The sequence below is a fragment of the Fistularia commersonii genome, chromosome 3, assembly GCF_037954325.1.
Source record: "Fistularia commersonii isolate RoL2024-O1a breed Wild chromosome 3, RoL_Fcom_v1.0, whole genome shotgun sequence".
Classification (NCBI taxonomy): domain Eukaryota; kingdom Metazoa; phylum Chordata; class Actinopteri; order Syngnathiformes; family Fistulariidae; genus Fistularia; species Fistularia commersonii.
This window is the reverse complement of record NC_141286.1, coordinates 19,895,392-20,105,658: the sequence shown is the minus strand read 5'-3', so window position 1 is coordinate 20,105,658 and position 210,267 is coordinate 19,895,392. Positions and strand designations below refer to the sequence as shown.

At 38.0% G+C, this 210,267-nt stretch overlaps 7 protein-coding genes, 2 long non-coding RNA genes and 1 pseudogene across 13 annotated transcripts; 7 read left to right on the top strand and 3 right to left on the bottom strand.

The window, feature by feature from the left end:
• Positions 1-769: 769 nt before the first annotated feature.
• On the bottom strand, positions 770-81,548 carry LOC147235800 (uncharacterized; annotated as a pseudogene).
• On the top strand, positions 21,947-37,479 carry lingo1b (leucine rich repeat and Ig domain containing 1b). Its single transcript, XM_086139916.1, has 2 exons — positions 21,947-22,225; positions 32,990-37,479. The coding sequence occupies exons 1-2, from the start codon at positions 22,214-22,216 to the stop codon at positions 34,847-34,849; spliced, it is 1,872 nt and encodes a 623-aa protein (XP_085996042.1). The 5' UTR covers positions 21,947-22,213; the 3' UTR covers positions 34,850-37,479.
• A 4,884-nt stretch (positions 81,549-86,432) lies between the features above and the next one.
• kcnq1.1 (potassium voltage-gated channel, KQT-like subfamily, member 1.1) lies at positions 86,433-125,783 on the top strand. Of its 3 annotated transcripts, none has more exons than XM_086139947.1 (18): positions 86,433-86,992; positions 93,658-93,748; positions 100,903-101,029; positions 101,458-101,536; positions 102,863-102,959; positions 106,219-106,359; positions 107,276-107,386; positions 109,616-109,711; positions 109,950-110,012; positions 110,375-110,513; positions 115,092-115,118; positions 115,309-115,365; positions 116,046-116,175; positions 119,085-119,160; positions 119,889-119,983; positions 120,120-120,166; positions 120,265-120,326; positions 124,769-125,783. In XM_086139947.1, exons 1-18 carry the CDS (start codon positions 86,634-86,636, stop codon positions 125,030-125,032), a joined length of 2,061 nt encoding a protein of 686 aa, XP_085996073.1. In that variant the 5' UTR covers positions 86,433-86,633; the 3' UTR covers positions 125,033-125,783. The 3 variants fall into 3 exon arrangements, with proteins under 3 accessions (XP_085996073.1, XP_085996055.1, XP_085996063.1); XM_086139929.1 differs by having other exon boundaries at positions 109,896-110,012; XM_086139937.1 differs by lacking the exon at positions 115,092-115,118 and having other exon boundaries at positions 109,896-110,012.
• A 5,395-nt stretch (positions 125,784-131,178) lies between these two features.
• cdkn1ca (cyclin dependent kinase inhibitor 1Ca) lies at positions 131,179-132,128 on the bottom strand. The gene is made up of 2 exons (XM_086139903.1): positions 131,648-132,128; positions 131,179-131,548 (listed from the first exon to the last, which is right to left on the bottom strand). Exons 1-2 carry the CDS (start codon positions 132,042-132,044, stop codon positions 131,451-131,453), a joined length of 495 nt encoding a protein of 164 aa, XP_085996029.1. The 5' UTR covers positions 132,045-132,128; the 3' UTR covers positions 131,179-131,450.
• Positions 132,129-134,284: 2,156 nt separating this feature from the next.
• trpm5 (transient receptor potential cation channel, subfamily M, member 5) lies at positions 134,285-151,493 on the top strand. The gene is made up of 27 exons (XM_086140406.1): positions 134,285-134,311; positions 134,953-135,084; positions 136,091-136,152; positions 136,693-136,849; positions 136,921-137,101; positions 137,951-138,117; positions 138,208-138,385; positions 139,257-139,321; positions 139,695-139,880; positions 140,192-140,291; positions 140,389-140,507; positions 140,805-141,152; positions 141,891-142,034; positions 143,564-143,687; positions 143,873-144,018; positions 144,508-144,620; positions 144,700-144,810; positions 145,160-145,409; positions 147,141-147,259; positions 147,396-147,528; positions 147,634-147,808; positions 148,017-148,185; positions 148,295-148,482; positions 148,688-148,820; positions 150,715-150,787; positions 151,178-151,303; positions 151,404-151,493. Exons 1-26 carry the CDS (start codon positions 134,285-134,287, stop codon positions 151,298-151,300), a joined length of 3,723 nt encoding a protein of 1,240 aa, XP_085996532.1. The 3' UTR covers positions 151,301-151,303; positions 151,404-151,493.
• An 87-nt stretch (positions 151,494-151,580) lies between these two features.
• traf6 (TNF receptor-associated factor 6) lies at positions 151,581-159,394 on the bottom strand. The gene is made up of 8 exons (XM_086144017.1): positions 159,220-159,394; positions 156,849-157,171; positions 156,453-156,603; positions 155,887-156,045; positions 155,710-155,781; positions 155,415-155,492; positions 155,012-155,326; positions 151,581-154,673 (listed from the first exon to the last, which is right to left on the bottom strand). Exons 2-8 carry the CDS (start codon positions 157,169-157,171, stop codon positions 154,068-154,070), a joined length of 1,704 nt encoding a protein of 567 aa, XP_086000143.1. The 5' UTR covers positions 159,220-159,394; the 3' UTR covers positions 151,581-154,067.
• Positions 159,395-159,485: 91 nt separating this feature from the next.
• Positions 159,486-176,074, top strand: ttc17 (tetratricopeptide repeat domain 17). Of its 3 annotated transcripts, none has more exons than XM_086144016.1 (25): positions 159,486-159,670; positions 160,223-160,312; positions 160,621-160,790; positions 161,561-161,672; positions 162,129-162,260; positions 162,981-163,090; positions 163,201-163,348; positions 163,990-164,129; positions 165,083-165,243; positions 165,511-165,575; positions 166,132-166,326; positions 166,699-166,814; positions 167,009-167,165; positions 167,298-167,369; positions 167,640-167,864; positions 168,001-168,220; positions 169,911-170,030; positions 172,122-172,420; positions 172,538-172,676; positions 172,779-172,899; positions 173,052-173,211; positions 173,399-173,482; positions 174,603-174,722; positions 174,850-174,993; positions 175,132-176,074. In XM_086144016.1, the coding sequence occupies exons 1-25, from the start codon at positions 159,500-159,502 to the stop codon at positions 175,261-175,263; spliced, it is 3,603 nt and encodes a 1,200-aa protein (XP_086000142.1). In that variant the 5' UTR covers positions 159,486-159,499; the 3' UTR covers positions 175,264-176,074. The 3 variants fall into 3 exon arrangements, with proteins under 3 accessions (XP_086000142.1, XP_086000141.1, XP_086000140.1); XM_086144015.1 differs by having other exon boundaries at positions 165,511-165,623; positions 166,132-166,284; XM_086144014.1 differs by having other exon boundaries at positions 165,511-165,623.
• Positions 176,075-184,670: 8,596 nt separating this feature from the next.
• LOC147235794 (uncharacterized) lies at positions 184,671-189,916 on the top strand. The gene is made up of 2 exons (XR_015105935.1): positions 184,671-184,878; positions 187,350-189,916. It is a non-coding gene; the product is annotated as an uncharacterized LOC147235794 (long non-coding RNA).
• A 2,223-nt stretch (positions 189,917-192,139) lies between these two features.
• On the top strand, positions 192,140-206,165 carry hsd17b12b (hydroxysteroid (17-beta) dehydrogenase 12b). The gene is made up of 11 exons (XM_086144003.1): positions 192,140-192,436; positions 200,134-200,180; positions 200,340-200,415; positions 200,988-201,095; positions 201,411-201,475; positions 201,712-201,756; positions 202,460-202,494; positions 203,649-203,730; positions 204,128-204,193; positions 204,650-204,799; positions 205,279-206,165. The coding sequence occupies exons 1-11, from the start codon at positions 192,262-192,264 to the stop codon at positions 205,381-205,383; spliced, it is 954 nt and encodes a 317-aa protein (XP_086000129.1). The 5' UTR covers positions 192,140-192,261; the 3' UTR covers positions 205,384-206,165.
• Positions 206,166-206,487: 322 nt separating this feature from the next.
• Positions 206,488-207,537, top strand: LOC147235792 (uncharacterized). Its single transcript, XR_015105934.1, has 2 exons — positions 206,488-206,589; positions 206,675-207,537. It is a non-coding gene; the product is annotated as an uncharacterized LOC147235792 (long non-coding RNA).
• The last annotated feature ends 2,730 nt before the right edge of the window (positions 207,538-210,267 follow it).

Here is a 210,267-nt window from a genome sequence, read left to right as displayed (position 1 = left end):
AGCTTGTGGCTAAACTGATGTCTTTTGTCCCAGGTGATTTCTGACCGTAGCTTAAGTAAAGAATGATCAGTTGCCACATTAAATACTATAGAAGTACAGTGATCGCTATAACGTGGTTTACTTTTCATGGTTTCGCTACTTCACGGATTTGCATTGTGCATTGTGTTCTGCATTCTGATTGGCTAAAAAGTCAGTCAGCTTCTTCTCTACCCGTGCGTCAATAACGTTGCAGTTTAATATGTACACGTACATAAAACAGCTTGCCAAATTTACATTACGTACGTGCAAATACTCTTGCAATTTCGAGTTTCTCTAAAACCCATAATGTTGACAAAACGCTCTGGACTGACAAAAGCACCCGCAGCAGGGCCCAAAAGGCAGCGGAAGATGCTATCTATTGCAGATAAAGTTAAACTTCTGGACATGCTAAGGAAAGGTAAAAGCTATGCGGCTGTAGGTCATCATTCCGGAATTAATGAATCTTCCGTTCGTTCCATAAAGAAGGAAGAAAAAAACGTAAGGACGACAGCAGCAATGTATAATAGAGTATTTAATTGTATAATAATTGTAAAAAAAAAAAAAAAAGGTTTCTACTTCACGGATTTTGCCTATCACGGGTTCTTTTTGGAACGTAACTCCCGCGAAAAACAAGGGTATACTGTAATTCCTTGTTTTCACAATTCATCATGTAATGTAAGGACTAGTTGAGCGGTTTCCTCAGTGATGACCATCACATGTAAAGCTTCTTGTGCTTGACAACCATACTGGGCCCTTCACGTTTCCGGGGAACATAACATTCTAACATTTTCTTACAGCACTCTTCTTCTCCTATCGGCTTTCCCCTTCAGGGGTCACCACGGCGAATCAACCTTCTCCATCTAACCCTATTCCCCGTATCCTCCTCTCTCACACCAACTACCTTCATATATACTCTTTCAATATGTCCTCCTGTCTTTTTGTCATTGTAACTGTTTCTAGGCCATACAGCATCGCTGGCTTCACTACTGTTTTGTACTCCTTTCCTTTTGTTCTGGCTGATAGTCCTCTATCAGGTAGTACCCTGACACACTTCTCCACCCATTCCAACCTGCTTGAAGCCGCCTCTTCACCTCTTTTCCACACTCTCCTTGCTCTGGACTGTTGACCCTGAGTGCCTGAAATCCTTCAATGTCTTGATCTCCACCCCCTGGAGCCTCAGTGTTCCACTCGAGTTCCTCTCGTTCACACACCTATACTCTGTCTTGCCGCAACTAACCTTCATTCCTCTCTTTTCCAGTGCATACCTCCACCTCTCAAGATTTACCTGAATCTGCTCCCTGCTCTCACTACAGATCACAATGTCATCTGCAAACATCATGGTCAATGGAGATTCCTGTCTAAACTCATCTGTCAGCCTGTCCTTCACCACTGCAAACATGAAGGGGTTCAAAGCTGATCATAGCTGATGGAGTCCCACCTCCACCTTGAACTTCTCTGTAACCCCTACAGCACACCACTCCACTGTCTCATAGCTAGCATACATGTCTTGTACCAGTCTAACACACTTCTTTGCAGCTCCAGATTTCCTCATAAAATACAAGAGTTCCTCTCTTGGCAAACCGGTCGTATGCTTTTTCTAGGTCTACAAAAACACAATGCAGCTCCCTCTGGTCTTCTCTGTACTTCTCTATTACATGTAGTATTCTCAAAGCAAATACTGCATCTGTAGTACTCTTTCTCAGCATGAAGCCATTATGCTGTTCACAAATGCTGACTTCTGCTCTCAGTCTAGTTTCCACTATTCTTTCCCATAACTTCATTGTATGGCTCATCAACTTTATCCCTCTATTGTTGTCGCAAATCTGCACATCCCCCTTATTCATAAAAATGGGCACCATCACACTTTGTCTCCATTCTTCAGGCATCTTTTACTCTCTAAGATCCTGTAGAATAATTTTGTCAGAAACTCTACCGCTGCCTCTCCTAGAGACTTCCACACCTCTACAGGTATATCATCAAGACCAACTGCCTTTCCACTTCTCATCCTCTTCAAGTATAATTGAACATTTATTCTTAGAGATACATTCAATATTTGTTGACAGTAACCCAATGGTCTCTGCAGTGGCCATATTTTTGTTGAATAACATGCATGATGATGCAGTTCACTTATATTAGCCAATTCCAGAACCTCATAGTTCATTTTTATCAAATTATATATTTTTTTTAATTAAATGAACTGCGGTTGGATTTCTGGAAACTTACCTTTTTGATTTCTGTATCAATAAACTGAAAGTGCAACGGAACTTCTTTTCCCTAACGCATGTCTTCATGTCATGAATCTCTCTTGTCCATTAATGCCATTAATCAAACCATTATTTCTTTGAGGCACTACTCAACAAAAGGGCATATTTTGTTGCATGCTTACATTGTAACAGTTAACTTGCAGTCACGAAAATTCCTTGTAGGAGTTGTATCAGGAATTCAGATAAAAATTCAGATATTGTTGATTTTGGTATAAAATTTTGCACATAATCATACATTATCCTTCCGATGAATCATTTTTAATGCTTAATACTTAATGTTATATTTGCAACACAGCCTTGAAGTTGTTTGCAAATGTAGGGACTTAAAAGAATAAACTGATTTAGGCTTGTAGTTCAATCATTTTCAAAGAATATCCACATCAAGGAAGAAAACAAAGGTGTTTCCTCACCAAAATATATAGTTCAATATCTGCAGTAATGTAAGGGGACCCCTTTGGGTCATGAGGTGCAGGGGAAACTCTGGAGAACATTAATTTTAAGCACAGTAAAATAGTGAAAAGAAAATCAACGTGACACACCCTACAGAATGTGGTATGTCAACGGGCCATGCAGATACTGGCAACTGACTGCTGTTTGAAGTCCCATACCACTACTTTGTTTTTGTTTTTTTTCGCTCTTGCAGGGAGGGTGACACTCATCAACTCACTTAATAATGAATCTACATAACATCACCAACACCAGTTGTCCGGTGGAGAATTAATATAAGCGAGGCAAAATTCTCGACAAAATTCTAAAAGCATGTGGTGATCCTCTCGTTAATGTATTTTCAAACATCAGAAAAAACACTATAATATACTGCTGTGCTAACGTACATCATGTCCCTCGCTCCAGTCCATTTCCTGAAATGCACCCTGTACCGATAGCTTCAACAAACTAGTGCATTCACATATTAGAACAATAATTCAACTTTATGTAAGTACCAGTGTGCCCAGCAGACAAGTTCATCTACAGAGGATGTCAATGCTATCTGCATTGCACATTAATGGGAATCAACATTTGTGCAAGAATTTTAGTTGTAGACTTTAGCTTTGAATTGAACAAAGATAGCCCTCCTCAACTGGCCAGTAAATGAAGACACAGGACCTTGATCCGTGTACTCATAAATCGTGGACTTTTCGAGAGGGTCTCTGCCTAGATGCATTCTGCTGCATGTTAAAATCAATCAAAGTAAAAATGAATATTTTGCCCTTCATCCTTTTCACAAGTGAATGTTTCCCAATGTACCTCTTCATTTCTCAGACGCATTTAAAACATTCCAGTTTAGATGTGTTTCCATATCAATGCAAACAAAGATCTAAAAGAACTTGATCTGTGATCAGTGTGACCAAGGAGAAATTTTCAAAGTTCTTCTGGTCACTAGAATCCTGGGGCCAGTGTCAAGTGTGGAACTTTTAAGATAAAACACTGTTATCAAAATTTATTTGTCCTTATGTTATAATCTGTAGTCTCTTGTTTATTTATTTGAGTCCAAGGTTTCTAAGGTCCAGAGTCATCTGTTAATTGACCTGGTTCTGGTGAATCTCCCATACCTTGCTGGTGGATCATTGTCGCCATATCCCTGGACCACAGCACTGCATTCATGTTTGGTCAATAAATTTATCTGAATTGTTTAGTTATGGGGCGAAATGTACAACAGCACACTACTGTGATAATGTGTTTTCTGAGGAAGATTGTGGTTCCATCTTAATGCATTCAGTTCTAATTACACCCCTAACATGTTTATGTTTTTCCTTTTAGAAAGCAGGACAAGGGTTTAGGAAAAGCAATACATTAATTTGTAAAGGAGTGTGACATGGAATGTAAGATTCTGAATAAAAAATGTAAGTGTGGTGCTTCTTGAAAAAAGTCAATTAAGGTTTTCCCTTGAAAAAGAAGAAATGATTGTATTATCATAACATAAAAAAAGAACTTCATCTTGGCCAGCTCTAGACTATGATTTACACCTTCAACAAACAACAATGCCAGCTAATGTTAATTGAATTAATTTGAAATTAATGTTTATTAAAATAAGGTCGTACTAGTTTCTTTATGATATCCTTACCCAATTTAATTATGTATCGCACCATAGGCAGGAAACTGAAATTCCCAATAAAGAAATATATGGAGGACCTTCCAATATAACTCAGGGTATCCTGAAAACCTGCAACTGTTTGATACTGAGAGGCCAGAGCAATTCCTAGACTTGGCACTGCAGGGTCCAACACAACTGAATTGTTATGAAGGCAGGTATGTCTCTACTACAGCTCCCGATGATAGTCACAGGAATGTCTTAAGCTGGAGACCAAGCAAGAGGCCTAGAACAGTTGAAGTGAAATTCAGCTGTCATTAGATTTTAATGGCTGAGTGTGTGTCTATTTTCTGAGTGATGAGGAGTGTCCTGACTGTATAGGCAGAATAGAGGAAATCAAAAGTCCTGCCCATATTATCATAACATTCAATATTCCAAATCCTGTGTTAAGTCAGCTCTTTTCGGTTTGTTAGGGACATTTTTTTCCATGCGGAGCACAAGTCAACACTGGGCTTGCAGAAACTGATGTAGGAGTTATCTATGACAGTCCTGGTTGCGGTTCAAATGAAACAGAGAATTGTGTTGATCAGTCAACTCATCATAATCAGGTCAATTAAGACCACACAATTTGTACTGGATAAAGCAAAATGGGGTTGTAATGTTAGTTTCAATGGAAAGTATGAAGTTTCATAGTTGTGTGAACTACATACTGACTAATGCAGCCCCAGGAGTGGCACGAGCCAGTGTCTGCCTGAGCTGGTTACAAGCCCGGATGTGTTGTGATTGTTCATCCCAAATAAATTTTTTTGGGTCACTGGCTCCTGATAACAAATTTTTTTTTTCATGTGTTGGTTTTTTTCTCTGTCAGTGACTCAATGCATTTCATCTGTGACGGGTGGGGATATGGACCCAAATGCATCACCAAGACCCAGTGCCAACAATGCATTCAGAATAAGAAGAAGATGACCTGGTAACCAGTAGGTTTCTACCAGGCTCTGATTGCCTGCAATGTGCCACATCCGTGATTCCAGTAATGAGTGTCAGCCGAGAGTCCGGTGACGGTGCTGAGCGCCAGGTGTGAGCTGAGTCGACGGAACCGTGACAACATCTTGTGTGGCAAAGATAAGAATTGTTGCAGTCCTGCTGACAGCTGGAAGGTTTGCTGACTTTCTCTGATATGAAATACAGATTATTGTGTTAGATATTCTGACAGAGAGAATATTTCAATCTTTCAATAGTAGGGTATATTTAATTCATTCAGTGACGTTAAATGGAGAATAGAGAGTTTGTATCGGGGCCAGTTTGTGCAGAAAATAAATGACTGCTGTAATGTAACACAGCAATGTGTTATATTTATAAAAGCAATTTCATTAACCCAAGGGCCAACTAAGATAACCTGTACATCAAAAAAACACTGGGTGGTTGTATAAGAGTTTGAGCGAAATTGATAAAGCGAAGTAAGAAAGAATCATGTTCATTTTCCATTTTAAATAAATAAATGAAAAAAAAAACAAGGGGTAGAAGAAATAAAGAAAAACAGATTATGATGGTTACAACACACATGGGGAAGATACCTGAGCAAATTCTATATTTAACTTTAGATTTTGTATACTTTTCAGTTTATTCTGTATGGCTGCCTTTTTGGTCAAAGCACATTAAAATGACAGATGTTAATGATATTAGTAGTAGACAAGATGGGCAGTGTTCCCCTTTTTCCATTCCTTTTGTGTCTTGGTGTCAGGGAATTGATTTAAATATACTTTTACTTGATGCTAATGAAAACATATCAAGGAGCACAACGCAAACATACAAGAGATACTGTATATTAATCTTGCCCATATTATATGAGTAAACACTCATTTCCAGTCAACTACTGTGTTTGCTAATTATCTAAGAGATTGAATTCAATTATATACAACATATGGTATCATTTGCATTAACAGTTTATCAATTATCATTGTCAATAATGATCATTAATGATTATTATAATTAATGATTGATTATTATAATTATATGAGTAGTAAAATGTGATTAATGAGGATAGAATATTATTTTTATTATAATTAAATTACATTATTATTAGAATAGGCCTTGGATATTTTCCAACATCCATCAAATAATATATCATGTCATTTTTTTTAAGGGTTATTCTATCCCATTGATTCCTTAATATGTGTGTTTATTTTGGGCAGGATTTACATCCCAAAACAACTTGGCACAAGTCCTGCGGGACAAGAAACTATTTTAAGCAGTGATATAGCATACACATAAAACAGGCAAATGCTTCCTTACCAAGCAATTATTGATAATAAGTTTATTTACTGATTGTGTTGTTTTTTGTTTATTTTTGGTTTTTGCATAATTTTGAATCAAACCACATAAATATCAAACGTGAAATGATAATTGGCAGCCTGACCGCTCAGTAATATATTTTGAGATTAGTGTGGTGTTCCTTCCTATGTCTCGCACTGAAGATCGCTGTATAATTTCTCCATCATTGATGCAATTCTGTTCTGCACACAGAAATAGTCAAGATCACTCATTTTCTTTTGGCAGGCTTGACCAGATGGGAAAAAAGTAACCAAAAAACCATGAAGCTTCAATAGAACTGTGTCAGTCTCCTCTTGTAGAGTTTCTTTGAATACTAATGAATGTCATGTTCTCCTTATACTCAAGTAAGAACTCTCCAGAAAATATGTGTTTTACTTCAGACTGCAGATCTGAACAAATAGTATCAACTGAGCTCTCTGAAGTGGAGCAAAAGAGGAGGATCTGTCTCTTCTGTGAATGAATAAGACATGACCTACACATTATTTTATCAAAGATAAGACTTTGCATACCAGGTTGGGTTATCGCAAGCACAGCACAGACTGAACAACATTTCATGCATGCCAATTTGTTTTATCAAATAAAAAGAGGTTGGTGTTTATATCAAAAAGAGACATTAATTTTTACTCGTATTCACAATATGTGTGTTGGTACATTTGGGCTTTGCAGTTGTAACTGGACTCTCTGGACTTGGCTGGACAGCCACGAGGGAGTAAATCAAATGTAGGTCAAGCTGAACAAGCCAATAACAACAACCATGGCACATTATACTGCTGGATGTAGCTACAAATATTGTGCAAAGGGAGAAAAAACCTGAACAGTAATTACTTTGGATTTTGGTTATTTCAGGAACAAAATCCAGGAACCTTATTCCAGAGTTCTGTGAAAAATAGATATTAACATTAATTTCCTGTTATGTTATTTCAGAAAGAGTATTAAAATGCTATGCTTTTCCAGGTTTACTCATATTCTATAGGTAGGTAGACACATTGATAGAGAAAGAGAAAGAGAGACAGAGGGAGAGACAGAGAGGAAGAGATTGTTGATTTCAATTGGTAAAAATGTTGAAGCTATTGTTCAATTATATTATATTATTATATCACCCAAATGAAACTGAAAGATCTATCTGATCGGAATGCATGAGCAATTGCCAGTGTAGGGAGTGACAGATAAAAAGTCAGGCTGTGCACACTGTTTATTTTATGTTAGATGCAACGAAAGTGCAATTCAGATTCAAAACAAGAACAGCTGAACTGAAATTACTGTTTGTCAAGTAGAGACAAATACAGGACCGTCTCAGAAAATTTGAATATTGTGATAAAGTTCTTTATCTTCTGTTATCCAATTACAAAAACAAAAACATCATACATTCTGGATTCATTACAAATCTACTGAAATATTGCAAACCTTTTATTATTCTAATATTGCTGATTATGGCTTACATCGTAAGAAAACTCAAAAATCCTATCTCAATATATTAGAATATCATGAAAAGGTAATTTTTGTTTTTTTAATTGCATTACAGAAGATAAAGAACTTTATCACAATATTCTAATTTTCTGAGACAGTCCTGTTTGTGAAACACTGAATGTATTAGCTAACATCTTCAGTAAGTCTGACCAATAATCATACCAAACACAAGGGAGAGGGCAACTCTTTTTACATGAGTAAGGTTCAAGGTGAGTTAAAATGTTATTATTAATGTAGTTGCCACAGAAAGGTGAGACCAGTCCTTGGTCATAGCCGGTTTTACAGGTACACCACTCCCACCTTTCAAATCGCAGACCGAATTTTTAAAATTTGAGCCAGAAAATCTCCCGGTCACTTGGCAGTAGTGATCCCAAAGTGACCAGAAGGTGCTCTGGCTCAAACTTTATTAGATCTTGAGCCCCAACACTCAGTTTCATTGAAGTAGTCAACAAAGGTTTAATTTACATCACACAATAATGCAAATATAAAGCACTTAAAGATCTATTTAACTTTGTGTAATGGAAAGGTCCAACCTATATCAGCCTGCTCCATCACTCTTGTATGAATATTGGTTACTCATAATGATCCACATGACAGCCAAGCTAAACATGTTTATCAGAAAGAAGAACTGGACTGAAGAAAATGCGATGGATGTCTTGTCTAGAACGTAATTTATATGATGTAATTCATATATATGTAATTTTTATATACATACATACATATACCTATATATATATGATGAAAGGCTTTTCCATCTCTTTCATCATTTTGCATTTGTACAAGACATCCCAACAATACCCTCACGGTTAGGGCTGGAGTTTCCTCCAGACAGCCACCCATTAAGATTAAATATCCAATTTCAATAACCTTCTAAAGGCTTCTCCGATAATGGCCTTCTATTGGACTGCATTACAGTCAAAAGCCAAACCTCCTTCTTTCTCATATTACATGCCACTGAAAGAAAAGTATAGTATTATACTTTTCAGTATGACAAGTATAATTAAATATACATTTCCTCAGTTAAAAAAGATGACTATATCTCTGGGAAAGACAGTCAAAGAAATATGTTGTTGTCCATATATGCAATGTGATTGTATATTTTGGATGTTTGTTTGTTAAGAAAGTTCCTCTTTCACAAAACCGTTCCAGTATAAGCACTTTAATTTCCTTAGGTGGCCAATAATGAAAATGAAAATATTGCCTTCATTGGGAACTATGTGGAATATAATTTTTTGCCTGCACAAACTACAGCAGAGCTTGTTCTGCCTTGATTGTTTCTACCGCACAACAGAACTGTGTGGGAGGACTGGCGAATGAGCTGGAACACTTAGCCTCTTGAAATGAGCTTTGACATCCATGTATTCATAGATAGCAGGCATTGCCACTTTATGCAGCATACTGTAGGGCAATTTTTGACACGATTTGCAGTGCATAGCCTCCTCCTCCGCTGTGTCAAGAAAAGCCCATAGGGAGGCCATCTCAAAAGGGCCAAAGATAGCTATTTCAATGGAAATGAATGATAGCACTAGTACTTGTGTCGGCAGATTCAAACTCTGAGTTTGCAACTTGTCCTGCAGAGAGCCTTCAATCTGATGCAGCTGATACTTCACCATCAGTAATGCACAATTTCAGTAAGCGATCAAATCGAAATGTGAAAGGTGGCTGGGATGCTCCATAAACTGTTCCGGCACTTGTGGAAACAGATGTTGAGTGACACGTTTAGGGGTGTCAGAAGAGGTCTGATTGTCATTGCACAGTCATTGGCTCTGAAAGGCAAGTTCATGTTTACCCAAGCTGGGATGCATATGCCCTACCTGCCATTGCCACAGATGGTGAAGTTTCTGATAACATCAAAAGTGACAGGCTGCAGCCACCGATGAAAGATCCTTACGCATGATGGGAGCATGGCACACTAGAACATGTGCATGTTTAGTTATGGTGCCAATGTCTTTGGGGCAATTGTTTTTACCGTTATTGCATGTTTTCAGCAGATAAGCTTTGGCAATGAAGAGAAGTGGTCCTTCTATATTGCTCAGTGTAGGTTAAGTTAAGAGACCTTTCTACTGTTGATAACATATTTGTGAAGGAACAGTTTGATCCAGACCCCCTTGAACAGAAATGAGGAAGGACTTTTGAAAAACACACACACACACACGCACACATTAAATAGATAAACACATACTTACGTAAATCAGGGGTAGGCAAAAAACTTTGCCCACACTAACTTTGAAAATATGACAGACCGGCGCCAGAATCATACATACATAAGTAAACATAGAAAAGGCAAGTGTTAATACTTTTATTCAAGTGTTAATACTTCTATTCACTTTTAGTGGCAACAGTGTTGTTAATCATCAAGTCTGGTGCTTGTTTTGTTTGTGGCAATTCTCAGCTGAGATCTGTGGGGTATATTGATGGTGAGCATCACACTAAAAGTCTGTTCACACACATACATAGAGCCAAAAACACTAACACCCTCTGTGCTTTCTTCTGGATGTTTAACAATTTGGCTGCATGTAATGAAGCATAAAATTCATTTTAAGAAAGTGGAACTTCTTTTTTAAGACAGTATCTCATTGGAAATCAATTAGTTCCAACTGCAATTCTTATGGTGCTGTTTATGCTGTCGAGAACCAACGGCAGAATTCTGCATGCGGGTCAACCAGTGATTTCCTGTATTTTTTCATGTCAAAGGGCTTCTTTCAGTTGAGCCACTTTGTGGAAATGACTGCTTTGAGAATCAAGCTAGCTTGTTTTTTTAAGTCTACCTCCTGCAGTGTGAGCAATGTTTGGAACCAAACATTCCTGGTTCGATTCCGTGCTCCTCCTAGAGTGTCGAAGTGTTGTTGAGCAAGACACTGAACCCCTGGCTGCTCCCCTGGGGCTGGACAACGGCAGCCTACTGCTTCATCCATGATGGTTTAATTACAGAGAACGAATTTCCCCATGGGGATTATTAAAGGATGAATTAATTTATCAAATCATAAAACTAATCTGCATCATTCATCAGCTCTCTCAAGTCACGCAAGTAAATTAGGTGATCTTCTTCTTCCACGCTTGTTGACATACTTTCCCAGAATTTAACCACTAGACATTGGAGTGGTAAACCAACTCCCAGTGACCAGCGTTGGTTTCTTCCAAACCTTAAACTGACAATGTTGAAGACCCCTCACTCAAATGAAGTGAATGAGTTTCCCAACTGGCTTCACCAGGGGGTCAAGCTTCAATATGGTGCTTCGAACATTATGCAATATAAGAGAATGACCTCTTATTCAGGGTTGTCCTCCTTCACCCTCTCCTGTATTGTTTTGAGCAATCTGACATTTTATCCATGAGGGGGCAGCATGGTGCAGGAGGTAGAACAATTGCCCTTGGAACCAAACATTCCCAAAAGGGATTAATAAAGTACAATAGAATAAAAGCGTAAATAAATTTAACATTGGCGAGCATACTCCAAGGTAGCATGTCCCTCTTGATGACCCTCGACACACTAATGTGTGTAATAAAACTAATGTTGTGTAAAGTTGTCACTGTCATGACAGCCAGGCATTACAGGACAATGTCAAAAGAATATGGTTTAATCATCGAAATCTGAATATCTTTTATTGTCATTGCAGGACACAATGAGATATATTATATAATATTATATAAATATTAATATTTATATAATATTATATGATTTGATTTTGACAACGCTGTACACTTTGGCAGGCCAGATTAAAAAGATCCTCAGGCCTCATTGGCCCACATGCTGTAGATTGCCCATCCCTCTGTACTTTAAATGTTTTGGACCCAAAGAAATTAACTAGAACTGTGGAACAAAAAACAACTGTGTCAGCATCACTGGGTCACTCGATGAAAAAGCACTCTCATATACGAAAGGCACCCTCATATATGATGCAGTGCTTCTGCTTGAGATTTGACAAATAAATAAATATATATTTAGAGCAATAAATATAAAAAAAAAAAAGTACAAATCAAACCAAATAGAGTCAAAAGCATAATCTGAAATACATGCAAATCAAAACTTTCAGTTCTATTATGGTCACCAGGGTCATGTAATTGTAAAAGAGAACAAGGTTATCGCTCACAGCAAACACAGTTATACACACTTTGAAAACAATCAGTTCTATACTCAGTGGCTTTCTCAACAAATATGGGACAGGTGTTCTTCCCCCCAATATTTTCTGACTGCTGTGGAAAACAAAAATGAAAAGAAGAAAAAACATCTTCAGCAGATAAGTCACACTCAAGTAGGGCAGAGAAGGCTGTTCTTTGACATGCTCCTTTCGCAGTCAGCATCATGCTAGAAGAAGCTGTCTGTTTTTGCTCCTTTAAAAGATTGTTCTCAGAATCTGTGCATGTCCTTGCAAAAATGTCTCAGTCGTATGAGGTTATATCACAAGGAGGTGGAATGTAATTACTGCTGCTAAATTGAATGTATAATTCTCCTTCTCCAAACAAATATATGCTATGTGGATACTAGCAATCTGTTTATGCTGCAGTAATGAGTTCTTTAATAAAACTCGACTAAAAATTGAACCATAATAAAAATTGACCGCTGGGTCTTCATATAAATTGGAGCCAACTGAACCTGCCAGTTGAGCTTTATAAACCCAACGACAAACACTAGAACACTTTAGGTAACAATGGAAACCTTTAAAAAACTGAGCTAAACCACTTATAAAGGGTTTGGTACACTGAGCAAATTCAAAGAAAATAATTTGTCTTAAACACCAGAAAACAGGAGAAAGTGATCTTTTCATGATGTAGTACAATGGTGAATGTCTTTTTTTTTACATCAAACTATAACATACATTGGAAGTTAATCTGAAAAAATACATTGCATTTATAACGGGATAAATCACAAGGGCACTACCTTTAATGAAATTGAGGAACTAATCTAGTTGATGGTCTCATGGGAAAACTTGATTATTTTTTAGGGGGGAGTTTAATTGAAGGAGATACATTACCCGTGTTTATCCCCAGAGATGAGAGTGGTAATTGGTGCAGACTTCAATGGGTGTGTTGGTGCAGCAATAGAGGGGATAAGGAGTGATGGGCAGATTTGGTATACAGGATAGGAATGCAGAGGGACAGTGGTAGAAAAGGGAAAGTGGTAGACTTTGTAAAAGGATGGAAATGGCTGAGGTCAATACTTTTTTCCAGAAGAGACAGGAACATAGGGTCACTTATAAGAGCAGAGGTAGGAGCATTAAATGTATGTTAGACTGGTGCGGGACATGTATGCTTGCTGTGAGACAGTGGTGCGGTGTGCTGTAGGGGTAACTGAGAAGATCAAGATGGAGGTGAAACTCCAATAGGGATCAGCTCCAAGCCCCTTCTTGTTTGATATGGTGATGGGCAGGCTTACAGATGAGTTTAGACAGGAATCTCCATGGACCATGATGTTTGCAGATGACATTGTGATCTGCAGTGAGAGCAAAGAACAGGTTGAGGAAAATCTAGAGAGGGGGAGGTATGCTCTGGAGAGGAGAGGAATGAAGGTTAGTCACGGCACAACAGAGTATACTGTATGTGTGTGAATGAGAGGAGCCTGGGTGGAATGGTGGGGCTACAGGGAGTGGAGATTAAGACGTTGGAGGATTTCAGGTAATTTGGGGTCAACGGTCCAGAGCAGCAAAGAGTGTGGAAAAGAGGTGAAGAGTTAGGTTCAAGCAGGTTGGTTCGATCACTACTGTGATAGAAGACTATCAAACAGAATAAAAGGAAAGGTGTACAAGACAGTGGTGAGACCATCAATGCTGTATGGCCTAGAAACAGTTACATTGAGGAAAAGACAGAGGGCAGAGCAACAGGTCGCAGTGGTGAAGATGCTGAGGTTCTCTTTGGGAGTGACCAGGATGGATAGGATCAGGAATGAGTCTATCAGAGGAACAGCACATGTTACATGTTTCGGAGAGAAGGTCAGAGAAGCCAGACTTAGATAGTTTGGTCATGTACAAAGGAGGGACACTGAATATATTGGTAGACGAATACTGGAATTGGAGCTGCCAGGCAGGAGGTCTCGGGGAAGACCAAAGAGAATATTTATGGATGTAGTGAGAGAGGATATGAAGGTAGATGGTGTGAGAGAGGAAAATACAGAGAATAGGGCTAGATGGAGAGGGTTGATTCACTGTGGCGACCCCTGAAGGTAAAAGCCGAAAGGAGAAGAAGAAATCCAAAGATAATAAAGAAATAGAAACTTCCATGATAACTCACAAACTATGCTACAGTTCATTTCATAATTCAGGATTGTTTCAAATTGAGCAAACTACTTCTTTTCTCTCAGCTACTCCATTTAGGGATTGCCAAAGCAAATCACCTTCCTCCTTTGTTTCAAATTCAGTAAACTAAAGAGTAAAAATGCTTAAATTTCATGTTTTAATGATTGAAATTTCAATAATAAACAATGTATAAATTTATTCTAAAAATTCAAAAGTAATCGTATTTCATGACTTATGAATATGAGTAGGGAGGTTTGTTTTCTTATTTCAATTCAGAAAACCAATCGAACCAATGTGTGGCTCCACAGCGACTTGACTGATCTTTACTATGAAGTTTGTAATATATCAGGGTTTCTTTCTTCAACATTATCACTTTGAATTGATGATGGGATTGCAATAAAACACATAGAGCATTTGTTTAATATTCAGTAATTCAATCAGTTAGTGGTGGATTTCAGTTTCATCTGTGTTCTGGGTTTGTTTGCAACAATAACTGAGTGTGTCTATAAATATATATGTATGTATATATACATATATATATATATATATGCATTCATTGTCCTTTTAAATTTGGCATTGCTAAACCAAAGAAATTATTATACAGTGCAAAACATTTATTTACGTAATGGACACAAGACATGAGTAAAAGGCATGCTATTGTTGCTGTGCTGTGATTTTCCACAAGATGGTGTCCTTAGTTCATGTTTTGGACTTCAAGATGACTTTAAGGCACTGCTCTCATTTCCCTAACTTCTAAAGATTTGGTTAGTTTATTACACAGGTATAAATTTTATTGATGTGGTCACACAAAAAAATATGTATTTTCTGTTTGTTGCTTTTGTGCTTTTGATTCAATGTATTAGTTAATAGAAGATTTATTAGAATAAAGGAAAAAGATTGAAATATTCAGGATTTTAAACATTACATTGGAAAGGTCTATGCCAGATCTGAAAGTTCATAATTTGTGTGATCCACTCTGTCCCCAAGCTTTTCTCATTATTTACATGTATTTATTCTAACCATTTTATAATTCATCAAAAGGCGTCAAGGAATTAAAGATAAGTCACAGCATTCTTTGTGAGTCAAAGCACTCCAATATAAATCTAAAGCTTGCCATGGTCGTGGGGGTCATGTCGCAGATACATTTTTGAGATTTTAACATTGATAAAAGACAATATTAGCACCGGTGGTGATGGTGCTATGAGGGATTATTTTACTTACAATAATTAGTATCATTGTGCCCTATATATGATCTGCCATTGATCACATTTTTTGTACTCTGTGGCCATTTCTCATCAATTCTAAATCACTAATATTTATGAAATTAATTCATAATTAATCAATCTTGAAATGTAAATGTTGGCTTTTGCCTTTTTTAAATGTTGATTAAGCTCATTTCAGTGTAATAAACATACAAGCTTCAGAATTACCTCCTGCGTTTCAATTTCACACTTACAGCACCACTTCGTTTTTTCAAGTTTTTGTTTTTGACAGTTGGCACAAGTGACTGATTTTCACAAGGCATTTTGTTTCCAAGTAGTCTATTTCTGGAGTTGACCTAATTAGCCAACCTGGTTGTTTCTGTTGTGAAAATATGAATACATGATTAATGGAAGCCAACATATTCAATTAACAAGTACAACCTGAAATAGGAATGTAAAATTATTAATCCTATTTTCACTTAATATTAGTTCACTTGAACATTTGCTGTTACATTGCAAAATGTGACTGATAATTGAGTTTGTTACTCAGCCTATCAAAAACAGACATAATTGTAAATGGTAATTGTTTCTGTCTGTCAGAAGAAGTTTCGTTTATTCATTAGGTGAAAGAACATAGAAATATGTGCTAACAGCCTTTAAAGCAAAATGTGTACACGTATCAGCCATTACAGGACAATTCACTAAGAGGGTAATAAATTAAAGATGGGTTTCCATACATTAGTGGAGGTTGATTTGTCCTCAAATGGCTAGGACAATTTCTGCCAAATAATTTAAGTAGAACATCTCTATAAATGATAAGATGACTCATTTTGGCACAATCTTGACAATGGCTTAAGTGAAACTCACAAGTCTTTAATGTTCATGAGATGGTTTCGTTGGTTGGTAATGGGGGTAAATCAACATCACGCACTTCTCTAAGTGTACTTGTTTATTTTTCATAAGCACATCTTTCATGTTTGTTTTAGCTTTCTGTATACATACACACACACACACACAGACACACATGCTCCACATTAACTCTTGGGCTACCTCTTGCTTGTCATCATGATTGAACATGACGTGAATGAGTCAAATTACTCTTGAGGCCCTTCAGGCTTTTTACGTGTAGTGGAGAGTGACGCCCACAAGAAGCAGGTCATACTGTTTGCGAACAACTTGGTTCTTCATCCGACTTAAGCAGTTTATATTTATCATATAAACTGATTTTTTTGGGAGCACTTTACCACATGTTGGCCGTTGAGAGGGGAATAAGTTTAATATAGCAACATAGTACGAGTTTAGTCATCACGTTAACAGTGATCAAGCTGAATGGAAAACAGTTACCTTAAAACAATAAAGCAAAAATAAGGAAAGCCTTTGCATTAACCGGACCATGTAGAGATGGTTCATGGGATAATTATGAGTCTCCAGGCAATGATTTGTGACTCATCCAGATACATATATCGTAATGAATGAACATATATACTTTCAAAGGAACAGCTTTCACGTTAATGCTGCTTGCATACAGCATCTAAGCTAAGAAAAAACTGTTATGTTTCTTTCTATATTTTTTTTTTCCAATATCTAATGAGGGAGTGTAAAAAACTAAATCTGGTCTTCCAAAAAATGAACCACTGTAATCACACATGTTGATTTGTGGGAATAGTGAAGCTAATATAATTTTTTTTGTTATTTTCTTACAGCTTATGATCTCTAAGTTTTGGTTTTCCTCATTTCCTATATGTGTATGTTTTGTTTTGTTTTTATAACTGTACAGTTCACTGGTTTCCACCCTCATTCTTTGGGTGTTCCTTTTGACACATCAGTAATCGCTTTGTTTTCTCAGCCATGTCCTTGTTTACTCTTTTGTTTATCAATAGATCTTTAGATATCTGCTCATGAGAAGAGCTTAATTTGTTTTTGTAATATTACATTTGACCAAAATTTTACTATTAAGTAAACTGAGAAAAATATTTGATATTATTGTAGGTGCTCCAAGGAGACAACCCGTGTACAAGCTCAGCAGCTCTTTTCATACAATCATTCAACAGTTTTGTGAACAAAAATCCTTGATTTTTTTTTCAACGTTTGGATGGTATAGATAACCAGGATTCATTACAAAGAGATCAGAACATCACTTTCCACCTTGAGATATTTCAAACTTCACCTTCACTTTGAGTGAATCGGAAAAACTGAAAGCTGAGGAAACTATTGCTCTACAATATGTCAGGAATCATGGCCTAGTACTCATTGACATTGTACCCATTCACAAAGCATGTTGGTACTGGGAATACTTTTCACACTTCGAAATGTGCAATATAAAAAGATAACCACATCCCATTTATTTATTCATATTTAGAGCATGTTACTAGACAAATAAAAATTGTATATATGCTCTATATGTTCATGTCTTTACAAATTCCCTTGAATTGGTAGGAGTTGCCCAAAGTGTAGCACCTGGAGGTAGTGGTAAAAGTCTACAGTGATAACCAGCCCATCAAGTTGTTGCAACAAATGGTTCTTGAATAAGAGACACAGTCTGGTGAGCCTCTGCAGTTTGTCACATCTTCTTGATGTCTTGATGAAAATGATTAATATTTGTGTACTGATGAAATAATCCTATGTAATGTGACCCTTTGTGTTACTGTAAGGCTTGAGGCTCTCCATCAAGGGCCTTGTGATCTCCTCTGACTTTATTTTGGTGAGACTAGAAAAATGATGTCCCATTTCCAGACAAAGCAAGCTATTTTTCTGTCATAGACAATGTAAGTTTTAGCAGTCTGTCCCTTGAAAGAGTGGGGCCAAATAAGTTCATATATATTTATATTGTAATGGAACATCTGCAAAAGCACATGACACACCTGGTGGCATCATTCATTGAATTGTTTTTTTAAAATTATATTTAAATTTAAAATTAAAAAAAATAAAAAAATAAAAACTTCATTATAACAGGTGTGAATCATTTTCAAGTCATTTTCATTTTTTTTTTCAAAATCTTTGTAAATGTATTACCTTGTTTGCAATATTTTAACCAGCATTATATATATGTAAACATATTATTTACCTTGAATTACCTGTCATTGAATAGTGATACAATATTTTTTTCTAGATACAAACCAAGAGCAGCAACAAAAAATATCTTCAGTCAATTTTGGCATCCATGGTAATGTTGGGGTTATTAAAAAAGAAAAAAACAGGAAAAAAGAAAAGGAAATGGACAACTATGTTAACCTTGAACCTTAGTCTGGCAAGCGTGATTTTAACTGAAGAGAATGTGTTATCTGCTGCAATGTCCTTCACATCAGGTATTCTAACTTGTGCTTGGCGACAGGCATTGAATAGAACTCTCCCATACCAAAGTCATATTATGGATTCATACATTATAAAATAAAAGTACAAGGATAAAATTCTGAAGTATCTTGAGAGGACAGTCTTTATCAGCTTGTCTTGCCATGTTTCTTTCTGAATAATTGTATTCAATTTGTGCAATTCAAGCTGTCCTTGCAGAAACATATGAAATGACTATATCATCTTAACACACTTAAAAAGTTTTCATTTTGACAGCACCCTAGAAACAGGATCAATGGGAAGGCACTGTGAGCTGAAGAGGGCAGGGACCGATCACTCATCACAAGCCGCACAGTCCGGTATTTGTTGACACAATTACTCATAGGCATTAAAAAACTACTTTTTGAAACTTCAGATTTCTATACCCTGCCAGTGACAGAAAATTTATCTCAAGATTTTCTATCGAAAATTTCAATAGGCAGATAAATAAAAGTGCAGCGCAGATACTCATCCAGGCTCTAGTCATCTCTCGTCTGGACTACTGCAACTCCCTCCTTGCCGACCATCAGGCCTCTGGAGCTTATTCAGAAAGCGGCAGCCCACCTAGTGTACAACCGTCCAAACACACAACTCCCCTTCTTATGTCCCTACACTGGCTCCCAGTAGCCGACCGCATCAAGTTCAAGACCCTGGTGCTCGCCTACCGGGCAGTGAATGGGACATCCCCGTCTTATCTCCAGGATATGGTCAAGCCACATGTCCCTACCCGTCCCCTCCGATCTGCCACCTCTCGGCAACAGTCCACCCCATCACTCAGAGCCCCTGGCTGCCGATCGAACCGGTCTCGGCTCTTCTCAGTCTTGGCTCCTCAGTGGTGGAACGAACTCACGAAAAGGTCAGAACAGCAGGGTCGCTGCCAATCCTTTGCCGTGGGCTGAAAACATACCTCTTCACCAAGCACTGCCCCACTAATCGCACACTACACCCAACACCCCCTGGAAAAAAAAAAAAAACAAAGATATGAATGTATGTATGGATATGGTTCTGAGATGGCTATTTGGTAGAGTGGTCACTTCTGACTTCCGACTACTGGTGCTTCGGACTTTCGGTGACTGAATTGCAGTTTTTGTATGTCGCTTTGGATAAAAGCGTTTGCCAAATGACTGTAATGTAATGTAATGTAATGCAATCTCACCCCAAGAGAGTATCATATTGGCAGTCATTTATAGCTCACTGCAACATTTGCTCACCTGGAAAATAAAATCTCAATTACCTTATTTAGTTATTTCGAACTGTGTTATCGCTGACTATCCTCAAAGAAAAAGAGCAGATAATTCATTCATATAGTTGGCAAAACCACCCATTACTGTTTATCAGATCACTGACGTTCAGTAGATGCAATTATGAACAAAAAAAGTTAGTTACATAATGGACTTTTCTTTGTTTTTTCTATGTTTTCAATCACCTACCATCATCCTCTGCGTGCTCTATTAGTGTACAGGTGAATGTGATTACTCAACGGTCAAATATATGTGGGACAGCAGTATTGTATCATTCAAAGTGTATGAATGCGAAGACTATTGCCCGTTCCAATTGGGGGATACATCTTATGCTCCAGGCCATCAAATACACGTTTTATTTTCAGAGTGCACCTTTCATCTGGTGTTTAATTTTTCACATTGACCCTGACTCATTGCTTTAAGATTATCCTCCAGTTGGCCATCGGACTGTATTTAATGTCACGTTAATGATGAGAGCTTCCAATTTTCTTAACTACGAGGATACATATCTCAGCGGTTGTATTTTTTATTATACAATTGATGTATTCTGAAATTTAGTAGCGTTGAAGTCTGTAAGCATGCCGTTTTTTTTTTTTTTTGCACATTCCAAATAAAATGAATATGATAGAAATGACTTGTTCAACAACTTAAAACTCAGCTGTGTGACAAATTAAGACTATGTTGGGTGAATGGTTTATCTAAGTTGAACATGCTTTCATATTGGTTTTGGATTGAAAAGGATAATTTAAGCCTTCTTCTGTTTTCCTTGTCTATCAGAATAAATATATAGATGAATAAACACATAAATAAATGAATTAAAACACACACACACACGCATGCATACACACACACATGGCTAACACTCATTATCACCAGAGCCAAGGGGAGCTGCAGAGTTGGGTAATACTGCCGGTCAATCAATACAGACTCAGCATTAAACAATAGGTTTTCATGCATCGGAATCGTACGATGCATTCTGAATGGAGACTTTGAGGAAGTATTATGATTGAAATGACAAATCGCCTTCAAAATCAATCATACCTTAATTTCTAAAGCTTTCATCAACACCATCACACGGTTTATTCAGTGGCCAGAAGCCCTACTTGTTCACCACCACTCCACTAAATCCTCGGCCCCCTAATCTCCCATAAACACTCCCTGACTGTGGAGCTTCCTTGGCACTGCCAGCATGTGTGTGCCAGCCCTATACACCCATTAGCATCGTTAAGCCTCAGCTTCTCACCCCCCACCCCCACTCTACAGAGCAAATGTGAGTGTCTGATGATTACCTTACTCTGTATTATGGATGGTGTTAATCCTCTACTCTGGCAAGAAATCCTTAAAAAACACACACAGGAAAAATACTGATCTGTTCTTATTCATGAGAGTCCTAAGTTGCCTGCCATTACCAGCATATGCTTGAAAACTGCATAAATTCAATTTCATATGCTGTAAATCCCTGTAGTTTCATCATAACCTCAACTCTCACATCTTCCTTTCATATTCTTTTTACTTAACCTCGTCCTTCTCCTTTATTTGTGCATTCACACTTCTCTCTTTCTAACCTCCTTTACGCTGTCACCGCGCACCAGTCTGACATCCCGTTCACATACACCGCACACCATTTCAGAATATCACACCACTCCTGTCATAACTGGGAAAACTTCAATACACAAGTATAAGATAATACTGCTGTGAGAGCAATCAGAAAATGTTTTTCTGCATTTCTTCAGTGCTCTCCTTGCTGTCTCTGTGCCTTTCATTCTTCCAGTGCAATGCAGCTCCTCCTTCCACTCTCATCGGCTACCCCTCCCTCTTCCCTTCTGTCTCTGCTAGGTGCAGCATGTATGTGAGCGTGTGTGAGCCAGCCAAGCTGCTTGTGTGTTTACATGTCAGCCTATCAGTGCTGCTGGATTTAGCGCATCTGGAGAGGACGGAGGCATTTCTCAGATGCCTGACTGACAAGGGATTCTCACCAGTCTATATATCCCTCTTCCCCATCTGAATTTAGCCTATCTCTAGCCTATCATCCCTGTCTCCATGCTTTCAGAGGCATTTTGAATTTCCTTGGCAACATGGAGCTGCCTGAATTAGAATTCTCTGCATGACAGTCCTGGTAAGTACTCTGTCTCTATGGTGGGCTTTGGGCACTGAGGCGTTGGATCTGATTTATTGTGGTGCAGTGGTGGGGCCATAGGATAGCCAGGGTCCAAATTAATCTCAGGAATAAAATTGTATCGGAGGCAACTGCTGGGATGGCAAGAATAAGAATCATTCACTCACGGAGGCTCCAGGTCTTATTTGTGCTTTGTCATCCAGATGGGTTTCATCTTTGCGCTATATAATATGCCATTTATCTGTATAAAGAACACACACATGTGTGGTCTCTGCATGTGAAGTGAGTATATCAAATATTCATCTTTAAGACATCCCATGCTGTCTCTGCAATCACAGGCTTATTAATATTATCCTGTATACATTAACTCACGGAAACAAACCCATTTCTTGTTTTTTGAAAAAAATCACAGTTGAAGGAGTGAAGATGAGCAGGAGAGTGTCTGTTTTGTGCTTCTCTGTGAGTATTGTGCCAAGGTCTGTTGTTGAGTCCCAGGCTACCATCTCATTAACATTCGTGTTCCTGCAAATGCCAGTAAACTCATCCAGAATTGGAGATATTTATTTGTCACTTTCTTTTACTGTAGGTAATTCTCTGCGCTGACGAGGAAACCTTTGCAGGTGTCTTGTTTGCCTTAGGTCACAATGATAGGTGGTGTCGGCGTAGATGCAAGAATTTGTGATTATTTATGCCGCCCAAATGAGTGATATCTCATAGTTTAATTTCTATTGCCTGTTCTATTTGCATAATCATAGCCATGGCTGCAATATTCCACTAGGAAAACAGTTATGAGGGCATCCTGCCTTTTGGATCTCAATATTGCAAGAACAACTTTTGTGATCCTTGAATAAAGGGTCTTGCTTTAACTCAAGGTTTCCAATCAATAGTGGATTTGAATGATTTCTGTAGTTATTTATGCGAGACCATTATTACATACATCTGTAACTGAAAACATGGACATAGAAGTGGAATGATTGCTTATGGTTCACTGTGTAAAGGTTCACACAGTACAGATATATAAAGATAACATAAATATATAAATATATAATTAAATAAAAACCGTGGATATAAGAATTGCACAAAAGTTTGTTTTTGCTTTTAGATGTTATAAATAGCATCCAAATGTGGTTGTGCCAGTGCAATAATATATTGCTATATTACCACAATTTGTCATTCATGCCCCAAATAGTGAATCATGTGAGAGTATTTTGGGCTTGTAAAGTTGTGCAGAATCAGTTCACTGTTTGAAGTAGCTTGAAAAAGGGAGCTGTATATTGCATGGCAGCAGCATTCATGAGACTGACAGAAGGCCAATTGGATTAAATGGTAAACAAAGTTTGAGATGATCTTCTGACATGCTCCCACTGGAAACCGGGACCTATTCTCCAAACACTCAAATGGGCAATGATCTCAAAAAAGGCTTGTAAAAGTTAACAAAGCTAAGGATAGATTAGGATACTAATACACTTATTGGACAATGAACTTACTCCTGTATGACATCCCGGGGTATAAAGCAGAAAATCTTGGTGACTTTGTAAGCCTACATATTACACAATCATAATACTTTTAGTCAAAGTGCTCTACTTTTTTAAGTGGTTCGTCTTGTGATCAAGTACACTCTTAAAATTCATGATAAGCTTGCCACCTGACTTTTTAAACCAAAACAGGATGTAATGGCTCATGAAGCCAAAGCTATAACTTTATAGAGGGTTTTTTTTTTGTAATCACATAAAAATATTGCTGCCCAGTAAATACATAAAGGAAACATAAATGATTGAAGCTCTACGTTTTTTTTTTTTTAATTCTGTCTGACATTGTGCATGTCACATGTGTTTGTCAATTGGCAGTGGTACATGTATTAGCGCCAAGGTTTATTATTTTGTGAGGATTAATAGCTGGAAAAAATCGTATTAAATTGTAGGAATTTGGTAGGAATTGTTTGAGAGCAATCAAGGGCTGACATGATTCTGCAGAAGAGAATGCTGCGTGCGATTTTAAGCCTGATGAAAAGACAACATATTGTGCCAAACAACAATTACAGGAGCTAATAAAAACCACAAGAAGGCATCTTAAAAAATATACCAATAAGGTATTTCTGAATGAAAATCCATCTGGATTGGATTTGCTATATATTGTGTAACATTAGCCTCCTTGAGAGGGAAATGGTGAGTGTGATTGTGAAGAAACCTGCCATGTGCATATTCTCTGTCTGCTGATTGGTGAGGTGACAGACGGAAGCAGATCTGTCACAGGATACTCAAATTTACGTTCTACAAATGTATTCAGAAGGTCACAGCATTGCGGCTCTGCAGCAGCCTTCCTCATTTAAATTTAATAATAACAGCTTTATGCAAAATATGAAAGTCAGAGGCTTGGGGTTAGATGGCGGACTGAGGTTGCTTCACGTTCACTCTCCCACACAGTTTTATTCTGAATCAAAATAAAGCACACATTATCATCCATTTATATAATTGGAAATTGTAAGCTGTTATTGCACTGTGTATAATATTTTTAATATTGGCATAATGTTAAGGATTGACATTAATGCTGATTAAGGTTTAAAATACAATCAGACAGTTCTTAGAATTTACTTTACTAAATGTTGCAGACACTGTCATCAGAAACAGTAAAACAATAGACACTTAGCTATTCACAACACCTATTTCAAAATTCCTCTGTGTCATTACCCCACTATAAAATGACAACTTTATATGTTAACTGCTGCTGCCGCAGACAGATATTCAGTATGAAAATCTCTCAAAATCTGTCTTTGTACCTTCTTTGAGGAGCTATAAGAGGCTTGTCTGAGGTAAATTGCCTCCAGGATGGAATTTGGCTGCATTCTTTTCAACCTCTTTTCAAAACATTTAATATAGCATTTATATGTAGGAAATAAAGGCTTGTGTAATTTCCACTTCATCCAGCTTGACTTTCAAGAGAAATGTGTGTTAATTGAGACTGGGACCTCTGTTATCATATTATTTTGTCAGTAAACCAAAAATAAAAATAAACAAAAGATCTGTACTGCTATTGGTGCACGGACTATTCCTATTTTATAAGCCTCATTCTATTTCAAAAATCATTGTGTGAAATGGAATGATTAAGCTTCTTGAATATCCTCCATCAGACTATTGTCTTTCATTTAAATTCAGGGGGGATTTCAATATGATTCAAATATTTTCAGTCCTGTAGTTGAGCAGATATAATTAGTTGCAATACAATTGATGTGGTAAGAAAATCGAAAGGACGAGTATTGAAAAAGAAGAGCTAATGTAAGAAAGTTCTCAAGTCAAGATCATGAAAACCATTTGGTCTACTTGATTTCTACTGGCTCCTGCTGACCCCCCCATATAAAACCATAGACAGCTTAAGACGTTCCTGCACACAAGATCCCATAATGATTGTCCTCGACCTACCAAGTTTTTTACAGAGGGAGCCAGTAGTTTTAATAGTAAAGCCCCTGGTTATAACAGTAGAATCACTAGAATTTGAAAAGACACTAATGACAGCGATTTTTCTTCTGAAGCTCACGAACCAAAGAATGGCTTAAATGATGATGATCTGGCCATTTCACATAAAACTGCAAAGAACATCCAGTATAGTTCCAAATATCGTCTCTCTGGCTTATATTAAATGACTAACCAACTGTCAGTTATCATGTCATGATTGTTTGGCCAACTCATTGGCTGTGGCTCATATCTAAAGCCCTCTGCTCATTCAACAATAGGAAAAGTCTTTTGAGGGAGACTTTTAATGTCTCTTTGCAAGTCCCTGCAAGTATTTTCCTCAAGCAAAAATAAATAGTCCTTTTAGTTAAATTATACTGAACAGTTTCAGTATTATTCAGTGGGTCGCTGAATCGTCATTTGGGATAATAGTGCTGTTTTTGTCAAGCATTCATTCTTTGAATGACTGCATTATAATAAGCAATATAGTTGTCATTATAATGTAGTTTAAACTGTTTGGTAAACTCAAGTTTTATTGAAATGGAATTAATTAATAGGATCATCTCAAAAGGCAATTGTGTTAACAGATTTGAGCAGTCCATTTTCACAGAATGGGAAAAGTAATGCATGAAATACGTTTTTATCTTGAGTCTGTGATCTTGTATCATTTGCTACAAATTGGTGTCTTTTGGAGGGGATATGTATTTTATCAGATTTATTTCCTTGAAACTGACTTATTTAATAATATAGACAGGTAGCAAAAAAAATAATACATCCATTATCTACCATTTATCTTACTTAGGGTCACGGGGAATGCTGGAGCCTATCACAGCTTCCATCTGGTGAGAGACGAGGTTCACCCTGGACTGGCCACCAGTCAATCGCAGGGTTACATATAAGAGCAAACAAGCATTCACACCCATTCACACATCTGGGCAATTTTCCCATTTTTTTCTAATTAACCCACCGCATGTTTCTGGACTGTGGGAGGAAACTAGAGAACCCAGAGGAAAACCCACGCACACAGGGAGAACAAGCAAACTCCAAGCAGAAAGGTCCGCTGTCGGAATCGAACCGGGGTCTTTGCTTTACATCGCTGTTTCACAGCGCCGTGCCCGCCAAAAATGTATCCTTACATGTAAATCTTACATGACTAAATCGGAGCCTAATGCAAAGTTCTGTGAATCAGGTAGAGCTCTATTTGCAAGACATTTGGGAGTGTGAACATCTTAATATTGACATTCAATTTTGTGAAACAAAAACAAATAATTGAAAGATAATACATTTTAGTAATGAATACGTTCATTATTTCTTATAAATGTTTCCTCTAAGAAATGATATAATCAAGCAACATTGTGAGTAAAATGAACTTTATAAAATTAACTGACTCTTTATGACAGCTTTTTTTTATAAATGTTCTGTGTTGCATGGTTGTCATTTATATCAGATGTAAGGATGCTCCCTGGGCTGATAAAAAATGGTCATTAAAACCGGTTTGACGCAGTGCAAAAGATCAATCATTCCATGGGGGCACTTATATGAATAATATGCTTTCTTTACATGAAGTTACTTGCGTCCAAATTAGAAACAGAAATAAGCTTGTAAAACCAATGCAATTCTCACTGATGTTCTTTTGGCCAATACCCACGAGGCACTGCTCTCATGGAGGTGTGAGGATTTACACTCCTTCAGGAAAGAAAAACAACAAACAAAAAAAAAAGCATAAAAAACAAGATGAACCATACTATTTCAAAAGAGCTTGTGTGGCAATTTGAGCAGAAGAGTGCTATTTTTTTGGCTCACTGTCAAGGCCTCAAGATTATTGCAGTTTTAGTGTTTTGAAAAATAATAGGTGGGTTTGGATACATAGCACATACAATTAAAAAGACAATAACACATTTTGCTAGCATCAACGCATAATACCCCCGACAAGCCTGGATTAATGTCAGAACATATTTAAGGTGGTTTAAGTCAGTCAGAAGGCCATCTGGCCACATAGCACTGTTTGCTTCCCTTCACCCTAAATTTGGATTAAGGAGAGAAGGCTTTCATTATAAAATATTTATCTAACCTAAGCACATTTCTGACTGTCCAATTACAGGAGCATTATATCGAATAACCTGCAGTTATGTGTATTACTAAATAGCTTATGCTTTGGTGTTGCCTAAAACTTTACTAGATCTACAGTAGACATAAATACTTTTATGTGTCATCTTGCACAGCAGTTTTTGTTTTGATGTAAGAGACGTGTCTTTGGGCCTATCTTAGCTTCGGGCGCAGGGGTAACCAACCAAAAGGACACGATCGTTTCAATCCATTTTGATTTTATTAAAAGCCTTTTTTAGGGAAGTGACATGGACAAAGGTAAACATTTCAGTGAAATAAGTTCTGTCTCCAACTTAACTGGGGACTTATTTTTTCTTTTTTTTGTTTAAAATAAATTGGTGAATAAAATTGCATTTTTGTTTTTCTAATTGTTCATTCTTATACAACATGTTTCCATAATTCCTCTTTGAACTGTATTATACAGAGCCCAAAACAGTTTCGGCATAGTGACCACAGAAGGAAATTTGAGGAAAAATACCTCTGAGAAGCTTATTTGTGCAAAAACTTTGGTATTTCACTCCTTATTATACTGAATAATGGGGCACACAGTGCTACTATAGTAGAGGCATAGTAAATGTGTTGTTGAAACTTTAGACCATTACTGCCAGAAGCCCATTGTTGTGAAATCATTTTCCTGAAAGTAACAATACCGGTCTGCTATCCATTGAGCATTTTGAAGACATACAAGGTCACATAAAAAAATCTTCAGGACAATTTTGTTATTTTATTGAACATTCCCCACAAAAAAGTCTAAATCCGACATCTCTTGACACCAACTACTCTGACTGAGTATTGACAGGAGTAAATTTTGTTGCCACAAATGGGTATATCTCTGTTTGAGAGCCACACTACAGAGAATTCTATTTTACAAAAGAAAGATGATTGACCTCATCCAGTTATGTTACTGCATTTCTAAGAATTCTGTCAGTCTTAGGGCATTTAATCCAGTGGATTAACAGACCATGCAGTATGTCATAAATTTTCCGAGATTGTTCACTTCTGCAAATGCTTCATTGGAAGGTTATTTTTTATGGAATTCCACAGAGAGAATAGAACAGTTCGTTGCTATGTGCTATGTTAAACAGAAGAGTTGCTGCTTTACAGTTCTGAAGTGTTAATGTCTGCTAAGCTGCTCTTGCAATGGGTAGCTTTGGCTGATTAACCACTAATGAGTTATTATGCATTATCAGAGAGCATCTTTTGACATAATTGTTGTTGTAGGTCAGGTCATTATATATTTGCAATAAGGCAATATAATTAGTGCTGCAATGTTAAGCAATTGTAATGCTAAGCCACTAAATTAGTACATGAATTAGATGGAACATCTAACCAAATATTGTCACATTAGTAATGACCATACAGTAAATTTGTACATACATTGAAGTCCCCAGATAAAAGATGTTGACAAAGTAAGATACTTTTCTACAGGGATCTGCACAAATATTCACTCCTTTGCTGCCCACAAATATTCTCTTTTTGGTTGGTTTCTGGCTTTTAAATGTTTGCTTTTTGATGTATTAGTCGAGCACAAGATACGTGTGGAAACAATATCTATCTATTGTAGCCTCTGACCATTTAGAGCAATAGCTTATGTAACCCAAGCCTTGTTGCGCTTTCACAACAGTTGGGGAATGATTTGGAGTTGTTCTTACACAAGTTCAAAATAAAAACCTCTTTAATATAGATGTCTGCAAATGAGCACAATCTTTATGACTTCATTTAAGAGAACTGAAGTCAGCACACTTTATTTGGCTTCATATTCAGAGACATAAATTATTTTGTCTGGATAAGGGCAGGGTCAGGAATTATTCCAACCATTTTATCTACCAAATTATCCCTTTTTCTAAAAAAAAAAGACACCAAAATGCAACACAATAAGCCATGACATACATACTTCATACGGGAGATTATTTACGTATTCATATAAACAAGCTTTTTCAGAGTGGACAGTGACAGGAGACACCGAGAGAAAGAGAAAGCAAGCAGTGGAGTGAAGGAGGAAAATGTTTGTCCACTTTCATTCTTCTCTTACACAATAGGAAGGAAAATTGTACCTCCAAGTTGACATTGGAGGTACAATACGCCAGAAACAAGGCCTAAAACCCTCCCTCCTTATGACATTATTACCAAGCCATAAGACAATCCTATTTTAACATGTGGCCTGGCAGCAGCAAACCTGAATATATAAAATGTTCAGCTTGTAAGCGAGAGGTCATTGGCTTACACCATTTATTTTTCAGTCATTTATTTTTTTCTTAACTTTTACCTCAAGGTCAAAAGAAAGCATTGATGCATAGTAGATTTGTAGTCCAATAGTAAATTACACTGATAGTACCTTTGCCTTGACAAGAGCCTGAATCATAAATCATGCATGGTACTTGACTAAGACCAGAGCCACAATGTTTGTTTGCTTGCCTTGATTCGTGATGGCAGCAGTGGTCTTTTTCCTGGCCATATAACTGGCATTCAAGGTAAAATCACATTTTTAGCTAAAGAATTAAAATTAACACCTCTTTTCAGGACATGATATGTATTTTCATTCTCACCGCCCTATTGGAAAACCATTGATATTGATTGCGGTTTTACATCATTAGTTTATGGCAAAAACTTGGGAGAACATAAATGTTGTAAAGATTCATATTTTTTTCGTTTTGTCCTATTTCAACCAAGCCCACAGTGTCTGACATACGAAGAGAGCAGAATCACACATTTCGGTACGGACAGAAAATAGAGGCTGCAATTACTCTTTCAGTGGAACTACCAAGACCACAATCTAAGCTTCCTCACTCACTGCGAGTGATGTGCTGCTTTGTGTTGGTGCTAAAACCAGAGACCCCATACTAATCTTCATTATCAGGTACAATTACCTGTTAAGGTACAGGCTAGAGACAGTGCCTAAAATCTCTAAGCACTCTTACCTTTAAATATATAAATAAAGCATGACATTATTGATAAAAAAATGCATGTCTTCCAAATGCAGTCTACTTTAACTTGTTACTATTGGTCGAGAATTTTTCCAGGTAATTTAGACATATTATATGCTAAAAAAAAACACTTCTACTTCTTTTTTTTTCTAACAACTTCTGTTTTCAAGCAATATGCTGCATGTTTAGATGTGACATAAATCACAAGATAACTGTGAGAAGATGCAGTACAAGGTTTACAGTCGGGTAAAACTGCTCCTGTTTTGAAATCAAATAGGAGTTTAAAGTCCTTTATTTTCTGTCCATTTATCATCATTCTGGCAACAGTTGCTGTTTTATATGACTGCAAAGTCAACAGCACTGCAGTGGCATTGGATGTGTTGAGTTTGCAAGTGTTTATGGAATCAGAAGCTTAATCAAATGCATTTTGATCAGTAATTGAAATTAGACCATTGGCATTTAGGCAATTCAATTCATTTCACCACCCTCACCACATTTTTCATTAAATTAAGCAAGATTGCAGGTTTCCATGCAATCAGAATGTTACTACTATATAATTGTAAAGTCTGCCTCGGTGTTGAAAACATTTAATTTGTTTGGCTGTATAAACTCAGCAATGTTGCAGGCATTATGACTTGAGATTTTGTTTAGATTTGACAAGAAGATGTAACTATAGTGTAATCCCCACACAAGTCATTTAGATGAGGTAAAAAACAATGGCAAGACATAAATGAAGCTCTTTATATGACTGAACGACCCCAAAACTTTCTCAGAAAATTCATAACATGCAAGGTGTATTTCCATATCTTCGCAAATATGGCCAGTGAGGGTAATAATCAGAAATTGAAATTGCATGAGCCACTAAATCCGACAGTAAAGCATGTAAGGATCCAAGGTCTGCAGAGATGAGCCCTGCTGGCTACTTGATGGACAATCAGTGGTGTTAGTGCAATAGCAATGAAAAAAACACCACTAACACAGCAGTGAGTTTCTTCTCTCAACTTGTATCATGCTGTTACTGGCATTTTATGTCCATTGAAATATTGTTTTTGCCCTAAAATTCTGAATAGATTGTCTCGTTTCAAGAAAAGCTGTTTTGATCAATTAGTGTATATGTTATATATTATATGAAAGATAGAGCAGGGGAATTTGTATTCATAAGGTAAAGTAAACCACAATATTAATAATGCATAACCACCAATTTTAGTATGCAGAATGGTCAGCAAGTCCTGTGCCAACTGTCCTAAAAACCTCTCATCTCTGTCCATATTCTCACCTTTCGATGCCAAGTTAAAAAAATATCAGACAGGGTTAAGGCTATGATAGCTTCAAATGGCAAATGTGGAAAAAGGGCAACCTAATACTGATCGCCTGGGCAGAGATCACAAACACCTAGTTTCAACATTCTGTGGATTTTCATATGTTTGTGAGATGAAATTAGAATGAAAAAATATGTATAAAAACAATCCTTTCTTGCAAATGAACATTTTGCATTTGGGGTGCAATGATACAGTTCACAATGCAGAAAACAGTGCCATAGATTAAACATAAGTAAATCCCTGGTTTGGTTTAATGTGGGATTCTGAGTTTAGCTGATCAATTCCGAGATAGCAATATATTCAGATCATATTCAAGCATGTTTTTACAAGATCGTATATAGAGATGTAAAGGTTTGCCTTTAAAGCAACTGTGCAGAAAAAGTTCAAAAAACTGTGATTGGGTTGCTAAAAGGATTTCACAAATTAAACATAGGCACACACACGCACACACACACACACACACACACAGATAGGTGTTTGCTTAGAGGAGACTCAATCACTTGGAGAACACTTCCATAGTTGAGTCTGAGTTCCAAAATTCTTATGGAAGTTTGCCAGTAGCCTTATTCTCGTGAAAGTGGTCGAATGTTAAAGCTCCAAAAATACCGATGAGCAGAAAGAAATCATTCCCTTGCTGACAACAAAAAGAAACACAAGACAGCAAGGTACAAGGTTGTATCAATGGCAATTTGAAAGAGAATGGGTGTGACACAGAGGCAGAAACAGGTGTGGTAATTATTGCTAGGAAAAGAACAATGGAGTTTGACAGTAAGTGATAAGACAACACAGGTGCTAAAAAACATCAAGTCCCGAAAAAAAACAATACTTGGTATCACTGTATACTCAGATATACGGCCAGTAGCTAATGTCAAGATGTATATCAAGTTCTATTCTTGTTATTTTCCAGTCTATTTAAATATTTTGTGTACCTATTCATAGCCCCCCCCCGCCCCCTTCATGTGTTCACAGGTAAGCAGAAGGATGGTGACTGGGGAGGCAGGAGGACACAGCTACTTGGTGGCATGCTGGCAGCCCATCCTGATCCTGATGCTGGGCACCGTCCTTTCTGGCTCAACCACCGGCTGCCCCTCCCGATGTGACTGCAATGCACAGGAGCGTTCAGTCGTGTGTCATCGACGAAAACTGGCCAATCTTCCTGAGGGCATCCCAACTGAAACAAGACTACTGGACCTCAGCAAGAATCGACTCAAAAATGTGGGGCCTGAGGAATTCATTAATTACCCACAGCTGGAGGAACTCCAACTTAACGAAAATATTATTTCATCCATTGAGTCCGGGGCTTTCAGCAACCTTATGTATCTGCGAACTCTGGGTTTGCGCCACAACCAGCTGAAGCTCATTCAGCTGGGGGTGTTCACCGGCCTGACCAACCTAACCCAGCTGGATATTAGTGAGAACAAAATTGTCATTCTACTTGACTATATGTTCCAAGAGTTGTACAACCTGAGAGCTCTGGAAGTTGGTGACAACGACCTTGTATTCATCTCACCACGATCATTTCATGGCCTCAGCAATCTTGAAAGCCTCAACATAGAGGGCTCCAAGCTGGCCTCCGTGCCCACCGATGCCCTGAGTCATCTGCACAACCTTTTGTCTCTTCGATTACGATATCTCAACGTCACCATTATAAGAGATTATTCCTTTAAGAGGCTGTACAGGCTTAGAATGCTGGAGATTTCACATATGCCCGCCCTTGATACCATGACTCCAAAATGTTTGTTTGGACTAAACCTGACCTCCCTGTCTATTACAAACTGCAATCTTACTGTTATTCCCTACCAAGCCATCAGCCACCTAAGATATCTTAGGTTTCTGAACCTGTCCTTCAATCCAATTTATACTATTGAAGGGAACCAATTATCCAACTTGCAGAAATTGCAGGCATTTCATTTGGCCGGTGGAAAATTAACTGTCATTGAGCCCTATTCTTTTCGGGGCATCAACCATCTCCATGTTCTCAATGTTTCTGGCAATAGTTTGAGCACTCTGGAGGAGTCTGTCTTTCATTCCGTGGGAAATCTGGAAACCCTGGCTTTGTATGACAACCCCTTGGCCTGTGACTGTCGACTGCTCTGGGTTTTCCGTCGTCGATGGAGGCTTAACTTTAACAGACAGCAGCCTATTTGTGCTTCACCTGAGGTTGTACAGCAAAAGGAATTCAAAGACTTCCCCGATGTTCTCACCTCTGAGTACTTCATATGCCAGAAATCAAAGATTATGGAAAACAAGGTTCTTGAAAGCCATGTGGATGAAGGAACAACTGTCCATTTTGCCTGCCAAGCTGAGGGTGATCCAGTCCCAGTCATAATGTGGCTTTCCCCCAAGAAAGAATATATCACGACTAAAACTGTGGGGTCAAGACTTTCAGTGTCCATTGAAGGCACACTAGAAGTTCGTTACGCCCAAATTCAAGACAACGGCACTTATTTGTGCATTGCTGGCAATGCAGCAGGCAATGACACCAAAGTTGCTCACCTTTTTGTACATAGCTATTCCCCAAATTGGCCCCATCAACCAAACAAAACATTTGCTTTCATTTCCAACCAGCCCAGTGATGAAGGGGCTAATGTGACCCGGGCCACCGCTCCATTTCCATTTGATGTAAAGACACTTATTATTGCAACCACCATGGGATTTATCTCTTTCCTCGGAGTTGTCCTCTTCTGTCTTGTTATTCTCTTTCTCTGGAGCAGAGGGAAAGACAACACAAAGTCAAGTATAGAGGTTGAGTATGTGCCACGTAAAGAGGAAACTGAGGAAACCAGTCCAACTGAGGCACCCATACAATTTAACATGAAAATCATGTGAACCTTGCAATGTGGCCATGTAAGCTTACAGACTCCTGTCAGGATGCATACTATCCATGCTTCAGATGCTGTATGTACTCATTTTATGAGTGATAGAAATTGCAAAACAGCAAATGCATCTTGACAAAACACCCAACAGTTTTTCTTTTTATCTTTTTTTCATCCTTTTTTTAAACTCCAGGAACTGAATCTTTAAAAGTGTTGAATTTCAGATTCCTGTAAATGTGTATTTGCAATAGTCAATCAGTATGTTAACATGCACATAACAATATCATTACTGCCTGTATGAGGTCACAATGAAGATTTCCTAAAATGGATATGTTTACAATAGCAGATTGATTGCAGTTAAGACAAGTGATGGTTGATCTCACGTGAATATTTTTGTATGAGTGAAAAAATTGAGAGATGATAGAAGATTTACTACTTTCACTGTCTTGCTTTTATAGGTTTAAAAAGCACAATAACCCAATTTTGGAATGTATTCTTTCCTGTTCCTTAAAAAGGTTGCTGAGATAATGCTCAGCCTTTTCTTTGTATCATCATAAGTCCTTTGCAATTGTTGCAAGATGTGAAATGAAAAAAATAGATGAAAGATATGACAAAAAACAAACATACATAAAGCATAATTTTAATTCAATAATGTAATATTAAGACCAAGACATTTGCAAAGACAGAAGTTTTAATGTTGACCTGAGCCAGACTAACTTTTTAGTTAGATGTGTCTTTTATTACAATATTATTTTATATTTCCTATGCCACTTGACCATGGATGACTGGTTTAGCCAATATTTAGCCAGAAACATCATTCTCTTTGGTTTTGGCACAGGATAATTAAGATTTGTTTATTCTAATGTGAAATGTAATAGGTTTATAATAATTTTAACTTACTCCTAAATCTGTCAATTACATGAAAAGTGTGCATGTTAACACACTGAATAAGAAAAATAAGACAGTTCTACAGTATGTGCTGCTTTCTGCCATCAAAGAATTTTTCTCATTAAATGTACTTACCCATTAAGCTATTTATATTGTTTTCCTGAATTTTCCTGTTTTTCTTGTATGCTATGGCACTATGGTAATGCTTATCATGGCTGTGGATTTTGAACATATTATAAATGAAAGAGCAGCTGAAGAATTTCGCAAACACATTTTTGGAAATTAACTCAACCAAAAGGAAGACTTTGGAGTCTCTGAACAACAGTTTGTCATTATTTGGTAGCTGGATAAGCATGAACATGTTGTACCAGGTCACATTGTCACTAGTACATCTCAAAAAAGGGTAACATTTATAATTTGTTGCCTTAAGTAACGCTGTTCAGCTTTCAACTGAGCAATACCCAGTAAATATCAGTAAAAGGGAGTTTTAGGCCTCATGAGGATATGTTGTCTAATTATTTTCCTAGTCTGAGTCGATTCTAAAAATGAAAATGAAAATGTGATCAATATCTCTTAAAAATACATATTTTAAGACAACAATCAAATGGAAATTGTGTTAAATAAACAAAGTTTTATTCTTTGGGTGCTCATTTTGTTCAAAATAAATAGAACGATGAATTTAAAGGGTTTTTTTTTCATCCCCAAGATGTGATTTCGTGTGCAGTATAGGAGCAAAGTGCATTTCATATAATGACTACCCCTTACATGAATCATCTTACGGGAGGATTTGAATGTATGTGCGTGTGGCTCTAAAATTATATATTACATCCTGACCTAATGTTTTATCCATATTTCTAAAGTCCATTGTTTGAGGGAGATAATAATATGCAGGGAACCACAATAGCATGCCAAAGTCAGATAATGTTGTACCATATGCCAATCCTTTTGCGTACTGTTAGTGTTTTGTTGATGCCGCCCTGCTAGTCCTCCAGCTCTTCTTTACAGCAGCTTGGCACAACAGCATCAGCTTACATATTATGCATGTGCAAATACATGGATTTAAAGGAATTTTATGTCATTTATCATTTTGCAAAGCATTGTTCAAAACATTCAGGGACAGCAACATCTTGGGTTTCACTGATCCCAACGTCTGACTATTACGATGACATTGACTTTGGAAGGTCACCTCAGACGCTCCACCAATAATTTAACGAAAGGCCATAATATAACAAATCCAATGTTGTGGTAATGTGTTCTCTGGAATGAGTGACTCGGCCGATAATCATATTGTATAGAGTTGAATCACTGTAGTTTTATTGCTATTGGTGCAATAAAAATGTTTGATTTTAGGCAATGCTGAAAGTGTTTTGAAACAAACAGAAAAAAAACACAAAACAAAATACTGATTTATAATTATGCTGGCAGGTTGATTTTGGAAAACAATTTTAATCACATTAGTATTGCAAAAATGTCAAATTATATTAACCCTAACCCTAACCCTTGAAACAGAAATATCCAAACTACAATTATAAGAAAAAAATGGCTTACACTCACACTTGAAAGCACCTGTTGGAGGTGATTAGCACCTCCTCTCCCCTCCAACTGGCAAATGGAACCAAACCAGAAAGGACGGTTTGGTTCCTGTTGTCAACACTGCTTTTCCTGTCTGGCGTTTCCACGTTCCCTCTATGCATGTTGTAGTTTTCTCCAGGTTCCCTCCCTCAGTTCCAAAACATGTGATTGGTTAATTGAAAATTCTAAATTGAATAACAGGAATATAAGGTCATCCTTATATTTGGCCATCTGATCAAATGGCTACTGGCTCAGAGTGTAACCGCACCAATTCAGCTCCAGGGCTCCAGTGCACACATGACCTAAACATAAGTGTAGATAACAAATAAATAAATGACATTGCATAACAAGGCTTTAATTCGTATGATGTTGATAACAACGCTAGCATGAATAATTCTCGGTTGTCTCAGTACCAAACATTCAACAAGCAACAACATCCAGCAACTTGGTTATTAGAAAACATAAAGAGCACTCATTAAATTAGCAAATATTGGAATTACCTTTCTTGAATAAAAATACCAAGTCATTTCTAAATGTCCTGTTCAGGCTCCTTGAGTCCAGTATAACACTGGGAGTGTCCGCTAGCATTCTGGTAAACAGAATTTAGAATGACAGAAAATTCAATAGAAACTTTGTCAGAGACTGAGGTGGAACTTCTTTAGGGGTTAGTTTTATTTTACTCGTTTGTTGAAAATGGAGTGATCTGCAAAATTAGGTCCAAAATAGTACAAAAAACCAAAATATAAAACCAAGAAAGATATATTGTTCTGCAGGAAATCTCGAAACAATACTTAATCAAAAACTGATCAAGGCAGACTAATAAAGCAACCTTGACTTTTTGGTGTGAGGGAGGAAACAAAAAAGGGTTTGATTATACTCTTCCAGTTATGAAACTTTTAACCTCTGCCATTAGCAGAACTAAAATATATTAAACACAAAGACAGAGGATCCAGAAGAAGAAATGCCTTTATTGTCACATAAAGTTATACATTGAGCACATCAACAAAATTTGACCACTGCATTTAACCCATCATGGATGAACTATGAGCTAAGGAACAGCGCTAGGGGAACCAGAAATCGAACAAGGAATATGCAGTTCGAAGGACGACCGCTCAGGCCCCCTGCACCATGCCACCCCAGGGGGGCAAAGAGTTGTAGTTGCAAGTATATACATATATTTGAATGTGTTTATACTGTAAATATTCTGTATATGTGAAATGATTGACTGCAGTGCATACAGATCAATGTGGCTGCTTGCAGCCTTCATAAAGATCAACTAGTATTTGCAGTTTTAAACTCATTGTTCCAATGAGCTTTTGTCCTCGGTTGATGTCCCATCCATGGCTTCTGGGACATCTGGGGTCCTCTCTGACCCATTTCCAACCCGTATACTGCAGTAGTGATGAAAACATTATTACCTACCATAAAAAGAAAAATGACACCTATCTTGCTTTCAAAGCAGTTATTTGGCAAATTCAAGTCCACACATAGGTAACACTCACCTAAGTGATCGTCCATGTGGTGAGCACAGAGTGTAGCACAAATAAGTTCCAAGATGTCCCATTTCCCTGCTGGATTTTTCTGGACCATTATCTAGAAAAGTGGTTTGTCAGAAACTCAGAAAAGCCAGCCTCAAGGGCAGAAGACCAAAGACCACTATGGCATGTTGTTATGCGCCAGATCTGATACATTGTCCTCTTCCAGTGCCATGTAATTCAATTCTGGCAGGGGCTGTGGTCACAACCTTATGGTGAAGATGAAGTTTTGAACATCTGATACAAAGAATTTACCCCTTGTTCAAGGCCAGCTGTTTTCCTCTTCCAAGGTGAATTATTTTAAGTTCCCAGACAGCAGGAAGAATAAGCAGCCATGCCTCCAAGCATTTTGGGCGTTAGCCTTGGTCAAGTGCATTTGAGCTATAAACCTTAGCTGTGTGTGTGTGTGTGTGTGTGTGTGTGTGTGTGTGTGTGTGTGAATCTCCTCATTCTGCATTTCTAGGGAATTAAACCAAGACCTCAAATTGTCTACTATAGTCTACAGGCAATGACTGCAATTCCTTTTGTCTCCACTGAGAATACTGCAGGAGACACACATCTTTTCTCTTCACATTTAAACCACGACTAAACGTGTGTTTTGAATTTATACTGAAGACACAAAAAAGCTACTGCATGGAACAAACAATGGAGGTTTTGGACTCGCTGACCATAAATCTTGAAGATATAAGAAAGAGACCATGCTAGACAAGGGTATCCAGCAAAAGGAGTGCCATTCAATACATAAATAAATGAATGCCAAGAGTATTTTCAAAACAACAGATTCTCACTTCAAACTTCATTTGACGCTTTTAAAACACCTACCTAAGGCCTCATGGCCATGAATGAGCCAAGAGACTCATGAGAGTCACTTCTATTTCTCTTTGACTGGATCACAATAGTCTTTTCCAGTCATAGGGCATGGAAATTTGACATTATTTTGGGTTGGTTAACTCAGGAAAATAACTCATTAGATTTCTTTTCCATTAGTACCGGTCTGCATAGAGCTCTCCTGTAGTGGTAATGGTTTGCCTATTGCTCACTTGTAAAAGTCTACACTCCATTCAGTTACAGTCGCACAGATGCACCTGTAAGTATAGTGTTTTATGATAATTACTTATTTGATTAGAGAATCAATTTATGAACATATATGCATTTAGAAACACACACAAATCAAGAAAGAATGTAATAAGTGGACAGTTCCCTAATTAAATGGGTGATTAGTATCCCACTGTGCATCTTTGTGTCCTGCGTTGGCCCTCACAGGATGAAGCACCTGTTTCACCAAGGCAATTATAACATACATTCAGTTGAAGCCAGATGCTCAAAAAATGTCACCATCTGAAAACCTTGGCATCAGTTAACTGCCTGTGGTATTGTGTGACCAAGGCGCTTTCCGCCTCATCAAGCTGGTGCTATGAAGTGTAATATTCCTTGGCAACAGCAACTGCTACAGATAGAACATGGTGGGTTCGTGACAAAAGGTAAGAGGACTGCATTGCTGTTCTTTTTATTTATTTGTTTTCCTTTTTCTGTCTTTTCTTTATTTAATAATTTACTGTCACTACTCTCTTTAAAAAATTAATGCATAGATATGGACAGGTAACATTTTTCTTCTACTGAATGTTATTTTTTTATTCTCATTATTATCGTTTTAATCAATGTTAAGGTTGTATCAATACAGCAGTAAACTGTATACTGTTGTATAAGTACGTTGACCAAATGTTGGCTTTTGTTTCACAATTTATTTATATCAAATACAACTCTCAAACAGAAGCCTGATGCGAATAACCTTCAGTGTCATAAACTGCAGCCATGTCTTGAAGTATCATCTGATCAAAAATATAGCAATGTGTGTTTTAAGCATAAAAGCATTTACTACGGTATGTGTTCAATATAAAAAAAAAACCCTCTAAACTATAGACGTTTTTCTATAGCATACATATTTTACACTTTCATAATTCAGTCAGTCATCAGAACAAAGGTTTGTATGCATTACAAATATAAACCTTGCGTTCTGAAGAAAATGAGTTTGCTGACAAGAAAAGTGCTACATTAATTAAAGAAAAAAGGAAAAAAAGCCTATTTAATTTATCAGCACTGTTTCCAAAACAATAAACAATGATTGATTACTGTATTGTCCCCAGTCTATCTTCATTAATGCTTATTAGAAATATGACAGCTTTCAGGACCTGCTATGAATGTTCAGATGTTCGCAGTGTGAACTTTATACAACACAATACAAACTAGCACTTTAGCTGTAAGCAGCTAGATCGCTAGTTTGCAGAATAAACTATGTTTCTTGCAAATCAAATAACAGCTTCAGAGGGTATATGTTTATTTTAAAAAGCATTTACTAATAATAAGCCATAAATCACCAACAGAAATTATGAGTTGGTAATGTGATGCATCATACAGATGACGAATCAGAAATCAGAAGAACAAATATCTTGAAAATCAGCGTTTTACTGTATTTCTTCATTATCCTGAGTCTGATTAAAATGCAATAGATTTAAAACACGGATTCATTTAGACCACCTTGAGAAATAATCGAGGAGTTGTTAAACAACTGTCAAGACTTATTTTGTAGTCATCAGGACAAGTTGAAGTGAAAGAAAGTGAGGAAACACTTTTCACTCTGCTTGTTGGAGAGGAAATTAAGATTAATTGCCAAGAAATAACCTGAGGGGAGAAAATTTAACACACACAAGTATATAATGAGCCAGGAGTAATATGCATGCCCCAGGAATAAACACTTTCACAATCACAGGTAAGAAGGGACTGCAGTATATCTGCAGCATACTGCAGTGAAAATAAAATAGAATTATAATAAATACTGATTTTATACAGGGTTAATTCAGGTGATCAACTGCTGAAAAGCATGACATAGATGACAAACATATTTTTTACAGATAAGAAAGGCAATGTTCTGTCTAGTGGATGCTACTTTTACATTTTAGACATAAAATCATTTGAATTTTGCTTACTGATGAGATAAATACATCATCTTTATACGCACACTGATTTATTACATTCCAGTCATTTCACTATGTAGATAAAATTACTGTGTAATGCCGAATAAAGTCTTGGGAGGTCTTTTGTTTCTTTTTTTAAGATTGCCCTTGAATGTGCAACCTTTATATGCTCGGGAAAGAAGACATTGATTATGCAGCTAAGAGGCAACGGACAACGGCATGAGGTTGGATAAACAGTAAATTTTGAAAATTAAATGTTAAAAATTATCATGACACAATTTACTTGTAATTAAAGTTCATATCCACCCGCACATACTAATAATTGTTTGTAATAAGGACTATATTTTCTTATATAAACCTCTGTCATTACAATGCTAAATTGGGTCAAAAGTAACATAAACCTATGTGTATGAAAATGTGTGTGACAATGACATTCTTTGAAATTTCCTTGTTAAACAGTAGCCTAAGACATGGAATATCTTGTGGTTGTTCTGCTTCTGTTTCATTACAGCCTCATGGTCTAAGTGGATGTGTAGCACGTCAGTAATAAATCCATGTTACTTGAGATACCTTGAGATTTAATTTTGCTTGTGTGTTACATGCTGCTCATGCCATATAATGGCAAGATAAATATTTTTCTCATGTGAATGCAAATGAGTAGATTTGATAACTGACTGTGAGGCATATATTTTTCAGAGCTAGGAACAGGCAATGCAAATGTTGTCAAAGTTGTGTTTGTGTGTGTGTGTGTGTGTGTGTGTTTGTGTTTGTGTGCACGCACGTGCACATACACATGCACAAGTGTGTGTTTGTACCTACATGTTAGAGTCTGGTAACTGGCCATCTGGAGTTGGAGTGGCCAGCTGGCTGCTTTGCGTATAGGCCATAAATTCATTTATCTCAGCAGTCTGTCCAGCAGATTGATTAACTTGGGCATAAATTGTTACCTTTTCTATGATGCAAGAAGCATTTTTTTAGATTTTGCTTAGCGGCAAAGTAAATTCTCATTCTGGTAAAAATAAGTTACTGACCTAGTTAGACTGGCAAACAAAACTTTGACTATTTAGTTGGAAAAACTTGTGATACCCATCTTCTCTGGTTGTCTGAGGAGCTGGAATGTATTGCACTGAGTAACCTTAGTAATGTTTCATCTGGTGTATAAATGGTTGGACTGCTGTTGAGGCCTTGGGCATGCTCTCAGCACCATGGACAGCACTCAAACCAGAAAACTGTCCAGAAACTTTTCTATATAGTTCAGATATATAGGATACCGAAATGTCATGCTTCTCAGAACAACTTATCAGTATGCCTCAGTGTCAGTATTAATATCTATAAATATCACAGCAAATATTTCAGTCCAAAGTATGTGGTTTTGATTCATTATCAATAGAATAATGAGCATGTAAGACAATATGTTACTGCTCAAAATATTATGTTCTAAATATCTGATCAATGTGTTTTGGATTGGATTATGATATCACTGTTAGGACATCTAATACCAAACATTTCAAAATGGGAAATATACAGTATATCGCCATTTACTCTGTGTTATCAGGATATTAAATGAAGACATTTCAGATATACACATCTTTCTGTCACTACTCACTTGGTCCAGTCAGTCCACTTATAATACAAAAAAATATGTGGTTTATTCTGAGTTGTGCGCTCCAACAATTAATAGGGGTGTAGTGAAAAGACTGAATGTCCCTCGGGTTACTTATTCACAAAGGTTTGCTTTCAGGGTCTCCTAGAAGACAGGCAAAAATAAAAGGTAAAATTCAACCCCCCCAGAGGTGTTTTTCCCTGCAGCTAATGAATCTGAGTCACCACCAGCTAGGGGTCAACACTGACCCTGCCTCCTGCAGTCTTGATACAATACCTTTAACTAATCCAAAGCTCTGCCATAGCATTGTTGTTAAACCAACATTTTTTCTCACAGTAAATTAATCCCTCTCACGCGTCACATCTATAAATATGTGTAGCAGGTCGTTACAGACTATTCAGCTGTATAGCGGTAAAATTACCGGTCAGTGCTTATTAAACTAGTTGGTGCTTTATAAACCAGCACAGAACTTTTTAATGAATCACTTCATAGACAGGACTCCAGTATATATATATATCTCAGTAGTGCAATGATCTGCTCCATGTTCTCAGTCATGGCAAAGACTTCACAAGCATTGGTGGATGATTGCATCTGCTGTCTGATCAAATGTAAAGAGATATGTGAGTTACACATTTACACCTGTCAAGCTATAAAAGAGAAATGCATGAAAAAATATTTTCAGACCTTGCATCCTTGATGTTAGAGTATCAGTTATTTTATACAGTTGTGGAAATTGCAGACTGTGATAAAAAATCTTCCTCCATAACTCCAATATTAATTGTTGAATTTAGCTGTAAAGCTGATTTTTTAATTTCAGCAATATATTTATTCTGTGTCCCTGTATGAGGATTTTACATCAAAATTACATTCACTTGACTGCAATTCACAAAAATTAGGACAATAAAATCTGCTACGTGCGAGAGGGTTTTCTACAGAGCCGGCCCCATAATTGACTTCTGAAGTGGCCCATATGTTCATTTTGTACCCTCAGATGTGTAACTAATTATAGGTACACTTGTGTTTGTGTGCTAACAGTAGGATTGAATTTGAGTCCATATAAAAAGAGTTTTCTTTTGATACTTTGAATAGGTTTTACTGACTACACTTTACACAACTTAATACACAAAAATTATCAACTGATCATGGCTACTAGAACATACATAATTCCCTCATATCTGTGAATACTTTTTTTAACGGTCTAATTAAATACACATTTACCATACCATTAAATGTATTCATTTGAAATTGTTTAAAAGGCAAACTTGGACAGCATCAGCAGATAACAAACACACAATCCTGTGTCTCTGAACACATAATACCATAGTTAAGCATATTTGATGCATTAATCATATCTCAAAATGCCTTTTTTTAATCTGCGGATTGTGTATTCAAATTATTTTACATAGACAACTTATTTTTTCTCGGTCCAGCTCCACTGCTACTCGGAATTCAACTAAATATGTTAGTTACAGTTTTGGATAGCCTACACAGAGTTGAAAACGTAGCATGCTAGAAATTAGCTGGAAATAAACCTACGGCAAAACTGCTTGAAACCTAAAAAAAATCCCCAAAACACATATGCATTGGATAGAAGAAGCCAGGGAATAAAAATTAGATCTGAGAGAAGCAGGGTGTGTGGGAGTTTAAGGGTCGAGCTGTGTGCGTGGACTCATCTGTTATGACATGGGAATATGTCTAGTTATTTTTCTTTTACAAGTCTCTCAGGTTATGGCCCGATTACACGGGATCTGAGCTGGACATTTGGAGATTCTACAGTTATTGCTGAGACCGTAGATAGATCGATGAAAATAAGTTTGTTCATACATCTCTCATCCATGTCAAAAAGGCTCCAGCTTGTATGTTAAATTAGAAACACCTAGGGCAGTGACTCAATTTTACTTGAAAACATCATCTCTGTGGCTCTCCGTACCTATATCCATAGTACACCTTACAGGGAAATAGAGCAGAGTTGTCTCCCCCCCACAAAAAAGAAATGAAAAATAAAAGAGCGGCAAACATATGATACAAATGGAATTACTAGAATAGAAGTAATAGAAGTACACAACAATACATTTCCCATGTTCACACATATATTTTCAGACATCACTAAAATCACGGAAATCACAAGATGAATCTCTTCTCTGCATGGCTGGATCACTAACATTTCAATTCAATGCGACAATACATGCATCTGTTTACCTGGTTTAGTATATTTTATTTCTGCGAATAAGATTGTATCTTGTGTGTAGGGGTTAAAAGTTACTGTGTGTCTGAGATGGAGTGTAAATATATTTCATTCACAGTGTCAGTATTAGGGACAGGAAAGCAGGTAAAATCAACCATATTCATACACTAATTGATTGCAAATTGAACTCATTAGCGCTACAGTTTTGCCTGAATAGCATTGTAAAACTAACACTGAGCAGTGTTAAAATGGCTGATGATGAGTTTTATATTTATGTGCTGGTATATCAAGGAAGCAGATGGTGGTCAGTCAGCAGGCAGGTGCAATACAGGAGGATTGTGGGTAGGCAAGACCAAGTAAAGAAGAGTTGAGTCAGAAAAAAAGTGCTATGAAAGATCTTTGCTATCAAACCAGATGATATTTAAGCAGACGCTACTCAGTAACTTCATGAAAATGATAGTGGGCCATCGTCTCTTCACTCCAGTGTTGCAGTTGATCGCCCACTGCTCTAATCCTCTGCCAAGATAGGAAATAAATTCTGTGCTTTTTGTATCCTAAAATACCCTGTTGTTGTGACTGAAAAATGATGGTATTTAAATTTGATCCATGTATAAGTTTAGTTTTTTTGATTTATCTTCTGTTTCATATTTCATATTGACGGTCAAGGTAGAAAATCCATGACAATTATATTTAGTCATTAACTGTCACTCAAATACAAATTCTACCCCTGAAAAGACTTCAATTACAGACATTTATTGATCAATCATGAGGTGATTTCTAATCAAACACAATTACAAAATTAAAATCATATCCCACAACATAAACTCACTTTGGTCCACAGAGCTAAGTTGAAATACTAAAAAAAAAATAGATTCACCTTTTATATTAAAGTTGGAGATGGCGAAAGGTATCAAATATTCTACAGAATGCTTAACTCTCACATATCTCTTCATGTAAGAACCACTGTGGCCTTGGCTGACAGTGTTGCATCAGGTTGAAGGTGGTTGGGGAATCTGCCCTAAAATCTGACTTACAGTACATTGTACACTGTCAAACCAAGTCAAACCTGGCCAATTAAGACTCCAATTGGCCGACACAATATCATCCTGTGTCATAAGTTAATGACAGTTGCTAAAACTTGTGATGACATTTCATATTTAGTGAATAATTACAGACATTTGTGCAGGGAAGGTGCAATATGATTTCAAATAAGTTTGACTTCCCAAGTATCATAATCAATACATTCTGAAAGCTAACACACAAAGCCTTGTCGGTATTTGAAAGCGATGTTCAAGTCATGAAAGTACCAGTGTGCATATATTAGAAAATACAAATGCCATATTTCAATATCTCTGAAGAGATATTGAAAATAATATTTAGAACTCTATTGTAAATAGTGCATACTTGTCTATATTCATTTAATAAGATCTTGATAGCCAAGTAGAGTGTAGTTGATTCATTTTGCATATGTTTGTTTGTTTGTTTGTTTGTTTAGAAGTTTATGAGGACGGTGTACAAATACATTAAGCACAGAGGCAGAGATGTTTGTACCAGATTATAGCTCATAGCTAATTTCCATCTGTACTCCTGGACAATACAAATATAAAACTGTATAAAATAGACAATAAATAAAATATACAGATAGGCAATAAAATAACTATACAATATATAAACAGGCAATAAAATATGTATTTTGCAAGTTTTTGCAAAATTATGTACATTAACTCAGAACAAAAAAAAATCTGAAAATCCTGCACTTCACGTCCTCCCCAAATATGTGTGTGTCTAATGTATACAAATAGCATATCAAAGACAAATCGGCATCATTCAGTTCTGTTTTCACATTAGCTAATTGAATGAAGTATTTTTGGTACTAAATGCTTTTACCAGCAATACATGTGTCTTCTAATTTACAAAGGCTGATCAGAAAAATATGGCTAACTGATCATCATGTAAACAACTGTAGAAATAACACAGGAAGATAATTCAGAAGGAGATTAAAGTGGCAAGGGAACAGAAATGGGTCACGGCAACAGTGACTGATCAAGAAAAGAATTTCAAATCCACAGTGAAATTCAAATAAACAAGCATTCTTGGTTTGCCATTTATATGTAGACATCACAATGTATCTTTGTTCATAGTATCACTATCCTGATGTGGTTATCTGAGCACCTATTTCAACCATTTTTGAAGAAAAACAAATGACAACCACATAAAATGTGCAGTTGAATCTTACATTCATTTGCAGCCCCAGGGGGTTAGAGTTACCAGGTACACAGACATATCTGGGACTTGGAACAACCGAGGACAGTATTTTGAAAAGGGAGAGTGGGAAAAAAATAACAAACATTACAAATTAACCCTGTGCTCCAAACAATTTCAGACTCCACACTCCATTTGCCAGATGTATAAAATTCTATGTTAAATCATTTTTTGTGTGTGTACAAATAGACCACAAACGCATGTGTATTGTGTACATGTTTGCAGAGCCACAATCCCAACATTTACTCCCTAAAAAACATTTACACCATCCCCCCACTAATGAGCTCATTTCTGCATGAATCACCATTGCAGAGAATCAATATTTTGTTTGGTGTCTCAGCAGTGTGGCCACCAATAAAATGAAATATGTCCAGTTACATCATGTTACTGAAGCAATCGATTCTGAGAATGCTGAACTACTGGCCAAGGCTGTAAAAAGAATACAAAACAAACAGATGAAAAAACAACAGGCTTTCCATGGAAATTAAGACAATTAATGTAACAGATCCACACTACCTAGTTCCAGGAAGGAAGGAAGGAAGGAAGGAAGAAAGAAAGAAAGAAAGAAAGAAAGAAAGAAAGAAAGAAAGAAAGAAAGAAAGAAAGAAAGAAAGAAAGAAAGAAAGAAAGAAAGAAAGAAAGAAAGAAAGAAAGAAAGAAAGAAAGAAAGAAAGAAAGAAAGAAAGAAAGAAAGAAAGAAAGAAAGAAAGAAAGAAAGAAAGAAAGAAAGAAAGAGAGAGAAAGAAAGAAAGAAAGGGAAGATGGATGGATGGATGGATGGATGGATGGATGGATGGATGGATGGATGGATGGATGGACATTTTATTAAAAACCTTCAAAAACTGGTGTAAATGTGCTCGTGCAAACCTTATAAATATGGGACTAGTACCAACTGTCCACAACCTGTACCCCTACCTGAAATACTCCAACTTCTTGATCTCCACTCCTCGTAGCCTCACTGTTCCAACCGGGTTCCTCTCATCCACACACATATATTCTGTCTTGCTGTGACTAACCTTCATTCCTCTCCTTTCCAGCACATACCTCCACCCCTCTAGATTTTCCTCAACGTGTTCTCTGCTCTCACTATAGATCACAATGTCATCTGCAAACATCATGGTCCATGGAGATTCCTGTCAAACCTCATTTGTCAGCCTGTCCATCACCACTGCAAACAAGAAGGGGTTCATAGCTAATCCCTGATGGAGTCCCACCTCCACCTTGAACTTATCTATTACCCCTACAGCACACCTCATCACTGTCTCTCACAGCTATGTCTTGCGCCAGTCAAATATTCAATTACTATAGACCTTGATGTAATGAAGTATAAAACAGGTGAGAGACCTTTTTTTTTCGGTACAAACCTTATAATTTACAGCAATCACAGCGAGCATGCTGGGTGTGGGTCAGACATCGGCAGGCTGTTTATGATGTCATTGTTGGACAAAAGTGACAGACAGACACTGTCTGGGAAATTCTGCCACCTATTTTCAATACAGATTTGGCTCAAGACATGTTCCCATGGTTACATGTAGTAACAGAGGCATAAAAGAAATTTGAGGCATTGAATGGCTAATTTCTGAGATAAAAATAAGTCAAGCTGTGTGAGTCTGACATTCTCTTGAAATTCTTGCATCAGACTGAAAACCTCTTGATTGTGGATCGACAATAGAAGCCAAACATGAAAAAGAGAAATGTTCAAAGTTTTTACAGGTACAAAATGTAACGCGATGCAGCAGTCCAAAGGGCAGTGTGAATATTTTTGACAGATTTCAACTTCTGGCTAACAAGTTTCTGAACTTCAACAAACTTTCAGACAGTGTTGACTTTGACCAAAGGCAGTGATATTCACCAAAATTATGTTCACAGGTTAGCTGTGCACCCCTTCCACGTACCTTTTTTGTCTTGGTGACATAGATGATCTTTAGCATCATGCCCAGTAATATGAGGTTGAATAACAGCTTCCAAAAAGTTCTAGGTCTGGGGAAGCAGGGGGCAATTCTGAAGTCTACTTGACATAGTAATGTGATTTATCAGAGTACTAGAGTGTTCGATACGAACAAAGTGGGGCAGAGAGACCACATAATGTCCACACAACACTTTCAACAATAGGTTATATACAATTAATGTTAAGTCAAATTTAAGGTTATATACAATTAAGGATCAACCAAATTTACTTTGATCTAATTGAGCAGCCATTTAAGAAATAACTGAATATTGTACTCATTATACATGTTACCGAATTTAATTTAGAAACTTTTAGCAATTTAATAATTACTTTACAATGAAACACAGAATATATTTTAGAATGTTTACTATAGTGTCCTATAGAGTATGTGTCAGATCCAGCAGTATTCCACAAATACAATAAAATCATTTCTTACAAGTCAAAATACACTAAATGGCCAAAAGTATTCACTCACCCATCCAAATTATTGGAATCAGGTGTTCCAATCCCTTCCATGCCCACAGGTGTATAAATCAAGCACTGTTTTTACAAACATTTGTGAAAGAATTGGATCACTCTCAGGAGCTCAGTGAATTCCAGCGTGGAACGTGATAGGATGCCACCTGTGCAACCACCTGTCCAGTTGTGAAATTCACCCTTCCTAAATGGTCCACAGTCAACTGTCAGCTGTATAAAAAGAACATGGAAGAGTTTTGATACGACAACAACTCTGCAGCCTCATCTTTCCTCAACTCTACAAGTGGTAGGCCATGTAAACTAACGGAGCGGGGTCAGCAGATGCTGAGACACATAGTGCGAAGAGGTCGCCAACTTTCTGTCAATCACTACAGACCTCCAAATTTTCATCCAGCCTTCAGATTAGCTCAGAAAAAAAGTGCGCAGAAAGCTTCATAGAATGGGTTACCATGGTCAACCAGCTGCATCCAAGCCACATATTACCAAATGCAATGCAAAGAGTTGGATGAAGTGGTGTACAGCAAGCCGCCACTATACTCTAGAGCAGTGAAGACACATTCTCTAGAGTGGGTAATTACGCTTCGCCATCTGGCAATCTGATGGACAAGTCTGGGCTTGGCAGTTACCAGGAGAACAGTACTTGTCTGACTGCATTGTGCCAAGTGTGAAGTTTGGTGGGGAGGGGATTATGGTGTGGGGTTGGTTTTATGGAGCTGGGCTTGGCCCCTCAATTCCAGTGAAAGGAACTCTGAAAGCTTCAGCATACCAATACATTTTCCATGTTCCCAACTTTGGAGCTGGCCCCTTCATTTTCCAACATGACTGTGTAGCAGTGCACAAAGCAAGGGCCATAGAGACATTGGATGACAGAGTCTGGCACGGATGAACTTGACTGGCCTGCACCTCAACCTGATAGAACACCTTTGGGATGAATTAGAGTGGATATCAGTGTGGACAGCTTGGTCAACCATTACATGTTCCAGGGGAATTTTTGCCTGAGGGGTTTGCTCCACCTTCCCGGATGTTTGCGCCCCTTAGGCTCACGTTTTCTGGGCCCCGTCCACCACTGTTTCCCACGGTCTTTCGTGCCTGCTGAGCTCATGTCAGCTTTTTACGTGTTTGTCAGGCATGACGCTCGCCTCTGCAGTCCCCGTACAATGGACTGTTCTGGGTGCTTGAGGTAGGCCCTAAGAGTTTCGTGTTGGACGTGGGCGGAGCGTGTCACGGCGCATTCGTTGAAGCCGGCACACAGGCAGGCGAAGATGTGCCCCCTTTCGAGATGCCCCGCCATGGCCACCCTTTGTCCAGGCCTTCAGCAGCACCTCCAGTGCCCGGCACCTCCTGTTGTCATGACTGAGAGACGCCACAGCCGTTTTGGCAGGCTCATCAGGACTCCCATGTGGGGCTAGTTTTGTTCCCAGGGTCCCTTTTGGGCATTCAGGGTGGGGACTGTGTGGCAGACAGGAAAGGGTGTGGCCACTCACTCCACAGGCTAAGGGCTGGGGGGCATGGTTAAGCCGGGTATATATGGGCGATCCCAGGTGTTCAAGTTTGAGTCGCTTATTGGTGTTTTGAAATTAAAGATTCAAACTCCTCCACGTCTCCGCCAGTATTTCATCACTGAAGCACCACAATGTAACTGCTGTCACTTCAATGGAGGCTTTCATGTTATTGCTTACAATCATATAATTATACATGTTTTTTTAATACTTTTGTTATTTTGCACTAATGCTAAATGCCATGGATCACGATTAGCAGAAAAGCAGGATTCATCAGGAAACAAGCCTTAACATTATCTGTAATCTTGACAACAGATGGTACTGTGTATTAAACCTTGACAAACCGTTTATTTATTAATTCATTTCTGTTCATAAGAAGATCTGACAAAGTGCCCTCACTGTTCTTTTCTAAATTAAATAACATAACCAACCGTCTTAAAATAACAAATCCTGCTTTTTAAGTAGGCCAAAGAAGTGCTGAAAAGTTATTTGCAACCCCTGACTACAAGTCCCCGGGTATTTTGTTAAGGATTTGGCAGGAGTCAGGAGGCTCATTAACCAAAATTCATTGAATTAATGGTTAACCCTAACCCAGAGATTTTTAGATGCCCAGTAGCTTTAAGACAGCTGAATCTGCCAAAAAGAAGTACCACAGAGAGCAAACGGTCACAATTATAAATATGTACCTAGGCATCTAAATTCTAACATTTCAACAATATTTACCAGAGATTTTACCCTGTAATAAATAAATGTAATGTAATAAATAAGATATCATCAAGATTAGCTTTTTCCCCTTTTTAACAACTTTATTATCATCATTATTAGTAGTAGCACTTGTAGTATTTGTTTTAGTATTATTATAGAATTTGATTAAAGGGGATTTGGAGATGTGACTAATAGCTGAGAGTATTAATATCAATTCTTCCAACTGGTTTGCATGGAAAAATGAAAAAATGGGATCTTGTATTGTGCCTTTTATTCATTCATTTATGAATATCTATACCGGGTACTTCTTTTTCTGCACACAAGGCCACTGGAGCCTATCCCGGCTGTCACTGTGCAAGAGGCGGGGTTCACCCTGGACTGGTCACGACGATCACAGCGCCACATATACAGACTATGCAACCATGCACTCTCTTTTATATAGAAATCAATTTAAAGTCATCAATTACAGAGAGGGGCAAACATGTAGGATTGGAACCAGGAACCTTCTTGCTGTGAGGTGGAACTGCTAACAACTGCACAACATCTCCATGTCCCCCAGTTATGGCTAGGATAGGCTCCAACCTCCCTGAAACTCTGCATGCAGGATAAACTGTACAGGTAGTGAATTGTCCATGTTTTAGTTTTTTTTTTTTTTTCTATAATACATTATACCAACAGAAAAGACTTTATTGTCCAATTTTTCAGATGAACATAGATAGGAATATAGCTCATGGAAAATTAGATGACATAATGGATCCTCTGTATGATTACTTTCTCCTTACAAACAGTAGAAGAAATCCAATCTGGAATCCATGAAACATGGCCTAATGTGCTAATCTACATTTCACCCTCCAGAGAATGTTGGTAAATTACTTTGAGCTTATACTGAATGCAAGACTTGGTCCAATTAGCATAAGGAAATGCCCCAACAAAAATCATACACGGATAAAAGATTTAGACTTGTGTGCAATTTTTCCAACTACCTACTAATAAGTTATTTGAAAAGTAACACATGAAGGAGCAAAATTACAGCTATTAGCAGTACCATTTTCCATTATTTTGAGTTTGGGATATATCTACCACTGCAGCAAATCATATCTGAAATCATAAAAATTCCGACACTGTATGGTTTTAAAGTTTAACATTTTAAAAAGAAAAGTGCACAGCACAATGGACAACAATTCCATTCAGGTGTGTAAACATGCTTTCTACCTGCTGCTCAGGTAAAGACAGGAAGGTTTGTGAAAAAAACACATACATATTTCTTTATATTTCATATATCTCTGTTTCTTTGTTTCTTTTGGCTTTTAGATTTAACATTTACTGTAGCTCTTCCAATGAGCAGTAAATCTTCGGGCCACCTCACCCAACGCCGGAGAGTGCGGCACCCCTTAGGTATCAAAAGGGCTGCAAGGGGAGATAATTACAGTGAAAAAAAGGACAGCAAAACCTTCACTCCTGATAAATGATAGGTTAAGGCTGCATTCCTGGTGATGTTTGGAACAGGCACTTCACGGTGAAATGTTACTGTAGCTCCATGTCCATCCTAAGGAACAATCAAACTTTCTATTTCAACCAAGGAATTGTAAAAACCTTCTACTATGACACACTTCTAATAATTCCACCTGCTGAGGAACAATGAGGCTTCAGGGTTTCAGACCCCTTTGAAGGAATGACATTTATTTCATTTGAGTTTCTTTTGTTCAAGTTCATGATGAGAGCACTCAGTAATTAAAATAAATGAAGTAAGCTGGATATATCTATTGCACACTCTTAAAATGTGACACCTTTCACAGTGAACCAATCATGGCCCCAAGTCTGTTCCTGTGTAAACAATTGAGGAACATTTTATATAGAGTCAGAACGCAGAACGATCTTTGGAGCACATTATTTTGTGAGGAAATGTGAATGATCTTTTGTATGTTTAAAAGATTAAAAATAGATTTTACCCTATCTTATAATAGGTTGTCTAATCTAAACATTTTTGTTACCATGGTAACACTGTCAGAAGAAAAGAGTGATTAGAGAAAGGGTGAATGATCCAAGAAAGTCAACCATTGCATATTCCAACACAAAGAGTGGCCTGTGGTTTGCTGGAAAGTTTCTTCCTTTAATAGTCATTTTTGAAGTCTTTTTTATTTTGTATCCTGAGCCAGCTGTCAGGTGAGTGTTCTTGAAGAGCCCTCGGACTACAGAGTACTCATTAACAATCCCCACCAATGTTAGCTGAAAGTTCATGAATTAAACTTATACCTAGTATTCCTGTCCTCAGCAACATACTCTAGCACCTTTGGTGTAACTCGGACTAAACAAATAAATACAGTGTACACCAGGAGTGGGCAAACTACGGCCCACGTGCCACATCCGGCCCGTTGGTCTTTTTAATCCGGCCCACCAAAGAATGGTACAAAATTTATACTCGATCTGAATGATTGGATCAATGAATGTTGGAGCTCAAACAGGAGATTATTTCATTTTTGGAGCTACTTGAGAACACTTGAGAATTTCCAAGAGCTGAATGACACAGATTGGGTTTGTGATTTAGCCTTTAGAGTGGACATACTGACACACATGAATGAGCTGGACGTGAAGCTACAAGGGAAAAACCAGTTTGTGCACGAAATGCAAGCAAACGTCAGAGCCTTCAAAACCAAGCTGGTTTTATTTTCAAAGCAAGTGTCAGATGAGTCAGATATGTACTGTTAAAAAATGCGTTGGTTTTTTTTTCTACATATCGTATCTTGTGCTGACCCGGCCCGTCTGTCAAATTTTAAAAGTCAAAGCGGCCCCTGAGCCAAAAAGTTTGCCCACCCCTGGTGTACACCCTCTAATGAGTTCTGGATAGACCGCAGGGCTTCATACCATTACATCATCTCATACATTTCGGGAACTCCTACAACTGACAGCGTTCATAAACAATTAACTAAATCTTCAAGCCATTTCAGCTGATCTTAATTAGTAGAAAGAACCAGTGGGTCCAAGATGTAGAATATATAAGACCTTGCCCAGCTCCCATTTGAAAAAGCCACCAGTCTCTAAAATCTAAGAGCTTGCTTTTGATCCTCATGGCCAAAAGCGTGTTACAATGGGTGAGAGCTACAAATGAATACATACATACTTGGACCTCTTTACATGGCTGAAACTCCCTTTGTACTTGGAGAGAGTTTCAGAAAGGGAACCATTGCTTGAAGATTAAGAAGAAACTGCTTCATCCCCTGACTGCAATCATGGGAATTATTCTGTATTCTTAGTATCAGTTTTACTTAATTGCCTAGGCTAGAGGTTCAAGTGCCCAGGTGGCTACCAGTCTTAATTTGGAAATCATCATTGTAATTTAACGTCTGAGCTTCAAAATTCCAAAATCCAGACAAGGGTGAACACATGGGCATACATCATAGCTCTACCATAGTCATATATTAAAATGAAACTTTCAGCTGCACTACAGAAGCAGGTATGGCATCTACTGTACAAGAGGCAGCCTCAGGAGATAATCCATGTGACTTTTTCCGAGCACTGTCAGCAATATGGACAATATAGGAGGCCCAGTTTTGAAGAATTACAGTTCTGCACTTCTGCTTAGCTATCTCAAGGGTAATTGAGATCATTATTGAGGTAAAGACCCTCTCTCCAGCTAGTTGTTCACCGCGCAATAACAGCATACCCTTCCAATGTTGAAGAAAGCCAGTGATCAAGGGGCATTTAGGAGGTCATGTGGACTCCACAGATCTCTCTAGAGCATTAAAACTCAGCAGGTTTATGCATTATTGCACATGAAGTGTGGAAAAAAAAGTTTTAGAGTGTCTGCTGTGAGCTTCTTTTTACTTTAGTTTTCTTCAATGAAATTGTCATTGTCTGAAAAAACCTGTCATAACTGACTTTATGTAGACACCAGTACTCCTCAGAAGAAACATTTTTTTCTTCTGCCGGTCTCAGGATCAGTCAATGCTCACTTTTGCAGTTATTGTGGTAGTGTATATTTTTTTTTAATTAAATGGCTCATCTACTTGAGGAAGATTGCCTGTGACTTTTTAGCAAGACAAAAATGTTTGCTCATTCTCTTTAGTTGTTTTTTTATGTGTTTGGCTTTCAAAAGGAGTGATTGTTTTTGTTGAATGCATGAAACACACCAACACATTTTGATTTGATGACATTTCAGACCACATCCCAACTTGGGATGTCTTCACTAGCAGTGATTTCCATTGAGACTCTTTGATTAGTTGTTGTTTTTCCACGTGTTTGGCCTTCAAAAGTAGTGATTTTCAATTGGATGCATGAACCCCACCAACATATTTTGGTGTGATGACATTTCAGACAACATCCCAACTTGGGATGTCGTCACTGGCAGTGATTTCCATTGAGACAGAGAGAATTTTAAAACTGAAGAAAGATAAGGAAGACTTCTACAAGCAAGTTATCGATGCTTTTCTTCACAAGGAGCGACGCATGGACTTCATTAATAAGTAAAGGTAAGGTATGTGTTTTTTTTTCTATGCTACAGTTTGTATATGCGAAGAATGCTGATGTAATATTTGAAAAAAAAACACCCCAATAAAATGGTGAATAAACTACTCTATAGAGTTCCTATGTTTGTAAATCTGGCTGTGATGATGCCATTGCCTCACCACCCATGAACCTCACCGCATGTCACTGATCCCAAGGTAGGACTTAAGACTAGTATCACAACCACACTGTTGACAGGGATGTTTATCAATGCATATATTTATAGGTCTACTTGGGTCACCTTCGATATTTGCTCAGATAAAACAGTTGGTCTGCTACCTCCCATTCAAACACTGCAGATATCCACAAATATTGCAATTTTTAGTGTTGTACGGACAGCTGACATTACGACAACCAAACTGTGTGGCAGGGGGGATCCGGGAGTGCTCCTGGTGTGGGGAGCAAGGACAAGAGGTCAGTTGTCTGCATGTATTGTGTGTACATTTTCCTACGTCAAATTACGGATGGAGTTTCCTGGCACAAATATAAGTGTTTCTTATGCTAATAGAGAATAGTGACTCACTTTTGCTTCCCTCCCTCCCTCCCATAATGGAAAAGATAAATCTCCCCTTACCCCATAAGAAGAGTCATCAAAAACAAGTAGATTTGGCAAGGCTAGGCTGAAACAGCACTCTCAAGCATAGTCAGCACCTCTTTGGCATTGTTGAAAGCAGACAGCCAAACAGCAATGATGCCAGCTTGACGGGTTACGGCATCTTTACCCCTTGCCAGTTGAGCTACACTTGCTATAGCATGTTCAAAAAAAAAAAAAAGCAGGCAGGCAGAGAATTCCCCTTTGTGATGTTGACATAAAGTGTTTCAGTTATTCCTCTAAACACAGGATACCTACAATGTTTCTTGTGTTTTTTTTTTCTCCCCCTAAACTACTTATACTTTAGGAATCGCATACCATTTAAATTGCTCAGGGCATATTGTTGGTGATAATATCTGTGTGTTCACCGCATATGCATGAGAGCTAGTGTGTTTGTGCCCTTTTGTTTATCTGTGTGTGTGTGTGCGTATGTGTGTGTGGGAGTGTGTGCAAGAGGGTGTGTAGCTATGTGTTTAGGGACTCAAAAAACATCAAAGAACATCTTGAAGTGTGACATGAGCTCAAAATGTTCAGGCTGTTGTAAGGCAGACACAAGGAAAAGATCATGATATCAGGAGCACACAGTGTCATATTTGAATGCACAACTCATTGAACCTCAAAGCAGATGGGCTCCAGAAGCAGAAAAACACCTGGGTACAAGATCTGTCAAGTGTTGAGTTATTTAAAATATGTCCTTTCACACTGCTCCCAACCTATGTTTAAACTTGAGAAATAGGCGTATCCTATCTCTTAAATCCAGACTTTGCACAGCTACATGACTGCAATGTAAAGTAAAAATTGCTTATGGCTATTTTTCTGAAGCATATGAATTGATGAATATCATTGGCAGGGTTACAAATTGACTCGCAAATGAGATATTTTGTCTTTGTCTGGGCATAGTTATGTGATCATTATACGGTTGTGATATCATAGGTTATGTTTTCAGGAATCATGTACAAGAACACCCCTGCTTATATTTACACTACATTTCATAAAACAGTCCTTTTGTCATCTGCACCTCATAACAAAAACAAAGTAATAGGATTATGTCCAGTTACTTAAATAAGTGGGTCCTTTACCCGAAGTTGTTTACTGCTTATAGACATATAACAAAGGTCAGTACGACTGATTTGTTTGATGTCCTGCCAATGGACAGCTGGCAACAAGACTAAAGTTGTCATGAGTTATTTTTGGGGTGGTAAGTTAAATTGTCATAACAACGATTACATCATAGATTGCTGCAAAAAAGGCACTCTTTGTAATGCATTGCTGACAACACTTGTGGTATTATAAAACAAAAAGAAATTCAATCGGGTCACACATACTGAGGGATTAAAGTGCTGCAAAAATAATTTTAACTGCAAAACAATTAAGGCATGATCACTGTGACAGGGTTGTGATGAACAGGAGAGACAAGGTAAACATAGGATGGCAGTGGAGAGAAAATATGTCAGAATATATGTGCAGAAGAAACCATGTCTCCATCAATATAGCAAAAAAAGGTGGATGGATATGGATTGTGCTTCCTCAACCCTCCTCTATGTATGAAAAGATTTCAGTATGGTCCTGTTTCAGGAGCAATGCCACCATTTTGTGATCTATCTTGCCTTTTTTTTCATATCCACAAACTCCTGCAGGCGCATGGTGGAGAAAACTAATTTGGCATAATGATCTGTTGCATACAAACAGTCACAGAAAGGGATGCTAACGCAGCAGCAAAAATCCTCAGCAGCAGTTTACACACCATCTGTTAAATTAACATCAATAATAGGAAAAAGGCAACTTGCATCATTATCAGATGTTCAACCCTCCGATTGGGCATGAGTCTATGCAGTATCAAGACCAATTGTGCATACACACGTGCACACAAGTGCACACACACACACATGCATATAACACGAAGATACTTGGTGCAAAATTGTCTTAAGAGGAAGTCATTCCCCACAGTAGGAATGTTTTGAGTGATGCTCTGATATTTTGCTTTTACTGAAAACAAATAATTTTCAAAACAATTAAAAACATGTATTGCACAAATTTTGAAACCTCTGAAAACCCCATGTTACCAATAAAATGTGCAGCTCTATTACTATTTCAAAAGTTTGTGAGAAGAATAGTTGGGAAGTGGCAAACCATAAAGGAAGAAGATGCTGAAGCCACAAGTATTAATTTGTCCATTAATGAACAGTGCACTAACACAAAGGCCACCTTTGCGGAATTTTAACATATTTTTCATTAAAATTGCCCAATTTTCTCAAAAACAGTGGCCAAGCAGATATGACCCAAAAGCGCTGAACCGCGGTTTAATAGCTCAGATATAATTAGGAGGGTGTGGCATGTCAATTAAAGATTTGATACCTCATTACTATCTTATAACAGGATAACTAGCATAATAGGGCCAATTCTTGCAGGTCACATGGTTCCAACCCATCAATCCTCCCCTTCCTATTAAGAAAGAATGATAAGTGGGATATGTAAAAAAAAACATGATTTAAAGAACGGTGAGTCCCCAGTATGCAAAACAAGTCACAACAAACACTGACTGCCAAGAGATGCAGTATGCTCATTAAGATTTTATATGACATTTGAAACACCACGCATGTTCAAAATTCAACATCTTCAGTGCAACATCTGTGAAAGAACATTAAAAACCGGGGGGGGGGGGGGGGGGGGGGGGGGGGAGTGTTGTATGGGTTAATCATATCAGCTTATTAAAAGCAAAACACCACAGAGCCAAGAAGTCATTATTTGAAATTTAGCGTTGAAGTGTCTAGTATTTCATAATGACCATAGAAGCCTCCTTAAAACTGTTGAGGGAAAATAAAGAGCCAACTCCTGCTATGTGCACTCAGATGACTTTGTGTGTGTGTGCTTTTGACCAAAAACTGATGGTGGGAGGTGGGCAGAGGGAAAGAATATATTTCCCTGAAAATAATTCATTTTTCATTTTATGTTCCATCAATTATGCTGTGACAGGATAATATAATTATTATACAATTTAAATCTTACAAGGACTCATGCCTAGATTATCTGATTTCCTTGTCTTCAGTCTCAAATCATGGTGTGCACTGCAGTACAGTTCTGTCTAGCCACTCCATAAAGGGGTCAGGGTCAGAACACTATCATACTGGACTAATTGTATCTTGGCTGAAAAAGGTTCATGGATTAATTTTTGGTTTATTATATGCTGACAGAAAGGTCAAACAAGGTCACAAAAAATATATGTGAGATTCATATTACTCTTATTACTAACCTTTCACTTGGAATATTTCCTCCCCTTTGACCTGATGCCATTTGTGGTTGCAAACATCATCCCCAGTTATTTCCTTTTCCCACACTAAGCAGGAAATGTGAGCTTGATGCAGATTTCTTGATATTCCTACAAACTGAATAAGATTCCTTGCAAAGCTGTAATGTCTGATCCCAGGTCTGCCTGGGCATGACATCCCTCACCCAGCAGAAAGCTGCATAGTTAGTGCTGGCAGGCATGGTTCCAAGATGCTTGACTGTAGCCCTTCTGGGAATAAATCCCTGCACATTTTAATGAAAAAGTTGTGGATTGAAGGTTGAAGAACACTCTAAATATTACATGCAGCAATAATGCACAGTATGATCTATATTTGAAAAAATGTTTCATTTAAATGTGTTTATATTTTCCTGCACTGCAACAACAATATGATTCCTCAGCAGTTAGGGCTGGCAGTTTCTTTTTCAGTGTGTTTTTCCATGACAGAGTCTTACTCTGGGATGAATATTTATAGCATGCTGGTGGCCATAAGACTTGGAATCTAAACTGCTAACTTTTTGGGAAGTCCTCTTCTGGGGATGCTATTATTTACAATGACTGCACCACCCCCATCAATGCTCTTTATTGATTTAAAAGAACAATCGTATCTACTTACTTTGCTACACTTCTGACCAGATCCTTAGAAGAGGTTACTCTGTCTGGTAATCCTCTGTAATGACAATGCTCAGGGCTGAAGAAAACTCAATTATCTAAGATATTTTAGCAACTTCAGGGTATTGGGCAGTGGTCACACAAATCCTTCAGGTATTATTAGGTTCCATTACCATCATTGTATGTGTTTGGGTAAATTCATAATGAGAGCAGAAACATTTACAGTGTAATGAAGCACATTGCACTGATCACGTTAGTTCTAAAAGATGGATTTAGGTGATGTTTAACTCCATGCAAATTCTTTAGACAATTTTTTACTCAACTTTTCATCAGGTAAAGATAAGTTTCATGCTTTTATATTTTTTAAATAAAAAAATATATAATTCTACCTGTATTAAGGATCCAACAATGTTTAAACAAGTATACCAAATGGAATTGGCAGGGGTATAATTTTCTCCTCATATTTTAAAGCATAGGTAAAAAAGCCTCCACACCAAAAGCATTGAGTCTTTTTTTTCTTTTTTGAATTGCCTTCATTAATTCACATAATGCTGGCGAAATATCTGAATTAGATTAGATAAGATAAAGAAACAGAATGTGTCTTGTCAGAGGAACGAGATATCAATCAGACACTCAAGTAAGGGTTTACTGTCTAAAATAAACTTACAGCTGCTGAGTCCTGCTAGTACTGTATCTGGCTAATAGAGATCTTGCAACCAAAGTAAGAAGAGATGTAGAACTCTTCAACTCAACCTCTCATCCATCTCTTTCATTTTAGGTTTCAAGAAATGCTTCTTCACCGTGGTGTCGTTTTCCGAAATTTTCACACTACAGTAGCTGTCGTGTGAGGACCAACCATTGAGGACCATAGAGGTTGAAAATTAAATAATGAAAGAGCAGCATAAATAGTTATAAAATCTGTGTTTGGATCAGGTATGTGTAATTTCCTTTCTCTTATGCAGAGCTACCAAGCCAAGACATCTACAAATTGTAGACAGATTGTTCATAAAATATGCATCTATGCTCAGGAAAGCCAATGTTAAAACAGACTAACCTGCTTTGACCTTTCCTCACAGCTGCCAACAGGCTACAATACTTCAAAAATCTACAAGCCCATCCAAGACTATTTCTGTTGCGATATCTGATAAGGTTCTTCAGAGAAACGATTTTGATGATTACAGCACTGTGATGGCGGTCATTGCCCCCTTACCAACCTTAACGACCATGATTTTTCTTTTTCTGTTGAATCCTTTAAAACTAGTGTCACTCCTGTAGTTGAGGGGAACATAAAATTGGTACCAATACCATTGAAAAGCCTACTTTTACTGGAGCTCTAACCCTAATCCTAACCCTAATCCTTGTTCCGGCCTTAACCCTAACTCTTTGGCTAAACCTGACTGTCAACCAAAAGTTGGACAAGCTTGGGAGTGGAGCCTTTGGAACGCCAACCCAAGATAATGTTGGGGTGGGTCACGTTTCCATCAGGGTTCTCATACGGTTCCACGGTGGAACAGCTTTGAGCATCATGCTGTTGATGATGATTGTAACCTTATAACCTGGCATTGACCCTGTTTTGTTTTGTATTTTTTTTTTATTTTTCAAACCTTGTGTCACTCATCTATTGAATGGAGCACAAACTCGATGCCGGTACCAATGGAACGCTTACATAAACCAGGGCCTAACCATAATCCTAACTTTGACCCCTAATTTTCAAACCAAAAGTTGGACCAGCTTGGGAGTGATGGCATTGTAAAGCCCAACAAATTACATGTGGGGGTTATTCCAATTTCCATTGTTCTATCTGATAAGGTTCTTCAGATAATCGATTTTGAGGATTTTGACATTGTGATTCCTGGTATAACCCTCTTACCTAACTTTGGTAAAGGTTAACCTTAGGTCTGTGGATGCAGGCGGAACCATGACAGAAAATAGAATCAATTCTCTAGTTAATGCAGTACAAACTTGGTATCAATACAAATAGAAACCCCAAATTTACTAGAAACATAATCCTAACCCTGATCCTAAACCTAACACTGAACTGTACTCTCCAACTAGAAGTCAGACAAGTTTGGGAATAGTTGCACAACACACTCAGGACAATGTCGGGGTATGTCCAATTCCCAATTTCCATCACTCTATCGTGTCTAGTTAATCAGATTAATTTTGAGGATCAAAACTCTGTGATGCGGTTATAACCCCCTTGTCTTCTTTTTGGTTTTTGTTAAATCCTTCAAACCTAGTGTCAGTCATCTACTTAATGCAGCATACACTTGGTACCGGCACCAATAAAAAGCCCACATTTACCAGAACCCTAACCCTAACCCTTGCTCCAGCGTCAATCCTATCCCTGATAGTAACTGTAACTCTCAAACCGAAAGTTGGACCAACTTGGGGGTGGGGTCATTGGAAAGCTCATCCAAGACAATGTGGGGGTGGCTTGAATTTCTATAGCTCTTGTGGTTCATATGATTCTTCAGAAAAATGATTTTGGAGATTGCCACTTTTGGTATTGAGGGTTATAATTCAAACACAGGATGTATCTTGGCAGAGGAACGTGATCTAAGTCAGATACCCATGTGAGGGTTTACACTCAAAATAAAGATGGAGCTTTGACTAAAGTTGCAGCAATGAATCTTGCAATGTACTGCACCTGGTTTGGATATAATACTGCATGTTGCCTGTAGAAAACATGCAACCAAAGAAAAAGATCCAGCATAAGTGATCTCATATTAGTATACTAACACAATGGATTTAGAGCAGAGATGTTGAACTCTCCCACTCAACCTCCTATCAGTGTCTTTTACAATACATTTCAAGATCTGCTCCTTGAATGTAATGTTTGTTGTTTACCGAAACTTTTGACTTAAAACCACACTTCTGTGAATATTGTGCCTGACAACACAAAAGGCCATGTAGTTGAAAATTAAATCATGAAAGGGCAGCCTAAATAGAATAAAATCTGTCTTTGGATCAGACGTGTGTAATTTGTTTTCCCTTATGCTTAGCTGTCAAGCCAAGACAACTCCAAAATGTAGTCAGATTGTTCATAAATTATGCATCCATGCTCAGCAAAGCCACATTTAAAACTGATGAACCTACTTTGACCTTTTTCCTTCCGCTGCCAACAGGCTACACTGCTTTCAGAATCAACAAGCCTTACAGTCTAAAGTGTCACTTCTCTGGTTTACACTCATTAGCAGCACAGTGAACAGGAACATGTCGAAACTCCTGTACAGGCAATGACCCTAATGAATTTGTCCCGTTTGTACTGAGATAAAAACAGGATTCACAGCAGGGGAAAAGCTGAGCTGGCACTCTTTAAAGCCTCCAGTAACTTGAAATTCAAGCATTGCTCTTTTCATCACAATATAACAGTAGATCATAATCTGTCAGCAGGAGCACAGCTGCAGCTATAAAGTAACAATGCCCGACTGCACAACATGGTGATGGCTTTTAAACATATCTAGAAGAAGACATACATTAGAAAGAGAGAAAGATATAGAAGGGTTGAAATAAAAATGATTAGTTATCTCCAGTAGGGATTTACACAGACATGATTATCTGTATCTTTTCAATGTGCTAGAGTGAATTTATTGGAATGGACAGGGGATTTAACAACAGATTTCTTGGTGTATCTTGAAATCTGTCTCAATGCACACACAGGCAAATATTTATATTTGTATATTTTTCAGAATATTTATGTATTTATTTATCTAATCTATATAGATGTGCACACACATGGATTTATCATAGAGAAACACAAGATATTTAGATTTATTTGGCTACATAATCCTTATTGGTACACTTATGATTTCTAATTTTAGTCACTTTGGTTTTGTTCCTAGCAATCTCAACTCAGTCTTATGATAGCCTCTTATATTTGAAATAACAAATTGGACTATATTGAATATCATACACCATTTTCACGATTACTGATTTTTTCATTTTCAACTATTTTGGCTTTTTTGATGTATGTGACTTTAATTTGGCATGACTGTGTCTCTGACTCTTAAAATAGAAGAACTTAATAGACACAATCCTGACTTTCTGGAAAAAGATAATGGTACAAATGAAAAGCACTATGTCATACATTGTCTTTTTTTTCTAGAGTCACATTATTTATATAATGTTTACTATTTTGAGTCCATATTTGACCCTTGAAGAAAATGCATATCTAATTACCAAATGTATTCCAATGATGAATGGTTCACTTGTCTTTGCCTCTGTTGAAACAGACTCAGATCCCAGTTCATATCCTCCATCGCTCATGTTAGATATTAGCAGAAAAATGTTTTAAGACATTTGAAGCCCATGTCCAATAACCTTCCTACAATGGTATGTGTAAAGAAAAAGGGTATGTATGTTTTTGTAAACCTACAAAAAGCATGTGACAGTGTGCCAAGATAGGCACTCTGGTATTGTATGAGGGAATCTAGAGTGGCAGAGAAGTATGTTAGACTGGTGCAGGACATGTATGCTAGCTGTGAGACAGTGGTGCGGTGTGCTATAGGGGTAACAGAGAAGTTCAAGGTGGAGGTGGGACTCCATCAGGGATCAGCTCTGAGCCCCTTCTTGTTTGCAGTAGTGATGGACAGGCTGACAGATGAGGTTAGACAGGAATCTCCAAGGACCATGATGTTTGCAGATGGCACTGTTATCTGTAGTGAGAGCAGAGAACAGGTTGAGGAAAATCTAGAGAGGTGGAGGCATGCACTGGAAAGGGGAGGGATGAAGGTTAGACGCAGTAAGACAGAGTATATGTTAGTAAATAAGAGGAACCCAGGTGGAACGGTGAGGATACAGGGACTGGAGATCAAGAAGTTGGAGGATTTCAGGTACTTGGGGTCAGCAGTCCAGTGTAGTGGAGTGTGTGGAAAAGAGAAGAGACAGGTTCAAGGACGTTGGAATGGGTGGAGAAAAAGTGTCAGGGGTACTGTGGGATAGAAGACTAACAGCCAGAATGAAAGGAAAGGTATACAAGACAGTGGTGAGACCAGCGATGTTGTAAGGCCTAGAAACAGTTACAATGATGAAAAGACGGGAGGGACAGCTAGAGGTTGCAGAGATGAAGATACTAAGGTTCTCTTTGGGAGTGACCAGGATGGATAGGATCAGGAATTAGTCACATGTTAGATGTTTTGGAAAGAAGGTCAGAGAAGCCAGACTGAGATGGTTTGGTCATGTACAGAGGAGGGGTAGTGAATATATTGGTAGATGGATAATGGAATTGGAGCTGCCAGGCAGGAGGTCTCGAGGAAGACTAAGGAGAAGATATATGGACATAGTGACAGAGGATATTAAGGTGGTTGGTATGAGAGAGGAGGATACAGAGAATAAGATTAGATGGAGAGGGTTGATTTATTGTGGCGACCCCTGAAGGGAAAAGCCAAAAGGGGAAGAAGAAGAGACGGGTCACGATTAAGAAGACAGAGGTGGAAGCATTCACTGCACACATCAACACGATCAACACGAACACCAAATTCAATGCAACAATTTTCACTAAATATCCCTAAAGACAACTTTCCCTTCTTGGACAGTTGTGTTCACATTCAACACAACAGGAGCCCGGATACCAAGATCTATAGGAAACCAACACAAAATTACCAATATTTGCTCTTTGACTCACCCCCTTCGACACTAACTAGAGGTTATCAGAACTCTACACCATTGGGAAAAAAAAATCCCATTAACTACCAAGGGCAGAAAAATTGAGATTCAACATATTAGGATGCCAAATTTGAAATCAAACCAAGAGCAAGGAAGCGGAGGAGGACAATAAATGGAGTATCCTATACCCTATACCGAATGTTGCTGGCATTTTAGAAAAACCCAGAAGGGTGTTCAACAAACACTGAATATAAGGACTATTGCACCCCAAGGACGAAACACCAAGACACAAGATTGAAAATGTGGTGTATGTTGTCATCTGCAGTGAGGATCGTGACAATGTCTATATTCATGTCTATACAAAACAAATTCTGCATAAATGGATGGCTAAACACAGGAGAGCCAAAATTTCCGGACAGGATTCAGCAATCCATCTACACCTGAATGACAAGGGACATTCCTTCCAAGACATCTACATTCTTGCCAGAGGGTAGAGAGAAGTCAAACAAGTCATTGATGTCTAAATAGAAAACTGCACAGAACAGAGTAGGAGGCCTGAGGCACAACCTTTTGCCAACACACAACACCGTACTGGTATCCATCCCAAAACAGATTAACCCACACAGACCAGACCTATGTGAACCAACCAAACCAACCAGAAAAATCCACCAAATGAGCCTGAGTCCATGTGATCATACGTGTTTCTCACCTTTGCTTCACACAGAGAATTTTGGCAGCACCTTTTCAAATTTTAATCCAGATAAATCCCCAGAAGTTGTACCTGTATTCCCATCTAATGACACCCCATTAACACAACAACCCCTTTTGACCTAGTTTCTGCAAAACAACTCTCACATTTGCATAGCAAGCGATCTCAACCTAAATCGTCCCCCCCAATCTTGGAAGCTCCCTACAGTCCATTCGAACCGAAGAAGCCTCTGAAATAAGAGGCAAAACACCCATCCTTGAGGATCATATATTTCCTCAAGGATGACTAGATTTGGCTTACATTACTCAATGGTTATAACATGATGGTTAACTGTTTTCAGGTGAACTGTATTTTCTCAGCAAAATATATGAACTAAGAGAAGAAAGTGAGGGTATGAGATTATATTAAGACCAAAAACAAGGCATGCGCTTCACACCGCATTATACATTTACCCATGGGTGGTTTGTTCGTAAGGGTGATCTGGGCAACGCCGCACCAAAGCGTGGATAAGGAGGGGATTTTTAAGATCACATTCTACCATCGATATCGCAGTTTGGATCATTGTAGCTGCCTCTGAATGTAATGTCCAATCAGTGTGTAGTAGCGCTCCATGGGGAACCGCCATTGTTTGGGTGATAAATCACCCCGAGTTTTCTAATAGACTCTCGCGTGAAATCTTTTTATTTATTTATTCATTCATTTATTTATTTTCCAGAAAACAGGCGCTACAAGATATTGCTCCAGGAGGGCTTGCATATATTTTCAATCCACTATGGTAAATGTAAATAATTTCACTCACGAACAATCTTAAATTTACCTTTCTTCAAGCTTATTTAGCGAGATGGGTCCTATTTGCGTTCATCTCACCACCTATTGATTACAAGTTGCACTGCTATGTAATTTTTGGAAAGACAAATGTAGATTGTGACAATTGTCTAATCACCTGTTAATTTACAGATTTAATGGGTCATCTTCGTCCTCTTTGCAAAAGTTGCCCCCCAGCCCCGATAATTTTGTTTGGAGCCTCCACTGCATTTACTATATATGTAGAACTATGCAAATCCAAAGGTCATCCTTACAGTGAACAGTAAGATTCTGAGTCCTATAAAGACAGCTAATTCATTGATCGACATCATAACTGTGATGAGGCACACAATTTCATACTTCTATTACAACCAAATATAACCCAGTACTTGACATATTCCTTTTATACAACATTTTCCCCTCTTTCCTACAACAGAGTGAATATGTCAGAGAGGTGAATCTGTCTGTACTTTATTAGGGTTTCCAAGAGATGACCGGAGAAAGTGTAGTTCTTTTACAGATGTATCTTGTGGATGGTGAAACATTGGACAGAAAAACAAAGATGGTTGAAGAATATCTTCATGATGAATGTTAAATGGCTTAATCCTTTATTCTCAGTCAATATGATTTTGGTTGCCTTAAGCATCAAATCAAACCTTTCTAAAATTAATTTAGGCCTCACACACAAACATGATGACAAAATCCCAAAGGGAACTGGTAAGACGTGTCACATCAAATAGTGCACTGACAGAGTTGACAGCATGGATGAGGATTTGAATGTTACCCTTCTTAAAATTTGAAGACAATTTTCAATTCCCATTGACTGACCTTTTCAATCCACAGGCAGCCACTTATAAAAGGAAGAGGGAATAGTTTCCTGAAAACCCAGTGACAGCTGACAAGAGTACAGAAACACCTTTAATCCTCACAAAATCCTGCCTGGTGGGCTATGTAAATGTTCACTCACGACACTTCATTATGCAGGCAAAATGGCACATTTTAAAGGGCACTCAAGTCTGTGAATTGGGGACCACTTACTGTATATGGTTGCGGATTGGAAGGTAATGCAGATGATTATTTTCCAATTTTTTCATGTAGAGATGAACACAATGACAATCAAAATATATACATAAATTAATCAATATGTCCATCCCAACCAGAGATGTATTGCTTGCATATTTTATTTAAGCTACTTGAAAAGACATACATCTGTCTTAACCCAAACACCCATGTTAGACAAATTTTCATTCTCTTTGCATTTTCCCTAAGCCCTGTTTCAGAGAATAAATGATCAACCAACCACATCATTGGATACCATCAAACTTGAAAATATTCCAGACATATTACAGCACGATGTTGAATTATCAGAGATTTCATCCAGGTTTGGCCTGTGATCTACTTATAGACTGATCCAATTAGTTTAGCTGCGTGGAATAACTGGATCTCAATAAAACACAGTGAGTCATATTGCTTCACTCAGTATCCTGTTCTTTTACTGCAGTTTCCCCCCGTAGCTATCTCATATAAACAATCACTGTTCTTGCTATTCACTTGTCTTCTCTGCTTAGAAAAAAAAAATACTACATAATTTTTTCCATCTATTTTACTCTTCATTATACACCATTCTCCCCATTCATGTATTTATTATTTATTTTTAGTGTTGTTGCTCTACTATCTAGCTCTCACTTCCCTTCCTGGAATTGCTCATCTCCCACCACAGGACAGTGTTGGGTGATGTCAGGATAGAAATGGACTATTTCTGCTCCATAGCACAAGACAAGACAAAACCCACTCATGACACATCTCAGACTGCTGAGCCTGTTGACTCTCCTTTCACTAGGCAAAGGCCCAGAGTCTTACATTGAGCAATGCCAAGCAGCTGAGCCATTGTTTCCTTCATTTTCTGTCTTGCAAAGAGACATAAAAGGAAATCGGTGACACGCTGAGATTGGACATGATGTCCAGAGATGTGTTTAAAGCATCTGTTAAAGCAACATGCCTTAATTAGGATTTTCCAGCTGCTCACAGCAAATGAGGACAGCAGTCTCTTACTGAGTTCCTGGAGATTTTTTTACACTTGTACAAGCATTACCCAGGGTCAAAACAAAGCAAAAAAAAAAAGACCTCAATTTAGATTTCATTTCCTTTTAAACAACTGCAAAACACTGGTTTGGGAATTCTATTCAGTATTTTAACCTCTCACTTATATTTTTAATTGTACTGAGGAGACAAGAAAGGGCTCAATAGAAAGATAAGTTGCTAAGTTCTCACCTGGATTGAAATCCTGGTATCTGCAGTAGAGTCAGATCGTGATACATGCAGACGCAGCCTGCCAAGCTACAAGGGTGATGGGATAAAAGCGTATTTTCAAACATAACAAGATACACTTTCGCAGTGGATCACGGTACACAACATTAGAGCCCTATGAGGCAAACAATGTTGTTGCCAAAAATAATATCAGAGGTCACAGTACCCATGCCAAACAAAATTTCAGTTCCTCGGCAGGCCTTTATTTCCTTTGGAGGGGGAATGATTAACAAACAAAAGACCTAGGACTCCTATCTCACGCAAGTAAAAATAGTAATAATAATGTAATAATAATGATAATCACAACCACGATAATAACTAACATTATTATCATATGCAATTGCAGAAGCAGTAAGACTTGTGGTAGTAATAATAGTAGTAGTAGTGGTGGGGGTGGGGATAGTGGTAAGAATTATATTTTGTGATTGCAGATTGCCCAATCTCATTTTCAGATATTTGAACCCCATAATGTTGCTAAGTTACAAGATCAGTCTTAAAAAGTCTTCTAGCCCTTCGGCAATTTTTCCCTCAACAAAAAAATGCTGTTTTTTTGTTTTGGGTATGACTGAAGTAAGAAAAATTTATTCAATATCCCATCAGATGTGGTAATCGCTGAGGAAAATACAGAGGCAGAAGACTCCTGGTTACACCACATGTAATGCTTTTTCAAACAGCCTCCCAACAAGAACAAAAATACCAACTAGCTTGGCAATGGCTGCAATTTGAGTCGTATAGAAGAACATTTTGTTGAGGGAGTTTTAGAGCTGGGAGTGTGTTCTTATGGAGGGATATTATACCCACTGACTTGCTCTTGGCCTCTTCTGTGGGAGAGCTGTCTTGCTGTCACTGTGGCTGCGGTTGAATGGTCATTTAGCTTGGGAAGGATTCTGACTGAGTGAAATGACCTAGAAATATATAAGTGGCTGCATAATAAGAGCTGGTGGAATTCTCAAAATGCTTGGGAAAGAGTTTCTATGCATCTAATCAAATTTCTTTTATAACAGGGAAGTCAGCCAAAACAAGACAGTGATTCCCCACATTCCATGGACTGGCCGTGAGTGTTTCTATTGGCGGTTCCATATTCCCTATGATCCTTGTTTTAACGGCCTCTTTGAATTACTATTTATTCAATATTACTTTATTCACTGAAGCCAGCAATATTGTGATCTAATGCTTTTGGAATATTATGAGTAACAGACAATGTTACAATAAATAAATAGAACTGTCATTGCAATATGTAAGTAGCATTAGATTAAGACATACATACAACATTATTAAAAAAAAAAAAAAAAAAAGAAAATTAATCAATTTATAAGGGTCTTTCTCTTGGTCCTTCAATAATAACTACCGGTACAAGATCTAAATTATTTTCAAATAGCCACACAGGCCTTGCATCAAAGGTTAGATATTTGATTCAATGCAAATGTTTATATTGTAACCATTCACAGATGCTGAAGATTGCTGTGTACGGTCAAGCTGGATTGTTATTTCCCTCTACAATTTGGTGACAGAGCTGTATAACGGTTAGAGGTCCCAGTCCAGTATATTTTCCAATAGTTCCTCCTAGTACAAAGCTTTTTTCATATTAGCTGCAGCAGCAATTTGCTTTCATTTAGATGCTGCAGCTCTTGCTGGTATCTGTATTTCGATGCATTTAAGCATTTGTTCTGTTCCCTCAGACAAAAGGAGTCTCTTACTTTTCAAACGTGTTAATTTGTTTCGTTTTGTTGTACTCAGTAGTTTTCAATAGTCCAGTTTGTTTTTCCAAATTGTTTTTGTTTGCTTTTTTGTGTCTGTAAACTCCTTCCCCTTAAGAAACAAAAACATTTTTGGAACATCCTATTCCCACTGGACATTGCTGTTACAAGTCTTGTGCAAAGGGACTGCATACTTATTCCTACTCTGCATTCAAGTACAGCCATTTTATACGTTTTATATGATAATTCTAAGTCGTTCAGAGCGTCACAGATATCACATTTTATGAATAACTTGGGAGTGGAATATAGCAAACTTTCGATCTAAAAAATTCACTAAACATCTTTAAAACTAAGAATAGTCTAAGAATAGTCCACTAGAATATAAGATACTGAATACTGTGTAGTAATGACAGAAAAAAAGTAATATCATGACACTTTTGCATAGCTTTGTTTCTGCCCTACATTTGTCAAATGTTAAAATCTAAACTAACATTAACAGTCACCCGACCAAAGAGGACTGACCCTTCGGGCCAAGATCCAGCAGTTTACCCAAAATGAATAAGCTCCCACCAGTAATGTAATTAACCTGTTATATACTATGTGACTCAAAACACTACAATGCCTCCTGCTTACAGTGGGCCTCAGGTAACTCTAAGATGACACACTAACAAACCAGCTACTATAAATGACATTGATATTGACCCTGCAGAGGCTAAATAACTAAAGACTGCCCTCTAGTCATTTACAACTGAAGAGCCTCATTGGGTAAGAGGCAAGACATCCTCAAATATCACAAACCAAGTCCACTTGGCCTTGATTCAAACCTCCTGGGATACTTATGACCTATATGATAAAGAATCTTCAGAGCCATCAATCATATCCCATAACCCTGCAGAGCATTTTACTAAATATAAAAGATGCTTGCAAGGCCACATCCTTAAACCTTTACCCCACTGCCTGGTCATGCCCCATTTGGGAACTTAATCATGTTTTGCTTTGACCAACAGACTGAAAGGCTAATTGACATAGAGATCATTCTATTATTCTGATGATTTGGTATTGATTAGATTCACCGTGTCTTTTAAAGGCAGGGGTAATGCCTTTATTTCATCTGAATCTGATGTTTGACTGCTCCCCAGTAAAAGGGAAATAAAACATCAGTGAATTTGCTGAATCATTGTATTCTTTGTTTGAATTCAGTGTGATTTCAAAATATTTCTGAGCAGTCAAAATATGAACTGATTTAACTCAAATGAATATCTTGTATTTTTTTCTGTGTCATTTAGGTTTTTTTGGAGGAGGCTGTGTGCTTTTTGAAATCTCCAGACAATGTTCAATTAATTGGACATGAATCAGAGTAAAGCATGACATTTATCAGAAATTTTGATACCATGAGTGTTGCACAAGATATCCAAAAAAAATCCTCTCTCAAGAGTAAATAAATATAGCCAAGTGGAAAAAATTTACTCCATGTCTCCTTTGTCTGCTCATGCCGTATATGTTTTGTTTTAGTTCCCTTTTCCATTAAACATGACATGCAAAACATAAAGCTGTTCCTAACTATGGAATAAAAATGTGCATGTTGCACAAGGGCAATCTAATGACGACTGACAGATTTCGGGTATTGATGATTTGCATGAATTGAAGGCTTAGTCCCAAATAAATGATAATTGTTAATCTCTTTTGTTTGGGCCCTGCTTTGCCTTTCCTGCTTTTATATTTTGTGACCAAAAAGGCATAAATCACTAGCAAGGCCCAGCTAAAACTTTGTCATTGCCAAGTACAGTAAAAAAGGATTAGATTCAAGGTTTGCACCGAACTTGAGGAAAGTTTTGAAATAACGGCAGCTGTGGTTGTAGTAATGCATTGTCATCTCTCCAAAATTGATAAAACCTTAATAACTGCAATCATGTTAGCACAGAGTAATCTGAATCAATATGTTGTTATGTAACCAAAGTTTTGTATTAAACAAAGCAAAATAAGTCACCACTGACCAATACCTTTTCACAGGATAGACACTCAACAATTTTCCATGTGTTTGAGCCTTGCCTTTGAGTTTGTTTATTTAGATCAAAATCAGCTGTAACAATATGCTTGTGCAGCTGATGTCTCTTTCTTGACACCCTAGGAAACCCAGGCTGCCCTCTTTCCCTCACTACAAGCCACACCGCCTGATTTTGCATGGGGTACACTAATACCCTGCAGGCACAACAGCAGGAATTACACTTAGCTCTTGGTGTTTGAGTGACAACAAAACAGATTCAGAAATAACCTGTAGCACAGAAGACTGCTGAGTGCCAAAATGTTTGCCTGAGGGGAATATCAGGGAGCCAACTCAACAGACGAGTTGAGCTACCGGTACTATTTTGACGAGGAAATTCGCATTTTATAACAGAGCTTGAACAAATGAGGACTCGGTTTTGTTTTCTGAGGACTAGCCTCTAAACTACATAATACAGTATATCTGCCCAAACCATAGTTGTACAACTGTTTTCCTGCTCCAGAACTGTGGGCAGGTCTTTACATCTGATTTCAGAATTAGAAGTTCGGATTATACGGTATTTGTGTGTGTGTGTGTGTGTGTGTGTGTGTGTGTTTGTGTGTGTGTGTGTGTGTGTGTGCATAAAAGCGGAAAAATCAATAACATGGAATAAGAAGGTTTTTTTAGATAAAATGTTCACATGTACAAGTGATACTAAAAAAGCAGTCAAACAATACATAAGCTTTACCTATAAAAATTATGCAAATGGATTTATTGTGATTATTTCCGCTTCAATTGAATTTGTTGATCCGTTTTATTTTGCTAATAGAGAAAGCTCTTAACAGAACATTTTCGATTAATTTGGACCGATGCTACCCTTAACGTTTAGTTAGATTTGGTACCATTTGTTAAAATTAGTATGGGGTTACGCATGATCTGTCGAAAAAGTGATGTTACATCACAAGAGCATGCTCTGCGTGCCACATATTAGTCAATGTTATTCATTCTATAATGCCAAATTTCACAGGGTTACATAAACTATAATTTGCCTGGCACTATAAAACTGCTGGGGGGGATGAGTCGTATCTGATATCAACTTTAAAATATCTCTGGTTTCTCGTAGGTTTTTATCCAAAACCCCCAACAAAAATTGGCAATCCAGCAGAAAATTTCTCCTATAGGCATTCCTAAATTAGTTCATGAAAGGCTCAAGAGAAGAACATCGATTCCATCGATTCCCCTTCAGCATATTCCTTTATTCTCAGCAGGAGTTAAACCTGTTGATATTGCCAGGTGGCAGAGCGTGGATCATCAAGTGGCTCGGAGATAAAACCAGCTATGATTTAAAGGAACAGTATAAACCTTGATGATGCAAGGGTCGCTGTCTTGTATATATAAACCTGACAGCCTCTCCAAAGAACTCGCATACTAGACAGAAAGATATCCTTGTGCTCCTCCTTTCTGCAGCCAGCAGCCACACAAGTATTTGCGATAAATATTAATATCTGAGACATACCAAATCAACCAACTAAAAACCCATGGTTGTAAAAAAAACAAGCATATTCACTGTTTATTATGAGAATGTCTTTCTGTAACAGTCCCTCAGGAAATACAAGCTAAAGTTCCAGTATTAAACCTGCAGGTTGTTCTTGAATGTCCTCTATTCTGAGTGAAGTAAGAAAAGTTATCTGCCAGGAAAAGAAGACTATAACATTTGGATTATCAAGCTGCTAAAAAGAATTTTGAAAAATATGAAGACGCATAAAAGAGTTGCTGCTATATTTGGATTTCCTCATCCCAGTGTGTAAAGATTTTGGGGTATGATAATGTTCCTTGCCAGACCAGAATCAGAATAGTCTTTGTTGTAAGTTCGCACATACAAGAAACTGGCTCCGGTTTTCACTTACATTACATGAAGGACAACAAAAACTGGTTGACAGGATGTTTTCACAATACAATAATATAATTTATATATGTAAGTATATATACATATCTATATGTATATATTTAATCAAGTTCTATACCAAATGAGCAAAAGCGGTAAATGTGATAGTGCAAAGAGATTAAACCTGCAGGTTGTTCTTGAATGTCCTCTATTCTGAGTGAGGTTAGAAAATCTCGATAAACATGTCTATATTTTTGCTGTCTTTGTTAGTATTTAGCTGTGTTAGCTGTCTTTGTTTGTATTGTTAGTATTGATAAAATTAAATAAATTATTGATAAAATTACCACAATATTCTTTTTTTCAGCCCCTAAATAACAGAAGCAAGGTATATACTCATTGTGTGCTTTAAATTCAAGCAAAGTGAAATTGATTTTTAGGCTGCCTTAAGATGAGCCTTTGCAGGAGGACAGCCTTGTCATATTTGGTCTAGAAACACAGACTTCAAAAGGAGGCTGGCCTTGAACTGGGCCACAGTGAATCTGCGTACAACAGCGTTGGCTCAGTGACACACGGTGGACAACATGTGTGCTCTCAGCCTCCAGAGACACTTCATCATTGTTAATTGGGTTATATCACATAAAATGCAAACCCTTCACCCGTCTCAACACATTAAATGCAATGGTTTGATCCGCCATGTCTTTACATGAATAGGCTTAGTCACTGATAATTTGTTTTTGAGGCCATCAAGGGATAGCTCATATTCCCTTATGTGTTTCTATTACTCATAAATATGGAGGACAAAACAGTCTGAGATCCCGTGACTAATTTTGGCTGACTGGCCCTGAACACTGGAAGGGCTGAGCACAAGGAACCCTGCACACACACTTTAACTGCACAAAACCGCCAAAGACTTCATCGCATTCATAGTCTGTTGTGTCTGTGATTTAATCGAAGGAACTGGCAACATTTAAGATGTGTAATTATAATGTCTGTTCACGGTCCTTCACTTTCTTCTACTAGAAATCATCAGTTAATTTATTTTTCATTCATACTGGTCTGCCTCTCTGCACAGAACTCGAGGGTTGATGGTTACCATCTGGAATCTAGACCAACCCAGGCTACTAACATTACACTGCCTGATCATTTTACATTTTATGAGGAAATGGATATGTCTGCATCTTGAAACATTTTTGTGGTGAGTGACAGTGGCCTGTGAAGTCGTTCTCACTGCCCTCAGCTATAAAGTAAACCTTTTTTTCACTTGTGGTATGCCAATACAGGCACAGAGATTGAGAAAAACAGCCAGGAAAGACAGATGGTTTGAGAAATGAGTCAAAGAGGCCACCTTTGTCAAACTCGAAATGCCATCACGGAACAGAGGGGATCTTGGATCCAACCTTTCATCAATATACAAGGCCATGCTGAGATTCGTACCAGGACATATCAACACGGACATGCAAATATCCATCAGCACCCTGCAAATCACCCAGCGCGATCCAACACCAAAGCCAGACCTCATGACCTGCGTGGACCTCAGTGATCTGGCAACACTTATCCTTCATAGGGTGCTGAGGCTATCCAGGCTGCAATCGGGCGAAAGGCAGGGTACACATGGAAAAGCTGTACAAACTGGTCATCAGTCAATCACAGGGTCGCTTATACAGAAGGACAACTACCAAGTCTCTCATTGGGCAATTTTCCCAATTAACTTGTATGTTTTAGGACTGTGGGAGGAAACCCACGAGAACATGCAAACTAGAAGAAGCAAACTCATATGCTGTAGGCCGAAGAACGCCATCGTGCCACCCCGACTCACACATCAGCCTTACAATTGCCTATTCAGATTCCAACTCAGGTGAGTTCAAGGATTTGTACCTTTGTTCCCCAAAATTTAAGGATTGAAAAAAATATTCATTCTCATATGCACAGTATGGAAATGTTTCTTACAACAGAATTCTTACCCTTCAGTATGTAGAAAGTGCCATAGCTTCTGCAAAGTAACTCACTCATTCACATAATGTGACACCTTAACTTGGACCAACCCCAATCCCGCCAGCGGCATATCCGAAACTCCCCACTGTCCAGTAGAACAGATGAAGACAGCTGAAAAGTCTTCTGGAAAAAAAAGACATGTCTGGTTGCCACCACAATATTTAACAAGTTTCAAAACCATTGATAAAAGACCAAATTTCTAAGAAGCAGATGTTTTTACTTTTTCACACTCCTTGTAAACTGAAAGTCCACACTACATTTAGAAAGGTAAAGTACAACACTAGTTGTGGCAACTTTAAACAACGGTTCATGTTACAGCCCAAAATGACGTGGCATTTTAAGGCATTTAAAATCAATACAACTGATGATAAGGTTAGGGTTAGGGTCATTATCTGATGATAATGCTAACAACAAACAGCAATTGGGGTCTTGCAGTAACAAGATATCGATGAAAACATTAAAGCAATATAATATATGTGTGTAATATATAATCTTCTTCTTCTCACTTCTTCTTCTAACTACCGTCATATCCTCTCTCACTATGGCCATAAATCTTCTCTTTGGTCTTCCTTGAGACCTCCTGCCTGGCAGCTCCAATTCCAGCATCTGTCTACCAATATATTCACTATTCCTCCTCTGTACATGTCCGCACCATCTCAGTCTGGCTTCTCTGACCTTCTCTGACTCCAAAACATCTAATATGAGCCATCCCTCTGGCAGACTCATTCCTGATCCTATCCATCCTGGTCACTCCTAAAGAGAGATGAAGAGAACATCTTCATCTCTGCGACCTCCAGCTCTGCCTCCTGTCTTTTCGTCATTGCAAGTGTTTCTAGGCCTTACAGCATCACTGGTCTCACCACTGTCTTGTACACCTTTCATTTCATTCTGGCTGATATTCTTCTAACGCATAGTGCCCCTGACACTTTTCTCCATCCATTCCAACCTCCTTGAACCTGTCTCTTCAGCTCTTTTCCACACTCTCCCTTTCTCTGGACTGTTGACCCCAAGTACCTGAAATCCTCCAATGTCTTGATCTCCACTCCCTGTATCCTCACCGTTCCACCCTGGTTCCTCTCATTCACACATGTACTCTGTCCTTTCCAGCGCATACCTGCACCTCTCTAGATTTTCCTAAACCTGTTCTCAAGATTAAAGGTTTCCTCATACAATGCCAGAGTTCCCCTCTTGGCACCCTGTCATATGCTTTTCCTAGGTCTACAAAAACACCATGCAGCTCCCTCTGGCCTTCTTTGTACATCTCTAGTAGCACTCTCAAAGCAAATACTTCATCTGTAGTACTCTTTCTAGGCATGAAGCCATACTGCTTCTCACAAATGCTGGTTTCTGCTCTCAAGTCTAGTTTCCACTACTCTTTCCCATAACTTCATTGCATGGCTTATCAACTTTATCCCTTAATTGCCACAATTCTGCACGTCCCCCTTACTCTTAAAAATTGGCGACATCACACTGCATCTCCATTCTTCAGGTATCTTCACACTCTCTAAGATCCTGTTGAATAAACTAGTCATAAACTCTACTGCTGCCTCTCCTAGAGACTTCCACACCACCAAAGGTAAATCATCGGGACCAACTGCCTGTCCACTCTTCATCCTCTTCAATGCCTTCCTAACTTCACATTTACTAATCTCTGCTACTTTGTGGTCTACAATAGTCACCTCTTCTACCCTTGCCCCTCTTTCATTTTCCACATTCATCAGCTCTTCAAAGTGCTCTTTCCATCTTCCCATCACTCTTCTAGCAATACATTTCCCTCTCTATCCTTAGTCACCCAGACCTGTTGTACATCCTTTCCATCATTATTTTTCTGTTTCGCCAACCTGTATAGATCATTCTCTACCTCCTTGGTGTCAAACCGAGCATAAGAGTCATGGTACACCCTTTGTTTTGCCTTGCTACCTCTATCTTTACCTTACGCTGTATCTCCCAGTACTCTTGTCTGTTCACTTTAGTCCTGTCAGTGTCCCACTTCTTCTTTGCTAACCGCTTTCTCCTTAGCTTCCTCATTTCACCACCAAGTCCCCTTATCTACTTTCCTTCCAAATGACACACCAAGAACTCTACTACTTGTCTCCCTGATAGCACTACTGTAGTTATCCAATCTTCTGGAAGCTCTCCCTGACCACCCAGAGCCTTTCTCAACACCTCCCTGAAAACCATACAACACTCCTCCCTTTTCAGCTTCCACCACTTTGTCCTCTGCTCTGCCTTAGTCCTCTTGATCTTCCTTGTCACCCTGAATGTAAATTCTAATTGGCATAAACATTTTCAGACAGAAACCTGCCCTCCCCTGTATATTATCCTGGACAACATAGTATATGCATGAACTATACTATCCAATGAATGTTGTTATGTAAATAAATACATTCACACAATAAAAAACAGAGCAAGGATGAACTCGGTGGGATTCTCTGGATCTTGCCTCCAAAGAGCGCGCTAAGTCTCCCCCTCTGCAGAGCTGAAAAGAATAGTCACTTGTCTGTGTTATTTCTTATGATAACCCCAGTCTCCTCTTTACAGGCTTCAACTTAGACCAGCATGAATTGGAATTACTCTCCAACATCTTTCCTTCCACGTTACTATCCTGTATACCAAATCAGCCCATCACTTCTTCATCCCCTCTATTGCCTGCACCAGTCTGCTCCGATTACCACTCTCTCATCTCTGGGGATATTCTGCATCACGTCATCTAGCTCATCCCAGAACTTCTCCTTCTCCTCAAACTCACATCCCACCTGCAGGGCATAGCCATGAACAACATTGAGCATCACACCTTCATTTTCCAGTTTCAGACTCAAAAGTCTATCTGACATTCTTTTCACCTCCAGAACATTCCTAACAAACTCCTCCTTCAAGACAACTCCTACTCCATTTATTGTCTTGTCAGTGCCATGATAGTACAATTCAAAGCCTGCTCCTATGCATCTGGCCTTTCTACCTTTCCACATGGTGTCCTGGACACACAGTACATCCATTTTCCTTCTCTGCATCATGTCGACCAACTCTCTACCTTTTCCTGTCATAGTCCTTCTTTTACCTACGGTAGCCCATTTTCCATTGGTTCGCTGTAGGTCATCAGTACCAATGGCAGTACCAAGGGCCTCGACCAATCCGATTTGGCCTTGTTATTATGATTGATTCGCAAAGTTGGTTTAGGGAAAAGTTTTACAGCGGATGCCCTTCCTGACGCAACCCTCTGCATTTATCCAAGGTTGGGACCGGATCAGGGAGACATTGGCCCATGCCCCCTCCCAAGGCTGGCTCGGGGAGACACTGGCCAGTGCCACCCTGAGGCTGCATTGTGTGTGTTTTATATATACATATACATACATATTTATATATATTAATGTATGTATATACATATATAGGTGAGGTGCATCTGTGCTACTGAAGTGCATCTGTGCTACCACAACCTCACTCCCTCACCCATTCATGTGTCATGTCTTGTCCTAACTCTGTTTTTTGTTTTTTTTTATCCCTGCTAGGCTCAGCCCACTTGCATTCTGCCTATTTTTGTTTATTTATTTTTCTTCTTGTTATCGTTATTTTCGCTCTGTTTATGTTGCTGTTTAGTTTTGGTTGTTTATTTCCACCTTTACGGTCCCCATTCTGTTGTTCATTCTTCTCCTTGATGTTGTTGCGGATGCTGATGTGCTCTTTGCTGTCTATTTATTTGTGGATGATACTGTTACGCTGCTGTGACAGAAGAATTTCCCCTCTAGGGATCAATAAAGTCTATCTTATATAAATAAGAGGATGCAATTCCAGAGCCAGCAGAAATGAGTAGTTTGTCTTTATAGAATATAGAACAGTGCAATTGATTACTCCTGATTTAGTGTGGTTTAACAGCAGACTAAGCTTTTACCATGTTTTCAGTTGAAGGAAAATGGCTAATTGTTCATTTTGCAGGACATTGTATACCCATCGAAATGAGCTTCTCAAATTCCAGTTTATTTAATGTTTACTTCGCAGCTCAGATCAAGACCTGAGTGGTTTGTTTGTAACCAGCCATGGATGTGAACTTCAGAAGAAGAGATGGTAGCACTAAGGTTAGCTTTCAAGCCATATGCAAGAACTGACTTGCTGGTTAACTGTGAAATAATTATTGTCCTCCACCACTCGGCAATAACGACCTACTTAGTCCTTTAGATGGTTTCCCAATATTCTAGGTTGTGCTGCAGTAGCAAGACAGCCCTGTGAATTTGGTCAAAAAGTCTGATCTTAATCAAGGATCTAACAAATATAGGAGTAGAAAGGTGATTTTTATGAAAAAACATTTTTGAAATAACGCTCCCCTCAAAAGTTAATTATCATTGTAGTTATCTTTAGAGTCATTCTTAAAGCAAAATTCACAAAATGTTGTGGTACTATAAACATCCTTATCCACAACTGAAGAAACAGTCTAATTCAAGAATATTCTCAGAGAAATCTGATTTTGATGTTGACACTTAAGATGGAGGTCTATGTACAAGAACATAACATACTCATTTGACAATCAGTGATTTTTTTCAGAAAGTATTTAACAACAGATACGAGGCACACTAAATATTAAAAAGGAGACATGTTTCATCTGTGCAAATTGGAATCAGATGTGATATAATCTGAGATATGTGTGTTTGTATGTACCATACTGTATGTATATATTTTTTCAAAAGAACATAGAGCAGAAGTCCACTTCTTGCTTGCTTTTTTTGTTAAAAGAGGAGCCACAATAGCATCCTGGTATTCATGTTTCGCCCCACATTCATTACCACAACAAAAAAAAGGGGGGGGGACAGAAATTGATACTGTCAAGAGTGTATTTACCCCATAACTGTGACAATTGCTGGTATTCTCAATACAAGCAAAGGGCAAAAGAGCAAAAGTAAAACAGCCCCCACACAATCCAATTATGTGGCCACACTTATGTGTTCTGCTGATGCATTCATTTGCATCCCGATGTACTGAGTACAACTGATGTTCACATTTAGGCAGATTCACACGGGTAAACCATTAAACATGCTTGTGAGGTTCTAAAGCAAATTGTCAGGACAATATTTCTAGATAGGAAGAGCTCCAGGGACCAGCAAAAACTAATGTGAAAGTTGAAATGGAAATATTGTGATTTAATAACTATGAAAAAAAAAATATTAAAATATCTATTTTTACTTATTTTTCAGGAAAGAAACACAGGTTGCAACAAGGATTCACTGCAAGTTCCCAAGCATATCAAGTCAGAAACATTTCGTTGAGCTGTGTCTTGTCAGTGTCATCACCAGTCCCCACTTATCACCCCAAACCACTTGAGAGACCTCTTAAACTACCGGTATTTTAAACCACAGAGCATAAGTCTCTACAAAGACCGTTCACAAATATGATAAATTGTTATTTGATGCAAATCCATCGTCTGAAAAGTAAGTACATCTATCAAAACTATTGTGAATTTGTATATATTTCAACATTTCAAAGTCAAGGATGAGAAAAGGGACCACATTTGATTAACCCACTTCACCAAATTTGCCTTGAAAACACATCTGATACATGTTGTTTCCTCTGTTGTCATTATTTCCATTTAAAATTGAATATATTCTTTGAAACCCGATTTTTAGTTTCTCTTGCAAAATCTATTCAATCAGCACATGGGTGACCTTGAATATAATTAGATTCAGATAGGAAAAACTTTAATAAAGAAACAGCATGAAGGAAGAGTTGTTGTAAATATCTGCTTGGCAACAGAATCTGTCATCACAAGGATGTCATTTGATTCTTATTAAAATCTGCTGCAGCTGACAATTTTCCGCACTGTGAGAGTGGCCGGCCCAAGGTCGCAGCAAAAGAAAAAAAAATCTGCAGGGTGACCTTGTCTAACTAAGCTGCATGTTTCCCCTGAGATTTTAATTTACACTCACTCCAGGGTGGATTATGTTACTTTCATACACTAATAAATCACACCACTGTCAACCAAAATGGTAATTCAAGCGGAAATGTACTGGATAAGTGATTTTTAATGCATTTGTGAACTTCTTCTTTTTCCATGTTTTACAGTACTTACTATACGATTAGACAGCATCGCTACATATTTCAGAATCATTATTCATGGCTGTCGACACATTGTTTATCTAGTTGGAATGATGGGGATACGAATGGAATATTTTGCGAATTACATAGGTTACTTTGACTAGTTCTTAAAAAGAACATATTGTTATTAGGAGGACCATTAATAGTAATATAATTGAGAATGATAATAAATAACAATGCTAATACTAATAATAACAGTAATGTGTGTGTGTGTAATGTTTTAGAGACATTGTTTCAGTTATGTCATTTGAAACTTACTGCTCATTGTGACAGACTTTGATTGCTTCAGCCATCCAATAAAAAATGAGGGGAAACCTTGTTAAACCTGCACTCAATGCTTTCTCTTGACCAAACGTTCTCTAGACTATAAAGAAAATCCAGGGCAAATGATAAGGTAAAAGCATTTTTTCAAAAAATGGTCACTTCAGGTAACTAGAAAAGCTCTTTCATAGCACAAAGCAAACATTTTTAAACAATTCCTGAAAATAGCAGTGTTATTAAAATAAAAGGATTTTCATTTCCCATGCAAAATTGCCAATATCCTGTCTGTCTTTGCTCAGCAACTTTTTTGTATGCTATTTTGCCACTGAATCTCACTTTTGATTCCTTTAATTAACTTTGAACATGTTGAAAAAGAGATTAGAAATAAGACATAGTACTGAAGTAAACACCACTAGAAAACAGAGACTGAACTTCAGTTGTATTCTGTTGACACACCTGTAAATCAATGCAGGAGTCATATCAGGTCTCTCCTGTTTGAGTTTGTTGATTGGGGTCACCTTTTTGATAGCATTTGGGTCAGGGCTGTGTTTTTATTTCCTCGTGGTCAATGATAAAATGATTAGGATGCATGTGCACGTTTAAAGCAGCATAAAGAAATGAATGGTTGCTAATACATTATGGACCAGTAAGGTTTTTGATTTAGTTGAAAATTAATGGGTACATAAATGTAAAATATATGTATGTATAATGCACAATATTGTGGTGAGCTGGGGCTAAGCAAAGTAACATAGTTTACTTTGGATTACATGGATTATTCTCTTTAAAGAAATGGTTTTAATTTAATAGTCAACAAATAGTGGAAACCCAAGGGGGGTCTCTCTCAGCACGACAATTCGGCCGAGGGTGCACTCCCCATTACGACAACTAATGGTTCGGGTTAGTTTCATAGATCAACCACAACATTGTACAGCTATTCAACAATGGAGTTCTCTTACACAGAACCATGAGAAGCTCCCAACAGTCATCATCATCGCTCACAAAGAATTCTGCCAGCCAGTCTCCCCATCTGCTACATTATGTCAATACAGCTTCAACCTTTTTATACATATCATTGTAAATTATGTTTTTTAAATTTTAATTACTGTGTATGTTTATTTTAAAGTATCTATTTATTTTCTTTATCTATTTATTGAATTGTGAATTTTTTGGTCCTATTTGTTTCTTGTGCGTGTGTTGCCATCCAATGGCTCGCTGTTACATTTTGCGCTGAATTCACTTTTATTATTTTAAATCAGTATTTTGTGTGGATGAATATTTCCGTACGGTGGCCTTAAGCGTCAAGTAAGGCAACTTAAATAAAATGTATTATTTTCATTGTTATTGTCAAAAGCCTTCCGATAGGTTTTGAGCACGTGTTTTGTGTTTAAATCCAATGTAAACAGTTCATTTTAAAAAATGAAATAGAAGAAAATGGTACACAGCACTGTCACATTCAAGGCCAATGAGTGTTTTGTTGTTTTGCGGTGAAATTTAATTTTTATTTTATTTTTTAAACATAAGAATTTAACAGCTGGCAACTAAGAGCGCACCTCCTGGCGCCCACGGCTCTCCAAGCTGATAAATTCAACGAGAGTTGGGGGAGGACTCAGCGAATATATCCATATCCTCAACAACCCCGAGAGCTGTGAAGCCAAAACAAAGAAACCATCCACGTGGTTTGGAGCCTTAATAAGACAGTTTATGCCGCATTTTTCGCGGTGCGATCAGCACCAACAAAAGGTGAGCTCAACAGCGCAATCGTCGTTCCGTTTGCATTAAAAAAAAAAACTTGAGAGAAGTTGTGAAAGTGGACCGAGCTGCAGGAGGACGCCGAGAACTCACCATGTCTGATCCGGCCCTCGGTGCGGGGGAAACGCGGAGGCCCTCCGGTTTGGCACATGGAAACCGACCCCCGGATATGGAGCTGTCAGAAATCCACTTCAGAACGCCTGAGCCCGGGACAACTTTGGGCAACGATACGTATCGCATGGGCGACAAAATGCCGGAGGACCCTAACCGACCCACGGCGTTACCCCAAGTTCACCTCCACCCGTACTTGTCTCATCCCCGGATGTCCGTCCGGATGTCGGTGTACAGCACCGGGGTCCGGCCGGTCCTCACCCGCACCTACATCCAAGGACGCGTGTATAACTTTTTGGAAAGGCCCTCTGGCTGGAAATGCTTCGTGTATCACTTTACAGTGTGAGTGCTTTTATTTCCATAATCACACCAATCCCCAGTGTATTCAAGGGTATAATTGCGACTCTAAGATCCTAATTAAACAGGGAGTTAATTGCGCATGCACAGCCTTGGAAGCCCTCGCTACAAAGAATTTATAATCCAACGAATTTCCGAAAGATGCTTCGCAGATTCCGCAGCTCAGCTGGAGGTCCTTTCTAAATATTACAGGGGCATATTAGTTGAGCCACAGCAGATTTTTAAATACCATATAATTAATATCAGACAAGAGGATGTCAGCGATTTTTTTTTCTCAAAAGACTACTAAAGGATGACTGCAACGTCACAGATTCTCTAGCAGGAGATTAAAAAGTGTCTTCAACTCTAACAATGAGTGCTTTGGGAAAATAATCCAGACATAGATGAAGGGGTTAGGGGAATTTCAGAAATGACTATTATGTAAAAAAAAAAAAAGATAACCCCCTCTTCCCTTTAAACCACACTGTTGAATCACGAAACTCCATAAATTGTGGTTTTAACCATCTGTTAAATCCCAAATAATAAAATTGATAACCCCACAATTTGCAGATTATCAAAAAACCCAAGTCGTCCATGTATTTGATATTTACAGAGAAATTGAAATGATCAATGAAACAAATTCAGAGCACCCGAATTGTGTGAATAAATGCAACAATGACAACAAAACTGTCGGGACGCATCACAAATCTGTTGTCCATGTATTTACAAATCAGAACAGAAAGGTCAGAACCTCTACATTTGCATTTTGTCCTCTCTAACAGTAATTTGACAGGAATGGGCTACCTTATCTGATGTCTTATTTGACATTTGACTGATGAAATTGTGATAATAGATCCCAACTGGCTCCACAAGCATGCTATACGGTTCCATGAATTGTTGGAATAGCGATCTCTTGATCAGGACAGCAGTCGGTCAGAGGTTTTGGAATGTGGGACATTATCTTTCAGCTTGGCCACATATGTGTGTTGTCTGTCCCCACTTGCTGGCACTGACAGTGGGCAGTGCAGCTTGGCAGGGTGTGTGCTCTGTGGAGGAGGGAGCAGCCCTGTCTGGTGCTGCCACCCTGTGACCCTGTGGTATTGAAGGGAACGCAGGCTGTCAGGGCAGGTTAGAGTCTCCGTGACTCAAAGCGAACATTACACTCTGCAGCGCAGGCACATTAGAATGTCAGCGCACTCTTAAAACAAATACAGTAAAGAGCATGAATACATTAATACAAACCGAGAAGGAAGCACCTGTTATGATTACTATAATACTGTTGGTTGAAAAAAAAAAAATTTCAATAGTATGTTACTATGTGAAGAATACGAATGTTTCTTGAGCTATCACAAATTTGCACGCTTTTATGATACAGAGTCAGTATTGTTTCGCACAGGTTGGGGTTTCAGTGGGTTATTTTACTTCCTGGGCTTGGCTGAACAAAAATATGGTTTTATTTAAGTGAAGGGAGTATTATGGAGACCTTTGTAACTTTACTTAAAAGACCCTTTGTTGAAAAATCAATAATATATATTGCATACAATATGTTAAACATTGTTGAAAAAACAATAACATATATTACGCACAATATATTAAACTTCTATCAACCACACAAGTGAATGATACATGATTCTTGTTGTGGCACCTGGACTTGAATTTCTTTAAAAAAATTTCAACAATAATTCACCATGACCTTGATGGTCAACTAAATATCACTAAATATTGGAGGTTAGCTTATTGTTAAGTGAGCCAGCCTCTTGAGTAGGTTTAAACAACATAATAAAAATGAATTAAAAGCTAATTAAGACAATGAAATAAATTAAATCTTTGGGATGCAACATATGGACTTCCTTCATGTAAGTCTCATGCTGTACATGTCTGCCCACTCTCAGGACACATAATTTACTTGGCTTTGTAGTATAGCCAATGAGTAAAACATAATAGATCATTTTAAAACCACTTTTTTTTTTTTTGCCAGTGAAATATTTTAAAGTATCTTTATTTGAGTCGGTTATTTTTTAAAGCAGGGGCCTTGTTGTGATGGCTTGTAGTCGGGATGTCTAACCTTTGCTGCAGGTTTTATAGGGGTCATGTTGTTCCCTTGTTTGCATTTGTTTGAGGGGGGATATATCAGCAGCAAAGAGCAAGCATGGCCTTATCACTTACTTGACGTCAGAGTAACTGAATTTCTTATCATACGCCCACATGTGTACGTTTTTACATATGCATTGTATGTGAGAATGGGGCGTCCTTAAACAATATGCTTACATAGACTTAGGTCTTTTGAAAGACACTAACATCACTTCTGTCGAAGAATAACGTGGCATACATTTCCCTGAAGTACAAGTATATCTCACGAGCCTGTGATAAACACATAAAAAGGATTTAAAAAGATACAAAAGTTTTATTCATTGCTCCAACTACAGAGAATGTACTTGCTTCAACCGCAATATCTGGCTGTGGAGCAGAATAGCTTCATCTACGATGCGTTGAATTTAGGAGTCAGACAGGCAAATTAAAAGCAACTCGAGGTTTTTTTGTTAGCTTGTTTTTTTTTTTCCATTAAACTGAATTATATATTCAATTAAGCTGGGGAAAGTAAATTCAGACACAAAGGCCAAGTGTTTAGCCAAACAAAAGTGAAGAGGTTTTTTTCTTTGTAATTTGGCAATAGTGTCAGCTCCAACTCTCTAAATTGTATCATATATTTAAGTAAGTAGGGCGGAGATAATCATGCCCTTTATGTTTTCCTTTTAGTATAACCATCTCACTGCTCATGCATTAGTAAAACAAAATAAAGGATCAGATATTCACTGGAGCAGACGCTGGAGAAAATTATTTCTGACCTATTAACCTCACACTGGTTCCCATTGGCTCTAGTTTTAAAGAAAAGGGGTGATGGGGCTTTAAATGTTTTACTTTGGTTAAACCTATTATTTCAATATTATTTGGGCTTATTGTCACCAACCACTTCAAAAAATACCACTTTTTTTCTCAAATTTGCCATTGGTAATCTTGGGCAGAAACCGCAGCTTTTTACTCAGTGTATACTCCCTCAAAGGTTGACCACATTTTATATAACATCATAATATTAAACATACTATGTCTCAACAATCACTGTACTATATCCAGGTAAATGGTTGCATATTTCTCTGATTTTGTTTGAATTTTTTGGGGGATTTTGTGACTGCATTCTTGATGAGTTCTGTTCATCAGTATTCCTAGAAAATAATTGGGTTATATCACACATATCAAGTTATAACAATTGCAATCTCTGTGCTTTTTTTCATGTAATACCTTTCCTCTACTGTTATTTTCCCCTGTCAAACAATAACAGGGCAGTTGTTAGAACATCCAACCCACAACTAGAGGGTCCCTGGTTAAATTCCAATCTACCTTTGACCTTTCTGTATGGAGTATTCGTACTCTTCCAGTGTCTGCATGGGTTTTCCTCCCATAGTCTAAAAACATACAGTGGGTTCATTGGAGACCCTAAATTGCCCAGAAGTTTGAATGAGCGAGCATGTCTCTGTACAATATGTGGCTGATGGACAGGCGACCTGTCCAGGGTGTATCCCAACTCTTGCCCCAAGACAGCTGGGATAGGCTCCAGTCTCCCCACACCCCCACCGGCTGTGACCCTGAGTGCAGAACAAGTGATATAGATAATGAATGAATTCATAATGTTCCATAAATAATCATAAAACAATGACAGAAATAATGACTTCAGCTCTTAGATAATGCAGTGGTACCATTCCTGCAAACTCCCATAAAAGCCTAAGAATTTGCTTGTTAATGACTAACATAAATATAGTCATGAAAACTTCGGTTAAGAAATGTTGAAAAATGTCCTCTTAAAAAAAGAGTCCAATTAATGAGATGCAAAGATCTTCAGTTATTTTGCAAAAGTTCAATCAGTACAATCTGTTCAGTGTCTCAGAAGCCAATATACTGCATATGGATGTAAAAAATGCAAAGTGTTCTAGTTTATTGTGTAATATTGAGCAAAATAACATTGTCATATTGTTTTAAGACTATCATATGTCTGATGGGTTCACCTTATATGTATAGTTGTCTACACAAAGTTTTATCATATTATAGTAAAATATGGTATTTCCTGAAATTAATTAAATCTGTGGAACGGAAGTATAAAGTATAAAGTAGTATCAATTGGAAGTTCTCAGGACGAATACACATTAAATGTACACAAGTACCCTACCGATTTGCCTCCAGTCACCAAATCAATAAATCAAAGTATGAAACAAACAAGGTTACAATACTTCTCCCTTAATCAAGCGAGAATGTGTCTCAACAAAGATAAAAAAAAAATATGGTCTGAGCATGGCTGATTTTTATTTATTTTTTTGCCCCAGACTGAAAGTTTGATGTTTACAGCAAGTGAAATGGTCAGCAACTTCATTAGTAACACTTCTGTGTATCTAAACTCACTGCACAAGAAAATGCAAGCGAATCTGCCCATCAATAATAAATAGGAGGGGTGCTTTGAGCTTTTGTTAAAAGTTCAGTGGCGCCTATGTTGCTGAGCCAATGTTTTGTTGTCTGTTCTTATACCAAGCCTATTTTATGCCAGTGACAGAGCGCCTGTATTATCCATAGAACTCAAGGTGAGAGAAGTGAAATACGGAGGCGCAGTAATAGAGCAGCTGTTGAGTCAGAGCCCTAGATGCATTTGAAAATGAACGCTCAGCAGACTGAGTGTGTATGTTTACTCGAAATTTCAAAGCTCCAAAATTATTAAAGCAGCACTTGGCTGACAAATTACATCTATTAGCATTCGAGAATGTTAGGTCATGAAAATGTGGCATTCTACCCCCCCCCTTCCCCAATCATCTTTTTAACTGCCTCTGTCACATTTGAATATAAGATCTGATAAATGACTTGCTGTCTCCCTAACTTAGCCGCTGTCCTAATTGACAGACAAATCCAGAGCATAATGTAGCTGTAATTTTGCAGGAAAAACTCAGGTACCACCCTATTGAACTGGTTTGTTACATGGTCTTTTGTTCCTTGAGACAGTAACCACTTTGTTAGCTGTCTTACGCAGTATCCCATTGTCCCAGAGATGCTGTCCCATGGTTTTTATCTGTGTTGACATGTGGCATGCATGCAAAGCCCGTGTATTTGGATTCCTGGCGAGTCTTCAATAAACCCAGGCTGTAGAGCGAGGCGATAAGAGTCTTCACGGTGCAAACACTGAATAGAAACTATAACTTGAACAATTCATCATTTCCATCAAAGATGAAAGGGTGTGAAAATTTATTTTCACAGAGATAATTACCAAAATGATTATGGTTATCAGTATTACTTTGGGTATACATAAAACAAATGGAAATGGCAGCTATAAATTAAACTTTGAAAAAAGGCTGTCAGAATATTTACACGGGAAACCCCTAAAGAGAAGGAAAGATACTGCTCTAAATGTTGTGCTTCAAGAATACACCAATGAAGAATTTGTCAGCTGAAGTAGGACTTTGCAATGATATTTGACTGATATGAAATTATATGTATTACAAGTATTTAGAACCTGTAAACAACTAAATCTTAAATAATTCAGTGTTGAGTCTTGACTATTCCCCCATCTAATCTCAATTGGCTCACCTAAACTAAGCATAAACAACGAACCAGGTCCTGTCAAAAAAAACAAAACATAAAATACATGCAGTCAATGCATGTATTTTGCATGAAGCCCCCCGAAATCGCATCGATAGTCTGAAATTGCAGTCAGACAAGTACCATTTTCGTGGCAACTGCCAAACCCAGACTTATCCATCAGATTGACAGATAGAGAAGTGCAATTCATCACTCCAGAGAATGCGTTTCCAGCATCCAGTGGTGGCATGATTTACACCACTGTATCCGACGCTTTGCATTGCACTTGGTAATATGTGGCCAGGATGCAGCTGCTTGACCATAAAAACCCATTTTATGAAGCTCTCTGCATACTGTTCTTGAGCTAATCTGAAGGCCACATGAAGTTTTGAAGTCTGTAGTGATGACTCTGTAGAAAGTTGGCGACCTCTTCACACCATGCGCCTCAGCATCTGCTGACCCCGCTCCATCAGATTATGAGTTGCTGTCATTCCCCAAATACTTCCATGTTCTTATAATACAACAGACAGTTGACTGTGGAATATTTAGGAGCGAGGAAATTTCACAACTGGATTTGTTGCACGGGTGGCATCCTATGACAGTTCCATGATGGAATTCACTGAGCTCCTGAGAGCGACTCATTCTTTCACAAATGTTTGTAAAAAACAGTTCTGCATGCCTTGGTTCATTTTTTTTTTTTCACCGTGTAAGTGATTGGAAAACCTGATTGCAATTATTTTGACGGATGAGTGAATACTTTTGGCCATATTCTGTAGTGTACGTGTGTTCTATGTTCTCATACATCACACATCTACTTTTAATTTTATTGTGAACCATTACATAATAAAAAATACAGTCATAAAAGATACTCATGAGAAATGTTCTGCAAAAGATAAAATTGTACTGACATTCAAAAGTTACTGTTAAACCTCCAGGAAAAGATATGGCCCCATAGGTGACTTTATATCCTTTGTTAACTTAACATAATTACCAAATATGTGCATCAAATGATCACAACATAATAATGTAATTTTATAAAATACTCTATTCTCTTCTTTCAGGTTCCTCATAGTCCTTTCTTGTCTGATTCTAAGCGTTCTCTCAACCATTGAGCAGTACCAGGCGCTGGCTCACACAACTCTCTTCTGGGTGGTAAGTGTTTACACCAGTTTATTCTCATCAAACATTTTCCATCATTTGTGAATCAAACACTCATCAAAAATCATCTGATAGACCTTTTCCTGTAATACCTTGCCAATATTTCCAAAAGTGAAAGACCGACAAGTCCAGCATACTTAACGTTGTAGTGCCATGTTTAAACCACACCTGACTGAAACATTGTTAAAATGTATCATAGCAAGGTTGAGGTCAACGCAAACTAGTTAGGAACAGACTGATCTTGAGGCAAAATGCAGTTCCCTTCCAGCAGACATCACCATTCACATTAAGTCATGAAATCACACTATTCATTTGAAAAAATGAATGACTGATCATATAAAAATACAAGTTTTTATTATTGAGTTATCTTTTTAGCAAATCGGGCGTTGTGTTAGTATTCCTAGTTTCCAAGGAGACATTAATGACCACTGCAGGTCAAACAATACAATTGTGAAGACCTGCAGTGCTGTGACGTAGTGTATTACAAAAATATAAATGAATACATAATGCCAACTAATTTGCCAGGTAGGGTCTTCCTTCAAATTCACTGTTCCAGAGGGCATGCAGTAGATACCAGTAAAAATCACCCAAGCCACTCAGTTAAACGAATAGAAGTGGAAGTCTAGCAAATACATTATTTTCTCATTCTATGATGAAGTACTGGCTGTTCAACAGTGATATATGTTTGATAAATTTAGAAGAAGCTTCCACTTTGCTTTCAGAAGGCATCTTTTGTTGACAAAAAATGCCTCAGCAGGGTTGAACGTTCCCATTTTTCTTCATTTCCTCATATCAAACCTGTCCCTCACAAGATAACCTGATATGGGTTGGTTCAGTTAACATGATCATGATGATGTTTTGGGGGCTTATGAGGAGAGGAGTTTGGAGATTTGCTCGGCAGATTTGTCTACTTCCCAGGCTATGATGGGACATGAACCCCATTATATGTAGTGATGCACTTGTACAAAAAGAAAAAAATAGTCCTATGATTTAAATAACCTAGGTTTTAAAAAATAACTGTCTAAGAATACATTATACGTATTTTATTTTGAAGGTCGGTTTTCTCGTGTCTTTCAAGCCATGAAATTTCAGTTTTGTTGAGTGAAGATACAGATCCTCTAATCTTAATCACTAGTCTGCAAGCAAGATGTGTCTGAAAGAAGATTTGATGGGTCTTTTGAAGCATCTCAGAGGGAAGGTGCACCTTTTTTCTGTAACAGCACTGTTTACTTTGGAGATAGAGCCTGTAGGCTTTCTTTCTTCAACTGTATCCTGATATGATCTTGCAATCCGTTCAGCACTTCTGCCATGTGTTTGTTGGCTGCAATTTGGTCAGAGGCTTAATTCCAATGTATTGTGTCTTTTGGAAAAAAGATTTTTCTATATTTTTCCATGTGAAACACCCCATTAGAATAAATCAGAGGATGCGAATAACGTATGGTTACATAATCAGCTGACATTTAGATATCACCATGTTCTTTGAAATTGTTTATATATAAGCACCTTATACTAGTAATGTAACATGTTCACCTGGATAGAGAGGTCAAAGGTTACTCTTTTTAAAATCAGCACCAGATTGAATAATCTTAACCTGTGATGCCAGCTCCTGAGAAAAGGAACTGTTTGGGTGATAGGTGAATCACTGCAGCTCAGACAAAAGAAAACCCTTTGAAAGGATTAATAGGACTGGAGGATTTTCTTTGAGGAGGATTGAAGCGTACCATATGCGACAAGTTCACCTTGGCCTGAGGATAATGGGATGAAATGGTTCTAGTGTTTCTGGCACATCAGAATCTCAAATCCTCCAGGTTCATAGAGAATCTGCTTGCAGCCAGAGGCTCCTGTGTTTGACTCACATCTGTATGAACAAAGGAAACAAGAGCTGTGTTGTGAAAAATACAACGTTGCCAAACATAGTAATATTCAATAAGTGTCAGACACATATTAAATATCAGATATAATATACATGCTAGTAAAAGAAAATTCCCCCTACCCTTAAATAAAGCTTTGTAAACCATTCTTTGGAAGAGCAAATGTTAAATTGCTCAAATGTTAAAATGTTCAGTACTTTTGGTCCATAAAAAACCCCTCCTTGCTTTTGTATTTATCATATTTTATAGAAAATATGAAAAATGGAAGTTATTTATTTTGCATTATTTTACTTATTACTAAGGCACTTTCTACATTATTACTGTATATCGACAGGTTCAGTGGGTTGATGAAGCTTGCAGGTTTATTTTTTGTTGTGGAACAGAGTAATGCTAACAGCTACCGGTGTATTTACAGCTAAATAAGTAGTCTAGCAGGTCCTATAAACAATGTAAACACCATTCAATAATCCAGGACAACATTACTTTGCAGCATATCCTCTCTAAGTACCACATATCTGAAGCTTTCAAACATGCTGGAAAATCTGTAGCTGTTTACCAGTAATGACCAAGATTTCATTTTCCGTCCAGAGAAACATTTTTTCTCCACTAGTGTCATCCAGCGGTACACAAAAAAAGCACCTCCTGATTCAATTAGCAATTGAAAATGAGGTCTGCAACATCATGTTTTACCTCGGCCCATTTTCCTTACATTGAATTCAGATAATGATGATGCCAGCATTGGATTTCATAATTCATGAAAAATAGCTGAGGGTACAGTCTGACAATCAGGTATATGCATTGAAAATTATGTGTGTAAATGCAATGGAAGAAAAAAAAAATACATGAAAATTGAATTATATACATGGCTGTGTTTCAGTTGATACTGTATATTCCTAAAAATTTAAAGAACTGCTTTTAAATTAAATGTCACCTATCTATGTAACCAGTAATAGTTTAATGTTAATCACCTAATTTTGTGCTGTAGTATTCATGTACATATACAGTACATTCAGCATTCAGATTACTTATTCTAATAAGCACCACTGCATTATAAAGTCCAGTGCAAAATCTTTCTCTTCCTCTTATTTCTGCTCCATAGTTTTTTGAGGTTTGTTAACTCCACAGTTGTTTTTAGCTCTTTTTTTTGTTTTTTGTTTTTTTGTCTCAACCCTTAGAACCTTTTTTTTATTTTGATTTTTTTTTTCACTGTGCAGCTGTCATTTTGGACATTCAACACATGTATTCTGCAACATGATGTATTTATTTGTTTTGGATCCAAAGTAGGCATCCCTTTGTTTAACATTTTTGTTCCTTATGCAAATAGGTAAACACATCAACCATTTCCAACAGCATAATCCGTTATGTCATAAACCAATGCAAATTATTTTGCTGGAATTGCAACCTTAGGTGGGTGGATAAAGGGGGCAGGCAGGAACTTGATAACGATTAAAGCTAACGGGAAGTCTGTAACTGAGGGAAGTGCTCACTGTTGGCTATAACATTTTTTATTGAGAAGTACTTTACAGAAATAAATATGCATATTATTTCTCAACTCAGCATATAACAAGATAAAGGTTATGTTTATGGAGTATTCCAGGTGCCTTCTGTACTTCATACCCCCTGCATTGCGTAGACTGCATGCATTTTCCAGCCTGGATTTCATTTCCCAAAAAATAATAGTATAATGATAGCAGTTTCACATCGATATGCTCAATATGCTTTGATGGTTTTTGCAACAGTGCCAGTAATTTTTGTTATTGTCAAACGGGCATCCGACAAAACTAGTCAAATGTCACAGAAGGTGATCCATGGGGTCCATGCCTCCCGACGTATCAACAGTCCTCTAGTCACCTGGTGACAAATTAGCACCACATAATATCACAAGCCTGGTTTAGCATTGCAGTATAAAACTGTACACCTGACACCCATTTGAGAAAGAGGGAGTTTTGTACCCACCCAATGTGTTTTAAGCATTGGAATGCAAAACAGCCAAAAATGTTGGCGGAGAATCAGATGGCCTAGATGTCAGTGTATATTCTCAGAATTATTCCCATAAAATATGTTGGGATGTTTTCTGTTCCTCTATTACACTCACTCTGAATGTAACAGGGGAGAAATAAACAGTCCACATTGCTTTGGCTCTGTGTCCCCTATTATTTGTGTTTGTAAATAGAATTTTAGCCCTACATTCTAGTTTTTCCTTTGCAATCCACAGAGCAGATTGTTGCACCGGAAGTGGAGTTTCAGTCAAAGACACCAAAACAGAAAGACTTCAGGATAATCCTGGTCTCACAATTACTGACTTTAAACAACTATTAAACTGAATGAAACTGTTTCATAAATAATGGATCAATCCAGGACATTAAAACGACCACTAAAAATATTCTAATCAGTGAAAATTTTATTAAGTCCGTCTTGATAAGACTTCTATTTCAAGTTGTAACTATGGCACTGGAGGTAAATCCTCTTTATCACTTGAGATAAAAATGGGGGAAAAGTGTTCAAAAATATGAATAGTAAGAAGATTACCTTCTGGACACTCAATAATTCCCAAACTATTCTGACTTCTCCCCTCAATCACATCATCCTGATTTCCTGAACTGTTTCAAGATCAGTAACAAACCAAACACTGAAGGCAAATATGTAGTTTGTTGACAGTAGCCTGTGTTATTGATGTTATGTAGTCAAAAGCTCTTGACAAAGTGAGTGCGTCTTGTATGTATTTATTTATTTATTTTGTTTTGTTTACAGCTATTTTAAAAATCTGAATAAATTGGAAAGTTTCACTAAAATTGTTCTGATTCTGCTCTTTGACCATTACTGCTTACTTTTTGCTTGTTAATGTAACCTTGTTGCTTTTTCATGTTTTGAACCTTGGAGTGGGAATGTTCTGCAAATAACTAAGCATTCAATGTGCTGGCTTCCAAAAACACAGTTCAGCTTATTAAGAAATCTAGTTTTATGGTACTTTGTATTCACTAACATGTATAATCACTGAAGAAAAACAAACACAAATCACAAGCATTTCTGTATCCTAAGTCTCCACTTGTTTGTCTTTCCAGTCTTTCACTGCTCAAGGATCATTGCACCATTCAAAATTTCAGACTATCAATGTGATTTCAGGGGTCTTCATCAAAATGCTTTTTAAGGATTATAGGAGGTGTAGAGGTAGTGTTATTCTTATTTACACCAGTTCATTACTTTCCTCGTGATACTGTATGTGCTCTGTTTGTCTTCCTTTTGTCCATTTGGATTGTATGGCCTTTCCATTTAACATGTTTCATGTCACAGTGTGGGGTTTATCACCCCTCCAGTCCATGAAATAAAACAGTTTGGGGAATGTTGAAAAAGAACATCAACAAAAGATATGTTAAGAGTGAATGTTATCTTGGTCAAATGAATACAAGTGTACAGAGGAAGCAGCTGTGTGTTTCTGCCAGCAAAATCAACATTTCTAAAGCTGTTATACCATCAGTAATTTGCATAACTCAGTAAAGGGATTTTTAAAAAAACATGTTGCACATGTTTTAATGTGCTTGAAATTCTGTTAATGTGGTGATCAAGTCTAGCAAACAAGCACTAAATCCAGCAAGTTACCTCATCAAGTAATTCACATAAATACAGTGTTCTGTTCTCTTATAAACATAGCATTACAATCTAATGAGATTATCATTAATAAATTAATAAATTAATTAATTAATGATAATTTCAGAAATATTGATTAAAGTTTGAGATGAGGGTTTTTCCCTGAATCAATGAATAAATACAAAAACTTTTTTTTTGTTTTTATTTCAGGCTCTATATTTTTCAATCTTCTTCTTCTTCTTTCGGCTTTTCCCGTCAGGGGTCGCCACAGCAAGTCAACTTTCTCCATCTAACCCTATTCTCTGTATCTTCCTCTCTCACACCAACTACCTTCATATCCTCTCTCACTATGTCCATAAATCTTCTCTTTGGTCTTCCTCGAGACCTCTTGCCTGGCAGCTCCAATTCCAGCATCCGTCTACCAATATATTCACTATCTCTTCTCTGTACATGACCGAACCATCTCAGTCTGGCTTCTCTGACCTTCTCTCCAAAACATCGAATATGTGCCGTCCCTCTGATAGACTCATTCCTGATCCTATCCATCCTGGTCACTCCCAAAGAGAACCTCAACATCTTCATCTCTGCAACCTCTAGTTCTGCCTGCTGTATTTTGGTCATTGTAACAGTTTCTAGTCCATACATCATCGCTGGTCTCACCACTGTCTTGTACACCTTTCCTTTTATTCTGGCTGAAAGTCTTCTATCACATAGTACCCCTGACACTTTTCTCCACCCATTCCAACCGGCTTGGACCCGTCTCTTCACCTCTTTTCCGCACTCTCCGTTGCTCTGGACTGTTGACTCTAAGTACCTGAAATCCTCCAGCTTCTTGATCTCCACTCCCTGTAGCCTCACCGCTCCACCCGTGTTCCTCTTGTTCACACACAAGGCTCTATATTTTTCAATGAGGCAATCAAATAGACACTTAAAATTACAGATCGACATAAGAGTTACTCACGCTCTCATTCCCAATGACATCATCTTTCTTTGTTTAATTTTGCATTTCCTGTGTGACTGTCAGTCCTTTGCTGCACATTTAGGTTACAACATAAAAGATGTGGAATCTCTTCTGCATTGCTAGAAAGCGACAATATTTTATGAATTGCTTGTTTTATTTGCACATCTCTGTGTTTCTGACATTAGACAGTGCAGCACATGTGAAATAGGGTTTTAATCACACTCCCTAAACTATCTGCTGTCAGCAACATTATCTGTGCGGCTGCTACATATTGCTGATTAAATCATTATTTTACAATCACTGCTGTGGCTGACAAAGTCATCATTCATTCTGCCAAATAACAGAAGCTCATGTTTGTATTCAGCTGTGATGGAAATAAAAATGGTCTATCACGTGGAAAATTAAAAACTAAGGCTAGTTGCACTCTTGTTGTTTTTCAAACAGATATTTTGAGAAAAAATGTAATTACAGATCCTTGATAATGACATCCTCTTCCTCCAAAATGTAATAATAATAATAATGATAATAATAATAACAACAACAATGATAACAACAAAAGCACTAATAATATGAGGGGGGAGAAGAAGAATACTTTGATAATTAAATTTTAATTATGATAAGATGCAATTATTTCATACATCAATGTGAAAACTGATTATCACGTATATAACTATATATTTGTGTGTGTGAGTGTGTTTTCACTGATGTTTTCCCACTCATTTATCTTCCAGGAGATTGTCCTTGTGGTGTTCTTTGGTGTGGAATATTTTGTCCGCCTGTGGTCAGCAGGTTGCCGCAGTAAATATGTTGGCATCTGGGGACGACTACGCTTTGCCAGGAAGCCAATATCTATTATAGGTGGGGCCCTGACACACACAAACACACATAAAATACACACACACACACTGACACAAGCCCATCTATACACATAAAAGACCTATGACTTCCAGCCCTCACAGACAGTAATCAAGCATCATGTGTAAAATACTGGAAAGCATGAAATTAAAACTGCCATTGCAATTTGTTTCTCTAACATCAGCTTTTTCTCAAAACTGCCAATGACAGGTGTGTATTTATAGTCAGGCAATGAGTATTACAGTTGGGATTAAGTGTGACCCCCACCACTCATTCTAGCACTTAATTTAGATACTGATCTCATGATGTCATGTTTTTCAGTTTCTCAATGTACCTTTTACTTTCAACATCAGAACATTTTACCACTATCATGGATACTTGTTTATATATATGTGAGTGTGATTAAATTCTCTTATTCTCTGTCAATGCAGACCTGATTGTTGTCATCGCCTCAATAGTTGTCCTGTCAGTTGGCTCCAAAGGCCAGGTGTTTGCCACCTCTGCTGTAAGGTAAGATTAAGTACTTTATCTGAATAGACTACATTTTACAAAATGAACTCTAGGGGATGTCTTTCATGGTTAAGCCTTGGCTCCAGCACTGGGAATATCTTGCAGGAAATTATAATTACCTTTTATGCATGGTCCCAGGTCAATCAGGGTAAAATATGTTTTCTGAGTTTGCTGAAGAATATAATTGAGTGGCATGCATAGAGCTATGGCTCAGCAGCTTTGAAAACTTGAAATGCCAAGTCTTATTTATCAAATATTAATTGTAAACTTTAATTGACCCTGAAAAGAAATGAGAGCAAATCTGTTCAGACCTACTCTAAAATGTATCAAAAACTATTGATTACTGTAGTTCATAGATGTAAGTTGGTGCCAAAGCAGGAGACGGATCAGTATCCCAATACAAAGTAGAATTTTGAGACAATGTTTTGTGCTCTGTGCTATGTTTACAGTATATGCCCGAATGTATATAAAAGTGCATTGAAATAAAACAAAATAACTCTGCTGGTGTACTCTAATGAATATTGAATATCCTAACTCCTGTCAACCTATTTAGTATTTAATGCTCAGGATTAGACATGATAAGATTTGTTATGAGGTAAGAATGATATAAGCATTCACACACAATGACTAAAATAGTCAGCTGAATAGGGGGAAGCATGAGTAAAACTCTCAAGAGTTAGTGCAATTTCTTGCATATTACCTGTTGGGAAACTGAAGCCTCCCTGAATACACTGTGTCAGCTGCATTCAAGATGGATACTGTGTAACCAGTGAGACTGTGAATTGTTGTTTAATTTTTCTATAACTGTCATAAAGTGAAGATTTAGCCACTGAACTTTATTTCTGGGATTTAATTCTCAATGTGAGTTGTTGTGTGTGTACTGTACATGATGTAATGGTTTAGTTGATGGCTTTTCAAGACCCGGGTTTTGGCTTTATGTGATGCACTTTTCTTAGTCACAGCTTGTTTTTTTTTCACGTTGTTGTTACATGCAGTTTTTCTTGTCAGAAATTAGGTATGTTCCTTATCAAAACATGATATGAAACATTTCAGGTGAGAATGTAATAGAATGAATATTGTGTATAGCAATGGCAAGCTGTTTGTTTTCATTGTATTTAATAACGATGAACTCTATACATTATGCCTATTTTGCTCTCACAGAATAGCAATGCTATAATAATAACATGCTAGATGCAACAATTTCTAGCAGGGTTATAATATTTGTATGAGAAATTTTTCTGTGCTTATTCTGCGCCTACGAAAGAGCAAAAATATATTTATGTTATACTTAACGTCACTTCTTCATAACGACATTTTTTCTTCTAGAGGGGTACGATTCCTGCAAATACTGCGTATGCTCCATGTAGACAGGCAGGGAGGAACTTGGCGTCTTCTTGGCTCTGTGGTCTTCATCCATCGTCAGGTAAATCATCAGTTATAGAGTGTAATTCAAATCCAGAATTATCAGGGTTTCCAATTTTCTTTGCTCGTTGGATATTTTTTAGCATTTAGATCAAATTGATAATGTATGTGGATTTACAAATTACAACAAAGATCATGTTGGCTGAAGCAAGAATAGTGGTGCTGTAGCACTAATAGACTCTTTTGGAAAAAAAAGAGGGTTCAGTTTTCTCTGGAGTATCCTTCAGCTGAGGGGTGGTCATTATTACCTTCAGTGGCCGTAGTAGTTGTGCTCAGTCAGTCTATCGAAACTCCGGGATGTTTCTCACGTCTGACAACATAAAGTGCTTCTTGTATTGGCCATAGCTGATGACAGCTCTGCTCCTTGCTGCGGCTCATGATCAACAGCCATTGATCTCAGATGTAGCAGAGGGACATTTTGTGCAGCTTGGTGCAGTGTGATATTGGGACACTTTCCCAAACTGAGGCCTGCCAACCAGCCACTGTTGCAACAGTGTTACTCTGTATAAAACACTGTCATGGCAGGAAAGGGGAGTCCACAAGAAGTAAGTATACTGAATACAAACTGTATTACCCTGTAATCAGGCTCCTGGTACAGCAAAAAATGATTGCTTTTCTTAATGAATAACCAGAGTTAAATCAGCCTTGAGTCCTTAGTTGGCCACAAACCTGTATGCAGGGGATTGCATAAATTAATCCAAATATATTTTGGAATAGCCTTTAATCGTCCCACAACAGGGAAATTTCATTTATTATGCCATATATACATGTGCGTATATATATGTATAATGCCATAAAGTATGAGGCATTGTAATGATATAGATGATATATTTATACACACATAGGGAAATTCTGCCTGAGCTTTTAAGGTATGATAGAGTGAGGTATATTAATGAAAATCATCTAAGGACCTTCACAAGGTCGTTTGTAGGGTTGTGTTGTTATTTGTTAAATCAAATCCTTGTATGTGAAGGGAGGCGGATTTCCTTTTTTCAAGGACATCAAGATTGCAATGAAACAATAAGGTACGACAGGCTATAAGCATGAAAGCACTTTGCAAAATAACAAGCAAAGACAAATAGATAAGAAAAAAAGACCCATACAAAAGAATAAATATGGGAAAATGTAACTGATAGAATAATGAAACAAATCAAATGAAATCACACTGATGCTTGAAAAGCAGCTTCTAGAAGTCAATTGGAACCCTAAATTTAAATAAATACCATTTCACATCGACGTCTCTCAGCCCGTAAGATATTTCAAGTGGTTAAAGCAATTGGCTCATCAACTTAGATTTCCCCTCTGAAAATTGTTCTACTTTCAGAAAAGCCAATTTCACCAATTACATTCAGTATGGTTTTCAAAAAGTAAAAAATATTTTCTTGAGTAGAGTGCCCAACAATCAGACAAGCTCTGACACGAAAGCAAATTATTAGGAAAAAATAAATAAATGAAAGCTGTCATTACATTTCATTTAACCATCTTGATACAGATGTATTGTAACGCCCCCACTCAACTGTTCTGATGACGTAACTGAAACAGCACAACTTCTTTGTTGACAGCTGGACTTCATGATTGAGTGGAACTTGAGTCCAGCAGTTATAAATGAATACTTGACAATCTTTTGCCTGTGGCTTGTAAACATTGGCATCGGGGCACTTGCCTTAGTAAGTAGCAGATGGGTACAAGTGACTCATGGATGTGTTTGCCAGATATCAAGTAATAGAAGTTGCAAGCAGAGACGCCGGTGTCCGTGTTACACACTCTTACAGCCACTAACAAAGATGTGATGCCAAGAAACCTTCAAGAGTAGCCTATATAGGAACCACATGAAGACAGGAAGAATGAGTAATTATGGACCATAATTGTTTTAGTTACCCAAGGATATTTCAGGGGAGGGAATTATAGTGCCAAAATGTTCTACTTATGCATTCTAGAAAAGCAGAAACTCAAAAATTTCCAGTGATTGAGCACTATTTAAATCATGCAGTAGGTGCGTGCGAAAAAGTGTATCTACTGTGCACTTTTAAAAGCAGTAGCCCAATTATACTTTGATAGGAGCCAAGTCCAATTAAGCCTCACTAGCAATTTACGGAGTTCAATTCATAGTCTGAAAAGACATGCCATTATCATACCTGTGAACGCCCGAATAGAAAAATCAAGAACCTTAGCAGTGACTACTTGCATGAAATGAAGAATACAATTTGTGTTGCAGATTGTTTTTTTTCCTTTAATCTCCCTGGATTGGTTATGGAAAATCAGTCACGTAAACGCACAAATCAAAGCAAGAACACAAATCACAAGTATGTGAATCTTTGCATTCGTAAAATAAATACATATGAATGAGTCTAAATGGAAAATCATTTATTTTTCAAACCTTTTTTTTTTTTGTGTTGGTCTGCGTTATTTCTTCTTGGCGCGAAGCCTGCATACCAATTCTGATGGCTAGGTAGTAGGTTAATGCAGATTACACCATTTTGAATAACATGACTTGACTATAACATAATGCAGAGACTCTGCGGAAGATCCAGTTTAGATATTTTCATAAGATGCATGTATATACCCTCCACTGCAATAGAATATGAGCCTAGCTGTTTACACCAATCACCTATAATTTGGTTATAGAACAAGAAGTACCTTCTGGGACCATGAATATCACAGACAATTTCTATGATAGGTATTTAAGAATAAGAGTATCCTAAATGTCTGTGTTGTTTTTTGATTGGTAGACTATATGAGGCTCAAATTCAGCAGTCGTCTATGTCTGGGATGTATAATGGCAGAGGGAATACATAAAATAATAAATATTGTACTTGTACCCAAACATTTTTTATTTCTTTTTTTTTTTTTTATTGTAAATGTCTATGTATGATCTAAGCTCTCAGAGATTTATATCTTTATATAGTCACAGATAAGATCCAACAATAGGAAATTAAATGATTCACTCAACATTAATAAAAACATTTATTCATGGATGCCAAAATCTTCCATTGTGAGCAAACTTTAAAAAGAAAAAAGATGTTAAGAGCACATTTGCATGAATATTCACATCCATATGCCTTATTATTTGGAGGCACAGAGAACCTACAGACTACCCTGACCAGCCTGCTTGGCAGTGGCTCAGTGGAGAGATGAACCTTCAAGCATATTTTAGAAAAAGAAAGACACATAAGGCAGAAATTAAGCTCATGATTATGTTTTGATATGATCTTACAAGTTTTTAACTAAGTATGTCATCCATTTGTGCCTATGCGTTGCAGGAGCTGATCACAACATTGTACATTGGCTTTCTCAGCCTGATCTTCTCATCATACTTTGTCTACCTGGCAGAGAAAGATGCTATTGATGGTAGTGGATCCACAGAGTTTGGAAACTATGCCGATGCTCTGTGGTGGGGAGTGGTAAGAATCTGTAACGTTCATTGCTCGTGAAGCAAAATAAATCTGTTTCTACTGAATCCAGTTTGTAAAATAATTAGTTATTATTCGTAGTAATAACAGTTGTCATAATAGTACTACACTAAAACTGTTATTGGTTTTAAGATTATTGTTTGTTGAGATTGTGATATGTTGCTGCTGTAACCATAAGTATAATTTATAATGTGATTATTTTTTACCATTTACTGCATTTTGATTTGAGGATTCATTTTTAAAATTCAATAATCAGCTGTAATTGCTGTAGGTATCTGCATTGTTTCAGGCTTGTGGTTGATACAAACTCAATTCTGCTTGCTTGTTAAATGTGAAGCTTTTATTTATGTGTTAAGAAACAAAAGAAAATTAAATCAAAGACTTCAGAAACTTCAAAAGCTGGAAGCATTAAATTATATAATTGCAAAATGACAAAATTGTAGGCTATGTACTGTGAGTGTGGCTTGAATAAATCTTATCAAAGAAAAATCTAGTTCATGTACAGTGCTGGTACAAAAAAAAAGAAAAGTTTATTTGGTGCTTGATCTGATGTTGCATTTTTTGAGTAATAGATTATTTTATTATGAGTTGGTAATTGCCAAGCAGGAACAGCAGAGCCAGCGTTTCAGTTTTAAGCAAATGTATGTGTAAAAAGAAAATCATGTCATAGTTTACAAAAGTTAAATATGGTTCAAGCCATTAATCATTTACTTGTTTTTTGATTTGTTTAAACATTTTAAGAATGCCATATCTCTTGATACTGAGCCATTTTCAATTCAGGAACGTTTGATTAACATCATAACCTGTTTCAAACGCCTTGTGTACTACATGAAAGAGTTTGGAAAGAATACTATTGTGATGCATTCAGGAAATAGTCAGGTTCTTCCTTTCCATGTGTTTGCTCCAGGTAACAGTGACAACCATTGGCTATGGAGACAAAGTACCTCAGACCTGGATCGGAAAGACCATTGCCTCTTGTTTCTCTGTGTTTGCCATTTCCTTCTTTGCACTTCCTGCAGTAAGTGGAATAAGACGATGTACTTCTGAAACAAGACACCTTTTATGTTCATATGACTACCACAAGCTCACACTGCTTTGTATGCTGCAGTGCATTGGCAAATAAAGCATAAAGGTGTTTTAAAGCAATTACTTTTTTGATTAATTACCTTTTTCTATATCCACATTGTACCGCACATGGAAGTCTTTGCTTCATCACATAAGGTCCATCTGTCATGTCATACCCTCCACTGCACAGAATCAACAGAAATACTTATAAACGCTAAGAGGTTTATGCACTTGTAATTTTAGACTTTTACCACAATAAAACCTTTCCAAGCTATGAAATGGTTTGCTTTAGAATTTAAGAATATTCTAAAAGCTTTTGACGCAGGGCTTTCATGAAAATAATGATAAATTTTTCAAGAGTAATATCATCTAATGTACATTTGGGGGATGGTTTCTTTCTCCTTATCAGGGGAACATACTGCATTGTAAGTGATACACTTACAGACAACATTGAGGAAGGATGACTGGTGAGTTTTATAGCTGTTAGCAGCCAGAGAGTTGATCCAGAGCGTCCAAAGACTTTCTCTTATTTCAGTAGATTTTCTTTTTCTATAAAGCAGGATGCACAGTCAAAAGGATCATGACATGAAGTCAAAAACTATTGCTGTCCAAGTTTCCCCAAGTCCCGTTAATGCATTCTCTATGTAGAACAGCATCATATCTCATTGGCCTAGTTTTTCATTAATGCATTGCGCACAATGCAAAATCCCAACATTAATTCTATTCCCCTTCCTCATTTCTTATTGTCCCTGAAAAACTTATATGCATTTCATACGTTCTGTACTGACTTCATACACCAGTATATTGTATGTCTGACACTTCCTTCCACTGTCCCTGTTCGGCTGAGTTTCGTCATTATGATTTTTTTTTCATATTGTGGCGAGTCACGATTGTTGGGGTTTATGTTGATGCTGGATGGAATTATGTGGGTGTGGTTCGGGATGCAAGGAATTATGGGGGTTTTGTACCTGACAGTTAGTTGTATAGCAGGCTCGTGTGGCCCGTCTGTGGTCAACAACAGCTATTGCTCATTAAAAAGACATTTCACTGTCAACTCAGTGTTTCCTGACTAAAACATTACAATACATTAGTTTCACTATTCCTATGAGAGCACAGTGATTATGATTACCTGATTGAAAATTTCCTGTAATAAGTTGTTATATTTCTGCAATGGACATTATTTCTTGTTCTTTGCATTTTTCTCCATGGTTTTCCACCTCTCTCTTTACCAACCGCTAACCAAGTGACATTTTCCCATTTATTTCAGCACGTTGATTTACCAATTATTCAGCTCTTTCATTCCCAGTGTCCTGGAGCCTCAATAAGAAAGAAAGTCTCACTTCCCATTTGTTGAGTATATCATTAGTCGACAAGCAATACCTTACCGTTCAGTTTTCCGATTCTAATTCCATGAACTTTTGAATGAAATATCTGCAGAATAATTTGGTACCGCAGCCTGTTCAATCGCTTCTAATGTCATTAAATTAATACCTGAACTCCATGTGCACTCAAACAATCAGATATTATTGTGTCTTGCTCCACTCAATAGCTAGAGTTCTCAACGACAGCCCTTTTTAGCCTTTTGGAGGAACCTTGGATCTGTATGCTTTCTCACTGCTTATTCTCTATATGGATAGAATTAGACCATCTAAATTTACAGTTCAGTTTTTGTGCTTAACATCAAGCAACTCAAATTTGACAGTGTGTGCTCAGAGGTTACATGAGAAACTGTGATGCCACATGGGGGAGGCAAAAGAACCATGATGATAAGGGAAACAGTTATAAAAGGCATTGTGTATTTCTTCAAAGAACCATGAATGAGTGTGTTTCACAACACATTCTACAAATTCACCTTTGAGGAGAGAAATATAGAATCGAGGTCCCTTGCACAACGCACTTCCAAGAATGCAGGGATGAAATCGAGATCTTCTTTCTTAATCTCACAGGCCTTTTCTCGTCAATCGTACATGATTTCCTTAGATAATTTTTTTTTGCGTGTCTTTATAAACATGATTTATTTTTGCAATTTAATCAAAAGAGGGGTCCATTAGCTCTCTAATAATGAGCTTTTTCAGAATATTGTTCACTAATTTGCTTGATTTTATAGTTTAACTCTGTCTTTCGATCATGCCCCTGCCTGTGTTTGTGTTATGGAATAATGAGCAGTGCTTTCTATTGTCAGGGAATCCTGGGCTCAGGCTTTGCTCTGAAAGTGCAACAGAAACAACGGCAGAAACATTTCAACAGACAGATCCCAGCAGCTGCGTGTCTCATCCAGGTATTTGACCAAGAAATAATAGGGCCAAACCACAACACCGCCAAGGGCCCAAAATGTCTTTAGGCTTCAGTCTCACTAATGAGGTCATCCTTTCTTGTAACCCTTGCTTTTTCTTGCCCAATAGCCAGAATGGCATGAAGTGTGGTCTTTACAACCAACATATGAATTTTTCCTGTCCCTCCAGACATCATGGAGGTGTTTTGCTGTGGAAAATCTTGATTCTGCCACATTTAAACAGTTTTTGAAAAAGAGATCCAACATTACGGCTTCTTCCCTGTCTACCCCAAAGGCCAAAAAATCAGTGAGTAATCATATTTATGCTACATGTCATATGTCAGTGCTGACAGCCCTTTCAAGGTCTTCCTTTTGTTACTGCTGACTATGGGTCATGGTCTGATTTTATCCAGTCTTAAGTTCGCATCAAAAACAAGAATTGCATTTCTGTAATTGACATTACAGAAATGCCTGAGGTATTCCTTCTTTGTGCAAATTCCAGCACTTAAGATATATTCAGGAGCTGTCAAATTTCTTGAAAATGTACTTAAAACAAACAAACATACATATGAATAAATCAAGAAAGTGGTATCATGAACATTCTTGAACTGTGCTATGTCTTGAACTGCAACAATTTGCTCCACTAAGATTTCTGCATTCTTTGACCAGGTGAAGATAAAGAGGAAGCTGAACAGCACTGTAAAGGATACTGGCGTTACTTCCCACACAATCCCCACCATCACCTACGACACAGTGTTTGATAATGGGAAGGAAGTAAGCTCGGATCAGTACAGCACTCTTGGCACAGGTACAACACTTTAATCATCAGCTGCAACTGTCACTTATTGGATACCTAAAGCTGCATTTGTTGTTAATGATGTCACAAATGTGTCTGTCAGAATACCGATGAGGGTTTCTGCATTTGATTAGAAAATGTAGATTATGTATCATAACTGTACAGGCATGGATAAGATGAATAATTCTAACTTTTGCAGACCACATGCATTTTGTGGAAAGGAAAATGGTTTATTTTCTATTTAGGCTCTTAAATCATAACTATAGGAACCACCTATAAATACTGCAAAACATTAAATATGGATGAGCATATTGCATGATTTAAATATAAAGTTAATTGAACTGACAGGCGCAAACTCCACTTGTGCATTTCCATATTACACTCAATGCAGATGCAGCAGGATGTGATATTAGGAACTTTGAACTGATGATCTGAAATAAAACACATTTATATATTAAATAAAACCATTCAAAACAGTGTTTAATTAGTATTTTACCTAGATTTGAAAGTGCTTCCAAAGATGTGAAGAGCAATCCTGTCAGGCTCATCTTAAAACTGAGCTCATATATATATATATATGAGCTCAGTTTTAAGATGTATATATGTATGTATGTATGTATGTATGTATGTATGTTTATGTGTGTGTTCTTGTCATTTTAGTTTACTGTTGTAAATATTTTGAGAAATATTAACACTGAACTATATGATGGTGAAAAATGTATACGCCACCTGGTGACAAGATTACACTTAAAATAATCGACTCTAAAGTTTTAAGCCTGTGTAAAAAGGTGGATCTAATATAACATGATTCATAAATGGGGCTGATTACAACAGGAAACAAACAACATACTATTTCTGAATAAATTTTTAGTGTGAGATTGTACACCAAATATTCCTGTTAATTTATTTGTCTTCATGTGGGCAAATGATGTCTTAAACATTTGAGTGATTGTTGGATGTAGCAAATCAGAGTTCCTTTAAGAGTTAACCATTGCTTAATTCTGAATATTAATTAATATGCTCCTAATATTAAATACAGAGGCAGGAAAGAACTCAAGAATTCAATGTTGGCCATCACCATAAAGAACTAACAAAACACAGAACAGACATCTGACACTTCAGACTGAAAAAACGATTAAATGGAAGAAAACATCAGGCCATTGACTAATGAGACAGTGAGCAATGAGTGGTAATACATGATGGTAGTGAGTAGTGAGGCAGAGGAACAAGCAGAGCTGAGGAAGACTAAATAAACTGTCAGGAGACAGTTGACTGTACTAGTGAATAGAAAAAATAAATTCAAGCAAAGGAGAAACCTAGAAAAAAGCAATTCAAATTAAAGCAGGACCTGACTATTCGAGTGATAGAAAGAAAAAAAAGTCCTAACTGATCAAGGATCAAAATTAAGGGTGGGATTCACTGACATCTAAACTAAAGTGTTTCAGTCGATTTCAGTCGAAGAGTTTTTTTGGTTATTATGATTTTGTTTTATATAAAGTAAAAAATGCTAATGTAAATACATACAGCAACAAATATTGGGGTGACAGCATTATTCAAATGAAGTTTTTTTTTTGTTTTTTTTTTCATTTTTCAGTCAACATAAATCACATACAGAATTAAGAGCAAATGTTGGGAGAAACAAAAGAAAATTGGCTTGTAATAGAAAACAAGCAAAAATGTTGCAAATCAAAAATTTCCATTGTTGATGCATTATTTGATTGTGTATGCATGACAAGGAGAGGGGCACATTTTTTTTTACAGAAACACTCACAAAACTGTTGACATATTCAGGTTAAGTTAATCATGACATAGGTGCAAAATTAAATTGTGTGCAAAAAAGACCTGTATCGACAATATATGATAATATATTTACTTGAAAGGTGTAAACCTCCATGCATGCTGATGATAACACAGCTTTTCTTGCAGATGATACCAAGAGTCCCCTTTTTTTTCCTCAAACTATCGGGAATCACACTCTGTAGTTCAGACTGGAGAAATGTTTGGAAAGAAATTGCCTGAATTGAATATACCGGTACACTATATGGCCAAAAGTATTCGCTCACCCATCCAAATAACCAAAATCAGGTGTTCCAATCGCTTCCTTGGCTACAAGTGTTTATAATCAAGCACCTAGGCATGCAGACTGTTTTTACAAACATATGTGAAGGAATAGGTCTCTCAAAGGAGCTCAGTGAATTCCAGCATGGTACTATGATAGGATTTCAGGACAAATCCAGTCATGAAATGTCCTTGCTCCTAAATACTCCAGTCAACTGTCAGCTGTATTATAAGAGCATGGCAGTGATTGGGAACAACAGCGTTAGGCAAAGCAAACTGACGGGGCGGGGTCAGCGGATGCTGAGATGCATAATCTCAGCATCCGCTGAGATTGTGCGTTCGCCAACTTTCTGCCGAGTCAATCGCTACAGAACTCCAACCTTCATGTGGCCTTCAGATTAGCTCAAGAATGATGCACAAGGAGCTTCATTGAATGAGTTGCTGCTGCATCCGAGCCACTCTTCATCAAGTGCAATGCAAAGCGTCGACTGCAGTGGTGTAAAGCACACCACCACTGGACTCTAGAGCAGTTGAGGTGCGTTCTCTGGAGTGATGACTGGATTCCTCCATCTGGCAATCTGATGGACAATTCTAGGTTCTGGCAGTTGTCAGAATGGCACTTATCTGACTGCATTGTGCAAATTGTGAAGGTTGATGAAGGGGGGATTATAGTGTAGGGTTGTTTTTCTAGATCTGTGCTTGGCCCCTTAGTTCCAGTGAAAGAACTCTGAAAGCTTCTGAGACTTTTTTTGGACAATTCCATGCTCCCAACTTTGTGGGTTCAGTTTGGAGCTGGCCCATTCCCTTCCCAACATGACTGTGTACCAGTGCACAAAGCAAGGCCCATAAAGACATGGATGACAGAGTCTGGTGTGGATGAACTTGACTGGCCTGCACAGTCCTGATCTCAGCCTGGGGACTGAGAGCCAGGCCTTCTCATGCAACCTCAATGCATGACCTCAAAAATGCACTTCTGGAAGAATGGTCAAAAATTCCCATAAACACACTCCTGAACCTTATAGACAGCTGTCCCAGAAGAATTGAAGCTGTTATAGCTGCAAAAGGTGGACCAACATCATATTGAACCCTATGGATTAGGAATGGGATGTCACTTAAGTTCATATGTGTGTCAAAGCTGGTGAGCCAATACTTTTGGCCATAGAGTGTAATTAGGAGGTCACATGACTATACACTCCATGGCAATCAATGACTTGCACAATTCCAATATGATGTCTAAGGAAAATGAAAGGTGTATCATTTAGCTTTAAAATTTTATTAACCTGACACCAAACGATTCTGGAAAAAAGGTAATTAGATTGGGTTAAATTTGGCATCTATTCAGTTTACCAAAGATTTACTGCTTGAGTGAGTCATAGTAATTGTATTTGTAAAAAACGCCGAATAGCATCAGATTTGTATGGAGTTTCAGTATTCTTTGTTACAATGATCATTTCTTTTCTATTGTTATTTTAATATTGCCAAAATATTACAGCAGAACAAGAGTAAAATTTGATTGTTCATGTTCGGCAGATTACAATGATTAGTTGTGGAAAATATCTATTATTTCAAGATAATTTGACTTTTCTGGTTTTGCTTGCATATGAAGTACATGCTGTTTTAAAGTATGAATCATTTTGCTGAATTTTCTCCTTGCCATCTGGTGTGTGTGTGTGTGTGTGTATGTGAGCATGCAGACACACATACATATGTGCGCGTGCGCGCGTGCGTGCGTGCGTGTGTGTGTGCGTGTATTTAAGGAGTGGATCTACACACTGTGGCAGTGGCTCAGAGGCTCAGCGTCTTATAGTATTATCAGACTAACTCTATTGCCCAAGTGGATTTTCAGAAAATGCAACCTGTGTCTTTTAAATCCAGTGTATTTTAGTGTCTGGCCATTATTTAAGGATCATCGGATATGCTTTGTAACATAAATATAGTCCCCCTTGAATGAAAAACTGTTTTTCCCAAAATAGAACAGCCACAAAGTCCTCATCATACTTGCCTTCTCTCATCAATTATCTAAAAAGATGTAGATATTTACATTCCAAAACTACCAAAAAGGTTGCATATAGTTTTGTGTGTGTGTGTGTGTGTGTGTGTGTGTGTGTGTATGTGTGTGTGTGTGTGTGTGTGTGTGTGTGTGTGTGTGTGTGTGTGTATGTGTGTGTGTGTGTGTTTTGAAACCTTCAAATCTCAGTGGACTCCAGGTTGCATATTGAAAATAGACAGGTTGTTTCAGATGTCATCCTTAAAAGCACTTGCATTTAATTTCAGATTTTAGCGCAAAGAAACATTCCTCCTTTAGCAGATGAAAACTGTCTTATAAAGTGTCAAACTCTGTCTGTCATTTTACGTGGGGAAAGACATCCAGCTGAAGGAACAAAAAAGTAAAAGACATATTTGACAGTAGGAAAGACTTTTCACCAAGATACTGCCTTAGTATTCTGAGTTTCTAAAATTCTGCTTTTGAATCCAACTTCAATGCTAATTTCCCCACTTGTACCTTTTCCTTTCTCAATGTTGTTTTTACAGCTTCATCCCATCATCTGCTAGGATGTGGTGAGCTGCTGTTAGTGTCTCATCTTGCACTTGTCTGCTTTACAATCACTTTCCTCCCTTAAGATCCTTTTTATAACATCATAATCAGTCACTCCATCCCATCCCCCCCATCAGCATGTTAGTCACCCTGTTGCGATGCCTGTTTGCACCATAACTCATGAATGTCCATGTCTTCTTTTATATGATGCAGAAGGACAGCAGTCTTGGACATCTTTGTCTTCTCTCCAATTTAGTGCAACGCCAATAGGTGAGATCATGTATTGATATGAATGTTTTAACATGTTGTTTAACACAATTTAAGCTTCAAGGATTTTTATTGTTAGGGAAAATCTGGATTTAATATCATTTTGAAGTGTGTGTGTGTGTGTGTGTGTGTGTGTGTGTGTGTGTGTGTGTGTGTGTGTGTGTGTGTGTGTGTGTGTGTGTGTGTGTGTGTGTGTGTGTGTGTGTGTGTGTGTGTGTTGTTTTCTAAGAGCATCAAATCTCAGTGTCCATCATCCTTGCCGCTTATAGAAAATACGAGGCAAAGGAGGAGATATGGGGAGTTTGGAGGGAGAGCTTTTCTCAAAAACAATCTTCCATCTTTGAGTCATTACAGAAACATATGAGAACACAAACAAGATACACACAATCACTACCCAAGGATATCATCTTTTAAATGTGTTTTAAATATAAATATCAAGTGTCTCACAATACATAGAAAGTATGTATTCTTTTCTTTGCCATAATATTCAACTGATAGTTGATTTTTGTATTTTACAGAAAGGTGGTGTTTTTCTAATGCAGAATTATATTTGGATTGAACGCTAGAAACATTTACTATTTATAGATTTTTGCCTTGTTTTGCAAACAGAATCACATTTTAAGAGATGATTTAGACTTCAGACAGTCAAAGCAAGGATATATTACCTCTCGATGAATTTGCAGTGAAAAAAAGCCTTGAAGTTTTGGACGTCCAGTCTCCCGGCCCCCTCCGTAGGAACTGCAGTTTTGCAGAGGACCTGGAACAGGACGGGGAGCGATACAGTGAGCTTGTTCCAGTTAGCTCAGTGTCACAGTAAGTGTGATTACAGCCTCTCTGCCGTGGCAATCATGTTGCGCATTTGCACAAGTTTGCTTTAATTAGTACATGAGAGGGCGTTGAATGTTTTTACTATTTGTAATTAACCTTTCAAGCCCGAGAGCATTTCTCTTTCTGCAGTAAAAATGATTCTCCATTCGGAACAAGCAGAACTCATTCTGGCTGAGGCACCACAAGAGTTTGCTATGATGAAATGAGTGTTAAGTAACTGTTGTGTATAAGTGCACAGTAAGCTAAACAAATGGAGCAACAATTGTGACCCACGGGACTTTCTTTCTAGGCAGCAGGGTAATGATGCAAAGTGGGAATTGTTGTTTGGCAGTATTGTTGGCAAAGTTAACTCGGTGTTCTGCTAGATCCAAAATACGAAACCAGCTGTTCGTATAGAGCAATGCCACATTAAATTCCATGCATAATTTAGCCATTGTTAAGTGATTTTCTTTGCAGATCCATAACAAGAGAAAATTGAGTTTATGCAACCTTTGAATTTTTTTATTCATCTGGTCTGTCAAATATCTGTCAAACATTCCAAATTTATATTTGAGTTACTGATGGGAATCCAAGTTGTCCATACAGCATTCAGAAAGTTGGCTTCTCATCTCCTTGGTGATCTCAAGATCCATCATTCTGGTTTCAGATATTGACAAATATGGTATGTGTCAGACAACGTTCCTTGATGTTGTTATCCCCGTGTGTCCGAGTGGTTTGCAAGCACTCTCAAGGTCCAGAATTAATTTATAAATACAAAAGTTTTAAAACCACTTTCCTGATGGAAATTTGCTTTTAACGTGGCCTTACCATTGGGTTTGTTTAAACTGTAGAACATTTTGAAATTGGAGCAAAAAAAAAATCTATCATATAGGTTAAACGCAGGTCAAACGGAAATCCCGTCAGTCATTCTCCACCAATCCAATTCCATTATTTTAAATGAAATTTTGTATCTAGAGAATAACAATATCAGTATTTAAGCGCCATTTTCCCCAATAGCATTCAGTTACCCAACAAAGGATCATATTGGTGTCTACTTTGCCTATTATGTATCAAATGTCAGGCTTTAATGATATAAGCACTTTACTCTATTTGGTTCATGCCCTTGATGGTAACAATATTTTAAACTTCTTGACAGCTTTCACAATGGATAACAAACTGCAATGAGAGGAAAAAAAATTAAGAATTTAATGAAACACAACCGATGGGTACAGTAATTTTTATGTGACCTAACTGTAATGTCATTGCTGAAAAATGACATGTCTACTGTCTCATCTGCTTGTTCAAATGCATATTGAATGAGTAAATGAACTCCCATTATTATTGGTTTTGACTGCTACATTAGCTGCTCACATTAAGGAAGAGACTCTCTGCTCCCATTCTTGAAGCTAAATGAAGAAATTGACAAGTCAAATTTATAATCCAGGCCAAAACAAATCTAGGGAAAAAAGTATTTTCTGACAATTACAACATTCCTTACAAGGATCTTAACTCCTATAATCATGTTAACATTTGCATGTGGTTTAATGTTTGAGCCCTTTTCATTATCCCATTTTATTCATTATAATTTGGCTTCTTCCTGAGAGTGGAAAAAATGCAAACTTATTCAACCCAATGTCTGGTTGTCATTAAATCATCACTGTATAATCCTTTTGTGGTGTAAAATGGATTTCTATAGTTGCACGCTGAGCCCAGAATTCACAATTCACGATAAAGACCCAGTGCTAATTTGACAAAACATTATGAAAAATCAGCTGACAGCATGGATCCATTATGAGATACAAAGACCTTGTGCTTCTATCATTTCAAACCAAACTGGACGAGACAAAAACCTCACTGTTCATTGAAAGCTTTGCTTTCCAAGGGTAATGGACCTTGGTGAGTAATAGCTTCTTAATAAACTCCACAACACAGAGGCGGAATACATTATAATCAGTTTTTTTTCCTAATGATTTTCACAGGAACTAACAGACCCTGAAAATCTCCCCTCTTCATACTGCACCTCGTCTTGATTACACACTAAAAGGGGAATAAGCCACAATTGAAAATAAGAAACATGTTGTCAATTCCACAGACGAACAGATAGTAAATTGGCAAAATAAAAAGATGCCTGAGATTGTAGGCCTGTAAGTCTGCATGGATTACACAAAAGCTATCCAATACTCACAATCCTATGAAGTGATGAAAATTATGAAAAGAAAGTGGTATACAAGCTATATCTCCCTGCCATTCAACCCAAGAAAAGTGGAAGAAAGATTGAACATCTGCAAATATCCCTGTAAGGCACAGAGCAGAGTGGGAGAAAATCACAGCAAAAGTGACATTTTTTAAAGTGATATGTTCTAGGAAAAGGGCTTGCAGTCAACACGTAGCATGGAGAAGAAACTGGCGAGTACGAGGAGTAAGACATTTGAAATAAAAGCTTTGAACCACATTAAACGCATTCATTTTTGAGCACCCTTATATAATTTTGAGCCATTAAGTTGAGCTTTTAAGTATTCATCCATAAATCCTTGTACCCTTTGATTCTAAAACAAAAACAAATAATATCACAATTTCCTAATATTCAGGGTTTTTATAGTGGTTAGTCATTTATTGCCTTGCAGGCTTGTTTCCAGGCTTAAAACTATAATGATTTAAAAAAAAACCTATGTCTGTCACTGAGAAGTTTGATGTAGGGCATCGTGGGAACCCATATAGAGCATTATTAGTTGATCGTAAACTGATAAAACAGTGTTGCAAGATGAACATGACCTCATCGTCTGTCACAGTGAAACACTGTTTAGGTTAAAGGCCTTTTACAAGTAGGATTTTAAAGTGTCAAACTTTATAATAACTTACTTATACAAGTCAGGTATACTGTACAGTCATATGAGTCAAATGAAACCCTTTCACAGATTCACAGAGTCTCACCGACAAGCAATCCGTGTGATCCAGAGACTGCGCTATTTTGTGGCAAAAAGAAAATTCCAGGTTAGTAAGGCGCATTTTGAAGTAATGATTCTTTTAATTACATGGTTTGGTGACATTTACAATTTCAGACATTTCTATTCTGAGAAAAAGCTAGCAAATGTGATATTTCAAAATTGAATGTTTGTCTTTGGTCTCACTCCATGCTACTATTTTCACGTCATTCTCTTACAATGCTCTCTCTCAAATTACAGTATATTTTAATGCATGTTATCAATTGCAAATTATTTGGTCCCTAAGCTACTCTCCTACAGCTAAATCATGGTTAGCAGCTGAAATGGGACTTTAACACATCTTGTTGGAGCAAGCCTAAGATGCGGAGCCACAGCAGGATGTTGCAGTGTAACCAGTAGCAACAGTATCACCAGTAGCAATAGTCAATTTTGAAAGCTTGTGCCCCTGACACTGCTGATGGCAGAATTAACAGGAAGTCTATGTTTGTTTTGGTGGTCCCGTTCTTTTAATCATTGAATGTTTTCTGGTATTTTCGAAGACATTTGAAATAGAATTAAATTATTATTATTGTTATAGTTTTAAATGAGTGTTATATATTTAAGTAAACATAGTATGAGGACCAAACTAACCCTAGGAAACAATATACACTATAAATGATTAAGCAGAAAAGATGAGGTGAAAAAACACACTTAAGCGCATCTTGAGATTAGCACTTTTGGTTTCATATTTCCCAGAAGTATTCACACATTTGGTTCTTTGTATCTTTGTTTTAATAGCAAGCTCGTAAGCCATACGATGTTCGCGATGTGATTGAACAATACTCCCAGGGTCATCTCAACCTCATGGTGCGAATCAAGGAGCTCCAGAGGAGGTAAACACTGTGTCACATGAGCTGGATCCACCAATTGACTTCTGAATACATGGTCTCCAAAAGGTTACGAAGTCATTTGAAATGCTATAGAGATAAATGGAGAGTGTTGTGATATATGCTACTTTTCTATCCACAGACTAGACCAGTCTTTAGGGAAGATAACTTTGTTCCAGTCGGGCACGGGTATCTAATCGATCCACGGTTTTCTTAAACTATATTAACAATTGTAGGAACCGCAGTTCTTATCATGGCATCTCACTGTTTACTCTTGTCTTTTTAAGATCGAGCCAAAGACAAAGGCAACAACTCTATAGGATCCAGACTAAACAGAATGGAGGAGAAGGTGGGATTTGCGTGAATTCCTGTACTTGTCAAACTTGAAGATAAGTTTTTATCTTAGGAAGAATTTGATTGTGCGTTTGGTTTCGCTCAACAAAAACGATTCCACCTTGGAGGATAGATTATGTAAAAATAACAACAAAAATGTCATGACATTAACTGGTGATTCAGAAATGAACAAAACTTTGTGCCACTTCTACTGTATTAAAACAGAAACACTTTTTTGTGTTGAAATTAATCTAAGCAATAACGGAAACCAATACTGTGTTTGCCTAAGGGTTTCAGCAGCAGACCTTGGAATCCTTCTCTTTTTTTTCTTACCATCATTAATAAAGGTATGAGCCCAAGTAGTCTGGGAAAGATAATGCAAAGCAGCACCAGTACCAGCAGCCACATACAGCTTTGAACAACAGTGAGGCTTATTTGTACTTAACAAATTAAGTGAGCCAAATCTGATGGAAGGCCAAAACTATCTTTGAATACATTTCTTGCAAAATAGACAAATTAGAAAACCTTGTGTTCTCAAATTCCTGCATGAAGCTTGCAAGTAAAATGTGCCTTGCCAATAGTGGTCAATCATTGGATGTTGTGAACGATATGAAAGTTTCATCCTGTTTTTTGAGGTAAAAAGAGAATGTCATTGTGAACTTGGAAATAATGTGCCTAATCAATACTAATTCACAGTACCAATTTCCTTTGTATTGTTTCCATTTTACATCTTGATGATGAAAATTTTGGCTCTGATTCATATCTCTAAAACTGTTTGTCAAATCCACTGTCCAAACATCTGCACAGTTAACGGCTGGATGACAGTACGTATGTTACTGTACCATTTTTGAATTAACACCATGGAGAATAGGGGAAGGAGAAAAAAAGACTATCCACATATCTGGGCAATTCAGGGTCTCAAATTTCCCTACTACATGTTTTTTGGGCTGTGGGAGGAAACAGGAGAAGCCGGAGAACACCAATGCAGACACGAGGAGAACATGCAAAATCAACACAGAATGAACCCCAGAATTTATCCATCCGCCCATCTTCTCCCGCTTATCCGGGTTGCAGGGGCAGCAACCGGAGCAGCCGGAGCAGGGAGGCCCAGACCTCCCTGTCCTCCGCCACATGGTCCAGCTCCTCTAGTGGGACCCCAAGGCATTCCCAGGCTTGAAGAACATGGGGCGGACCTCATCCATCCCCAGAACTCAGCTACTGAGGAGCTTTTTGACTGCTTCAGCAACTTCAGCCCCGGAAATAAGTATGTCCATTCCAGAGTTCCCCCACCCTGCACTCTCATTGGAAGGCGTTTCAACAGGGTTGAGGAGGTCTCGTAAGTATTCCTTCCACTGATCCACAACGTTGGAGTTGAGGTCAGCAGCGCCCTGCTTCCACTGTACACAGTTATGACAGAGCACTGCTTTCCCCTCCTGAGCCGCCAGATGGTGGACCAGAATCTCCTTGACACCCACTGGAAGTCCTTTTCCATGGTCTCCCCGAGCTCCTCCCATGCCCAAATTTTTGCGTCAGCAACCACCAAAGCCGCATGTCACTTGGCCTGCCGGTATCTGTCAGTTGCCTCTGGAACCCCACAGACCAGAATGGCCCAATAGAACTCCCTCTTCAGTTTGACAGTATCCCTCACCGCTGGAGTCCACCAGCGAGTTCGAGGGTTGCCGCACCGACTGCTGCCGACCGCAGCTCCGGTCTGCCACCTCGACAATGGAAGCATGGAACAAGGACCATTCGGGCTCAATGTCTCCCGCCTCCCTCAGGACGTAGTTCTGCTGGTTGCTCATCACTAGGTGGTGATCAGGTGACAGCTCTGCCCTTCTCTTCACCCTAGTGTCCAGGATATGCGGCTGCAAGTCCAACGATACAACCGCAAGGTCGATCAAAGAACTGTGGCCTAAGGTGCGTTGGTGCCAAGTGCACATATGGACACCTTTATGCCTGAACATGGTGTTCATTATGGACAGTCCGTGACGAGCACAGAAGTACAATAACACAACACCGCTCGGGTTCAGATCAGGGAGACCATTTCCTTCCAATCACACCCTTCCAAGCCGCACTGGCGTTGCCCACGTGAGCCTTGAAGTCTCCCAGTTTAACGAGGGAGTCCCAGGTTGGAGCACTCTCTAGCAGCCCCTTGATGGATTCCAAGACGGGTGGGTAAACTGAACTGTTGTTGGGTGCATAGCCACAAACAGTCAGAACTCATCCCCCCAGCTGAAGGCGGAGGGATGGGTCTCATCCACCGGGTTGAATCCCAGCGTGCAGGTACCAAGACGTGGAGCAATCAATATCCCCACACTTGCCCAGCACCTCTCACTGGGGGTGTAAAAAGAGTCCAGCCCCTCTTGAGAGGCCTGGTTCCAGACGCCACGCTGGGCATCGAGGTGAGTTTGACTATATCTAGTCGGAATCTCTCAGCTCGTGCACCAGCTCGGGCTTCTTCCCTACCAGAGGTTCACACTGCACCCAACCTCCTTGGTCCTTCCTGTGGGTGGTGAGCCCAGGGGAAGAGGGACTCATGGCGTCCCTTCCGGCCACCAGGCACTCGCCGCCAAGCCCTGTCCCTGGGCCTTGCTCTGGGGGGGCCCCGGTGACCTGCGTCCGGGCAAGGGAAAACTGGGTCCAATGATTTTCTTCTTCGTGAGGATCTTCTGAGCCACATTTTGTCTGGTCCCTCACCTGGGACCTGTTTGCCTTGGGTAACCCTTCCAGGGGCATAAAGCCCCTTACAACATAGCTCCCCGGATCACTGGGACATGCAAAACCCTCCACTATCATAAAGTGGCAGCTCACGGAGGGGACCTCAGAATTTAAACCATTTTAAACATCCCCTCAGACGCCTGAAAGAGCTGAAACTTTCTCGGCACGTCAACTGAGGTGTGAGAAAACATTTCATCACCGCAGCCCATGGTCAATTCAGAATACTGTCACTTTATATTTTTCAGAATATGCTAAATCAATTTACGTCTCTGTCTCCACAAGTCGTCATATTATGGTTATCAGAATTGACAAAGACAGTCTCTAGATGGTTGATATGAGGTGTGTCAAACAGGGATAAGCCTCGTCAAAGAGAGTTAAAAAGACAAGACAGAACTTCAATTTTTCCTGTGTAATGTCATTGCCTCAAGTTTTGAAAGAGTTTGATTCTGTATGTGCAGTTTATTGCATTTATTCAGAGAGAAAAGCTAAGGAACGTAGTCCAGCATCCCCTCAACGTTTAAAATAAACAACGTGCGTTGTCTCTGTTTTATTTTAAAATATTACCAAAATACACATGTATCTGGGGGGACGCGGTGGTAAGAAAAGAAAAACACACGCACATCCACACCCAGTCACGAATGGGTGCAGGATCAAAAATATGCTCCTTTTTGGAGCATATTTTCAGTGTGCAGATTTTTTCCAAACTCTACTGGGACGCAGTGGTAAGCCATTCCAGACATGTGCAGTAGACCCATTTGAGACCCAAAATTGCCAAGATATGTGAATGAGGAAGTGAATAGTTCTGTCTATATATGGCTCTGTGATCGAACTGTCAGCTGGTCCAGGGAACCTAGTCTCTCGCCCAATGACAGCTGGGATAGGCTCCAGCACCCTTGCAACTCGGAGTGCAGTACAAGTGGTGTAGATAATGAATCAATGCACATTTATTGTGTTGCCAGGAGCAAAACCCTTACTGGCTCAATGTTAATCCTTAGCTATTAAAACAGGAAATGACAGGGACCATTTGTGCTTTCGAGCTTGGCACCGAACCGAAGAAGCCTCTCGGTTAAGAGATGAACGTCTTCAAGGGGAAAAAAAAAAAATCAAGTCCAGTTGCCATGAAAAGATTTCGACAAGGATCAATCATGAGCTGGATGACTGAGAACTCCCTAGTCTTTTTTCAAACAAACATTTTTTCCACAAACATTTATCTCAAATCACCATGTAAAAACTCCCACTATCAATTCTATAATCTGTTTTAGAGAGTAATTGCATGTAAAATATGGAAAAGTGTTGTGGCAAATACCTGTAGTCATTGCCTCAAGCACTGCCTGGGTTTTGCCTGACTCAAGCCATACATTCATACAAGTTATATTTTGTAAGTCATGGTCTGGTCCTCGTAAGAGCACAATTTTGGCTCTTAAGAATATTTGTTTTTGTTTGTCTTTTCAAATTAATTCGCTTAGATCTCATACACTGCTTGAAGAACTCCTATGGATTTTAACCATATTCTTCTTCTCACCCATGCATTTTATTTTGCTTGAAAAATTACTCATTTTCCATAAAACAATAAAAAAAAATTCCCACTTTTGATGAAAAACACAATTAACATAAATAATAATTTGACTGTACTTTATTTATTTTGAATGTAAAAAAAAAAAAAGCACTATGTCTTGTGCTCCTAAATCTAGTCAACAATTTAAATTTCTATCCGATTAATATTTGATTAAATTCAAACAGATTACACACATGGACCAGATGATGGGCCGTATAGCAGATTCCCTTACAATTCTGCTTGACCAAAGAGATGCTGGTGGCCCCGAAGGTGGAGGCAAGCTGAGAATACGGCTCGGACGGACCTTCAATATCCTCCCCAGTCAGGACAGCCTTCCAAGCTATGACCAGCTGTCCTCATCACCCTCATCTTTCTCTTCCAACATGGGAAACAGTGCAGCTTGTGCCGACACTCTTAATCCTTCCGCCAGTCAAGAAGACAGTAGCTGAAACTGACCGTATATACTGTATCTATCCATTCATCTTTCTATCTATCCACACACAAAGCCACTATTATTTTCATGGATGTTGCCACGTGATATTAAAATAACGACTACTTTATTAACCCATCATGGATGAATCATGAGCAGAAGGATGCTGTCAATCAGCGCCAGGGGTTCAGTGTCTTGCTCAACAACCTTGTGACACACGAGAAGGAACCAGGAATTGAACCAGAACTGTTCCAGAGATGGTTGCTCTACCTCCTGCGCAACGCCGCCTCCAATAATATATATGTAGTCTCTTAAAACATTTTCTTTTTTCTCATATGATTTGTTGGCTGCCTTGTATAATGATTGCGGATCCTTTTTGTTTTTCGGTTTGTTTTTTTTGTTTATTTTTTTCAGGGTATTGCTAATTAAATTGTATTATGTACTGGGATGAATAATATTTATTGTAATTGCATTTTCTGTGCAGCAGAGAAGATTTTACATGAAAAATTAGTTCCCTGATTATTTTGGTGTTTCAATGTATGTTTGATTATTTTATTGTTTTTTTTCTTTGTTTATTTCCACAGTTGTCCATTTGCAGTAAAATCTTTCAGTTAATGCAATCTCTCCACAAGGTGTCTTGTATTCTTTCTAAAGTCCAATGGAGTAAAATAAATAATCTAACAATATATCAAATCTATCACACTGGAAAAGATTGAAAGAAGTTAAAAGTAAAACCAGTTTGTTGTCATGATTTTTTTTTTCCTATGCCACAAAAGTCATACCACAACCAATTTTTAACAAAATAATAAATGAAAACTGAAGATTTTCTACAATGCACTGTGCTTGTCAAAAGTTTACTAATATGACAGATCAAGTATGTTATTCAATGAGACAATTATTTGAAATGGGAGGGGATTGTGAGCCCTAAATACGACGACAGGTTTAGCACCAGCAATTTCAAAATGATTCCGATTTCAAATAAGAATCAAACCTCATCTCCCATGTTTCAATAGTTGCATGAGTGAGATTTGAATTTTCTTAAGAAAAAAGGTTGGTTAACTCCATCTGTGTTAGACTACTGAGAAATGTATTAGCTCCTGCATTGCTCATCTCAGTGTACCATTACAAGCTTTTATGATGAGTTTCCTTATGAGAAGCGGCTCAACCCATAACAACAGAAATTCCCAACAAACATACTAAGCAGGTCACAGTGGCCTCTAGAAAATCCCCCCTTGCCATATTTGTTGTCTTAAGGATCCACATAAAGTGCACACACAGAATATCTATTATCCCCTCCTAGTGTGTCGAAGTATTGTTGAGCAGGACGCTGAACCCCTAATTGCTCCCCTGGCGCTGATGGACAGCACCTACTGCTCATGGTTCATCCATGATGGGTTAATTGCAGAGAACAAATTTCCCCATGAGGGATTAATAAAGGATAAATTATTACTATTATCCGCCACACACGATCCATTCATGTGCTGCTAACAATAGCCAAATAATGCAGTACAGCTTTCCATTGCAGTAACCGCATGGTTCATTAGTGTTTGAAAACCAGAAGCATATCTCACTCCAAACAGCATCACATTGTCAGAACAAATGAAAAGGTTCTGAGAAGCAAAGACGTTGCCCAAATTGCACAGGATAGAACTGCAGTATTGGGTTTCAACCTATTGTGGCACCCCAGACGCATCTTCTGGGATGTGATTGGCCAAAGCAGAGTTGAAACCATGAGTGAGTTTTTCCTGCATTCAAAATGAAAGGCTGTCTGAGCAATAGTCCTCTCTTGTTACTTCCAGAGACCAAAAGCCCACGGCCCATTACACAATATTTCTCTTCAGATTCCAGATGGTCAAGTTTTTCAATTTAGGTCCCAAGAATTGGTGGTGGATCGATTCCAGTACATTAGTCTCAAGTTTGATCAAGTGGCTGTTGAATGGAGATAAAATTTGAGTCTCCTAGAGTTTACATTCCTGGACATCAATAGCCAATCCATGTCACTACACTTTGAAAGGTTTTTGCAGTAATAAACTGTTTCATACTCTATCAAATTCAAGATTACAGAAATTCAAGGCGTTTAGTGCACTGCCTCTCAATTTTCTGTTACGCCCCCCAGGAAGAAAACAGCATTTCGCATCCTCCCCCTGTATAAATAGTATCATTTGTTGAACAAATTTATATGTACATCTCTGCATGATATTGCATCCTCGTTTAGATATGTATTGATAAGACATAATGATAGTGTAAACATTATTTTAAATATGAACAGTGTTTGCAGTGCAGAAAACCTCTGAGTGCAGCTTAGTGTGCAACTCACAAAGTGCAGGTGCAAGGATGAGTGTGGTTTAAATAGCCAGTAATTATATGTGGAGATGTGTGCAGCGCTGACTTTGCTGCATGTAAAGTGCAGAAAAAAAATAGAACGAGTGTCAGCTGTTTAAGAGTCTGGAATTGTATCAACGTGTTTAAAGATAAACTTCCTATATACGGTAGGTTTCAACTTACCTATGGTTTAGTGTCAGCAGACATAATAGGATGTTACTCATCATGATTCATTAAAATGTTTCACTGCAGAGTTAATGCGTCATTCATTAATAGATGGACTCCACATGTTTGACATAAAACTGCTTCAAGATGAGCCATGTGTGAAGAGAAGTCTGATCCAGATCACATTTTCAAAGACAGAAACTAATCACTGGGTGAACTTTGATAACTGTCTTAGTGGAGATCATGCAAGAGATCAGTTAACCAATGAATCCTGATTTGTTGCAAAACCTGTGGTAAAAAGAGCTAAGATTGATTCAGATGGGCTAATTCCAAATCAGAGTTTATGAGATATGTCTTGTTTGTGAAGGAGTGCATGTATGTGAGGCATTGGAATACATTATGCTTGTGAAGAAGCGCTATATATTATGCAATGTGGGCTGCTGGGTGAGAGACTGGGGTTTTAGAGAGAAGGATTTATAACCTGTGCTGCTTCCATATTTTAGATGCAGCCTCTTCTCTGACTACCCAGCCAGGCTTGACAACAAGATTGAGCAGTATGGGAAGTAAGAAAGAGCTACCTGTCATTGTAAATATTAAGGGAAGAGGTATACTACAAAAGTCTATAAACAGCATCCCCACTGGCCAGGTTTCAAATGACATGAAGCACTAGGTCATGGATTTCAATTTGGTTACCCGACCTTCAATATCTGATTGAGATGCACTGATTTGCTGTTCATGTATTCTTGTAAAAAAGAATGCAGGACACTGTGTATCTCTGTATAATCTGAATAATCACAGAACAATGATATAGCGGTACATAATGCACTGAGGTCAATGTAAGGGAGATAACAACTGTTTATATCAGATTTTGACATTGTTACTGTTTTCAGCAAATATTGCAGCATGCATCTGCACATTCTCCGAACCATAAAAGTAAGAGTGCAGTTACAGCCTGAAGATAGCCTCCCAATTCATTTTGCACCACATCTATTGTAGTTATAGATCTATGGGTGAGATGAACAATATTGTTCCCAGCAGTTTACCATCATCACCATGTATCACCATTCCAGTGATATGTGACCTTGCACTGAATATTAGTCTCGTGATGTTTGACAGAATATATCTATTTTGTTCTTCCTAATACACCAGTGACCACTGTTGAAGATTCATGACCACCTTTGTTGATTGTATGACCATTCTAAATTTCTCTAGTTTATGTTTCAACTACTTAAGCATCCGTTGTCATCCCTGTAAGATGTATGTTTTTTTAGTACTCTTTATTTCCACTCAGTCATCAATCAGAGTCTTCATTTTTTGTGTGACCTGCAGCATTCAGGTGTTTATATGCTCATGAATCATATACCACTTGTATTGATGGTAGAGTTTCCTTTGTCACACTGGGACAATGGGAGTAGTATACGCCCTCACTGATACATGGAATTTACCAAAAGCATGTCTAATTCCATCGTCTTTCCGCAGATGACCTTTGGGCGGCAGATGGTGACCTTTTTCTCACTGGCCATCCGTGGGGTGTCCAGGCATTCCTTCACACAAGAGGCCATGTGGAGAAAGGCCCAAATGACCATCTGCCTCTGGTGTCCACAACAATTGGCCCCACCCTCTTAAAGTGTGCTGATTGTGGCTTGCTTTGTGCAGAACAGGGGGTCAAAAAAGAAGGAGGGTGTGGAGACTTGAAAACTGGGTAATTAGTGCTATTTGCGTTATTGCGACAGGAAGTTTGTGGTCAAAACATTCAAAAAAACAACAGAAATGTTCTTTTTAAATAAATACTTTCTTTAGCTTCATATTTGGCGCTGCAACACAAATCACGTCAAATCAATGAAATCAATGATTACAGTCCCTGCAACATCCAAACTGTATGATGTGTATGAACTTTATGAATCTAATCAAACCTTTATACTGAAAAATTACATGTTGGATAGCACTTCACTTTCGGTGTGCTTAGGTAGCTGCTGTTTTTTACACTATGCTGGAGTAAATTCTTTTTATCTGTCTTTTACTTTTGAATGTTATGTCTTATTGATGTTTTCTTTAATGTAACAAAATTAGGGGCAGGCCACTCTACAGTATAAACATATATTTTTTCATTGTTCACTTCACACTTATGGAATCATTATTTTTGCTGTTAAAGATAGATTGGTAAAATGGGTTAAATGGACCCACTTATATATCTATTCTTTTTTCCCTGACTAAAAAAATTGTAATATTAGCTAATGCAGAATTGGAGAAGGAGGTCATGCAAACATTTACTGCTAATCAGCTAACCTGGTTTACGTTTGCAAGAATGAGCAAACCGAGAATAGGAAAAGTATGAAGGAGAAACAATTAAAAAATGAGAAACAATCATTATAGGTCAAATAAAGCAAAACTTCAAGAAGACAAGATAACATTATGTTTACCTATTGTTCAGAAACGGCTATATTTAATGATCATGGCTCAAGTGGTATGAGCAGTGTTCTTGGAACCATAAATTCCTGGTGGGATCCTGAACTTGTCTTAGCACAGTCAAGGTGTTGTTAAGCAAGACACTGATCCATGATAGGCAAATTGCAGAATACAAATTTTGCTGATGCTTGGCTCGGTCTGTAACTGAATAAGACAAAATAAAGGATTTCCCTTCTTCTTCCTTAAATGTAAATGTTTGTTCTTCCTTTTATGCAGATATATAAATATCAACACACAAACCTCATAAAGGAGGTATGTAAGTAAATGATGGCCAAACTGGGAATAAACATTAGTAGAATGGGTTGAGGGATATGACAATGATAAAGTGTCCTGTGACTATGAAAAGGGACCAAGTGAAAAGGAAAAAAAAAGTTGGGGGAAGGCCTGGGGGGTTGAGGAGCTGTAAAGACTGATTTGCAGGTGAAAGAGATGGCACACTCTGCTATATGTCTATTGTCCTGCTCTCTGGCCAGATGGCCTCTTGAAATTACGAATATTTGAAAGCTCAACTCTGCAGGAGCGTGTGTGTGTCTCTCCAGGAGTCGACCTTTCAAATGGCTAATTTGGCAGTTCAAGCTCTGACTTGAGGTTAAAATTTAAAGTATAACAGCAGAGTCTTATAAGTGTGAAAATGGAACATCTTGTAACTCAAGTCAGCAAATAATATAATTCACTTTACTATTTTAATTGTTTCCTTCCACAAATATTGGATTTAATTGTTTTCCTCAAACAAAGGAATAGTTAACCATACTCAACTGCAATAGATGGAAGTCAGGTGGAAATCATTTAGCCTACTACCCATTTACTATACATTTATAAAGTTTTTTGATGTCAGTAATTTATGCCATACTTTTCCCATTACATATACATATACATATAAATATACATATACTATAGTTCTGAATTTTTGTCTATCAATGGACAACAGGTATATGGTCTGCGTGAGTTGGAGATTTGTGTAGTTTAAGTAGTCAGATTTCACTAGCGGTTAAACTGTGATTTGCATCATGGATGAAAATAAATCTTGGAAAAACAAGTTTAACCAAAAAGATTGTCATGCATTATATTGTATGCATTTCAATATATTTGCAGTGCTAATTGTCATAAGTAAGCGTTTCCTCAATTATAAAAAGGAATAATCAGTCAGACTTTCAGTTACTGTTGGCTATACAACTATTTATTTCACTTTTAAATACATACAGTTTCACTTGAGCTGCATCTCAATGAAAGAATTTAACAGAAACAGAATTTAATTATATGTAAAACAAAACAACAAAAATAAAATAACAATTATAACAAATTAAGCTTATTTTATTCCAATCGCATTAAATAAAAGTGTCTATAAATAAAATAAATAAACAACAATGACAGATTTTCATGTCAAGCACAAATAGTGAAAATAAAAAGATAAAATAAACACAAATTGGTGCAGCATAGACAATGAGAGGTTTGTACACGTGGAAATAGCGACTCCTTAGAAAAGTTCATCTTATCGTTCTGCACGGAGCTGCCTCACTGGAAACTGGGAGGAGACGAGCTTTAGAGCATCTTCTTTCTGACGTCTTTCTCTTTACGAAAAAATCTGCCGAGAAATACAAAGCAATACAGTTACTTCACTGGAGCCGGTGAAAATGCAAACATCACGAAAAACGTCCAAACACGGTCGATCTGTGTCCCCTACCGGTAATTCTTGCATTGTTGGGTTTGGACGAAGAACTAAGCTTTCTCTTTCTCCTCCGAGCGGGTGTGACTTCAGCGGGACACTTGGGCGTGTTGGAGACACTAGAGATGTTCTCCTGGTTGGTGGCGGGGATCTCCTCACAGCCCTCCTCGGCGCAGACGGCATCGGCTACTGTCGCCGAGTCTTGGTAGAAGACGGCGGCGCGGTTCGCTGGTACTTCCTCCCACTGGAAACGGCCAGGCAGCGGCGTGTCGGTGTGAAAGTTGAAGTTCCAGCGGCGACTGGCCTGTTCTGTAACTTCCCTCAGCTTCTGCTTCAAGTCCCGGCGCAGTTGGTCGTGGTCCACGGGACCAAATAGACACCTGCAAACGGACTCCCCGCTCCTGATGGAGTCCATCTTTCTGATTGCCCTTCTTTGGAAGTAAAAAAAAAAAAAATTGAGGGAGCTTTCTGTGTGTCCTTCAGGTCCGCGCAGGTCATGAGGAACTGCAGACGGGGGGATTTAAAGCCTGCAGGGCGCCGACATACTCTGTTTGTGCACAATAAGAGGTGGCAGCCGATTGGTCGTTGCTGCTGCCGTGTGCGTGTATGTGTGTATATGTGTATGTGTATATGTGCGTGTACGTGTGTGTATGTGTGTATGTGTGTGGTAGTGTGTGTGTGTGTGTGTGTGTGTGTGTGGTAGTGTATCTGTGTGTGTGTGCGCGTGCGCGCGGTTGGGTGTGCGTGTACATGCGTCTGTTCCATGTGAATAGATTATGGATCAGTTGATCACTTGGTATGAAGTCACAAAGAAATGTTTTAAACAACTTACAACAGTACAACAATAGTACAACAATACAACTTTTAAAAATTATATGTATTTTATTTTCATCAGTCTTCCGGCTATTTTATTTTGAAAAAAAAATCAATTTCCGCCTTCGTCTGTCTTCTGCACGTGACTCAGCCATTGGTTTTTCCATGTATCAGTGGGTCGGCATGCTAACCCTCATTAACATGTCCCGCAAACAAATGTTACTGGATAGCTTTTTTGTCAATGGAAAAGAGACAACAGTCAGACACCTGAAGGGTCTCAGAGTCCCAGCAAAAAGGGAAGCTAAATTAAAAGAAAATTTCCAAGAGTCATATATAAAGTACGGATTCATCACGACAGGTGATTCATACGCTCCGTGCCGGCTCTGCATAGTATGTGGCGACCGGCTAGCTAATGATACCCAAAACAAAATAGATAACGAGCTCCGCACATTTGAAGACGAGGCCTTTGATTTTTTTTTTTCCCAAAGAAAGAAAGCTGAACATGAATAACAAAAGCATTTATTGAGGGCCAAAACAAGATATCGGAGTAGACTGGACATCGAAACACACTTCGAGTGTCCTTGTGTGTCATTTCCCCCAGATGGGACCGGCTAGTTGCATGCAAACACGCTCAGGGCTCCCACTGATTCTGCATCATGGTGAGTAGATATTGGTGTGATAATCGTTTAACTATTATTAAAATAGCATAATATATGGTGTAGTGGTTACATCCCTCCCGCCTACGCTGCAATGGAAGACCATCCCCATAAAAGCCATCAAAAAACCTATATCAAGTTTTTACCAAACAATGCATGACCAACGATTTAACGATTTAATTAGAAATTGAAAATAATGTGATGTCAGTAAGAACAACTGTTTTTCCTATGTAGTTTCACTCGCCTGAAAGGGATACCTTTCCAGCCTAGAAAAAAAAATCATTTAAATTTCTGATCGTAATAATAATTGATTTTCCTTAATTCAGATCAGATCAGTGATGGAAACTCCCTTATTTATATTATTTCTTGAATTGGTAATTTTACTTTAGTGGATTCCCGTTTCATACTGCTTTATACCTACATTTTCTACTTCATTTCATTGCAGATGGAGTGATCCACTGAATTTATTTAACATATTTTAAAATTGTCTCACTCCAACGCAAGAGCACATACTTTTTAGACCTATATTAAACAGACATATAATATTTATTGATAATGTGACTGAATTGACACTTCTCTTTTGACCCACGGAAACATTTTTCTCGACACAGATGATACATCTGTAGCCAGAGCTTAACAATAAACACATTTGGGCCTGAATTCTTCTACATAGTGGCCTTTATGCTCTACACAAAGAAAAATGCACTTTCTGTTTGATTCAGTCTGGTATTAAACAGCTTTCCAAGAGCACTAGAACCTCGAATAGACCTTATGAGTATAAGATAAAGATGAGTTGAAGGATTTAAAGAAACATGTAAGTTCTCCCGTTCTTCATGCTCGTTGACGCTTGATAATCCAACAAATGTATTTTGGGTCAAAAACATTTAAACAAAAGGGACAATAAAAATCCACTGCACTGATGTGAGGACACAGTTGACAATGTAATTTCCACCTCATTTGAAAGTGTTTCATTAGGCAGAAAGAGTGTGTGTGGTTATGACGACAATAATGTGCAATGGCTGACCAGCATGCAAAATAAAGATGTGTTGCAGCATCTGGGATTGGTCATAGAACTAGTCTCCTGTGCCTCCCACTCACGGCCCAGATGCTCATGTGCAAGGAACTTGTCACGTAAGCCTTTTAGATCCCATAGGTGCAGTGAAAATTAGGGGCCTTCATTTCCGCCATGCAAGACAGACAAGGACCACTTGTGGTGAGTGAAGCAACGGAGTTACATAAATAATGCGCAATAACCCTGCTATCTAAGCTGCTGTTTTTCTTTTTTGTTTCTGGCAAAAACTTCTTTGATTTTTATTTTTACCACTTTTGTTAATTTGTTGTTTTTTTCCAAGGTCACAATCCACATGATTTAGTCACTGTAGCATTTACTAATCCAGTTTAAAGTCTATTGACTGATATTAAATGATAAAATTCCTCCTAAAAATATTGAAACAAAAAGTTTCGCTTTCCAAAAAGATGAAAAAAGAATAAATTAAATTAACAAATATAGCTGTCAACAGGGAATAGAACTTTGTGCATGTGCTGTTGTTGAAAATTCTAAGTGCAATGTGAGAAAACAGGTTTTCATTTGTCAGTTTTAGATTAAATTCCCATTAGTATTTGGATTGATTTAAGTTGAAGTCCTATTTTATGCATATCCCTCCCCAAATAGAGGTGTAGTTTTTTCTGAGGGGCTTCTTTGACAGGCACGATTGGAGAGTAATCAAGTACACAAGAATAAACTTTTAGGGACTTCACCGGACTATTTAACCCATTAAGACTCTCTTGGATCAGCAATAGGCAACACCTTTCTTTGTTATTAGTGAGTTTTATGGATATTTTTTTTTTTCCCAGGAGAAACTCTGGAACACCAAAATGCGGCTTTTGGTTAGATGTGTAGGAAAACTAAAGAAGTCCCCTTACTTCTTTGTCATTGTCAGGATACGTTCCCATGGCATTACCCACAGTTTTTACTCAGATTTGCTAGTATTGCTTTTTTGGGCTTCCTTGGGTTTCAAGTGCAGAGATGCATACAGGTATGTAAATGGAGTTACATTATAAGGGATTTATCTATGCTGTTTTACACTTTTGTGAAGTGTTGACTGAAAAAAAGTGTACAGACTGAAATGGAAAATATTAATCAGTTGCTCATTTAAAAAAAAAAAAGAATGGATGGGAGAGTGTGTGTCTGACACAAGCACACACTCACAAAGCCTGGTACTCTTTTTTTTTTTTTTTTTTTTTCTCTACCTTCGAATGCAAATTACCCCTTTTGCATGCTCAACTCATTCCCCTCCTGGCCTTAACCTGTTGTTAGATGAAGGAATCAACAACAAGTTGCCATTAAAACAGATGGTTAAACACAAATTGACTCCTAGTCTCTATATCCTCCATTATATCAGTTAGAACACTTTATTCAGGGCACCCAGTGATCATTTGTCTTAATTATCATCCTCAGCCCAGTAAGTGCCAGTGTTAAAAAGAGTCTATATTTACTCAAGCAAATTGATAATCATATCAATGTTACATTTCTCATAACTCTGTTTGTAAGAGTCATTCTAGATTTTAAAAAATGATTTTTTTGTCTAAAAAGCAATTACTACACAAGCAAAGTCACATTGTAATAAATGGCACTTCTTAAAACAGTGGCACATAATAAAAAATAAATATATTTTCTTCTCATTTGATTTAGTATCAGAGGAATTGAATTTAAACATCCTGGTGGAGCCCACAGCATTGTGGCCTAGTTTACTGGGTTTCATGTACATGAGTGGCAGTGCTTTGTGCATTTCTAGTTCAAACATAAGTCAGGAAGCACTTTGCATATGAAGCGAGGATGAAAATTCTGCCAATTTAGCTTTGACCACAAGCACTTCTAAGCACCTTCCAGGCTCTGAAAAAGAGTGAGTCATAATGGGTTTAGAGTGAAGTGGATCCATATTTGTTTTTGTTGTGTTATGTTTTCTTTTTGTTTTTCTTTTTCTTTTTACAGGGGACGCATCAGACACAATGCCTGCAATGTGGGGATGTACTGGGGTGGTCAGAGGATCACAGGTGTGTGAGTATGTGCTTGTGTGCTTAAGTGCCTGTGTGTCTGTAAAGAAAATACAAGTAGGCAGAGATAAACAGCACAATCATGGCATTTGGCAGTGGTATTTCTCTGAAACTTTTGAGAACACTGTCAGTCTTTACACTTGTTTAAGATGTCACAACCAGATCAACTGCAGGGGAGAAAAAAAATGATACAGTATTTAAACAGGAGGAGCAAGCTGTGGCTAATTTCAAATAAGCAGTGGTATTTTTATTATTCATGGTGTGAAACAGAATTTATTATCTGATGATAAAGATTTTGAAAACAGTCATGATAAAATTAATTAGTGGCATAGAAGTAAAACTGGAAAAAATAAAAATAAGCCCCTAATAAGACACAATATTCCCGTAAGTTTGATACGCCAAATGACTAAAATTCATCTAAAAATAATTATTGGGAATCTATACTTCTTCGGTAATCGATGATGTTTTTGTGTAGTGAATGAAAGGAACAGTTAATAGTATGACTAGTTTGCACCTTCATACATTTGCTTTTGCTGTCAGTGCCCTCCTGGGCTGCTCCTGCTGTTCGACAATGGACAGCAGTCTAGAGCACATAGCCAGAGGCCTGGCCAGCAGAGCCAAGACAGAGCAGAGTCACTGGGCAGCAGGAAGAGTGGGTGATATTGACTTCATTGGTACAACAAAGACCCGAGGGAAGGTAGTATATTACGATAAGCACTGAAGGTGGTGCACTCTGGATGTTGTGTAATCTTCTCTTCTTCAATCCAGTTTGTGAGGGTCCGTAGCAACACAGACCCAGCACAGATTTTCCAAATGCTGACAGAAGACTGGGGTCTTGCTGCACCGCACCTTGTCGTGGCTCTGGTAGGAGGGGATGAGATGGCTCAGATGAAGCCTTGGCTCAGGGACACCCTCAGAAAAGGACTTGTAAAAGCAGCCCAAAGCACAGGTGAGAAAGACAGCCTCAGCTTCAGCACATCATCAACAAAGACAAGTTCTCTGTGTCGCCTACGTGGATGTGCAAAAAAACACAGAGAACACAACCTGAATAGCATCAGTTTGTACAAATGTTTTTGGACTACAGAAGAGAACATTGAAAAAAAGTTGATTTGATAACATGCGAGGCTTGTAGAACATTCCAATGTTCCAATGTTCCTTCCAATGCTACATTAAAATGACATTGAACAACATTCTAACAAAATAAGTGAAACACAGGATGATTGATCTAATGCTCAACTATGTCATATTAGTAACTGATAAATCTTTTATGGGAGCGGTTTGTGGGGGAGGTTGTTTTAAGATATTTTTTGGTAATTTGCTACAAACCTTCAAACTTACTTTTTTTTTGCAATTTTTGCTATCAATTTCTTGCAAATGTCTTGTGTATTTTTCAAAATCTTATTTTTTTTAATTTGATATTTATTTGTCATAAATCACAAATTCCACATTTATTGATTTAACCAAGGACAATATTTGAATTGCAAATACATATGTATAAATGTAAATAAGGAAGTTCTATTCCCTAATAAAAAAATAAAAAAAATAGTTTCTGACAAATGGCTCAAATGATGGATCTATCTGACTAAATTATAGCACAAAAAAGCAATGTTCACTGCATATGGCTTGACCCAACAGTAGTTGGAGTTATTACCCTAATAGGTAATAATTGACAACACAGAAAGCATGAATTTAAATGATTTAAAACAAGAACAAAAATGTATGTATTGAAAAAATCTTATGAGCTGTAGTGATATTAATTTAGATGTCATGAAGCTGGCAATGTTTATCTGCACTACAGGGGCATGGATTTTGACTAATGGTCTCCGTTTTGGTATCACCAAACACTTGGGCCAAGCAGTGAGAGATCACTCCTTGGCCAGCACATCCTCTAAAGTTCGTGTAGTGGCCATTGGCATCGCCTCCTGGAACATGATCCACAACCAAGAGGCCTTACTTGCTGCCAAAGTTTGTGTACATATACAACAAATACTTATCTATAAATTGCTGGCAGCTAAAATAATTAATAATATTTCTTTGCTTGTTTATTTCATAAAGGTAGATGAGCCTGCAGTGTACAAGCCCCAAGACTTGCCTCATGGGACAATGTATTCCTTGGACAGCCACCACTCCCATTTTGTTCTAGTGGAAAAGGATCCAAACCAATCAGGAGCCACCAATGAAATGAGGGTGAAGCTGCTAAAGCACATCTCCCTTCAGCGAACTGGTTATGGAGGTAAAGGCCTTCAAGCTATTGCTGAGAATGATGGCAATAGAATGGCATTTATAGTTCTTCAAAAATTTTGAGAAAATGTTGGAGAAAAGGGGATAATTCATATTTTACAACCTTGCATATGGCTCATATGAAATCTTAATGTAAATCATACATCTTTCTGAAGGATGTGTCAAGACATGGAGTCTTTGAGGCTTAATTCTGAACCACAGGTTCACATACAGTAGAAACAAACAAGCATTCATTTGTTTTCATTCAGAAAAAATGACAATTTATATCCTTCATTTAACCTAATACATATTTTTGGTCTCAAGACTTTTAATTGTCATTATGCAAGCATAATGAAATGTTCTTGAGAGCTCCTGGCTTGGAGTATGTATCAAAAAAGAAGCAAAAGGGTATAAATAAGCGTGGTAATACACATACTATATACAATATACATTATGGACAAAGCGTGTACAATTATGTACAAGTATGGAAAACGTATGTACAATTAGACATAGTATATACAGCGTCTGTGGGAAAACCTTAAGAGAATTTGCTCAGGCAGGAGAACAAATTTTGACGAGGAAAAAATATATGTGATATATATAAAAGAGGGCGAGAACTGACACATAGACAGTACTTAAGCAGATGAGTAGTAGTCTACAACTGATTGAACAAGAATATATGTGCCTTTCCAAGGTTGAAATCTCCAACACCTATGAATATAAAAAGGAGCTAGAAAATATGATCAGTTTGTTCAGATAGCTGTTTTTTTTTGTAGATCAAATTGTAGATTTTTAGGCAATTATGTGACAGCAGGAAATAAAAGAGCCATCGTATTCTAGCAGCTCTGGTGGAAGGAAATGTAACTTTGCTTTGTTGCTTGTAGGTACAGGGAGTTTTGAGATTCCTGTCCTGTGTCTTTTGGTTCACGGAGAACCCAGAATCTTAAAGGTTAGTCTCATTTCACTGAGCTTGATGAGTTGCACAGACATTGCTGCAGAAAAACATCGTGATGGTCTGTTTTTAGCCTCATAATACTGCAAAATTTGGGTTTGATGATTGGATAAGAATTGGATATTATGTTCCGAATCAAATTTTCACCTCTTGGGGCACCAGGCCAAGCCTGAATGAGAAACACATTGTTTCTCTCTGTTGTTCTGCTGCCCAAAAATAATCTCTTTGGCAGGCTAGACTGGCAAAGCAATCCTTTTTTTGCATGAATACGAACACATTTAAAGAAAACGTGGAACAGTTCTACATGTGAACAATATGCATTTTATTTATATTTATTTGACTATAAGTGAGTTCATATTTCTTCTCATAGCGGATATATAAAGGTATTGTCAGTTCGACGCCTTGGCTGATATTGGCAGGCTCAGGAGGTGTGGCTGACATCCTTGTGAGGTTGATGAACAGGGGATGCTGGGACACAGACAGTGTCCATGAGTTGCTACTGGACACTTTTCCAAATGTCCACTACAGCCCAGACATCAGTAACTGGGTCAAGCTGGTGAGAGAAATGTGCATAGCATGAATGGAGGCACATACACACATCACTTGATTTGAACAGTGTGAGAAAAATGGGGCAGCCAGGGAAACAGTGTGAGTAAAACCAAAGAGGGAATATCATCATTATCATAGAAATGTATTTATGATAACCTGATTAAGAATTTGAATAAGACGGGAAAGAGACAAATAAGTTTTTCCAGCTGACACATGCAGTGAAGGGATTTTGGGTTTAAGACGAAATGTATGTTTTAGTCACTGTTAGTTTTAAAAAAGAATAAGACGGATTTAAATATCGGTCTACATTTTGATCAGATCCGGAGGATTCTGGATCACGGACATCTACTTACTGTCCATGACCCAGAGCAGGAGAGCTCTGAGTTGGATACAGTCATTCTCAAAGCTCTAGTCAAAGGTACTTAAGCTTTTAAGGTGCTGTGTATATTATTTACATGAATTTATATATAAACATAGATGGAATTTAATAAGTTGTGTGTTTGTGCGAATATCAGCTTGTAAGAGCCAAAGTCAGGAACCTCAAGACTTCCTTGATGAATTGAAACTTGCTGTTGCATGGAATCGAGTGGATATTGCCAAGAGTGATATCTTTAATGGTGATGTAGAGTGGAAGGTGAGCCACATTAGCAAATCCCGCTAATTAATGTGAATTAGACTGTGATGCATCATTCTATAATTTTTTTAGCAATGTCATTCAATCCTGGCATGACTAATATATGAAGAAGACTGTACTGCCAATCCCCCAAAATTGTCATGTTTAAATGCATTGTATGGTTATTACTGGCACTTCACAAGCATTATACAGAGGTTGGCCCCACACAAGACTGTTGCATTGCTACTGTTGCATCAGGATCCTGGTCCATCTGACATTGTTAGTGGCCATCGTAATTTCAATTTATGTTTTCTACAGGCATGTGACCTTGAAGAGGTGATGATGGATGCATTGATCAATGACAAACCTGACTTTGTGCGCCTCTTTGTTGACAACGGTGTGAACCTTGGCAAGTTCCTTACCTATGGTCGTCTGCAAGAGCTTTACTGGTCTGTGTCTGAAAAGAGCCTCCTCCACAATCTTCTCCTTAAAAAGTATGAGGAGAAGCAACTGCTGCTCACTGCTGCAAGATCTCCTGGCCCTCCCGGGCACCACCTGTCTGAACTGGGTGACCGGAAACCTCGCTTTACTCTGTATGAGGTTGCAAAAGTTCTCAAGGATTTTCTCCATGACTCTTGCAAAGGCTTTTACCAAAAGCTTACCACAGTGAGTGGCATTGTCCTTGCAAACACTGCACCAATTAAACAGTAATTGCAGCTAATGAGCAGAGTCTTATTTGAATTGCCTTAGGAATGGAAACTAATCTTTTTGCGTGTATGAACCATTTCTATGAAACCATGGTTCAGTTTAACCTGTAAACATCTGTCATTTGAATAAATTCAGTGTTTTTGACCAGAGCTTTTTTTTCTCCATCAGTAAGTGAAATTTAGTTGGACAAACTTAATTGTGAATTAAAATCAGTTTTCGTGAAAAATAAAACAAGAAAATGTAATATATGATCCACAACTTTTTTTTCCCTCTACTGTGATTCCTAAAATCTTCCTTGGAGTCAAAGCTCATCTTGATTTGGCCCTGTCTGGTTAGAACAGAATTTCAAGTATTAAGTCTCCTGAAGGCAGTGTTTTATAAAACAGTGCAAAGCTAATCCAATGTAATAACCTCAGTTAGTACCATAGATCATAATTAACATTATTATCATTATTATTTAAAACGTCCAGATCATAATGTTGGATTCTTATACTGTCCTCATTGCCAATATGTTACGACAGAACGTCTTCACTTATTGGTTAACAATATATTCTAAGAACCAAAGGCATCACTTTCTTTCCAGAGGAACTGAAATAATGACTCGCTCCCATTTGTCCAACAAGACATGACATTGTGATAAGCATGGATAGCTGTTTTTTATTCTGTTATCATCTTTTGAATGTTTGTGTGCTTTAGGAAAAGACTGCAAAAGGACGATTATTCCACAACCAGAAGAACCTGGCCGAGTTAGAGGAGAGCTGCGAATATCCCTGGAGGGATCTCTTCCTCTGGGCCGTCCTTCAGAACCGACAGCAGATGGCTAACTACTTTTGGGCCATGGTCAGTCTTGTCAATTTCTTTAGTCATTTCAGGTCCGGCTCATTGGTTCAATCAATAAAGGACTAAATGTGTCTGGCATTGGCAAAACCTACTAAAATCAAAATAAGGTGAGCTGTAGTTTGTATTCTGCTCCCGGTGTTAACAAGAGGGATGAGGGCCAGCAGAGTGCAGGTGCAGGTCAGTTCTGCCATATGAAAATGTCACTCTAGATGAAAGACCGAAGCGCACAGCATATTTATCAAAACAGAAGTGAACTAAAAAGCTGCCTTATCTGTTGGATTATTCAAGCAAAGAACATGCTGGGGCTGCATTTTCAGCGAGTAGCAACGTTATGCAGGCATATCTAAATTTACGATGAAGTTAATGATACCCTGACATGGGATTGATGATTTATGAATAGTTTAAATGACACCAATCAATGGTAATTGCTTTCTGTTTTCAACATCTTTTCAAGGCACTTTTCATTTCATTATTGCCCTCAGTCACACTAAGGGAACCAATTACTGTAATCTCTCAAGCGGTCACCCTGATGTGTTCCTTTCCTGCGTCTTATTTCAAACATTATCTAAAATTATGGTAATTACATTCAGTGTATGTACATCTTCCAAGTGCAAATCATTATACTATTCAGGCGCCAGCTGGGGTATCTTTATTCATAATTTGATTGTTTGAAGTATCTCTCACAGTACAGGCTTCACAATTATCCTTGCAGCTTGGCCTAGGCTAACAAAATAGTTCATATTTAATAGATACATTGGACCGTGGGAATAACACTATAGAGTATAGGTATAAAATCTTTGATGGCCTAAATGGCGATGTATTCAACTGCAATACCGATAAAAACTTCAAGCAGAGAATTCCATATGATTTTATTACTGTTTTTGTAAACTTTTCTCACAGTGGAACAAAAAATCATTTTGCTACCAAGCACATGCAGTTTTGTTTCTTGTTTTTTCCCTAATCATTATAGAACACCAATTAGAAAGACTCGCCCTAAAAGACCACATTTGATATTCTCCAACTGTCTTGATCCTTTTAACACTCGTATTTCTGTCACTGTTTTTATGTGACTGACATTAAATAATGTGTTATGTACAGGATCTTTTGTACAGAAACAGTTTGGGCAATACATTTATTCACCCACTTGCTATATGTGAAAACAGAGAATCAATACCTTGTATTTTATTTGATTTTATAGTAAAAAGCTGGAGTGTGGATATGGTTTAGGTCAAGCCAAATAACTTACACCAAGGGTAATTCTCCAAATGACCAAAAATTACTCCGCTTCTTTGCCCTAATGGTTACTGATCAATATGGTATGGTTTATAGAAGAATAATTGGACCAGTTAAATCAATGTTATGTAGCAAAGTCATAAAATGGAACATGGGTAATGAATTTACTGCAGGCAGAGACAAACAGTTCACTACATTTTTATGGAAAATATGGATCTGTCGAAAATTCAAATCTAGATTTCTCAGACCCTTCCTATTGGCAGATTTCTTAGATCCAGCATTCGTTTAATCCTCAGGGCACAGAGGCTGTTGCAGCTGCGCTAGCAGGTTGTAAGATTCTAAAAGAAATGGCACGCCTAGAATCTGAGGCGGAATCTGCACGCAGCATGAAGGAGGCAAAATATGAGCAGTTTGCCCTTGGTGAGTACATGGCACAAACTGATAATGTGTTGCAAAGTCAGTCTAAACAAATGATTTAAATGTTCATTCACGACCTCTAATCAGAAGTTTCTTTGAATGACAATGACTGATCGTTTAGGAATGAAGTACAATATGATTGCGGCACCGTGGTTGACACTGAACACCTACTGTTGTTATCATGACAGATGTCTTTGGAGAATGTTACTCCAATAGTGAAGACAGGGCATATGCATTGTTAGTAAGGAGAACACATTGCTGGAGCAAATCTACTGTCCTGAATTTGGCAACTGAGGCAGATGCCAAATCTTTTTTTGCCCATGATGGAGTTCAGGTAAGAAGGAGACATATCCATATGCCCAGTTGGCTCCAGACCAGATATTTGTGTCACAGTTCAACAGTTAAAAAAAGGATTTGACTTTGATGAAAAACAAAGTACTGACTTCAGATTTATGTGGAAATAAAATGCTGTACTTCTATATCAATCAAAAATCCCATGACAGTATAAGTTATTGGTGCTTATTTCCCTGGAGTGCTTTGAGTGTTCCAATATCTGCTCAACATAAGTTCATGTCATTACAAAGTAACCACAGCATTCATTGGTATTCAATGTCAGCAGGGAAACTTAGCATGCTGCAAACCCTTGACTGACAAGCAATAGTGTATATTTTAAGTATTTAATTGAAAATATGATGGACCCATGTACCAATCATTAGAACATTTTTTCTAAGTAATAAGCTTGCAATATCCATATTAAGACAATCACCACAATGTATGGCAGATTGATTCAAAACCTCATGCTGCCATCTTCTGGTCATTACAGGCTCTCCTCACAAAGATTTGGTGGGGAGCAATGACGACAGATACAGCCATTTCCAAACTAGTTGTATCTTTCTTCTGTCCACCTCTCATTTGGACCAACCTCATAAAGTTCAGGTGATTTTTCCTCACCATATGGATATACTGATTATGTATTTTTGCTCTGTGCACTCATGCTACTCTGCATGTTTTTTAGTGATGAAGAATTGGATAGTCGTAATGGCCGAGAGCAGTTTGTCAAGCTGGACAGTCTGGATACAGAAAAGGCACGACTTCTAACGGTGGATGATGATGACGTTGACCCTCTGTACGTTGGCCGACAAATTATGCTGTTATTGTTAATCTAATGTAGGAAACAACTACATAAAAACATTTGAAAAACTAATATACAATATTGCTCTAATGTACCGTATTTAGTATTTATTTCGTTTCTCACAGGCCATTTTTACTGACAATATAGATTATGTTCAGCTCCCAATTCATCTCATTGACTTGGACTTGTAAAAATGTTGAAACTTGATGTGACCCAGCCCTTTGACTAAAATGACATCAATTATCAGCAACTTTTCCAAAGGGGATGCACACTTTTTATACGCTGATGTTAGCTGCTTTGCAAATCAGTCATCACATGACTCCTTCTCATCTTTATGTTTCAGAGAATCTCCACCTGGAGGCCAAGAAGCCCAGAGCTGTGCCTGGCGTTTCTTACTGCGTCGATGGCATTGTTTCTGGAGTGCTCCTGTAACTGTGTTCTTAGGCAATGTCATCATGTACTTTGCCTTTCTATGCCTTTTCACTTATGTACTGCTGCTCGACTTCCGCCGACCTCCACCCTTTGGTCCAGGAGCTGCTGAAATCATGCTCTACTTTTGGGTCTTCACATTGGTGCTGGAGGAAATTCGACAGGTCACTCTCATTCCATTTGCTTACAGTCTCTTGTTATTCACATCCAGATATATTCCAAGTTGTCCTTTTCTTTGTTGGTTTTGTTGTTGTCCATGCTGTTTTGGTTTTGATACATATATTCTGATGATATACAGACAGCATATCCAGCCCATACTCATTTTGAGGTAACTGCCTTTTTTTTAGCTTTGTTTGCATGACAGTGTTAAAGCCTGGTATACATATATATAAATCTGACATTAATCTTTACAGTACACTAATTCTACTATATACCTCAAAAGGCATATTTGATAACTAAAGCAGAGAAAATAAGCTATCCCTCACATTATGTCTTTGGCTTAACCCAGTCCCTCTACGACGGAATAATTTGTCTTGCCTCAGTAAGCGTGTGGTTTTTGTTACGAAACTCAACTTTTGAACTTTGCGGAGATCAGACCATAAATTGACAGGTATGTCTCAATTCTCTGTCCCCTCCTTCATGTCATTCCTTTCACAGACACATGCATTGCCACTGTGATCCTCTCTTCGACAGCCTTCTCCTCTCTTTTTTTTTCTGTTGAAGTTGAGGCTTTCTGATCCAGATCCAGACCAGTATACCGTGGGAGAAGTTTGGATTATATAATAAAACACATTGCGGCGATCAAATTTCATTTGTGGACATGGTCCGCACTGTATATTGCTATTGATATTGTTTTTCAGAGGAATCTCGATCGTCTAGTAAATAAATGTAATTATAATGCAGGGGGCCGAAATTTTCACTCCCAGTGTAAAAGCTTTACCTCTGTCTCGCTTTAATTTCGTTTGAGCACATGTGAAAGCAGAATGGAGGAGGGGCATCGTTTTTCAAAATATTTCATATGAGAAATAATTCAAAATACAATACAATACAAATCCAAACTATATTTTGAGCAGTGCTTCAGTATCCTAAACAAATCAAATTTCTTTGGATGGGGGGGCATCACCAGTTTTAGGAAAACTCCTTGCCATGTGGTAAATAGGAGGGTAAGAGGCGTGAGATTTAAAAGAAATTTGGTCTGATGTATAGGCTTCTGCAGCTTTAGCAACCAATATGTTAGTACGTGAGTCAACATGGCTGCCCCGGTGGGTTTATATTTCAACAAACCTCATAGGTCTTCATGTGCTGGGTTAGACTATTTAGTTAAACTTGACTAAAAACCCATTTTGCGTCAAAATCATGTTCTTGTTTATGTAATTGTACTATAATATCCATTATCCTCATCCACATCATTTTTTTCCTACACAAGGTCAGACACCATCAGCAGCACTACTGTGAACGAGGAGAGGGGAGAGTACTGTTCTGTTCTGTTTTAGAATTAAAAGTTGCAGTGATTAATAGTTTCAACTAAAACATTTATTATTAAGAGATCCAGTGCATTCCGACAACTCCTTGTGGTCTCAAATGGCTTTGAACTTATTTGATTTTGACATTGAGCCAGGAATCTAGAATTTGTCATTAATGCTTTTATGAGAAGGCAAAATTTCTATCTTAGATACAATAGGCATTGTGGTTGGAATTTGGTTTCTCAGCCTATTGTCTCTACGCAGATGTGTAACGCTTGCTTGAATATATGGCATAGGAGAGGACATGCAGGAAGCATCCATATTACATATTCACACAGCTAACTCCGGAGCGTGGTATTAGCCAACATTTTTTCCCCAAATCAACCATCCTATTTATTGATTGCAATTATTTCATTATCTATCATACCACAGAGCTTCTTTACAGATGAAGAGATGAACATCTTGAAAAAGTTCAAGCTATATGTGGAGGACAACTGGAACAAGTGTGACATGGTTGCAATTTCACTCTTTGTTGTTGGAGTATCATGCCGGTAATTAACATTTGATAATGCCATTTGAAACTTAAACTGCAGTTTTTTTCATATTGAAATGTTAAATATTAACAGAAGAAGAACTAGAGAATAATTAACAAATATCAGACGCTGTCTCTGTCCTTTGGTTTTGCAGAATGATTGATGGCACCTATGAGGCAGGAAGGACAATTCTGGCAATAGACTTCATGGTTTTCACTCTACGTTTAATCCACATCTTTGCCATTCATAAGCAGTTGGGGCCAAAGATTATCATTGTTGAAAGAATGGTGAGTGAATCTTTGATACACTCTAAACCATACTTATGTTTTATAATGTCATCTATAAAAAGATGAAAACAGATCAGTTTGAGGTTTTTTTTTTGTTTTTCCCAGATGAAAGATGTGTTCTTCTTCCTCTTCTTCCTGAGTGTTTGGCTTATTGCATATGGTGTGGCCACTCAGGCTCTCCTCCACCCCAATGACCCAAGGATTGATTGGGTGTTTCGTAGAGCCCTGTATCGCCCATATCTGCACATTTTTGGCCAGATACCTCTGGAGGAAATAGATGGTAAGTTACCATAAACAATATCCCAAGCATGGGATCATTAAAATACATCTCATCTCATCATCTAATAGAGGTGATAACTATGTTTTTTTATTTGTCATTAATACCATAAGTTTCCGTTAAGCTATGATTGACAGTCTGTGATCTATATATATGCATTAGATTTCTATTGGCTTAATATATTCAGTGTCTTTTCTCGTTAATAAAACAGCTGCCAGAATGCCTGAAATAAATTGCACCAATGACTCTGAGGAAATTATCATGGGCTTACGACCACCATGTCCCAATGTTTATGCCAACTGGCTTGTCATTCTGCTTCTGGTCATCTTTCTTCTTGTCACAAACGTCCTGCTGCTTAATCTTCTCATTGCGATGTTTAGGTAAGTTTATCTACAAGTCAAGATGACCCGTAGATAAGCTGTAGGAGGCCTTTTTTTAACTCTTACAATCTAATCAATTCAATCTTTTATCCTCTTGTGCAATTTGTAGTTATACCTTCCAGGTTGTTCAGGGCAACACAGATATATTCTGGAAGTTTCAGAGATACAACCTGATAGTGGAGTACCACAGCCGACCAGCACTCGCTCCACCTTTCATTATCATGAGCCACCTTTCTCAGCTTCTCCTCAGCCTCATCAAAAAGCCAGAATCCGGAAGCCGGAAACAGGAGCATCTTGGTATTATTACAGTTCTGTTTTAGTTCAGTAGTTTTCAATTCAAGTAATATTTAACCACTTTACTCTCAATTTAAACTCAATAGTGTGCTTATCTGTACTTTACCAGCTGTATTCAATGAAATTGCACTTTAGTTAATTACTTTTTTTACTGTGTGTGTGCGTGTGTGTGTGTGTGCGCGTGGTGCATGTATTTGTGTGTCACCAGAAAGAGAGCTGCCAGCAGGACTTGACCAGAGACTGATAACATGGGAAACGGTACAAAAAGAAAACTATCTTGCTAAAATTGAACACCAACAAGGGGAAAGCAGTGAGGAGCGACTCAAAAGCACCTCCTCAAAGTAATAGTTACTTTATTTTATTGTCCCTTTCTCTCTGGTACATGGAGAACATTCTGAATACCCCTGCTCACGCAATCTCTATGTAGGCCCAGATTAACACGGTGCCATTCACAAGGATGGCAGCAATTCAAGTACCCCACTCCTCCCACCTGGCGTATTATAATAAATAATTGAAAAAAATCCTCCAAGCAAAATTTCAGGGGCATTTTCTCTTAAATTTATCATATATTTATTTTTTATTTGATGTACTTACTTTTATCATTTTTTTTTGTTATTCAGGGGAGGCTTTTGAGGATGATAGCTATAATAACGATTATTATTATGTGCCACAAGGGGAGCACGGGCCAGTGTCTCCCTGAGCCGGTCCAAAGCCCGGATAAATGCAGATGGTTGCATCAGGGAGGGAATCCGGCGTAAAACTTTTGCCAAAACCAGACATGCGAATCAAACCTTGTAACCAGATCATACTGGATTGGTTGAGGCCCAGGTTAACAACAACTGCCATTGGTACCAGTGAACTACAGGGAACCAATGGAAACTGGGCTACTGTAGGTCAAAGAAGGAGAGGAGGAAGGCGTGTTTGGAAGGAGACAGAGAAAGGGAAAGGCAAGAGTCAGGGACTGACAGTAGGGACTTTGAATATTAGGACTATGACAGGAAAATAGACCAGGTGGAAAGATAGTAAGGCTAGAAGGTTAGGAGCAGGCTTTAAGTTGTGCTGTCATGGCCAAAAGTTTTGAGAATGACAACCATAGAAACATCTGGCAAACACCTAAAAACCCTGAAGGAACAGAGTTTGAGAAAGTTTCATTCTCAAAACTTTTGGCCATGACTTTACATCATGGTTGTTGAAGGAGGAGTTTGTTAGGAATGTTCCAGAGGTGAAAAGAATGTTAGATAGACTTATGAGTCTGAAATTGGAAATTAAACGTGTAATGCTCAATGTTGTTAGTAGCTATTCCCCCGCAGGTGGGATGTGAGTTCGAGGAGAAAGAGATGTTCTGGAATGAGCTAGATGAGGTGATGCAGAATATCCCCAGAGATAGAGTGGTAATTGGTGCAGACTTCAATGGGCATGTTGGTGCACGCAATGGAGGGGATGAAGAAGTAATGGACAGATTAGGTATAAAGGATAGGATCGCAGAAGGACAGATGGTGGTAGATTTTGCAAAAAGGATGGAAATGGCTGTAGTGAACACTTTTTTTCCCAGAAAAGACAGGAATTTAGGGTAACTTTTAAGAGCAGATGATTGGACACCTACAGCTTGTGCTATCAGGGAGACAGGTAGGAGACTACTTGGTGTGTCATCTGGAAGAAAAGTGGATAAGGAGACTTGTTGGTTGAATGCGGAAGCGCATACAGAGAAAGCAGTTAGCAAAGAAGAAGTAGGCTACTGAGAGGACTTACGAGAACAGACGGGAGTACACGGAGATACAATGTAAGGTAAAGATAGAGGTAGCAAAGGCAAAACAAAGGGCGAATAATGACCTGTACTGTAGATGATTATCATTATCAATGGGGGACTTTTTTTTCCAAGATTTTATTTTGCAGATTATTTGTTTTCCTCAAATTTTGACATAATTTGACTAATTAAGTGATTTGACCTTTTTAAAAAAGGACTTTGGAATTCGTGAAGTTTCTTTTCAATATTTGATGAATTTTCTATATTATCTAGTTCCTTTAGAATTGATTTTCAGCCCTGCTGATAGTTTCCCTGTCATTACTTATACAGTATGTTGTAGGTAATTCAGTCTAGTTGCTATATGTAGTAACATATATAATAATATAGTAATATAATAATATAGTATATGCTTTTTCAGCAAATCAACCCTGGTTATGTAAATATAATGTTATTCTAAACTTTTGACTTTAGTCCCTTCATTCCTGATTAAGGGTCCAGAGTTTGCTGAGGATCATTGGTGGGTTTAAGGCCCAAGAGAAGCGACTGGTATCCATGGAGGCCGAGGTGAAGTTTGAAAAGAATTCCCATCATTTTAGACTTTTTAGACACGGTGGCACAGTGGTTAACGCTTCAGCCTCCTAACATGAAGGACCCTGGTTCTATTCCAACAAGGGGACCTTTCTGTGTGGTGTTTGCATGTTGTCTGTGTGGGTTTCCTCCACAGTCCAAAAACATGTAGGTTAATTGGAAAAAATTTGGAAAATTGCCCTAAGTAAATGGTTGTTTGTCGATTCAATTGCTGCAATTGACTGGCCATCAGTCCAGGGCGTACCCCACCTCTTGCCCAATGACAGCTGGGATAGGCTGATAACAGCCATGACCCTGAGTGGAGGATAAGCGGCAGAAGATGGATTAATGGATAAAATGACCAATTAATATTGTATATGTGTCCAGGTAAGATACTGTGGAGAGGTGTTGTCCTGGATGGCAGAGTGCTTTGCTCAGAGCACACTGAAATGTGGAAAAGAGGCTCCAAGAGCTCCACGTGAGTCAAGTAACAACAGCAGTCAGATTTAACAAGTAATTGTTGTAATAAAGAATGTTTTTGTACGGTCATATGATTGTATCTTTATATTTCAGCTATATGAATTAATGTGCAATGAAATGTTATCATCCTCAGCAGGCTGGAAGGCATGTAGCAAAAGTCACGATGTCCCTTACAAGCACCCAAAGAAAGACAACAATCAAGGGAAACCACAAAAAAGAGAAAGTCACCAAGAACATGGAACCCATGAAAAAGTCCCCTTCAGTTATGAATAGATGAGACACATATTTTATTGATCCCAATTGGGGAAATTCGAGATATAATTCAAATAATGTCAGTGACTGTAGCTGTAGCAGAAATGTGCTTGACTATGAGGCGATGATGGCTCAGACTATTGTTAAATGTGATGATGAGAATATAATTTGATAATGCATGGGTAGATGTCTCCTGGATTCATGCTGTTGCATCTCTGCATAGATCATACATATTCATGCACAATTCTTCATGCATTAAAAACTAATGCATTTATACTACTCAATACTCTGAAGAGAAAATTATGAGATTTTATCAGGATTTCGAAAAGTATATAATTTAAATTTATTTCTCTAGGAAAATCCCATCGGGATTAAGAGCCTATTTTTCAAGATAGTCCTGGCCAAGATAAGCAGTGACACAAAAAATGCATTTGTAAAGTGTCAGTAAAAACACAAGCAAAAAGAAAAAAAAAAAAAATTAAACATACATTTTACAAGCATTTTAAGAGAGACTGGTGCATGTAATGGAATTTGCCCTGAACATCCTGGTTGAATTTAAAAAGTGAAATAAGATCAGTTGGTTTCCACTTTTCCTTTACTGAAATACTGTGTCTGGAAAACACTGAAATGTGGCAGTTATAAATTGCACTCTGGTGATAGTCCAGTTGAATACTGTGACAATAGCTATTAAGTGGTATTTAAAGAACAATTATTGTCAATTGATTCATCATTTACAAACATTTAATGATTTTCAATATTTACTTTAATTATAGTTCACACAATGAAGCACTGCAAATGATATAATAATAATAATACATACGATGATATAGCAAGGCAATACCATTTATAAATATTTAGAAACAAAAAAACTTTATGAAAGCTTGACAAACAGCATTGAGTAGGCACTGACTGATATTGCGGTCAAAAAAAAGACAATCACATTAAGCGGGAGCTTGTCAAAACGGTACTATTAAATTTTGCAATTGAATGCAAATTTATTTTAAAAACAAAAATCAAAACTGCACATTTTCATCATATTCATAAAATCAGAAAGCCTACAGTATGAACAAAAAAGCCATTTCTGCTGATGAGTACCACCATACAGTCAGAAATAATGCATGAGCTACCAAATTTGAAAAGCAAATCTTAATTTTGAGTTTTGAGCTGGAAAATCTTGTGTCATAAAACAGACATTGAGATACTCAGTTTTGAAACAGCCAGAAGACTGAAATGTGCACACTCCATTATTTAAGTTTCTTCCCCTATGCTTTATCATTTGCCAGTTGACTTCCCCATGTCCAACTGTTCTACTTTACCCTTTTAAGTTTAACTTCCTAAACTTAATGGCTCCATCCCAGATATCTTGAGAATCTGGCAATCACTTAATTCCTTTGGCTCCTCTGTCATTAGCACAACACATGAACATTCCGGCTGTTGGTGAAGCTGACAAACACGCAAGAGTGAGCCAAACACAGAATGCTGAGAGAAAAATAGCTCTTAACAACAACAACAACAGATTTTATAGAACATGAAGTAAAAGAAAGTTTCTTCAGTGCTTTGCAGTTATTTGATATGTAATATTTAAGTATAAAGAGGTTCGTGTGTGTGTGTGCGTCCTTGTGTGGGGTTTTGTTATGTTTTTGTATTGTATAGCATTATTGATTTAAACAAGTTGAACATATTCAGATATAATAGGTAATGTTAAAATGTCTGAAATGAAATGACTGCATATGTAACATGTTTTCCTTTTTCCTGAAAGAAATTGAAAATTAATTATCCATTTTCAAAAGAAAATTCAACATGTTGGATAAAAGCAAATCTTGATGACAAATAAAACCATTTGCCTGATGGCTGTTTTTCACTCTTCATCTGTAAATAATATAAAAAGTGATAATATAATTGTGTCAGACTTTGCACTTCACTCGTACTGAGTTTCCAAATTAATAAATCATTCTTGACTCCTCGTGCTGCCCTGCACTCAAGATAATCTTTGACTACGGGCCTTTCACTTGCTTGGATTGTACAGTATATCACATTCTTTGATATTTACATGGTTACTTTGTTGCTTTACAAGCTGTAATAATCTGACAAGCAAATTCAGCAAATTCTAGAGGAAATCCCTTAATGAAATGGTTGCTTTAGAGGCATCTTCTGAGACGATAAAGAATATTTATTTTTTTCGTCTGGCTTGTCAGATGTTTTGCAGCTCCTATCTGGAATACTTTTAAAGAGGTTTTGTTAAAGAAAAAAACAAATACAAAAAAATGATAATTGTAAAAATAATATTACGTTCAGTAGTGATTGTATTTCTGGAGGCCTCTGGGATGGCTTTGTATTACAAAAAAAAAGAAAAAGAAAATCAGAAATCTAACATAGAAAATATTCAAGAAACATTACTATAAGACCGCCTCGTTTCTAATTAAAATTACTCTATTAACTAGTTTTCCTCTGCCTTAACGTCCACTATTAGGAAACTGTCATGCAGGAATGGCAATGGAATGTACGTACCAACCAGATATAGCATCACATTCATATCAGTTGGATTTTAGTCCCGTAAAACTGAGGCCTCTGGCCCTCTGGCTTGCACTGCTGGCCCCTCACGTGAGTGTATATTATCAAAACGTGGTGTGACTTCACATCGAATAAGAAGAGTGTCGTCTTTAACAAATGCTCTTTGATGTAACATGTGTAAATGCAGAAAGGTCACATAGCCAAACCCTTTGGGGTTGCGCGGAATGGTTGGCCTCTGGAAGGCTTGTAGGTCTGGATTTGTCTCCATCACCTCCATGTGGTGCTGACCCTCGGGGCCCTGGTCTAGGATTGCAAGTCGTATGGTGCCCTGGAAAGGCCAGCTCAGCTGTCCATCAAAAGCACCCTGCATGGTGTGAACGAAGAGGGAGATGAAGTTGGAGCACCGAGGGGCATTTGGGGCCTGCAGATGTAAGCGCAGGCACAATTTGTAGCCTGGGCGGCCGGTATAGAAGCCTGGGCTATGCTCAACTACAGGCTGGCCAGCTTCTTGATTCCGTAGATGAGCAGAGAATCCTCTGAGGTGCCAGATAAAGATTCCATGACACTGTTGAGCTTCCAGCTCCCTAACGGTGTCCTCCAACACAGACACTCTTTGCTGTAGTTCTGCGAGCTGGTTTGCCTGAGAAAGTGACAGGAATGTTTGTGCTGTCAAAGGGAAACTTGAAGGCAGTGATGAAATCCACAATATTTAACAAGATGAGGCTTATGTAGTCAAGATAAATGAATACTCTTATGAGCAGATTTATTGGAAACTATTATCTGCCTACTTAGAAGTAATGGTCTATGCTTGTATTAGCTCAACCCATTACTACAGATTAAATGATCTGCATGCAACCTGTACTTCTGCACTGTCTGATGTATAAGGAAGAGATAAAAGGCAGCAGTTGCAATGCTTGATTCTCTGATTTTAAACTACACACAGATATAAGTCCTCTGAGGCTGAAAAAAATTCCATACCCGTGTGTCTTTTAAGATGATGAGTTCGCGCAGCTGGTGATCCTGTTTTACCAGTCTACCATCCATATCCCGGATCATCTGCATCTCTTCATTAGGCTGACTTGGGCCACAGTTGCTCATGCAGATCATAGGTCCCCTTGAGGAAGATACAGAGGCTACAGCTCCTTGATCCTCAGTAGAAATAGAGGGTCCAAGTGCTCGAAAAGATTTAGCGGGGGTGCCATTAAGGCTGAGGCCACGCAGAAACTCTGCCATGTAGTGCATATGCATCTGTGTAAACTCTTGCATGTGCTGAGCCAGGTTGTGACGCTGCATCTGCAAAGAGGACAACCCAGTTAACTCAATACCCTTTAGTTTGTACAAAAAAAGCATGTTCTCAAGGAAAGTTAATAAGATCATTTACCCTTTCCTTACATCCAAAGGTGCTGAAGGTGCAAGCAATTGGGGCTTTGGGACAATCACTATCACAGTGAGACTCCATCTAAAACAAAATAATTGAAAAAAAACAAGAGTAATAATAATGATAATAATAACAATAATAAAGAAGAGAAGCTTTAAAGTACCAGCTCATACAAAATTCCATTCAACCATCATTTGGACTCAGTGCCTCACAGACAGATATTTATGACTGTGTGTGGAATTGTTCTGTATAGTTCCAAAAAAAAACAAACAAAAAAAAAAAAAACAACAAGACAAACCTGGTCTCTGATGAGATCCATCTCACAGTACTGGCACTTGACGCTAGCAAAGGGACACTGCTGCTCATGTAGCTGAAACACCAACCAAAGCCAGTTATAAGCAAACTGATAGTCTTTAAGGCACAAAAAGTAACCAATATCATTGCCAAAAAAGAAGATCAATTGTATTTACAGTACCTCCCGCTCCTCATAGACAAAGCATGCTACGCAATCTGGACAAGACATGGGTCTTCTTGGGCAGTCAATGGTTTTGTGATCCTCCAGATAGATTTTTATCACAGACTGGTGGCATTGTGGGCAAGGTGCAGTTGCAAACTGACACTTTTCTGAATGATTCTGGAGGGAAAATAATGCATTCGACAATGCTGTTGATTTTTAAATAGAGTAAGATGTGGTCATGCAGTCTGTTCCGAGTATCTGTGCCTGTCATTTAACCAAAGTTTTTAAATCATCAAATAAAATAAAATGTTAATTTTCAGCGATTTATCAACATGACTATCGACTGTACTTATTTATAGTTTAGTTAGGGTTGAGGAAAAGTGGTCCCCCAATACAGTTCATTGACTATTGTCAATATATGCAAATCGCTCATATATTTTAACTTCAGACTAACTTTTGCATCTATCTTAGCACAGTACACAATCAGTGCATTTTTTACCCCAGCACCTAAATGAAGGACAAGAAAGACAAGAGAAGTTAAAATCTACTTAAACAAATCTTTGAATTCAGTTTACAATTCTTACTTCAAGATGACGGAGCTCCATTTTTTCATTACACCCGATGTTTGGACAGCGAACAGTTAGAGAAAGAATTTCTCTTTTCGCAAAGTTATCAGGAAACAGCTGGTCTTTTGAAAGAATTTCATTGTCCACTGGGCATCTTTGTCCAGTATCTCTGAATTAACAAAAAAGGAAAGAAAAAAAAAATGATTTAGTTATCTTCCCTGAAATAGGACAGCAGAGCCTACTGCAATCACAATATTGCACAATCTTTATCTAATCAGCCAGTCTGCTTTAAAAACATCTACATTCCAATAAATAGTCAGTCTGCTTCTATAATGGACAATGGCATTTTTAATAAACTTATTTTAACACAAAATTACGTCTTCCCATTGAGAAGAAAGCAAAGCAATAGCATACCGAATGGACTTCTCAATGCAGTTCTTGCAGAAACGGTGACCACAGGGTGTTTGAATGGCATTCCTCAAGGCCATGAGGCAGATAGGGCACTCGTACTTTCTCTCTAGAGGTGGGTCAAACTCCACGTCGTAGCCCTGGACAGGGGCTGCATATTGAAGACTGCTGGGGTTGCTGCTGCTGAGGGTGCCTGGGGACTCTGAGGGACTGAGCATGGATTCTTGTTCCTTTTCAAGCACTGCCAAGGCACAGCTGGACAGCTCCCCAACAGCTCCCTCACAACTGTCATCCTCCAAACTACCCTTGTTACTTTGAAAGCACGCCATCTAACAATGTAGAACAAAAAGAAGAAAATAATGAAAAAGAAAGATCATTTGATATGGTGGCTTCTGTATTTTTCGGAATACGCAAAGATTACAGATGTAAAATGCAAATTTTAGAAATAATGTTAAAAGGTGTGTACGTACAACAGGTCCAGGTGATTGAGGATAGAGAGGGAAATGTATTGACAGATGCTAGAGGAGTGAAGGAGATAGAAAGAGTACTTTGAAGAGCTGATGAATATGGAACATGAAAGAGAGGCAAGGGTAGAAGAGGTGACTATTGTAGACCACAAAGAAGAAGAGATTTGTAAAAGTGAAGCAAGGAAGGCATTGAAGAGGATGAAGAGAAGAAAGACAGTTGGTCCTGATGATTTAACTGTGGAGGTATGGAAGTGTCTAGGAGAGACAGCGAGTTTCTGACTAGTTTATACAACATGATCTTAGAGAGTGAGAAGATGCCTGAAGAATGGAGATAAAAGTGCGATGGTGTCCATTTTTAAGAATAAGGGGATAAAGGGATAAAGTTGATGAGCCATAAAATGAAGTTATGGGTTATGGGAGTAGTGGAAACTAGACGGAAAGATGAAGTCAGCATTTGTGAACAGCAGAATGGCTTCATGCCTAGAAAGAGTACTACAGATGCAGTATGTGATTTGAGAATGCTAACAGAGAAGTACTGAGAAAGCCAGAGGGAGCTACCTTGTGTTTTTGTAGACCTACAAAAAGCATGTGACAGGGTGCCAAGAGAGGAACTCTGGTATTGTTTGAGGAAATCTGGAGTGGCAGAGAAGTATGTTAGGCTGGTGCAGGACATGTATGCTAGCTGTGAGACAGTGTGCTGTAGGGGTAACAGAGAAGTTCAAGGTGGAGGTAGGGATCCATCAGGGATCAGCTCTGAGCCCGTTCTTGTTTGCAGTAGTGATGGACAGGCTGATAGATGAGGTTAGACAGGAATCTCAATGGACCATGATGTTTGCAGACAACATTTTGATCTGCAGTGAAAACAGCGAACAGGTAGAGGAAAATCTAGAGAGGTTGAGTTATCCACCGGAAAGGAGAGAAATGAGAGTTAGTCACAGCAAGAGTTGCAGAGTATATGTGTTTGAGGGAGAGGAACTCAGGGGGAACAGTGGGGCTAAAGGGAGTGAAGATCAAGAAGTTGGAGGATTTTAGGTACTTGGGGTCAACAGTCCAGACCAACGGAGAATGTAGAAAAGAGGTGAAGAGACAGTTTCAAGCAGGTTGGGATAGTTGGAGAAAAGTGTCAGGGGTACTATGCGATAAAAGACTATCAGCCAGGATAAAAGGAAAGGTGTACAAGACAGTGGTGAGACCAGCAATGCTGTATGGCCTAGAAAAAGTTCCATGACAAAAGAGCAGGAAGCAGAGCTAGAGGTCCCAGAGATGAGGTTCTCTTTGGGAGTGACCAGGATGGATAGGATCAAGAATGAGTCTATTAGAGGGACGTCTTCTGTTAGATGTTTTGGAAAGAAGGTCAGAGAAGCCAAACTAAGATGGTTCGGTCATGTACCGAGGAGGGAGAGTGAATATATTGGTAGACGGATGCTGGAATTGGAGCTGCCAGCCAGAAGGTCTCGAGGAAGACCAGGGAGAAGATCTATGGACGTAGTGAGAGAGGATATGAAGGGAGATGGTGTGAGAGAGGATGACACAGAGAACAGGGTTAAATGAAGAGGATTGATTTGCTGTGGCGACCCCTGAAGGTAAAAGCCGAGCGGAGAAGAAGAAGAACGTGAAAAGGTCCTCAAATCCTGGCTAAACTGTACATGCATCGGAAGTAAGGGTAACGCGGGTGTCATTAGCTTGCACAAGCATACCTAAAGAATGCCTGAATGATACTGGTTTCTGTCTTGTGGCTGACATGAAATATTGCCAAATTCTTTTTAGTTAAAACAAGTAAGCATCAGTCATTTTCAACGATGTCGATGCTTATTGTCACAGACAAGAGTTTAGATTCGCAATATACCTGGATGCGGAACTGCAACTTCATACCTGACAGTATTCAACGAGATATGGAGAAATTTACTTACAATGAAACAGCTGGCGTTAATCACAGCCCACTCCAACAAAACTCCGCAACACGTTGTATTTGTGTGTCTTAATGTAATCAACGATTGCGAGAAGGAACGATTACGTTACTAAACTTCTCGGACCTTTCGTTTCGACGGAATTTCCTCTATTTCTTTCCATACGTCACCAACTACAACCTGTTGAGTTCTTCTGCTTGTTTGAGCATTAGCGCCCCCGCCTGGTCGGAGGATACTTCATATTGCCACAGAGCAAAAGACAAAAAACAGAAAAAAATAAAAAATGGCGGACATCAGGAAAATCTGTCCGGAGTCTTTGCCTTGTCGCGTCAACTGCTCAAGAAGAACGTCATTTCAGGGGAAGCTTTTCATCATTCTCTGCATACTATTAGTTGACTCCGGGGGAGCCACGACACACTGGGTTGTCACAGAGGACGGGAAAATTCAACAACAAGTATGACAGTTAGCTCATTGAGTCGCTAACGATTCCATTAGGTGGCTAGCTTGCATGCTATTTTCCTCTAATTCACGGTAACATTTTGCCGTAAGGGGTGAAATTGGGATTGTATTAGGTTTCGTGCACTCCCTGACAGACATTAGCGTGTCGGAACGGGTATACATAGAAATATAACGCATTTAAATTCGTTAAATTTTGCTAAGCATTAGCTTACGGCTGCTCACTTAACACATGCATCGAGGAAAACGTTAGTTTTCGAGGTCATGATAACCAAAACACTCTGGGTCAATGTCACTGGATCCTTGCCTATAGCAATTGTGTTTGTTGGCACCAAATGTCATTAAACGTCATTTGAAGGACAAATCTTATTTGCATGTGACAGGCCGAATGGTTGAGTGAGTTTGCACATCTGTAATTGAACTTAACAACTGACTTCGCATTTACGGTTAAAATTCAAAAATGTGTGTGTCTATTTATTGAGCTTTGTTTTTATGAAGATGCCTCTGTTCGTTTTCCCGTATGTGCGATCTCTGCTATCCCTTTTTTCAGGTTGATTCACCTTTGAACCTGAAACATCCACATGACGTGGTGATTTTTATGAGGCAAGAGACTCGCGTTAACTACCTCAAGAAATTGGAGGTGTGTGACCTTTACTTCGACAGTATTGTCTGTAAATATTTCCTATTATTAAACCTGATCATGGTCCTCAAAATGATAGTCTCATTCTCTTAAGTCCAAGCTAATTTTTTCATGAAAGATTTATCTTGGTTTTCTGACATAAAGGATATGTTTTCTTTCCTTCCATCACTTCTTGCATTTTTTAACATCTTGTGTATGCTAATGTAATCTTCATGGCAATGTAATATCCCATTGTTATTCTGATAACTTCCCACTGCTTGTGCCTATCCAACCACACTGATGTGTTGTTCTCAATAATTGTTGCACAGAAGCAGCTAGTGGCACAGAAAATACACATCGAAGAGAATGAAGACAGGGACACAGGACTGGAGCAGCGACACTACAAAGAGGATGCAGATTGTGTCATGGCTAAGGTCCCCCTGGGTGATTTGGACCTGTATGATAGCACTTATATCTCTTTAGAAAGTAAAGACATAAGGTAATTATTGGAATATAGAAAAGCAAATTGCCTCACCGCATGTGTTTCTGTCAAAGTAATGTCATGTTCTCTCCGTCCTTGTCCAACATGTAAGTAGGATTTTGCAAGGACTGATATAATAATCTAGTATAATTGAAGTAGTGGTGTCTTATTTACCATAAAGCATATATGTTTGACTTATTGTTCCTTAGTGTTCTTATTCATGTCATTTTTCTTTATTCTTTACTTCCAAGGTATCAGCAGGGAAAAAGTGTCACTGGAATATTTTAGCTTTCTCTCTGTATGTCCCTAATACCATGAAAGATATGTTTATAAACACACTTAGCTGCTAGTTTGACAGAAATGGCAGTGGGTGCCATCTTCGCAGCAATTGAAATGTATGGAGATAATATTGTTTCTTTTTCCATTCATAACTGTGAAAGGTTGCTAAAGTCCAATGTCGTTTGCTTCTTGAGAGGTGACATTGTGACTTTCAGAATTCCTTAGCTCTCACTGCTTGCTAAGCTTGATGATTACACAAAATTAAATGTTTCAATTGATTACAGGGCCATTCCGACCAAAATAATTTTGCGGCTTAAAAGAGGATACTCTTGGTTTTGTTTATCGATTCCAACCGAAGGATCAAATGTGTTAGACTAACATTTCAATTAATTGTTTGAAATTCAGAGGTTTTGTTTTTTTTTTTTTTACATCACACTTTTCTGCTTGTGATTATTTGCAATTATAATTTAGTCATGAACATACAACCTATTTTTCCTGTGGTTTTGCAGCCCTGAAGACTATGTGGATTCTCTGTCAGCTCTGCCGCCAGATCTAGAAAAGCCTGAATGCACCAGAGTTTTTGAATTACCATATAGTATCCATGCCTTCCAACATCTCAGGGTAAGTCAAGTACTTCAGAGATACCATCATCTAAATTTTACAGGTGTTAATATCTGTGTCAACCAAAAGCTTGAGGATTATATTTCCTACATTTACTCTCAAGATATCAGCTGGCATTGTTTTGTTGATAGCAACTAGACCCAAAGTGCCTTACATCCCATTGTTTAATTGTTTAGGCATGCCTAATCATGGTTCTTTTGTGTCTTGTACAAATGCTCGTCAGCATTCATTTTCACTCAAAACATTATTAAGTCGTCATCAACCACTAGTATAGAACTTTACAAGTTTGTGGCCACAAGAACTTGAGATTATTTTAATTTGGTTTTTCAGACAATTCCATCTGTAAATCAGAAGTTTTTAATTGTCTCTAATGTATTTTAAAAATTTTTTATTACCCAGAAGTCCATTAATATTAGTTGAAAATACAAATAAGCATTTTGGCTATGTTGTTCTCAGGGAGTGCAAGAGAGGGCAAACCTTACCTCTCCACTGTTATCCAAGGAGGACCCCATTTTTAGTTCATTGTCTCATAAACTTGGCCGCAGCATTGATGTGGTCGGACATCGCATCCATGAAGGATTGCTGAAGGTATGTTCTCTGGATTTTCTTTAGTTCTTTTTCTAACATCATTTGGTTTCCCTTGAAAAAAAAGGTAAAGTGAAATCTAATTGTAATGGAAAATTTAATGACATTTTTTTAGTCAATTTTTTAGTCAACTGTTTTTTTTTCTAATTCTGTCTTTCTGGAAGCAGGCATGCATTATTAATTTGTGAGTTTGAGCACATGCATGTTTTTCCTACAAATACTTGTATTAACTTTTGTCAGTCATTAATGACACCACAATTATATCTATTTTGCAGCTCCTAACATTGTTAGGTTACCAATACAAATAATACCAATACAATAACAATGTTTGGCAGTAATAGAGAAAATCAATAAAATACATCTTAGTGGGGAGATACTACAAGAAATATTTGGAGCAACATTCAAGTAAATGAAGAAAGAAAGAAACAAATATTCACCTTTTTTTGTCAATTTATCAAGAGCCTTAAAATCAATTCATTCAATTTCTGCAGATATGTCTTTGGCCAATACTAGGTTTGTTGAAAAGCTAATGTAATACAGCTGTGAAGAGTGATTAAATGATTATATTTATGCTTTCTGTGTATAATTAGACAAATTAATTGTTTATAATATATACATGTATGCCTTTGATAATTGGCTATTATCCCACTAATTGTGTGTGTGTGTGTGTGTGTGTGTGTGTGTGTGTGTGCGTGTGCGCGTGTGCACACGCGTGCGTGCCAGAATTCTTCATCCTGGGTGCTGTACAATATGGCTTCTTTTTATTGGCGCATGAAAAATGAACCTCAAAGAGCTGTTGACTGTGTGGTGCGTGCCTTGCACTTCTCCCCAAGGTACTGATCAGAAGGTCAATGCAATTGCGTACTATTTATTTGATGAGATTTTTTTTTTTGTCGAGACTCCTACAATCATTCCGTCTTTTGTCCTGTTTCTCACACTATAGGGAGCACAAGGATGTAGCACTGGTTAACATGGCCAACATCCTTCACCGTGCCCATTTCTCAGCAGATGCTGCTATTCTAGCCCATGCTGCCCTGGACCTTACGTCTGATCTCTTTACCAGCCATTATACTCTCGGCAACATTTATGCTGTAAGTTCAAAAGAAATTGTTAAGCAGATCTAATCATATCTATGGGGGGAAAAAGGAAAACAACATGTAAAACATAAGATATAATTTTATCATAACACCAGTTTATTGCTAAAAGTATTGTTTTGGTGCTCTTTCCCCTTTCAGATAGCCACAAAGCAAGCTGCTGAAAATAAAAGGCTATAAAATGAACCAATATTTGTGCTTCTTCAGAACCATTTCCATTAAAACTTAACATCTTTGCTTTAAATCATACCTTGATCAAAAGTTTGCTGAGCCTGATTTGCAAATATGCACACATGTATCAACACAAATTTATCAGAAGGGGGGATGCGTTCATTTTAACTTTTTTGTTACATATCTGTTTCATTCAGTATTCCTTGTCTTTGATTGTCGGTGCAAATCATCAGTTTGTCCAGTTGAGACAAATGATGAACTGTAAGGACAGTTTTAATTTATAATATAAGCCCCATCACAGTTGGTATTTTAATGCAAATTTAGTAATACTATTAAAGTACTCAAAAATTAATTACTGTATTTGAAATTTGTAGCATTGAATGTTAATTTAATGATATTCACATATTTTGAAAGTCATCAACCCATTGTTGTCATGGTCTTTTTGTTTCTCCTCTTTTCCCGACCAGATGCTTGGGGAATACAACCACTCTGTGTTGTGCTATGAGCAGGCACTACAGGCTCATCCAGGTTTTGAGCAGGCCCTGAGGAGGAAGCACGCTGTGCTCTGTCAGCAGAAGCTCGAGCAGCGTCTAGAAGCCCAGCACAGGTAGACAAACATTTGTCTGCCTCCGCAGTCATTTTGTTTTGTTGCTCCCACATCCACATTTATACAAAACCCAACATTCTAAAGATAAAGGGATTTTTATTGACAAAAAAAAACCTTCTCTCTCTGTCTCTCTATCTCTACATATGTGTGTGTATATTTACATATATATATATATATATGTGTGTGTGTGTGTGTGTATATACACTTATATATACATATAAATGTATGTGTATATATACATGTGTGTGTGTATACATACATACATAAATATACATATCTAAAAAAAAATGTAAAAAAAAAACAAACACGTATGATTATTTTAAATAGTTTATTTGTAAATTACAGGGTCAAATAAGTATTTGATCCCTTGTGTCAAATAATTTTAATATTTGGTACAGGAGCCTTTGTTAACAATGACAGAGGCCAAACAGTTCTTGTAGGTTTTCATCAGATTTCCACGCACTGCAGCAGGGATTTTGCCCCACTCCTCCATACAGATCTTTTCTAGATCTCTCAGGTTTCAGGGCTGTCGATGAGCAACACAGAGCTACAGCTCCATCCAAAGAGTTCTCTTGGATTTAGGTCTGAGGAATTGCTGGGCCACTCCTCAGAGTGGTTCACCGAATGCCATAAGTTGAGCTTTTAAAAAACAGTTATGCTTTTCTTCTGCTATTTTTCGCTTTCACATTTCAGCTTATTACATCTAAATTATTGAATATTGTGTTCTATCAAGGCTTCTAAACTAGTTTTTGACTATTTTTATTATGATTGTGTATTTTATTTTTCTTTACAAAAGGCTTTGGCTGAAATGAGTATAAGGCTCTGTCTGAAAATTCCCACTACCTGTTGCAAACAGGAATTGTCATTGTTTTTAATGGCTGGCTGTGTTACCCTACTATTGGTCTCTTGGAGCTGTCATGTAGTTTTCCTTTTTCATTTTCCCTTTTACGTAGATCCCTGCAGCGGACCCTGAATGAATTGAAAGAATACCAGAAGCAACATGACCACTACCTTCGCCAGCAGGAGGCACTGGAAAAACACAAACTGCTGCAGGAAGAGCAGATCCTGCGCAACATTATCCATGAAACACAGATGGCCAAGGAAGCCCAACTTGGTAAAATGCCATACAATCATAATTTTGGTGTCTCAATATCTATTTCTTTATTATTTCGTCTTCTGTATGTATAACGTGTAGCTATAATTATAAAGTTCAATCAATCTGCATTGGCCTTTCGTTGCCATGCTGGAATAGATTTGTGTAATAAGCTTATTACATTACTTATTATATTTTTGAATACACTTTAGACAGGATCATCTGGCATTAATACTCTTGCTTATTATATTAAGAAACACTGAATATTGTGTGCCATGTGCACTTCAGGAAACCATCAGATGTGTCTTCTGGGCCAACAGCAGCGCAGCCTTTACTGCCCCTTTGATCTCCCGGTGCGTTATCACCGTGGTGATCTCTTTGAACATGTCCACTATGTCCAAGTAAGTCTTGTAGATATGACATTGTCACTGATGTTTATCAGGGCCTAGGTGGTATTTTTCATGGCTTTTTTGCAAATATATAAAGTTAAAGGCAGCCACGGTATCTAAATCCCAAGTATCTTAGCATGAAAATGACCAGTGCCAGTCCCAGTATGTTCATATTAGCATACAAACCCTTAGCAAACCCTTAGCATTCATATCCTTAATCAGATGACCTGTACAATTTTTTGTTTCCCAACAATATACACGTTATCATAACAAACCATAATTGACCCAGAGTACCCCATCTCTAGCAGTTAAATATTTGAAACTTCCCAAATAGAAAGTCCATTTGCTAGGAAGAGACTTTACAATGGTCAGGTGACTAAAAACCTTCACAGACACCTGTATAGCGATGACAATACCTTAGTGGGGTCAAATAAAAGGCATTTGATATTTTCAGCAATTCTTAATCATATTCATTTCGACATATTCTGTAGACTCAAATATCTTGTTTTACCTTTTACAGTTTGGGGAAGAGGTATCAGTTGCATCCAGCGTGGCACTGGTTTCAGAACGCAATTCAAACCTGACAACAGAGAATCCTCAAATCCACCCTTCTGTGTCTGGAGACAAAGACCCTGTCACTGCCCTGTGGGGCACCAATCATGATTACACACAGGCAAGACTGAGAACTACAATTGATGAAAACCTTATTTTGAAGGCACGTTGATGAATGCATGGTGCATAGTTCAATCTAGAATGAGTGGACATCTCTGAAGTACTAATGCATGCTGTGTCCATTTTTATGACCACACTGGTCAAACTAATTAATTCTACTTCGGTAAAATTCCTGATTCAGTTGTTTTTTTAGAAGGGAAACCTCAAAAATTAGGAGATAGGTATTGTTAATAGTTCTGCAGAGTTTTGTGAAAAATATGGACATTGATTTATAAGTATTAAGTAATCCACAAACCTTTTTTTCAAGAGTGAAATTTGATATTTGTCATAATGGTATTTTTTGAAGGGGGATTCTTTTTAGAAAATAAGTTTGTTTTTTTTCGTTTGTTTTTTTTCCTTTTTCATTTCGCTGTAGGACATGCAAAGGATGTTGTGGCCTCAGAGGAATGACTGTGCCAATGAGTATCCAAGTATTCCACCTGCACACCTGTTGCCAACATACTACCTTTCACCTGAAATGCAGGGCCTCAGGTAATTATTATTCCTGAATGGTGATATAGCGCTAATACATTGTTGAAGTATAAAAACTTTTCACGTGGTGACAAAATTCCCCAGATTGACAAAACTCCTCTGAAACTGTTTTGAAGCTAAGATGAGATGGGCATGTGCCTTCACGTTACCAGAAAACGAATTGTATTGACAGTAATCTAATTATCTGTACTCAGCTCAGTGGCAGCTCTCCTTTATGAGAGTAGCAGCCCTCCCCAGACAGTTAGCCTTCCAGATTGTGGACTTGTACCCCAGCCACACCCAGCCCTCCTGCCTCCATCACTAGACTGGAAACTTGAAGAAAAGGAGCTTCCAGACCCCTTCGCTGCACAGGTATTTGCCTGTCATTTTGAGTGCTTTTTATAATTCAAGTATGTGCAAGAGTAAGAAGTTGTAAAATCTTTATGAGAAATGACTGTGGCTATGTAGGTTTACCCAAACCTAAACATGCCTTTATGTGTGCAGATACTGCGGGTACGCAGTGGAGGATGGACTTTGGATGAAATCGGTTCCAGAATAGCTCAAGCTATGAAACAAGTGAGTTCTTACTTATTATTATTATGATCATCATCATCAACTACTTAATGTTTCTGCTGTTCATGCGGCATAATATTGCAATGTTATCAATACAGTATCACATAGTTTGATTGCCATTTTGCTATACATATGTTTCTCTGGGATTTGAAACAGCACAATACATGCAAAGCCCCCAACCCACCCCACCCCACACGCACACACACAATTGGTGGATGTGTCAGTCAGATTCCATCATGAACTAATCTAACAGGAATTTATTTGTATTTGGAGGCATCTGTCCCCAACTGGCAAGTCTACAATGAGGCATCTTTATTCTGGCGGGCCAAAGGCAATGGCAGCCATGCCCTGCAGTGCCTGCGCCAAGTTTTGATCTCAGCCCCACCCTCCTACCATCAGCTGCCCCTTACCAACTCTGCTAATCTTCTTCTCCACCATGGCTTAACCATCTACTCACAGACCTTGATAGACCAATCCTTGGCTCTCAATGCATCAGAGGTAATGATATGGTAGCCTTTTTGTAGTCTTATTAACTATTACAACTTGTGTATGCACTGAAATGAATGAGTGAAATGATATTTCACTTATACAGTTATCACAGTACAGTTATCCCTTTTTTTTCGTCTTGCTTTAGCCCCATACCCTGCTGAGCCTGGTGAGCTTGCAGTTGGCCCAAGGCAATGTGACAGGTGCCTTGGCCTTGTTCCGCCACATCCTGATGACTGCTGTTTCCTCTTCTGCTTCCTTCTCCTCCCTGTCTGGCTGTGATCAGTGTCGCAACAGCATACCACTGCTGCGTTGTCTGCAATTTTACCCCTTCCTGTACAATCTTTCACACCGACCATCCTGCTCTCGTGAGTAACTTACTTGATATTAGTATATATTACATTACATTACATTGCATTTGGCAGACGCTTTTATCCAAAGCGACTTACAATAGAGGACATAGGGACTGCAAATACACTTGCAAATACACGATGCACAGGAAATATACAGAACAGTAAGCTTAGGTTAGTGAGGTTTTCTTTTTTTTCTTTTTTGACAAAGACATACACAGACGTACACACACACACTGCATAGCCTAACTTGCTGCCTAACCTGATCTGGGGCAGTTTTTACCTGTCTCTTGAAGGTTGAGATAGATGATGCTAGTCTTGTTGCTTCTGGAAGTTTGTTCCACCACTGAGGTAGTAGAACTGAGAACAGTTTTGCCTGAGATCGCTTAGAGCAAGCAAAAGGTACTGCTAGTAGGTTTGTATTAGAAGTATATCTTTCAGTACTCCAGTTTAAAATGTTATCTTTGCATGCATCTGAAATGTGATGCTCCAAGATGTTGATAGAGAGCAAATTATGTACATCCGAGAATTTGATAGTCTAATAAAACCAAAACTTGTCAAACACTGACTTCTCACCAAATCTTACAACTAAAATGCCTGAAATTTTAATTTTGATAGAACAAATTAAATTCAATGCTACCAACAGCAATTTGATTATACCAATACAACTCACAGAAACCTGAGGACTGCAAGAAACACCTGTCAGAAGCAAATTCTGTCATTTTGTTTCCTTCATTCAGCATGTACCCGCAACCACATTTTTAGTTGCACCAAGTGCGACTATGCACTGGAAGTGCAAAGATATCCAAAATAAGCGTGTTGTGTGGACATATGTAATCAGATGTGTTTCTCAAATAAAACTGCAAACAAGGAAATTTTATGTTTGTTAGCTGTACATTATACCAGCATTTTTCAGGGAACCTTGCCTCCAATCGCTGTATTTTGTTACTGCATTCATTTGCTGATAATTCTTTTACTTTATACAGTATAATAGACTAAACCTCTGTTTAAATTAGCTGCATGCATTAAAACTGAATATTTAGTGAAACACAGAGGCTAAATGACCTTTGACTAATTTTGAAATTGAGGGCTGACAAAGATTTTGATTTCTTACATCGTACAAGTTAGGTAATTGTAAAAATCAATTTAGAATTACATCTGTCAAGTGCAAGTGGTATGTTGTGGTTCTGATGTGAACAGAGACAGAGCACCCTACTATTTTATTCATATCTGTGGGAGTGAAGTGAAAAGTGCTTTGAAGTGGAGACATTTTGCCACTCAATAATTTAAGCAGCAGAAAATAGCTGATGCCAAATTTAGAAGGGTCTTTATTTGCGCTCTAAAGCTAAATATTGCTCCCATAAAGCACACAGAGTACTTGTGGTAGCACAGGAACTTGTAAGCTCACACACACACCCACCTACAACTAAGGCAAAGGTTGAAAATACAGAAAATCTATCATTAAATTCTTCTTTAATGGAGGTTGTCGTTCCTCCCACATCAGAGATTTATATCTCCACCATCAAATAAATATTAGTCTTAAATGCAAAGTACACAGGTTAGTTTTTGGAAATGTTTACCTCTGCGCTTGTCACATCACTGATCATTCATTATTATTCTCAGTGCCACTTGATAGCTTAATTCTGTAGATTCATTGATCTGCCAAGGTTTTGAGTAATGAATATAGCTTTAACATGTGTTGATCCAGAAGGTGCAGCCTGCATGGCTGAGGAGGACCTCGGTGTGCAGTTGGAAGAATGGGAGACCATTGAAGACAAGCAGGACCCATCAGCAATTCCATCCATGGAAGACTCCTTGCTCTTTGAAAGTAAGAACTGGAAGTAGTAAAACATTTAAAGTAATCTCCTGGAATTACCAGTTTTTGAATTGTGAAACATGTGACCTGGAAAAAAATCTTTTACTCAAAATTAATGGTATTTTTAATGCGGTTAGCCCCGTGATATTTTTTCCCGTTTGTTTTTTAGTTCAGTGAGTGGAATGTTAGCCTAATTTCCACATAGCTGTCATCTGGAAAAAATATACACAACAATACAAAAAAAAAACCATTACAGTTATTTGAATATATAGACTATTTATGGTTAAAATAGATTGAAAAACTGTATCATCAGCAACACAGTCTTACTTTGTAGTTGCTTACAATGTGTTCGCTTTTTGACATCTAGTATTATTAAAGCATGTCATTAATAAACTCAGGTGGCTAATTGAGGAGTCCGTTATTTTTTGGGAAGATTTTCCTCTTCATAGTGATATTATTTGCCTCTCTGATTGTCCATTCAATCAGATTACATGAAAGCCAGCTTGATATATGCAATCTAATGCAGATGATTAAAGAAAACTGGTAATATATTCCATTGAAATCAAAGCTTTTAACATTATATAGCAAGAGGGAACGGGATCAGAAACTAGGTGTTTCAAAAGAGAACAATGTGGAATTCCTAAAACCTAAGATTGAGAAAAAATATGTTGTCAGTAAGCTTATTCAAAAACCCGGCCCTTCAACACTTCTTTCTTTCGCAGATTAATTAAATATGTTTCTCCAGAAGTTCTCACAAAAGACAAAGAATTTTACTCTACCAAGCTAGATTCTAGAGAAGTATTTTCCCATTTTCCCATTTCACTGCAATACTAGAAATGTGAAGTACAATAAGAAACTCAAAGAGCTCATCAAACAGTACAGTACAAACAGTATGACCCGAAACTAAAGCGTGATGAAGCAACATTGTTTGTTTGATTTTGAAACAAGTCTAGAGAACAGAGTCATGAAACAGATCTGCATTGAAAGCATTGTTATGTTGCATATGGAACATGGACCAGAGGTCTGTACACCAGCATATACTTCAAGCATACAAAGCAGGATGTTGTCCAGTATAAAAGTCAAAATGAACAGATGCTTGTGGCATTAGGACTCCATGGAATCATTCATCAGTTATTGATGTGTTAATATGTTGAAAAGCTGATCACATTTTTCGGTCAGATATCCCCAAGCAAGCAGTGCACAGTACACAGTAGTTGTGACACATCTTTTGCACACCATTTTGAGGAACAACTCCAAAAGGAGTTGGGGGAATTATAAAGATGACTGGAAACAACCTTGTACTATGGGTGGATTCTGTTGTGGATGACTCAGTTTTCAAAGAGCTTTATTGGAGAAGTCTTCTGGGACCATAGCTAATATATATCTGTTGGTGTCATTAATTATGAAGATTGGCTTGCTGTCATTCATGAATGACACTGATTTTTGGTAAAGATTTTTCTTGAGTTTGGTTCCCTTCAGGGGCCAAACAAGTGTTTCCATTTTGACAGCTATGGTGTAACGGTTGTGTGTATTATTTTGAAACTGATGGAAATGTTATAGCCAAGTATAAAACCGAGTGTTATAACAGATGCAAACGAATCAAATGAAACAAACATCCTGTAAGCTGATGTCATAGAATTAGCAAACTTGACTAAGTTACTTTGTTCTAAATGAATACATAGGTATTGACCCTACAAAATGTAAGAGATCTTAAATACTTATAAATATGTAATAATATTTTTGATGGCTACGCAATTATAAAAATCATAATTATTACATATTTACTTTGTTAGATTTTTTGTGTTTGTGTGATTTTGTGATAACATATAAAACAAATTTAAAGAAGAAAGTCCCAAGACTATGGTTGTTCTTAAAAAAAATAAATTTAGTCATGAACTTGCTCCATAAACGAAAGATGGTAGTTGGTAAAATGTCTTACCCAAACTCTAATCTGTTGGTGACAACAAGAACGTATTTCAATGTAAAATTTCCATCTATGAGAATTGAACAAAATTATTTTTACAAAATAGATCCAATGCTCTCAGTTAATCAAAAATACTTCAGGTCGTCACTATTCTAGTTTACCTTTTTCTTTTATCACAGAGCTCGTCTTGGACACAAACGGGTCAGGTGAGGCAGCTGGACAGCAGCAGAGTTCCCACTCATCCTCAGGAACAGCTAAAATGGCATCATCATTTGGAGGTGTTGACATTGAAGGAGAGGAAGAAGAGTGGCAGCTGAAGGAAGACCTTATGGGAGCTTTTGAAGGGGCCCTAGATGTTGGTGGCAAACGAGGAGATCTACGAGGTATCCGAGTGTTGAAGAACGATCGTGTCATGGGGGCACGTGCTGGTGGAGGGCCCTGTTTTGGAAATTGTGAGGATGACGAGGGAGCAGAATGGGTAACAAACTATTCGCACACCTTTCAACACATAGGAACCAGTTGAAATATAGCATTGTTGTCCTGATAGGATGATTTATTACTGAAATATCTAATCTTTTGCTCCATTGGTCATCAGATCACGTTCCAAGTGAAGCGGGTCCGGAAAGCCAAAATGGATGGTGCTGAGACTGTAGCTGACAATGGAGAGGCTTCACTTGGAGGACACTCTGTCTTAGAGATCAGTGGACCAACTATCCCATCACCAGGTCCCTCAGGTACCTCATCTTAATTTTATTAAATTTGCATGGATGAAGAAAAACCTCAAGGAGAAACTTGAATCAACTGAAAGAATTGTTTCTTAATTGCTCTTTGGGCAGGTCGCTGGAAGGATTATACAAGTCTTGGCTGGCCTGGCCCAGAGGAGTGCCAGCGGACACGAAGAGTTGACCTCACTACTGTAGCTAGCACCTGGTTGGCCGTTTCTGCCAAGAACATAGAGTAAGTAAGCTATACTCTGCGCAGTGAATGGAGTGACATTTTTGTACAAACAGATAAATGTAACATTTCAATTAGGTCTGTGCCTCAAGCAATATGTTACAAAAAGTTTAAGGGGTTCTTTCAATTTTTTTTCCCCTCACTGTCCTCTTCAGCATTACAGAACATATAGACTTTGCCACTCCAATTCAGGAGCCAGCTACTGAGCCTTTATGCAATGCCAACCTCCCTGCCAGTATGCACACCCTTGACCACCTGGCAGGTGTGGCCAATCGAGCTGCTATCCACTACACAGGAGAGAGCCAGCTGCGTGAGGTAGGCTACGGCAAAGGTTTCCCCATGACATTGACCATGTCTTTTCATTATCGTAAGGAATGTCATTTTGGCCAAGAATTATCAGTGCGTTTACTCATAATTAGTCACTGTGATGTAATCAGTTTTACCCGGTGGGTGTCTTCTATGGAATTCTGGTATTGATAGGCTTACTGAACTCAACCCTCAGGTCCTGCAGAACCTTGGTAAAGAAAAGTTCTCCCCACAGTCCTTTGAGCAGGTGGGCACTCGCATTGCTAAAGTCTTGGAGAAGGTAAGGACTTCTTTGTTTTTGTTTTTTTCATTGTGAGTTATAATGCTCTGCAGAAATGTAACTAACTCTGATCATTACACCACTATAACGCCAAATTCCCAAACTCTAAAGACACCCAAAAATGAAAAAGGAAAAAAAAAGAGATTTGGGAATTGCGCAAACACAGTAAAGGTCAAACCAACAGAAATGTAATATGTTGTCATTTTTTTTATGCCAGTATAAACAAACCTTTTATAGTAGCATGATCAAAATAAAGTATTTACGAAGTTTATCCCAGCAAACAGCTTACATACAACTAGTTCTGGTTGTAGTCTGACAGACACATTTTTGAGTAAATGTCAGCTGAATGAGACAGATGTAGAAGGAGTTGCAGGGGACTGTTTTTGCAATATCTGTTAACAGGTAAACCAGTATGGATGGGTAACCAAATGACTTAAACTGATCAAACTGAGCAGTTCTGTGCAAGGATATATGATTAGTCTAAATTTTTACTACACAGTTAATACCAGGTATATGTGTTGTCTGAACATTTCCATCTCATAATATAGGTACAGTATTCTATAATGTCATCATTGTTTTTCTTCAATTAAAAGGGCCAGATGAAGCCTTTCCTTGAATTGTGGCTTGATATAACCTGCATGGAAATGCTTAAAAAGCTTACCTCAGGCACCATGTAATAAAAGTAACATTTCTCATATGTTAACTTTCCAATTGCAATATCACTGGTTGCTATTAACTAAGCACTAAATATTTTGTATTCCCTTCAGATGTGTTCTCTGTGAAGTTTTCCTGTATAGGCCTTAAAAGAAAAATTAACTTGGCTGTTTCTCCCTAAAATATTTAGAATAATTTAGCAGAAATAAGCCAGAGGCATTATGTGTCATGTTGTCCATCTGTCATAAGGAACAAGGAATCTCAGAAATAACTGAGGCTTTTTCATAAAAAGCACGAGTTTGACTTCATATACTCATATAATATTTCACACAGATATCTAATGGGACATGTTCAGAAAATTATGACCGTTTCATTACAAAAGGTCAACTTAACTGTGACTTAAAATCTCCTGCATGAGCACAAACAAGATATTGTAATTTTACTATAATTTTCGCTAAATCTACAGAACCAGACATCATGGGTTCTCTCCAGTATGGCGGCCCTTTACTGGAGGGTGAAAGGTCAAGGTAAAAGAGCCATTGACTGCTTGCGACAGGCCCTTAACTATGCCCCCCATCACATGAAGGCAAGTACATTTACCACAGATAAATTCCTCCAACTTTGGACCAAAAGTGTTATGTGGTTTTGGTGTTATAAAGATTATTTTGACTGCAATAATGTCTTTGTTGTGTTACTTTTGCTGTATGAACTAGGACGTTCCCCTCATCAGCCTGGCTAACATCTTCCAGAATGCTCGGCTTTGGGAGGACGCGCTTACAGTCGCTCGGATGGCTGTAGAAATTGCCCCGCACTTTGTTGTAAACCACTTCACCCTTGCCAATGTCTACATAGCAATGGTAACCGTCAAATACAATTCTATCATCATCATCATTTGTTAACCTACATGTTATTTAACCATTGGTTCTATATTGAGTCCACTAGAAATTGAAGTGCATGGGTTCCTAATGGTTGTGGTGACTATTTTGTGGTCACAGGAGGAGTTTGAGAAAGCCATGCGCTGGTACGAGTCCACTTTGAAGCTGCAGCCAGAATTTGCCCCAGCCAAAGACCGACTGAGAACTATTCAGTGTTACCTGCTTAACAAGAGGGAACGTCGCCAGCCCTAAAGCATTCAACCATTTTGATCCTCTAAATAACTGGCAACCATGCACATGATGGATTAAAACACACACATATACACTTACTCGCAGATTCTCACTCATTTGTAGACCACAGAACAACTTAATCTCATCCTGTAGAACCTGTTTTTTTTTTTTGTTTGAATTCTGTTTTAAAGTTCTGATTGCCCCAAACAGTAACATTTAAAAGAATACAACTGTAGATATTATTGCCCGACAAAATGAGAGACGCAGGATTTTGTATTAAGTCAAGACATTACAATTGTCAAAGCTCAGATTTTTCTAGAATTGCTTAACTGCATATGCAAAAAAAGGAAAAATAGATGGGGGGGTGGGGGGCTGGATGGTTTTAACTAATTGCTTGCAAGAGGTGGCTTTAAGAAAAAGGGAATTCTAGTTTTGGTCTCTTGGCCTGCAGATGGTGCTGTTTTCTTCAAAAAGAATTTGATTCTGTGCAATTGGTTGTAATTCAATATCAATAAGAATGTGTTTTTCAACACAGCGTTTCAGTACATTCAAATCAAATTATCCATGGCCTCATTATTTGCGCTTTGTAAGATGAATGGAAAATCTTAGTTTTTGCACTTTTTTCTATATCATTCCTGTTAATATGGGACCTACAGACTGATTTTCCTCCAAGCTAATTTAATAAAGAAATACAGAAACCAAAATATATCACAGTTTGCTTCTTAACTTATTGAAGGCATCAGGCAGAAAAATAAATTGCCATTGACCACCCATAAAACTCAAACTGGAATCTGTATTAAATGTACAGTATTAAAGGCAGTGTGTGGATTGCATCTGTGTCTTGTCAGGTTTTTTGTGTCTCAACAATAGCAGTACTGAGCCACTGGACTCAATGTTGAACATTTTATGTTCACTATTATTTAATCATTCATTGACAAGTTTTCATTTGAAAAATAAAACGAGATAGGTTCAAGCAATCCCTGCAACTCTTCGTGTAGGGTAAGAGGTAGAAAATGGATGGATATAAAACTCTTTATTTGGAGCTTTGTCCAGCCATCATATCAACTGCTCACTGACTAGCTATCGGTCTGACAAATACTTAAGAACAGAATTTTATAAAAAACTACTCCATTCGATTTTGACCATATCCGTACTTTTTGTTTGGAACTTTACATACTGGAATCATACAATTCTTAATTGAACTGGCAAAAAAGTTTTATTCGGTTCGCATTCTCAGAGAAATAAGTCTTGCTTCTTAAGATAACGCGTTCAAAGAATCCTGTTAATAAGGCGGCCTACCTCATATGTACTCTGCCACGAAAATTTATTTCTTTTTCAATTGGTCTATATCCTTTTCAGAATTCACTTGAAGTATTTACCTGTTTAACAGTTTCTGTCTTTCCACTCTTAAGAAAAGCTGAATTCAAGCGCTTGACCCTCTCTTGATAACTGCCATCAATTATCCATCTGTGATGAAAATTAAAATACAGTTTTGCATTTACTTTCAAGCAAGAATGGAATTCAATATTTGCTGCTCGGACCAGCTCCCAGTGGTATCCATTCTCTAAGGGGCCTATAAATCCCTCCAACTTTCATAATACAATTCAATTAATAGAAATACATATGTAGTTTGCCCTCAGAACATTGTCTTTTTGCTGTTGCTAAAATCCTTTCATGCAGGAGCTGTTGGAACAAGTTATCAGTCTGAAAGAGGGACATCCTCTAGAAGTGCCGACCCTGTTCTTGATTGAGGATAGGAGCACAGCATGCCAGTCTAAACAGCAATAATGTAGTTTTCATTACATACATATAACAACAGACCTTACTGTATACCACTGTTCAATGCAGCCCAAACTGCTGTGTAGATATTACACAAATGTAATACACACGGTAACGAAAGAAAACAAACTTGAAAAATAAATTTGGTTGATTTAAGTAATGAAAATTTAGTGAAATATAATGATATAAATATAATGAAATTTATACAGTTTTAGAATATGATGACGAAAGATATCAAGCTCACATTGCCTCACACATCTGAAGGTCCTATGAAATATACCTCCATCTCATATTTTCTTTTGAGAATGATTTTAGAACATACTGACACACTGTAGGTATGCATACAGTATGAGCATATACTGTGATTGTGCAAAGCAGTCAAAGTAATGTTTTTTTTTTAATATATACTGCTTATATATTGAAAGGCTCAATTCTGAACTTGGTTAATACTTCTATGCTGCCCTGCGCTGTAAGAGTCCTAACAACTGTACCTCCAAATTCAGGTCTTGTGAACCAATTACATCTCCAAACAATGAAAAGACGACATTTAAAACAGTCTTAAACACAGCACATCTTAATGTTACAGTGTGCTCATTCACATCGTATTGCATCTGCACAGCATCAGTATGAGCTAGCCCCTCCTTTTGTTTCTTTTAATGCCTTTTTGTTCTTACCTTTAAATCTCAAATCTAAAAATGGCACAAGCACAGCGCAGCCAGCTATTTTTAGATGCTAGTAAAGGAACAGTAGGCTGCAGAGAAGTGTATATAAATAAAGGCATGCATGAGGGCAAAATTTGCGACATGTTCCCGGTCCCTTTAGATGGGCACCACTGATGACAACCAAGCTATTAGAGCATTGCAAACAAGCCTTAATTATTGTTAGCCCCTCGACCCATTCCTTTGTAACTGAACCCACTGCCCGCTCTGTTTTGGAATATTTCTCAATGAATAATTGACTGGAGTTTTATTTTTTGACCGGCCTCGTCTTGGGTGCAGTGTATAAATAGCTCATGTGCAGCAAAGCGTGGATGGATTTGTCAGGGACGTTAGGCCTGGGAGTAGGAGCCCTGTTATGTAATAGGCATGTGACTTGGCACACCACAGAGACACTGCTTTGAATGAGCGGGTGTGAGACTCTGTACCCATTGAGTGTTTTCAGAGTGATAGTATCCTCACTGGGAGTGCTTTGTTAAGTCTGCCGCATCTGAGACAGCTAATTTTGTTACTGCACTCACTAAACAATAACTTACATGAACCTTTTATACAAATAATGTGTGTACTTTATATTTACATGTCTGACTGTCTATGAGTAATCAGTGGTTAATACAAGTAAGATCTCATCCTTTCGACTTTTCCCTTCAGGGGTCGCCACAGCGAATCAACCACCTCCATCTAACCCTAGTCTCTGTATCCTCTCTCACACCAACTACCTACATATCCTCTCTCATTACATCCATAAATCTTCTCTTTCCTCTGAACCTCCTGCCTGGCAGCTCCAATTCCAGCATCCATCTACCAATATATTCACTATCCCTCTGCTGTACATGACCGAACCATCTCAGTCCGTCTTCTCTGACCTTCTCTCCAAAACATCCAACATGTGCTGTTCCTCTGATGGATTCATTCCTGATCTTATCCATCCTCGTCACTCCCAAAGAGAACCTTAGCATCTTCATCTCTGGGTTAATACAAATAAGACACTGATAATTTGTCTCTATTATAAATATCAACTTGAAGTATTAATGTACATCTGTTTCCGAGTTAATTCAATGTGAATGTAGTTTTTTCAGGTCTGATAATATGAAGTTGGTGTTATTTGTATTGTGTGGCATGAAAGCTCAAAAACAAGATCATTTGGCTAAAATGCATTGATTTTTCTCTGTTTTTCTGAGGACAGAATTGCCTAAGTCAGTGTTTAATCCTTGAGATTTATGTCAGTATTATGTGTCCAAACCTATTACTTTGATCTCATTTTTTAAAGACAGCTAGAGGAAAGACCCAGTGTTCTCAGATTTGCATTTGCACCGATGCATAACTGTTTTCTCATCTGTTTCTATGTTAAAATGAATTATTTCACATCCCAATATCTAGATATTTTTGGCTCAGCACCACTGAATATAGTAACACTGAATTGATGTTGCTGCAAGATATTACATAAGGGAGTCTTAGTGGCTTTTTAGTTGCTGCAGTAAAATTATTCTGAAGCGGATTTGAAAGAGGGAGTACCAAATACCAAAAATTTAAAGCAATTAGAAAGAGAAAATGAAATGTTGCCTGTAGCTTTTGAAATAATTGCCACCTAAATGAGACGGATTTCTAATACTACTGTTTTAACAAAAATGTAGAAGGGTATATTGACGTTGTCATTTTGGTTGTGTATTTTTATCCCTGTTGTTGTTGTTCTGTTGTCTACATTTATCTGTGATATTGTTATTCTGTTATCTACCGGTATTTGTATCTGTGTAGTCTTTCTGTTATCTATTCTTATCTGTATTGTTGTCTCTCTGTTATCTATTTTTATCTGTGTTGTTGTCTTTCTGTTATCTATTTTTATCCTCGCTGTTGTTGTCACTTGTCTCTTCTATTTATATGTATCTTCTATAGATTTATTTATATTCAATTTTATTGATATTATTATTGCTGCGCTGCTGTGACAAACAAATTTCCCCTATGGGGATCAAGAAAGTATTATTTTATCTGATATTCTGAGTTTTTACAGTTGACATTGGCACCAAGGCAGATGGTATTCATTAATTTATATAATCATCCATTCTCCTATTCATACATTTGGGCAGAAGATTAAGGGGAAGAACTCTTCACTTAATCTACTGAAGGATTTTGGACTGCAGGAGGAAACTGTAGAATCTGGTGAAAGCCCAAGTAGACATAGGTAGAAGATGACAACTCTACACACGAAGGCCCCCATTTGGAATCAAACCAGGAAGCTTTTTGCTGTGTAGTGGAAGCGCTCACCACTGCGCCACCGTGCAATGGCAATGAGATTTTAATTATGTATCAAAATTTTTTTTAAGTAGGTTTTGTACATGAGCATACACAGATAACATTTTACTTACAGTGTAGTAAAGATATGTGGTAGTAAAAAATGTTGTTTCTACCAGATTTTACCTAAATACCGTTTGGGTCAACTGAACATTCATAAAGCACACACATACTGGGTTTTATGATTTTTTTATCCACAAGAGATCCTCGGCTTTCCTTAACAGTTCTGTATAATTTCTAGAGAAACAAATTTCCTGATTAGCAGGGACAACAGTTTTCACCACTATTAGTAGCAGTCTCTTTTGTCTTCATATCAACTCATATCTTCTGTTTGAAACACATTGCCTCTTTCTTTTTTTTGTTCTAATGTTGTTCATGTCTAATGTTTATCAACAAATGTTGTGTTTATCAAGCCTCCAAAACTAGATCATGGTCAACAATTAACAGCATGAGGAAAGGGATGACTTTGTCTACCTGGGTAATGCCATAAGAAAAAAAAACAGGGTACCAACAAAGACATTAGATCCAGACAGTCCAAAGGCCAAAATGCCTTTTTCAAACTCAAACTCAAGAATTTTTGGAACTCCAAACAGTTTTTCATCAGAGTCAATGTGAAGATCTACAATCGCAGTGTCAAAAGTGCTTTGCTGTATGGGTCTGAATGTTAGAGTATTGTTAAGAGACATTCAGAGAGTTGCATGTGTCAACCAGTATCTGAGAAGGATCTGTCAAATCTTTTGGTCAAACAAGATCACAAATGCAAAAATATCAAAAGTAACTGTTATCCAAGAGATCAAGAGCAGGGGACTCAAGCCCATGATTGTGAATTACTCTTTATTGGAAACCAAAAGGAAAAGTGCAGACCTGGATGTCCAAGAACAATGTAGAGTAGGACGTCAGGACAACAAAAGCTAAAAAAGTTGGTAACTGGAACCAGTGGTTTTGATTAACAGATTTATTGTCAACGCACTGAGTGGAGGTCTGTATGAATAGCAAAGTCCAAATGGAGGGCCCCAGTTGGAATTCAGGAGCCTTCTTCCTGGAAGGTGGGGGCAACAACCACTATTTCATACAGTGAAATATTTCCCAGAAAAAGGAAACAAAAGTAAATAAATAAATAAATAAACTACAAAATTATCTGAAGGTTTTTTCTGGCATATCAATGTGAGGAATTAGCCCCAGCTTTGGCCCCCTGTATTCAATGTGTTTGGGTATATGTATCTCTACTGCAGTAGGACTTGTTTTTAGGGGAGCCACTCAAAGTCAGGCTTGGAGGAGTCTTTGGCACCATGGACAGCTCCACCATTCATGAGTTTGCTAACAGCTTGCTAGAGTTGCTATGTTAACATTTGGATTATTATATCTAAGATAAAAGTATTCAGATAATCAATTTTAAGGATATTCTTATTCTTTATTTTGTCTTGACCAATTTGATATTGTGGTGATAGTGAACCTTTGTCTTCTTATTTTATCAAGGTGGGGAATCTGCTCAGTTCCCTTTAAAGAACACACACTGGATGGAAATTTAGGAAAGGATTCTAATTTTAGTTCTTAAATCAAGTTACAATGAATTAAAAGGCATGCTAAAAACAGTTGCTAGACAGCAGATCATGGGCAAAAGGAGAGCATAACCCTAAGAAGAATTGATTGAAAGTGAAGACAGGAGAACTATGTCATTAGGCACCAAGCTGTTTGATTGTTATTTTGTGTTTTTATGCAAATTATTTTAGATTTAAAGTTGCAAACAAATCAGCATCAACCATCTCATTTGTTCATAGTAAGCCACAAGTTAGGACCAGGACGTTGTGAATTGTCCACACCTGTTGCTCCTTCCCAGTTTAGTGTTGATTCTGTCCATTTGTTCCCATTTCCGTGTGCATGTATATGGTATGTGATCTCCCTCCCAGGTTTGTTGAAATTTCTTTTTATTTTTATCCCTATGAATCTGGTCAGTGCTCTTTATTGTGAAACATTTTCCCTTGCATTTAGAAATTGTTCAGTTGTTACTGAGTCATGTATTTGGTTTTTCACTTCTCTTACTCATGACAATATAGGCCATATCATTTGCCACATGCAAATGAATGCCTCACTAAGCATTACATGTTGTTGTGAAGGCTGGTATACTTCTATAATTTCAGAAATTTTATTTAGATTTATCCATGGACAGAACAGCAATGTCTGTCTCTTAGCCCCTTCTTCAGTGCAACAATCCCACAAATAGTCCAGGTCAAGCCAAAGTGCTTCTGTGCGTCGAAGTCCGAGGTGAACCCAGATTCAAACACGTCATCTTTCCTTTTGGCTGATTCCTTCAGGAATTGCCCCAGCAGATCATTTTCCTCCATTTAACCCTCTTCTCTTCATCCTCTTCTCCCACACCAAATGATTTCATATCCTCTTTCACAACATCTGTACAACCTGTCTACCTGGCAAACGTCAGCATCCTTATCCCGAAGATTTTCACTGTCCCATCTCAGTGTGTTCTCTGACTTTATCTAAACCTAAGCATCTACATGTGCTGCCCCTCTGTATGTGTGTGTCTGTGTGTCTGCATGTCTGTGTCACGAGGGTGGGGGTGTGGGGGGGTAGTTCTCAAGGGGGAGTTGGAGAATATGTGGGGCATGAAGGCCAAACTGGTCCCAGTAGAGATCAGGTCCCCAAGACCATCTGAGATCCCTGTCCAGAAGAGTGGAGTCCTGGGGAACAGCCGTGAAGAACCTTCAAGCTACCAGGCCACTGGCTGGGTACCTGAGCTTGAAGGAGACATAACACCATGCAGTTTGGGTGAGGAAGGGATTTTTTTATATATACACATAGTACATTTTATAAATATCAAATCAAAAGATAATTCATGTACTGAATGATAATATAGACACTTCCCTCCTACGACTTAAGTCAAACAAATTCACCAATATAAATACTATATCAATCGTGCCTTTAGAGGTTTGCAGGACGAAATTGAAATTGACCTTGGAGTCCAAGAAATGTCACATTCATTCCTAATTGTTGATTTCCATTTTTTTGCTTTTTCCCAAGTCAAACTGGTGGACACAATATATCTCCTGTCTCAGGTTTATGGTGCTGTCTTCTTTTCTCTTCTGATCACGCCAACAGATTCATCCCCTTGAAATCTGTTTCTCACCAATCTCAGACCAGTTTAACTTGCAATCATGAATATGAGGACATAACATTATGGACTCTCACCCTGCTTATCCAAAACACAGATATTTAAGAAAAAGATTTAAGTTATACTGAAAAAAAGCGTTTTCAGTTGCATATAATACTTGGATTAATTCTGCCTCATTCAATCGTGTCATATTTTGAAAGCATTGCCTAGAAAAATCCTACAGGTTGGAGGTTAAATGAACAGGCGTGTGCAAACTAATGACACAATCTGACGGTTTTTTTTAATTTGAGCTCCACCCGAAAAGGAGCCCCGCGATTACGTTTGGCCTCATACAGTAGTAGGCCACCTTGAGCAGAAAAACCTGCAGCGCCGGGCATGTTGAATATGGGGAGTTAAAAATAGCATCATGGGTCGGCCAAGCGGCGCTCCGTTACTACGCGTTTTAGCATTCTGCCCTGTGCAGGGAGAGTCTGCAGGACGGAGAGCGCAGCTTGTAATCCACCCCTCTCTCCTCCGTTTCCCTGCATCTGGATCTTCACACCGGGAACCGGTTTTGGAGTCCTGGTTCTGCTCAAGGGGGAGGGGGGGGGGGAACAGAACCTGGAGAGATTGCATCACCTGTGCGGGCCTGGTGGATTCAACATGATCCATTCGCAGACGAATCACGATCGCCTATCTATCAATGTATGTTTGTTTTGTGACAAGCGGAAGAGATGCGATACCAGTGATGATGAGGAGGAAGATGTTTCACCCTTTTAGGTTTTATTATGTCTTTCCTCCACGCACAATCCCACACTGGTTGAGCGCTGAGATAATTCTGCCATAGTAGAGCAATGGACGCTCCTGCTCCCACCTTCAAAGTGGGAGATTCTCCGCCTGACGTCAATACTGACGCAGCGTCGAGATCCGTATTATTTGTCTTTTGACGTTAAATATTAAACAACCCAGCTTGAAAAAAAATAAAATAAAAACAATTAACGAGATAATGTCTCCTGCCAATGAGCCTCATAATTATTTGCTTCGTTTGCGTGTCCGCACTTCAGTCACGTTCTTATAATTTGATGTGTGTGTGTGTGTGTGTGTGTGTGTGTGTGTGTGTGTGTGTGTGTGTGCGTGCGTTCGCGTGCACCGGGGAGCCACCGTGCACAGCATGAATTAATAATAAATATAAATAAAAAAAATGAAAAAAAACCCCGCGCTCTCCAATCGCTCGATAAAAACGACACAGACAAACGTGCGTTTTTTTCCCCCATGCATCACTGCTGGGGTAGTGGGGGGGGGGGGGTGCTGTCGTGCACACGCGTTTACCTTGCGCGTGCATGTGAAGGGGATGTAGTGTGTGTGTGTGTGTGTGTGTGTGTGTGTGTGTGTGTGGTGTGTGGGGGGGGGAAGCGGAGTGAACACGGCACGCTCGACATTCCTCCAAGGAACCTCTGCGAGCTTTTTCTTTTTTCATCAGCGCGCCGCTAAAAATAGAAACGGGGTTGGATCGTGATCCAGAAATAGATAGGGGGCATCACTCCTATAAAAAGGCTCACCATTCAAGAGTACAGTGTGTGCAGTTTGAAGCGCCGAAAAAGCCAGAACATGTTTTATCCGGCGAGCTCGTCCTGATTTTTTTTTTTCTTCTCATTTTTAGGTGGCACTTTTTTTGTGTATGTCTGGGGTGGGGGGGTTGGGGGGTTAGGGTAGAGGAAGGTGTTTTGCACGGAGGCTTCGCTGCTGCGGATGGTGAGTTGTAGAAAACCTTTCTCTTGCTCCACTTCGCTCTCATTCTTCCCTTCGAGTTCCTTTTTTTCTTTTCTTCCTCTGCCCTCATATTTCTACGCCTTATAGTCGTGTCACTGCGCAGCAGGTTCAGTGGCAATTGTTTGATTGGGATGTATGCATAAAGAAAGGTAATAGGATGAGTAGGTTTCTGCAGCTGGAAGGGAATCACCAACGTAAATTAAAAAGGGTGGATGATGGAGGTCTTCTGTGAACGATTATGGCTCCACTCGTCTGATTCTTTGGGAAAATGAAAGAAAACGTGTTTGGGTGCTGCAGGGATTTTTTTTTTTTTTTTTGTCACGAGTGGGGAGCTGTCCTCCCATTGTGGTGCTGAAGTGTTTTAAGACATTGCTCTTTACACGGAACGTCCTCACACGTCGCACTGGGGATTTTAAGAATACAAGCATCGACAGCAAGGGGTGATTATTGTAGGTTTTTTTGTGCAAAACCTCAAATGTCAAGTGAATCTTTTTGGATGTTTTAAAGACATACATGAGTTTATTTTTTTATGAGCCCTACTAAAAGCCAGCTCAGCTTCACACTCACGAACTCCACTCCTGTTTGGCCATTTCTGCGCTTTTTGTGCACGACGGCTCCTGAGTCGTGACTGCTCAAAGTGAGTAAGGCGCGTGCTGCGTCAGTGGCGTCTGGCTCCGTTGCACTCGAGACAGTTGGGGGAATCGTGATCGGCTGGGAGACGCGTCCACGCATGAAAACTCCCTGACGGCCCCGGTGGAAACTGAGCGAGGGTGGGGCCCGCTGGAGGTTCGGAGCCGACTTTAACCCTTTGGTGATGTAAAAAAAAAAAAAAAAAAAAAAAACTTCGGCTGCACGTTTAACGACACTGGAGGTTTCTCGCTCCCCCCTCGATGCCAAACCGACACCACGGCCACGCACGATTGCGGTCTCGTGTATCCTCATCTTGTGTTGCTTTGCTCTCAAGTCACACTGTGTAAGGGGTGGGGGGCGTAAATAAAGTGTCAGGTGCTGTAGCCTCCTGCTTAGGTACCCTTTGGTTTCCGGTTGCTATTGGAAGATGGCAAGCCATGCTGTCCAATCAGATCGCAGCATTCCCTCTGCTGCGCGTTAAAGTCTATAACGGCAATGAGATGCCGCCTCTCCTCATCGCCGCTCTTTTTAATAACAAGGCTGCGTGTTGCTGCAAAAGCAATGGCAATCCACTGGATTTCACTGTTGGGGAGCTGTGTTAGGTGGTGCACACACGCCTTTCTGCACATGGAGGTGTTTTCAGAAAACACTGTGATGATGAGGAACCCGAAGAGTCGTGGACTGGAGTGGATCCGGGGTTTAGGAAGGTGTTGTCCGTCACGAATCTTTTTGCGGTCTGGGCTTGCTGTGCACATGAAAACGGGAAGCCCTTACCCCAAAAAGCATTTGTGGAGGATACCAACGTCGCTCGCCCTTGTTTTGGATCTGGATTGAGAAGTCACACCACCGCTGTCACCGCACACTCAGCGGCTCGCCTGGACTCGCAAAGTGCATACAGTGCGACCCATGCTTGTGCACGCATGCACTCACGCACGCACAGTTGTAATAGCATGAGCGATACGGATGGATATTCATCGCATCTGTAGCTGTAGTGCAACACCAAGTGACAGAGGCCACCGGTCACGAAGGGGAGAAAACACAAGGAGCGTTGATATCTTGCATTACTAAATACACTCCACCTTCTCAACCTCACTCTCGGTCATCTGCCCTTGCACTGATTGGCATTTGACTGTGACCAGACAAATTCTACACAGTGTTTGTTACATTTGTGCTATAAATAAAAAGGTCGTCAAAGGAACAGGTGGGGGGAAGGCGTGGGGTGGGGTATTTCAACGCCTAAATCATCTTTAAAATGATTGCATCAATGACAACACTGCATTAGTGTACACACACATACACACACACACACACACACACACACAGGTGTGTGTGTGTGTGTAAACATATATGTATATATTTATGTATGTATATATACATACATATGTGTACGTATAAATATATATAATCTCCATTCATTCTTTCTGTTGATTAAATTACAGACGCAGGTGTCAGGGAGGAGACCAAGCTGATAAAGGGTGTTATATTTTACTGACGTGTATTGAGAAAAAATAATGAAGCTATTCAGTGGCACCGATCTGATAATTTTGAAGATAATCCACACCAGAATTCCATGGTTTGGAATTTTCCTGCATCAGATCACTCGAACCCCTGGAAAAACATGATGCAAGCCAATATTAGTATCAGTACACATTCATTTTCTTTCTCACTCAGCTTTTGTGAAAAAATAAACAAAGTCACATTTGAATACGCAAGATTTTCTCATTTTCTCAACGGCATCATTAATGTTTTTCTTCATTTTTTGGTGGTCTTTTATACTTATCATTTACAGCACAGTAAAGTGTTTGTGTTAATAAAATTCACAGATTCCTAGATCGCAAACACATTATGAGGGACAGTTGAAGATGCTGACTAACAAGGAGGACAGTGGATCCACCATGCCATAGGAAAGAAACGTAAGCAACCCTTATTTCCATCATTTTCACCGAAAACCTGTTTAATATCCCAACAAACTGGTTGAAATTGCCACCTTTCCACCACCTGCAGCTTTTCATTTCTTTTGCCCAATGACTTTTGAGGATTTAAACCACACTTTGTGTTTTCAGTATCTCAAAAGTCCTAACAGAGAGCAAACAAAAAATACAAGTCATATAATCTTCACAACTTGCTTCAATCAAAGATTATCATTTGTAATGTCAAATGTATGTGTCATCTCAAAGCAGAGAGCTGCTTTTGCATGGGGTGTTGCCAAAATGCCTCCACAATAAGTTGTTGTGTTTGAGCGGATCCAGAGACCTGAAATATGAAACAAGAATTGTTTCCTGCAATAAGTAACATATTTAATTAAACTGGACTAACACTGAAAGATAAAGAAAGAAAGTAAGAAAAAAGGTTCTTTTACATTTGCATTTGAGACTCCGGTACAAAATAGCCCATCACCTCTTGAGAACTAAATTCTCTTTCTTAAATGATACAGCTTGGCACTTTCAACAGTCAAAAGTGAGTGTTTATTTTCAGCTCCCCATGCAATGTCCCCTACTCATCTTTTAGGTCAGCTTACCTGCTTAAATGAGTGGCAGTTGCAGTGATGTATGGCAGAAAACACACTGTGGACAGGACAGAGGGTCTTTGCTATTTGAGGCTGTCAAGATGTGCACAGAGAAAATTATAAATCTTGATTATTTTCTTTCTCTATGGAAAGAAAACAGCACGTGATTTCAGAATTACTTCTGAGGGACATGGGCTTGTTTTCTAAAGAGCATTGTATTTTCCATTTGCTTGTGTGAGTGCAAAAACAGCACAATTCTAAAATGCAGGTCCTATATAATTTATTTTTCATTTTAATTTTTGTTTTTACATTTTTCTCTGAAATAGTAGAAATGAAGAAGAGATGCATGCAGAGACTGAGACGGGACAACAAATGTCCTCAGCTAAATTCAAACATGGGAAACCACCGCCATATGAAAAATGCCATGAATGTTCAGTGACAGGGTGAATGAGTTATTGTCAAATTCCAAACAAATCATGTGGAGGGATATTTGTAAAAAAGTTGAAATGCGTGTACTTATTTAAAAGACCAGAGAGTGGAGTTGCGTGAGTATATGTGTTGCTCTCATTTTTGAAGACCTACGAATGGTTGTGTGTCAAAGACGGAGCATTAGGAAGTTACATTTCGACAATGTGAAATCTACATTCTAATGCACATATTCACTGTCTAGAAACAAGCAGTAAAACAAAAATTTTAATGAAAGAAAATATCAATAATTACCAAATGTATACACTCCCTCTATTTGTTGAAAGATGCATTTTATTTGATAAATTGTGATCCTTGGTTCCAAAACTTACTGCAATTTTTCAGAATTGCTGATCATTTTTATGTGTGACTTAGTAATTAGTTACTAATAAGCTCTCTTTTATTTCAATTGGATGTCTGGAACCACCAAACCTAAATAAAGTTGACTGTGATAATTATTTGAAAGATGGAAAAGATACTCTTATGTATAGCATTACTTCGAGGAGTCCGGAATACAAATTATGGCATTATGAAAAATTATAGAAAAATTCAAGACAATACAATCCATAAAACAAAACAGCTTGAAAAATACTCACATATTTAGACAACAAACACCATAGTTGTTTCAAAACATAAAATTTGTTTTAAAAATAGAGCATTTTTGTTCACATCACAAACAAGATCGTTGGTATTTCAACATCAGCATCACTAAAACCAGTGTTGTTATTTATCTCACCTGGTTGAATAAAGGAAAGGATTAAATAAAAACATTAAAAAAAGAAATATCAAAATAAGACTGAATATAGTATTATGTATGTCGCATCTGCTGTCATGCATTCTCACACCATACTGGTTCATATTAAGCTGTCTTGAATAAAATTCAAACAAGATACACAATTACATAAAATAAATCATTGACAAATAGATTTATATTTATTTGAACATTCAGTTATTTTCATCTCTTGAATCTTTTTTGGCCTTAGGTTACCAGGTTACTAATTGACTGCGCAAAACAAAACAAAACAAAACAAAACAAAACAAAACAAAACAAAACAAAACAAAACAAAACAAAACAAAACAAAACAAAACAAAACAAAACAAAACAAAACAAAACAAAACAAAACAAAACAAAACTAAACTAAACTAAACTAAACTAAACTAAACTAAACTAAACTAAACCCTCTATTTCCATTGTTATGATCTACTATGTTTATTACAAATGTTTTGTCCACAAAATGAAATTAATAAGGAATCCTCAGATGTCTATGTCTGTATATGAGCCTCTCAATGGACGCATATGTTTGAAAAATGTATTTAGGTATGTGTGTTCTGTATGTGTGCAATTTTACAGTGCAACTCATTCACAGAAATGCATTTCATATTATTTACATTTGAAATAAAGACAAAATGGCACAATTATACCTGTGTGTAGTTTCATGAGATCAGAATATTTTGTGTCTTGCATCAGGAAACAGGGAATCATCCCCAACACAGTGTCCTCTGGGTTTATTTATCATATGTAGGTTTTTGCACCATGCACCAATTTTAAATGTCTGATGTTCCGTCTTTTAGACTGAGTCAAATAATTTCTGACACCAAAATAATAACATTATGAAAAATAGCCAGTCAACAAGTGCTTACTGACTTTCTGAATGAAAAATGTATACACATTTGGCACAACAACTAAATAAGCTACATGTTCTTGTCCAAGACAACTCATTTTTGAGTTCTCACTAAATGCTCACAGTTAATGACACTTAGCCACGTGGACCACTGTAGTCCTTCCAGACATGATCAGCAGCTAGTCCATTTATGGCCGAGATGGTGCTTTAATCTAAATTTCATTCATGCTCCTTTGAAACCTCCGAGCTAACAGTTTAGACTCCTGTGTACCATTGCTGCATTTCTATTTTTAGATGCAATGCTCTTACGTAACGCTTATTCTCACATGATGGACCACTGCTGTGTATTCAACTTGGCTGAACTGTGTATGTATGTGTGTGTGTGTGTGTGTGTGTGTGTGTGTGTGTGTGTGTGTGTGTGTGTGTGTGTGTGTGTGTGTGTGTGTGTGTGTGCATGTGTGTGCATGTGCGTGTGTGTTAGAGTTCAAAATCAATTTCATGACTTTTATCATTTACAGCAAAAACAAAATCTTGCAAACAATGTACTTTGAATACACAGAATAGATGAGATCTGGTCAATTTATGAATGTTTTACTTTCTCCAATTTCTAAAAAAAAAAAAAGATTCCCAGTGCCCTACTGTATCTACAGTATTGTAAAATACATAATAAAAACATAAGCTCGAAATCTCAATAGTATTGCTTCATCTTCCTTGGAAATGTGACAAGAAATTGAACAGAACACTCATAAACCTGTTCTGAACATGTTATATACAAAGAAAACACAGTTCGATACTTTTCACTTCATTATTGTGAATTTCTTTCATAGCTCTTACTGAATTCTTTGTTGTGATATGTTCCATTCTATTCAAAACTCAAAACACACTGTGGTTGGGGATCATATGAGTTGATATAGTTTACTTTTTTCCATAATTAACTGTTCAGAACACTTAATTTCAGTAGTTGATGAAGGGTAATAAAGAGCATGGCTGGCTTATCGATGTTAAACATATTTGACAATGGTTGCGTACGACCTGGATAACTGAGAATCCTTACGGCCGCAGAGCAGTCTGGTGTTTCTCCACACAGAACTACATCTACATCTGTCCACTTAGACACTTATTTTGAAGACAAGGTAAGCACAACGATGGAGAAATGGGGAGTACTCACTCTCAGCATGTCCAGAATATTTATGAAATAAAGAGAGAAAATATTCACATATTCGTCAATATTTGTTTTGTTATTAATGTGAAATGGATATACATAGTGGATGATTTACAAATGAGTTTTCTTCCACTACACGGTTCACTTTTTTTTTTTCAAAAGTACACAATACATTACATGGTAATGTAATGGTAATACATGGTTGTGGTATGTGCTGAAAAATTATCACAAAATTCTAAAGAAATGTCCAGTTCCCAGAGGAAAGCCACTGTGAAACTTAGGTTTATTTGTCACATATTATTTAATGTTGAATATTTTATATTCTTTACAGAACTAAGATGTTAGTCTCCTCTATGTAATATTGTTCAACAGTTACAACTGCGGCCGTGGGTTATAATATCAATCATGAAGCAACATATAGCAATAACTATTTTTAATCTTAATCTTTTTTAATTACAAATATCTTATAAAGATTAAAGTAAGTTAAAAACAAATAATGCTTGTAACACGCCAGCTTGAGGTTAATGTGCATACATGGACAATAGTTTATTACTGTTGCATGGGAAACAAGCAAAACCAAAAATGTTTGCCTCGTTCAGTGAGTGATATTTAACAAAAACAAAAGCAAAGAAGATTGAGTGATTTTTAATATATATTTTTCATGTGCTAGATTTAAATGTAAATTATAGAAAATGGTGAAAAATATTATTATTTTTTTTAATACCGGACCCAATTTTCGGTGGTCGAGGAGTAACAGTGGGTGACAATATTGCTACGGTTAGTTGCGGGGTGACTTTAAAATTATAAGCAGAAGAAGAATCGAGCCAATCAGCGTGAGCCAATCTACTTCAACGCGGAAGTAGAACATCGAACATAAATTCTGACGCATACACCCTGGCGGTGACAGTTGTGTATTATCCACAGTGGAAAGTTCGGTTTCATCTTTTATCGCGTAATAAAGAAGGTTCATTTAAACAGTTATGTCGTCCAGCGGAGCAGTTCTTCAGATTCTGGAGAGGCCGCTATTCTGGCTCGGAGCTGTGACCGCGGCCTGGCTGACGTTGCGAACCCTGTACCAGCTACTCTGCGGCTTCAGGGTGTGGGTTCTGGGGAATGGACGACTCGTGTCACCCACGAATCTCGGAAAGTGGGCAGGTGAGAGTATGCAGAGGCAAACGACTATCTTAACTTAAATGCATTTTGCCTATTTCGTTGAATGGGGCAGCCAATTTTAGTGGTTTTACTGAAGAAATCGACGGTCAGATTTGTTGAAAAGTTGAGCCATTGATACCCGTTGAATAATGGGCATATTGTCCTTTCCCCCCAGCCCCAACATTTGATAGAGCCTTAGATGAGTTTTAACTTTAAAACTCCAGTCATATTTAATTTGATTATGGAATTTGTCTAAATATCGATCATGAAACTGCAAAGGTGTGCTCAGACACAGCCGAATGTTGAATCGCTACAACGTTTACTGTGGCACTTCAAAGGACCCCCAGATGAACACATTTTCTGCATAACAGTATTATGCAGTATTATGCATAATTGTTACTGGAAACCCTATTGCTATAAAAATGTACATCAAATGTATTTTAATAGACTTAAAGTGGTTTATATACTTTAAATCCTTCCAACAGAGTAATAACTCACTATAATCTCGTATAACTCCCCGCAATACCAAAAATTGTCAACTAATCCTAAAAAAAAACAAGACAAACGCAATGAATATATAGACACGCACACGCACACACACACACACACACACACACACATATATCTATATCTATATATATATATAGATATAGATATATGTGTATATATATCGTGAAACCATAAGTTTTCAAATTAAGTAGTTTTATCAAATATTTTGGTCATCTTGTGTGTTACGTAATAGCGTTTCTTTGACTTTTAAATGCGTCATATTTCAAATATTTAATTGAGTCAAACAGATGGTTGTAAGCCTTTATTATTGTAACCTTGTTGAAAGGTTCACGTTTAATTAAGGTAGCATCATACAGACATGAGGGTTGGACATAGAATGATCTATTTCAGCCCATTGTTTCTATGTGTAAACTGTAGAAAACGTCAGGGATGGATTATGGTGCGATGGGATTACTGAATCAGATTGAATACGGTCCATCTGTTAGGGCTGGATTCAGAATGAGCTTTGAACAGGTTGAAAGGATTGCTTTGTTATCACCAAGACTCATGTTCAAGGCTCTGATAATGCTAAAGTCTGTTATCGGGGGGGGGAGTAATATGATCACGTTCATCCTTTTGTTAAGGGTATTTGGAGGTTCCCATTGTATAGATATCAGTGATCTATATATATGTTTTAAAGCTGAAGAAAATAAGAATACTCTGAAGAATACAGGGTGAATATATGAATTCCTTGATGGCCAGGGAAAATTCCAAGGAGACCATCCAATAACTTTTAATAGCTGGTTGTTGCAACGTGTGATTGTTAGAATGGCTTTAACAACCCTGCTGATGCTGGGGGTCAAATTAACAACAGAAAGATGTCACATATAAGTTTAAAATTTGAAAATTTTAATCCCTTAAACCCTGTACAACAATTTAAACCAGGGAAGTGGATTTATTTTGTCAATTAGTCAGTAGTCTTATGTATACACCTGTATCTCATGTCACTGTAAGTCAATAGTGATACACACAGACACACACACACCAGAAAACAGAGGAAAAAATAATACAAAACTGTATCTTCAAATATTTTTCCACATTAAAATTGTGATTTTAATGAAATAGTTAAATCATATTTGTCATACTCTGCAGCCAGAGTTCCATTTTCTATGCTGCCAAACCCCTGTTCTTTGGGCATGTAATTTTTTATTTACACATCCAAAGTGAGGCAAAGGAGCCCGTTAGCCTCCCTCCCTCTCCTTTTCATTCACAAACTTTGTTTGACAGAAGTAGATGTAATTGAGTGGATAGACTGATTATGTAACCGGAATACAGCCATTCATGAATTTTCAGATAAGACCCTGGATCCTCGAGTTTCTGGTTCACTTGCTCTATGAGTGAGTGAGTGAGTGAGTGAGTGAGTGAGTGAGTGAGTGAGTGAGAGCAAAAGAAAAGAGTTTGTGTGTTTAGCAGTGTTACATAACGAATTTGAAGTCCTATCCTTATTTATATGGCATGTCCCTGCTGTGTTATCTGTGTTGAGCAGATAATACACAAACTATTTTCTTGTAAATCCTCTTCTCCTTTCAGCTTTTCCCCTTAGGGGTCGCCACAGTGAATAAACCTTCTCCTTCTACCGTAACCCTATTCTCTGAATCCTTCTCTCTCACACCAACTACCTTCATATCCTCTCTCACTATGTCCATACATCTTCTCTGTGGTCTTCCTCTAGACCTCCTGCCTGGCAGCTGCAATTCCAGCGTCTGTCTACCAAATATTCACTATCCCTCCTCTGTATGACAACCATCTCAGTCCGGCTTCTCTGACCTTCTCTCCAAAACATAACATGTGCTGTTCCTCTGATAGATTCATTCCTGATCCTATTCATCCTGGTCATTCCCAAAGAGAACCTTAGCATCTTTATCTCAGCAAACTCGAGCTCTGCCTCCTGTCTTTGTATATATCATTGTCATCTATATAAAAGGAAAAAAAAAGGAAAACGTACAATATTTTAATTGTCATGTGCTGGACATTTCCATTTTTAGTTATTTGTATATTTGCCACAACTTGGAGAAAATAAAGTGGTGAGGCCATAGTGTAGGAAGGGGCTGAGTTAGCAGCTAATTACAGAGACAAACAGCTGGAGGATGACACTACCATAAGCCATATGAAATTAAAAAAATGACTGATGAGGCCTCCATCATAACCCCATAACTCCCAAGCTTTTTTTCCCTCTTTATTTTTCATATTCCTAATTTCTTATCATAGAAAAGCTTTTTATCATTGTAAAGCCCTAATTGCAAAAGAACGAAATTCAGGTGCATCTCTAATGTATTTCTCTCATACATGCACACACTCCACATGCACACTGCTCTCATTTGCGAGCAAGTGCAAAGACGCACACACACGCACACACATGCACACACATGCGCACACACACATACACACACACACACACACACACACACACACACAGTTCAGAAGAGTAGACATAAAAACTAAATGTATACACAATGAATCAAATGCACAAGTAAGACATCATCCAATAATTGTCCAGATTCACATGTAATTCAAATTATCATGCATGAGGTAGCAACATAGTTTAAATTTCCCAAGGATATGAATTAAGACAATCCACTACCATAAGAAAAATAAAGAACGTGCATCGCTGTAGAGGTTCACAGCCATCCAGGTCATGGTAAATTCTTGTTGAAATCTTTCGTGGCAAATGGGTAGACAGGGACTTCATCAGTTTAATTCATAACTGAAGAACCCTCGGATGAGGGTGAAATGTCTTCAAGTGAAGAAATTCAAGACCCGTTAAGAAGATTTTTCTTCTCTTGTGTCTTCATATGTTTGCTGTCACTGTGAAGCAGCACAGTATTGTATAAAGCATGTGCAATCTTCACATAGTAATGCATTTTATACAACTATCTAACTAATGGAATCAAAGGGTCATGTGTGTGCTCTGAGCTCTTTCCTTCCTAACTGTCAAAAGTGTTGCTTGGACTTGCAATATTTGTCTCTAATCCCCTAGTCTTTAAAAGAGTTTAATTTGTAAAACAGAGGATCATGGTCTAGATAAGTGGTCCCACAATCCCCGTTCCATGGGCCGATCATTTGCTACTGGTCTGGAAAGAAAATTTTTCTTGGTACAAATTATAGTTTTTTATTAGACCTTTCGGATCTTATTTTGAAAAATGACTGCCGTACCTCTGACCATTCTGGAAACATTTTTCATTCATAAAACTGGCACAAAAAAGGTTGGGGACCACTGGACTATACATTTTTCAAAATGTGCTGTCTCCACAAGTGAAAATCCTGGGACAGATAGACATTGAATCGCTATTAACTTGTTTATGATGCATGATTTGTGTGTGACAGGAATGATTTCTCCTCTCTACGGTGCGCTTACCTACAGTCTCTTTTAAAATCACAAACATCCAACTAAGGATAATCATCTCTGTATACTTTTAACCTTTTTTTTCTTTGGTGTTTTGGGACAGTCATGAGTCACTTGAGACTTTAGGGCAGTTATAGTAGAAGTAGTCAGGGAAGAGTTTGGGATTTAGAACAGTTTGGAAAGGGCTTAGGATTAGATCAAGTTTAGTCTCAGAAGTCTTCTACCACTGAGGAACAGACAAGAACGGATACATGAGCTCTACTATGATAGTATTAGGACGGTAAAGCATTTGTTGCTTAGAAACTGGTGCATATTTAAATTCTATCTACCTGAGAGGAATTTTACAAATTAATCAGATGAAAAGATTTCTTAAAGTGCCATGAATATCATTTGATGGAGCCTGAGCCAGTCTTGGTTTACATTGGTTCAGAGGTTGGGTTCACCTTGAACCAGTTGCCAGTGGCTCTCAAAAACCTCATTTAGAAATGTTCAAATATCCCAAAGCCATTCACACCTTACAGGTATTTATCGTTTCAACAGAACTACTGGTTCTCAGGCCAAACATGCAGGCTCAAGGGAGAACATGCAAATTCCTCATAGAAAGGTCCCAGTGGGCCATTGAAATTGAACCAGGAACCTTGTTGGAGTGCTAACTACTGCATAGCTGTTCAAATTTAATTATTTATTTTTGTATTTTAGATGCATTTAATTATTCATATTGTTCAAATGATGCTGGCAATGGCAGCAACAGTAACCCTAACATCCAAGCACAAGGCGGTCTAACCTATATTTATGGAACACAGCAGTTCTTAAAATAGACCTTGTTTTATTTGAGTAAAGGAAACATGCACTCAGCTGTAAAATCTCCTTTTTTCTGACTGCAGAACAGTTCATTCTTAAAATGACTAAAAATAACCCTGGTTATATTTCCCTCATTGTGCCTGCAGACTCTCTCCCACTCCTCTTCTGTGTGCTATTTTTAGTCGGCCCTCGGATCCCCCGTGTTCATGTTTGTCATTTTCACTCTTTCTTCTCCAACTCTCATGTGCTTGGCTGTGCTGCAGCCCTGGAGGATGCTCGGCTACCCAGTATCATCTGTATAAGTGGAAATCAGTACAACTAAGAGTGAATGGCTGAAAAAAAGATTGAATAGATACTGTCAGTGAAGTGAAATATTGCCTATATTTTCTCTATATTAAATTAGGACTCAATAGTCATCTTTATCTGTCTGTATATCTGTCTATCATTATCAAACATTTTAAAAAGTATCTTGTCTTTTTTAGTCATTTAAAATTGTGATGTGTAGTTAAGATTTCTGCCTGATCCAGCTAATTTTATCTCAACAAAATGGGGTACGAAACATAACATTTTTAAAACAGCGCACCAGAAATGCTGTTGTCAAATTAGGGATTATTGAAAACTGGCCTCTGAATATTGGATATTTAGAAGTGATATGGAATATTTGGTCTTCCAAATTATCCTGCCTTTGTTAAGGTGCACAAATTATGGTGGAGCAGTTATCTACTCACCTACCTAATACTATTTCATGGAAATGTTCAATAATATATTGTAGTGGTAGTGGTCTAGACCAGAGGTCCCCAACCCTGGTCTACAGACCAATCATTTCATACCAGTCTGCAAAGAAAAATTTTCTTGGTACAAAATATAATTTTTTGAGACCCTCAGGATATTATTTTGAAAAATTACTGTTTCTGCCTTTGCCATGGTGCCACACTTAATATTGTAATGGCTTGATATAAAGTGTAATCCATGCATTCAGATTAAACAGTGTGAACTAACCAAAGTTTTTATTATTTAATGTGCCGCACCTCTAACAGTTCCAAAAACATTTTCATAGTTAAAACTGGTCCCTGGTACAAAAAAGGTTGGGGACCACTGGACTAAACATTTTTCAAAATGTGCTGTCTCCAGTTGTGAAAATCCTGTAACAGATGGACATCGAATCTCTATTAATCTGTTTGTGATGCACGATGTGTGTTTCACAGAAGTGTTTCCTCCTCTCTACGGTGCACTTACCTACAGTCTCTTTTAAACTTAACTTACTGATAGTCATCTCTGTACACTTTTAAACTTTTTTTTCCTTGATGTTTTGGGACAGTCATTTACCTGTTCAAAGAAAGAAAAACATTCATGGCAAAATCTGTATCCTGTCCAGTATGTACCTAGTCTCCTATTGGTACTGTTTATTTTTGAAGCCACAAACAGTTTGTTCTGCCCCATTTTACCTAAGCAAATTGCCTCAGTGCAAGAAGAGGCCCAACATGTTGGCTCTTGTTTGGACTTGCCTGGTATTAAGAACCTTTGTAACAGTTACATGTACTGAGAGACTCAAATAAAGACAGCGTCCATGATAAGTCTTAAAAGTCTTCACCTCCCTCAGTTTATGTAATTAAGTCACTATGGTCAAGTTATGGTGATCTGTGACAGTGAAATATGCCATCAGGTGGAAGATTCAGACCTGTTTAGCAAAGCAGCTTTCTTTTAGGGCAGATGAGTTACTTGAGACTTAGGGCAGTAGTAGTGGAAGTAGTCAGTGAAGAGTTTAGGATTCAGAATAGTTTGAGAAGGGCTTACAAGTGCATGGAAATGTTCAATAAAATATCGTAGTGGTAGGTTTAAAGATCAACCACCCTGAGTGGTTGACTGGGTCATACCCTCTTTTGCATGTCCTCCCATTTTGGAGTTGTAAATTTCATCTGAATCTGAATCTGAATCGCATCTGAATCACATACATTTGGGGCTACCTTAGTCTGTGAATTCTGTCTTGCTATACAAACCCAAAACAATTACCATTTGTAGAAGCACTTTTATGACAAAGTTTATTTTAAAAAAGAATCGCTACTGCTCAATTAGCCATTCTCTTTCATTGGGCACTGATATAGAATATTGCAAGCGTCCTCTGTCAAGTCTTCTCCCATGTTAAATTTAGCCAGAGGTATAATGAATAGTTTGTTCTGAAAGACGGGACGTGACGAAAATAGCTGTTTGCCACTGTTTGTGCCAGGCAGTTCCAGGGCATCTGCTCAGCTGCCATAAATGACAGAGAAAACCTCACTTTCCTTGTTTTACTCATTGTTTCTCCTCCTCTCCTTTCTTCTCCTTCATCTGAGGACATAGTTACCCACATACATCTGGCTGAATTTATTCCCTTTAAGATCTGGATGGTGTGTCTGGAATAATTTGTGGTTCTGCATTACACTACTTTTCATGGATTATATATCCTGCGGTGTTGGAGTCTGGGTTCTTTTTCTATTAGAGCGATCACTTCCATTATTTGCTGCAGGTTTTCAAGATACTGAGGTATTACTGAGTTCGAGTTTGTGGAGGTTTCCTCTGTGAAGGACCTTGACTGTAGGACCTCTCTATTCTCATTCGAGCCATCCATTATCACCTTATGGCTTCATCCCCCTTCCAAATGAAGGAATGTGACGAAACCACACCTCGAAATTGAAAATGACCATCAGATAATTTGGTGATATTAGAAATGCCTCTGTCTGGAAACAAAGCCTATTTATGCTTTGGAATATTACTGAATTTCATAAGTAGCCAGTCTGTAAACTTAATTGTATAGGGTTATCAGAGTTTTTTCTGTTTTTTTAATCAATTTTCAAAGTATTAGATAAAAAGACAATGATTACATTCTTTGCCAATTACATGCCAATTTTGCTGAGAAGGCAACTGACAATTCATGTTCTGGAGTGTAATGGGCATTTTCAAATGCATATGGAAATTGCTTACATTAGTTAATTCAATGTGTTGACTCAGTCTTCTTAATTTTTCTCTTTAGTTGTCACAGGAGCCACAGATGGAATTGGCAAAGCCTATGCAGAGGAGGTATGCTCTCTTGAAAGAAAAAGCAAACTCAACCAGAACATTAACCAGACACATTCAGATATTCTTTTTCCCTTTGAATTTATTTACAAATTGTTTGTTCTAAATCAGTAATTAATAAGGCAATCTATATTAATATGCTCTGCCTTTTACACTGTCTAGCTTGCGCGCAGAGGCTTCTGCATTGTGCTGATAAGTCGATCCCAGGAGAAGCTTGATGATGTCTCCAAAGTGATTGGTAAGATCCTCACATAGTTAAAACGTGTTCAGTTTTTTTTTCTAAAATTATTAATATTTCTACATTTCAGGCTGAATTAATTGGTGTAGATGCAAAAAGGCAAAGTTGAATGACTTTTTCTCTGCAAGCTAAAATGTTAGATAAAAGCACAATATGCTTTGTAAAATTTCACGATATAATGAGTGTGACCAATCGCACATTTTATAGTCACGCAAAATCAACATTAGTCCATGCAATATCATTTGAAAATTGAAAGGTTACATTGGTTAACCACTGTTTTTCTACTTGGATGTCGTGCCTAAATTGTTCCTCAAAAAGTATTACAATAAATTAATATTTTCTAATTAGGAATCTTCTTGTCTTGTCAAGTTTGTGGTCATTAGTAGATATTTACATATATTATTTACCAGTCACTGTATTTGTCAAATGTCATCTTTGATCATATACTTACACTACACAAAAACATTTTCTCTATTTCTTGGAATGTTTCTGAAAGAGTAATGATATCTAGCATTTTTTGTCATTCATCATACATCTATTTAGCAAAGTCTTAAAGCATCTTTTTTTTTTAGGGAGTAAATTTGGTGTGGACACCAAAACCATTGCAGTAGACTTCAGTGCTATAGATATTTACTCTAGGATTGAAGATGGACTTGCAGGACTCGAGATTGGAGTACTGGGTAAGATTGCAAGTGGTGCTTTGGCCACTTCTTTACTTATATTTTGTTAAAAATGCAATTCATTACTCATATATAATGGAGGAATTTACTGAAATCAGGCACTATGTGTCTGAAACAAACAGTGATATGTGCATTTTTCCTTTGTTGGTGAAGGTTAATTTATGCTGGATTCTTTAGCCCTTTGCTGCCCTCCTAAGATTTTAGAAAGGAATTGCAGTCCAAGGTCTATATATTCAGAAATATTATCTTCCCATCAGAATACTGTAGATTGTTTGATTTGTGACACATTTGTGAGCTTTTTTGTCTTGCCCACAGTGAACAATGTTGGGATATCCTATGGATATCCTGAATTCTTCCTCAGTATTCCCAATCTTGACTCTGTAAGTTAATCGTTTAATTCCTAAATATTGTCTTAAACGAAAATAGTCCCTATTCAGCATATGCAGGTGTTTATGTGCCACACTTATGTATTGTTTTTAATTTGTAATTTTATTAAGTATAGTAGAAGTGACATAACATAAATTGTCAAGAGACATCTATAGTTACCCTATTAAATAAATTGAATAATAAATGTAAAAACTACATACATACCAATGCCTTATTTTATGTCTTTCAGACAATTGACAACATAATCAACATCAACATAACATCAGTTTGCCAGGTGAGTATTAAAACAAGACTCACAGAATTTAAGTGAACAGAAATTAGTATGATTCATCTGCCAGCACTGTGTATAGGACCCTTAAACTTCTGTGTTAAGGAGGGAGTGCCTGCTGTGTTGTGATAATGCAAGTCAGTTGATAGAGCTCTGAATTTTAATTATTACTAAGCGCAGCTTACCTGAGAACATTGCATTTCATGCTTGTAGTCATGTCCAGTATGTAGTTTGTACTTTTATCCATTTTAAAGGCTATGAATAATTGAGTGTATGTGTCCTGTTGTCTGTGTGGGTCTACACAGAGGCTGACCAATGTATCAGGTAGCCTGGTTATACCAGCATCAATACACTGTATGTGTCTTTAAGTCATATATTTGTTTGTTTGAAAAAACAAATAAACAACTACAGACGCTCCTAGACAGACATACAGTGACAACACAAAGTCACTTCCGTGTCTCTTTTCTCAATGTTTGGCAGTTCCCAGAGCAACATCTGAAGTCCACCCACTCTCTCAACACTTAATTTATGTCATTCAGTAGTTCCTTAAATTGCTGCCTCTGCTATCATTATTATCACTTTAGTCTTTTTGTCTTCTCTCCATGAGCAACTTTCCTCACATCACCCACACACACTCCAAACCCCCACATGCTTTTGACTGCCTTAATTCAAGCTGATTTTACACTCCTCTCCCCTATCCTGTTGCCAGATGACACGTCTCGTTTTGCCCCAGATGGTAGAGAGGTGAGCTTTTCTAACATGAGCACATGCACATGATTTCTTGCAATATAAAAGATGCACTTTTCATAATTACTTTTTGCACAAATGCATTTTGTAACATAACCAGGTGAGAAATTGAATTATATATAAGATAAAAGTACAAACAAACTTTAATTTACAAAAAATTATTGCATGCAGTAGTTGTTAGGCATGTTCTTGTTTATGTATTACAGTATATGGAAAATTTCAGTTTAGTGGTCAGATTACTGACATGAGTAATGAAATAACACTGAACATAAAGCTCACTGTAAATAGGGATTATAAATTTTACCGTAAATACTTGTTCTGTAGGATTAAATGGAAAAAAAATGAAAGAAAGATCAGGGAGTAAATGTCAAAATACAGATTTGATGTCACTTCAGGTAGCCCTTGATTCCACCTGGCAAACATGGCTGGATGATATGAAAATAGTGATTTTCACAACATTCATCCATGAATATATACATTTTCATTTGTTTCTGTTAAGTTCATAGGTATCGTTGTGGAAATTTCTTTTTTTTGTCATTTTCCCCATGTTCAAAACCACATTGTTGTGACAAGCATAAGCTGACTGATGTGGAGTTCTGCTCTTATTCAAAAACTTGGATAAAAACAGTGGTTTTACATTTGAGAAGTTCTCGCTATTTTTGTATGTAACACCTGCATTCCAGAGGTTTCAAATTAATTGGATTTTTAATGGACAGGCGGCTTCATAGCCCTTGGTATTTCTCAATAAATTATATAGACAAAATGTTTGAATAGAAGGTAAATCATTAGGTTGAATAAACAATGTAACAGCAGAATAATAGGTGCATTCACAAATTGAAGGCACCAGAGCATTATTTGCAATCAATCATTACTTAATTAGGACTAGTTATTTTTCTCTCTCTCTCTATCCCTCTCTTTCTGTCTCTCTCTATCCCTCTCTCTAACATTCTATTTTAATCTAGAATCTATAATATTTTTTTAATAAAGTCATCAAACAGAAGTGCACAAGATCACCATCTTGTGACCATTTAGGGCTTTAGGTACCAAAACAACCACTTTTTTTTCCCAGGTAGAAGTATTGCAACTTGTCTCATCATTTGTTCTTTTTCTGAAGACAAAATGACAGCTGCTCATATTTTCTGGGTTTATAGAAAGAAGGGAGCCATCCTTAATATTTCCTCTGCCAGTGGGATGTACCCAGTTCCTCTCCTTACTGTGTACTCTGCATCCAAGGTATATAATTTCCCACTTTCAAAAAAACAGTTAAATAATTTGAGAATAATTTAAGCACTTTAAAAATATTATGAACACTTCCACCAAATCCCATTCAATTAATCAATTACCTCTACACACATTTGATGTATAGGTGATGGTGTGAGTAAGGAGGTTATTAAGTTTAGACTGGTCGAAATATACATTCACATTAAAACATGCTTAATATTTTACTTTTAGCTGAGTAGCTTGCCTTTTGCCACAGACACACACTTAAGTTCACCATAACTTCCTTTAACATGACAACAGTAAAATGTTTACAAACACCCTGTGAGTGCATGCAAACTGTTTCAAATGATTTAAATCAAAGCACCAAGCAAAGATTTGGATTTAAAAGCTATTTATTAATTTTATACAGGGATTTGTAGACTTCTTTTCCCGCGGCCTGCAAGCTGAATATAAGAGCAAGGGGATCATCATCCAGGTAAAACCTATCACTGTCTGTGTGATATATATACACACTGTCTGTGTGTGTGTGTGTGTGTGTGTGATTATATTTATCTATATCTATATATGTATATATATGTGTGTGTGTGTGTGTGTGTGTGTGTGTGTGTGTGTGTGTGTGTGTGTGTGTGTGTGTGTGTGTGTGTGTGTGTGTGTGTGTGTGTGTGTGTGTGTGTGTGTGTGTGTGTGTGTGTGTAAGAAACCAGAAACCCAGTTCATACCAAAAGTCCTGTGTGGTTAAGAAAGATATTGAATTGTATGTATTTTTGGTACTTTGCATTTGTGATGTGATCATTACAAATTGGATGTCAAAGAAAATGTTAAGCACGGTATTATTCGTATATGAGTGAATGAAACATGAATTTGTTCACTGAATTTGTCCACCAAAAAGCTGACATTTTTGTAATCTTTCAGGTTTTCTTGTCTTTTCCAGAGTGTTCTGCCGTTCTACGTTGTGAGCAAACTAAGTAAAATCAGGCGGGCCACCCTGGACAAACCAACTCCAGAGTGTTATGTTGCAGCTGAACTCAACACCGTGGGGTTGCAGGCCCAAACAAATGGCTACCTACCACATGCCATTCTGGTATGTACTGGTGAGAGCAAATGACAAAGAATACATTTTAAATCAAATTCACTCAATGATTATAAGTGAAACTTAAGGTGGGAGACTACGAACTGACTTGTTTTCTCTAGAATTTATAGCTCCAGTGCAGATTAATAGCAGTGGTTGTAAAATTGTTCCATTTTATCCACTTTACAAGCCCTCACACAAAATCACTGTGCGAGGGCTGCGGTCTTTTCTTCCCTGCAAAACCAAAAACTGATTTGTTTTAGAAGTTTTCAGTTAATAACACAGAGTTGTGGTTTTAAAAGTTGTCAAGATCTCAGCTATTTCAGTCCTTATTTAGAAGACCTTGGTGATAAAAACAGTTCGAATGGTTTGGATATGGCTTTGTTTTGCTATTCACAACAGTTGCTACCCCTGTTGGTTGTAAATTAATAATGAATGCTAATCTGTTATTGTAAAGGCCACCAGCTGACCATGTAATTTCCCCTCTGTAGGGCTATGTGAGTGTCCTGCTCCCTGCCAAGATCCTCACCACCTTTTTGATAAAGACGGGTCTGTCCCAACGCGCTCGTTTCCTCAAGAAGCAGAAGCAGGGATAGACGAGCAGTGGCTGAGAGAGGCAGGAGGGGACCAGATGTATGAGTGTCTTATCTGACTATCATCATCCTCCAGGACCACTAAGCGAAGACATGACTGTTTCTGGATAACATTGCAGTTTCTCTCCATCTGAATGATGTTAAGCAGTGGTCTAGTGACAGTATCTGAACTGTTATGTGTGAAATGATGAAAAAAAAAGTTGCTTCGTTTGAGGGAACAGCTTTAATAAATTGTAGGCTGGCCTGTAAACACTACAAACTCCCAGAATTAACATTATCTGCTTAAAACTGTTGAAAGTCAAATGCACCTCAGGATTAACAAATACAGAGAAATTTGGATGTGTGTGTGGGAGGGGAGAGGTCTCTACATGGAAATACTTGTTTTTTCCTGTTCTGGAATTTCTGTTTGTGTTCACAGATTAGTGGGGGCAAGTAGATCACTGCATGAAAAAAATAATTTTGCAGAACGGTCCATTTACAGTTAGCGAGAATGCAGCATCTCAGAAAAGTTTACTCTTCTTAGCCAAATCAAAATGATATCCACTTCTTAACCTGTCCAAGTTGTTTTTGTTTGTTGATGTATAAAAACATGGATTTTCACTTTTCATTTTAGTAAGAACACTCTTGGATGAAACATCTCATAGACAAAGTGGCTTCTTATTGAGCCAATATTCTACTGAATAACATTACACCAAAGGCACTGTTAACTGATTAAAAGGATGGAAAAAAAACAAGACTGTCGTTTTTTTTGTTTTTTCTTGTTAATAAATCAAATCTCAAATTAATTCCATCAGCTGTCTGTGGCATTATGTTCTAAAATGTCCCCCTTTTTTTACCTGAGTGTTTTTTTCCCATTTATTCTTTGTTTTTCATTACAAAGGAATGAAGTAGAGGAAGTGCCATGCTGTTTAGCTTCTCAATTTCAGACTCAAGATTTTATTATCATTAACATGTGTTAAAGTCTCAACTTTACCAGTAATATACAGTATTTAACCTCGGCAACATCCATGCACTAGATGTATCCACAAATTCTAATGCTCTGATATGTTCCTTTTAACATTGGAATTTTATGTGCTCATGTTCTGTGTCTGGTTCCCATGCCAACAGTTTGGGAGATTTTTCCGGTGTACTGGAATGGAAGCTGCCGGAAATGTGTCATCACTGAGAATGTAGGAGGGATAGTGTGTGGAGGGATGCCCAAAGGAAGAAGTGAGTGGATTGCAGAGATGTATATAAAGAGGAGCTCAGTGGTGTTCAGACACTCACAGGCACTCGCTCTGTGGTTTCACGGCAGATTTTCAAGGCGAAGATCAGATTGAAAAAGGAGCTTAACAGGATCTCAAGAATCATCTCTAATCAAGCAGAACACTCAGGACTGAATATTAATCAGCTCAACTTTTATTGATTTTCAACTGTTTTGCATCTTTTATTGCAGCACCTGACTGGAGAATTCTGTCCATTTTTTTGCTGCCATCAAAAGACTTCCATCTAAACTGCATCACTTGTCATCCACAAATTTGGGCCATCATTGACCATGGCAACCAGCATGGACACGCTCCCTGCCCATCTGCTGCCTTTGGTGATGGAGGAGTTCCCCCAGTCTCTGGCCACAGCTTGTGTCTGCAGGGCTGGGCAACGTGAGCCCCGCCTCCGCTGTGTGCAGTGTGGCATCATTGAGGAGGAGGAGGAGGATTACTCCACTTTGGAAGAAGACCAGGCCTACCGCACCTTCCTGCAAACTGTAGAGAGCTTAAGGAGAAGTACCAGATGAGCAATTTTGTGGAGAGATCTAGCATGGTCGCTGCATTTTTGATTTATCTGGCTTCGCTACAATCACCTTGGAGACTTCCTGATGGCTATTATGATATGGATCAGACTGAACTGACTTCATAGAAATCCTCTGTGTTTGATGGCCGTCGGTCATGGGAGGTCATCAGTTTTTGTGGATTGATGTGCTGACTGAATAACTGTGACCGAGGGCTTTTAGTGAGCTACTTGATGGCAAAAAAAGTCGTTGTTTTTCCAATGTCCACATGAAGTATGCCTTGTCTGTGGCAATTTCTAAAGCATTAAATGTGCCTTGTACATTTAGCAACTATCTTGATATTGTTTGTTGCTGATTTTGAATTCATTGCATAAAATACAGTACGATTTCTATCTGGGTTGGCCTTTTCCATTTTGAAAATAAAAGGGTAAACTTTTTATTTTGCATTTTCAGCCCACATAGTTCACTAAGATAAAGAGAAGAAATCCCTGCATTTTTAGGGAAACTTTGTGGGCTTTCCATATGGTGGCACTATTGATACACTTTTAAGTAGCACAAAAACTGCCTCACAACAGTTTCTGTCCTTAATATTCTTAGCAGGATTTCAACACCTAGAGCTTGTGAAATATCCCCAATATTTTCTTTAAATCATTAATTTATTCATTCATTTTCATTAATTGTGACTGTAAAAAAAAAAAAAAAAAACGCTACTCATCATAGATCATGAAGCAGTATGACAGCACTACAGTGCATTTATCCCATTAGCTTTAAATACTATTTTAAAGACTCGTTTCATCTGCGTACTTACTTTTCTGACCACCATAGTTCCTGTTACAAATACAGCCATGTCATCTTCATCATTAGTAGGGCAGTTTCTACATTGTCAAGGTCATGAATGAGATTAAAAACCATTAGAAAAGGCAATTACAGCACAACTAGGGGTTGTCTGAATAATGAATAGCCATTTCACAATTTCTGGGATAATTAAAAAAGGGAGAAGAAAGAAACAGAAACTGAAATAATATTGTTGAAAACCAGATCCACAGATGCCTCTGCCACAAATGAATACATTTAAAAAGAAAGAGCAGCTGGATCCTGTTTCATTTTTGACTATTATGTTAATCAATGGGGAGGCACATTGATGCAGTGGTTAGCGCCTCTGCCTCACAGCACCAAGGACCCTGGTTCGATTCTGACATGGGAACTCTCTGTATGGAGTTTGCATGTGATCCCCAAGTCTGGTTGGGTTTTCTCCTCAGCTGGGATAGGCTCCGGCATCCCCCGGTAGATAATGGATGGATCGCTGTTAATCAGTACTCCTCCATTAAAAATGAACAAGTCTTTTGATGTTTTTTTTTGATCAGCTGATTTAGTGATCAACATAGTGGTATCAACATCTGAAACTGTTTTCAGTGTGTTAAATCAATCCATCCATCCGTCAAACAGTTTAAATTTCACACGTTTTGAAGTAGTTTATCAAAGTTTTTATGAGAAAGACTGGAAATTTCCATAACCATAACAGCCTTTAAAAATTATCCCCAAAGGTGCTTTTGTGCGTATTCACCTGAGTTTTAATGAATATCCCGGGCAATTTATATTTATTTATTCATTGGTGTGTTAAACATCTATGTAATACTTGGTTCTTAATGAAAGGGCACAAATAGTACAAATAGTGTAATCGGAGAGGGGAAATAAACTGCATGTGAATTAAAAGTGCAAAAGCTCCACTGCATGCAGACAGGAAATATCAACATTTTGTAATTGTTTATGAAATCACAACAGTCATAGCATTTCTTGTCCCTCCCCGCATGCACCTTGTTGTTGGCCATAGTAAAGATGTTGGCAGAAAACTGCTGCATTGTTCAGAGGACTTGAGAGATTTGGGTCATATTATAACAGTTCTTTGAAGTGTGCTTGCAAGTACAAAGTTCTCTTCATCACTATCCCCAGATCTGACCTCATAAAGACCTTGCAGGTCTCAAAAGGAGCTCCATGAGGGGACATTGTTTATTATTTAACCTGACGTGTATTATTGAAACGGGTGATGGTTAAAATATGTTGATGGTTTTACAAACAGCTCAGGGAGCTGCCCTTTTTCTGTCTTTCTACTTTATTTGCCTTTATCAGGTTAATTAGCATATGGTGAAATAAGGATGAGGTCAACAAGGTGGAGTCATTTTATCTTATATGACCACCCTTAAAGTGTCTGATGTCTCAGATAACATGAATATTTTGTTGTTAAAAAAACTGATACCTTAATTGCAAACAGCACATAATTACAATAAACTATACAGAGATGGACAGTATATAATATATTCTCCTCATACTTCTGTCACAAATAAGAAACCCTCAGTGCAGTTGGTTTCCTAATATCCACCTCATATCATAATCATATCTGAAATTAATGGGTCAAACCAGGACCTTGAACCAGATTTCCTGTCTTGATAAAACTGTCCTTTTATGCTGGATCTTCCATCACTTGTGTCTCGTCGTGGGTCAAACAGAAGCAGTGTTTGGCATAAAAAGTTTAATCTGTTTAACTTACTGGAAAAAATTTGGTAGATGTTTCCTTTTTGAAGCTGTAATGACCAAAAGAAGACGCTTTAGATGCTTGAGTAATATTTGCACCCATCTTCATTAGCCAACTGTAGTCTTCTCGCTGAGCACATGTACGTACATGATTGGACTTGCCCTTCTATTTTGCGAGCCACGCTGGAAATCACTGTCATGTTGGCGGGTTCACTTGATTCGGGCACTGCATGCTATTAAGGGGTTATTTGTATAATTTACCACTTCTAATTCCAAGGCTCAGCCATATTGGCAGGAACATTCAAGACTAAATTGAGTGTGAAGATTGAGAGGAATTAATGTCTGCTGGACTGTGAGCAGAATGCATGCCTTCAGTGAGCCCTCGGCCACCGCAAGGACAAGAGTCTGAGCAGGATTTGTACGTTAAAGGTTGACTTAGCAAAGTCAATAACTGAGCTACTCTGTGGGACTTTGTCTGCCCCAAAGCAATCAGCCATTCTTTTTGTTGGATGAGAGGAGCGGGGCAAGCAATCTAATAGAACTTTAAGGCTTGTAAGTAGAACAAAAACAAAAACTGAAAGCACACAAAAAAA

Excerpts from the sequence above, each read along its gene's own strand:
- kcnq1.1 (XM_086139929.1), top strand. The coding sequence starts at position 86,634 with ATGTCTGATCCGGCCCTCGGTGCGGGGGAAACGCGGAGGCCCTCCGGT. Across the intron at positions 115,366-116,045 it reads ATTTAGTGCAACGCCAATAG|TGAAAAAAAGCCTTGAAGTT; the intron begins GTGAGATCATGT and ends ATGAATTTGCAG. Across the intron at positions 119,984-120,119 it reads ATCAAGGAGCTCCAGAGGAG|ACTAGACCAGTCTTTAGGGA; the intron begins GTAAACACTGTG and ends TTCTATCCACAG.
- cdkn1ca (XM_086139903.1), bottom strand. The coding sequence starts at position 132,044 with ATGGACTCCATCAGGAGCGGGGAGTCCGTTTGCAGGTGTCTATTTGGT. Across the intron at positions 131,549-131,647 it reads CAACAATGCAAGAATTACCG|ATTTTTTCGTAAAGAGAAAG; the intron begins GTAGGGGACACA and ends ATTTCTCGGCAG.
- trpm5 (XM_086140406.1), top strand. The coding sequence starts at position 134,285 with ATGCAAGACAGACAAGGACCACTTGTG. Across the intron at positions 134,312-134,952 it reads ACAGACAAGGACCACTTGTG|GAGAAACTCTGGAACACCAA; the intron begins GTGAGTGAAGCA and ends TTTTTTTCCCAG. Across the intron at positions 143,688-143,872 it reads ATATGAGCAGTTTGCCCTTG|ATGTCTTTGGAGAATGTTAC; the intron begins GTGAGTACATGG and ends TTATCATGACAG.
- traf6 (XM_086144017.1), bottom strand. The coding sequence starts at position 157,171 with ATGGCGTGCTTTCAAAGTAACAAGGGTAGTTTGGAGGATGACAGTTGT. Across the intron at positions 156,604-156,848 it reads TGCATTGAGAAGTCCATTCG|AGATACTGGACAAAGATGCC; the intron begins GTATGCTATTGC and ends TTGTTAATTCAG. Across the intron at positions 155,782-155,886 it reads TTGTCTATGAGGAGCGGGAG|CTACATGAGCAGCAGTGTCC; the intron begins GTACTGTAAATA and ends TTGGTGTTTCAG.
- ttc17 (XM_086144014.1), top strand. The coding sequence starts at position 159,500 with ATGGCGGACATCAGGAAAATCTGTCCGGAGTCTTTGCCTTGTCGCGTC. Across the intron at positions 172,421-172,537 it reads ATGACGAGGGAGCAGAATGG|ATCACGTTCCAAGTGAAGCG; the intron begins GTAACAAACTAT and ends ATTGGTCATCAG. Across the intron at positions 173,483-174,602 it reads TTGCTAAAGTCTTGGAGAAG|AACCAGACATCATGGGTTCT; the intron begins GTAAGGACTTCT and ends CTAAATCTACAG.
- hsd17b12b (XM_086144003.1), top strand. The coding sequence starts at position 192,262 with ATGTCGTCCAGCGGAGCAGTTCTTCAGATTCTGGAGAGGCCGCTATTC. Across the intron at positions 201,757-202,459 it reads ACATAACATCAGTTTGCCAG|ATGACACGTCTCGTTTTGCC; the intron begins GTGAGTATTAAA and ends TCCTGTTGCCAG. Across the intron at positions 204,800-205,278 it reads ACCTACCACATGCCATTCTG|GGCTATGTGAGTGTCCTGCT; the intron begins GTATGTACTGGT and ends TCCCCTCTGTAG.